General features: G+C 40.7%; 16 protein-coding genes and 1 long non-coding RNA gene across 45 annotated transcripts; 7 read left to right on the forward strand and 10 right to left on the reverse strand.

Annotated features, from left to right (window-relative positions):
- Nucleotides 1-19029: 19029 nt before the first annotated feature.
- hmm34174 (venom protein J) lies at nucleotides 19030-19708 on the reverse strand. Of its 2 annotated transcripts, XM_008219198.4 has the most exons (2): nucleotides 19562-19708; nucleotides 19030-19486 (listed from the first exon to the last, which is right to left on the reverse strand). In XM_008219198.4, exons 1-2 carry the CDS (start codon nucleotides 19635-19637, stop codon nucleotides 19080-19082), a joined length of 483 nt encoding a protein of 160 aa, XP_008217420.1. In that variant the 5' UTR covers nucleotides 19638-19708; the 3' UTR covers nucleotides 19030-19079. The 2 variants fall into 2 exon arrangements, with proteins under 2 accessions (XP_008217420.1, NP_001164347.1); NM_001170876.1 differs by having other exon boundaries at nucleotides 19080-19637.
- Nucleotides 19709-36464: 16756 nt separating this feature from the next.
- LOC100113833 (histone-lysine N-methyltransferase 2D) lies at nucleotides 36465-56867 on the forward strand. The gene is made up of 4 exons (XM_016986634.3): nucleotides 36465-37578; nucleotides 43011-43229; nucleotides 44102-44382; nucleotides 55505-56867. Exons 1-4 carry the CDS (start codon nucleotides 36762-36764, stop codon nucleotides 55745-55747), a joined length of 1560 nt encoding a protein of 519 aa, XP_016842123.1. The 5' UTR covers nucleotides 36465-36761; the 3' UTR covers nucleotides 55748-56867.
- Nucleotides 56868-57131: 264 nt separating this feature from the next.
- LOC100678045 lies at nucleotides 57132-58750 on the reverse strand. The gene is made up of 5 exons (XM_003425067.5): nucleotides 58197-58750; nucleotides 57995-58078; nucleotides 57764-57894; nucleotides 57552-57683; nucleotides 57132-57452 (listed from the first exon to the last, which is right to left on the reverse strand). The coding sequence occupies exons 1-5, from the start codon at nucleotides 58258-58260 to the stop codon at nucleotides 57342-57344; spliced, it is 522 nt and encodes a 173-aa protein (XP_003425115.1). The 5' UTR covers nucleotides 58261-58750; the 3' UTR covers nucleotides 57132-57341.
- Nucleotides 58751-65536: 6786 nt separating this feature from the next.
- LOC116417565 lies at nucleotides 65537-66764 on the reverse strand. Its single transcript, XM_031931087.1, has 3 exons — nucleotides 66245-66764; nucleotides 66004-66102; nucleotides 65537-65878 (listed from the first exon to the last, which is right to left on the reverse strand). The coding sequence occupies exons 1-3, from the start codon at nucleotides 66306-66308 to the stop codon at nucleotides 65607-65609; spliced, it is 435 nt and encodes a 144-aa protein (XP_031786947.1). The 5' UTR covers nucleotides 66309-66764; the 3' UTR covers nucleotides 65537-65606.
- A 2875-nt stretch (nucleotides 66765-69639) lies between these two features.
- On the reverse strand, nucleotides 69640-71230 carry LOC107981674. The gene is made up of 3 exons (XM_016987929.3): nucleotides 70352-71230; nucleotides 70111-70209; nucleotides 69640-69985 (listed from the first exon to the last, which is right to left on the reverse strand). Exons 1-3 carry the CDS (start codon nucleotides 70413-70415, stop codon nucleotides 69714-69716), a joined length of 435 nt encoding a protein of 144 aa, XP_016843418.1. The 5' UTR covers nucleotides 70416-71230; the 3' UTR covers nucleotides 69640-69713.
- Nucleotides 71231-71299: 69 nt separating this feature from the next.
- LOC100119704 (BMP-binding endothelial regulator protein-like) lies at nucleotides 71300-75450 on the reverse strand. 4 transcript variants are annotated; one of them, XM_008210115.3, is made up of 10 exons: nucleotides 75312-75450; nucleotides 74382-74480; nucleotides 74209-74297; nucleotides 74038-74134; nucleotides 73800-73976; nucleotides 73538-73720; nucleotides 73095-73456; nucleotides 72863-73019; nucleotides 72232-72802; nucleotides 71300-72145 (listed from the first exon to the last, which is right to left on the reverse strand). In XM_008210115.3, exons 2-10 carry the CDS (start codon nucleotides 74464-74466, stop codon nucleotides 71938-71940), a joined length of 1929 nt encoding a protein of 642 aa, XP_008208337.1. In that variant the 5' UTR covers nucleotides 74467-74480; nucleotides 75312-75450; the 3' UTR covers nucleotides 71300-71937. The 4 variants fall into 4 exon arrangements, with proteins under 4 accessions (XP_008208337.1, XP_001603432.2, XP_016843417.1 ...); XM_001603382.5 differs by having other exon boundaries at nucleotides 75301-75429; XM_016987928.3 differs by lacking the exon at nucleotides 75312-75450 and adding an exon at nucleotides 74573-75223.
- Nucleotides 75375-81277, reverse strand: LOC100119760 (activin receptor type-1). Of its 2 annotated transcripts, none has more exons than XM_031931073.2 (8): nucleotides 80784-81277; nucleotides 79932-80051; nucleotides 79604-79826; nucleotides 79243-79517; nucleotides 78787-79155; nucleotides 78427-78701; nucleotides 78114-78348; nucleotides 75375-78030 (listed from the first exon to the last, which is right to left on the reverse strand). In XM_031931073.2, the coding sequence occupies exons 2-8, from the start codon at nucleotides 80034-80036 to the stop codon at nucleotides 77893-77895; spliced, it is 1620 nt and encodes a 539-aa protein (XP_031786933.1). In that variant the 5' UTR covers nucleotides 80037-80051; nucleotides 80784-81277; the 3' UTR covers nucleotides 75375-77892. The 2 variants fall into 2 exon arrangements, with proteins under 2 accessions (XP_031786933.1, XP_003426889.1); XM_003426841.5 differs by having other exon boundaries at nucleotides 79932-80114; nucleotides 80784-81264.
- Nucleotides 81278-82507: 1230 nt separating this feature from the next.
- On the forward strand, nucleotides 82508-174730 carry LOC100119826 (WD repeat-containing protein 47). Of its 10 annotated transcripts, XM_031931037.2 has the most exons (15): nucleotides 93113-93245; nucleotides 93906-94426; nucleotides 112346-112624; nucleotides 112879-113299; nucleotides 113946-114415; nucleotides 114814-114956; nucleotides 115556-115952; nucleotides 127760-127867; nucleotides 127978-128053; nucleotides 162362-162558; nucleotides 169834-169854; nucleotides 169972-170141; nucleotides 170258-170565; nucleotides 170877-171099; nucleotides 171200-174730. In XM_031931037.2, exons 2-15 carry the CDS (start codon nucleotides 94329-94331, stop codon nucleotides 171343-171345), a joined length of 3057 nt encoding a protein of 1018 aa, XP_031786897.1. In that variant the 5' UTR covers nucleotides 93113-93245; nucleotides 93906-94328; the 3' UTR covers nucleotides 171346-174730. The 10 variants fall into 10 exon arrangements, with proteins under 10 accessions (XP_031786903.1, XP_032451655.1, XP_031786897.1 ...); XM_031931043.1 differs by lacking the exons at nucleotides 93113-93245; nucleotides 93906-94426 and adding an exon at nucleotides 82508-82651; XM_031931044.2 differs by lacking the exon at nucleotides 93906-94426 and having other exon boundaries at nucleotides 93115-93245.
- Nucleotides 104942-109634, reverse strand: LOC100680141. 3 transcript variants are annotated; one of them, XM_008210116.3, is made up of 10 exons: nucleotides 109497-109634; nucleotides 109208-109327; nucleotides 108780-109085; nucleotides 108405-108624; nucleotides 108049-108257; nucleotides 107871-107960; nucleotides 107685-107780; nucleotides 107413-107595; nucleotides 107142-107324; nucleotides 104942-107046 (listed from the first exon to the last, which is right to left on the reverse strand). In XM_008210116.3, the coding sequence occupies exons 1-10, from the start codon at nucleotides 109518-109520 to the stop codon at nucleotides 105355-105357; spliced, it is 3123 nt and encodes a 1040-aa protein (XP_008208338.1). In that variant the 5' UTR covers nucleotides 109521-109634; the 3' UTR covers nucleotides 104942-105354. The 3 variants fall into 3 exon arrangements, with proteins under 3 accessions (XP_008208338.1, XP_008208339.1, XP_032451654.1); XM_008210117.3 differs by lacking the exon at nucleotides 107685-107780; XM_032595763.1 differs by lacking the exons at nucleotides 107413-107595; nucleotides 107685-107780.
- A 4060-nt stretch (nucleotides 174731-178790) lies between the features above and the next one.
- Nucleotides 178791-182603, forward strand: LOC103317342. Its single transcript, XM_008214939.2, has one exon. It carries the CDS (start codon nucleotides 178791-178793, stop codon nucleotides 182601-182603), a length of 3813 nt encoding a protein of 1270 aa, XP_008213161.2.
- A 3512-nt stretch (nucleotides 182604-186115) lies between these two features.
- LOC116416948 lies at nucleotides 186116-189816 on the forward strand. 2 transcript variants are annotated; one of them, XM_031927611.1, is made up of 8 exons: nucleotides 186116-186731; nucleotides 186825-187969; nucleotides 188147-188216; nucleotides 188566-188784; nucleotides 188851-189045; nucleotides 189123-189385; nucleotides 189459-189570; nucleotides 189652-189816. In XM_031927611.1, the coding sequence occupies exons 2-6, from the start codon at nucleotides 187949-187951 to the stop codon at nucleotides 189197-189199; spliced, it is 582 nt and encodes a 193-aa protein (XP_031783471.1). In that variant the 5' UTR covers nucleotides 186116-186731; nucleotides 186825-187948; the 3' UTR covers nucleotides 189200-189385; nucleotides 189459-189570; nucleotides 189652-189816. The 2 variants fall into 2 exon arrangements, with proteins under 2 accessions (XP_031783471.1, XP_031783466.1); XM_031927606.2 differs by having other exon boundaries at nucleotides 186118-186731; nucleotides 188046-188216.
- A 722-nt stretch (nucleotides 189817-190538) lies between these two features.
- On the reverse strand, nucleotides 190539-191658 carry LOC116416367. The gene is made up of 2 exons (XR_004226813.1): nucleotides 191137-191658; nucleotides 190539-191044 (listed from the first exon to the last, which is right to left on the reverse strand). It is a non-coding gene; the product is annotated as an uncharacterized LOC116416367 (long non-coding RNA).
- Nucleotides 191659-204010: 12352 nt separating this feature from the next.
- LOC116415673 (probable cytochrome P450 6a14) lies at nucleotides 204011-210361 on the forward strand. 5 transcript variants are annotated; one of them, XM_032595774.1, is made up of 7 exons: nucleotides 206251-206500; nucleotides 206617-206651; nucleotides 207809-208090; nucleotides 208850-209211; nucleotides 209311-209532; nucleotides 209618-209869; nucleotides 209963-210361. In XM_032595774.1, exons 4-7 carry the CDS (start codon nucleotides 209172-209174, stop codon nucleotides 210124-210126), a joined length of 678 nt encoding a protein of 225 aa, XP_032451665.1. In that variant the 5' UTR covers nucleotides 206251-206500; nucleotides 206617-206651; nucleotides 207809-208090; nucleotides 208850-209171; the 3' UTR covers nucleotides 210127-210361. The 5 variants fall into 5 exon arrangements, with proteins under 5 accessions (XP_032451663.1, XP_032451664.1, XP_032451665.1 ...); XM_032595772.1 differs by lacking the exons at nucleotides 206251-206500; nucleotides 206617-206651 and adding an exon at nucleotides 204011-204456; XM_032595773.1 differs by lacking the exon at nucleotides 206617-206651 and having other exon boundaries at nucleotides 206139-206500.
- A 690-nt stretch (nucleotides 210362-211051) lies between these two features.
- Nucleotides 211052-216403, forward strand: LOC100120057 (cytochrome P450 6AS35). The gene is made up of 5 exons (XM_016987930.3): nucleotides 211052-211913; nucleotides 212615-212980; nucleotides 213228-213449; nucleotides 213542-213793; nucleotides 213864-216403. The coding sequence occupies exons 1-5, from the start codon at nucleotides 211412-211414 to the stop codon at nucleotides 214025-214027; spliced, it is 1506 nt and encodes a 501-aa protein (XP_016843419.1). The 5' UTR covers nucleotides 211052-211411; the 3' UTR covers nucleotides 214028-216403.
- LOC100120088 (cytochrome P450 6B1) lies at nucleotides 216323-219067 on the forward strand. Its single transcript, XM_032595769.1, has 4 exons — nucleotides 216323-217270; nucleotides 217396-217599; nucleotides 218562-218807; nucleotides 218876-219067. Exons 1-4 carry the CDS (start codon nucleotides 216343-216345, stop codon nucleotides 219037-219039), a joined length of 1542 nt encoding a protein of 513 aa, XP_032451660.1. The 5' UTR covers nucleotides 216323-216342; the 3' UTR covers nucleotides 219040-219067.
- Nucleotides 219068-219561: 494 nt separating this feature from the next.
- LOC116416333 lies at nucleotides 219562-221371 on the reverse strand. 2 transcript variants are annotated; one of them, XR_004344406.1, is made up of 3 exons: nucleotides 220379-221371; nucleotides 219958-220292; nucleotides 219562-219889 (listed from the first exon to the last, which is right to left on the reverse strand). XR_004344406.1 is itself a non-coding variant. In XM_031924252.2 (2 exons), exon 1 carries the CDS (start codon nucleotides 221071-221073, stop codon nucleotides 220690-220692), a length of 384 nt encoding a protein of 127 aa, XP_031780112.1. In that variant the 5' UTR covers nucleotides 221074-221170; the 3' UTR covers nucleotides 220088-220292; nucleotides 220379-220689. The 2 variants fall into 2 exon arrangements, 1 of the variants encoding a protein (XP_031780112.1); XM_031924252.2 differs by lacking the exon at nucleotides 219562-219889 and having other exon boundaries at nucleotides 220088-220292; nucleotides 220379-221170.
- A 342-nt stretch (nucleotides 221372-221713) lies between these two features.
- On the reverse strand, nucleotides 221714-226649 carry LOC103315426. 7 transcript variants are annotated; one of them, XM_031926924.1, is made up of 10 exons: nucleotides 224664-226649; nucleotides 224064-224584; nucleotides 223734-223993; nucleotides 223317-223581; nucleotides 222992-223242; nucleotides 222709-222915; nucleotides 222614-222646; nucleotides 222308-222540; nucleotides 222057-222231; nucleotides 221714-221967 (listed from the first exon to the last, which is right to left on the reverse strand). In XM_031926924.1, exons 5-10 carry the CDS (start codon nucleotides 223068-223070, stop codon nucleotides 221834-221836), a joined length of 861 nt encoding a protein of 286 aa, XP_031782784.1. In that variant the 5' UTR covers nucleotides 223071-223242; nucleotides 223317-223581; nucleotides 223734-223993; nucleotides 224064-224584; nucleotides 224664-226649; the 3' UTR covers nucleotides 221714-221833. The 7 variants fall into 7 exon arrangements, 3 of the variants coding, with proteins under 3 accessions (XP_031782784.1, XP_031782786.1, XP_031782788.1); XM_031926926.1 differs by lacking the exon at nucleotides 221714-221967 and having other exon boundaries at nucleotides 222063-222231; nucleotides 222321-222540; XM_031926928.2 differs by lacking the exon at nucleotides 221714-221967 and having other exon boundaries at nucleotides 222088-222231; nucleotides 222304-222540.
- Between the last annotated feature and the right edge of the window lie 6401 nt (nucleotides 226650-233050).

Genomic DNA, 233050 nt, shown 5'->3' on the forward strand with positions numbered 1-233050 from the left:
CGACTTTTATCGTATGATATACCGGGCCGGGCTACGAATAATCTCTCTGCCCTTTTCGCGTAATACAACGGCGCGAGAGCCCGGGACAAACGAGCTTGCAGAAGCTCTCTCTCTCTCTCTCTCTCTCTCTCTCTCGCTCTCTCTCAGGAAGCTAAAGTCGAGCCGTATAAAGGAAGAGAGAAGGAGATGACGCGTAATAATAAATTGTACCGTGTAGGTGATGCAGATTTTGATATTTACGTAATAATACCCGGTTCGCAGATTTTTCACTGTACAATTTTCTTTTCGACTACGAAATATGTTTACACAATGTGCGCATCGCAGCCTCCGTCGTTTTCATCCCAGGGCGAAAATTGTTAAATTCATAAAAATAAAAACAATAACAGAGCTAGCCTGGTAACGAAGAAAAAAAAAAAAAATATATATATATATATATATATATATATATATATAAAAACGGAGCTTTGCCGAAATGGGGAAAAAACAATCGCGGTGTAAAGGCCGCGTAGGAAAATAGAAAAACAACTACATATATAGGTAACCGTGTGCGCGGGGCTCAGTGGAAACGCGCGAAATTGCAACCGAAGCGCGGCGATAGACAGGTAAACGCGGGAGTAAAGCGAAAAAGGTGGTACAGCGCGCAGGTATCTATACGCGAATGGAGAGCGGCGGAGATGAAGCCGCGAGGGCGACAGTGGAATTGAAAAATACTGCCCGAGGCTCGCGCGTCGCTCACAGTGACGAGCTGCTAACAGCCAATGTAACGCATGAATTAACGAAATAATTGATTTCGTATAAACACACAGCTGTAAATGCTCAGGCCTATAAAGCGCGCGTGCATATTTTATACGTTTTTCTGCGCTTGTTAACAAACATAAAATACAACTTATTTCGAATCATTTTTTTCTCAAGTCTCAGAAACATCCTTTTAACGACGTTCGAATGCTCACCGCAACGCCCCTCGTCGACTCGCGCCCTATATATAATTCACATACATAGAAAAAAAAGTGGGAAGCACCTTTGCCTATGAGAAACATTCCGCGATCCCAGCTTTAAAATTAATATCTCTCATTTGTCCGCGCTTTATATGATGTTTTCAGTTATGCCTCAACGTACAGTGAACTCGGCGGGGAGGGAGGGATATATGCAGCCGCGCGTCGTTGAAAACGCCCCTCGAGCGCTGTCACAACATGCCTTTTCTGCGTCGGGCCGCGCTCGACAATGTATTGATAGATCCTCATAAATTAGAGACTCGCCGTGTGTATACGTATGGTACACACGGAGCACAGGTAGCTCGCGAACGATGCCATTACGAGTTTCATGTGGAGAGAGAGAGAGAGAGAGAGAGAGAGAGAGAGAGAGAGAGAGAGAGAGATGCGGTGATCGCAAAGTGGTCGTGTCGTTTCGAGCTCATTTGCATGGACTATATAGCTACATACCTGAAACGATAAGTTATTGGTTGCATTATGTGTCTTTTTATGCGAATAATCATGTACGCTGTTTTTTATTAACAAAATTATATTATATTCCCACAGATAATTCTTTTAAGATACAAGCTAGTAGCGGGATACAAAAGCAAAACTAATTTATTAACCGCAGAGCTGAGTCGTACATAAAAGCAAAACGCTTTGAAAGTTAATACGGCTCAAACGCCCAAAAGTATAGCGGAGATCATTATAAATATAAATACATAGAGAAAGAGGCGCACAAAGCCGCGCATAAGCTACTGAAAATCCGAAAAACATCGCAGCGTGAAATACCCCCTATAGCAACAATCCTAAATACATCTGCACCACGCGTATACGCGACGTAATCATGAAAAACTGCCCCCCATCGATCTCACACACACACACGACCCGGAGAGAGGAATGAGAGAGTAAAAGAAAAAACTGTTCCATCGCTGATAGTGATATTCCGCCCTCGAAACGGGTTAGGTTACCCTCACGGCTGTGCGATGTGTGATATATAATAGATAATAAGCTCAGCGCGGGCCAAAGACGAGCTCGCGTTATAATCGCATTCGAGACCGGAGCGCGACTGCGGACACCGTGGATAATCGCTGTGACCAAAAGCTATTTCGAGTGAGAGCAGCGAGTGAGCCCCCGCCGAGGAAATGCATTTAGGGCGCGCAAAAGGGCTGTGTTCATTGTTTGAAGCCGCGAGCGTGTCGCGCGCGCAATCCCCCTCGAGCCAGCTAGCGCCCAAATGAGGCTTGTCGAATCGGCAAGTATTTAGCGCTACTGTGCGATATGCGCGTGCGCCCTTTATGCAAAGCATATGCGCGGATGTGATTTAAGGCTGGAAATAAGGCAGCGCGACGGCTGCGGAGCGATCGATGTCTATTGACAAATTGACCTTCTCTCGGCGCTATACTCGGATGCTTTAACGAGCGTTGTATTGCGCTCTTGGCGAATTGGCAAGTGTTCTCGATATACTGACATTTTTCGACTTGATTTCCTAGTCGGTATATATAGACCTTCATTAGCTGTACTTTCGCCATGCGCTAGAATGAACCCCGCCCACGAGAGCTGCAATCAGAGCTCCATGTATATGCGTCGGAAAGCTTTGATTATTCGCGAATGCGCAAACAAAAAGGCAGTTTGGCACATCGATGAAAGCACGACATATCATTAGCCTTTATTATAGAGAAGGCTCGTTATACGTCAGTTACGGCTGCACTGGCGCTAGCATTATATGCCTTGCAATCAGGCGGTGATTCGTCAATTGTATGGCATTGCACCGCATGTTTGTTTAATGTTTAAGGAAAAACAGTCCCTATTTATAACATAAGGATGGGAGAAAGGAAGCGAACGAGCGATGTGGGGGTACGGGTGTACGTATATAGCCAAATGTTTGCTTTGCCTGCTCGAGCGAAAAGCCAATTCATGTACGCGATGCAAATTAAATGTACCGCGCGCTCGCTCGCAGTCGTTAGAAATTCTAGCATCCGTGCGCGGCCCGCCCGATCATCACGTATGGATCGAATGTGCGTGTGTAACGAGCGTAATTATTGAGATTCAAGGATAACAATCGGCTGATGATGAATGAATGCATGGAATGCCTCTATTCTGAATCATATCAATTAATTCATACCCGCGTGGAAAAATTTGCGTTCTCAAACTTACTTCGTTATAAACGGCGTATAAGGTAAGCATCGCACAACCAACGCGTCTAAAGCGGCAATCAAACGCTTCCTCATCCTTTGCCCGATGCCATCACAAACGGTATATAGAGGCTGCTCTGGTGTACTCTCGCGATCCAAATACACCAGCTCGCACGCGCGCGTTCAGTCGTCTCGCGAGATCCTCCCTCTCGTCGAGCTTTGCGATGTATAATGGCGAAGGATGTAATTAATCGCCCGTACGCGCTGCGGGGTTGGAGTGAGCGCGAGACTAATTAGCCTGGAGAACACGCGAGTTCACTGATAAGCGATATCGTTGTATAGAGGACTCGATGATCAAAGAGGGCTTTATATAACGCTGCAGCTGATGCTGGCTGGCGTCACTTCGCCGCGCGGCTCCCTGTCGAGCGAGACTATACGTACGTATAAAACTTGAGGTTATATTGTATAATAGCAACAATTTTATGTAGATGTTTCGGCCAATGCATCATCATCGATCGCTTCAAAATAGCCGTAAAATACTCGAACGAGCTGTTTAATGATCGATGATAGACCGCATAGCGAGGGGGGCTATAAAGTTGACGTAAATGGCAGTGCAAGTACAATGTCGAATTTACGATTTCAAATATCGATGCGGGCATTTTTATTATTTCCTGATGAATGAAAGCGCATGGTTTATGTCTGACGGATATGGGCTTTAGATTAGGTCAGGTATACGAATCCGGTCGTCGGAAAGGTATACCGCTTACATTCTATATATGTTCGTTCAAGTTCTGAAAACAAATGTACAGGTCGAGAAAAATTATCACAGGTGCAGCACTGATTAAACGAGCAATTTTCGAGCTGTCAATCCGGCCTTCGAATTTTTCGCTTAAAATTTCGCCGATATGTAAAGCGCGCGTCAGAGCGGACTGCGCTCGCGCCACAATCAAAGCCGTATTAATCGAAAAACGTGCGCGCAAGAGAGAGAGAGAGAGAGAGAGAGAGAGAGAGAGAGAGAGAGAGAGGGAAAGAGAGAATCGGCGCGTCCGTCAAAGAGTTTAACAGCTAAATAATGAGGCGTATTCGTTAATCGCGTGTCTAGTACACACACACACACCTCCGAAGCGAGGTGTCGCGTGAAAAATCGTCCGCTCGATAAAGCGTCGTGCCGCCGGCTGTGTGTGTGTGTATATATATATATATATATATATATATATATATATATATATATATACGGGAGAAAAAAGCGCGAGAGGGGGTGGCAAAACAACCCGGTAATTTGCACGTGTCGACGCTCTGTCCGGTGGCCGAGTCATTTGGTAGTTGTCAAAATATTGAAATGCTCTCGCAGCGCAGGAGGCGACTTTATGCGTTGCGAGTTGTGATCCGTGAGTCCGAGCGGAAAAGGCCGAGATGGGAGGGAAAATACGATGTGTGCGCTGTGCAAATGAGATGAACGTGTGACGAAAAATTCGTGCGAGGTTGTCATTTTCAGGGCTCTTGGAAAAATATAGTGTGTTCTAGTTGAAGGGCATTTAAAAAAATTGGTACATCTGGATGCGCACGTCGGCGATGGCGCACGAGAGCGTGCGGAATGTGTGAAAAAGGAAGAAGACAAAGGCAAATGGAGAGGCCCGCGGAGAAAGGACGATTCGTTCGAAGGGGCCGCCGCCGTGGCAAAGGGTTGAGAGGGAGAGAGAAATAAAATAAAATCAGAATAGTGTCACGCGCGCTTGCTTGCATGATAAATGTAGCGATTTAAAATCGAAATTTCTCTTTCGTGTGCATATATGCGCGCGAAAGAGAGCCCCGACGTGTTTGACTAATGGTTTCGCATTAACTGTATCTCGGGGCATTACGCGCGCGCGCAGCCTGAAAATTTGAAAAATACATTCGCCTCGACAAGAGATTAATAATATCTCGGTTATGGTTTTTCTTTTTCGAGCGGATATAAAGCGCTGGCTTTTCGGATATATTGTACTCAAGCGCGAGAGACACTATATTGGTGTCTGTTTCCTTCGAAAATCCTACTGCACAATGCGGACAAGCCGCTTTAAAACTGTACGCCAGGGAATAAAAGCGCGCTTACTCTCGCCGAAAACTGCCTCGGGACTTGGATCATAAGTATAATATAGCTCGGACCAGCCAGTAAAGCGCTTAGCTCAACCCTTGTACAATACGCATACGTACACGCACTCGAGGCTGCGAAAAGCGCATGTATATTGCACACACATACAAGAGACGCAAGTAGTCTAAGAGCGACGGATGCGCTAGACCAGCCGAACCAGACGAAACTGGTTGACACCTATACACAGGCGCTGGGATAATGCCACATTGTCGCATCATTCTCTCTCGGTGCTTTACCGAGCGTAAAATACCGGCCATAATGGGGCTGCTTCTCTCTCTCTCTCTCTCTCTCTCTCTCTCTCTCTCTCTCTCACTTCGCGTCACTCCTTTATACAATATATATATATATATATATATATATCATCCCCCGGAGAGTTGAAAAGTAGAGAAAAGGGCCCGCGGGGCCTGCGCCGCGCACAGATCTGTCATCATACAGTTTTCGGCGCCTGCGTGATTGATCGTGCGTGCTCGGCTTTTTTTCCAGCGCTCGCGCGGCGCATCGCTGTATACCGCGGATATTCTTGAGAAAAATGGCTCGGCGTTCGATGCATTTCGTGCTGGGGAGATGTTTTTTCGGTGGCGGTGAGCGCGATTATTAATGTCTTTCTTCGAGTGGCACTCGGGTAATTATGAGCTACTCTGATGCAGGGGTTTAGCGCCTTGGAGCGGATCTCGCGCGAGTGATTTATCACGGCGACGAGGCCCAAAAGGGTCGAGTGCAGGAGTATTAGTGATCAAATCGAGTTTGAAAAATTTGCAATCAGAGAATTAAATCGTCGATTGTCGAATTATCGTTCATACCCAGCTCTCATGTCGAAAAATAGCCAATAATAGCGTATTATTACACCATGCATGTTATACTCACGTGTTTGATGAATCAAAGTATTGCGAAAAATACGCATGATAACCGTTGATACCGCGCGCTATCTTTGTGCTTTCCTGCGATGGCGCCTTCAACTGCTTACTGTTTTACAAATTCGTAATAATTTGCAATAAAAAATTATCAAATATTTTGAATATTCGAAAAATGTCAATGATATCAACTGGAAATATTAAAAGGATATGATATATCAAAGCACTATTCGGGCGATTCGAAAATAAGCTTTAATTCAGCTGTGTATATTTTCGGCGAAAAGTCTCTTCCGAAGTCCGCGATTCCGTAAGAAGCATGTATCTTGTAGTACCTTAATTCGTTCGCTATTTTCCAATAATACGGAGGACTAGTATAGGTTCAGAAGGGTCAACTCTTTGCAGATAAAACTCCGTCGTAAATAAAACAACGTTCAGGGGGTCCCTCATGCGGCTCTGCTCGAGGCTGTGCTGGTAATGACCCGTAACGACTAGACCTCGTTGATCGGGCAAATTAATTGCTCGAGAACCCGGGAACCTGAAGGCGAATGAATGTAATTTTGGCAGCCCGACTGTAGCATTCACGCTAAGATCGGCGTTTAGAAACTTGCAGATTGTATTTCCTTCATTGAATCGGCACTAGTTGATGTGTCCCTGAGTCATGGACACATCGACGCTCGGTCCATCGACGCCCGGGAGACTGATCTCCCTCGCAGTCTTGAAACGTGAATTCAAACGTTGCAAAACGCGGAACTTAGCTCGAACTTTGTCGTCAAAGTAGCTGCTGTAATAGCCCTCGGAGGCGTCGAACGGTTTGATCCTGTCGATCGAATAGACATACTTCATCGAGAGTAATCCAATTCGATGTCCCTTGTCCTTGAAACGCTTGGGCTCCTGCTTATCTCGCCTACGTAGTTGTCGATGACGTTGTAACTGTCATGATGAGAGATAAGAGCAATCACAGCCAAGTATCGGCCACGGCACTTTCTCTATGTTCTGGCTCGAGCAGTCGAAAGGATCCATGATGACTTAAAAGAAGAGCAGTATAGTCATCAATTTACCCACCAATTTGCCCAGTTTCGCGACCTTATTGTGAATACTCTGAAACATGAATCGGGCGATAAAAGCTTGCATTTCAACTCTTCTTGCGGTTGACCGTCACTAGTGTCGGTAGACTTTATTCTGATAACCCGTTCGTGCTCGGAGCTCAGAGTAACGGTGTAAGTATACGGTTCTTCGGTGTGACGCAGACTTTTCAACACAGAATGAGATCACTTCTGAAGAGACGACGCTGTTATAATCTGTCTGCTGAGCGAGTACATAGTAACCTTTCGAATCTCTCTTTTCGTACTGGTATCAAGTAAACACGCGATAATTTGATTCAAAGGCGAAGCGCGTTGAGACGGAGTGTATACAATCGACTTTGACCCCTTATACTTTTTCGTATAAAAATAGCCCTTTTTCTGCAAAAGCCGGACGGGCATGCATCTATATAGCATCAGAGTATTACGAGTGATCAAATTGAGTTTGAAAAATTTGCAATCAGAGAAGTGCGCGCGCATCGGCATTGAATTGTCAGTGTCGTTGACTGACGCGAATGTCGAAATAGCTAATATAATAGCAATTTTCATTTCAGTCGCAGCCAACTCTACAGCTCTCTCTCTCTCTCTCTCTCTCTCTCTCTCTCTCTCTCGCGCGCGCGCGCTCGCGAGGGGCGTTGAGATATGCCGGAATATTAAATCCGCAGCGCCGACGCGAGAGTCGAAAAGTTTCGAGCGCTTGGGACATCCCTCGCCGACGAGATGAGAGAGTATTACAGCGGAGGAATAAGGACCGAATGATAATAATCTCCGGAGCGTTTTCTTTCATTTCGCTTTATTATCATATTATTAAAAAATCCGGCGCGAGAAGCGTTATTAAAGTCAGACGGCCGGTCGGTCGGTCGTATCCGCTGCTGGCGCGCGAGGCTCGATCTAATGATATTAAGCGCGAATAAACCCCGTCGGCGGTGGTGGTGGTGGTGGCGGTGCTAAGGGGCGGGACGTATAACTGTGTCCGCGCCTGCGCTCGGGACGCTATATATAAAGTGGATGATGAGAGAGGGCGCGTGCCGAACCCCCTCGATGCCGCGGAACAGTCGCAATCGTAATTCCGAGTTATTTGACGAATATATGCGTGACCCGGCAGTACACGTATGTTATATACGCTGGAGCGTTGGCGCTTTTTTTAAACGTTGGTTTCTACTTATTCCTTGATTTCGACCGGGACTGTCGTGTAGCGCGATGGACGTCAAGCAGGTCCAGTGTATAAAAGACGATTTTACTGTAAATCGATCGGCTGGCAAATTTTGATAGGGGTTGCGGAAAAATGCTTAATACAGGAGGGAAATCCTCGAGTGCTCAGCGCGCGCCTATGCCGATTTTTCTTCCCCGACGCAATAATCTACCAGGTGCGTTTGGCATTTAGCAGGGCTGCGAGTCGAGGCGTCGTTCTCTCCTCGATATATACAGCATCAGCGAGCATAACGAATCGGCATCGTTAGCCCCGTATATACGGCTATCACACTGTACCCTCGCGCCAATCGCTATAATTCGTATGCGCGCTCGGACGAGATCGGAAGCTGTTGCGAGCATCGGTCATTAAAAATCGTTTCCCTCCCAGAGACGTCTTACTCGCTTTTATTGTCGCTCTGCTATACCTCTCTCTCTCTCTCTCTCTCTCTCTCTCTCTCTCTATATATATATATATATATATATATATGTATATTGTGCGACGATGAGAGACGGATGTAGCACGTCCTTTTTCGGCACATCGGACGCTACAGCTAACGAGGAGTGTGAGTTGCAGTTGCGCGCGTGTGTTCCGACGCAACGAGACGAATAATGCCGTGTAACGCGTCGCAGTGACGGATCGATTTTTGCTTGAAAACTGGAACGAACGGCCGAGAGAAAGATGATGGATCGTTTGCGATGTATCTATTTGTGGATTTTCAACGATTCGCGATCGGGGAATATGAGGTTTCTCGTTGTTGCTATATGGGGGAGTGCGTATACTACTCCAAAAAGAATCTTTGATTCACTTCAAAACGCTGCGATTACTTCTCTATCCCAACGAGTCTACCATCAAACACTGCCGCGTTGGCAGCATGTGACAAATCATCAATCATATCATTCCGATCATACATAGACACGCGCGTTAAACTTCTGCCCCGAGAGCGCCGCGGATATAGACGACCGCACACCTATAGCCGGGAAAAAAAATTCTCTCCGCGTATTCCCCCATACTCTGCTATGTAGACGCGTTGCTGAGAGGCACGTGAAAATTCCCATGATTCGACGAGACGCAGCCTACAGCCTCACTTACTCTCTCTAGGGATGTTGGACGGGAGCGTGACTTTTATACTTGTCTCGGATGCTCGTCTTCCGAGCCTTTTGAGTATTCTCGCCTGGATAATTAGCGCATGGCGCTGAATTACTGTGTTGAGCTGTACCTTTTAGGGTGATTAATGACGGAAGTGCAGCTTTTGTTACGGGCGTGAATCCTGATGGATTGAGTGGGACAAATTTGATTCGTCGGAAAAGCTTTTTACTTTCGCTATTTCATAAAATGCGTCAGTATTTAATATAATCATCAACTCCTCGATATACATCTATCGAGTATGAACACGTGACAAAAACAGCCGGAAAATCGCCAAAAGTCGGCCGGGCAACAAGCGAGCGCAGGCTTGAAAAAAATCCTCAAACGCCACGAATTCTTCCTCCAAGCCTCTGAAAATTAAACCTCCCTCCCGAGCATTAGCGAGCGCGTTTACACACACAAAAGGATTCGAGGCTCGCGCTCGCAATTTCAGGCAGAATTCGCCGGCAAAGAGCCCGATGGGAGAGGGAGAAACCTGCAGATGTCAAGTGCGCGTTTTTCGCGCACAACGTATCGCTGCTGCAACGAGATAGAAAGAGAGACGAGAGCAACAAAAGCGCAGGCCCGTTTTTTTCCTTGACTGACGGGCAAACATATATTACATATGTTACATATATAGCTGAGGCGAGAGCGCGCGCATGCAAAGATAATATTGTGAGTGTGTAATGAATGCAGCGAGGGTCGGCCGGCGGGCGCGGGCAGAAAAGTCAAATACGGAGGCGTTTACATAGGGCGCGATACGCCGAATCCTTTCACGCAACGTCAAATTGAGCATCAACGCGCGGAAATTAAACACTGATTAATCGGAACGCGTAATATGCTAATGGGATTCGGCTGCCGCTTGCGCCTTTTTTTCTCCTCCTTCGCTGCTCTCTGCACCGCTGAATACAAACCGTCTACTGATGTGTGTATTGTACGCGGCGAGTCCATGCGGGGAGGCAGAGGTCAATGTTGTTTTATGGTGGCCATATGTATTGCGCCGGCGCCCTCGCGTGCGATACATAATGTAGTATGGTTAATTGATATGCTAACTGAGAGTCGCCGCGGGTATATTTTTGAAGCGCCGCGCGCGATTGGCTCGGCAAACAAATTACGCGGCGCATATCAGCGAAAGTCGCGCGACGCGAAAGGTAATAATTTTGCGCGCGCGCGCGCGCTCGGCAATGAGCGAAATTGCCGCTTCGGTAATATAATGCATCGTGAAATGAGAGAAAGCGTGCGTTGTTACTTGATTTACAATTCTGAATATTTTCCTTTCCGCGCTCGCTCGCGTTATATTTCTTTCGGTTATACACACGTACATGCGCTAATCGGCGTGTTTATTTTCACGAGTTATCTTATGAAAAAGGCGCGTAGTCTGACCTACATATTACTAAATTTCTCAGGGCGTTATAGACGCCCATTTTATACATGACATCTCAGCGTCAACGCCGCGCGGTCCTCCGAGATCCGACAACTTTATGACAGCTACTTTGCGGTTTCTCATGAGGCCTGCGCGGAGATACGCCACCGCAGATTCTCTCTCTCTCTCTCTCTCTCTCTCTCTCTCTCTCTCTCTATGCGTGTGTACGTGTTTACCCAGATTAACCCCGCTATAAGTGTTCTCTAATCCTGTTAAAATGTTTGCCCGGCGCACACAGTGGCTAGCCGCGTGGCTTTGTGTTTGCGCAGCCTGATCAAACATGGAAGCGCGCCGCGGGCCGAAAAAAGCGGAGAAAGGCCTCTGCAGTAGTGTTTCTCCCTCTCTCTCTCTCTCTCTCTCTCTCTCTCTCTCTCTGTCTCATATACTTAGGCAGCAGCTGAAGTGGCGCGCGCGGGCGCAAAAAGGTCGACGATCGTGAATTTGTGGAGATTTGTCTCTTTCCGGCCTGGGATTTCCCGGATTCGATCGAGGGCTTATATATATAAATTTACTAAGGGATGGGTAAACAAGCTGCGCGACGGGGCTTTGCTCCAGGCAGCTAAAAATGGCTTGTGTTTGTGATTTTATACGTGTTGACGCTATTAAGAGGAGGATTCCTTTAAAGGCTCCCGGCAGTAGCCGAATGAATGCGCGCGTCTTATGAAACTTTATCATAGGGGCTTTGTTTTCGTATACGTTTTTCTAGAATTTCACATCTCCGAAACGACGAACGTTTTTCAGACCTCATCGGAAGATTCCCAACGAGGCGCGAAATACACAGCGATCGCTTGCTACTACTGCGATTTTATCAATCACGCGAAACTCCGAGCAGCGCAGAGAGAAAATCTGAAAAGCATGATCGCGCAGCATCTGCGAGGACTGCAGGTAATGCGTCATAATAAAATTCTCCAACGGGGCGCAACTGTAATATGACCAGGCGAAAATGACTGATGACTCGCCACAATGCGCGCCGGTTTCGTTGAAAACTGCCGGCGAAAAAAGACTGCGCGACCAGTGGATCAGCACGTGGGGAGAGAGAGAGAGGCCAAACTGGGCGGACACCGACTTTTTCCGAAAATCCGGCGAAAAGGGGATGATGAGGGGCGGACGCTCTCTTTTGCCTTCTTTCCCCGCGTTTTTTTCTCATCTCGCCAGAGCGCGGTCGGCTGTTTTTTGTCGGTTGATCCGCGCCTTTTTTGTCCGTGGGCTCGAGCCGTCATTGTCGGAACGACGTGCGCGTGTTCATTATTAGCTGGCTAATGCGTGTATACACGCGCGATTTCGTTGGCTTTTACGTACCATACACACTGCAGTGTCTGTAGTTGGCGCTCACTACGTATACAATCTGTATTCGATTGGCTTCTTTATGCCGGTTATTGATTGCGCCTATACTGCGTGTATCGCATTGGATTTGAGTAGTTGAGCGATGCAATAAATTGCGTATGCGCTTTTTTATGGAGCGCGCGGGGATCTTTCTCTCTGTGCTGTTGCATTATTATGTGCTATTAAGAGCTGCTGCTGCTACTGCTGCTGCTGTGTTTCAGATTGCGAGAACAAGGGAATGGACTCGGAAAATTCATATGAGACCGGTAGCATGAGTTGTGCGCTGCACCAGATGGGTTCGTGTGTCGTCAAGGATAAATGGAAAAAGGGATTGTCAGGGTGCATAAAATAAAAAATATTTCATTTGCTCTACTGCGCTACTGGGCGGAGCGAGCGAACTCTATTGCTATGCACGGGAGGTATACCTATTTAAGATTCATATTCAATTCAAACTTGGTCATCGAACACTTTTTGAATATTTCAGATACTTTGCAATTTTGACGTATCTCTAATACAGTACAACTCGAAATTCAAATAGTCCCCTCGCTGTTATATTGCTCGCATCAAGCTATAAATTTAACCAAAGGTATTAACTCCCGCGCTTCTCGCCAACTTTCCTTACGCTCGCAACCGAGAGCAATTCTGCGCGAGCCGACATTCGAATTTCCAAGTAGCAGTTTCCGCTGCTCGCCGCCTTCCCATACCGTTCATTACGTTATTATATGTATATATATATATATCTCCAAGTGTTAAGCAACGCCATCAACCGGAAGCCGTCCTGTACAGCAAAGTCGACTTTCGAGAAGAACTGCTTTGTTGCGCTTTGTATACAGATGCGGTTGTATACGACGACGAGTATAATTCAAAGTTCTAGCTATATATAGCTATGCCATAAAACATAAAAAGATTATGGCGGGAAAAGTTAGCTTCGAGTTTCATCCTCAAGGATTTGCATTGTTAATTGATGGCCAAACAAATGGTAGATTAGGAAGAGTGCGCGACATAAGAAACAAGAGCATCAGCGCAGAAGCGACTTGGCCGTAGAACTGCGGGTAGGTTGGACAAAAGGGAGCGAAGCGCGCGCAGGGAGGTGTGTGTAGCGATGCCTGGACGCGACATTGTCAATTAGTCAGCCGGCGCTTAAAAACAGCGGGGGTCGTACAAGCCCGCCGGGACCTTTCGATCGCTCGCGGCCGACGAGCTTTTATATATACGTTTATGCGGGCGACACTCGGCGATTATAGCGACGAAAGGCGCCTCGTGGAATTATAAAGCTTAATTCGTGTAGCATTGTTCGCTACTCTTCGTCGCTGTCGAGAGAAGAGAGAAAAATCGATATGCCTCCCGTCGAAAGCGATAGCCATTAACGTCGCCTGCGCGTTTGCGACCTAATGCGATACTCCCGCACTCTTTTTCGTAAATACGCGCGCGATGCAAAAAAAAGTCAAGACCACGTAGATCCAGGCCGAAGAAGAGGCGGCAACGGCCCCGCTCGCTGCACAGCACATATAACGCTTGGAACGCGCGAGGGAGAGAACGCGAGCGACATGCGCCGGGCGCGCGTGTGCATGTGTACATACATATGTATACCTATATGTGTGTATCAAGCCGAGAACTGGTTGATTCCATTTGAGTCAGGATATCGAGGTGTCAATAGCAGCTGCCGCGCGCCCGCTTATACGATACATGCAGCAGCTAGCGCGAGACCCCAACTTCTCTCTCTCTCTCTCTCTCTCTCTCTCTCTCTCTGTTCCGCGCACTCCATCCCCTTGGCTCTGAATTCACTCTTCGCTTCTTCGACCCTTATCTGCCGTCGCTGTATGTGTGTGTGTGTGCGCGCGCGCGCGCGCGTATGGATGCGTGTGTACGTGCGAGGAGTAGGTGCTTCTCGCAGTATATAGCGTGTACGTAACTGTAATCTTTGCAGCCGCACGCGCCTATGTGGCGTCTCATCCGTTTCGCGATCGTCCTCCACGTGGGAGAGAGATTTCTTCTTATCAGCTTGACTTGAGAGTGTACGACGATGAATTCAGCTCTATATTTTCATGTCCGATTTCACGTTTGTCCGCAGCGAGCTCCAGCGATTCAGCGTCGTTCCGATAGCTGCCTTTTTTATACACGCACCGCGATTAATTACGCGGCGCGAAAAGTTTGCATATCGTATCCCATGTACAAGTACATCCATTGTGTCGTCGAAAGGCACAATTCATCCTCGGCTGTCCGCACGATTAAACAATTAGCTTCCGCGCGCGCAAGCACTCGCGCCTATAATGCAACAATAAGCATACGAAGGGCCGCCGACAATCGGCATAATTTCTTAATGAGCGGGTTTTAACGACGCATCGCGCATAAGACTGGGAGGAAGGTCGCTCGTAATTCAGCTCCGGAGAATTTGCATAACCTGATGCTACAAACACACACACACACACATATATATATATATATATATATATACATGTATATATATACACATGCCTTCCGAACGCTGAAACATCGCCGAGAGCAGGTATGTATTATAATACGGAGGTGCGAGTCTGGAGCACAAAGATCCGTCGCTCTAATGTCGCGGAAACTTTCAATTGCCCACTCGCGTGAGACGCGCGGCGCGGATATATAATATAACGAGCGCGAAAGGGAAGCGGCGGAAGAAACATCGATAACTTAAATTTGTATTTGCAGGGAAATCGGAGCCAAATAAACATCTTGCATACCGTAGAGCGTGGCAGAGATCGATAGAGCTACTCCGGCTTGCGAGGATCGATTGGGCGAACTTGGATGCGTGCGTCAGGTGGGAGTTCTAGATTTCCCGATTGTTCCCCGCCGCAACTCGGCGGTTTTGGAATTAAGCTTGCGACGCTCGATCTATCAAGGCGATTAACTTTCTACCCCTTCGTCCCAGCCCCTCTGGCCTCGCTTCGCGTTCCTCCTTATTGCTCGTGATTCTGTTACTACTGCTACACCCATAAAAAAGCTCAACGTCCTCCGATCTCACAGATCAGCCAAACGATTAAGCCACAGGGCCGATCTCACCGATGCACTCCCTTATACCTGCACACACACACACACATATATATATATATATATACACATGGCTCGAGCATATATCTGCCTTGGGCTCGCACACGTACATACGATTACAGACACGCGGGGCAATCAGAAACACTCGGGCGCACGCGTGGATATGTCACAGCCAGGCGCCAGACAGAGACACACTCGCCGCCGATACTGTCGCTCGTTCGCGGGGGTCGCGTGCCGGCAGCGGCGCTGCGCGACCATGGGAGAGAGTGGAACACGCGTTATTCTACCCATACAGGCTCATGCATCGAGCATGAGCCATTACACCGATCGGCCGATCGGCCGGACGCGAGCCGCCGGATTTCGCGGACAATTGCCGCTGTACAGCCTGAGATCGTCATTGCGGCGCGTCGAGAGGAGTCCCGTAGCCCGATCGTCGATGGGTCGACGAGAGGCGAGGATTCGGTTTTGATTTTTATAAAATGTGAATTAAATTAAAAATTGCTTTACGAAGAACGCAACTGGCAGCAATTATGCCAAACCCGGAATAACAATCGAGCATCCTTCACTCCGCGGCGCGTACGCATCATCTCTACTCTATACAGGAAAGCTGTCGATCCAGTAGGTAGTGTAAGAGAAGGCTTCGGTTGGAAAAAGCGCAGCGACCGTGTAACACTCGGCCGAGCCGAGCGGAATAAGTGAATCAGCGTATAGCACGAGGCCCGGGGCCAATTCAATTAGACTCGTCGGCTGAAAATTGCAACTATGCAGCAGCCCAAACGATTCCGAAGCGGCAACGCTCTATTTTTCAGCTGCTGCGGGCTGTAACGCGCTTGTCTTTTTGTTTCTATTTTAGACAACTGCGCGTATGCGCCGAGCGGTCGACCGCAATTAAGGGATATCGGAACTTGAAGGGATATTGAAGCTTTTGGCAGACGGATTAAACGCTGTGGAGGCTCGCGTGATTGGACGGTTTGCGCGCTCAGCTTTTCGCGGATTCGATGCGCCGGAAAAAACGTTGTTCGTTATACATCGCTTCTGACGTTTGGAAATTGCGAGGCTGCTGTGCACATGCGTTCTTGGAAAGAATTATTAATAAAAATGCATCCGCGTTTTTAATTTCAAAACTCGTTACGCACATATCCGCAGCTGCATATAGCGGAGAAAACGCGGAGCCGAGCGCCTTTGTCGTATCGATTCCGTTTACGTCTGATGCTGTCGAAATCGTCGGGTACACATCTCAATTGTACACAGGCAAAAGTCTGCGCTCTTTCGCGTTCGCGCTCCAAATAAGATCGGCTCGGGGTATTTCGTTATTATATGCCTAGACGTGCACAACAATAGCGTCGGTCCATAGGTCGGATATAAGCTCGGCAGGCGGCTCTTTCATCTTATCGCGATATCAACGTCAAATGCACCAGCCGCACCGGAGCCTCGCCTCCGCAGCTCACATCTTTCGCCTCTGTGTACCGTCTAGTGTATACTTTCGCCCTGTACTCCGTTTCTGTGTACGCACAGCGTATAAGCGCGCGCGCGCGCGCGCGCGTGTGTGTGTGTTTGGATTATACACATGCGCCTCGGCTATTTTCTCGGCGGCGGGGGCTTACGCGCGTTTGTAACTTTTTCCGCAATCGACGGACTTTCAGAACCCGTGCATTTGCTTCGAGCCGTTCACGAATGTCAACAGGAGGTTTTCGCGAAAGTTCCGCCTTGCCGTTCGGGCCTTCGGCTTGGTATTCTCGATGTTTTTACAGTTACGGCTTGCTGAAATGCTAGTCGGATTTATTTTACCCTGTATGCGCCTGTGTAAAAATCCGAGAGGAAGTCGTTTTGCCATAACAACGTCGTTTTTGTATATTTTATTTATATATGATATTGTTTTATTCCGGGAAGCGCAACGATCGAAAGAAATAACAACAATGTTTTTATACTCCCAGGGCGGGCAAGTATATTTTTTCGCAGCGGTAAACTCGTTTTTACGTTTCGAGTTTGCCGCTGGCGTCGTTGGAAAATTTTTCGCGGATGGAACTGAAAATTCATCAGAAATGCGATTATTTAGCAAAAAACATGTTTACTAGCGGAATTCCTTCCTCTCTTAAAAAAATGATGGCCTTTGTTGTGAAGCATTTAATACGTGATTCTGGTTGGTTGCTGGTTGTTTGCCTAGGCAACGAGATCAGACCGCGCTTTAAATTCATAACCCTCAAAACAGTCATAACTCATAACCCTGGTAGAAATGTTTAAGGTGTTTAAAATAAACTGTGGAAACCTTGATAACAGATAAAATATATGTAATATAACTAGCAAGAAATTTTAGTAAAAATTAATCATTACCAAGAGCGTGTAGTATTACAACATGTGTATTGAAAAGTGGCACCCTAACCCTATTTGAAGTAGTAATAAAGTGTGTGAATATTATTTAGTTTTTTTTTAAATCTCAGTGAGAAGTTCAATTCAAAGAATAAAGAGTTTGAAGATATACTGTGTCTCTGTGCCCAAAGTCGCCCTCGGTGAGGTTTGAGAGGTGAATTTAAAGAAAAGTTCACTATCCGAGTCAGTAAGTTTAAGTCTATCATTATACAATGCTCTTTGAATTGTAAAAAGGCTACTAGACATGTTACCTAGAAATATGTAACCTAGATGATTCTGATTTAACTGTTTTCGTTCATATTTTCACATCCAGGCTCATGCGAATTATTTAATTGAGCAGGTCAAATTTTACTTATAGCCAGTTACGCAGAAACTACTATCTCTAGCACATTGTGCTTCTGGTTTCTAGCATATTTTTACATGGAGAAAGTGATAAGTATTTTAGCTTTTTTGTCAAGGCATTAATTAGAATTTTGACTTTTAACAGTTGTGAGAGATTTTGAGACCGATATCTGTTTCTCCATTTTTGCATTTATTCTCATTAAAAAACTAACAGGTCTAGAGAGCTCATATTTTGCATATAGGTTTCTTTTGTGATTGTGAAAAGATATTTAAAGTTGAATTGACCTTAACTGAAAAACTTCTGATTTCGACTCCGACACTGATGCGAATGCAAACTCATGCTATACGACTAAATAATTATCATGGGTGTTGTAGTCGAACAAAAAAGTATTTCAGTTAACGTTGATTCAACTTTAAATATCTTTCCACAATCACAAAAGAAACTGTTAGTTTTTGAATGAGAAAAAATGCAAAAATGGAGAAACAGGTATCGGTCTCAAAATCTCTCACAACTGTTAAAAGTCAAAATTCTAATTAATGCCTTGACAAAAAAGCTAAAATACTTATCACTTTCTTCATGTAAAAATACACTGAAAACCAGAAATACAATGTGCTAGAGATGGTAGTTTCTGTGTAACTGTCTACAAGCAAAATTTGATACGCTAAATTAAAAATAATATGGACCTCGATGGGAAAATATGAATGAAAACAGTTAAATCATAATCATGTAGGTTACATGTTTTCTAGGTAGCATAGTAAGTATCTGTGTAAAATTTCAGTTGTATAGCTTTTTTATAATGCAAATAAATGGCATTTTAATGATAGACAAACCCACTGACTCTTATACTGAACTTTTCTTCAAATTCACTATTCAAACCAAATACCAATGATGACGACATTGAGCATTATTAATATATTTATTAAAAAATAGTTTTGAGGGATTTAGTAACATGTTACATGCTTGTAAAATATTAGCAGACGTTAGTGTGCCGCCCAACACTTATAGATTTTCTACGAGTGTTATTAGACAGAGATAGAATCAAGAGCGCGCGAAGCGCGCCTTCATTCCTAGTTACACATGTACGATATCTAACAGTGTTATTTATTCAAAATGTACACTCCTTCAAGCAGTTACTTCTTCCCAGTCTTGATCTGTTCTTGACTTGGAGGAACGACGTTGATCGCTTGACTCGCTTGTGCGGCTTTCGCAGTGGTAACAGTGGCTGCCGTCACGGGTTGAGCTTGTTGGGCAATTTTTACAGCAACGGTGGGCTGCGCTGCCGTTGGAATCACAGGTGCTTGTGGAACAACGGCACTTTTTTCCGCGGTAACGACCGCAGCCGGTGCTTCCGGTTGCGTTTTCACATTTTCAGCCTCGGGTGCAGTGGCTTGAGCCAAGACCTTCGCACGTTTCGCGGGTGACGCGGCGACTTGCTCACTGGATTTGGCTTCTTCGTTGCTGGGCTCGTTCGTGAGCTTCACCAAGAACTTCAACTTGTCGATGAAGTGACTCGCGATGTCGAGGCCTTTGTTGGCGACTGAAACAAGAAATGAGTTAGCTTTTTTCGGTATTTCAGGTACGAGGTACTTCGTATATCGAATGTTCGACGCACTATCGGCGAACGGTGCGTCGGCCGATACGACGGACAAGCTGGCTACTATCACGGATAGAAAGATCAACGATTTCATGTTGCACTCGACAGCGTTCTTCCAGTGGCTTCTTGGCTTGGAAATCGTCGCGGGAATGAATACGAGCGAAGGTAGGATGTATTAACGTGTGCCGAAGACGCGAATCACCAGTTTTACTTCTCTATCACGACAAACGTGACGTAAAAGTTGTAAACATTTCATAGCTTCCAGCGAGTTTCCTCGGCGGTAGAGGCGTCAGAAATCGAACACTTCCGTATATGGTAGAGCTCCGCTGCGTTACTTTTCTTGGAAGAAAACATTTCCACGCATCACTCAGGCAATAAAAAAGAAAGAAGGAGAAATCAGAACGATTCCTCCGAACAATCGTCAGCTTTCATTTCCAGCGTCAGCCGACTTAAAGCGGCCCGAACAATCGAAACAAATTAAATAGCCACTTGCTCGTAATACCGCTCATAATCCCTCCGCCCACAGTATAGCGCGCGCTCTCGGTGCCCCACAGCTAAATTCGCCGCGTATAATGGATCCAGCGCGAACTATAGGAGGGAAGGAGAGTAGAGCTATATGTATGCGGGGGAGAGATCAGAAGTAAAACAGCGGCTGTATAATACTGGGGACCAGGCCTATGCGTATATTCTGTATACGCCGCAGGCGTCGATTCGCCCTTGGGTTTTTAATTTGTTTGGCCTGGCTCCTCTCGAGAATTACGCGCTCCGACAGTTCGCTAATCTCTCTCTCTCTCTCTCTCTCTCTCTCTCTCTCTCTCTCTCTCTCTCTCTCTCTCTCTCTCTCTCTCTCTCTCTCTCTCTCTCTCTCGGCGCGTGTCGCTGCGAATCTGTTTCTGAAGCGTGATATCGGCCGATGTACCCTTTGGAGTCGCCCCCGATTTCTTGCCCCGTCATGCATATATAGAGCACACGCGCAGCACGTCCCCGTCTGTACACACTATTAAGTGCGTATATCGGAGAACGAGAGAATCTGGAGCGATATCTGCGACTAATACAATGCGCGCCGAGGGCATAATGTATAATATACGTGCAAGACGACGATTGATTATTGTATCCGATCTTTCAGGCTGGTTATGCATGGAGGAGATTAATTTTTTTCCCCGCACGGTCCTCGAGTTTTTTTTCTCCGAGCGCGTGTTATCCGCACTCGCTCGAGGACTTATTTGTCATGTCGGGGATCGAGGACAGTGATTTCGGCGGGCGATTTTTCAGAGGCGCCGATCGCCGCCGCTTGTCAGATGCATGTACTTGTGCGATCGGTGAAAAATGTATGCTTAGATGCGGGTCGAGGGCTTCTTGCGATGCTAATGGATCCTCTTTATTACATTTCAACCGATTTATGTAGCTTTATTGGCCGCATAAGCTCATCAAAGAAAACCTTAATCACCGGCGGTACAGCGGCACTTATTACGACTGACGCATTCGACAGATTTTTCTCCGGCTGCTAAATAATATAACGCAACATTAACACACAATTCTCTACTCTCTCATTACCGACACTCTGGCGAGAGCCTTATCTCCCCCGTTAATAAGCCGGCAGAGTCCGCTTTTTCCACTTTCGTTCCACGCCGCGTCCGGAAATCCCGGCTCTCTCTCTCTCTCTCTCTCTCTCTCTGGCGCACGCTCTGTGTAGTAGAGGAGCAGCCCCTCTATATATGGGCGCATCGGCTGCGCGCTTCTGTATATCTATATGTATAGAGCGAGACGTATTGGACTGAGATTTGGCGAACCCCCTAGACTCGACTTGCGATTATTCAATTCATCGGCCTGTCAAAAACACCAGTGCCGGCGCGCGCCCGCGCTCTGGCTTCCCCGACCGCCACCCACGCTCTCGCTTCGTTCTTTCCCTCCTACTCCTCACATCGACCGCTTTCTCTCTCTCTCTCTCTCTCTCTCTCTCTCTCTCTCTCTCTTCACTTTTTATCCGACCCTCTCCCGCTCTCTGCGCTTCGCTTTTGTGCGCGCGTATGTGTGTATATAGGTATATACGTTTACAGCCGCTCCTCTTGGAAGGATCTGCATCTGCCGTACAGTCAGAGTGGAAAAGTTGGCCCGAATAAATATCGCCGCCAACTGTGCATCCGACTACTGCACCCAGAGTTGCGCACTCTAATTTTCAGCTTTGGGATCGACGTATTCATATACAGTTGTTGCGAGGCTGAGAATCGAGAGCTTCGAGTTTACAAATCCGCGATCGCTTTCGAAACAGACTGTGGGAGCGATGCATGCTAAGCGCACCCCCTTGAAATTGCCGCCGCGCTGCCTTTTCCCGTCTTCCATCCATCTTTCCTCCTCTTTTTCTGATGCCGCTTTCGAGCCTCTGTCTCGCGCACTGCAACTTCTGCTAACTCCACCCCTGCAGTAGTACATATATCTCCCCCTTCTGTGCGAGCGCAGCGGAGTCGCGAGAAACGATTAGGAGCAATACGCCGCGATAACTGCCCCCTAATATCTCGGTCCTTTACGACACACAAATTGGATACGCTTTTTGTCGGCGAGTCGGACTGCTTTTCGGACTCTTTCCCGATGATTTTGTCCCTGTGATGTATAACTTGATTCGGTGAGATGCTTTATTGCCCGAGATTCGGCTTGGATGTATTGGATTTTTTTCAGCGAGGTGAACTTTTGTTACTTTCGTTCGTTGAGAGAAAAGAATCCTAGAAATTAGAATTAACCGCGAGACAGCGTCGGTAAGGAGTTATCGACAGAGCGGTGCTTAGCTCCGATGCAGTTATAGGTATACTCTGAGAGGTCTGATGCAGTGTAAACAAACAGAGCATTGCGTCTCTCGCAATCGAGTTTTTGTAAGAAAGTATACGCAAATGTTATACTTAGGCCTCGTGAAATTAGTGCCAACGACAAAAACAAAACAACGACAAACGCGTCGCAGAGGGTGACAGAAGAATCTTGCTTTTTCCCATCTATATCAACGATAAACATTGTACCAAATTGATGGGGCTTTCCAAACTCAGCAGAGAGGTTTTTAAAAGTAAGATTACTTGTTTACTTAAAATACTTTATCCTTTCGCTAAAGAAAAATTTCCCCCCGCTAAAAAGCGAGGTTAGGTTTACAGTTTACCGCTTATTGAGTGCTAACTTGTACTCATATTTGCACTGAGAATCTTTCATCTTCCCATCAGAGTAACTTCCCACATCCAATCAACAGAGAGCTCATAAACATAGAAGAAAAACGATTCCGTACACTCTAACACTCTCCTCCCATCACACTGCCGCCTCTAAAAGGTGCGCGCGCGGCAACATAATCGACTCGCCGAATGACATTTGCATTTGTTATTGGCACTCGCGTACGCGACCTCTAACAGCCCTCCGGCCTCCGGTGCGTGCAGGCAGCTTTCTCCGTTTAATCGCAAAACGAAATCGCATTTTTTCGCAATATAAATATACACAATACACATGTATAAGAGCTGGGGTGTGTAGAGTATAATAGCGGCGTCACTGCGCGCTCTGCCGTTGGCGCGAAACGCAATAAATGATCAAAGCGCGCGCGCGTGGCGTCAGCTTGACCACAACGAATCGCGCGTTAATGCGTTCAGTCGCATATTATCATATTATGGCTTTTCATCAATCGCCGGCCCCGCTATACTGTGTATTATTAAATACACGCGCTCAATTTTACGACGTACAATGTGCCCGAATTGTTTTGGAATATCGAGAACTACACTCGACCGGATCGATTCATTGGAGAACTGCCGAATTAAAAGCAGCCATCGAACTTTTTACATACTGCGTATAGCGCGTATAATTATACGTAATGTACGCGCGTATAATGTCTCGCGCGCGATATAAACTTTATTATATGCCGGAAGGATGTAGGCGCGCGCGTGTGCCTGACGGCAATTCAGCTATTTTAAAGTTTCAGGCGCGCGCATGCGCGCAATAACTTGTTTTTGCCGACATGAAGCGGAGAGAGAATATATCGTAAACTATTATTCCGTCGTAAAGCGATGATGTTGCGTAAACGCGTATAGGTATTATACGACGTTTATAAAGTCGAGCGCTCCGTCAAGTCTGAAACATACGGGCTGCGCTGCAGCGCGCGTAGGATACATCGTGTAAGCGATAAAGCTTTTTTACGTACTTATGGACAGGGGCCGTGCTATTCACTCTCTATCTCTGCCTCCAACGCTGAATGACTATTGCGAAAATATTACACGTCGATAACAAGCGTCGAATCGATATTTCGATGCTTTACAGCGCGCTGTATATTACTTTCCTGCCATCAGCTCGCGGATTTATCGCGTTGTTTCGAAGTTAGCCTGTACAAATGACGCTCTATAAGAATTAAACAGCTCGAAAATCCTACACCTTAAACGTGCGCTGCGGAGCCATTAGCGCGTGTGCGCGTAAGTACAAAGGGATATGGCAGAGGCGGCGGCGATGACGAAGTGTGTGCAGCAGCGCCTCTCTCTCTCTTTCTCTCTCTCTCTCTCTCTCTCTCTCTCTCTCTCTCTCTCTCGCGCGCGCGCGCGCGATGCGAGAAAGACGCGGAAGGCGGAGGACAGATTTAAGCCCGGGCGCGCGGCGTGACGTGATATTAATTAACGCGAACCCTTCGAGTATATAGCGCGCGGGCGCGCCTCGGGTGTCACATCCCCGAGAGAGAGAGAGAGAGAGAGAGAGAGAGAGAGAGAGAGAGAGAGAGAGAGAGAGAGAGAGAGAGGGTGCAGGCTCGGACTCCCCGCTGCGGAACCCGGAAAAGTCCGCGTATGCGCGTTATATGTATAGTCGAGAGAGGATGGCCACCCCCGCGGCATCCCCGTTTTTTTATGTTTCACGCGCTGACACTGGACTCGACGACACTTTGAATTCGCGCGCGCCCTGGGGCGACCGTTTTGAAGGTGCAATTTCTACACACCGCGCTCGCGTTGAGTCGCCGCATTTGATCTCTCGGCCGTTTAGTGGGTGCAAATTAAATTTCGCGATGGACTTTCTTGTAATCGATTATAGAATGTGCGCGATTGTCTACTGCATAAACAAACACGCGAACTATGGGCGTGTTGCGCACACGCAACTCTTTGCGTACTTCGATGATTGAACAAGAGGTCCAAAAACAAATAAGTTCGGCAAAAATACACACGCGTTTCGAGTGTACATGGATTACCTGCTCCCTTACGCTGCCAAATTCATGCGGCGCTATAGGGTTCCTAGTAATTTGGGATATTACGACCCGATAGGCCTGTCGCCGAGTCTTATTATGGTAATAAATGGCTTGCCGTCCACGCACACATGCGATAATAGCGGAGGGAAAAATCATACGTGCGATTAGGGTATACATTTGTTTCCGAAGTACAACGCGATATACGATTGCGAGCGCGGGTCTGTCCGTTGCAGGAACCGAGCGGCTCGAGTGGATAATATCGTATACGACGATGATGGTATAAAGAAACTATTATGCGGATTTATTATACTTAATGCACGAGTTTTTGACAATGGATTAATCCAGAGCTTTGAATATGGGCATCAAGGGCTTCACATGTACAAATTCAGAGGAGACGGTAAATTCCGAATCTAACAATAAGCTATACAGCTTAAACGTATTCCTCTTATACCACCGAGTGTTCCGTTATCATCATCCATTCGCGCGCGTTCGGATACAACTGCGCGCATTTGCGAGGGCTTTTTCTCGTTATGATACACGAGTGCAGTACCTATGCGCGCGCGTGTGTGTGTGCAAAAGAGGCATACATACACGTGCTGCGGCGGTGTACTCTTTTATCTCGACTTTTCCGAGCTGTACCGCCGGGCTCCTTCTTTTTCCTCTGTTTTTCTCTCCCCACACAGCAGCAGCCGCCGCGCCAGCGTTCTCTCGCTTTATCTGTATCGCGAGAGAGAGAGAGAGAGAGAGAGAGAGAGAGAGAGAGAGAGAGAGCGCCGTTCTTTATCCCAAACAAAGCAATCTCGCAGCGACAGGCCGTATGTGCTACTGCTAGGTGACAATTTATATACCCTCACACATTCGCCCGTGTAATAACTTACTCACTCGATACGTCTTTCCCTCGCGCAGCGCGACCCTGACTTTTTCTCTTTCTCTCGCTGGCTTACTCCTGTGTGTGTGTGAGTATGTGTCTGGACACGCGTTCTCGCCATACTCTTCGGGCGATGTAATATCGAAAGGCTGAAGCTCGCGAGCTTGCGCTTGCGGAGAAAGATCGGCTGCTACTCAGCTTGGACTGCGAGGAGGATTATACGATTAATTGATTAAAAAAAAAAAAAAAAAAAAGAAATCGAAGCCAAATCCTCCCGCACTTATGTACACATCGCGAGTATAGACATTGCCGCGCGCGAGAGTTCTCTGCAGAAATCCAATATCACATACAGCTATAATCGCGTACACACACACACACACACACATATAGGCGCACATAACGCGAATCTAGCCGGTTATGGGTTAAAAGGCAGGCGTCATGTGTTTATAACTACCTACTCCTCTCTCCCTCTCTCTCTCTCTCTCTCTCTCTTCCACTGCCCCTTTTCTCGTCCCCCGTATATATATCGGTATAATATTATTACCTCGCTCTCTTGCTTGGTCCCAACCCTCGCGTACGTCTTTCTCTCTCTCTCCGCGCTTTTTTCGCTCTTCGCATTTATTCGCCTCTCCCATCTCCCTTTCTTTCTCGTCTCCGCGCGCACAGCTCTGGTTCCTTTTATTTCAGTTTATTGGACTTTTAGCTGCGGAATTGTCGCGGCCGTCGAGTCTCTGCGAGCGAATGCTCATTAAAGCTGCATATACGCCCCGGCTTGCTGTGATTGCCCCTCATTACAGTCTCGTGATTGCGGCTCCTTATCGCAGCGCGCGCGAGAATAATGGCGTATGATCCGCGTATATAGCTCTCGCTGCGCTGCTGCACTTTCTCTGACACGACACGGCTCTCTCTCTCTCTCTCTCTCTCTCTCTCTCTCTCTCTCTCTTGCATGTGCATGCGCGACGAAATGCACTTTCTGATCTCGTTGTATATTTTTCTTTTAAATTAAATTTTTTCTTTAATTTTTAAGTTTTATTTTTTTAATTAAGCCATATTGTTTTTGCTTGTTGATGGAAAAATGGGTATTATTATTATTATTATTATTATTATTATTATTATTATTATTATTATTATTATTATGGTTGGGTGGACCATTAGGTCCTGATGCCTAGGCTCACGCCCTTTGCATCCCCGATAATTATCTAGTGGTTATACCAATCTAGCTTCGTCCCTTGAGGATCGGAGTATCAGGTGGTATGCACCATTCCTGTATCTCTTATCCCTCAGGGTGAAGGATGTCAGGTGGTATGCCCCATTCCTGCGTATCTTATCCCGTTAGTGACTTGTACAGGTACATCACCTTCCTAACGGTCAGTGATTGGATCGCTGTTGGTTCGCAAGTCATCATCCCCAGCGCCCTATGTCTCTTCTCGGCTAAGGCTAAGCAGTGGCATAATACATGTGCACTGCTTTCCTCGTTTTGGTTACACCTCCTGCACGTTAGTGAGTTCACTCGACTTATTATGTGCTGATGGTATCCCAGCGTCCCGTGTCCGGTAATTAGTTGAGTGAAGATCTTTGTCTCCACCCTGCTTAGATCCCGCATCTCCGTCGCCCAGTCCTCTTTGATGCATGATCCTATTAGTGCCTTGGCCTGTCTACACCCGGTGCTGTCGCACCATTCCTTTAGGTGTCGCTCTTTCAGCCAGCCGTGCACCGCCTCTCTGACGGTGCACGCCTGAATGCCAAGAGCAGGTTCCGGTCCGCTGTTATTCCGGCAAGTTCGTCCGCAATCTCGTTTCCTCTGATTTCGTGGTGTCCTGGAACCCAGTAGAGGAGGAGTTTGCGTACTTCTCCGCCGAGTCTGTTCAGGGCCGTTATGCAGTCCCATACCAGTCTGGAGGAAGTGCTGGAGCCGTCTAGCGCCACTAGGGCAGCTCTGGTGTCCGTACAGATGTTGATACAGTCCTGTCTTTTTTCTTCGAGCGCAAGTTGCGCGCAGAGCAGGATTGCTGTTATTTCCGCTTGGAAGACGGTGGCGTGCTCTCCAAGCGGTACTATAAGCCTCTTTCCGGGCCTTCTCCCGGATATTGTAAGTTGTACCTGCGTACTGTCTTATCAAGTCTCATTGACAATACAGCGTAGTATTTTCCTTTAATCTGCTCTTTTGTGTGTTCCCCTTTCTCTCTCCACAGTCCGTAATTTTTCAGGCGGTGTGCTGCTATAAAGGCTGCCGCCTGGATTGTTGTGTAGAAGGGCTCGACTTCAGTGATGGCTCCAAGGGCCGCTGTCGGGGTGGTTTTCATGGCCCCTGTGGCTGCATAGGTCAGTCTTGGTTTCAGGATGCAGTTGTATATCCATAGGACGGTCTTGTAGCTCAAGCCCCAACTCTGCCCAATGGCTCTTCTGCACATCCAGAAAGCTGATGCGAATTTCCTGCACTGCTGGTCTATTTGAGGCTTCCAGTACAGTTTCTTATCTAGGATTACACCTAGGTATTTATATTTTGCTTGTTCTTTAATTTGTATTTCCTGTCCTCGCATCGTTAGCGTTCGTAATGGTCCTATTTTGTACCTTCTGGTGAAGACAACAACCTCCGTTTTCCGGGGATTGACAGATAAGCCTTTTATCCTCGCACCATTTATTTAGGCGCCTCATTGTCGACTCGGTAATATCCAGTAGGGTGTTTAGATCTTTGCCGCTGGTGATCATAAGTATATCATCTGCGTAGCCGACCGCTGATACTCCCAGGTTGGCAACCTTAGTGCTCCATCTATCACCATACCCCATAAAGTTGGGGATAGTACCCCCCCTTGTGGGCATCCGTTGTTGACGGAGCCTTTGACGGTAGTATTTCCTCTTGTGACCGTCAGTTTTCTATTGCTTAGCATGTTCGTGATCCATTTAATTAACTGATCAGGTATACCTTTATCTTTAGCTGCTTTGCGGATACTATCCGTGGTAGTGTTGTTGAAAGCCCCTTCTGCGTCGAGAAAGGCTCCCACGGCGTATCCTCCATTTTCGATCTGTTCTTCGATGAGCGAGACAGCCACGTGGAGGGCTGATTCTTCCCTCCCTGTATGCATGTTGCTCATTACACAGTGGGTTGTCCTTCAGGATATAGTCTTTTATATACCTGTCCACCAGTCGCTCAAGAGTTTTGAGCACGAATGAGATCAGGCAGATAGGCCTGAAATCCTTAGCGGTGTTGTAGCTTCTTTTGCCCGTTTTCGGGATGAAAACAACCTTAGCTGTCCTTCAGCATTTCGGCGTGTATTCGGCTACAATGCTGGCCCTTGCAAGTCGTACCAAGGGTCCGATGATTGTGTCAACTCCTTCCTTGAGCAGGATCGGGAGGATCCCATCCTCTCCCGGCGATTTGTAGGAATCGAAGGAGCTGATGGCCCACCTCATTTTTGCCGGCGAGACAATGAGATTAGCGAGTTCTCTGCAGCCACTGATGTGGCTAGGTCCTCCGCCACCGGTTTCCACCTGGTCATCCGCCGTCTCGCATGTATCCCCTGCTATCGTAAAGCCGGGGAAGTTCGACTCCATGAGGTGCGCCAGCGTCTCCTCGTCCGATTCCGTATACTTGCCAGTGGGGAGCTTCGCCGCTCCTAAACAGGCTTCGGGATTGCGTGCTAGGATCTTGGTAAGCGTATTAGACGCCTCTTTGCCAGCTTCCACGCTACTGCAGTACTCCCTCCAGCTCTCGGTCTGGGCTTTCCTTACAGCATGGCGGTATTCCTTCTGTATACTTCTCCAGGCTATCCATTTCTGGTCATCGTTGCTCTTTACTGCTTTCCTGAGTAGAGCTTTGGTTGCTTTCTTTAGCTTTTCTAGCCGGTTATTCCACCAGGGTACCTCATATTTGCCTCTGCCCCTCACTGGTCTGCAGTTGGCCTCATATGCCTCGGTGATGGCCTTCTGCAGCAATTCTGCCGCAGTGTTTAGCTCTTCTATCGTGTGTATCTCCTTTGGAAACCCTGTTTTGAGTTTCTCCTCCAGGTTCTTCCTGTATTCCACCCAGTTCGTTCACCTGGGGTTTCTGATCCATGTTTCCTCTTGTCGCGATTCCCCTGTAATCATAAAACAAATTTGTGCATGGTCGGAGAGTGAGGGTTCGTCCGACACTCTCCAGTCCCTAATAAACCTTACTAGCTGCCTTGAGCAGAGTGTAATGTCAATTACCTCTCTCCTCCTTACATTCATGAAGGTTGAATCGTTACCTCTATTGATGATCTCGAGGTTCGTGGTGGTCAAGTACTCGAGTAGGGTCGTCCCCCGGTCGTTAGTGTTCGTGCTTCCCCACACCAGATGGTGTGCGTTGGCGTCACACCCGACGACCAAGGGGAGTCCCCTTTCCTCGCAGTATTCTACCAACCTGGATACCTCCTCTGTTGGTGCCTCCTTTTCGAATGGGAGATAGGCCGAGGCGATGATCACCCGCTGTCTGCCCTCCCCTCTTGTTACCTCCATGACTAGAACAGCAAGGTCAGCTGTGCATAGGTCCAGTAGTGGTGTTGTCTCTAGGCCCTTCGTCACGATGCACGCCCTTGCTCTCTCGCTGCTTGGGCCCCTGATGACCTTGCCTGCTTGTCCAAGCCCTCTGATCGTTCTTCTGTAACACCAAGACTCTTGTATTAGTGCTATGGCTGTGTGCACCGCTGCTAAACGCCTGGTTAAGACCGCCGAGGCGTCCTTGCTGCGGTGCAAGTTAATCTGCGTTACTGGAATGTCTGTCAAAGCAATGATTGACAGCAACAGCTCCCCTAACGCATAGTATTCGCTACTAAGATTCGGTCAGGGAGTATTTGAAGCTCACCTTCCCAATGTCGTAGTAGGCCTTATTGTTCATCGCCGAAAGGGTCCTTATTCCGCTTTCGGGGATGCCCAATACCAATAAGGTGCCTTCGGCTTCCTCACCGGATTTCTTCTCGGCGTTCAGGATTCTCCACGCCCCTTTTTTTAGGGTGGGGTTGTACCTCTGCAGCCTCGCCAGTATCGCTACTGCTTCCTCTGGTTTCCCAGGGATCCAGACTACGGTCCTGACTACCTTCTGCAGAAGTTCAACCCCTCCTACCTTGATTTCTGCTCCCTCCCAGACGTCCAGCTTAGGGATGCATGACGCTGCCCAGGTTCCGGCGTACTGGTTGGTCGTCACCATCACAATGCCCCCCCCCTTGCAGAAGGACTCCTCGAAGTGGGGCAGCGGCAGTTCAGAGGGAATTTTGTCCACCTCTTCCCTCATCGCGTTCCTAAAGCGCTTAAACCTTTCGAAGGTTATGAGCCTCAGGGTATCCCTCCTCGACGATGACCATCGTCAAGGGATTGGACCTCTGCGCTAGTGAGAGGGTCTGTACCACAGCTCCTCAATCTCCCTGAGGTTCACTGTTCCTGTGGAACGGTTCTACTCGGTTCGTCGTCCCCAGTCTGTGCCGGTGGGTGTTGGCGATCCTCCTTTCGTCATCTTTATTTTTGTTTTGTGTATCCATTTTGTTCCCACGAGTAGCTAGGGAAATAAAGGTCACCCACTGCAGAGCCCCGCTTGCAGTGGGAAGGCTTTTGCGCCTCGGGAGGGCGCCTGGTATCCCGAGATACGGGATACGCGCCCTCCCGTACGCGCCGTACGCGACCACTGGACCCCGTGGCCAACCAGTCCCCTATGCACGGTTTCTCACACAATGGGATGGGGGGTTGGTTGGAGTACCCATTACGCCTCCTTCCGAACGCAATGGAGAGTTGCCCTTAGCGTCTGGAAGGTCCGCCCGACCGTTCTCGAGAACCCCGAGGTACGGAACCGACCCGGGAAGAGCTCATTTTACCGAGACTCCACGCATCCTACTGATAGCCCGAAGAGGGCGCGTCCTACTGATAGCCCGAAGAGGCGGCGAGCCGACATCGCCGTATCAACCGACAACCCCCCCCCCCCCCCCCGCCTCCCCAACTGTCCACTTTCGGTGCACCATCACCTCCTGACCCGGCTACGGGACGGCCGCATAGACCCCCAGACGAGCCCCCACACCGGCTCCTTGCGGAGCACACGACAAGGTGACAACTCCTAGTGGGGGAATAAATGGGTATCTCGAATTAGATATGCAGCTCGAACTCCTTTACAAGCGTAATTCTGGTCTACAATTTTTACAAACGTAAGTTTCAACGATTATTAAGGCTAATGAAACGCCAGACGCGATAATTATATCGGCATGATTAATGTTAAACATTCTTACTCGGTATATTCTACATAATATATTATCGGCGTTACATCGGTGAATGAACCGAATACAATTTTTAACTTTATATATATTACACTCTTGTTTGTTCATTTTCCAGAAAGCTAATATGTGGAGTTAAAGCAAGTATAAAAGACGCCGGACAAACTCTACACAAAAATAACCCTACACCCTACACGAAATAATTCTACAGAGAATAACTGCACGGAAAATTTTTACACACATTTTCGGTAATTTTATTACACCGAAACACGCCATGGCGTTGAGTAAATAACTTATATTTTAAAAGTGTCCTATGTAGTTACAGCACGACAGGCTTAACAATTAAGGCGATTTCGGCATAGGTGACATATCGCTACATATATATAGATTTTGGGTGCAGAAGCAATGATTGAAATTAGAAAGCGTCGACGCGCCAGCTATCTTCGCTGGCTAGAGACATTAAGGGTTGAGCGGTGCGGGAAGGGTCAGTCCAAAACTGCTTTGATTTGAATAACATTTCAAAAAGCCTGGTTAAGCTATTTCTGGAAAACTAAGAATTGCAACTATTCATAAAACAGCCAATCAGAGAACGATTATATACCATTAAACGGAAAAACATTCGTCTTTCATTCCGTTAATCTCTCATCATCCGCGCACAATAATAAGCGATATACAGCGGTATAACACACGGCACATAAAAGAGAAATGAAAGAAATTCCTATCTTAGTCGTGCGCAGCAATGCTCGCTGCAGACCGAGCACTCGCCGGGCTCTCTTTCATTCCCTATCGAATAATCGGAGCGTCGGCGCCTTGGCTGAATTTCAGCTCAATTAAAAATATGAGAAAAGCCGTCGGGGCGCAGAAAGAGAGAAAGAGAGAGAGAGGGAGAGGACCCGATATCCTGATAGCGCACGCGCGCGCGCCCTCCGCGAGAATGAATAATTAACTCCTTCGATAAAATGAATCACTTTCGACGCCTTCCTGACTTTTTGCGCGCTTCGTTTTTGCTCTCTTCTTCTGCAGCAGCCGATTCGCGCGCATTAATTTGACGGAAATTGAAAAGAAGCTTTCTCCACTGATCTATACCTATACGTATTCTTATGATATCCGCGCGCGGGAGATAATGAAACCGATGAATTATTATATAAAACAGTTCTCCTTTTTCAAGGTGTACGCGTACTATTCAGAGGAAACTTTGAAATTCGAGATTTTATACGTGATATAATAATATTATAAAGCTATGTAATACGATTAAATGTAAAGCATTCCGGATGTGAAATACAATAGAAATTTTATTCCCTCCCATATTATACTCCGCGCGCGCGCGCGCAAACAACCGTACTTTTTCCCTGTATAATTACCCTCTCGGAGCGAGTCGGAGTGCGGTATTAAAGCGGCTCACTATTTTTCCCCAGCTTCCGCGTGCAGCTCTCTTTTTCTCCCTACTACTCTCTCCTTTCATCGCGCTTTTCCGCACCTCTTCCCTTTTTCGCCGCGCGGCGCACAGTCCTCGATTTGTATAAGCCAAGCCCAGCCGGGGCTGCTCTCTCCTCTCCCTTTCGCTCGTTCTCTCGCTCTTATAATAATTCCCGATTCCACGCCCGGAGAGCCGATGCTCATTTCATTATTTTTTCTTCTCTCTCTCCCTTCCTCTATTCCACCCTGCGCCACTCCGGCCTCCAATACTGCTCAATCGTTCTTTCTTGTTTTCTTTCGCACCCCCGCACTCCTCCTCCTATTAATTTCCCTTCGCCACCTTCTCGCCCGTCGCTTGTAACTATACAGCTTTCTATTCGAAAATCGTCGATGACAACAATTATTTCCAAAAAAAAATCTTAAACGAGCTCGAGTCATTTGCCATTTATCGCCGCCGCAGCAGCGCAGCGCAGCCTCCGTATCTACTGTCCCCGGCGATTGATCAATAAAGAAGAAAAGTACAACATCGTCCCGTAGCGCTGCTCATCCATTCTCCTCGAGCGCGAGTTTCGACTTACCTCCTCCCCGCCATTCGCTGGCTGATAAGTCGCGAGGTCCCTCTCTCTCTCTCTCTCTCTCTCTCTCTCTCTCTCTCTCTATTGCACGCGAGCGAGGCGCCGCGAGAGAAGGACGAGGGAGTGGGCGTGTCGGGCTGAGACTCCTCTCTCGGGGGGTAGGGGATTACCACTCGCTCCTGTTGGCTGGCCGGCGAATGCGCGACCCCCACACGTGCGCCCGTCTCTCCGTCTCACTTTCGCCCGCGCGCACAGAAGAAAAAGCGCCGAGCGAGCTTGCAAGCTCCGCGCGCCCGCGCGCTACGCGAAGCGAGGGGGAGGAAGGAGCGAGCGCTCGTGATATAGCGATGGCTTTATGAAAGTGCTCCGGCGGACTTTCGCGTGCGAGGTATATCAATTATGTGCGCATTACGGGTAATAACGGCGACATTGTGTGTTGTCGTCTCTCTCTCTCTCTCTCTCTCTCTCTCTATATATATATATATATATATATATATATATATATATATATATATATATATATATATAGAGAGAGAGAGTGTATAGTGGCTCGATGGGAGCAGAAGGACCGTCCGTTTATTCTCCGCTCTCTTTTCTATTATACAACAGCATCGCTCGGGCGCTATGGAGAGAGAGAGAGAGAGAGAGAGAGAGAGAGAGAGAGAGAGAGAGAGAGAGAGGGAGCTTTATGCTCTGTACATCGACTGTTGCGGAGATGCGCCGCCTCCGTTTCGCGGCCCCTTTTTCGTACAGACGTGAGCGCGAGCTTATTATTATTATTGTGAGCTAGATGATGCGATAACGAGCGGCGCGCAGTGCACTTTTCTGAGATCTTGCTTTGAATTACTCGGCCGTCGGCGTGGAAAATTGTCTCCTCATGGCCTGATATCTCTCTCCTGCTGCATAGCAGCTTTTTGTTTTATATATATATATTGTGCGCAAGCAGGGCGAATGCCTTTCAGGCTTTTTAATTGGATCCGACGACGCGGATGTATTTTTATTCATGATGTCGTTTTCTACCCCTTTTCTCGCTCGAGTCTTTACGAGCTTATCGTTATATTGTCCCGCCACTACCGCGCGGAAGCGGCGAGATCAGATAATTCTCGGCTTTTACGATTGTCGAGGGGAAGATTTTTTCTTTAAATGGATTTTAATTGAAATTATAGTTAGTGCTTGCGGGTTTGAAGCCACTGGTGTGAGACCAACGCATTAAATTAACGTTGAAGTTTATGTCTGACTGCACCTACTGCTCATCTACTTGTACTTTTCATCACTTACCACAGTTTCAAGATACGTCGATAATATAAAGATTTCTCTTCCTACGCCAATTTGTATGTGACACACATCGAGATTCTTACAACCAGAGAATAGCTCAGAGCTATCGGGACGAATCTTTCACATGCCAGAATCCGCATCGGTTAGCCTATAGATACGTGCCCGAAGCTTCCAAATCCCAGAATCAGCTCGAGTCGATCAAACTGCACATCAGCTCCGGATCGCCGCGATGCTCGTGAATCTCGCAGCCAGCCTCTACGCTCCCTCTTTTATTCACTCCCATAAGCGCACAGACACACGCACACATATATAGACCAGCAGCAGCAGCAGCAGCAGCAGAAGGCAGCCGCAGTAGATAGGCGGTAGGCGGTGGAGATAATAAAGTTGATAAGGGTGTAGCGGACCCCTTTTCTCTCGCTCTCTCTCTCTCTCTCTCTCCACCTCACCCACCCACCCTCTCTCTCTTAGCTCTCTTCGCGCACCCTTTCGCGTAGGTGTATATATATGTATATAGTCGAGCTCGCGTATATAAAGCCCCCACCAGAAGCGCGACTCAGGGCGGGGCCAGCACCATCCCCTGCTCGGCGAGGATTGGCCGGCTGCAGCAGCGCGCCGTCAAATAAAATCCAATCGCTCGGACCAAAGTACTGCCGGCGAGCTCTCCGCGCTCTCTTTCGCTTCTTTTTTTCGCGCGCTCGACTCCGCGATCCCCACCACTCACCTCGCCGAGAGGGACAGAGCTCGGGGCTTGCCCCTTAAGGGGCCGTGTGCAGCACCCTTTGATGGGAGTATGATTTTATTACAGCATTACCGGAGAAAGAGAGAGACCGAGGAGGGAGTACAGCGGGTTATAGCTTCGCGGACCCCGAATCGTTCGACTCGAGCTGCTGATTATCTCACCTACGTGTGTAAGGAGGACCTGCGGGTATTATAACGTATAGGTGCGCGATACGGGGTATGGGGGTATAATAATGGGTGATAAGTGCTTCATACCTACTACACACAGTCGATGTTTCTAATATTGTTTTACGGCTATCGCAATTTTTCAAATATCGAATAAAACCCCGCGCAATGCAAACAACGTCCGATCTCGGCGTCAAAACCCTCCACGGCAAGAGCCACATCACCGCGCTTATACATCAAACCGATATAAACATATCGTATTCAAATATATTTATAATGTTTGCAGCGCGCGCGCGCGCGCGCTTCCGCCGTGCATCCGAGCCTATTTGCACTAGCGCTAAAAAGAAGCCGCTCCGCCGGTGGAGAGAGGGTAGTTCTCGAGGGGTTGCTGCTGCTGAGAAGGGGTGGCTGCAGCGCCGAGGGGTGGGGGACGTCAGGGAAGGAAGGAAAACGGGGAGATCTCGCGTGTACAGGGCTCGGCAGGCCGAAGCAGATCATTCGAGGGCTGCAGTTGCCCGGCACACGCACGCAGCACGCTCCGCGTCACAGGCCGAGAGAGAACACGACACGCGTCGATCATGCTCCAGCATCGGTTTTCCCGGTAGACGCGGCGCATACAACAGTGACATTCCGAGACTCGTGTCGTGTAGAAGTGATAGTGCAGCGCGGTATAGGTAACACACGCACGATCCAACAGGTCATCGGCTATGAACAGTACTGGGCAGTAGAGGTTGCTATATACAGCATAGGAGTTCTCCAGAGAGCGGTGAAGTGCTTCGCGGAGTGTGATATGTTTCCCTCGTCGGCGGCTATGCTGAAGAATCTGCAGCAGAGCGCCATGGCCTCGCCGTCGTTCCTCATGGAGAACCTGCTCCAGAGTAAGTCGAGCAGCGGCGCCGCCGACCTCACCAGCCTGACCTTGAACTGGGCGGCCAGCCTGGTAGCGCGGCAGCGCGAGCGCGAGTCCGCCGTCGCGGAGAACCTCGCCCGCATCCAGCAGTCGAACCGGCTCTCCGAGCAGCAGCAGCAGCAGCAGCAGCAGCAGGGGAGATCGAGGCTGTCGGAGGACTGCGAGCGAATGCTGTACGGACAGGACAAGGACTCGGAGGCGGGTGACAGTAGGTACGCGAGTGACGGCGGCGCCTCGGCGATCGACAGACTCAGCGCGATGGAGAGGCTGTCCGAGCGGATAGAGACGAGGTCCGGCTCGGCCATGGACTCGAACAACTCGATGGACGAGGACCGGGGATCCGGGGCCGAGCTCGACGCCATGTCCGAGCGCGACGAGGAGCTCACCGCGAGACTGCCGCCGCATCAGCGCTTCGAGTTCGTCAGGAGTCAGCATCAGCAGCAGCAACAGCAGCAGCAGCAGCAGCAGATGTATTCCCAGCAGCAGCAGCAGCGGGAGGTGACTGCGAGGATGGACAGGGACTCGGTGGAGAGACTCGACGGGAACAGTCGGATCAACGAGGAGACCTGCAGCTGTGGCGACGAGCAGTGCAGCGGAGGCATGGCCTGCAGGAGGATCCAGGAGAAGGAGAAACCGCAGCTCAAGTTCAGCGTCAACGCGATCCTCGGCGGCAACCACGATCGACGGCCCAATCCTGGTAATTCGTTTGTCTCTAGCATCTCGTTTACCTTCGGCGGCGGGCTTTCTTCTATATTACCCGGCAAACACGTTCTGATATGCGATTGCAGTGGGCTCGAGGATTAATTTTCATATTGTTTGAGTGTCATTTCTTTTAGCATTTCTATTAGTGGCCAGATCAGTCAAGTTGAATTTTAGAATGTTATATAATATAAACAAACTAATCACTGAGAATCAGTGAAGTTGCGTTCTGAGAAAAATAAATTGGTACAGACATACATCGTGTTAGCTCAATCAATCTTGTGAAATTAATTAATTTGATTTTGATTGACATCTTCGCCGGTGGGCAGATCGATCGAAATACATCTCATTATGATACGTTAATTACCAGATACAATAATTCAGCAATATGCTACCAATTTAGTACTCTAAACACAAGGAATCTTTTGTCATATTCATCAGGAGCGTTATTCTTTTTCGTCGCTTTACGAAAATAACAATACGACAATTCAGTCGGAATTATTTTCAAGAGTATAATACGTCGAACACGTGGCATACGCTGTTCGACAAATGAATCAGCATTCATGACCTCAACTCATCCCCGCGACGAGCAATAACCACCAGTTCATTCCGTCCTAAACCATCGCCGACGATCATAATCGACTCGATTCAATGTCACACAATACAAGAACGTCGGCCCCTAAAAAGAGGCGAGCTAGTCCTCTCGCGCACTGGCTTTTGTGCAGCTCTCTCTCTCTCTCTCTCTCTCTCTCTCTCTCTCTCTCTCTCTCTCTCTCTCTCTCTCTCCCACAGAGCGCGATGCAGAGCGAAGAAGGTCCTCTCGGCAGGCCAAGCTCTCTCGGTTGAAACAAAGCTCGGCCACAAATCAGTGTCGACTGCAGACTTCTCGTCGCTCCCTAAATCTCGTCCGCACACCCTCAAGACACGAGGCCTTCGCGCGCTCGCGCGTGCGTGCGCCTGTGCGCGGGCTCGGGGGTGTGCTGCTGCCCGGCGTCAGCTGGTCCGCCACTTACCTTCACCCCAATATTAAGCCCTTATGATTGCTGCGCCTATAATATTAGACGCGAGCGAGAGAGAAAGCTCCGACTTACACTCTCCTGCACTCGGCGCGCGTCTATTTGAAATTGCTAATCGCGTCGCGCGGCTCTCGAGTGCGGATTGATTATCCCAAGCCCGAGATTCAAGGAGCTTGTTCTCTCGCATGGCATATAGTGTCGAGTGGACTACTCGAGCGGCGCGGGGGGATAAATTCTCGGATGTATCGTCGCGCTATATAATTCCGGTATGAAACGGCTCCGTCAGCGTTACATTACAGCGTAACGCGAATTTCAGTAGCGCACTGATTTAATTAAACCGACGACGCACACGCGCGCGCCTTAAAAACGTCAGCAGTAAAAGCCGCGGCATATCGGCGTATAATAATCCGTAAATATGCTACCGCGCCTCTGCGTACGCATTATTATGTGTAATGAACGCCGGAAAAGTACACAACGACATCCGTCTTTATTGTACGTGTCGTATAACACGCGCGCGATTCGTCAAAATTTTAATAAAGCAGAAACAAGTCCCTTTTTTTACTCGCCAATTAAAAAGTCGTAAAAGCAACAAGAGCAGAGCATATAGCGCGTGTGCTGGCGGCATTTTAATCAAACAATTTCAATGGCCATAAATACGCGCGCCGCGCGCTGCTACTGCAGTCGAGTAATTGACAAGCCTGGCGTTTGCACGTCGTATGCGTGTGTGCGTGCACGTACAGACACTGCGCATTCGAATTTTCGATTAAATCAACAGGAACAATCGGGCCGCGCGGTCCGCCCAATTTTTTCCAATCAATTCACGCGCCGGCCATCAACGAATAATATAACATTGATGAAAAGCGCCTGTGCAATGACTGTGCGCACGACCTCTTTCGTTGTAGATCGAGAGTGTGCAGGAATCGGCGATAAAATTGCCAGCGCAATCAATCTCGCCCGGATGTTATTGTTCTCGTGTTGTTGCTGTTCTCGGAAAATTGTAAATTGGAAAAGTCGCTGTTATACAATTTACAAGAGCGCAAGCACGGAAAGTTCGGCAGATCGTTTCGAGCGTGGTTTCATCACTATTCAGGATATACAATACACTTTTCAGCAAACACGTCAGTACAGCTCCGTCTCTCGCAACGGTCTGTACATACTCGCGTCTCCACTCTCTCTAGTATCGGCATATCAACGAGAGGAAACATTTCATACATCCCCATATCATCCGGCCGCCGCCTCCTCCGCTTTTTCCCCGATGATTGACACGACTCGATAAAGTTCCGCTTTGCATAGACGCGCGCGCGCGCATATATGCTTGTACACAAAACAGCCGCTGTTGCTGCTGCAATGGGTGCACGTGCGGACGCGAAATTCCCGAGTGCATATGCATACGCGCACACGCGGGGGTGGCTATAGTCGCGAGGGACTCGATGAAATCCTCCTGCCGCCGCGGAACGAGAGAAAACGAGAGACAACGAGAGAAAACGCGACGAGTTCGTATTTACGTGTGCTGCAGCCCCCGTCCGACAGCCGCATGTGTTACAACTCTGCCCTCCTCCTCCTCCGGCTCGGCCTCTGCAGCATGTCTCTCGTCGGGGGCTGTTTATACGTCATGTCGAAACGCGCGCTGAAATAATTGCGCGAAAAAGTGATTGGCAACGCGCGATTGTTTTGCTGTCTCTGCACAGCGTATAACTCTGACGACAGCCGCTCGCGCGGCCTAATGGTTTTCGGATAGCGCTTTCGCTGCCCCGTTGCTGTGGCGCGAATATTTCAGAGGCTGAATTTGTAGCGTATAATATACGCGCGCGCGGGTGGACTGTTTCCCCGCTCTGCTGTTATGATGATAATGAGGCCGGACGGATGGATTACAATGATCGGCGGATGTGGATTATATTACTATATGCGTTATATGCGCCGAGCGAGCGAGAGCTGCGGATATTGGAGAGAGCGTATACGCGTGGGTGAGGTATAGATTAACTTATTGCGAGAGGCCCGACAACAATATGCCGACGGGCTTTGTTAGAAATTAGTTGGACGCTAGCTATATGGTGTATCAGCCGTGTAATGCAACGAAATATTATTGTAAGCACACACACCCCGTTGCAGATGTTACTTCGTTAAAATATAGGTGACACTCTACCCACAGAATCTGTCCCGACCGAATCCCGACCGATTAATCATCCAAAACGATGATCCCTATATACGTTCCCACTATAGGCAACCACCTCATAATTCAAGCCTTATGCATATATCTCCTCGAAGCTGCCACACTGGACCGAAAAGAAAAAAAATTCTCCGATATCCCAGGAATGCCAAGAATCAAGGCTACACATATAAGCATCAGACGCAAAGGGGTTGGTCCGAGCTCGGCGTATACACACGCGCACACAGCCTCATTGTTTTCTCTCCTCTCCTTCAGCGTCGCAACCGCAGCGAGTCTAGAGCTAGTAGTCGCCGCCACGCCCCTCTCTCTCTGGCTCGCAAAAAAGGGACGAGTAGACGTGTTTGAAAATAATGAAATAATGGAGGCTTACTCTGGCCCGCGGTATGTACGCGCGCACAATGCCGCGGGAGAGAAGAGGCCCGAGGGAGAATAACGAGAAGAGCATCATTCGGCCATTGTATACGTGCGCGCGTGTGTGTGTAGGTAGACATACGAGGTCGGAGCTCTAGCTAACCCATAAAATACTCATCGGCTTTTATCGTTGTTTTCCTAGCCGACCAATGAGCAGCCGCGCGCGAGTTTTTTCGAGCTGCACCGATGCGCGGATCCAACGGAAACACTGAATGGGGAATCGGCTTTTTAAATCCGCCCTTATGTGTTCACGCGCGGATGCTGATGTTCTCGACGAGTGAGAGATACTTACGCGCCCTCGGCTGTGTTGTTACAGTTGCGGCCTCGTTTCTCTTCTGATCGTCTTCGTTTCTTTTTGTTCTCTCCGCGCTTCGATGCGTCGCATCGTGTGAGGGATTCGGCTGATGCTTCAAGTGAGCATCGCAACTATGTATAAAGTGGCTACTTGGTTGTACTCGAGCTGGTCGTACTCGATTGTTCGTATAGATATGTGAGTTTTGTGGCGTCCATGCGGTAAATATCGTCGCACGGAGCGATCGATCCTCTCATCGTCATTTTCTCAGCCTCCACTCCGGAGCGCTTGTATTCCTCGGAGTTATTCTTAAGGATTAGAGCCTCGCCCCTGGCTTATTATTCACCGAGGAGCATAGAAGCTCTAAACCTCGTCGATGGGAATCGTGTAAGTCGCGCTCTTCCACTTTTTCATTTCACAGCTTGTGCAGTGTATAGGTGCGCGCATAAGCGAGTCCCCAATTAACGCAACTATGTTATATATGAGGTTGTGCGGCTTGTACCCATACGCGTTTGCGCGATGTTTGCTTAGGATGCTTACTTTTGGTTTTAGCCGCTTCTTTGTCGGTTCGCAATACGCGGTTCTTTTTTCAGTCCGCAGTTCATTGTGCGCATGCGAGCATCGTTGATTACAAGGTACGTACGGATTGAGGGCCAGTCGAGGTTGATTGATGTTTTCTGATAAGGCTTATTTCGGGGGTCGAGTGCTTTGTCAATAAATTCGCTGAAATTGCGGATGCTGCTGTTGAGTACTCGAAGGCACTGCAGTTTCGCGAATAAATGCAGCCATCAAGAACAATACAAGTTATGTGGTGGTGAACTAGATAGCAAATAATTAATATTCTATGCTTTTATAATGCCAGATGAATCCGTATGTACTAGGGGTCTAAAGTGAAAATATGACGCAGCAATGACGAAACGGGCGATAAAGTTATCTTGTTGATGACAGGGCTCGTGGTTTATAGAGCTAACACGCACGTTTCGTTTTAATACAGCGTCTGAATTATACTGTTTTGACAATTTGATCCTTCGAAACGAATTTGTTTTTATTACGACACCCAAAATTACAGACTCGTCGCATGAGCCGGGAAATAATTGGACGTATAAACGTGGCGCCAAAAATTAATTGCCCGAAATTCTGGAAAACGATCTTCTCGCTTGCCGGCGTTATAGTCGTCGAAGGGCGTCGAGCCGTGTACAAGCTCTGAAGCAGCCGCCGAGAGAGCTCCTTTACGCGAAGGGACGCCGAGACGCGCGCGCGCGCGCGCTTCTGAATTACTCTCGCTCGGCCGCGGCCGTCAGGAAATTTAGATATTAAGCTCCGGGCGGGCGCAAATTATTTCGCTTTGTGCTCGGATTCACCTTCCGACGGCGGGGAAATTAAAAAATTATAATTTGCTCGTTTGATACACGCAGCTATTGTTCTATCAACTCTTTTTTAGAGAGAAAGAGAGCCCGTCTGCCTCGGAATAACACAGAAAGATAAAATAGAGGCCATATTAATTTCGGTGAAAATTCAATGAGGATTTTTGCTTTTGCTTGCAGAACACTTTCAAGGGATACCGCCGGGAGCGTTGCCGGCGTTCCTGCACAATTTACAAAATTCAACAGGTTACAACATAGCCAAGCCGATAGCGAGGCCGGCGGCGTATCATCCACACCATCCGCCTCATCCGGGTCATCATCCCCCTCAGCATCACTTGCCGCCCAACGCGCATCACACCTTGCATCAGCTCCTCGGCTGCAGGGCTCCTTACTTGACTGGTGGGTATCATCGCGCGCTGATTTTTTAGATAAATTTATAGAGTATGCGCATCCACGAGAGTGTATTCGAAAAAGCTCCCGCCGACCAAAAAAGCATCGCGTCCACGTGTGTAAAAACAGCATCGCGGAACTACGTTCTCTCTCTCTCTCTCTCTCTCTCTATCTCTCTCTCTCTCGTGTGCTAAAGTTCCAAAAGTCATGATAGATCGTAAACACTAGATTCGAGCGGCAATATCGGCGGCGTGTTACACCGCGGCTTCGGCGGGCCAACGATAAGCTCGACAATATTCGAAAATGGACGAACTTTGGCCCTGCGGGTCGCTTGCGCGCGTGCACTATATGCATACAACATACTCCGATGTGTACACATGCACAGGTCGCCGCGACGAGTTAAACAGGCCTGTAGCTACATGTGTGCCGCCGCTTGTAGGTACAATAGAGGAGGCGCGAGACCGGCACGGGACATGAAGTGCACATGAAGTGCAGAGGAGCTGCCGCAGCGGCGCGTTATATTGCCTACTGCATACGCGCCATACTGGGAAAATTTGGCTTTGCACGCAACGCGTCGCGCGTGTGTGTATACATAGAGTAGCTATATATACATACGGGATCGAGGGAGCAACAAGTGCGGAGCGAAATATCATCGCGCCGGAGCCGATGATATCGTCATGCTCAGCTTGGCAATATCGGCCGCGCGCCAGCGGATTCAATTGACCGTCTAGGAGCGAATAGACACGCGCTTCACCCCCCTGCACACTCCCACGCTCTCAGCTCAATTGATTTCGGTGCAGCCTGCGAACGAGCCGCCGCTGGGACTGCTTGTTTTTTCCGTATTACATAAAAATAAACTCAGCAACTCTGTTGATTCGCAGTCGCCAGTCCGGGCGGCAACAACCACCAGCTGGGCGGTCCAGGCGCCGGAGCAGGTTTCCCGAGCGCGATGCAGGCCGGTCTCGGCGAGCTTACGGGCATGAGTCTGGGCTTCCCCTGGGCCGGCAGCGCTCGGGGCAAGCCTCGCCGGGGCATGATGAGGCGGGCCGTCTTCTCGGACCTCCAGAGGCGCGGACTCGAGAAGAGGTTTCAGCTGCAGAAGTACATCAGCAAACCCGACCGCAAGAAGCTCGCCGAGAAGCTCGGCCTCAAGGACTCGCAGGTCAGTACGAGAATAATATTTTCTAGAATGTGTATTTGTGCGGAATCCATACAGGGAGAAAACATCCGAGGGGAAGGAAAGTAGAGGTCCATTGATTATTGAGTTTTAATTATCGCGGTGGGGAAAAGAGGGAGGAGCGCGAGCAGCTGAGAGTTTACGAGAAGTTTTCATCGTGAATTATAGCGTCGTCGCGGGGCGGGGGGGGGGGAGGGGGGATACAGGGGCGTTGGGTATGAGCTCGATATATACGCCGCTTAACGACCTTATTAGAGCCACTAATTGTCGAGCTAACGAAGTACGAAACCCCTGGGCGTTTAGCTCTGGCGCGCGCAGCTCGCGCCGACTCCATTCATCGAATTGATAGAGACTAATGCGCTGCTGCTGCTGCTGCTGCTGCTGCCTTCTCCAATCACAAACTTTCGCAAGTTTCCCCGCCAGCGAGAGAGATATATGTGTATATCGCGAGCTGCTTCAGAGGATTCCGAGCTTTCGGCTCTACTGAATTCTCGATCTCACGAGTCGACTGACTTCGCGTTGAATATTTGATGACTGCCAAGTTCCCTGGAGAGCACGACTCCTCGAGTATTCTCGAAGCTTATTATTCTCGGGCGATTTGAGTTTCGTTTTCGACTTTGAATGAAATTTAATTTTGCTTCCTTCTCGAGGAAGCTTTGTAATGGTGATTTTTAGAGTTTGTGTAAAAACATGTTGCAAGTCTGTTTTGAAGTATTTCAAGACGCCTGTATCTCAGCTTCTACTAAGTGAATTTTAAGCCACCAAGTCTCACTTATTTTGTTTTTACGCTAACATGGTGAGAAAAAGTCCGTTTTTTAACTTGTTTTTTGTTTTTTTTAAGCGAGTTCAGTTTTTTCCGATAAAGTTATCGAAAAAATTAATTAAATTGAAAAGAACAAAAACTGTATATCATTATGTATGGAGTAAATACAATTTCGATATTAAAGCAATATATAATGTTGAAGAAAGCTATACGTGTGGAAGAATTATGGCAGCGGTTTTTTTTATGGTGTGATTTTTGTATGTGCTTGTACGAAAGCTCAAACTAAACTTTATACGCATAAATAGTGAGGGACAGGTGCGTGTAATACACAGACGCGTACACTTCATAATATAGGCCCGTACGAGAGAGCGAGCTTGCAGCCGGCCAGGCTTAATCGGACGATATGCGTGCCACAGTTCATTAGTCGCAGACATCACTGCCACGCTACTGTGCGCCTGTGTTTATGAAACTACGGAGGCGGCAAATGGCGTTACACTATGTGCAGCGCATTTGCGCGTGGGGTCGTGGGTGGAGGCGAGACTCGAAATTCGGGCTATTGGTCGGGAATTTCGATTTGATTGCGTGTACACATATACTGCTGAACGCTGGTCTGAAAATGCGCTGTATATTCGTGAGATTATATTTTGATACGATCGATAATTATATATAGGTAGTCAGTATAATACGCAGAGTACAAAACGTGTAACTCGGCGAAAACGCGATGCTCGGAAAATTAATCGATGCTGCTATACTGCAGTGCGTCGAGTGTGCTGCATCGTATTATCGTATTCTCGACAGCGTCAGTTATAGCTTGAACGCATGACTTGTGTAACGATCGGCGATATTACCACGTAATTAGATTGTGAAATTATCCTGCGAAGACCCGCACCGATTCCAGTGCAGCAAACGCACATCACTCCCCGGCGGGCTAACGTATGCATCAAAGTCTCGCATAAATTTCGCGAAAATAAAACGACAACGGGGATAGTATGCATATAGCCTCTGTAGAACTAAAGCTACACGGTAGGCGAATATTAAAAACGATAACTCTCGGCCGCTCGCGATTTTTCGCAGAGCTATACGCGCCGGAGCAAAAGAAAGTACATAGGAGCTGGAGAGAAGAAAAACCTGCGCTGAAAAACTCTCGGAGAGAGTAGCGAGAACATACACACACATATATATATATATATATATATATATATGTAGATATAGGTGGTGCTCCTCTCGTGATTGATCCCCGGTTATATTTCCCTTTGAGGCTGCGCACCGGCTGCTGGGTGTATGATCAAGTGAATAAATTGCGCGCCAGAGCCGCTCGCGCACTGCTCATATATATATATATATATATATATATATATATATATCAGTGCGGATATAGGACGAGGGAAGGAAGGAGAGTGTCGAGGGCCTTTCCTCTCTCTCTCTCTCTCTCTCTCTCTCTCTCTCTTGGCGTCATATCCTCATGTATAATTCACACCTCGAGCGCCATGACTCGGCCGCCATTGGTCGAGCCGAGGCTCGACGAGCTTCTCGCGCGTCCTCTCGGGGCTTTTACGACGCGAGATCCGGTATATACTGGGTGTTCTCGACGGCTAAGCCCAAGTGTCGCGTGTGCGGTGAAGTTTTGCGTTGTTGCTGTTTCGAGGGTTTACTGCGCGGATCTGGCGACGTGTAGGAGCTTTTTCTTCGAAATTTAAAATTCGTTCGTTTATTACAGATGCTTCAACTGATAATTTATATTAATATTATACCGTATAGGGGCTTTTCTTCATCCTCTCGAAAATTCACGAATCAAAATTCTCGAGACCACCAGCGCGTTATCAGTCAGTCGGTTATTCTACCGGCGAAATCCCGCGGGCGGCTTCTTCCGCATACATACGACCTCCTTTTCCGTCACCCTCGCCGCAGTCTCTGTGTTTTATTCGCCGCTTATTCCATGCAGTATAGTCCTCCAAAAACTTGTGCTTCGCTGTTCTACACATTAACCGCAAATTCGATCACTGTACGCACCAATATCAGCGAAATATATTATAATAAGCGTTTACGCTGCACCTTAATAATATATCCATAAATCTTCGCTTTCTCTATAACACTATGGCCGTACTGTAATACGAATCCAGCATGTGACACATCCGAGTTCTGCGGAGTCGAGCTTCGCGCATGGCGAACGCGCGTCACGTATGTGAAACTTTTTAATAAAAGATTCCGCGCGCCCATCGGCAGTCATCCGAGGAAGCGGGCGCTGATGTATGTCTTATGGATTCGCGCTTGATCTATAACTCGAAATTGAAATATCAGTATTAGATATGTGCGAATGTTTTGTTTCTCGTGCATTTGCACACAAAATCGTCTTTATATTGTAGGATATAGAGCTCTACATTACGAAATACATGTAAGCGCTTCCATCTCTATATCGAGAGCATACGCGGCCGCACGAGAGTGTCGGAAGAGGAGAGAGGGCGAATCTCGGTATAAAGATTGCCGTCGGATGGGGGCAGCTAATATCGGGGCGGTTCGCCGGGCGAACAGCCATAAAAGCGATTATTGTCCGGCGATGGCTTTCTCGGACAGCGCAGCCAGCAGCCGGCGCCGGATGTCAAATCACGATTCTCGAGGCTTTCACCGCTGTCCTCTCGCTCTCTCTCACTCTCTCTCTCTCTCTCTCTCTCTCTCTATCAGCTTTTTTCTCCGCTGCCGCTTTCTTTCGCTACGAGATTGAATTTTTATCAAACGACCTCTCTCCCGTCGACACATTTCTCCTAGCTTTTTTCTTTGTTCCTTAAAACACGGATAACACACTCCGTGCACGATATTTACAACAGCAGCACACGTTCGCGCGTTTCATGAATCATTTCAGCACGCGCGGCAGGGCGAATTTAATTAAAGCTCGCGGGCAGTTTAGGGTCGCGCGGGGGCGATTGTTAACTGTCCCAAGTTCGCCGACTGCGCGGGGAGAGCACGTCTGCCGAGTTTATATCGTGACGAGAGGATGAGCGCTAGGCTAATTAACGTAATTAGTCCGACGTCGCTCGGGCTGACCCCCCGACCGCAGCGCGCGAGAGAGGCTCGTTAATGCGCGCCGCGCGCATCTATCGTTTCCGATTCGCGACTGCGCTTGATACCTCGACGACGTAACACTGCTCGCTTTCTTTTTCCTCTCTGAAAATTCAAACTCCGATGGGAAAACAAGTCAGCGCCGCGGCGATCAATCAGCCCGAGGCTCGCAGGCTTTTAAAAAAGTGTATGCAGGATACAACGCGCGCAAGTATATAATATATAATCCGCAAGCCGACGGCTCTCCCGCCGCGTCAGCTTGGTTATTCGGCCGCGTGGCAGGTTGTCAGGATCACGCGGCCCGTTCCTTCCGGCGGCGCTCTGCAGTGCGCGAGGAACTTTCTTGGGAGAGCAGCCCGCCACGTCTTTTATTTCCTCTCCCGCTCTCTCTCTCTCTCTCTCTCTCTCTCTCTCTCTCTCTCTCTCTCTCTCTGCGTACACAGCCTCGGGCGGATTAAATACCGGGAGCGGCTCTGTTCTTTAACGCGCGCGTGCGTCCGTCGACTGTACTCCTGCGCTCGAACTCCGGGGAATTTCCGCAACTTCCGAAAAAGAAGTGCCTGAATTCCAAGCGCGTTTCGGAGTCTCGATTACAAGGAAAACGTTTGCGCAGCCGGACGCTAGTAGAGTGCAATCGCGGTGGGGGCAGAAACAATACACAAGGCGGAATCTGTGTTGATCGTGGGTAAGGTAAGCCCGCGTGTACACACGCACACAGACACTCGGGCTAATGGCTACAAATTGATAGGAGACCGATGGAATCCAGGGAAACCTTATACCCGGACGCCTTAATGGCCGCGATCTATCTCCGGCCGTGTCAGAGTCAGACTCGGGACGAGGGGAGAGAGAGAGAGAGAGAGAGAGAGAGAGAGAGAGAGAGAGAGAGAGAGAGAGAGAGAGAGAGAGAGAGAGCTGAGCTGGCGACTCGGCAGTGCGATGATGCCCTGACCCTGGCATTGCGCGGCGATTGTCGGCAGCTCGTCGAGGGGTGACTCCGACGACGGCTGCCGCTCACTCTCTCTGCGCTATGTGTCGAATTGCCGGCCGAGGAAAGTCATTTCTCTTTTTTCGAGCGAGTTTTGATTTCACTCGGCCTAATTGACGCCGGCGAGCTTTGCGGTGGAGCCGCGTCAGCGTTAGCGCGTTTCGTGTACGCTGAATTTTCCGGGAGATTTAACGACGCGCGAATCGAGTCTATTTTCTTCGCAAGTTGATCGGTCTCTAATAGGTCCCTCTAGTCGAAAGATAAAAGAGCGACTCGCGCGCGGCGATCAACGTCCACTCCATCTCCATCTCTCCGCGTGCTCGTGTAATCAAAATCCGATCCGAGGGCGGGGCTTTATCAAATCTGCGAGTAATCCGGCTGATTCGTAAAAAATGGGCGTCTCTCTCTCTCTCTCTCTCTCTCTCTCTCGGCATAATCCGCCGGCTCTCCTCCCGCAGCGGACAGATATTAAAAACAAAGGCTGCTGCGGGGGCGCAGCATGAATACAACGGCTCGGCAATATGCCGCCGCGGCGGCTTAGACTATATATATACACACCTACGCGGGAGTCGAGCGGCGGACCTTCATGCATTATGGATTTTGTAGCTTCGAGAAGACGCCTACGAGAGAGAGAGAGAGAGAGAGAGAGAAAAGCTCTGTACAGGAGAAATTCCCTCGTCGAGAGAGCCGCGGCTGGAGCTAAGAAACCATGAATATACAATACTCGGGTATGCATATAGATTCCTTCTTTGTGGATCAACTTTAATCACTTGGCGAAAGCGCTTCCGCCGTCGACGGCTCTGCGCTTCTCCGAAATTTTAAGGCGAAACTTTCCGCGGATTCGAGCCGCGCTCAGTATAAGTTTAGTAGGAGCTGCGCGGGTATAATATTATTATCGGCCGCGGATGATTTGCACGCTCGACAAAAGGTTCAAGGGATAACTCCGCGGATGAGCTTCTCGATGAAATGCAGATGCGCTGCGAAGAGGGATTCATTGCGCGTCGAGGGAGCTCGAAGTTTGCCGACATTTCGATGCTTCTAATATATAGTGCTTTCACCGCGAGTTTATGTGGAAAGTCGTCTGTAATCGACGGCTGTATTTGTTTCGTATAAGAATCAGCGAATACTATAGGACGCTCCGCTCGATAAGCCGAAAGCTGCGGGTCGGCCATTCGCGTATCAACGGCCATAGCCCCGACAATTTCCTTCTATCTCTCTCGCCATACGTTCGGCGCGGGATGAAGCTGTCCCTTCGCGCGTCCGCGGCTTTTCTGCCAGTCCCTCCCTCCCGCCGGGGAGCTTCTGCGCACGTGTTCTCGCGCCGAGCTTTCGGACGACTCTTTCGCCGTCACTTGCTTCGAACAAAGCAAACACAGCAAGTAATGAAAAAAAAATCTACGTAAAATTACGATCATTGCACGAGACACTCGTTACGTAGGAATTTTTATACATAGGCACGCACACTCGCTTTATCGTCCCCGTTACCACGCGCGAGGGTCGCCTCTCTCTCTCCCTCTCTCTCTCTCTCTCTCCCTCTCTCTCTCTCTCTCTCTCTCTCTCTCTCTCTCTCTCTCTCTCTCCCTCGCTCTTTAGCGTCGAGAGGGGTAGTTCTGAGGCCGACGTCATAATCGATCGTCTTTTATTAAATTGCGCCAGATGGCGCGCGCCCGGAGCCAGAGAGTGAGAGCAGAAAGCCTGCGGAAGCATATATATATATATATATAATACACGCTGCGGAGTGCCGGCCGCGATTTTCGCGCGCGGCCCTCGTGAGCTTTTTACGCTTCAACGCGGGACCTCTGTTTCGAGTGGCTGCTGCGGGGAAGCCGATTTTTATAGGAGCACGGAAAATCGGGATTTTTATTGCCGAGCGAGAGCTCCGGGTAATGCGCTGACGATTTTATTCGCGAGAGTCCATTATACTCCGTTTTCTTTAAACGTAATCGACGTTTTTCCTTTCTACAGCTTGCAAAAAAGCAATAAGTGCGATTGTTATCCGTCTGGAAGCTTTCTCTCGTAAACACACCAATATAAGCGGTCTTCAATAATTCTCCTTATTCCTCCGTTAATTCTCGCGGTATTATACTCCCGAAAGGACCGTATAATAATATCGCCACCTCCGAATTCCCCTTGACTCTCCCACCCATCGGAGTATCTGCAGCAAATCGCTTAACGATTATCCGCTCTTCATAACGCGCATTTCCGCGGATCCGATCGTTGTATATATAGATATGCGGATACACGTCGGCGTGTATTTTCTCACCAAGCCGCACGCGAACAGTGTGCGCCGCTTTTTTGAGCCTTAAAAATCTCCGCAGCGAGGGGAGAAACGATTAGGAAGCTTTTGGAGAAGTTCGCTTATGAATTCGCGATCAAGCGCTCGCGGACAGAGCTTGAAAAGAATGGCCTTTAAATCCCACATCAAGTCTTTGAGATCTTTATACGCGTAAATGTTTCAGGAGGAGGGTATTGTAATCGATCATTCTTGGGCTTTAATTTTTATTGGACTTTCGGAGGGTGACGATTGTGCTTTATTTTATCGTGGGACCTTATGGTGCAGGATTATACCAGATGGAGGGAATGGGAACTTCAATGAGAATGCTTTATGCTTTTTATCGCAATCGAATTTCAATTCAAAATAAAATTCAAGATCTTAAAGCACCGCGATCATCAAGTCGTTCTCTATCACATCGTGTAGTACCGGCGCGCACGTGCCATCTTGCCGCCACAGCAACGACTTCAGCCCAAAGAGGACGACACTTGCCCCCACAGTATAGCCTCGCGCCGATATCGGATTATCGCGCATTATCGCTATGGTGTACGTATATACACACTCCGCAGGCAGTCGTCGCAGAGACGATGACGACGGCGCAGTCAAATGGCGGGCGACGCTTGCGCGCGCGCGCGCGAGAGAGAGAGAGAGAGAGAGAGAGAGAGAGAGAGTGAGAGAAGTAAAGATCCCTCTCGAGGGCGTCGCCGCGCGCGCCAAGTGGATAGCGCTTTCCGAAATTCAATTTTCGCTCGATGCTCGCTTCGATGTTGCTCGCTCTCGCTCGTATTGCCGAGGCTCATTTCGAGCTGTTTTCAATGCGGACTATACTCGCGCACTGAAGTTGACGGGATCGAGAGCGAGTCTTTCTATAGCACGCGCTGGTGCTGTATGCACAGACGCGCCGCGGTGAAGATTTGATTGAAAGATCGATTCGAGCGTCGTGGCATTTTTTCTTATCCTACCGCAAAATACAGTTTTAAAAAGCATACTCGTTTGTAAAAGCCCTTTGGGTCAACGCGAGAGCGCACAAAACGCAGAAGCCGGTTCAGCAAAGAAGTCCTGCAGCGCAAAGGCTGTACCTATACCACAGCAATTCAACTTGGCCGAAAAGGGCGGCGTTGTATATCGCGTATAGCCGCGCGCGCGCGACGCTTTGTTACTTTTGTTGGCTCTCGGTCTGCCGCTGACGGGACAATCAATCACCGGCCAGCGGAGAGAGAGAGAGAGAGAGAGAGAGAGAGAGAGAGAGAGAGAGAGAGAGAGAGAGAGAGAGAGCTTACGGCCGCGCGGATGCGTGAACTCCGCGCAGTCGAGCGCGAAACGTAAGAAAGGAGCCGGAAAACACGCCAAGCTTTGTCCCCGATCGCGAACGCGATAACCGATGCGCGGTTACTACTTCCAGCTATACGATGCGCCGCACTCGCGATTCAAATCCATGGAGAGAGAGAGAGAGAGAGAGAGAGAGAGAGAGAGAGAGAGAGAGAGAGAGAGAGAGAGAGATCTTTATTTTGCTCAAAGCAAAAAACAATACAATTCGTTGAGATCACATAAGACTGTGTCTCATACAAACTAACAACGTGAGAATATAAAAATATAATTACAGCATTTTAGAAGGTAAAATTGTTTGTCCTACACAGATTAAAATAATACTTTGGTAAAAATACCATCACAAAAGACGCTGTACACGTGAGGTTTGGTCATAGACCTATCTGTATTGCACCTTTAGTATCGGAGTACATAATACTGAAAAATTATTACGGCCTATAGGCCGAGTCAGACTAGATTAAAAACGCAGCGCCAGAGGGCTCAGAGTCATCACGATTCGATGGCGAGCAGATGTCGCCGCAGTGCCCCCTTGAAGGAGGCGAGGGATGGTAGGTTTCGCAGGGTAGAAGGGAGAGAGTTCCAGAAACGAGCACCCTGGACCTGGAAGGCTCTAGCCCCGGTCTCGGTATTCACAGTAGGCATGCTTAGTTCCGGAGGAACTCCTCTGCCGGAGGATCTCGGCTTGTATTTAACGAAAAATGAGGCCAAGTACCCAGGTTCACCGATTCGAATCACCTTGTATAATAAAATGGCCTCAAAGTAGAGCCTTCTGGAATCGGTGCGTAGCAATTCTAGACGCCTCCGGTAGGGACTAATATGTTCATCCCTTCTAACCCCGAAGATGAATCTCACACAATAATTGCTCAATCTCTGTAATCGTATTCGTTGTTCGTTAGACGCGTTCAGGATGGTCACAGTACAGTAGTCCAAGTGTGGTTGTATGTCTCGACTAGTCTTCTGCGGAGAGTCTCAGTGGTGCAGCCTCTGATAAACCGCAAGCTATACAGGGCTTTGTTGACTTTTTCGTAATGGTATCCACTTGCGGTTTCCAAGTAAGTTTACAGTCTAATACAACACCAAGACTCACGACATCTTCACTCAAAGGGACGATCACTCCGTCCGGCAACGGAACCCCAGGCAGTTTCCACGACTTAATATCATTAACATTTCTCGTGGAACCAAAAAAATACACTTAGTTTTGCCGGAGTTGAGTCGCAGGTCGGAGCTCCTCGCCCAGTCAGAAACCAGCCGCGCCGCTTCAGCCAATCGAGCCACGCCTTCCTGAAAATTATCTTGGCTGGTATGTAGATAAATCTGAAGGTCGTCCGCGTAAAAAAGATGTTTAATTGTACTAGAGAGAGAGGGAGAGAGAGAGAGAGAGAGAGAGAGAGAGAGAGAGATAGAGAGAGAGAAGGCCTCTGGGCTCCTCTCCGTCTCCGGAGGCGCGAGAAACGCTGAATATGGAGTGCGACAAGTTGCGCTCCCGCGGCTTTCGAGGGCGTCAGTGAGAATGAGAGAGAGAGAGAGAGAGAGGCTTTGCGCGTACAAGCGTCACAGGGGCGAGGGTGTCGGCGCCCGGCGTCGTATTAGCGCGAGCGCGCGGCGCCGCGTGTGCGTGTCAACTACACACCCTGCGCGCGCTAGCGCCCGAGTCGTCGGAATGAAAATTCGGAAAGCAGTTTAGGCAAATCAATTTTCTCGCGCGCCGCTTTGTCTCCCGCGCGTTATGCTCTCTCGCTTCGTTCGCCCGCGGCGAAAAGAGAGAGAGATTGAGAGAGAGAGAGAGAGAGAGAGCCGGGTCGTCGTTGCGTTTTATTTTCCCGGGGAGCTTTTTTCCTCGCCGACGACGGCTCTTTTGACGAGACATTCCCCCGCGGGCTCCGGGTCGGATTTAATTAGGCTGCGCTTTGTGAGGCTCGATAGGCTGTTAAGCGCTGATCCGCTGATGAAATTGCCGCGACGGCGCCGGCAGTTTTTAATTGACCGTGAGAGAGCCTTTGGGGGGAGTACATCAGAGCTTTCCGCGAAGAGAAACTGAATTTTAATTAAACGATATCGAGAGCTGTGTGTGAGAGAGAGAGAGAGAGAGAGAGAGAGAGAGAGAGAGAGAGAGAGAGAGAGACGACAAATCTCGGCACACGCGGCCCCGAAACAATGTTGCCCCCATTAGGATATCATCGACGGCTTTTATACGATCAATTCAGGGTGCGACGATGTGCAGACTCACGCGAGCATATGTTAGCAAGCAATTCGGATTCCCTCGATTCGGCGCCGGCGGGTCGTTTAGAGAGTCGGAAAGCGAGAGAGTATAAGCCAACGATCCCAGTGGGCCACGATCGCGCGATGGTAATTTCTCAGAGCGGCGCGCAGAACTGCTATCTCTCCGCCGAGTGCGGAACGAGGGGTTATAGGAGCCAATAAGCGGGAGACTTTCAGTTTATGCATACGGCTTTAACGCTCATATTGATTTCGGATACCGTTTCTATTATCCAGCGCCGGATTATGCCTTCCGTTATGTTTTCCGTATCATTTGCGCGATTCACCCTGTACCTGCGGTTTATGCTTCTTTCGATCGCTCGCTAAAGACTTTCCCGTTTGCACATACGGTATTATACACGTATTTATTTACAAATCTGATATTTTCACTGAAACTTGTATCAAAAGCATTGCATTATTCAAAACCATAACCTTCCGCACGATGTTTCAGGTGAAGATCTGGTTCCAAAATCGACGCATGAAGTGGCGCAACAGCAAGGAGCGTGAACTCCTGGCCTCGGGCGGATCTCGCGAGCAGACGCTGCCGAACAAGAACAACCCGAATCCGGACCTGAGTGACGCCGACGGCGACAGGCAACGGCTGGACCTGAGCGACGCGAGCCCCCTCACGAGTCCCCAGAGGCCGGAGGACCACAGCGACAACGACGACGACGAGGAGATCAACGTCACGTGATGAAATCGCTCTTCTAACCATTGGCTCGACGAGAGGCTGAATTTTCGCCTGCAACCGGATGACTGATTTTCGCGCGTTGCGTTACGTGATTCAATCCAGCGCTCGACGGAGTTTCTCGACCGATATGGCGGCTCGAAATTGACGGATGCCGCGTTCGTTAGTCCGGTGTAGAATCGATTGTTGTAACGAAATTTGCGTTAACAGCGCTAGTTCAAATGCACATGCCCTTTTTACGTTCCCGGCTTAGTTTCTATGCAGCGCCGTTATGAAGTATCAATCAATAGTATATTTTGTCGAAACTGCCTCCATGAATCCGGTACATTTTGATTCGTTTCAATTTTACGCAAAGCGCGTGTACATTGCACTTTGTACTGCGGTATATCACATACTCTTTCAATACTATTTAAGAAAAATTTATATCCATGCGTACATATAGAAACAATATTCTTGGATAGTATACGAAGTATCTGTGATATTTAAATAAAATATAGGGAATTGACTGTAGCGTCAATGGTTTGAATATTTTCTTTTTTAGCGACATCTCTATGTGAAATAAACAAAAATTATATGATGGTAATCGTGTATATTAGATATTTAAGGTGTTAATTTTTGTATATTTAATGTATCATAATACTTCGCTTGAACAATCGATTCTATGTTCTCATTTATGTTTTGCACACGAGACGTATCCGATGATTATTTGAAGATCGTTAAAACCAAATTATACAACAAATTTGTATCATATAGCGTTGACAAATTTAATTCACTTGTATATTGGAGTTTGCTTATATTTGATCTAAAAAGAAAAGGAATAATATTTAGGCCCTTCGAAATGTTTGAGATTGAATGACCTCAGTCGCATATTTCTCCAATTGAATTGGACGGAAACTAGTTAATGTGAGGAATAATATAACGAAGTGAATTTTTTAAATTGGAACCAAAGTACTTCTATGAATGCGGTTAATAAAATGTAATATATTGTAATTAGAAACTTGATGTATCGTCGAAAAATTCCATTTGAAAAGGAATTTTTCTGGTATTATTATTATTGTTAAGTCAGAAAACGTAAAAAATAAACTTAAGAATTATTGTATTGTATAATGAAAATGGCGGAATTTAAAGAATGTAATTATATATATATATATATATATATATATATATATATATATATACACACACAAACACACACACTTTAACGTGATATATAATAGTAAAATCCATGTAATATAATAATAAAATTATTCAAACTCCGAAGCTTGCGCAGTTTTCATTCACCAATGTTCTTGATGCCAGATAATGATACATTGTACACATAAAAAGTCCGGTGCAATTAGAGGAATGAAGATTGGAAAGTTGTATGATATAAACTATTAAAAATTAATAAAATAGTAGAATAGTAGTATATTTAATATTTATTTTTCTTATAAACTTAATAAAATGGTTACATTATTAATTATTAGGAGCATTGATCAAGTTTTTGATTAAAAAATCAAATTTTCTTCTTAAAAAATACAATTACTGTAAAGGAAAGTTCTTGAAAAGAATCTAAATGGATGTTATGTTTACCATTGCAATTGTTTGCACTTTCTACGATTTACATTTGATCCACATGTTGCAAGATTACATTTACTGGCGAAATTGCTTCTTCAGACCTCTTAGCTAATCCGTGCCGCCATCTCGAAAGCCATTCGCTAGCTAATGAATTCTGCAAACGAAAAAAGTGCGTTACGTCATCAAAATTTTTTCTTAATTTTTAATCGATTAAAAGCAATGATTTGCATCTAGTGCTCATATATACGTATACCTTTCCTTCAATTTTTTCATCTAAAGTTTGAGCATTTGGTTTATGCTCTGGCTGTTGAGAATCTACTTTTATTTTTATTTTTGTGCTATCTACTTTTATCTGAGATTTTGATTGACGCTGATTCATTTCAATCTAAAAGTAAATTCGATTTTTTATTAAAAATGTAAAGACTTTGATATATTAAAATTGTTCACATTTATTGATAAGCTTACAGTTCTTTTGCTTTTTATTTCTATATCATTTCCGATAGGATCCGTTCGCTTTTGAGGTCCCAATTCAAGCAGGATTTGAACATCAGCATGCTCGCCTAGTCTAAATCCAACGCCAAGTCTTGAATCAGTTCCTAACAAATCAGTATTTATATATGTACGAATGAAAGTAAACACTTGTCACACAGGGGTATGCGTATATTATCAAGGTATTATGTGAATAATCAAATTTACCTTTTCTAATGGGAGGAATTTTTCCATAAATCAGGTGAAGAAAGGAAGGAAATTCGTCTGGTATGATTAGAAAACTGGATACGCCTGGAATCGTATCGACTTCAATAAATATGGTATACGTAAGACAAAAGTTGCTAACTTTTATAAACAAAATAAAAAAAACTCAAAATGTCCGTAAAAATGTATTGTTCTAAAAACTCACATGATCCACAAAATAAGAACACAGCCAAACACAGGTGAGCAGTTCCGTGCACGCCCGACGTCATCTCACAACAAATGCCACACTTGCACTTCTTGCGCGACTAGCTTTTCACGTCGCCTGATGAAGCATAATTTCTATTCCATGCCTCGGTGCCTTTCATTGTTAACTCTTAAAAAATGAGAAGGACAGTTCCACTTTCACCAAGCGCGATAAGAACCAATGCGACATTCGTCGCCAAATCGTTAAACCGAATGCAACGACGAAAATGTATATCTTTTTTAACAATAGTTGCGGTGAGTGGCTCGAACACTGATGAATTATGTGCCGTTTGAAATGATACTGGCAAAGACAAGCAAAACGTCGCTGTGGGTTCTATGCAATTCGGAGCGCGTTGAAACGGAAGGCCGGAAAGCCATTTAGAAGTAAAGCGTGTCGATGCCTTCTCGTCTGCAAGTATCCGTAGGATCGAGGTCGGTGTCGAACCAAGTGCCGCTGCGGCGAGAGGCTATATGGAATACTCTCTCTGCCGGTACCTCTTTCACGGTCAAGTGCAAAATATTTACGGAGTTATGGCACTTTGTCTAAAGTAAGTATTTGATTCGTCTTGTAAATTTATATTTTAAAACTGTATTTGTTTTAGATGTAGTATAATAGCAAAAACTTATTTAATGGAAAAATTAATAAAAGAGTGCCAGTTGTTCCACGTATTATATTGTAATCAATTTATATAGAACATGTATTCGGTTTAAAAAAAGTTCATTTCAATTTTGTTACATAACCTTTTATTTAACTAATATATCAAAATCATCTATAGTAAAAGTACAATGTTAGGATTATCTATTAAATTATATTGTGACGAAGAAGATGGCTTTGATGAAAATTTGTCAAAGTTAAAATGGACAACTGAGAAATCCTGCAATTATTGGACTTTGTTTAAACATTGTAATAATCTTTTGATGCCAACAGCGTTACCGGTTGTAAGCTTATTAACAGATGATGTAAGTGTCACTATTCATAAAATTCATTTAACATTTTTTGTATACGACAATCTTAATAACATACTTTTATGCAGTCAAGATATAATTGGCAAATTTTTTTTGCCAAAAGAATATACAACAGATATTATAAAAAAGAACTCAATAATTCACTCAAGTTCACACTCACGAAGTAACTTCTTTACGTATAAAAATTTTTCTTTATTCATGCATGATTTTCGTTTCATTGTGTATAGGGTTTATCACGAAAAACAAGTATCTTTAACGCGTATCCTATTATCTGAACAACTAATACATTTGGAACAATTTGATGAACTAAGTAGACAAAGTTTCATTTAACTCATAGCAGATATTATCAGGTAATATACGTATTATTAAAAAATTTATTATAGAAATCAAGAAATTTAGCAAAAAACCCTAACAGTTTGTAATTCCTGGTTAAATTGGTTTTTTTTTTCAGGAAGCAGTCTAAACTAGAAATAGATTGCTTAGAAGGGTTAGGTCTAACCAAATTAGAAGCGTCAAAAGTATTGTCAGCACTGCCGGCATCAAAAAAGTCGATTAAATTTCTCTATCTTGACAAGCCTTTGAAAACAATAAATGCTCTGGAACAAAAGCATGTCATTGTATGGACTCGACATTTCATACAGTGTTGAAAATCTGACAGGTAAACAAAAATAAATAGAAGAAACAAATTTTAAAGCCAACCGTTTGCATGTTGTTGAATTTTGCTGAAAATATTATAAATTAGTGCGTACTGCGCTGTATTTAAAGTCGTGAAATTTCATGTCCATATACTTTGCTGTAGGTGTGGAGTATATACCAGGAATCGTCACAGGTGCTCAGACGAGTGTATAGATGAATAGAAAGTTTATATATGATTTGTGTGTATTTTGATTCAGGTATTGAACTATCTGCATGCAAAATCAGAGACGTAAAATTCCAAAATATTTGTAACTATTCCAAGTGCCTTTGTATTTCAAGATTTACGACATATGTCTAGACGACTGTAAAAGTACCGTTTCACTCAGTGCGCTTAGACAGGCTTTTACGATAACGGGAAAAACCCAAACTTTCGTCGCCTTTCAGATATAAGGCGCCAAAGGCTATAGCCGGGTTACTATGGTGAAATGGCCCCCTTGGAAAATGTATATATGTTATATACCATTCGATGGGGGATAAAAAAAAACTCCCATAGCCAAATTTTTAGCTCTCTGCCTAGTGCGCATGCGCAGTAACGTCGATAAACGTGTTTTTTTGATTTTATTTTTTTCTGAAGTCCCTATAGGATAAAATTTTTTTTAAAAATTCACATTGGTGTATTTTTATGTCATGAATAACTGCAATTTTTTTGGAATTACATAACCTCAAATATCGGATCTAAAAAAATTATTAAAGTTTTCAATCGATATTTTGACCCCCTTGTTTTTGAGGTGCAACTTTTTAAGTAGACTTTTTTTGTGTACTTTTTCCCGTTCTTTACGATGGCACTAACGTTTTTTCCTTAAAAATGGTGGCACAACTCGATTTGAGCCAAAAACTGATTTTTTTACCATTTTTTCACGTTTTTAGCTGGTTATGTTACAATTTAGTTACTAAAGTGACTCCTTTTGAGTAGTTTTGCATATCTTCCCATGAAAACATAATCAAATGAAATATTTTGTTCGCTCCAAGCCGTATTTTTTATATTATCTTACGTTTTCAATGATGGTCTTATCAGAATTTGAGGTAATAAAGGGTTTCTCTCTATATATAAAAAGAATATCGCCGCTGTCAGTGTCTGCTTTTCTCTTTAACCTAAAAATGCCCTCATTTGAGTGATTTAACGCCGAAAAAGGCCATTTTTGGTACCATGTAACCCAAAACTAACCTAAAAATGTCATAATGCAAGGGTTTTCACGCAAAAAAGCCTGTTTTTAGCTAAACATAGCCTTGAAATCGATCGTTTGAGGGTACTTTTGGCGTCTTGTGGTCTTAAAAAGGCCATATTTGGCTTATCTGCCTCTACTTAATTGATTATTCAAAATCTATTGACAGTAATAATTATCAGGTAAAAAGGAATTGAAGTTAAGTATGTTCAATTCGTACAAAGTATAATTTATTATCTTCATAGGCTATTTAAAATAAATTATGGAACGTATACAAGTAGCTTTTTAAAAATAACGAATGTTCACAATAGAAAAAATGATTCACTCATCATTGTCACTATCTTCATCAATACACACTTCAATTTGATCATTAAGAAACATTTTAGACAGAATTTCAGCTGGTCGTATGATTTTTGATAAATATCTTCCATGTGAAAGATAATAGATTATGGCAGCAATATGCGCACAACATCCTATAGTACGGTTACCGTTAGCACAATCACAACAGTGTCTTAAGATGCTAGAATAACCAATACCATTTGGTTTATACTCAACGAAACATTTGTATTGTTTTCTGTTAATATGCCTGGATTGAACTTCAAGTTTGAGAATATTGTTAGTCTCTTTTGAATATCGAATCTTCAAATTATTATCTGCGTCAAGCATTTCCGCTAAGTAAGATATTGTCTGTTTAAGCTGATATGTTCCTGTAAACAGAATTTTCAAATCTTTTATTGTTAATTCAGGAAAGTCTGGTAAATCATCCGAAGTTATTATTTTAAATGGTAGTTTCCGACGACTCCATCTTTTGTCTGCTACTAAAACTGCTAATGTATTTTCAACATTTTTTCTAGATTGCATAGCACTAAATATTTCATCTTGCATGTCTTCATCAGAATCTAGGCGTTTGCCAAACAAGTTATTTAAGTAGCAAGAAATTTTACAATAAGATCCAGTATTTTTCACCATTTTATTATCAAGTTTGTGATCTAATAACCTATATTTTTTCTTTTGAACTCCGTGCACTACTTCAACAACCCATCGCAGTTTTGTCGTGAATCTTGTTTCATTTGATTCTTGCGTAGAAAGTTGAGATTTTGAACCTTTGAGTGCAGGCATCAAAACAATATAACCCATATTTTCTAATTTTTGTTTAATGTCCCTGAAACCTCTATCCAGTATAAAAATGTCCCCTTGGCGAAGAAGTTTCTGTAAAATATTCTGCTTCTCTTCCAATATTTCAATCAGTATTGTAGCATCATTTTTATTTGCAAGATATGGACCTAACTGGTCAACAATATAACCATTAGTAGTACATATAGTAAATGGTTTAGTCAGAGGAACTTTTTTTTGGCCTGAATAAGATTTTCTTTGGTACTCGTTATTAGAGCTTTTTTCATGCCTTATATAAGTACCATCAGCAATCAAAATAAGTTGTTTACCAGGATGTAATTTCTTTGCCATATTAGAAGTTTGATTTTCAATCAATTCATTTCTGTCTACATTTTCTAATCCAAAGTGTTTTGGTAGTAAATCTTTTTCGAAAGATAATAATACTGATTGACAAAAACGAGATACTTGTTGTTCGCTTTCAATGTCAAATATTGTAGAGATGAGCGAGTTAGAATTCCCAGAGCGCATTTTGAATAAAAATACGACAATGGCTTGTGTCGCTGTCCTTACACAGGAATTCTTCAGAGAAGTGAGTTGATCTTTAAGATAATTAATATTTTCCCACGTTAATCCCGTAAAAACTTTCAATTTTTTTTCAGGCATGGAAAATTCAGCTACTGTATCTAATAAAGTTTCGTCTGCTTTCATTGATAATTGACTCAAAAATTGTAGTAATTCATCAATATATACCGTACTTGTAGTGGAAAAAATATTAATTTTATTTAGTTCATCTTCATAAAATCTTTTTTTAATTAAATGTGTGCAACAGCATCTATTGCCATGTGGAATAAAAACATTCATGTTACTATAAACTTGAATTCGGGCCTCTAAAGGAACTAATATATTATTAGTCTGTTTTTGGTACCCACAAACAAAGCAATATTTATGTGTCGCAATCGTCCTTTGAATAAGTAATTCCGTGGTTGCTCGTACTTTTTGTTCCTTTATTGTGTATACAGATGATTGTGTACTTTCCTGAGATGATGAAGTGACAGTTAGCTGAGAAAATGATTCAGAAACATTTGAATCTTGAGACGAAGCAGTTGCTGGAACATTAACCTTTTTAGGTTTAGAGCTTGATATGTATTTGGCTAATCGCTTTCTACATGAATCACAAATTACATCATGGATGTAAATATCTTTATTTGATAATTGTTTAGCATATTCGATTTCAACTTCAGATTCGATTTCCTTTTCTCGACCAATTAGTTTTGAAAAAAACAATGTTGGCCATTGGTTTGCGCATCGTTTAATTAATTAAGAAATCAAAATACTTTATTTGTTTATGCTCCTGATAATTCTTAATTTTATGATTGACCATTCACTACGCAGATCGTCTGCATTGCAGCCGCCGCGTCAACCGCGCGGCCAAGCATAAACTTTTATTATAAATAAAAATAAACAATAAACAAAAAAGTGCGACAGAGACAATACTTTCGACCAATCACAGAACGTTTAAAAAGAACATAACATTAGCCATCAGTTTTATAATAAGGTGATATCACAATTCTGATAAGACCATCATTGAAAACGTAAGATAATATAAAAAATACGGCTTGGAGCGAACAAAATATTTCATTTGATTATGTTTTCATGGGAAGATATGCAAAACTACTCAAAAGGAGTCACTTTAGTAACTAAATTGTAACATAACCAGCTAAAAACGTGAAAAAATGGTAAAAAAATCAGTTTTTGGCTCAAATCGAGTTGTGCCACCATTTTTAAGGAAAAAACGTTAGTGCCATCGTAAAGAACGGGAAAAAGTACACAAAAAAAGTCTACTTAAAAAGTTGCACCTCAAAAACAAGGGGGTCAAAATATCGATTGAAAACTTTAATAATTTTTTTAGATCCGATATTTGAGGTTATGTAATTCCAAAAAAATTGCAGTTATTCATGACATAAAAATACACCAATGTGAATTTTTAAAAAAATTTGTATCCTATAGGGACTTCAGAAAAAAATAAAATCAAAAAAACACGTTTATCGACGTTACTGCGCATGCGCACTAGGCAGAGAGCTAAAAATTTGGCTATGGGAGTTTTTTTTTATCCCCCATCGAATGGTATATAACATATATACATTTTCCAAGGGGGCCATTTCACCATAGTAACCCGGCTATAGCCTTTCAACTGCTACAGGATTGTCGCTGGCTACGTGCAATAAAAAGTTTGAAATTTTTCGACTCCATATCGCTAAATTACAATTTTATCGCTTCCGAAGATGGCGGCATACTTATAAATTTGTCTAGGTAAGAATTTAGAAAAAAGTAAATCATTATACCTAACCCTGGTAGAAAATCGCCCATTTAAGACGGCCGTAAAGGTAAAAACTGCCCATTAAGGGGCTGTCGGAGGAGCAGCCGAACGGTGCCGTCGCAACGTCCAAGTGGCTCTGCGTTCAGGTGGCAAGATTCCAATTAAACAAAAAATACAACAGAAGCGCGTAGTTAAGAAAAAAAATCGCTCTTTACCGCCCTTCCTTTTATCCTAAAGTAATAGTAACTCGTGCAAAACATGGTATTAAGAACATCTTTTTGATGGGGTTACGTTACGAATTACGTTACAGCAACAGAGTAGCCAAACAAGCAGTCATATCGGAATTCTAATACTCCATCAAAAAGATGTGCTGAATACCATGTTTTGCACGAGTTACTATTACTTTAAGATAAAAAGAAGGGCAGTAAAGAGCGATTTTTTTTCTTAAGGACGCGGTTCTGTTGAATTTGTTGTTTAATTGGGATCTTGCCACCTGAACGCAGTGCCACTTGGACGTTGCGGCAGAACCGTTCGGCTGCTTCTCCGACAGCCCCTTAAGTTGGAGAAAAAGTGTTACATTCTGCCTAATTAATGGCAAAGAAAACTGCCTAGTTCTTAGATTCCATTCCAAGCACTGGCCATTAAGTGGGTTACCGATTCTGCCAGGGAACGCTCGTCTTTCCAAACACACGCACGCACGCACACGGTAATAGTATATTGTGCAACTAGGGGGGAAAATTGGATTTTTCTAGCGAGGGTGATGTTTAGGGTACTCCCTTGGGTGGAAAAGACTTTTTCCTTCCAAGGGAGTAATTTTTTCCAGAAAAATTTACTTCCTTGGGAGGAAAAAGTTATTCTCTCCCAAGGGAGTAGTATTTTTCCGGCTGCTAAGGAAAACTCGATTTTCCATTAATTTTTCATGCATGGAAAGAGGTCTTTTTCGTGCACGTATGATGTAAATACATTTTTACATGCATAAGGCTGTTTTTTCTGAAAAGTTTCTAAATAATCTATTATAGCCAAATTATTTGTTGAAAAAGTTTTATTAAATAAGTTAAAAACGACATTTTTTAAAAACTAAATACTATTTTATTACTAATTTTTATTTTGATTTTTCTCAACTCTCATTACTGGTAAGCAAATCAGTATCCACTTCTAAAATTGGATAATTGCTAATGTTGGCCGCCGTCGTTACATCTTGTTCGGCATCGTTAATTTCAACGATGCAATCTACAAGTTCCACTTCAAAATGAGAGTCTTCCCTGCTATCAATTATGGCATTGCTTTCATCACTAGTAGCTTGTAAAATCATATTGATAGCTACAGCCGCAGCTGCATTACTGGCGGCTTCGGCATCAGCCTTTTCCTTTTTTTCATGTTTAATTATATCTGTAAAAAAATTATAAAGAAAATTCAATGTATGAATTTAATTTAAAACATAGTAGTAAGTTCATTCTTCGGATAATGATGTTTCTTCATTATTGAGTTTATGAATAAATTTATTGCATTCTTACCTCTGAGGAGGTACCTGCATGCAGGAAATGAAGCTCCTTTACGCATAAGTCGCCTAGTATGACTGTAACTGCATCTTAATGGGGTTTCATCAATTACTTCTGAAAACCAAAACCAAAACGGATTTTAATTAATTTTTATAGAACACAAATATAGTTTTCTTTTTTCACGAACCATTTTCTATTTTTGAAGTATGAAGCATCAATGCATTCATATTTATACAAAATATAATGTTGTACATACCTGATGATTTGTTTGAATCTTTCGACAAGGAGTTTGAGTCCTTTCCTTCACAGTTGAGTGCCATGTTCTCGAGTTGCTTTAACTACCTGTCTCTTCCACGACTCTGCGACTAATGTGCAACTTTGTTTCGGTTTGCACCGCTCAATTAAGCCGCTAGAGGTCGCACGTTAACCGAGAGACACCCTAGCCCCTCCTCCGTTGCTGCTATTGGGCGGTTATTTGCTGTGATTGCGTCGTTGGAGGGGAGGGCTGGCGCTGATGTCACTTTAGCGGCTGCTCGAACTATTTTTCGCCCATAAGATTTAACATAGGATTTACTGCCGTAATGAAGGCGCCACGGTATGTGCTTAAGATTGCCCCCTCCCCTCCCTTTCCTATCAGGCTAGTCACAAAGCTGGTCATCATATCAAAAAGCTATAAATAATGAAATAAGTAATTTGTTGATTTTAAGCGTTCTAGAAGTTATTTTGCCTAAACAATTATATTTTCACTTCAGACAGCTAGGACAAAATTGGAATTATCTGCAACTATTTTGTTTGGAAAAATATATCACAGAGGAAAATAATAAAACGGGCGAGCAAAAAAATGCGATCGGAATACCTGATTTGGCGTGGACTATAACACGAACATGGCGCATTTTTAATTAACTTATCCAAATGCTTACTAACACCAAACAAATTGAACTTTCAATTTTGGTGAATAAGTTAATTAAAAATGCGCCATACGTGCAATAATACGTATAATATTATCTTTCGTTAATAAAATCATAACCTTACAGTTGGAATGCCAGAATTTGATTTGCATAAAAAATTTTTTACGCAAAGCATGCCTTTACAAACTCTTCTTTTTTCAACGAATCAGAATATATTACGCAACAATCGTCCATCTATGCTGGACTGCACTTTTAAAACCATACTAAGTTTCTATTGCAAGGCATTAGGTAATTAAATTATTGAAAAGCAGAAGTCTTGGTGCCATATTCATATAATTTCAAACGATTAATGATTGCAGTACAACTGCATATTAATTGTTATAACCATCGTGAAATGCTTGACAATCAATTAACAAAAATATTGCTCTCATTACCAAATTTGAAATTATAAACAAATTTATCGTGCGATCTTTCAGTTTTGTAACGAATGTCGATGAAAATGTTGTATTACCAGAACACGTGGGACAGCATTTGCCAGGCGCAGGGGGTGATGGATTATCGCACGGAATATGACAGTAAATTCGTGACTCTGTGATAACTCCGGCGTTACACGTATATATTTTAGATGGATCTCTTGGCGTCGTCCACTCTAGCCCCGATTCAAAAAACACGTCGTTCATCATGCAAACTGCGAGTTATAATTTTGCTTAGCTAAACTGGTACTGGAAGAAATCCGTTGATCTTCATACCTTTGCATTGTGGACAGCAGTCCTTATCGTCTTCAATAACAGAGTGGCAGCCTTCTACGGTGGAGCAATTAATCTTGAAGCACTTGACTATTTTATCCTGAATGAACCAAATAATTGTATGATATTATTTAATAAATGATTATGTGCTCCGCCTCGCTCTGATTTATTTACGCTGCAAAACCACTCGTATGAACATCTCGGGACAGGAATATCGAGGATTGTTATGGGCTCTCCTTCGTTTTCACATGACATTTGCTCGACTACAACGTATTTAAGTTTTTAAAATGTATTACTGTTTGCATTTGTTTAATCTTTTTATGCAATAGCGTTGTTAATTTTTTTACCTGTTATATGTGCTACAGTTTTGCAAGTCTGACAGCTAAACAAAAATAAATAGAAGACACAAATTTTAAAGCCAACCGTTTGCATGTTGTTGGATTTTGCTGAAAATATCATAAATTAGTGCGTACTGCGCTGTATTTAAAGTCGTGAAATTTCATGCCCATAGACTTTGCTGTAGGTGTGGAGTATATACCAGGAATCGTCACAGGTTCTCAGACGAGTGTATAGATGAATAGAAAGTTTATATATGATTTGTGTGTATTTTGATTCAGGTATTGAACTATCTGCATGCAAAATCAGAGATGTAAGATTCCAAAATATTTGTAACTATTCCAAGTGCCTTTGTATTTCAAGATTTACGACATATGTCTAGACGACTGTAAAAGTACCGTTTCACTCAGTGCGCTTAGACAGGCTTTTACGATAACGGGAAAAACCCAAACTTTCGTTGCCTTTCAGATATAAGGCGCCAAATTTCAACTGCAACAGGATTGTCGCTGGCTACGTGCAATAAAAAGTTTGAAATTTTTCGACTCCATATCGCTAAATTACAATTTTATCGCTTCCGAAGATGGCGGCATACTTATAAATTTGTCTAGGTAAGAATTTAGAAAAAAGTAAATCATTATACCTAACCCTGGTAGAAAATCGCCCATTTAAGACGGTCGTAAAGGTAAAAACTGCCCATTAAGGGGCTGTCGGAGGAGCAGCCGAACGGTGCCGTCGCAACGTCCAAGTGGCTCTGCGTTCAGGTGGCAAGATTCCAATTAAACAAAAAATACAACAGAAGCGCGTAGTTAAGAAAAAAAATCGCTCTTTACCGCCCTTCCTTTTATCCTAAAGTAATAGTAACTCGTGCAAAACATGGTATTAAGAACATCTTTTTGATGGGGTTACGTTACGAATTACGTTACAGCAACAGAGTAGCCAAACAAGCAGTCATATCGGAATTCTAATACTCCATCAAAAAGATGTGCTGAATACCATGTTTTGCACGAGTTACTATTACTTTAAGATAAAAAGAAGGGCAGTAAAGAGCGATTTTTTTTCTTAAGGACGCGGTTCTGTTGAATTTGTTGTTTAATTGGGATCTTGCCACCTGAACGCAGTGCCACTTGGACGTTGCGGCAGAACCGTTCGGCTGCTTCTCCGACAGCCCCTTAAGTTGGAGAAAAAGTGTTACATTCTGCCTAATTAATGGCAAAGAAAACTGCCTAGTTCTTAGATTCCATTCCAAGCACTGGCCATTAAGTGGGTTACCGATTCTGCCAGGGAACGCTCGTCTTTCCAAACACACGCACGCACGCACACGGTAATAGTATATTGTGCAACTAGGGGGGAAAATTGGATTTTTCTAGCGAGGGTGATGTTTAGGGTACTACTCCCTTGGGTGGAAAAGACTTTTTCCTTCCAAGGGAGTAATTTTTTCCAGAAAAATTTACTTCCTTGGGAGGAAAAAGTTATTCTCTCCCAAGGGAGTAGTTTTTTTCCGGCTGCTAAGGAAAACTCGATTTTCCATTAATTTTTCATGCATGGAAAGAGGTCTTTTTCGTGCACGTATGATGTAAATACATTTTTACATGCATAAGGCTGTTTTTTCTGAAAAGTTTCTAAATAATCTATTATAGCCAAATTATTTGTTGAAAAAGTTTTATTAAATAAGTTAAAAACGACATTTTTTAAAAACTAAATACTATTTTATTACTAATTTTTATTTTGATTTTTCTCAACTCTCATTACTGGTAAGCAAATCAGTATCCACTTCTAAAATTGGATAATTGCTAATGTTGGCCGCCGTCGTTACATCTTGTTCGGCATCGTTAATTTCAACGATGCAATCTACAAGTTCCACTTCAAAATGAGAGTCTTCCCTGCTATCAATTATGGCATTGCTTTCATCACTAGTAGCTTGTAAAATCATATTGATAGCTACAGCCGCAGCTGCATTACTGGCGGCTTCGGCATCAGCCTTTTCCTTTTTTTCATGTTTAATTATATCTGTAAAAAAATTATAAAGAAAATTCAATGTATGAATTTAATTTAAAACATAGTAGTAAGTTCATTCTTCGGATAATGATGTTTCTTCATTATTGAGTTTATGAATAAATTTATTGCATTCTTACCTCTGAGGAGGTACCTGCATGCAGGAAATGAAGCTCCTTTACGCATAAGTCGCCTAGTATGACTGTAACTGCATCTTAATGGGGTTTCATCAATTACTTCTGAAAACCAAAACCAAAACGGATTTTAATTAATTTTTATAGAACACAAATATAGTTTTCTTTTTTCACGAACCATTTTCTATTTTTGAAGTATGAAGCATCAATGCATTCATATTTATACAAAATATAATGTTGTACATACCTGATGATTTGTTTGAATCTTTCGACAAGGAGTTTGAGTCCTTTCCTTCACAGTTGAGTGCCATGTTCTCGAGTTGCTTTAACTACCTGTCTCTTCCACGACTCTGCGACTAATGTGCAACTTTGTTTCGGTTTGCACCGCTCAATTAAGCCGCTAGAGGTCGCACGTTAACCGAGAGACACCCTAGCCCCTCCTCCGTTGCTGCTATTGGGCGGTTATTTGCTGTGATTGCGTCGTTGGAGGGGAGGGCTGGCGCTGATGTCACTTTAGCGGCTGCTCGAACTATTTTTCGCCCATAAGATTTAACATAGGATTTACTGCCGTAATGAAGGCGCCACGGTATGTGCTTAAGATTGCCCCCTCCCCTCCCTTTCCTATCAGGCTAGTCACAAAGCTGGTCATCATATCAAAAAGCTATAAATAATGAAATAAGTAATTTGTTGATTTTAAGCGTTCTAGAAGTTATTTTGCCTAAACAATTATATTTTCACTTCAGACAGCTAGGACAAAATTGGAATTATCTGCAACTATTTTGTTTGGAAAAATATATCACAGAGGAAAATAATAAAACGGGCGAGCAAAAAAATGCGATCGGAATACCTGATTTGGCGTGGACTATAACACGAACATATTCACCAAAATTGAAAGTTCAATTTGTTTGGTGTTAGTAAGCATTTGGATAAGTTAATTAAAAATGCGCCATACGTGCAATAATACGTATAATATTATCTTTCGTTAATAAAATCATAACCTTACAGTTGGAATGCCAGAATTTGATTTGCATAAAAAATTTTTTACGCAAAGCATGCCTTTACAAACTCTTCTTTTTTCAACGAATCAGAATATATTACGCAACAATCGCCCATCTATGCTGGACTGCACTTTTAAAACCATACTAAGTTTCTATTGCAAGACATTAGGTAATTAAATTATTGAAAAGCAGAAGTCTTGGTGCCATATTCATATAATTTCAAACGATTAATGATTGCAGTACAACTACATATTAATTGTTATAACCATCGTGAAATGCTTGACAATCATTTAACAAAAATATTGCTCTCATTACCAAATTTGAAAACTTTCAAATTCATCGGCAATGTTAAGGAATTAGTTACTATAATAACAATGTGCTGTCAAATTAAAAATCGCTGTAGTAGCGGTAAACAAAAGAATACTTATAAGTATTATACGTATTTATTTATCGATACAAATTCTGAAATTTTTCTTCAATATAAGTATGAAAGCAATAACTATGCAGCTCCAATCTATTATGGATAAACATGATTGGTTACAAAAAGTACCTAATCTTCTACGTTCTTTCAAGTGTGAATTTGTCGATCTCGGAGTTACGTTCGAAGTATGCCAATATCCATTTTAAGTTACTTATATTCATAGTATGCGATAAAAAAGTGAAAACCAAAATTAAGTTATGATTTTACATTTAATGATATGTTTTGGCTTGATACAGTTTTGCTTGTTAGTGTTGGTTAAAATTGTTGTAAACCCGTTTTTTTACTTAGATTTTCCTGGTTTCGAATAAAATATATACTTCAGCATATAGTCATTGCTTTGTCAGATTTTGCTGCTTAACAACCAACCGATTTTCGCCATCGAGGTAACAGAATGCCAAGTCTTCGGCAGTCGCGAACATACGTCGAAAAAGATTCACAATGACACTGTTTATCGCCTGGTGTACATTTGCACATATCGTTCAGGCACGTCTCATAATACGATGTCGGATTAATTTTCTTTAGGCATTTTTCGAATGCAGATCCTCTAATATAGTTGCACAGTCTTGAAAAACAAAACAGAATATAAATAACTGTACGTTTCTGACCAATTAAATTTCTGGTATAAATAATTCTGTAATATACGCTTACCTACGATGCTTAAGTGGATCACAGCCTCGTATTCCGTATTCTCTGGTTTCCAAACAAATTTCGTCCCCAGCGGTCCAAGATTGCGCAAAAATAGCAGGATTGTCGACTAATATTCCTTCTTGAGTTGTCAACTCATCGTCAATTATTGAATTAAAGTTGCCGCATAGACCGCACATTTTCTTTCGATAACTATTGGGAACAGTGACTTCGAGAAAGCCTAAATTATTCCAAACAATTTCTATACCGATTTTTGTAGTAAGAGTAATACTTTCACTAACATTGACGATTTCCAAATAATTTTTCAGTCGGTATGGCAAATCAACAATTTTGTTGTTAACTTTCGTACTTTTGTACTGATGAAAGTCGACTTTTATATTTTCCAAAGACAGACTTAGCGATACCTCTTTTATTATAGCAACGTTTTCGGCGGTAGTTGTTTGCATTGTCACATCGAATCTTTCACTATCGCAATCGCTAGCCAAGCGATATTTACATGAGCCGATAAAAGTGTACAATTTTCCGTCAAAGCTTCGAAAATACGATCCACCAAAAACTGTACAGACTCCGGTATCTGTAAAAAGTAAGCCATTTTTAATTATATATTTTTAGCAAATTATTCATTTATACGCACTTTCTATGCATACTGGACAACATTGACCGTCGGGTATTTTTAAAACTGAATTTGGAGAACAAGATTTTGAAAAGCTACACATCACAGGGTTACACTTTATTCTGCCTTGGTGGCATTGACAATTTGCGCATGTAGTCGTATTCCAAGTTTCTCCAGTCTATGAAAAAGTATAAAATAAACAATATAGCTTATTGATTTTAAGTTCATACATTATTTTATTATTATAACTAACATTATAATAAATATTGTCATAAAGACAACTGCTTGGCCGATCCATTTTATTTTTCTTCTCTTTATCATCATTGACTTGAGGCGAGACAATTTGTACATTGTTTTGTTTTATTGGCTCTGCGATGCTATCATTTGGAATGTCATTAGGATGAACTCTGCATTGAATGCAGCATTCACCTGGTAAAACTTCTCGATCCTCTCGTTTGCACCTCAAAACTGGACAATTTTCTCTTTTACACTGTATAATTGATTCGTTGCAAGAGCATTTTGTGCAAGCATCTACAACAAATTCCGTTCCATGTCTATACCTTTTTTCTCCAAACTGACATCCACCTTTCTTATCATCTATAAATTTCCCGATACCTGTACAGTGTATAAATGTAAAAGCCTATTAAAGTAAACGTTTTTTTTATTCAACAATTGTGAATTATGTATTTTAACAACCTTCGCAATGAGGACAACAGTTTCCAGGAGTATATTTGACTTTTGATTGAGGACAACTTAGTACGGGACATACTTTTTTCCTGCAAGTGAGCTTTTTCGTAGAGCAGCCGCAAGAAAGGCAAGGATCGCTAAATTTTAATCGTCTTTCTCCATAAAACATTTTGTTATCGTTCAGTCTGCAGCCTAAATCGATAAATTATAAACAAATTTATCGTGCGATCTTTCAGTTTTGTAACGAATGTCGATGAAAATTTTGTATTACCAGAACACGTGGGACAGCATTTGCCAGGCGCAGGGGGTGATGGATTATCGCACGGTATATGACAGTAAATTCGTGACTCTGTGATAACTCCGGCGTTACACGTATACTTTTTACATGGATCTCTTGGCGCCGTCCACTCTAGCCCCGATTCAAAAAACACGTCGTTCATCATGCAACCTGCGAGTTATAATTTTGCTTAGCTAAACTGGTACTGGAAGAAATTCGTTGATCTTCATACCTTTGCATTGGGGACAGCAGTCCTTATCGTCTTCAATAACAGAGTGGCAGCCTTCTACGGTGGAGCAATTAATCTTTAAGCACTTGACTATTTTATCCTGAATGAACCAAATAATTGTATGATATTATTTAATAAATGATTATGTGCTCCGCCTCGCTCTGATTTACTTACGCTGCAAAAGCACTCGTATGAACATCTCGGGACAGGAATATCGAGGATTGTTATGGGCTCTCCTTCGTTTTCACATGACATTTGCTCGCCTACAATGTATTTAAGTTTTTAAAATGTATTACTGTTTGCGTTTGTTTAATCATTTTATGCAATAGCGTTGTTAATTTTTGTACCTGTTATATGTGCTACAGTTTTGCAAGTCTGACAGGTAAACAAAAATAAATAGAAGAAGCAAATTTTAAAGCCAACCGTTTGCATGTTGTTGAATTTTGCTGAAAATATCATAAATTAGTGCGTACTGCGCTGTATTTAAAGTCGTGAAATTTCATGTCCATAGACTTTGCTGTAGGTGTGGAGTATATACCTGGAATCGTCACAGGTGCTCAGACGAGTGTATAGATGAATAGAAAGTTTATATATGATTTGTGTGTATTTTGATTCAGGTATTGAACTATATGCATGCAAAATCAGAGACGTAAAATCCCAAAATATTTGTAACTATTCCAAGTGCTTTTGTATTTCAAGATTTACGACCTATGTCTAGACGACTGTAAAAGTACCGTTTCACTCACTGTGCTTAGACAGGCTTTTACTATGACGGGAAAAACCCAAACTTTCGTACCCTTCCAGATATAAGGCGACAAATTTGCCGCGCCGTAACGAATATTAGCTCTTTACGGCTAATCAAATAAAAGTCCGGACTGCAAGAGCGTCTGCCACGATGGTGGGAGGTACTTCCAGGTATATTGGCAGGCAAGAAAGGACAAAGGAACTAGCAGGGGACAAGTATAGTGTCTGGCTCCAGTTCTTAATGACTTTATTGAATCAGGTCGTCTGGGGCGTGGCTTCGCATCATTAAAAGCATGCCGACTCTTTTAATCCCAAGACGTGTCTGTATGTGCACAGGTATGCGAATTGTAAAACTATTCCATGCTATAGACGGTTTATTGCAATTCCATGTATTCAGAGCAAATATTTAAAAAAATTATGTTATTCGTGCATGCATTGTACGATTGAAAGCGAAAGTAATAGGTGATGCGACATTACAATAAAAATTTAGATAGAGATGTTTTATAATTTGCAAAAGCATACTCATTTTCAACCTCACAGTGTTGCGGCTTAATATCTCCTCTCAAAATGAACAGCAAAATATAAACACTTCGTTCTGTTTAAGAATAAATTTATTCACAATCACGTTCACATACTTGCACTAACACTTTCTTAATCAACAAAAGAAATATCTATCGTTCGATATTGTAGATCGCTTATAAAATAAGTGAATCGCTAATAAGGCGCCGTAGTAAATTAAAGATGATTATTAAAAAAAAAAAACTTTTATGCGCGTACATTATGCATATAAAAGCGTATACGAAGTTTGTAGAGTAGCGAATTAAAAAAAAATAAATCGGCCTTCTGAAAATTAAAATCAAATGTCAGGAGCACGAGTGTTGTTGAGTTGATTTAGACGAGCTTCGCGGCTTTCGCAGTTCACAATAGTTGTGTTCGACGTTCTACATATTATATTGACACCGATAGATCACAGCTCGAAGTATATAAGTGTATAGGCACGACATAATCCTTAACACATCGAATAATTATCAAGCGAAGGCTCTCGATTTACGAGATCATTAGTAATCACGTTGATTGTCGAAACCTCTGGTTTGCTCATTTCTAGGGAAAAAATTAGCTTATACTATATTGAATTTGTGCGAATTAACAATTCATACATCTGTATATAAAATTTTACACAAAAAATATATTATAATTATACTTTCGAGTCAAACGTTGTCCAGTATTTTACTAATTACATGCCAGTTTCTGATCATGCGAAACAGGCAGAGGTTCAACGCGTACAATTATTTGTTTTATAAAATTCTGGAACTGCATTACATAGAGCGTAAATCATTTAGTATAGGCAATTTAATTACTTGCCAACAATAATCATCTCGTTTGTACCCTACGTGGATAATTATAAATGACGTTTATAAGTAAAACATGAAGGCGAAAACTTCATCTAGTATAATCAGATTTTGATTGTACCTTTCGTTTGTATACGAGTCAGTTGCTTATTTTAGAATGTAAAGTTATACTTAATTATTGAAAAATTAATTCTAAGGAATTTTTCTAAGCAGATTTTTTTCTTATAATTTATAATATTTTTATTCTTATAATTTATAATATCTCTAGTTTCGGACTTCAAATTCATTCGCTAAAGAATATCATTACACTATTAACAAATTTAACAATAACGTTTTTTAAAAAGCAGCAAATTAAGAATTTCTACATAATTATAAGTACTTTAATGAACTTATGATATATCAGTCTAATGATTAGAACTCTCATGCTAAGCTGCATAATAATATAATCTTTACCTTCATGAATCTATCAGTAATAGAGGTTGCTTTAAAGAGCTGTCGGAGGAGTAGCCGAACGGTATCACCGCAACGTCCAAGTGGCGCTGCGGTCAGGTTGCCAAATGTTGATTTAACAATAAATACAACAGAATTGCGTACTTTAGAAACAAAATCGCTCTTTACCGCCCTTCCTTTTATCCTAAAGTAATAGTAACTCGTGCAAAACATGGTATTAAGTGCATATTTTCGACGTAGTATTAGAATTACGATATGACCTACCAAGGCACGGTGATTGTATATAAATTCAATATGACCGATTGTTTGGCTGCTCAGTTGCTGTAACGTAATTCCAACACTGCGTCGAAAAGATGTACTTGTTACGATGTTTTGCACGAGTTACTATTACTTTAGGATAAAAGGAAGCGCGGTAAAGAGCGATATTTTTTCTTAAGTACGCGGTTCTTTTGTATTTGTTGTTTAATTGGGATTTGGCAACCTGACTGCAGCACCACTTGGACGTTGCGGCGACACTTTTTGACTGCTCCTCCGACAGCCTCTTAAGAAGCAGCATTACATAAACAAACACGCTTTACTAGAATACAATCATTTTTTGGATTAACACGAAAATAATAAATATTTCAGCAAATATGTTATTATTTTAATGTGAGATTTCCATGAAATAGTCTTTTATGGATGTACTGTTATTTAGTGATAAACTTAAAGTAAATCTGAGCTTGTGCATTCGTTTATGTTATGCGGTAAGAAATTATGATTATTCTTAAGCAATATTTTTTACGTTTTACTAATATTTCACGTTTATTATGCCTGACCAAAGCATCTTTTATTAACCATAATTTTTACTTTACGCTAATTCAATAAACGGTTCGTAAGGCTGCTAATTACTGTTTCAACATTATTTGTCACCAAAATTACAGTAATTAGGATTCAGTTAATATTTTTGCAATAGTATTTTCGCGAGCAAAACTGCAGGCACATCATATATTATCCAAGTATGTATATTCTTTAATCATGTATGATTGTAAATCGGTATAAAAAAGATTAGAAAACGTTACTAGATTTCTTTTGAACTACTCATAAAAATCAAACTTTCAAGTCTTAGTTGTACAATTTATCAATTGGACGTATTAATATTAATATTTATGGCTTATTTCAATTATTATCATTGTTTCTAAATGTAGAAACTATAGTCTGAATTTTTTGAACTTCATATTTTAAGTTTTATCGTCATTAAGGATAAAAAGTAATAAAAGCCACTTGTATACTTCCATCTAATAAGAGTCAATAAGCATTTTTCGCTCTTTGCGTATACCTAATCCAACGGCAGATCGACTTCAGGATTGTTAGATGCTAATTTAACAAGCGTTTTTTTAACGCGGAGAATAGGAAGTCGAGCTGCTGCTTTTGTGTGCCAACATTCCTTCATCATAGCTCCCATTCCAGCAAGTGTCTAAAAACAAAGAAATATTATATTCAATAAACATAGTTAAATCAAATATTAAAATTTAAGCAGAGTTTCAAATAACATCTTACCTGATCTGAGTGCCAACGGTTCGGAATCGGTGGTCGACGCTGATCAGCAACAACCAATTTTCTCATTTCTTCTAGAGTAGGTTCTTGATTGCCACTGACTAGCCACTCGGAATATGGAGCTGCGTATTCTAATCCAACACCGTTGCTTATACATCTGCGACAAACTTCCCAGAATACCAAACCCAAACTATAAATATCGGCACGACGAAAACCTTCTAGGCACATTGGATCAAATCTAAAGAAACACATAAAATTGCCAATTATTGAATCGATCTAAAATTGCTTGACAAGGTTAATGAAAAAATTGACTTACGTTTGTTCTAATAATTCGGGACTCATGTAGCGCTTTGAACCCTGTTTTATATCAATTTTATCAGCCCCGAGTCTGTCTTGCGTAACAGCGTGGGCCAAATCGGCAATGACACAAGCTCCATTACTCTTGACGAGTATATTCTTCGATTTTAAATTACGATGCGCCATGGCCGGTTTTCCCCGAGTACCGTGAATTTCCGTATGCAGATATAGCAATCCATTTGCGATACTTAGGCATATGTTAAACATCTGGTGGTGGTTCAGCGATGTGGGCAACTATGAATTTAAGATAATTAAAAATAAAAATTGAGTTAAGGATAATCGATGAAAGATAACATAATAATTTTGTATCGTAATTTACCTGAACGAGGTAGTTGTAAAGGGATCCAAGAGGATGATAATGCGTAACCAGCCATAATTGCGTGCAGCTGGCCCGACTGGTCATGTCGCTGCCGACGTAGCCAAGGATGTTGTCGTGTCTGGAGGGTAAGAGCTGCGAGTACACCTCAGTTTCGCGGGCCCACATGGCTTCGTCACGCGAAAAGTAAATTTTCACCGCGACGTTCTCGCCGTGCCAGATTCCGCGCCAAACTTCGCGGCCGAAGCTTCCGCCACCTCCACTGTTACTTAGACACTGGGCTAGGGCTACCTGTTTGGCTAGAGTTCGCTGCACGAGAAGCGGCAAACCCGAGCCGGAGCCGGACGTCAGACTCTGGCCCTCTAAGTACTCCTGTTGTGGGACAAAAATATTAATTATAACTTGCTGTTTGTGCTCGCAATGATATAATTATATTTTTGACAAAAAGTTCAAGCATACCTTCAGCGTGCTGTCTCCTGCAGCAGTGGCGCGAAGCTCGTGAGAGAAGCTAGTCGTACCGCCACCCGCGGTGGACGTCGCCGAGGCAAAAGCTAGCATCGATGAATCAGTTCCAGACTCTATGAGCCTTTTGCTGCGTTTCGGTGTTGTGGAGCGGCTTCGTCGTGACCTCCGGCTCCTATAGAATAGGAATATCCCGCAAACGACCAGAATCAGAACCAGAATCGGTAGCAGTACCGCCAGCGTGACCTTCAACGTGTTCATTTCACTCCCATCTGTAGCAAGCAATTGGATAATATTATTCAAGCATTCTAGTTTACGATATCTAGTTTTTCAAAGAAAAATTGGGCTTTTGCCATACCGGGTATAGGATCTTGCAGAACCGGGAAGGGGCCACCGTTGCACAATTCTTCCTGGCAGCATTCTGTGTGAAACTGTCCTCCACCGGCTCGGCTGTTGCTGCTCGACACATTGCCCGACTGCAGGTGCTTGTTGCAGATTAGCGGCACTTGGTTACGATCAACAATGCAGCCGCGTCGGCCGCGCTTATTCCCGTCGAATTCGCGGACCGCCGACTTCCAACACTGCGACAAAACAATAAAAAATATTTTTTTTAATCGTAGCTTTCAAAATTGGCATTGTTGGTTGATTACATTCAGTGAACTTTGTAATATTTGTTTAGAACTTACCCAAATCGCATCTTTGCAAATGATTGGAGGATCCTCTTGGGACGTTTCGCAGTCAACTCCGTCACACACATAGCACTTCAATTTGCGTTGCATCGCGAACTTCATCAGTACTATATCGATCTATGGAGTATGCAACAAAGCTACGTGAGCGATTCTTCTGTCGTCTCCTTGAATTTTGGTTTTCTGGCGTTGAGTGAGATTATATTATTATAGTTGACTGGTTTATAAAATCTATGACTTTTCGTCGCCGTGTAATTTCGTGTAAATTTATATACGCGTGCAAATGTGTTTAAGTTGAATTTATTTACTACAAAACTCGCGAGTAAAGATACTTTGAGAGAAAAAACAACGGAGTAAAGGACTTATAAGTAAGCTTTCATTGGGAGAAATTTGATCTAGGAAGTGCTGAAGTGTGGTGTAGGGAAAGCGTCTCTCTTGAGGGTGGAAGGTACTTTAAGGTATATTGCAAAAAGCTTGCAAAAAAAAAAATATATATCACTTTTACCCTTCATACAGGGACGAAAAGTTGCTTTTCGATCGAAATAAGCTGAGCCAATAAAGCTTGTGTTAATTAGTTCGATCAAACTTATTCGCTTCCAACACAATTTTTATAAAAGCTGTTATAATAAACAAATGCACGTTTCTGCTATCGACACAAGAGTCAAACGAAATCATCGTAATGTAATCTCTAACAATTACAGTACCGACGCACAGCAAAGCACCTCCGACTGCGTTAAATTCAAACAGACCGCGCGTGTGAACCGAACAAATCAATGGTGAGAAAAAAACGCAGAAAAAATGTGCGGCGCGCGACGCTCCGCATCGCTGCAGTGCAGTCGCTCGCTGAATTACCTCGATAAAGAAAACACTCCTCCTTTTCCACTGCGAGAATTCTAGAGCGCGCCCGTCGCATCAGTAGCCGCAATTCATCAACTTCGACACACCGACGATGAACAATTTGTCCATACAACAGGCACACGCAACATCTCTACGGCGTTATTGCACGGTAAACACCATTATGAATGATCGAACAACAGCAGCAATAGAATCTTCAGAGAGTCAAAGCAGTAGTTGCCAACGGTGCCACCGACAACAGCGAGTCTTCGTCTCCCTCGGCAGCATGTTTTCGCACTTGAGAAGTACACTAATTTTCAAACACGTCTCGGTCGTTATGTTGCTTGCTCATTTTCGCGTTTTTGACCAAGTGGAATCTCAGCGATAGCGTTATTTGCGCGATTTAATGCGAGGCGACGTTGCTCGCGTGACTTGACCGGTCGGCCATGTTTACAACAGCTGGGCGACCCACCGCCGTCTCGGCCGCCGCGGGCCGCGCCGCCAACGCGCCGCCGCCGAACCGACGCGTCTGCTTGTCGCGACGCTCGCCAGGGGCTACATAATCTATATATGTATATAGGTATACGTCGTATGGTGCTGCACTTTTATAGTGCGTCAGTACACACAAACTTGGGAGAGTTGTGGGGCAACTATGAGACGTCGATGCGCTCTTATTGTTTTATGCTTTGAGTGTATGGGTACAGTAGCCGCGATGAAAAATCATGATTTTTTATATCAAGTATTATTTGTTTTTAAAAGATTCAGATTGAAGCACATTGTTTGTACAGTCATTTTTAAAGAAACAAATAACTACCGATAACTATGAGTTTATGGTGCATGGATTATTATCTAATACCAAAAATAATGTCAGTTTGCTGAACTTGCTTTCGATGAATTTTAAAATTTCTCGCGTCTTTTTATCGTCCGGTTATTGGCTAAATTTCACATGACGACAACGCACTCTTCCGTGCACCTGCATTATCAGCAGCAGGTCTCGTCGAGCGCTCTCCTAGCTCGAGGCTCGAGGCCGGCTCGAGCAATGTCGCTGTGCACGCGTACAGCGCATGCGCTTGGCGGGAATTTCCAATTCCAGAATTCAAAGTTTCAATGTGTGTACACACGGTTTTAAAACAGTGAATAAGCAAAAGAAGAATCTCAGCATGGATAAATGGGGCAAATATTTGAAGCACTATGATCCGAAATGGGAAAAAGATCCAAAGTTGAAAAGTAAGTAAATGATTTATAATTTTCATATGGGTTCCAACAAAATGTGCATCTTGTTTAGGGGTTAGAGTGAGCTTGTTTAATATTCCAGATATTATTGTAATTCTAGCGAAGAAGATGTATTAAAGGGAAAGCAAGAGTCTTTCTGCAGATGTATTAATATTATTTAAATTTATAACGTATACCTTTAGAGTCTCGCTAGTCGAAGGAATGTCCATGAATTTTATGATAATAAAAGTGCATGTGTAAGTACATAATAAAAGTCTTCCTTCAATGCAAATACGGCCTGATCCTCCCGAAAAAGCTAACTTGCTGTGCCTGGGATATTGTGTTTTAAGCTGGGCATTTTTCTTTTAAATTGAGCATTTGGTTTTGAAGGTTGCGCACTTTAAAATTTGTTGATGCGCTACTTCGGGTTGTTGATTGACTTTTGAAACAGCGCGCGGTTTTTGGGCTACACGAGCATCACCTAGCGGCGGGTTGAGCTCGGTAGGTTCTGGCAACACTGTAAAACGGATCGTCTGGCAGATTGCTTCTCCGTGTCTTGCGCGACGCGAGTGATAAACCAGCGTGTGTGTGTGTGCGCCGTGCGCGGGTGTTCGTGGTGTGGTGTAGTGCGCTGGCTGCTCTCCGGACGACGACGTTCTTCGCCTCGTTCAGCGGTGAGTACACTAATGCACACCCACACAGACATTTGCGCAAAAGTCGCGCGGCCGATTGCATAATTATCGGGAGGCCGGTGCATGTGTGTCTGCCTATCTACCTGCCGCCGGCGCTTCCGAAGAAAAAGGAAGCAAATGGGAGGAGCACACATGCCAGCAGCGTATTTTCATTAGCTCAGTCTGGGCGCGTGTCGCGCGCTTTCTGTCTGCTGCTACTATACATACTACTGCTACCTACTGTCTCTCTATTCCCTTTAGGCCGATCGAATATGTACAAGTATCGTCCTTTGTCAAAGAGGCGTTCGATAATTGCGCCGCTTTTTCTCGCCTTCTTCGCTCGAATCCTTTGTTTGTTTATAAGTTTACGTCTGCTCGCCAGAGGATTATTGGAAACGACAGGGAGTGGAGGGTTGCTCCTGCGCAACTCGATTGTTTTGTTTTGATCGTCGTGCGGATATTTTCTATGACAGATATGTACTCCGGGAAGAATATGCCGACACGCCCGACTTTTCGTTGAAAACAATGCTCGATTAATGAGCTGCATGTATGCATGGTGAATCGCGAGCTCAACGTGACTCATCTTGCTCTATATAATACCCGTTGTCGGAGGCGAACCACCGAGCGAAAACTAACCTCAATTTTTTGTAGCCCTTTCGCGCGGAGAGGAAGTATAAACCTACGGCATCAGCTGCTGCTCTTGATTTTACGCTTTTTTTTGTTTACGTCCGAAGCAAATGGGCATCTCGATCTTTAAAACTCGAACGTTGAGGGCATTTGTTTACAAGTTGTCGGGTTCGGATGAGTCGCTTCCTTTTTTTCGTCGCTCTGCCCATTCTCGCGTGTGATTGAAATGTCGATATCATCCCCTGTCTTTCAAGGTTGTCACGGGGAGGTGCCATTCGATCTTATTTGCCTGGCGGCTCGTGCAAATTGGGAAATCGAGAAGGCGGGCGTGAGCCTTTTTTTGCTTGTCGCTAGTGCACGGACTCGGGGGAAACGAGTTTTATGCGATCATTTGATTTTGATACCGTATACGCGAGAAGCAATGTAGTCGAGGATACAGTTTAACCTTTCATTCGGCGAATCTTCAATTGCAATCAGTTTGTTTATAAATATAGAAAAAGTCATTATTCATCGCTGATACGTTCGTATTTCTTTCAACGCAAATACAATACCTACAAATTGCTTCACATCTAGCGTTATTATTATTTCTCATTCCAAAATATTGACATAGCAGTACAAGAGATGCATAAGTGATGCAACTGTGCGTGCATTTATTATCGTAATCGCCCATTAAGCTTTTCTTTGTGAATCACAGCAATTTGTGCGCATGCTTGTAGGTACGCATCTATTTTTTGTCTTGAAACGAAATTATTTAAATATTACTATAACGATCATTTTTTAGGAATGAATTATTATTGTTTGATTTGATTTACATGATTGTTCATTTTGAACAATTTTTAGTTTATTTTCAAATTTTTAAAATTTTATTTTCGAGCACTTGCGCTTAGTCTTTTCTTAAACTGTGACTACACAGTTGTGGCAATATTATAAATAGAACGAATTTGCTGACTAATTCGTTTCAAATCGCGTATGCGAATGAATATTTCATACATATTTTCATGCGATTCTATGTGAAGCTGAACTAATCTAAATTCAATATATATAGCTAATTTTACTCAGGGTCTTGTGCGTTTCGTGACGTGATTTGATATTACAGATAACATATTTTCTGATACTGCAGCACGGTCATGAATTATACTGATTGTCAATATTCATGCGTCATTTTCATTTGCAAATTGTGTTAGTGTTTCCCGTCAAAGGTGACTAATTATTGGCCGCATCCTCAAAGGTTAACCCAGTTAAATTAGAAAGTCATAACTTAATAGGTTGTCAACTTATTAATGCTATAGCGTACTCGAAAGTGTAACCTCTCCGGTGGAATAATAGAGTTGCATAATAAACCAAGCACGATCGACCGCTTAGCTAGACAATATCCGATTAACACGTTTCATCGCTACAATTCTGCGAAAGCTGTCGGAACTCGTACAAGCGAAACGCTAACGTAAAACTTAAATCACTTAAATTAATCGCGACACTGCTGGCGACACAAAAACAATAGAAGCGTGCAAAATGCTTATACGTATCGTAACTAGAACATGCATGAGACTTTTCAACGCGCGCTTATCGATTGATGTACTTATACACTTATAATCTTGTTAAACAGCTATCATAAAAATTGGTGCCTAAAGGTGATCATTAAAAATTAACGCTTTTAGACTCGATCGCCTGCTGGTAAATTTTAAGATTTTTTTACCTTATAATGGAATATTAATACAGCGTAAATATTTTAATTGTATTCTCTGTACAGAGTTTTACCAAGTTGGGCCGTTTAAGAAAGTATTACCAAACTTGACATTCCAATATCCGTTACGAAGTTTAACCTGTGATTATATGCACATTATCAAAAGATTATTCAAAGTGGAATATGTTCCCCTTTGAACCAATTCTTCATTAAGTGCACAATGCTATCTCGAATGAGGAACATTCTTCCTCCTAAAGTAGGTATTAAAATTTGAAAAGCACAATCGTGTGATTTTGCACGGCCATTACCTTGAAAATGTACCGACAGAGCCAATGTCTATAAGGCTGAGATCCAGTAAATATGCGTAAGCACACTATAGAACTATATAGAGCCTTCGGGTAAGTCTTTTGCAGTATTGGCACATCGGCTCATTTGTCGAGTCGAACGAGACGCGACGTTGCAAATCATTGGTATCAGCTGATCGTTTGCCGATCGAGTGGAGATGCACTCACGGCTCTTTAAAGTTTGCGTATGCGTGTATGGATATACGCATATAGCTCCTGGGCAGTCGATGACGCGTGAAAATTACGTCTTTCGGACAAAAGCTTCAAAGAATGATTTTGATATTATAAAATATGCTTCTGTTGATTCGTTCAATGTAAACAAATCCTATCCTCCTTTAAAAGTTCCTATAAGCCATGCTTTCAAATACTTTGTTATTAATATTTCACGAAATCTTATTATGAGTCAAATTATGGCTATACGCGAATAGGAAACTTTAAATAAATGCAATTATAGCTGCTATATGGAACCATAATTAATGCCACGATAAATTTGTTTAACTGAACTTTATGCCGCTATAAATTATCGAGGAAGCGTAATCACTTCTGAAATTGAATTCTTTCGTCCTTTCTGATGCAGACAAGTTATGTCTTTTCTCTTGAAATCATACGTTGACATAAATCAAGACCAAAACAAGTCGCGAAACTTTCCCAACAAACTGCAAAAACTCTCAAACGCGTTGCACCCGTCCCTGCCGACAAATCGACAAGACCGAAGTTTCTCCCCATTATTAATAATGCACACCCCGAAGCAAGTGAAAGCGATCGAACACGACCCACAGGCCTCATCCGCTTGTTTCCCGACGTCAACAAAAGTACAAAAATCCAAGGAATGCCCTGCACACATCGTCGTCGTCAAATCAGTCGATATTGAGAATAATTTAACGGGCGGTTCCGATAAACGAGTTTTCCTGGATACGAGCTGTACCGTTACGTATTATACACTCATACTGTATATATAGCGCTTCTGATATAAATATACGTGTGAGGATGTGGCGGAGTTCCTATATATATACGTTGATTCGGTGCGCGCGAGAGTAACAGGTTTCCCGCGCACGGGAATTCGTAAGAAGCGGTTGCGGCTTGTTTGTAGGTAATGCAGGTGCTTTATGGGTATTATGGCGAGTTTGTCACGCGCTGCAGGGGTTTTGAAGGATATGCAGGAGAGGGATTGCAGTTGGATGAGAAGATGGTCGTTTTGCGGTTGCCAAGTTTTATGGGAGGATCTGTACGCGCGCGCGGCGGAGGTGGTTTTAGCTCAATTGGATGGAGTTTCGGATGATGGAGTCTTGCGTTGTTTTACGGTGTTGCTGCCTTTTTGTTAATTAAACTATCGTTATTATTGTTTTTTTAGCCGAGAGCAGTATCTTTTTTGTGTAGAAAATTTCTGATTAAATACAACAAATTTTTTTCTTAATAGTCAAAGTCGAATTGTTGATGAATCAAAATATCATCTTGTAATAGAACAGCCTCTTATATCTAGAGATTAATACACTTTTCGCCTAAAAAATTAACAGTTCGGTGAAGCGTTTATTACGTATCGATAATATAAGTAGTGCCGACTATATATAATAGAAGACGTCACTCACAAATACATATATCAAACCTAATTAGGAGCGACTCGCGTGAATAAATATGACGCGCAGGCACATACCGCACAATATCACAATTCGATTTTTAAGTTCCTGGTTTAAAGTATACTTACTCGGCTTGAATCTCGCGATAAGTGCGTTGCTCTGGAAAAATATCCCGACTCTCGTGTATAGCGCACGCAGAGCCTCAACGGCCGTCGCTGAAGATTCCTCGAGATTTTTGCGCAATTACGCGAGTACCAGAAGCTGCGGCTGGTCTAGCGGTGTTCTTTTTCAACGAACGAGGTTTAAGAGCGATATAAAGCACGAGGGCTTTTGCTTATTTCAGTGGCGTAACGAAAGTGTTATTCTCGTTTTGTGGACGCGGTCTAATTGAAAGTGGTCGTGATTTACTGTGGGAAGCTGTTATAGCGACATTTTATGGTATCGTCATGATTTTACGGAGATGCATTTTTGCGATTATTCTGAAATAATAAATCACCCGTTTAATGATTTACTTACCGTGACACGTAGACAGCAGTTTTGCACACTACATCAGAAAATAATTCATGAGTACGCTATTTTTAAATTTTTAGAGAAAAATCAAAGGGATATCTTGTGTGAACAACGAACCTTGAAAAATTGCCCTTTCAGAAGTTTTATTAAAGCGATATTTTTCGAGAAACTAACCTGCTGAGATAAATGGATATTTGCGCAGCCTGATCAAACAAGAGGGGGCGACAAAGTACGTTTCGGAATACTTAAGGTGGCTTCGATATTGGTTCCTAGTAATTTCCTACTGTAAATATAACGATCTCCACGTATGCCATATTAATTTTTAAAGAGATTTTTTCGATTTGAAAAACATGAGAATTACAACTTATCTAAATTGCATATCCGCCACAAGTAATATAATACACCGAAGCATCGAGGGTTCTCATCGCCCATCACCCATTTTCACGCAGTAAACACTTCACCTAAACGCCGGCTCGCTAGTTTACTCTTGATACATCAAAGATAAGCGCCGAGGTCGCGCAAACTCACCCGCTGCGCGCTTCTAATACTACGTGCACCTCCGGCACACGCGCGTTTTAATTACGGGATCTTGTGTGTGATCGCGTCGCGCAAACTTGGCATCTGGCACACACGCCGGCGTTCGATCGGCACACATGTGCAAAGAGCCCCTGCACCGCGATTCACTCGGTCAGTGTGCAACGCGTTCAAAAAAGTCGAGCGTCGGCATAATGATAGTCGTAAGGTAACGTAATAACGTCGAACACCGCACCTCGGCTCGAAGTGTCGGATTTCCGCGAGGCGCGAGAGAGCGAAAATGAAAAAGATGACGGCGCGGATTGAGTGCGTATAGTGGAGGAATGCGGTGAGGCCGGATGCGCGTGCCGCGAATTATACGCGTGTATTGGAAAGCTCCTCGATTATTCCAGATTTGCTTTTCACTCGACGAGCAGCTGCCGCTTTTGCCTTGCCTTTGGGCATTTTTCTTCGGTTAAATGGTCGTTGGGAATTTGCGCGGTGAGTAATCGTATACGCAGTTTATTTCGAGAGATTCTCTTTCGCGGGAGACTGCGCGCGGATGATTGAAGATTCTTGGAGCTGTAATTTTCTGATCGTTGGGGTTATCTTCTATCTGCTCCTTTTTGGCGACTTGGTCTTATATTGTGGATTTTGAGTTATTGATTCGTTCAATGCAATGGCAATCGAGAAATTCTACAAATTATGGTAACCTCAAGTTTCAACATTTTCTTCAGTAATGTTAAAACCCTTGGGACATATCGCTCTATATTTGTTGTGTAGAAACGTATTGCAATTCATACAATAATTTATACGCTATAGTATATTAGAATCATACACGCGAGTAGTTGAACGTTTACAGGATACGTACAAATTATACGATTCGTATGTCATTTGATTATTTCTGGACGATTCAAAATTCGTTAATAACCATTATTCAATCCCGACCGTCGTTTCAGGATCAAAGATGACAGAAGCATTTGCCAAAATTGAAATCAGCATCAGTTTATTTCGCATTCACGATTCATCGTCAACCTCTTGATACTTTTCAATAATCCCCAGAGAGAATTACCAGTTTTATCGTCCAATAAATCTCGTTGAAACACTCAACGAACGCCGGTTGAATCTCGCCAATAAATACACTACAGAGCACATTCCCACCTGTGCAGTGAAAGGGAAGCACATCCGTCGCCGAACGCGGAACAAATTAATTGCCCGCTAATTTAACGATATCCAGGCACTAAGCAAAGAGCAGCAGTAGCGCTATCACGGTGGCGTGGCGTAATAGAAAAAATTACCGTTGAACGCCGAGGCGTTTAGGAGGCGAAATTTAAATATACAACGCGGTCTCATCGCATTTAGACTGTGACTGAAAGTATAATGCGATCGGGTGGGAGTAGTATGTTGCACGCGCCCGAGGCGTTATGAAGAGGCATGCAGCCTTTGGATTAACAGCCTTTTAATTAGTCGTTGGTTCTTACTCTGCAGACTAGATTGACTTGCAATTAGATGCCTTGCGTTCATTTCGCTTGTCGAGAATTTTTTTCTGTACTTGGTTTGAATTATAATTTTATATAGCGGGAGCCAACTGCGGAGTGATTTGGTCGAGCATTACGGCATAAATATAAAAATTCAGAGAAATTGCTGGACCTTTCGGTAGGGCGATGGTCTTTGCCAAAAAGTAATACAATGTCAAATATAAAAAGAATCAACATTTTCACTCTAGTCACGGAAGCCAGACGTGACAGCGCAACCGTCAGATAGTGACCGGTAATTACTCAGGGAAGTTTGTGGCTTTGTAGGTTATAGAAGAAAGAGTTTTTGATCATTTGCTGCACTGGTAACTTTACGCTGCCATTACGGCTGACTAGGTACTTATGCGATGGTCTTGTCAATCTGTAATTAGTGCCGTTTGAGGATGCAGTAGCAAATCTGCCCATAATTTTTTTGCAGTTCACTTGTGTTTTCATTTAAAATAACACCTCCACACAATAACAATTATATTTATTAAGTACTAGATTTTTAATTTCCCCGATTAAATAAATGCTCGATAAAGTAAGGTTTATGTAATCTCTGGCGTGAAGCCTATAAAATACATAATCAATAACATTACGTTCACGTAATTCTGCTTAATTAAAATAAAATAATATTACAGCGTGTACTACAGCAATCACGGGAAGTTTTTATTTTCAAGTGTAACATAGATTCATATATACCTCGATAATGAACAGAGTAATTTTTCTTTTTTAATTACCCACACCATAACGGTTATAACACTACAAATTTTCAACACAATAGATAAATCTTCTGAAGTCTCCTAAGTTGATCGAAAACATTGTAATTCCATTGGTTTTAAATCAAAGTACCTTGTGATAACATGTCCTTATACGCAAACACAAATCCCTACAAACGTACATCCGGAGGCGAAGGATGCCAGAGAGAAAATCACACAAGGACGCGATTCGACACACTTCCCACTCGATCGTCTTTCTAGGAATTGGCACCGCGATTAGGCATACGCGTCTTTTCTCTTCAATTATGGCAATGTCGTGGTGGCTGCTTGCCAGGCCTCGCTCTGTCAATCGATTATTCGCTCCTATACGTTCCGTCATCATTTCTCTCCTCGACGACTGCTACTGGCTGTTCTTCGTTCTTTCTCTCGTTTCTCAGTCGCCGTTTTTCAGTGCTATTTCGCGAAAAGGACGAATGTCGGCTCGTTTTCTCTGTAGCTGTCCTTCTCTTTCTCTGCGCCTGCAGAAGTCGTGGCGCATCGATTACACGAGTTGGCAATCTTGAATAAGATGCGTGCGCGAGATGTTTATGTTTTTGCGGTAAACGGGGATGCTGCGGAAAAACTCGTTGGGCAAGTTTTCGTCTGTGATGCGAGACCGCATCACTGAGAGAAGTACTTTAGCTGCTATCTATGATAAGCCTGGAATAATCGTTTGTAGGATAATTTCGGATTAAGAATTCTTTTTTTCAAGCTAGCATTTTGATAAATATATAGTTCGAGAATTAGCAGCAAATGTAAGGAAAACTTTCATTATCACCTTTTTAAGATTTTTTAGACGTATAAGCTAGTAGCTGTAGATAATTCTATTTGAAATTTGATACATTCAAGGAAGTGGTATTGTATAATATATTATACCGCAAAAATTTCGAGTCAAACAAAACAAATGAAGCATTTGGCAATCTTGAATAGCAAAATTATGATTAGTAGTTGAATAGTTGAATTTTTCCATGCTTGATTGTCTTCGTGTTACGTGTTTTTATATATTCATCATGCCTTCATAATTTTGCTGCAAATATAAGTGCTATCTCAAACTTTTTTAATTTAGAGTATAGCTTATTTCTTCCAAGGTCAGGAGTTTTCCCATTACTTTTGATTTTGCAAATTTTAATCTATATTTATATAGTGGAGAACCCTGGTAGAAAATCGACTCAATTTCTGGGCAGAATTTCTGGCCAACGCGTGTTAAAATGAGGTTTATCCAGAAATGGGGTTAATTTTCTACCAGGTAATATATGTAATGTTTTTATTTACGTTTTGCAAGTCAAATAAAACAACTTATGCGAGTAAAACGTAGGGCTAAAATGACTGAATGCACAGTCTGCTGTGGACGTAATCGTTGCTCTTTTTCTCTCTCTGGGAAATCGTATTAGGTGCATGGCACGATTACCAGACAAATTTACTCATTTTCTTGGCGAATCAGAAGAGAAGAGTCTGCTTGCGCATAGTCATTCCACTGCATTTTATGAATTTTAGAACACTGCATTTCAAAGGAAAACTTTTGATTAGGTCCTTAGCGTGTCAACAACACACGAATGACTCGTACGTTTATTTGCAAAGTAATTTTCCAAGACGCTATTTTGAACGTTGATAAGTTATTTACCGCAGTGTACATTTCCGGCGAAAAATCGTTAAAGTATTTTCGATCTTTTCCGAATGGCTTGATATTTTCTAAATCATGCATTCTATCAAATTATTTTTACGTTTGTACTTTTGTTCACAGCAATTAATTTTTTTTTTCATTACATCAAGACATCATTGTGAATTCTGAAAGTAAACTGTTATCGCATGTATAATTAGTAGCACTATCGATTGTGATAAAATTAACTCTTCCATTCAGCACTCTTGCTAGCTACTGTGTCAACGAGGCGCAGTTAAGTCGCAAGGTGTTCTAGTGATATCGAGCGCATCATTTATAAATTTAGAATGTTGTTTATAAAAGGTATAAATTTTATACCAGTATTATATTTCAAGTTATAAAAGCATAGTTTTGGAGTAAAATATAATTGAAAATAAACTTAATGATACTATTTGGTTTATAGATTTAAAATATACCTTAGGTTTGCAATATAACAACGCTACTTTTGTTAGAATAACTTTGAGAATACAGATATTTTTTTCGTTTCCCGAAAAGGACGTATGGAAGGATAGACTGGGTATACACGCATAACCTTTTGTCCTCGGCTCTTCCGACGATTTTTTCTTGCTTTCACAGAACAACTAAAATAGTTCAAGAGTAAAAACTCTCTCTTACTCTCATAAAAACTTGTTTCCTCTTATATTTAATATTTCACATGAATCTACTGAAATAAAATTGTATGAATTAATTGTTTACAAAGTATCTTGATTAATAACCTTAGCCTAATTAGAAAGCAATTCAATTCACAACAGTTCAATCTAAATGAAGACCCCATCAAAAAATGCTGCATTATTAATATTTCACTTTACGACACACCTCAAACAACAGCAGAGGCAGCAAAACAATGCCAAAGCTTTCAAAATATTCTCTCAGCAACAAACGCTCATCCAGGACAAAGACTCTGAGCGCGTTGCACGCGAATCCTAACCTTGAAAAAAATTCATACATGCACCCTTAGTTCTCTTATTCCAACCCTCTCTCTCCGGCACTCGGGTGTACAATCCAGGAAGCTTCGAGAGAGCGACGCAGCAAAAAGAAAGAACTGAAAGTCTCTCTCCCTTTGTCATCCGCCCACTGAATAGCAGCAGACTATATCTACAGACACGCCTGAGGGTGCAGGAGCCTCTCGTACGAGGATCTGTTCACGGGGTTGCGATATCGCGCCTACGTACCTATATACGCCTCTCGAGCGCAGCGGCACGTGCGCGCGAGAGGAAAGTCGGGAAAGAAAGAGACGGAGGAGGAAGGTGAACGCTCCGCGCACTGCTGCGGAGAGCAACCGCAGTCGCAGTCGCGTCGGCTTTGAGGAAACCCGCGTCTCGCCAGCTCTGATTTATAGTTTGCTGCATTGCATGGTGGATTTTGTCGATGAGTTTCTTAGTTTGTGCCATGTAGCAGAAGTCGTCGAAGTGCATTGAGGTGTTGTAGTCTTTTCTCTTTTGTTTGACGGGGGTTGGATCGGTCTGTGTTGAGTTTTTCATCAAGAGAGCCAGAGGGAAGAGATGTCAATAAAACTTATTTTTGGTGTGAGAAGGGAAGGATCCGATACACGGAAAAAGGCTTATTGACAACTTTTCTGTGACTGACGGGTTGTGTGAAAATTGGAAAATCGGGTAGTGCAGCTTTCTTTCTGTGGTCCTAGTAATAAGGAGTGATGTATTGACGTATAGCCTGATTGGTATAAAACGCAGTCCCTCTATTATTTCGACAGTCAAACGGCATTAAACTCTTGAATTGTAGGTCAATTTGAATAAGATTAACGAACGAAATGATATTCACTCTGCAGTTTCCCTGTTTTTAGAATCTAATCAATTGTATAATAGAAAACAATATTGGGTAATCTGCAATCTCAATTTCAAAACTTCATTGTGACGCAACGATCTAAAATGAATTCGTTTGTGCCATTAGTGAAGAAGAATGATGAAAATCCTTGAAATGAAAACTTTGACTTGTATTTTCAAATCATTAGATTTGCAATGTTCTTAAAATATAAAAACTCGTACTGCAGGCTAATCCAAAACTAGAACTCTCAAAAAGAAATCTCTATAGACTGATAAAGTCGTCTCGTACAACATTTAGGTAACGTCCTATTCGCAACTAAGACTTTGTTTATTCATCTGAAATCGGAAAATGCCGATCGAGTGTAAAAGCTCGATGTAAACGGAAGGTAAAAGTGTCACGTCCTTCTCATCATCGCTCGACAGTGCAAGTGCAGCGAAGTGGCTCGCCGCTCAGAACTAGTTCTCTCCATCATCGACTAACTTGTGCCAAAAGAACCGAGATAAAAGGAAAAAAAATCTGTGTACATTCTCTCGCCTGCAATACGTGCCTGACCTAGGATATAATATCTTGCGTCATCAAGGTCGTGGGTACACATCACGTGACTTGTGTGCGAATCAAGCAGTATTTTCCGACCGGAAATTCGAAGCGTTATTAACGCTGGATGGCGTCGATGAGGAAAATAGCTGCCGGTTGTTATAATGGAACAGGGTTTTAACGACGATGGTGGTCGTGACGTCAACGGTTGAGGCTCCCCCTGTCCCCATCAACAGTGCAGCCGCCGCTGCAGTCGAGGACTTCTCGAAAGATACTCTCGGAAGGTACGAAATTATAAAGAGTTCTGTTGGCCCATTCGCGGAGTCGTTAAATACGACTTTTACCGTCGCGCAGCGGTTTTGCGCTTGTTGTTTTTTTTAATGACACGAATCTAAAGGTGAAGTACGGTGAACCTGTCCCGTTTTTTGGGTTGAAAAGTGTGTGAACCACTTCCGAGAGAATGAAGGCGATCTCTTTTTATTTTGTTTTGCTTCTCATCAATGTTGATTCTTGAAAAACCGAAGGATTTTCGGACTCAGAGTTATGTTCTCCTTTCGATTTTCGAAGGATTTATCAAAATAAAAATGACTTTGATTGGTTTTGAAAGTTCTCTGAGAGATAATGATCTTCGTAACGTTTAATTCGGAAGAAAATAATTGTGCAAGATACTCTTTATTGAAAAGGTCCCTACTCATTTGTTTTTATTACTGAACTTAAGGTGTTTCTGAATCAATTATATGCGCCCCTTTCAAATTCTTTTTAATGAGTTTCAAAAATTACGCCATTCAGTCTCGCATCCAGGTTGCAATGAAATCTGTTGGATGATATTGATAGTAATAGAAGAAAGGAATAGAGACATTCTCACAATAAATATAGGAGAATGACATATTGTTATCAAATTAAAAAATTTAAACTACATATTTGCCATCACAACGTGCTTGTAATGTCTTATCAAAGAACTTCTGTCAAGCTCAGTTTCCTGTCATTCTCACTCTCGTAAAACCAGCTTCTGGATTCTTTAATATCCCCAGCCTCAGGTATACATGAATCAGTCAAACATACGCCTTGAAGCAAAACACGTGTACGCGCATATCTCTCACTCTCATTCCCTAACAGTCAACCTTTCAACACGGTGGCCTTTCAAACGTCGCTCTATTGAATCGTCCATCGTCGTGCGAAGAACTACTTGTCGTCCCCCGGTCATCTGGCATCGTTGCATCGATCGCATCGCACGGTTGCATTCAATTAAGTTATAAAGACAGACGAGGCGATGGTTCGCAAGTAAAAAAACTGAGCGAGGCACACACTTTTCAGGTCAGAGAAATCTTTCTCCCGTTTCTCCCGACGCGCGCGTGTGTGTGTGTGTGTGGGTAATGCGCGAGTGCTGTAAGAGTCGCCTCGTTACCTGCATCCGAACGAAAATATCCGGTTCGAATCATCGTCGTTTTGTGTGGATGTTAATGCCAGCATTATTACCAAATTGAGTAGGTTTTGGAGATAAAAAAAAGAGAGCTGTCCCAAGGAGAGTTGACTGGGGATAGGTTCTTTGATCGAGATCAGAAATTGAATGGAGTTATTAAGAGAATTATCATGACTGTTACTACGTTTTTTTATTAAACTTTGGTTCCGATTTTTTTTTCAGTTAATGATTCGTTTAATAAGCGTATCATTTCATTACATTAATTTGAAAGTAGGTGTATCTGGTTAAAAAGTTTTCCTCTTGAGACTTAAAGATTTAAATTTTATGAGGGCAATTTATGCAATCAACGCACTCGAGCAAACTTCATAATTAGGAACTGCAAGAAAAAAGAAAACTTCCTTCATACTACTCCTAATATTGTTTCGAGAACTAGAAGCCAAGTAATCTTGTTAAACTGCTCGACTTTTGAGAATGCTACGGCTGCTGCTCGGTACATTTTTCTTTGATATATATATATATATATATATATATATATATATATATATATATATATATATATATATATATATATATAAAATACTAATTAATTAGTTGCTTTAATGAAGTGAATAATTTGTGGAATTTACATTTCATCGCACATCTTATCCTTTTTTCTTACGTCAAATCATGAAAATGCAGAATTCCACTCGCATACAATTCGTAGTCAAAACAATTTGGCTCGAAAATTTCACAACCTATAACAGTTTTATCGCTATCCTCGAAATCCGCGCCAAATATATTCGTAAAACTGCACAAATCTTCAAAGAAAACTTTCTCATCGAGGCCAAAGCACTTTTCGACAGCACCACTCAGCTCGTAATGTCCAAAACTGCAATTTCCATCCATTAAAAATGGCGCAACTAGCATCCTACACAACGCACTTTTCTCATAAACTCTCGTATAACGTACACCAGCACACACTCGAAGATCAAAATTTTTCCTCGCCTGCGCTGTCACGCTCCGTGGCCTCAGTAGCGCATATTCCTCCGACGCGATTATGCGTTTCCTTGCTGTCTCTGTGTACACACACTCGCGAGCTCATAGCCATCTCTTCCGCAGGACTCGCTTGTGCAGATGGGCGCACGTACGCGCTCATATCGCGTTCAATTACAGCAGCGTCGGCACCGGCAGCCCAGAGTCTCGAGTGCCTCAGTCCGGAACGGACGTTGCTCTAGCGATGCTCGAGCAGTCGGATGTCTTGCGACCTGCTTCGCGTTATTCCCTTTTTCCCCTCTTTCTTTGGCTCGATCGACTGTTTTTAGACGATGTTACAGGCATCGGATTGCCATGGAGTGGGATTTTTCTGGATGTCGATGAAGTGTGACAATTATAGCGGTGCCTGTTGGATGAAGCTATAGCAAGTCAGCTGAGACCCGTGTTTTGGGATAGCAAAGAACCTTTGGAAATATGATCCTTGTTTCGTATTCTTTGTTCTGTTATAAAGTTGTTCAATGAATGATTTCTTTTTCTCGCATACTTTTAGTAATCTCATCATTTTTAATAATTAGTACAATCATCATTAGTTGTATAAACTCGAGAGCAGATTGCACAGTTCCATGCATTTATCGTTTGTAAAAGCTTCGTAATGGCAACAAGATTGTTATCTACGAATGATGATCTATTTCGATATAAAGCAACCTGCCTTTAACTCCTTCACATCACGTATAGAATGTAAAATACCGTTACCTGCGCACTTATACTCTCCTACAACCTAATCAAGCAAAAATCACTGCACTTATCTCCATAGTAGGTACACTTACAGCCCTAAGACACCTTGAAAATCTCAATTTATCCAGATTACGCGTACGAACACCACTCAATATACTTACTTTGCGCGCAGTCGCCGCGCTAACCATCAACAAAGTTACTTCTTCGAAATAAGAAGATCTGGACGTTCTAACGCGCCAACTAAACAGATTATCTCCGCCGGCCGTAAGCCGAAAGGGAAGAAGCATCTATACAGCGAAGGGTCGCCGCAAAGTGTGCGACCGGTTACATCAGCAGTTGCGATCTTCCAGTTTCCGCGAAAGCTGCTAGCCGTAAAAATCTAGCGGGAGAGACACGGGTCTTACGCCTTTCCACTCAGATGAAGGAGATGAATGCGTGCCGAGGGAGATAGATGTACGCGTTTTCGCGGGAAAAAAGCGAAGTCGCGAGTCGAACTTCCTATATGCGCTAGTGGGTTTGTGCACGTAGCTAACGGTGTAATACACGAAGCACGTGACTCTAGATGTGGTGATATTCAGTGGAATTTAAGTGTAGTAAACATTTTGTGAAGAGTTTTTGTGAAATTCAAGATATTCCAAATAGTTAGAAATCGTTTCTGCACGATAAAAGCAATCACATCGCAATCTGTAATGTAAACCCAAGTATCTAAATCTAACACATGAGGCACTTTCTAAAATGAGAAAATCACTTCACAAAATTCACTCTCTTCCGTGGAATCTTCTGGAGCCGAGGGGGAGGACTACCTGCTGCTTCGAGTGCGTGCAGACGCGCGAACGGGTCCTAAGGACTTCTGGCGTCGCGACGCCTGCGTAATTTATAGGAGATGACGCGCGCCTACACTGATACCCCTCGGCATTATAAATATTTAACGCGGGATCGTCATTGAATTATTGCGGGGTTGTGCATTAATGTACAAATTGTTAACGCGATAGGGCCTTTTGGGAATTTTAAATTGGGAAAGTAATTCGATTTTTTCCGTAGCATACGTGAGGCTTGAGATTATGCTTTGCTTCTTTGGGTTGGTAATATATTGTTTGGTAAACCGCCATACTGGAAGTTGATAACAGAATTTACGAATGAATTTACTTTTTAAAGCCACTTTCAGTTCATAAAGCACAACCTCGAACAATATATCCCAGCATCGAAAACTGCCAAGCTCCGTTAGCAGCAGCTATGTAAGCCCGCACCTGAGCGTAAACTACCAGTCGAGCAATTGTTATCCCTTGGCCTATCCCTTCGATAATTAGCGGCGGTGCAACGGCGCTCTGCACGCGCGCACCACTTCCGGCTCTCCCGCGCGTGTCTCCTTTTCTCATTGTGCTGCGGAGCCGCGCTCGTGGCCGGTGTAATCTGTCGGCGTTGTTCATTGCGATGCCTCGCGGCTTTTCCTAATTGCGCTGCTCTCTGCGGCTCTCGCAACTCAAGTGTCCAGCGTTTGATGTAACAGTGTACGGAGGAAAGCGAAAGGCATTCCAGGGCTTTTAAACGCTTTTTTTGGGATCGACGGTTTTTGTTTTTGAGAATTTTAATCAGGATTTGTGCGTGTTTTGCGGTTGGCTTGCGTTATGTTTTTGCCTGCTTTGAGAAGTCCTGACTTTTTTGGATGAAGTTTAGCAATTTTCTCGAGGGCCTTGTTCGAGCGATAATTATCCCAATATACAGCTCCGAGTCAGACAAAATCGTTAAAACGAACAATCGATCAGCGTCGGTATAATAAGCTTCGTAAAGAACTAGGCTCGCGAATGGCTCCACCGTTGTGTCCTGTTCGTGCTTAATCCGACTTTAATCAAGCTCTCCTCTTCCTCCGCTCCGCATAAAACGAGAGAGTCTGCTGCAGCAGCAGCAGCAGACGAATAATAACGTCGCCGCTCGGGATGAATGGCACTATTCACAATGCGGTGCAGCGGACTCTCTCGCACACAGTAGCTAGTACTACTGCAAATTGCACGCTATCCAGCTCCTCTTCGATGATACATTCTGCTCTCGGTCATGCGGCTGCTGCTGCTTCAGATTTATATACCTGCGTTCCGATTGTTCCTGCGGTTATTGTTGATATCCGAAGTACAGTGCAAACTGCGAGAAGAGAACGCTGAGTTTTTGTTCCTTAGCTAAAGCTTCTTGTGGTTTTGCGGGGAGATGGATATTGGATTTTTCTACAGCGGAATGTCTGAAGGGTCATGAACTATGTTTATAGGAAATTGGTTTATTGATTTTATCTTGCAATAATAGAATTAAATAAAGTGGAAGTTTTACAAGATAAATATTCTTTTATTCAGAGTTGCTGGCAATACGTTCATATAAAAATATCGTTATTTGATAAACTATTATTATTAAAAAAAAAATTATACAGTCAGTATGTGCAGATAAGATGTTTGTAGAGAATCGCTTCATCATCATCCTTACTAAGACATTTAGAGTTCATTTGATCGAAAAATAAATAAAAGAAGATCGTTCTAAAATGATCATACAAGAGCTTTATATTGCGTAGTACTTTGGAATGAAGTTTGCCAACTCATTTCACAAATCTTTCTCGATATAACCTACAACTATTGACTCGGTTATTATTGTCAAGAAATCAATCACATCCCAAATGTATATAAGTGTGTAATTTTGAATAGCCTCAGGGACGGCAGACCCCTACATCTGGATACGATATCTAACATTTTGCTTTGGGGGGAAAAGGAAAACCCTTCACAATTTATTTTCGTTATCCCCGACTTGCCTCCTAATGTTCCTTACGGAGGATACTTCACGGGATTGCTTAGATGCTATCCAAGAGCACGAACCCTCGTCTTTTCCTTTCTTCTGAAAACACAATAGATTACAATTACATGCAAGTTTCCCTGGTAGAAATGTTAACAGTTAATAAGCTAAGTTTTAAGACACTTAGCTAAGTTGTGGTTAACGATTTAACTAAATAAGCGTTTAACCGTTATAAATGCATAAATATGACGCATTAACTCATGATAAAACGAAACATTTGCTTGAAATTTGTCAAATGACTGTTACAATCCAAAAATTGTAGAAAAATACGTTACAATCGTAAAAAATCCAAATATTTGTAATAAGACATATATACGTTTTAATGCCAAAAAAGGGAAAAACAATCTTTAACTTAATAATAATACTGATGTGGTATTATAGATACGCATCAATAAAATATTAGCAATATTTTAATTTATTTTTTTACATTAAAATTTGATAAAACTGTCCAATTAAACTTAACTTTTTAATGAATTTCAACCGTGAATTTTCTACCAGGGTTGTTTAGATATCATTTGATTTAAGTTGCACACACCCTGGTAGAAAATTAACGGTTCGAATTTGCTAAGACCTTTAGACTTAGCTAACTGATTTAACGGTTGCTAAGCTAAAATTTAACAAAAAATGTGGCTTAGGAACCGCTAAGTTTTCAAGATGTCTGCCGGAGGTTAATTTGAGGTTAGGATACTCAACAGCTAAATTAATCAGTTACATTTTATTAATATTCCAATTGTTTATATTTGATACAGTCCTACTCCACTATCTGAACAAGATTTGTATGATACGCATGCACTGCACTTCATTTCACTTGGCCGTACCAAGTCATCAACTGTTATTTCATAATGTCATGCTGTCTGATTAAATAAAATAAATAGAAATTGTTTGTATTAGCATGATAAAAGTGAAAAATGCCCTGTTCAACAAAACTAAACTAAAAATGAACCCATTTAAACACTCATTGTGGCTACGAGTACATTAGATAAGAATTTCACATTTTTCTTGTCATCTGTGATTTTAGACCAAAATCTCATATCAATCAATTAAAGTGATAACACAATAAAGATTATTTAAACTTATTTATCGAGCTCTTGGCATTTCCAAAAAGAATACATATCAATACCTTTCCATTTGCAGTTCAAAAGTTATTGGAAAATTCTTCTCATCCAAAATTGAAAACCACGTCCCAAAGCTTAAAATACTTTTGAATCTTCTGAATAGCTTCTAAACTGCAAATTGAAAGGTATTGATATGTATTCTTTTTGGAAATGCCAAGAGCTCGATAAATAAGTTTAAATAATCTTTATTGTGTTATCACTTTAATTGATTGATTTGAGATTTTGGTCCAAAATCACAGATGACAAGAAAAATGTGAAATTCTTATCTAATGACTGTATTAAATGTAAAAAATTGGAATATTAATAAAATCAAACTTATTCATTAAGCTGGTAATTATCCTAACCTCTTAACCTATCTAAATATAACTTGAATATATTTTCTACAAATTGTTACATGTCCTTTGCATTTCCTAACCTTTTTTCAATTTTAATCAATTATATAGGTAAATTTATATTTATTAATAAAAGTTCTAACCTCACAATTGTATACACATGACTAGTAAACAGAATTTAAGCAAATGAACTGTAAGAAGTTGCGTATAAGCTTCTATTACAGTAAGCGGTTATTTAGCGGTTTTCTAAGCGGTTCATTAGCTTTATTGGTTAAATAAGCCATTGCTAAGCTATTGAACTGTTGACATTTCTACCAGGGCAGTATCACTATATATAACAGAATAGTAATGCTTGGGATTCTTATCGAGGTAAATTTTATTGATGCTTTAAGCAAATTGTTTTTGATGAGAAATGATTAATAGTATAATGGCGCATCTTCGTGTAAATGTTAAATTCTTACTTGATTTATTCAAAGCCTTTATATTAAATATTGCCTGATTGCAATCAATCAGCATGCTATTATAATAGCTTTTATAAGATACACACATGAAATACGTAATAAATTACGTTTAATATATGTATATTTGAAAAGTCATCAACTGTACTGAATGTAAAAGCACTTAAAATCCAAAGGAAAAACCGACAAGCAGCTACCCCATCACATCATCCCGCAAAAACTACTTCCACGGAAGATCGTAATCTTCACCTCCGCTCTCGTCTACGCTCGGCTTCCTACCTCTCAAACTTACCTTTAACGCGTACAACTCTTGGTCATCTGACGCGCGTGAAATATGTGTCGCGACGCAAGAGTCTATAGCAGTACCCGGAAGAAAGAAACCGTCTAAGGCGGCGCAGAAGCGCGGGTGTGGTTCAGTGAAGTCACTTTTCGTCAAGCGACTCAACTACAAAGTTGCTCCATGGGGTCAAAGGTGCGCGGTTTGAAAGCTCAGCCATTAACACGGATAATGAGCCTCTTTGCAGCGGCTGATGCTGAGAATACCGGTGCAACGACTTAGTGGCTGTTGACGCAGAACGTATTGTTTTTCTTTGACGGGTTTGCTCAGGGTACAGTTTGCTCGTTTTTTCTTTCAGTATACTGTTCCTCGTTTGTTAGTCTTCGAGAATTAGATTTCTTTTTTTAGAAAAGGACTTCAACAGCTGCGAAAGAGGATTAGTGAATCGTTTGAAACGTTGAAATTTGAATATTTCATTACTGCTCTATTTATTCATCTTACAATACACTGTAATACCGTAATTCTCTATAAGATGATTGTTATATTGAACTATTGTAACTCATCAAGTTTTATTTATCGATACATTTTACGACAATACCGTTCGTCGCACTCAAATCCACGTAAGTACTAAACTTATTTAATAAAAAATAAATAAAAATAATAAGTAAAATCTCGTAAAACCTGTAGTGCAATCGCATAAAGTTCATTCATGACGATTCCTTTGCATTTGCGGGTTCGCGCGGTAAATAAATATATGCGTTATAGCAACGTGTCAATGCGACAGACAGCAACACGCATATGCACAGTCCAGGAAATCGTTAATAAGCCGCGTGCGTCTCTCTCGACAATCGCGGGTTGCGCTAGACAAACGCACAGTCCGTAAAACACCGCGAGTCTAGAGCTGCGCGTTAGAGGATAGCAGGAAAAGAAATAAAACGCGCGTCGGCGGCCCACTCGCGTCTAGTTTGCATGCGCGCAACGCAACTTTTACTCGCGCGACCCACGCACCTCTTCGCGCAATCGATGCTCGCTTTAGGAGGTACCTATTTCTGCATCAGATTCGTTGGGAGTTACTGTGTGGCTCTTGTGGGAAAGAGAGGGAACGAATTAATGCGGACGATCGATTGAGATCTGGATGTTGATGTTTCGAAGATTGGACGATTTTGATTGATTGATGTTGGCACGGTTTAGATGGTATTTGATGCACTGAATTTTATAAAAATGTATGTTCTTGGCATAATATACTTATGAGTCGCGCGTTTTGCAAATGAAAAAATTCTTTCTACAAATGTATTACACCGCGTACTGAATACAAGAATACAAATTCTTTGATTACAGAAATCTGAAATTTAGACATATATGTATAAATGTGCATTTTAGTTCAAATTTTTGCCCATTTCGTAAGTAGGAAACAATTAAGAGAATACAAGACTGTCTTTTCTCGTCTCATGTCAAAGCAAGCATAAAACGTGGTGAACAACTCACTAAGCCACGTAAATATTCACGTTTCAATAGCATTTTACATTTCCTCTGTGCGTAAAATACGAAGTACTAAGTAAAAAGATGACGCATAGTATGAGGGTTAAAAAACTGGTAACAGATTTCGCCTCGCTCTTTCACTAGGCACAGACGAAGTCGATAAGACAGTCGGTTAGAGCGTGAGCTAGGCGTCGGTTATATGCCTGTGCGATATTGCATGAGTCGGGAGGGCTTCTCCTGCTGGTCTGCTGCTGCATAATTTTTTGAAAGGCGCGTTGCTCTTCAATTCTCCTTTTTTTATTAACTTCACGTTCAGTACCAGAGGCACAAGTCTACCACAGTATGCGTTATGAAGAGAGCACAAAAAAGCTTGGATGTTATTGGTTTGTCCAGAATCGATAAGCTTCTAGTGTGTTTGCTCGCGCGGTTTTAGTGATTCAATGGAGAAAATGTTACACCGACTAGTTTTTGGACTCGTATGTTTTTCCAATAAGTGACGAGCATATTAGAATAAGTCTAAGACTTGTGTAGTCATGGTCAAAATTTCCATAAATTTGTACTCATTATATTTTAGACCTTCTGAATTTTAGAATTACGTTCCAGATATGCAAGACGTTTGAGCGTACGAAAATCCATTTAGAGGTTACTATAGGAGAAATTCGAATAGATTGTCTCGTTTTATTGTCTTCTGCCAATGAAGCATGACGATGAATAAACTATCATGATAGTTTCGTAACTTCCAGTGTATTGTAGTTTATTACTGCTTTGTAATTATGTAAATTGTCAATCGATTATTTTTATTAATAGTTTTGCAAATATCGGTATAATACTTTTTAATGATAATTTCCGATAAAACGGAAATTAAAAAATTAACAAAAATATTGCAAACAAGTTTCTAAGTGCAAGTCTATAGTAAATGTATTTCAAGATTTTACTATTTCGTAATAGTAATCGTTCTATCTAAGCATAGATATGAATGATGCTAGAATCCGCAACTTTATTGTGCGTTACGCGTATAACACAGATATTTACGGTCTGGTGAACCTTATTCTTAGGCCATTACTCGTCCAATTGTACACAGCATGGTAATTTATTTAAATCTAAAGGGAAGAGCTGCAAATATTGATTTTTGAACTTAATTCGAGGGTTTTCCAATGTTGCTATGGTACGAAATAAAAATATCAGTGATTAAAATATGCATACTTTTTATTCGATCATAACAATTATTTGTTGTAAGCTCTAATTGTTAAAAATACATTTAATACATATAATTATTGAAATAAAAATAATTATGTGTAAATGTACATTGGACGGTAGTCGATAAGGGACAATATCTATATTATTATGAATATATTAACTAATAACTGATTTATTACAATAACATAGTTGACGACATAAATAATACACTATGAGAATGAAATCGCAATGCAATAAATAAAATATATATATTATATAAATTTAGACTTTAAAATGATCGTTAGAACCAACGACTCGCGAAATTAATCTAAAGAATTTGTTTAAGTATCATATTTACAAATACTGACCAGCCTTAAGAAAATCTTACTACACTTCTTTATATATTAATAGCACCTAAATTATTTTTATCGAACCAATAACTTTCCAGGAGCAGTAGCAACATTAGTTATATCACCAGCTAATTTAGTGGCAGAGTTAAATATTGAACCTAAAGGAAGAGCACCTGCGTAGTTTCCGATTCCTGGAGTTGCCTTAAGCAACGGTATTTTTCCAATATTGCCAGGATTTGTAGCCGCAGTATTCAAAATTTGACTAGCTAATTGAGTTGCTGAATTCACTATCGATCCAGACGGGTTGTTTCTTGGGAAGAATCCGCCAGCGTATGTTGGGCCTAAAGATTGTAGTAACTGTCCTTTTCCATTCATTTCAGGATTCAAAGCTGTATTAACGATTTGCCCAGCCATACCAACAGCTTGATTTGCTAAACTCAAAGGTTCAGCTGATTTAACTGATTCACTATTTACAACGTTTGCAGGATTTAATGCTATATTCGTAATTTGACTTCCCAAACTAGATGCTGAATTCACGATCTTACCAATAGGATTAATAGGATTTAATAGTGAATCACTTAGTTTGGATGAGCCAAGTAATTTATCACTATCGATATCACCCGGTAAATCTTTAGCTGCGTTAAAAATTGTACCAGTTGATCCTAGGATTTGGCCTGCATTTGTTTTTCCAGGATTTGTTGCTATATTTCTAATACTATCTGCTAAGCCAGTTGCCGAATCCCAGATATTTGCAGGTGATCCACTTCTTTTAATTAGAGGTCCTCCCTGTGGAAGAACGTGCCTACTTCCAAATGATCTAGGCCCGTCCACCCTAACAGGCTCAAAATTTGGAGGTGGAGGTATTCCGAATGGTGGTGATGGAGGTCTTTCAAATGGTAGAGGCGAAGGTGGTGGTGGTAAAGGTTTTCTGCCACTAAGGGCTGTACGGACTGTATCGACTGTTGCATGTGCTAATCCGCCAATTGGATTTGGTCGTCCATATGGTGGTAGCGGTGGTGGAGGCATCTGCCTGTATGTTCTGGATAATACAGGAAACATTGCAGTATATTGCGTCATTGGATTGGATAATATTTCAGATGGATTTTTGCTCTTGTAAAATCCTCCAGCGTTGTTGAATCTACTTATACCATGTGCTGAGCTAGCTGCTGGATCAAATATTGGGCTAATGTAGCCTGGTTGATTCCACTGATTGTAAGTACCTCCAAAAGCCGCAGAATACGGATAGGGCATTGGTTGATTACTATAAAAATATCCATTTGGATGTGTTCCAAACTGTGCATCTTTTTGGTCCATCGCTATCGTGCCATGCATAAATGGAAAGTTTCTCTGATTTGATGAAAATTCTTTATCTTTGCTAGAATCTGTCATTTGATTAGCTAAATCTATGACCTTCTGCCAATCATTACTATCATTCAGTTGGCCAGCTTCGCCGCGCACAGCTCCTGGATACTTAGAATTGGCCATTTGACCAGCCAAATCGGAAGCTTTTTTCCAATATGTATTTATCGGATTATTTGTCTGGCCCGATTCAGACATCTCATTCCTATTTTTACCCGATCGTGACATTGCATCAATAAAGCTGTCAGCTAATTTAGCTGCCGACTCAAACAATTTATTCATCGGGTTAATTTCTGGTTCAGCATTATTTGCTTTCATGTCCATTACTGACGGTTGTGGATATCCTTGTCTTACGGACTCAGTCAATTCATCGATATATTTTGATACTTTTTGTTCATGAGTCAGGTGCTGTATAAATAATAATTATTTGTTGAAATTTAAAAAAAAATGTATAAAATAACAATATTTTATATTTATTAAACGTATGTATAATGTTCGTTTACCCTGTTTTCTGGACGTCTTGCCCACACAACGAATGGTGTAGAAAGAAATCCCGCTTCCTTCATTTGTAATAAAGGATTACTACTTCCAAGTTCGCCCAATTCGCTCGGCAGTCGATACGCAGGATCTCTACTTGCATTTAACCGATCCAACCATTCTGCCGATAGTTCTAAGTAAGTCTTGTTCTGCATGGAAAGAAATTTTTATTAACTAACGAAAGAATTTATAAAATTACAAATTATTATATGCATGGACAATAGTTGTGGTGTTTACCTTGTTTTCTGGAAGTTTTAACCACTCATCGAATGGTATATTAAATCGATCAGCTACCCTTATTTGTGATATAGGATTACTACTTCCAAGTTTGCCCAATTCGCTCGGCAGTCGATACGCAGGATCTCTACTTGCATTTAACCGATCCAACCATTCTGCCGATAGTTCTAAGTAAGTCTTGTTCTGTATGAAAACAATTTTTGAATTATTAAAGATTGTAATTTGTAAAATTACAATCTTTTACGTTCAATGATAATATTTATTGTGTTTACCTTGTTTTCTGGAAGTTTTAACCACTTATCAAATGGTATAGTTAATTGATCTGCTTGTTTCATTATCATTCCTTCTGGCAGTCGAAACGGAGTATTCTGTATAAAATATACATTTCCTTTATCGTTTGAATGTATTTATAAAATTACAATCTTTTTATATGCATGGACAATATTTATATTGCTTACCTTGTTTTCTGGAAGTTTATACCACTCACTGATCGGCATTTTTAATCGTTTCGCTCCCCATTCTGCCGATAGTTCTTCGTAGGTCTTGTTCTGTATCAAATATAATTTTATTTAAAGTTGATAAAAATTTGTAAAATTACAATCTTTTATTTTTAGTGGCGATAATTATATTGTTTACCCTGTTTTCTGGAAGGTTGGCCCACTCATTGAATGGCGTAGTATATAGATCTACCTTCATTTCTGGTTTAGCGTGACTAGGCCAAAGTGTAGTGTCTATTTTTTCCATAGTATGTTTTAGTCCATGGCTGACTTTTTTAATCAAACTTCCAATATCATCGATAGGATTTGCCGCTTTTGATAGATAATCAAGTTCGTCACCTTTATTATCTAGAAACAGACAATACACAATTAAAAATGAAATATTGGAAATATAATTTTTAAATTAATGATATATTCTTCTATGTATATAATAGCCGTATAGATTTACAGTAGTATTGTATTAGTTTTAGCATAAATTTAATTGTTTTTAATTACCTGGGGATCGAGTTTTTGTTTGGTGTACCTCGTCTGTGGTATCATTATTAAACGAACCTGATGAACCAATAACTTCTTTAAATTCATCATCAGAAGCTTCATTAATTGGATTTATCGCAGCGTTTGCTTGTTCTTCAAATTTTTCTTCTTCAGCTGTGTTCGCCTGATCTTTTTCAGTGTTTGTTTTGTTATCAGTTGATCTTATTTGCAATGGACTTATCTAAAAGTTATGTATCAATTTCATCATATTGCGTATTATAGATAAAAATATGAGGTATTTACTAAAAGTCAACTAATCATAGATTCGTTTGAATTCAATGCTATATATATATATATATATATATATATATATATATATATATATATATAACTTACTCGTGGTATTGATGGATTTGTATTTAACAAAAGCGTTGATGCTGAAAGTGGTCTTAGTTTCGTGCCTACTGCAAAGGTCGGGGGTATTTGAGGTAATACTGGGAGTCCACTTGGGAATATTTTTGGTAATAGTGGCAGACCAACGTTGGTTCCAAGTCTTTGAGTTGCTGGTAATAACGACAAACCGACATTCGTTGCGAGTTTCTGAGCTGGTGGTATAAGTGGAAGAGCAACATTAGCTACGATTTTTTGAGTCTGAGGTACAGGTAAACCAAGGCCACTAGCAGCTTTAGCAATTTGCTGTGTCTGCAAAAAAAACAGCTATGGTTATTCTTTTTAAAAGTCGCAATTTTAAAACATTTATCTTGCAGTATAAAGAACGTTTGTTCTTGAATGATAAGTAGCCAATAAATTTAAGACAATATTACCTGACGATATGCATTCAGACCTTGATTTACATATTTTGGAACATTGTATAGTGGTGGAACATATCCAGGTATTCCTTGGGCCTTGGTTGTGTGTATCAGTAAAAAAGCTGCTGTGAAACACTGAAATCCATATACATGATTTGTTAATAAGATCTATAAGATTTAACAATTTAGAATTTATAACTATAATAATTTATCTCTTATTAAAAAATTATATTAAAAAATTGTTTTTTTTTTAAACTAAAGTTATAATAGTGTATACTGCTAAAATTTATATGCACCAACTCACCAGCAGGCACATCTGAACAGTCATTTTTAACGTTCCACTTGTTCACCGTACACTTGCGAATCACAGACTGACCAAAAATGATCTCAGTGCCTCATATCACATTCGGAGCGAATCTGCTAACGTCGAACTTTTAAACAGTGTTACACACTAACACTTTCACACTGGCGCATGCATTCAAAGAAATTTAGCAAGAATAATGTCGCATTACGAAAACTCGAAAAGTAGTTTATCGGCAGTTCCAAATTTTTATGCAGAATTGACTGGTGTCCCCGAATAAAATATATGTTGAGTTTATCGAAGTAAAGATCAATAACATTTTTATTGGTAGAAAAATAATGAAACCTAGTGACAATGTACAACGAACGGATATCATACTTAAGTGAGAGACTTTTAAGATTCCAGAATTATCATCCCATCTTGTCTTGAAGTTATGAAGTTTTTTTAACGGAAGATTCAAGTTTTTTCTACATTATGCTAATATATTACGACTACTTATAAATAAATTATCGTCATAACGTAAGTAATAAAATAAAACTAAAATAAATGAACGTCATATATATTTTTCGCTGACGATTTGTTAATTCTGATTATTAAATGTAAATATGTTTGTTTGGTTATAATCGACGAAGTTTTTAAAATTATATTATCCACTAATACGTACATTTCATCTACTAAATGATTGAAATTTAAACAAACAGAATGTTTCTTACATCTGTTTGCTTGTATAGACATTTGTTTCTTGAAAGAGTTGTGACGGTATGTTAAAAATACGAAGTATAAGTACACATACGTATGCATTTGTTAAGGTTAAGTGTTAAAAACTTCCCGACTGATGTGTTTTTTCTTATTAGTTTTTTAAAACTTTTTTATATATGTTGACTATTTACTGTCCTATACATAGATTATTAAAAAAAATAATAAGATTACGAAGATACTTTAAATTTTGTTTAAAAATATAGCGTTTTAAAAATAAAATTTGTAAAACGTTATTGATTATGCGATGAGTATGTATAATTGCCAATGTGGCAAGAATGTCCTACTTTATTTAGACTACTCAGCGGTAGCTGCGGTTTCGTTAACAGCCCAATTTTAGTTTCTCAACTACAGTAAATTATGAATCCAGTACTTTAACTGTTCATTATACCGCAAAATCATACTATTTTCTTTATAATGACTAATTATGAATTTTTATTTCTAGTACATTTTTCCTTTCAATTTTATTATTTTTTCATCGATCTAATTAAACTATGTACATAATTTGCGTAATGCAATAAAGCCATGCCTCTTGAACTATTGCCAAATCTTTTCGCATTTAAACTATAATATTCAATCCGATTTTGAATTGCACCTTGTCGCAAGCATTTTTTAATTGATAACGTTGAGATACTGCGCTACCAAGACTCTGTAGAACTCTATGATGAAATATTGTGGATGTAAAACTTGCGCAGTCCTCGAAAGTTGAACGGTCTCATTACTCTCGCCTCATAGAAATGTCCCTCATACAAGCCAAAGCTGCTCCGGCTTCTATTTTCACCATTTCCAAAAACGAGAATCAACCCCACCACCCAAGATGCTCTCCCTTCTTAAAGGGACTACTTCGCATGCGGTCGTCAAACCCTCTTGCAAGCTCAGTGCAGCTTGCGAAACGCCGTTGCGTTTATACGATCGAGCCGCAGAGCAAGAAGAATGTTTCCTCGCGCGCGAGTTCGTTGCACTTGCCCCTGCGGCGGCCTGCTGACGTGACGTGCCCTGATTGTCACGCGAGCACATGCGGCTGTTTAGCGAATCCGCTGTTGCTGCAGGCCTCGTCTTCTTGCGCCGAATATCGAATGCAGGATGTGGACGTGTACATGCAGCAGGAGAACTATGGCGGCCGGGTATAGAGGTTCGCGTGCGATTCTGCATAAGCCCGGCTGTGAATGTCGGCTATTGAATTGCTTTGCGCTGGTGTGGTTTATATGCCAGGAGATGCGTGATGTATATAGGCGTCTCGAATTGTTCGACAGCTTTGTTCGTAATAAAGGATTAAATTTGGGCGAAAAATAAGGATTGTGACCTGGGATATTGGATGTTTATACTACTTTTTGTAAGAACCTCAATAATTTACTTTGCATATATACATACTGCTTGCGTATACGGCGTATGGCAAATGTTACTGTCTTATTTTAAGACAGCCGCATACTTCAATTAGACACCGTAGCTGATAGTAGCCGTGTAAAACGGCAATTCACTTGCAATGGGAAAATATTACTGACTTTTAGTGTTACTTGTTTTTACTGATATGCTAATTTAAACTAGTTTATAACGCGCTTTTCGTGTGAGAATTCATATTGCTGTGTAGTGCGAGAAATAAATAATTATGCAATTGTCCATTATGTAAATTAATCTGAGAGTGAATTTCATTGCCATAACAAAGAATAAACTGAACTTATTAAGACGTTGCTTATTTAATTTGACATAGCGTTATACAAATGTATTTACATTATTACTTTTGAATATCATCATTAAAAAAAACTCCAGAAAAGTTTCATTTCAAAGGAAAAAGTTTCGTGACGACAGCTTTCTCATTAAGCTTCTGCATATAATGAGTTGTCAAATCCAGAAACTGCGTTATGGCGTTCATAGTTCTTCTGAAGGCCGCGTCCCAATTACCCAGAAATAAATAATAATCGCTTTCTTCCAATGGACATTTTAGAAAGCATGCATATGTCATTTTAAAATCCTCTAAACAAACGTGTCCCTCCGCAATCTGCGCCTCGTTAGTCTGGCAAAAATGAATTACAACGAGAAACTGCAAATACCGATGAAAAGTGAATTCCGCAACATAACTTCTTATCGATTGATTGCAGGTTGCGTATTCGGTACGTGATGCCGGCAGCGCATCTGACGCTGCGCGAGGAGGACGTGGTCCGGCTGACCCTCGAGTTCCTGCACAGCCGCGACCTCCACATCTCGCAGCTGTCCCTCGAGCGAGAGACCGGCGTCATCAATGGCCAGTACAGCGACGACGTTCTCTTTCTGCGCCAGCTCATCCTCGACGGCCAATGGGATGACGTGCTCGAGTTTATACAGCCTCTCGAGACCCTGCCCGACTTCGATATGCGTAGATTCACCTACTCTATACTCAGGTGGGTTGTAAAGAGAATAGTACGGTAGTCTGTGGTTTTTCCAAGAAGATAGCGCGCTGGTACATGGGGTTGATGCGTGTAATTCCATTGTTGTGTTATGTAAATAAGTAGGTTGTATGGGCCGCTCTAACCACATAACATCTGCAAATTACAGCAGTTTTTTTAATTTTATTTCGTATCGATTCGGATTCAGTGAACATTAATTTTTTTCGTAGCTTTTTCATCATTTGTTCTAACATTACCAATTTCTCCAGGCACAAATACGTAGAGCTGCTGTGCATAAAGTCCGAAGCGAACATCATCGGCACGGGGACCAACGGCAGCGTCGACAATGCCGTCGAGGAGGTGGTAAAAGTTCTGAGTGATCTCGAGAAGTTTGCCCCAACGAAGGACGAGTACAGTAGTTTGTGCCTCCTACTCACTCTGCCGAGGCTCACCGATCACCTGCAGTACAAGGAATGGAACCCCAGTAATGCCCGAGTGCAGTGCTTCCGCGAAGTCTATCCTCTGGTGGAGAAGTTTCTGCCCGGGGACAGGAAAAGCAGCGATCCAAATCACCCGTTTACTGTGGCGAAGAATGACCGACTGATACAGCTCATTATCAAGGGAATATTGTATGAATCGTGCGTGAATTACTGTCAGGCCAAAGCTACGGGCTCTAAGGAGAGCGAACAGGTGATTACTTACTATGTATTATATAATATGTAATTTATAAATCGGTATAGAATATGCGAGAATAACAGAATAGTAAACTAGATAAATAGTTGAAAGATTGTGATCTTGATATAAGTAACAGAAAAAGATGTGAAACTGGATTGTAAGTTTTCGCTTTTATGATGAAGATGTAGCAAATACTGCGATAAATATGTAAAGACTCTTTGACCTAGCTCTTCAGTTTAATTCCCTATTGAGCTTTTATGAAAGGAGGTTAAGTTTCGGCTTACTGTCAGATTACAGCTTTTGCGCAGCTTTAAAATCGTACTTTACCGGTGAAACGTTGAAGGGGATATTTTACTTTTCAAAAGAATCAATACAATGTTTTTGTGGATTTATTACGATAATACTAAAAGTCCGATATGATCAAAACTCTTGCAATACTTATCATAAATTCTAATAAGGCAATACCAGCGAAATAAATTGTTATTTATTTTTTCTTTTGCAATGAAAATGTTAAAAAGTTAGAGAAAAATTTGAATACCAACGATTTCGTTAACGATTTCACTTTCATCAGTGATATTAACATTTTTGAAAGCAAAAGAACAATAAATCTCGCTCATTGAATACTTCAGTACGAACCGCTTAAAAGTCTCTGAAATTCCAGGTGGAGATGAGCTTTTCAAGACTGCTAGACGGCTCGGTGGGTTTCAGCGATTCGGATCTCAGCCTACTCTCCTGGCTGCAGTCCATCCCACCGGAAACTTTCGCCGTACCGTTCGCCCAGCGTACTCTCAACGTAGACGTGGAGAGACTGGAGAGGCCATCGCTCGAGACCTCCTGGACCGAGCACATGCTCATCACACCTATCAAGCCAAAGACCTTCCCACACAGCGCGATGCCTTTCACGAGACCCAGATCCGCCGCCGACATGATGTCCAGAAGTCTGGTGCCAGCTCTTGAAGCTGGCTTCGGACCCAGGAGTCCTGGACCCAGACACATGAATATACCGTCGGCTGCGCTGATGGCACTGTCAACAGGGGATATCAACAACCCTATGATGTCTAGGAGCTCTTTTGCCAGCTTCCATTTGACCGGGTTCAAGAATAATAAGCTGATGAATACGAGTGTCGATAGGTAGGAGTACTGTGCGATGTAACGATTCATTTATTATTGATACGCAAAATATAATTAGTAGAAAGCAAATTAATTTCTAAAGAGATTTTGAATTGATATACAAAAAGATTGTCTGAAAAGATATTTCTTTTGAAGATTTAAATCATCGCTGTAATGATTACATAAGTCCAATATGAATGAGACAATTGGCTTAGATACTGAGTGCTGCTGTACATTTCAACGCAACACCTGTTATGTAACATCAAGCCCTTTTAAATGTTTAACAGTTTATTTCCTCTTTCTCATGATATTTCGTTTATTAATACGATCGTTTCATAACATTTAGGGCGTCAGAAGGTATATTGCGAGTAGGAAAGAATATCGCGTACATTAGCTAACGGATTTTATTGTGTTGATAGGTTGTTCGAGAACGAGGGCGATGTGTTTCTGAGCTCGAGTTACGCGGAGTTCCAGCAGCTGCCCTCGATACAAGAGACTATCAATTCAACGGCTCAACCTAAGGCGCCGCCGAGGATAAGGGGACACTCCAAGAGCCCGGAAGGTGGGCTTGGTTTCCTTTTTTTGTTCGCGTGGGAGAGCGAGAAAGAGAGGCTTATTATTCTGATGACGAGTTAATAATGGGACTTGGCAAATACGTCAGTTTCAAATAGAATGAGACTTAATGTGTAATGGGAAAGCTTTCGCTGATTATACGTAATTATTGTAATTGCTAGGATTTTCGTACACGAATAATTATATATGTTTCAGAACATATAATTATATATGTTTAAGGATTAAATAGAAGATTTTGCTATTTAAATTTAACCCAAACAAGTTGATGATAGTATGTAGTTAGTCATGATCAAAATTTGAGAGCAAGGAGTGCAGTATGTGAATTTTAATTGTTTCTATCATATGTATTATATTATATCGATAAAAGTTGTAACATATTGAGTAAACAACAAGTACGGGAAATTTATTATAACAGAAACGATTGCGTCGGTGAGGTAGAAACCTAGGATAGATGCTTTTTGCAATGTACGTAAACGAAATTGTTTGATAGTAGCCTATTATGTACTTAAAATTGAATTTTTTTTTCAAATTCAGTTAGAGGACTATGGAAAAATAATGTTTCCAAAAATTTTAAATGATTTTTTTTAGGTGTCAAAGCAGACCCATCGGCAGCCTCGACTCCAGAGCGTCGTCTTCCAGGGCGAGAGTCACCTGCGCCTTCTACGGCACGAAGTTCTCGGCGCGATTCTTTGGCGGATAAACCAACGGGTGTCGTACAGGGGAAAATCGCTGAGCCCACTCCCGCTAGACCTATCGTCCCTGGAGCTGGTGACCAGACACCACAGTCGCCACAGCCACAGCCACAGCAACAGCAAAACCTGGAACAAAGCTACAATGGTGATCTATTTAAAGAATACCAGAAACAGAAGCAGCGTTTGCAGGAGACGATACAACAAAAGGAAAAGGAAAGAGACGAGCTGGTGAGGCAGCTGTCAGCTGCGCCGCTGTCCTCGCAGGCGATCAACAATCGATTGCAGAGTGAAAGGTAAGAGGATCACCATTAATTCCTAAAGATATTGCTAGTTGAAAATTGACATTATTCATCTTTTCAATGAAAAGTTAAAAGCATCAAAGTGTTCCCTGCTTTATCATCGGTTAGTCAATGCAGGGTATAGACTATCCTCACTACTACAGTTTGAAGTGGTTGCGTGACTTAAACAGCAGATGGGGCGTAGATTCGTGCCGCTAATTTTCAATCGCGAATTAAAATTTATAGAACATAAACCCATTCAAGTATTGTTTATGCATTTTTTTTAATTTCAAAATGCATTTCAACAGTCTTTCTTATTAAAAATACTTTCATCGTTACTGCTTGTCTTGATTGAAAATTCCTTGTTTGTAGTCATCTTTTCTCATTATGAGATATCGTCGAAAATAGCGGCTGTATGCGGTCTAGACATTCAACGCGGCGTCGATGAAAATAGCAAGGTTTTCAGCTGGGAATGTCGCTAGGAAGAATGAAAGAAAGGGAGAGGGAGAGAAATTATTTCCACTGGCGAACGTTCACCCCTACCGCCTAGAATGCGATCCATACATTCCAGAAATTTTTCTAAAATGAAACGCGCTGTTTGTCAATTAATCAGATTATTGATAAATACATAATCAATATGTTATCTTTATAACAGTTTTGCCGTAAAACGATTTCCATACAAATACAAATCGTCACTTCACAAGGTGCCCTCACAAAAAGATAAATCCACAATAATTGCTCACGTGATAACTCAATCTCGCAATTAATCTCATTAAACCTAAAACGTTTAACGACATTAATGCACCTGTTTACCAGTAAATCCGAGCAACCGAGTCTCTTATCTCTTTCAGCGCTCGTGTTCGGAACAAATCGCGGCATATAGGGGCGAGCCGTCAACGTCCCCGTGAATGGGCTAAAATTATCGCGACGCGAAATGTCAAGTGCGCGACTCATTCTCGTACGATATGAATGCGCGCGACGCGGTGCTTTCGTTCGTTCGCTTTTTTTGCATGAGTCAGGCGTAATTTTTGGCCGTAAATTATCAGGACGTTTATTCCGGGAAACGCCGTAAAATTATATTGTACATATTTAGAAGGAAAACAGGATACCGGTTAAATATTTTACATCGGGATTGCTATATTGCTTTTATCTTTCAATTTCTATTTTGATTTCGAGATTGTTAGAATTTGTCACATTTATGAACTTGTTGTTGACTTCTTTTAATAACTCTGTAAATATAATAATCGAATTTCAAGAAAAATGACAGACAATAATACAGCGGTAACATTCCAATGTTTTATTTTCACTTGTAAGATTCGTGAAAAAAAAAATACATCGTAACTTTGCGTCTCATTTTCATTCGCCTACAAAGTATCTTATTGTGTCTAAAAATTTAGACACAGGATTTTCGGTTCGTTGACATCGATCGATGACATTGTCTGGACACTAGTCAGGAACCGTAGCCGGAAGCCGTGGACCGGAAGCACGTAGGTATTACAACACGCTGTGCAAAAAAATTCATTGTTTGTCTCCCCGGACATAGACGACAATAATTAGCTGTACCTTTCGACAGCTGTGAAAAATCTATTACAAATACTCAATTGAAAATAATTCCTGTTGCACATTTTTAATATCAGAGCTACAGGGTTTGAGTTTATTATCAAATTCACCAGAAATAAAAAATAGTGCTAGATGAAAACTAATTAAATGTAAACGATCTCACAATTTGAATTTTAAATCAGTAAGTATACAATTTCGTGCCGACATAGTTTATAAATTAAGTAATTATGATTTGCTTATAAATAATGCTATGGAACTTCTTTATTATGAAATAAACTGATAAGTTCGCTATGAAAACAATTTTATGACAATAATTTCATTCAGCTTGTACTACTTTCGATTTCTCTACGGGTAATGTTAAAAAGCATTAATTAATTCATTAACTAAAATATACTTTTATTCGGGGTTCTTCATAATAAAATTAATAATCATTATCTGTTTGAATATACGTATGCTGATTATTATTGTCATTGTAAATGTGTAATAAGTACTGCTAATTGAATTTTCGTAAAACGTTACAGCAATATGAACTCACTGGATTCGCAAAGTTGCAAGCTGTAAAATAGAGTCAGTTACTTTAGCCGTGTATGTACACTTTACTCCCAAGGCGCAACGAGGTTAAATTCGTTCTATAAGCGGATTCTTCATCAGCGTCTCGCTGCTAATGCAGACTCATGCCAGTCCTCGGCAAACCTAATTCGTAATTTATAACGTTCATTAAGCGACGAGTGCCGAGACGCGGTCGATGATCTCGATCGACCGTCGTTGCGTGCTTTTTTCGCCGAGTATACGTTACAAGGGAACAACAAAGCGGTGATGCGGGTTTTATTGGAAAAAGGACGGGTTTAAATGGGAAAAAATTTCAAGTTACGTTATGATGAGGAATTACCGTACGCTGGGACTTATTTACGCCTGTAGTTTCGGGAAAACGGTTTCGTGAACGAGCTGTTCTCGGCGACGATCGTTAGAAATTCAGTTCGATGATCTATGAGGTGATAAAAATGCTTGATTATTTAGCTTGCTTCTAGGGGTTTGTACGGGATTAGTTTGACCTGTGAACTTGAATGATGTGAATATGAGCTTGACCTGAAAATCGGTTTCAACAATGTCGATGCGGAAAAGTTTTTTAAATATGAATTTATGTCAAATTCTTTTTTGAAATTCATTATAATAGAGCTATCAATCGCGTTTAAGAAACTTTAGTTCTAAAAAATATCTGAAGGCTGGATTCCAATATAAAAAATTAAACAACTATGGTTCTAAAATTTTTTGGTAAAATTTGACTGTAGGTGAACCTTTGTTGTTTCACATTGCAGACAGTCTTTTGTCTTATACGAGAGGCTACTGACACCAAGTCGTGAAAGCTCTTGTGTGTACAATATAAAACTCGCGCTATGCACCCCGTGTGGTGCCTGGTGCATGGTGTGTTGGCTGTTTGCCCGTTCGTTTTTCTCGATCGAACTATCTCTTCCTGATGCCGCAGTTCGCGCGTGCTCCAGCCACTCGATCTTCGTGCTAATTGTATGCACTTGCCAATTTTCGACTCTGTTGATGCTTCATTTATAGCCTCAAAGAAATGTTTTTTTTATTGATTTAGTAATACACTTTCGTCGCTAACGATGCTTATAAAGGCAAGACTGTATAAAGCATATTTTGACCTTCTATGAACTAAAGTATCAAACTCACGCGATCGGCTCACCATCATAAACATCAATACTCGGTACAACCACGACTTCTACGCACCAGTAAAGAGGCCCCAGTTCTTCGTTTCGAGTTTGTTGGTCACGCGGCAAAGGGACAGAGGCTCATTTGTTGTCAGACGCGTATTGCGCTAATTGCATACCGCGGGAGAGACACTCAATAAGTGGTCGGATTTCCTGCCGGGACGTTAATGAGGGGTCACGGACGAGGAGACGCGAAATTTCCCGCGACTAAATGTCTTCCATCGTAAGATTTTTGGAAAGGATTGCATGAGCATGGTATGGATAGCTTTAATGAATAAGTATATTTGCCGTACGAAAAAGTATTCTAGAAATATAAAACGTGAGCTGGAATCGACATCTTAATTTCAGATCACAAGTAAAATACTACTCAGCAAATTGCAGCATTCAGCAAATAATTAAAACGTCAGATTTTTCCTTTTGTACTCCACGTTGCTGTCGACGCTTCGCGTTCCTCTAACCGTTTGTTGATCGTAATTCAAATCAACGATCACACACCCGAGATAAGTACAGGCGCAGATGTTGGTAATTACGCGCGTCTCGTCGTCTTTTATAGGTTGACTTTGGAGTTTCTTATTTCAAATAATGAATATAAATTCTGAAAAATTACCTCTCCGAGTCCTTATGATCAATAACGCAACTGTATAGAATGCGCAGTTGTGGCCCGGCTTGGGCTTCGACTTAACGCATAGTCTATCGTGATTCATAAGTCATCATTCATAATCTTATCTTTTTTGCAAAGCTGTAAGTATACACTTGATATTTATAGAAATATTCTTTGTTGTAATACTGTCTGAAAAACAAAATAAAACACGTTCCGTTACACGGTTATACAAAAACACCTTTGGAAAAATTCACCATTATAATTTTTCCTAACAGCTGGCATTTCATTATCAAACTTTATGCCCTGTACAACTCTCCCTCAGCAGAAAGTTACGATTACCATAACCTTCGTGCCTGAAATAAATCTTCCAACCTTGACCACCGCAAACGCACTATACACGTCCTCCTTACTCGTGTCGATACGACAATCGCCTCGTCAATAATTTCCATACACAGCTGACGCCGTAAACTCGCTAACACGCTATCATTCAGCAAGCGACTCGCTTCCAATCACTCTGCCCAGTTTTTCCGATAACGATCGACTGTAGGAGGAAAGAAAAGTCGAGCGAGAAATATTGGAAAGGGGGAAGATCGTTTCGCGTTCACTCGTTGGCTTATCAGATATGCTGGTTTTGAAGGATGTGCAAAAACGGGTTGCTGATTCTCACTTTTATTAGTATTCTGTGCTCACAGCAAGTTGCCTTTTTCGATAGAAAGTGATAGTTTTATTGAGACGGATGTAAATTCAATTTTTTTTTACATCGCAAGATCCTTATACTGCGTGCAACATGCTTTTTCGAACACGTTTTTGCATGAGCCTAATTACTTCAACACGTGTTATACCACTACGCTTACAATATACATAAACGTGAGAGTTATTAATTACAACGGGGTATAATTACAATATCTGGAAATCAAAGAAATTTTCCGCGTTATCTCCATAAACGCTTTGCATACTCGTATATTCATGCAAACTTTCGATGCTCTCCAAATCCTGTAACATTTGCGCTAAACGAAGTTCATTGACTCGCTCGATAGGAATAATATGCAGAGTTTGCTCGCGAGGCTAGTATAACCACGATTATCAGATCGTTTGCAAGGCAAAACACGGACTTGCTCAGCATTTCTCTCATTACCGCGTAAGGATGAGCTTCTTTTTATGCTCTCTTCGCGTTCATTGACTGAAGCATCGCGATTTTTTGTTCCGACTATAGTTTTTTCGTTTTTCTCTCGGAGAGCAGCTTTCTATGCTCGTTTTGTGCTGTTCACGCGTCAATCCTTAGCTTGTTACGATGTGTTTAATTCAACGAATTAATTGGCGAATTCGTTTTTGTCTATAATGCACGAGTATATATGTGCAAAAAGGCGCTGCAATTTTACGCTACGTTAGTTAGCAAGCAAAGTCAATGTTTTCACGTGTTTAATCGAGATTTCAGCGTGTCATAAAAACTATACAACAACAATGTTTATAATTTATTAGCAAAATTTCATCCGTTGCAGAGAAATTTCTTATCTATCTGTTATATCTGCTTCATTGTGAAACTGGTTTTCTATTTTGAAATCTTTACACAGTATAGTATCACATTCATAAAGATATTCCGTTGAATCATTCGCACTTGTTGCACTTACACGAATAACCTCGACGAGTGTCAGAACATAAAAGAAACACTTCCTCAAAAATAACTAAAAATAAATCCCCTTCTGGAACAATTCGTGAATTGGACGCAAGTGGCTCTTCAATTAACATTTCTTTCGCCTCGCATACATCTCTCCCCTCGTTTCTTCTCTCTGTCTCTCCTCATTCCATACGCTCCATTCGTTTCTTCTTCCGTGGCTCGCGGGTAAACTCGTTAGCCTGAGATCCGTAAAAAGACTCGCTAGCTCGCATTATAGTCGGCTCTCTGTGCGGCCCTTTAAACGCGCGCGTACTTTGACGAGGCCGACGTTTAGACTCGCTCAGGCTGTTCGCTCCACGCGCGCGCATAATCGAAAATAACTCTCCTGTGGACCGAGAGCGACTTCCGCCGCCGAGTCTTTTTCCCGTCGGCTACGTGGAATACCGAATAAAGACTCGAGACGAGAATCTTCACACTTCTCGAGAGGCGAGAGAGGCTTTTCTCGTGCTTTCTTCTGACGGTCTAGCAGAAAGAGAGAAAGAGAATGTGATGGGTTTGGCTCGAGGGGATGGATGCTGCGTTTCCTATGGTGTTGTGTTCTTTCGACAGCCGCAATTGTTTTGGATTTCTATAGAATTGAATGTAATTGGCGATCAGCTGTCCGGAGTGACAGAGTACAGTGATTGTTATGGTGATTCGTTCGAATGAGAAATGCTGTTAAGTAGATGATGCCCAACTTCGGTACTGCCACATAATGAAGTGTACGGGTACACAATATACGGCGTCAAATCGATTTATTCACGATGAACCGTGACTCCGGGAGAGGGAAGGCAAATCAATTCCTGTGCGAACAAAGCAACCGAAACCGGAAGAGAGTAAAAGGCACCACACTTACACACATTTGAAGACGGAAGAGAGCAAGAAGGGCGAATGAATTATAAAGTTTCCACTCGCCGAGGAAAATTATTATAAGCGTAGAGGCAGACACACACACACACAAAAGCAGGCGCCGTCGCGTTCGTTTGAACTGCGCGCGCGTTTGCTTGCGAGCATAACGGACTGCTATGCAGCGCGCGACAGCTGCTAGACGGTCACGTGGATGGGCGCGTATTTTTTTCTTATCTCTCTTCCCTCTGCGGAGCCTTATTGTTATTTATACTCGACGCCGGAGAAGAGCAGTGCGCACTCGAGCATTTTTGCAATACCTTATTTACGCTGTGATTTACATGAACTTATGGTGTCTTGATTTTTTACGATTGGCGTAGGTACTTTTTTATTATCAAGAGGAAAGTTGGATTTTTTAAAATGCTTTCGAATGAGATTTTAATGAACAGGTTGAAGTTTGGCGAACTTTGAGCTCGAGTAGTCGTTAGGCTAGTTGTACAATAGGATACTAGATAGCGGGAAATGGGAACAGGATTTGATAGGAGTCGAGCTTAATTCACAGATTGAGCGATATTGTGGCGAGAATTTGATACCCTGGATCCTGTTTCTATGTATGTTATTTGCTTTTAGCGCGTATTGCTTTGCTTTTTTGTTGCAACTATCACACGAGAACTTTGAGTTTCAGTAGATCGATGTGAGAAAATCGGCCGTATTGATTTGGAAACCTACCGTCGATACTCTCACCAAGGGAACGCGTTCCAATTACTAATAACTTTTATAGATACAATAAACCCTTACCCGCACGCCTTTTACTTTATTTAACCGATTCCTGCGTTTCATAACTTTCACGTCATACAGATAAAGCATTGTTTACATACGTGATAAAAATCCTGCAAAACAGCGTGTACCAAACATTGCCTGTCATAACAAATAAATTGCACCTTCATACTATTGTGTAACCTTTCCATTCCCCTCGAACCCATACGCACACTATCGAACGTAAATCAAAAAATCACGAGCGCACATCCCAGCAGCAGCTCCCAAACATTTGCCGGCTGAATTTTGCATCGAACGCTCCATACAAGAACAATCTCTCATTATATCGAGCGATCATTTCGCACGAACGTTTACATCGGTTCTTTATAAGCTCTCGTGTGCATGTGAGAGCTAGACCTTCGGATAGGTATATACGATCCCGAAGCGTCACGCGCGCGCGCCTGCCGCGCCTCGATGAATTTCGAGCTCGCTCGCGTGGTACGCCTATATGTGGCTTACATATCTGTATATACAGTCCGGACAACTCGTGGGGTATAGTTTAGAGAAGTTGGGAGCGCTGGAAACTTCGTCGGCGTGCGGTGATTTCGAGTGGATGTGTCTTGATTTGATTTAGATGTACATGAATGAAATAACAATGGCTATCGATTGGCGCGGTATAGGTGTGCTGAAAAATGCAGTGATTCATTGCTTCAGAAGTATAACTTTTGCTTCATAGTTTTAGGGATAGGTTATAATCGCGCTAGAAGGCGAAATTACTTTTAGTGGCTATTTAATTATACTAAAATTTATCAAGCTGTGATTTTATCACTCGTCCGATTGTAGTTGCCGTGGTTGCAAAGTGTGATCCGAAAGTTTAAACAATCGTTTCGAGATTAGAAAGGGGAACCACAATCGCAGTAGTTACAGGACGTGCTATGATCAGACGCGTGCTCTATGCATTGATTTATGTCTCATTACAATGTGTTTAACGAACGGAATTTCGTTCTACTAAAACTGTGAAATTTTCTTTTCCGACGCTTTTTAATTCACACTTTACTGACCTCGATGTCGGTGCTGTACAATATAAGTCGTTAAATCTAATGTAGCTCCACGCACGAGATAAAAGTGTAAAAGCGATCAAATCGAATTTCACATCGTTTCACTATTTCTGCGTAAAAACCCGCCTCTATGAGCTCTACCAATCAATCTTCCGTCGCGAAACTACGCACAATTCCAGAAGAAACGTTCATAAATACCCACGATAACGACGTCGATCCACCACCGAAAAACTCGTGCCCGGCCGGGGTGAAAAAAGGAAACAACTTTGATAATCACCTCTCATCACGCGAATGTCGACGTACCCACCCCAACACAACAAAGGCCGCGGCAAAACCTCGTCACACTAGGCACAGCTCGCGGTCGCTTAGCTGCGCCGCGGCGGCGCGTATATAGCTCACTATACGGAGCCGAGATAGCGAGACGCTCCGCGAGCGGCAGCGCAGCAGTACACTCGACGTCCGCCTTCGTACGCGGTAGCATCGCGTGCACATGCAGCCTCTGCAGTAGTGCGACTCGTGCATTTCTCCTCGTCGACTGGTGTTAATTTGCCTGCTTCTTTTTCTCTCGAGAATCTTGTCGCGTACGGTACGGTTAATTGCGGCTAGGCGTTTTTGTTTCTTCATTGAAAATTGTCGGCATGGCTTGAAACGCGACGCGCGCGTGGACGCTGGAAATTGGTGCTCGGTATAGTGGCGGTGAGATATGTAAATGGCTTTTTTACGTAGGCGTGAGACGATAAAACGCGCAGCAATCGATGCAGAAGATTTAAAGTGACGTTGTGGCTGTATGGCGATTGCAGAAAGTGATGTTTTGCATTGACACAGTTGTTCTCTCACAGTTTTCCGACTCCGAACGATCAACGTGCGGTGGTTTAGTTCATCGATGTCGACTGAGTCTTCGAAGTTTTACTCGGGCTCTCGTTCTCAGTGTGTGAACAAAATTCATCTTGCTAATACTTTCTGCCAAACTGAAAACGGAGACAATAGATACTGTGTGTCAGGGAAATTGTAATTCGTAAATTAACTTTACGATACACGCGAATGAAAGAAGCTTCATGACTTCTATCAAGGGCCTGACTTAACCGCGCCGCATCAGTGTCAAAGCAAACATAAACGAAAAGAGAGACGAGAAAAGTGCGTCAAAATGATGTACCACAAACCAACTGTGCCGCGCTTCCGAATCGCAGAACGGGTCAGCGTGTCCGTAAACAATCGACCGGTATACAGCAAACAGCCGAACGGTCACAGCAGCACCTGCAGTCTCAGGAGCGCGGGGAGCACGCCGCCTTGCGTTAGCCGGTAAATAACGAACGTATCAACTGTATTTTTAAAGCTACGTTGCGGGAAATTTTATGGTTGTCGATTACGGTTTTACAGGCTATTTTATTTTAATTTTAGTTGGTTCAACGTCGTTAACTTCAGATCGAAATTTAAATTATAAATAACAAGAATAATATGGTTTTCTTTTATTGCGATATGTTGGCTCGTTGAAGAATGTTTGAACATGCTGGGCTACGTGTAGCAACAATATTTTTATTTCACCGTTATGAAAAACCGTTTTTTCGTGAGTGAAAAAACCGTTGGTCATCAAGCATCGTCGAGTGCATTTTCTTGAGGCTAGAACATGTAATCCTGATCATGTAAACGCATACGTTGTGTGACGCTGCGTATTTTTTAACGCGAGAGTATCCACTTTAAATTTCATTTTTATATTTTATTATAGTGATTAAAGGGAATCGCGAGAATTATTAAAAGTGGAATAATCAACGCTGCTATTAAAAAGAAAAGTACTGGATATTTTATGATGGATAATTTTAGATGCACCCTACCCTACGAGAATTTTCAATAATAATCGCATGACTATAATTCCAATTCTCATATGCGAGTGTATGTACTGAATCGTGCAGTTTTTATTAAAATTCAGCCTGTTTTTAATAAATGTAAACTGTATAGAGAAATGCAGAAAATATTTTTCCCAATTCGGTATATCATTTTTCTATTTACGTAGCATCGCCAAGCTATACATGGTACACATGCCATATACTATTAGACCACAATATACTATAGTAGGCATAGAAAAATTGTTTTGCACTGGCCTTTGAAGTTCTTTAGTTTGTGGTTAGCAAAGATAGGTGGCGCATACAAAATTTTCTATTCCCATCAGCAAAATCAGCGCTCCAAGTGTATAGATATACCATCAGGGTGCCACCTATGCCAAAACTGACTTGTTGCTTGAACCGCTTATGCTATAACTGCAACCAAGTTTACATTGTTAATTTAGTTCTGAGACCTAATGACAGCTTCAGGTTACTATGCAATCATCTATTTCAACTGAAAAAGTATGCGTATTTTTAAAATAAACATATACATGTTTATATAATGAAACTGAAGAATAATCTCGCAAATCAACCATTAACTTTTACTAACGGTAAAATTTTCAGAAATTAAAAATTCATCAATCACACAATAATCTCATTTTCCTCATAAATCTTACAACACTCATTAATTTATCAATCCGATTCGATTCAAAATTCTTACGTTTCCATCTCTGACTGACAAAAATCTGGTATACGCGTGTCAACAACATGGGAAGCCGCTCAAAGTACAAATCTTAATCATCGTCGTCTCCTGTGTCTAACTGTACCTGCGAATCCACAAGCTGAGCTATCGAATTGATTAAATTGACAATGACCGCTGGCGTCTGGGTCATTATGTGACGCGGATCTATTATACGCGCTGGTTTCATAAATCACACAGTGTATACGCGCAATGAAATCATCGCAGCTTTCTCGAGATGATCGGTGCGATGCATCGCGGAAATTACTACTATGTGCCGAGCATGAATTAATTTGTCGACTTTTTTTGATTCTTCGAAAGGGATTTATGACTTGGTATTCACAAGGAAAGAATAGGGAGGGTTTTTCTTTCTCAGCCATTAGCTATTGACATCAATGTAGAGGGTTGAATAAGAAAGATCAAGTAGCATCTGTTGAAATATTGATGAGGAATCGATGACTAGATGATTTATCGAGTAATCTGAGCGTACCATTTTCTCCGACGTTTGCGCGTGCTTCGGAATTTCTCGCGTGCTACGTAACTATATTTAGGCAAATCCAAAACAATTTAAAAAGTTTGATTGGTTGCATCGTTTGTAACAAACTACGCCAGCAAATGCCAACGTAATAATTATGTAAATAAACGCAATCCATATCTAAGAAGATTACATGTTTCTAGAATTCGTGGGATTTTCGAAAAGGAAAATAAAATATGGGAGCTTATATCATTTAACCAGCAGCTGTTCAATGCTGGTTGAAGCTCTAATTAAGATTGTGTAATATCGAGGAAATATCGATTCATAATTGTTACGCTTACGAGTACCCCAAAATTAAGATCGATTCAGAAATCAAGCGAAAAATCCTAAAATTATACGATGCATAATTCTCAAAATCAATCAGATTTTGTACCACCGCTAGGCTATTTTAAATTAAAAATCGTCTTGATCGGACAATCACCATATATAAATAACTCGAGTTCTGAAACAATCCACACCCCATAATCACAAAAAAGCCTGCTCTCGATTACGCAAAGTTAATCTCCCTAACAAACGTTTCACTCTATTTCAGTATAAAGCAGCCATTAAGCAAAGGACAATCACCGGTGCACTCGATCACACCCGCGAGGTCCGGCATGCAGTCACCGAAACCAACGACCAACGGCTCCGATAAGCTAACGTGAGTTACGCAACTATGTGCACTAGCCCCTTTTGTATGGCAATTGAATTGCGCGTTGTCGCGTTGGTGAAAAAAAGTTACCGAGTAAGGCGTTTTCCTTTTTTTCGCAGGAGGCAAAACTCAACGTCGTCGAATTTCGACGCGAGAATACACGAAGGGCATTACGACATCGTTAAACCATTTAAGGTGAGTGTTTATATGTTTTCATTTTATTTTGTTTCGTGATTTATAATATTATTGTCTCTACAAGTAAGTGTAGCAAGATCGAATGGTTTGCTTTTATACTTAGTAAATAAATTTTCATTTCTGTGAGACTGAATTTAATAGACTTACTATGGTATATATTTTTGACGTACTGAAACGTACCTATACTTGATAAATCATGGCAGTTCTCAACGAAAATTCGCATTCCCCCATCAAATAACTTTGAAATTGAAAATCAAACCCGATTTTATGGCGCTCCGTCATTTGCATATGGCAATAAAGAGCGAAATCTCGCTCTCAGTCGGTCTTTGAGTGTGCGAAACGTTCAGTTTTGCGGTAACTTAGCCGAATAAGTAATCGCAGATGTATACGCAAATCGCTGCTGAGTTCACTTTCGTGCTGTGCCGAGTCAGCCGTAAAATCCGAATTGCGTAATTTCTACTTGTCGATGATTCAATTCCAATTTATTGTCAAAGTATTTTTAGAACAGCGTTTCTTGCACTTTATTAGAAATAGCGGGATAAATTATGATGTAACAAAGCTTTTCTCGATTGGATTGAACGCAATATTCTTTAGTTAATTTTGTTTATCGAGCTGGAAATTTTTTTATCTTCAAATTCTAACACTTATTCTTTTCTATTCTGCGATAAGTCTGACCTGGAAATTGAGATTTACCAGCTGAATTGGATCAATTGCAGTAATTGGTCTCGGTTAATCATTAATGACGATCTGTTGCAATTAAAATTTCGATGGGAAAACTCTAGCGTGTTACAAACTATACACCGAAGTCGCATTGTATTCCCGTGAGTAGGACAAGCGCAAATAAAAATAGTTGAAAAACTGCAATTCGCATTGTCAGCCCGCAATTAACAGTCAATCTAGCAGGGTAATCACGATCCAAGCGATAAAAGCAGAAACGAAGAAACTCAATCAAAGCGAGTTAATTTTAGCTTTACATACGCTGTACACGCTCGTTGATGCTCTTTTCACTCGCTCGAAGATATAAGCCAAGATATTTTGACAATTGCTAGTGCCGTCATCGGCTCTCCATTTACATTTCAAAGGCCTTTGTGTGTATTGCTCGCCGCGCTGGTAGCATCGGCGGAAGCGTCGGTGTGTCCCACTGACAAAGGGAAAAAACGCGGGAGGCGCAAAAAAGGAAAAAGAAAAAAAAACACCAGAGCGAGGCGCGTCGCTCGAAAGACAATCGCGTTTATTTTCATGCGTTCGTTCATGTGTCGTGACAGCTGGAACGAATTTGGATTCACGGAATGTTCTCGCGGGTTTGATTTCTTATAAGGGAATTTTCATTGATTTATCGGTCTGTCCTCTCCTTGATGTCGACTTCGCATGAGAACGTACGTGAGGATTTCCCGTTTTGGCTTTTCGGCTTGCGGTTTGAGGTATAGTCGGAAACGATTTTTGAATCGATCCTTTGTCTTCATGCATTGTCGTTTTATGATTTATGATGAAAGCAAAAAAAAAAATGTCATTACGATTTGGCAAGAATAGTCAGCATTTCTTGGGCATAAAATTGTCTAAACAAAGATAAACAAAAGACTTTCGTACACAGAACATGTGTTTTCCCTGTAGAAAGCACTCTCGAGACGATCGCGCACATACACATTCATGAGAAATGCATCACGATGGCTTAATTTACAACCAGGCTAAGGACAAGACGAAGAGAGAGAGAGAGAGAGAGAGAGAGAGAGAGAGAGAGAGAGAGAGAGAGAGAGAGAGAGAGAGAAAAGGAATCAAGGTTCCGACAACGATGAGTGTATTACTCTCGTTTTCCAGTTCGTTCACCAAAAACCCTAGTTTTGCGGCGCACTTACCGATCTCTCTTAACAGTAACTCTACTATCTCAACGCACAATCGACATCATTGAATGTCTCTGGAGCATCTCGAGTTTTGTGAGGTCATGGATAATGTGTGCTTGGTTAACAACAGTACGATTAACGTTGATTCATCGCTAAATTGTATTCGTAGAAAACTATTTTCGATTAATCCACACTAATTTATTTGCATAATGCAAATCGTGCGCTTAGCATAAATGATTGGAACTATTCATCTTCTTCTATGAATTATAATATAATAGAATTCAGAGCAATATTTAATTATATTGTTGGTATTAAAATCCTATCACGAATTTAAAATCGCAGAAGGAAGTCAAAGACGACACTGCAGTCGTGTGTAAATTTGTATGACTTCAGTGGCATGTAAATTTTGTATAGCTTCAGTGTTGTACAACTAAGTGCTGCGTTTGATGATTGCGCTAATCAAACAGTACACGCAAAGAGCAAAGATCCACGCTAAACAACAGGTGGTACTAAAACGATTTTTTTCTCACAATACAAGATTCCTAAATAAACACGATTTTCAAGCCTCGCTGACGCAACAGCTCAATAGAATCCGTAATTTATACAAGCAAAGTGCAAAAAAAGTCAACTCAAACCATCGAGAAAAAAAACAAAGTAAAAACAGCAGACAATCCAGAGAATTGATTTTCCGTGTACGACAGGCACACGACACTAATCTGCAGAGTTTCCACTATAGGTCTCACTATACGATCATTGAAAAATTAACGACGGCTATTTAGCTGATGCGATTATTTATCGCCGAACGAGACTCCGAACGAGGATATTCTTGCGCAAGGACTCGCCCACTCGTTATACTCGCGATTCCACGGACACCGCATTTTTCGAACACGTATAGCAAGCGTTAGTTGCATAATCAAGGCGCGAATTCGCCCATTATGTCCAACATACGCCGGTAGACAATGGAGGTGGGCGATGGAATTTTCACTTCCTCGTAGCATTTGCGGCGTGTTTAATGACGGATTCGGAGGATCGTTGTCTGGATATGCTCGGTGAGATGGATAGGATTTATGGCCGAGCCTTGGGTCATTAGATCGAGATGATAAAATGCAAATTTTGGTGACTTGTGAAAAAATTATTAACGAGTAACGTTAGAAATATTAAAAGACTTTGTTAATTTGGTGAGTTATATCGAACTTAACTTAACTTACGTAATTGATTATGAGGTTTATAAGAACGAATGAAAAATGTTCATCACTCAGCTTTCAAACAGTAAATAGCTACAATACCACATAATCCCATTTTTATTTTCATGTGATACGAAATTTGATGCACATCGCGATATGATTCCATAGCTCCCTTGCAAGCAGTCAACCGTCAACTAAAGCTCGCTCGAATAATCCTCCGCACGAGATCACTGCTGGGACCTCACCTCATCCAACGTCCGTTTTATTATTATACCTACAGCCATACGAGAGTGAGAGACACCGATTGCCCGTCAAAAAGGCGCCGGCCGGCGCAAGATACTCAGCTGGCCGCTCCAAGGTGAACTGGAATCGCGAGTTTGTGTGGGCGTCGTCGCCGGGTAATCCGATATCCGCGACACCCATGTGCACACATTTTGCAAGCGTAGCTCGTTGTTACCGGAGAGTAACAGCTGGGATTTCTCGAGGTACAAGCGCGCGCTTTAACGACGTCACTATATTGATCTGCGTAATCCAATTTCTGTGATTTGTTTTGTTTTGAGTAAGTTCATTGCATTGTATACTGTTGAATTTTCTGATAGGGCAGTAAGTTTGTTTTTGTTGAAATATAATCGGATACTTTTGAATAAAATGACCAAGTTTGTTAAAGTGGCGTTTCATAAGCAAACAGTAGTTTGTAAAAATAGAAGGTAGCGAATGAAGTCATTCAATTCAATTTTTTTGTTTGAATTAAAGACGCCTATTGTGTCAGTGTGGCTAAAAGAAGGTTTGAAAAAAATGGTAAATGCTGTTAGGTAAGAGATTCTAACGATTTGTTTTGACGCGCAAGGCGATGTTGTAATGTAATGTCACCCATACAAATTCGTCTGGAGTTAATCGCAATCTGAGTAGGTACGCGTAACAATTGGCTGCTAAACGCCGAATAATTAGTTTTTCAAGGTCGTTTGTGCATTTCAATGCGCGCTCAAATTAGTCAGTTCGTCAATCGATTTTTAAATAAGTGCTTGTAGCCTTTGCAAAACTGTTTGCAATGTTTCTTTTAATTACTGTTTCGGTCAAACATTAACAAAAAAAAGTTTTAATTTTAAAATCACGGTATTATATTTGAATAACGACAATAATAATGTTTTTTTTTTTGACAGTGTAAAAACTAACGAATCTAGTTAGACCATCTATTTATCTTTTTGAAGTACTCTCTTATTGGTATTGAGCGTCAAGATTAAAGAAAAAATATTTAGAAATAATTTTACAGTAACTAAGTGATCTATTTAAAATAACTACAAAATTTGCTTTTCGATGTATCTGTCGCTCTACCGCGCATCAGTCAATCATCGAAGTTCGCTCGCGTTCGGTATCGGTCATGAACTCGAAGATACTTACGGCTCTTCAACTAAGCACACGATGTAATAATAGCCCGTAAAATAAAACACATGCCTTATTTCTGAGAGTCCACGAGGTTACATCAGTTTCGTGTTTAACTGATAAATTAGCGAGTGTTGAAAAAAGGAAAAAAAAGATTAGGAAAACAGTCCTTAAATAGAAGTAAAATGTGTACTTTTTATATTTATAATATAGATGATAAAATAGTTAATCAAAATAAACGAAATAAATAACTCAATTCAACTGAAACGAGATCTAGTCTAGTTGAATAAAAATGCAGGATGCGTGGCTCCATCTCGATACAAACTTGGAAGCTTGTTTATGACTAGTGCAATTATTATTCCGAGGCGGCTGAGTTACGTACGTGCAAATTCGATCGCATCTACAAAACAAGATAGCGTTCAATTAGCAGAGTCGGTAAAACAGTAAAAGATCAAAGATACGACTGGAACGCCTTTTTCTCTGCGTACGGAAACTTGATCTTACGTCACTTTCGATTCCCTGGCATTGGCCGCGTAATACTTGTGTTTTTTCTTACAAAACGGTTACAATGAAAAGCAACCGTTTGTAACGCTCTTGAGCGAGGTTTTAAAAGTGTTTTGAAATGTATCTTGTATTTGAAATTACACTTCTGTTTGGAAAGTTACTGAGAACGATTACACTATTTATCATTGATGATTTGAGAAAATAATATAGTCTTTTGTTAATCAAATAATTTTTGAAACTTTGTTGTGCGAAAAAATGTATCCTTTCGGAAAGTTATTGCAAATGTTCCAAGCAGTGACCAGTAAACTTCTGCGAAACAATTGATCGATCTCCGACTCAGGAATCCGGTCTAGATCATCGATATCCGCTGCGTTACGGTACCCCTTTTATCGCTCGATCGTGTTTTATTATCGTGCAACAAAAACATTCCTCTCGTTTGCGAATCCAGAGGTATTTTTGTTCAAATTCAGTACCAATCCCGCACACTATTCATTTCCATATAGAAGCACTGCACGAGAGAACACAATGCTGTACGCACGTGTGCATCATTTTTCGCGAGCAACACGTGCACGCAGTGCTCTAACATTGCTGCACATTGCGCGGCGTCGCTTCATCGGCGACAGTTACAGTACACACAACGTCTGCTCTTCCTCCATATCTCCGGAGGAGCAAACCGCTAAAGTATCCAAAATGTACATTCGTCATCGTCGTGGGACGTCTCACTGGGAGTATAATAGATTTCCTGTGTGATTTCTGCTGGATGTTTCAGTTTTATTGTTATTCTAGAGATCGCTTGCTTCGACTTTTTATGATCGAGTAGTTATTGTTTCGAGCAGGTTCTAGCGCGAACGATATTCCGCGTTTGCTGATTCACGAGTAGGTGAAAACTTTTTGCTACAACAGAGGCGTTCAAATATTTGAAGAGACGTTGGTTTCGATTACTTTGGCTTTTGTATACTGCTTTTTCAATCTCTTGACACATTTTCAATGGGTTGAATGATTATTGAAACTCCGAACTGTTAATGTTAATCGAATACACGCAATTCATATTATACAATAGCATACAAACGGTCCACAAATGGTCGTGATATCGATCGATTGAGCCATAAAGATCTTAAAATCCATGTCAAAGTATACGAACAACTCATTCTCGCATTTTCCCAAGTTTATTTTTACATTTTCGTCGACATCAGCTCTTCGAACGATCATAATAAATCCACGACAAAAAGGTGATCTCTCTGAACTTGACATCTTTATGCTTCTAATCCCGACAAACGCGTAGCGTTCTCGATTATATAGAAGAAAAAAAAGCGCACGCGACATCCTTCGGCACAATCGCGCATAAATCAGCTGCTCGATTCACGCACTGTAAAAAGCTGCGTGTCACGCGCGTACTCCCGTCTTTGTGTTTATACTTTCCAGGTGTCTGCTAGCGCGCATTCGACCCCATAAACTTCACCTTTCGCTTTTTTTTGACTCGTTTCATTCCGTATACGAAGGAACGGATGATATATTTCTTTTTGTTGATTCTCGAGGTAGATGTTGTATGGCTATCTGACGAGTCACATTGTATAATTGTCATTGAATTGGTGCAGACGTCGATCACTCGAGGAATGTGCAATAATGTTTGAGACGAATGGAAGGCGAAAAGTGGTTGCAAACTTTTGTCACCTACTTTTTATTGTGCAGCTGAATCGCGTTAACAGCGAATGGTATACAAGAATTTGCGGAGTGTTGAAAATAACTGCGCATAAATTTGTGTTAACATTTTAACTGCGCGATCCTTTTAAGAAACTCATAGTATCCAACAATTACATTTTCTATAAGATAACGATTAGTATACTACTATTAGTGCACTAATTCAGATTTTTACGTTAGAATATTATTTTACCATGAATGGATTGTTTTGTAAATAAGCGCAGAACATGTTTACTTGCACGAGTCGCACGACGGTATTATAAACAACGGATCTAGTAAGCCGATAAGGATAAAGCGTCTAAAAATAACGGACGATCGATTCTTAAAATACTATCTTGTTATTTCGATGACGAAAGTAATCTCCTCTCTACAAACCGTTCCATTATAGCTTCACTCAAAAAACGAAACACCTCAAGCACAAGAGATAAAAATTTACTCAATTTTCGCGATTGCTTAATCTTCATATAATATCCAAATCTCGTAACACCGCAGTTATATCCAATTCGAATAATTGACAAATAACTTCGCTTGTTAACACGATCGATTCAAAATACGAATTAACACGCACCGCGTGCAAGCGTCAAAAAAACATTCAATCAATTCGAAAAAAATCTTCACCTCCCACCACACGTTCCCTTTCCCACCTGGACGACAGTAAAGCGCGCTATCAGGGTCGCTCCAGCTTCTCTCTCTCTCTCTCTCTCTCTCTCTCTCTCTCTCTCTCTCTCTCTCTCTCTCTCTCTCTCTCTCTCTCTCTCTCTCTCTCTCTAACGCTCCCACCAGAGCCTACCTCAACCGCAATGCGCCTATATACCACACATCTCTCGCGTGCATAATGTGCACACGAGTTTCTCGCGCGGTCGCGACAAACCCATAAGTTTGACCTAATATGGCGGGCCTCTCGGCGAACTTCTCCTTCGCGTATACGTGTGTATGTGCCGTGCGAGCGCGCGAGCCGAAGCGAGGAATCGACTACTCTGTGCCGTATATATAGCGGTGGTGGGGATCGGCATGAGCGACTCTCTGTCGTGGTCGTCGTCGTCACCGTTGATCGTGTGTAAAAGTATACGAGAGCAAGAACGCTAACGCGGGGGTCTCTCTCCTTTGACGGCCAGCCGTGGGACTTCGCTTCGGAGCGCAGTACCTCCGTGGACGTGTCTTAAGTAAGCTGCTCCGGCTCGCGTTACGCGAACCTATTGCACGCGGCGTTGTTGCGCGGATGAGTGTGTATGTATGTATGCATATATGACTCGCTTTATTGTCGCACCGGCTGAACGTTGCCAAGCTGTTTGAAAGTGCGCGCGTGCTTTTGCGAAGGTATGTGGGGATCATTCGGGTTGATGTCGTGTTTGCATTGTTGATGCTTTCGGAGATATTTTTTATGCGCCAATATTTGATTTTTTCTGATAGGGGGTCTTTATAAAAAAAGAATATGGAACGAGATCATTTTTTACTTGCAGCAGTAAACAAGTGATTGTACGTAGAGTCCGTAAGCTCGAATAATTACAGTTTACGGACAACTTGCACAAGTTTGTCTTGTCGTTCGCGATTTATTCTATGTAATTAACTTCTAATGCATCAGTAGCTTGTTCCAATTCTTTTATGACAGGGGATTTAAACGCGTTTTAATTACCCTCGAAAGCATCAAAATCAGCTCTGCATGCGACCCCGGCACGTACTCGAAGTAACCGTCCAACATTCCAGAATAGGTAGTGACCACTTCAATGTAACGCTCTGATTAGTGCAGCCACCGCAAAAAGTCGTACTCCGCGCATAAACCAAGTGAACGCAATCTACTCGGCTCATCGTAAAACAAGAGCAGCCAAAACATGACACCCGGTCATCACCAGCAAGCCGCCATAAAGCGGCTCGAGGCCCTGTTCAAGGACGTGAATCTGGACCAGCACAAACCTCGCTCCGTCCGACTCGAAACTAAAGTAGACCGCTGCTGCGAGATCCACGGCAATCGATACAAGGAAAACTGTGCTTTTCGTAAAAACGCTCCGACGACCGTCATCACCACGACTATAACGCCGACTGGTCGCCGATCATCCCTACACATGCCAATGTCGGTGCCTCAGCGAGATGCTCACCCTTCGAGCTTTCCCAGCAGTCTGAGAAAGGATCCTCTGGGCTCGTCGATGAGCTCGATTCACAAGCACGATGCGTATCACCGCCCTATCGGTACCTCCTCGCCCAACATCCGGCGTGACAGCTTGGGCAGATCCATGAGTTCCCTGAAGAAGGATACGTCCAGTACCTACAATGCTCCGTTGAGACGCGACTATGTGGCCAAGTCGATGTCCAATCTGCAGAAGCCTTCGCTGGCCAGAAAGGACTCGGATGGTAGTCTGTCGCCGATGCTCTCCAGCACAGCCAAGATCAGGGAGAAGCTCTCATCCTCCGGTGACTTGCACAGCACTCTCTCGAGAGGCTACAGCAGCGTGACACCCAAGGGAGTAGGTTTCAAGGACGATCTCAGGGCTGGTTCACTGAGTAGTCTGGGCTCGCACACGAGGATGTCGCCGTCGTATGACAGCAGGAAGTTCTCGGCAGATTCCCTGGAGAACCTGCACAAGAGACATTCCTGGGACCCGACCAGAAGAGGATCATCGGGATCGTCCGGCGGATGGGACGATCCCATCTGGGAGGAGAACGATCACGAGACCAGCGTTGACGAGGTGACTTGAGATTCTTTGATATGTTTTATGAGCGGGTGTGAGGAGTACGCATTGGCTTGTTAATTTTGACGGCAGAAACGGTTCTAGGAAAAATTAGCCTGGATACGTAACATGAGTACGTAAAGTCGAGGTACTACTAGGATCATTAAGAGCCTACCATTTCGGTACGATGATGTCTAAATACGGAGAGTTGATGACTTGCGTTTGTAGTGTAAGATGTTTAGTGCGGCTAATCTGCAGAAAAAATCCTTTAATCACATAGGATCGTGTAAAATTGATGGCGACTTTCGGCGTGGAAAATGTTGCGATCTCTTTTTACCTAAAAAGTTCAGATGCAAAGAAAAAGCTCACTGCACTGAAAAAAAAAACACAGTCGTTTCTGCTGTAAAGTCCGGTAGTTTTAACCGTTCTGCCACCGTAACGACTGTTCAGTAAGAACAACGGTGTGCCACTGGTAGTTTTGGCGAGTCGCGACTCGTAAAATTGGTCGCTTACGCGGGACACCAGCAAAAACGACCGGACTGATTCTTTAAAACTGCTGAACTCTACGGTAATCTTGGCGAGTCTTCGTACAATGACGGATTACTGGTGCGAGTTCAGTTAAAATGTCTGTGTTTTTTTTCAGTATGGTTATTTTCATAATGTTTACGTTATCCTTCGTGTTCCAAAACAGATTGTTAACTCAATTCAAAATCTTTTGTCTCGCATCGATTCGCAGCCGTCATCAATCCATAAATAATTTAGCTCGCGTCACTCGAACTTTCTCAAAACCCAAAGCTTTTTACATTCAAAATTGCTCTTCAGCGAAGCTTTCAAATACTTCCACTCGGCCATTTAAACTATAATAATATACAGAAGAACGCCCGCTAAAAACTTTCAAGCCTCTCGGACGGCGCGCACGTGCACGCGTATAGACCACGATTTCGATCCGGTGACTCACGCTGCCGATCTCTCAAGTGATCGGCATAAACTATACGATTCTCTCTCTCTCTCTCTCATCCTCTCTTGCGCTAAAAAAAGGTACGTGCGCATTCCTTCTCCGATCTTCCAGTCCAAACGTAAGTATGCTAATGGCCCGTAGGACCAAAAGTATATCCTCGTCTTCTCGAAAGTCCGACGCTGGAGAACAATAAAATAAGCCATTTTTTTCAAACGCTCGGCTTAGAGACACTGTTTGCAGAACGGTGTGTTGGAAATTTCATGGGTGCGCGCATGGTCAGGGCCGCGAACAGCTTTTCCCGAAGGTGTGTGCGTGAACACGCTTGCATATAACTCGCGTGATATGTGTATCTGACGTAGTTATATCTGCCGGTATACGGACTCGCGTCATCGGTATGCCGTGCATGGCGAGAGGCCGCGGCACTTAGTCACTTCTCTCTCCTGTCTGTTTGTTGTGCGCGCGAGAGGCTCTTTCTCTTTCTTGCAGTCGCGTTTTTCGCGCGCCTCGATTATGGATGACGAGGAGACTCTTCCTCCGAACGCTTGTGACTTTTCAGGGTTGCTGCTGGGTGATCGGAAAAAATGGAGTTTTTACGTTACTCTTTTTTAAATTACTAAGAATATGGTATACTGATGTGCACTGGTGTAAAAGTATCGAGGTTTGACGATAAAGACCTTTACTTAGTTCTTGTGATGGTAATAAAGCTTCCGTGCGTCAATCCGATACGTTATGATTCGTTTAATTAAACAAGTTTTTTATAACAAGCACTTATGAAACCGGGTGTGGGAGAATATTTATGGTCATTGATAAGTGTATTTTTTCGACTACTTTTAGAGAAGATCTAAAAGTAGTCGAAAAAATACACTTACCAATGACCAGACATCCCGTCGTTCGCTCAATTTGTCATTCCCAATAATAAGCTCCAGCGAAAAAATTCGATAGAGTTCAACAGCTCATTGATCAATAGCTCTGTGGGGGGGGGGGGGGGTCGAGTATCGGGACAGTTAGAAGCTATAAATGTTGAGACAAGTATCTGGTATGGAATTCCAGCGCAGTAGCACTAGCGCACGCGATCCTTCTTACCATCTTTTTCTGTCTCGTTTGGCTCAATTACGAAAGCCATTCCAATGCCAGACGCAGAAGTGAGTGTTTTTCCCTCACTCTCTCCGACTATCCCTCGTTTCACTCCTTACATCGACGAATCAGCCAGTCGTCGATGCAATCGAACGTAATAAGGACGAGCCGATAGCGGCGCGAGACCTCTTTGAGAAAAGCCGTGTTGTACATCGCGGGAACCGGTTTTAGGTCGGCGGGATAAGGTGATTTTGTTTTGACGGCTGCCAATTGCAGCTGAAGTGCAAAGTATAAGAGTTTGCATTAGGTATTTAGATTTTTCAGATCGTCTGCGCAACAGCGACGAAGCAAATTGAAATGCAGGACAATTAAAGTATGTACTGTTTTGTAAGTTGTATCAATCGAATCTAATTGCAATAGACTTGGACTGTCGTCATTGTAAAAAATCATAAGCACACATCGTCGTAGTTCCGAGGACACAAGAAAATAATTCACGAATCTCCGCGTAAACAACTGCCATAAACGCGATTTTCGATAGAATCATAATAATATGCGACACACGCGGGCATGACAATCGAGAAACTCCCTCGGCATTGTAAACAAATGAAACTCAAACAGCTTCTGTCATCCGAGACATCTCAGCTCGTCCTCGGCGTTATTTCCTGAAATAAGCGATTAAGGCGACACCAGCACTCTCACCCACGCGTTGACGAAACAATCGCGGCCCTGACGACGACTGCCCTATGCGGCGTCGCGGTTTTTCCCAGATTCGTGCGTCTTCCGTTATTAATTTTTTTTCTCTTCGTCTCTTTTATTGCGATTTTGCGCAGCTCGCTCGACACCTCGGGAATATTAGCGTGTGGTCCCACGCAGCTCGCTAGATATGGCGATTCCAGGCGCAGCTGTGCGGGTATCGCGGATGTGTGGAGCAAAAAAAATGAGAAAAATATGCGCGAATCGTTGCGTCATGATAAATAAACGTCGCGTGCGCGTGATTTTAAGGACAGATTGCCTCGGATAGACTCTTACTTATTGAGTGTAATACTTCTCACCAATCCCCTTTTACTGCGATTGATGCGGACATCCGTGATTAGTGGAAGAGGCGTTGCTTATTGTTCTTGGGAACTGCTAACGTGTTTGTGCGTAGGACTTTCGAGCATATGTATAGCAAGCGAATGAACTTACGCAGAAACGTTTCCTACACTGGCTCGTCAGCCTTTTTTATATTCGCCACGCGTGTCTCAAATTCATCGAGATCTTTCTTTCATTACAATATTTATTGACGCAGTGTTAAAGCACAATCAAAATTCAAAAGCATGAGGCAAATCAATAATGTACTGTGATTTTCCAACTTTTATACAATAACGTGATGCTATAAATCGATAACACTTAATTTTTTTTTGATTTATTGAATATTGTCGATTGATCATTTAGAAGGTAGATTATTAATCGCTTTTATCAAAATAGATTTTCGAAACTCAAAGATATAGGCGTGAAATATGCATTATTTTATTAGAACTGGTGTAAAAATCAACAAAATTTATGATACCTGTCAGATACTGAATTAAGTCATATTCCATACGCCTAACGCTAAAACTTAGGCGTAGAATTAAATTACTCGTAAATTAACATAAACACGCTACGTTTGTGAAACTATGATTTGTTCGTCAATCTAGAAACTTCCATTAAACATTTTTTATGAGAAGAAAGCTCTGTGTTTGATTTAAATGTTTGTTAATTTTGAAAATATTACTTTAGTTACTCATTTTTTTTTCATTTAGTTAAAGAGTCGGTATGAATTAATCCTTATGTAAATACTGTACTAATGTATGGCAGGCGTAGATAACTACTTTCAACAAACGCGTGTCTGAACAGACTCACAATCGATCTACTTAAATTGCTTTCAAGCCTAACATTAATTAACACAATTATTTCCATATTATACGATAAATTCTGGTTTTTATTTATCATCACCATTGAAAAACAACAAAATCCAATACCTCAGGTGTATCACGCGAGCAAAAAAATGATCAATAAAAAAAATCATTAATCTCTGAGCGCGCAATAAAATCCTAAACCGAAGCGGAAGAAACTTAAAGGTGCAGGACGACACGCCATGATTTACTCACGGAAACATCATAAAAGCATCGCTCTATACCGTTGCTTTGCACGCAAGGCTGTCCCCGCTGATTGACCGATCGACGCCGCGCCGCGTCCCGTTAACTAAAATTGGCGGTTATTGGCGTCTTCTCTGTATACCGAACATAGTCTGCTCTGCGCATATAATACACATGCGTCGAGACCCTGGTTCTGCGTCGTTGAGCCGCGGCGTGCCTCGTAAGATCGGGAAGCAGGAAGGACTCGAGTCTATAAGGCTTGTGCTTCGTTCCTCTTCTTCTTCTTCTTCTCGCTTTTTTTCTTAGCTCCGTATAGAATGAAGTTGTTACGTGAGATACTTTCCGCGATATCCAGACTGTGAAATGCGATGCTTGGGGTGATGGATATGTATATTATCAAAATAATTTGTCGTGTAAGCCTTGTCTGGACAATCCTTCTTTGTATCTGGGATGAACTAACTTCTGCTGCTTAATATGGGCATTATTGTACAGAAATAGAGTAATAATACGTGGACTGAAATAGCTATATCAATTTATTTTTATGACCCTTTAGCTCGATCGACTACAATTTAGAAATGTATAGGAACCTGCAAAGTTGTGTTTGTTTTCTTTGGGGTTTATATAACAGAAAATTTAAATTTTAACGAAAAGACGATGAATCATTTTTTTGAAGTTGCGCTAAATCATTTTTCCGGCAATATATGCATAAATTATTGAAATATATAAGTGCTAGTGTCAAGGAAAACGAATAAATTATTGATTTATGAATATTCCGGAGGCTTTGTTATACAATCCAATGTAAATCTCAATAAACTATTATGGAGTGGATACGTTTGGAATAGGTGGAAAAAAATAGTCACTGACGCAATTCGGATTTCAAAGAACAACATTAAACACTTTGTATCTCAGCTTTCGATTATACCGATAATTATGATGTAAACAGTTTAACGAATAATACATACGGTTCGCGACTTATTTTTAAAGTTTAGAGCTTGTAATTATAGCTAAATTTTCAAATTTCACTTTCATTAACTGTTTCTCAGTACGCGGAAAGAAAGTTTATCATGGTGACTAAAAATAAGTAATTTCAATATAATGAACCGCAGTCGAGTAGCATGAACTATCTAATAACAGTGGAAGTAACAACTTTTTGCTACGGCACTATTAGTCTTTGGAAATTACGACTTTATAGCGATTTTACTTACTTTTCATCTCATTGCACCAAAATTTATGACAATTTATTTATTTTTAATGAAAAAAATCATAGACTTATAGTTTGGATGAAAGTTACACTTATAGTAAATGTACGCAGGATGCCCCATTGTTACTCAATCAAATCAAACTATACACCTATTCACACCAAGCCCGTACTCTTTCCCGTTTCTCGCTAGAAAAAAAGTCATCGCTATACGCCTTCAATTAGTACTTCAATGAAAAACATAACGCGCCAACAAATCAGTAGCTAACTCGATTATGAATATTCATCGCTCTCATGAATATTCATTCTCGCCGCGATTCAACAAGCCAAACAATCCTCGCTACACTTTCCATTCCCGCGCGCAGCTCGGGTTTTTGCGCGAAAGAGGCGGAAATCTTTTCACCGGGACAATTTTTTTTTTCGCTCGGAAACTTGCGCCCCACGCAGGAGCGCGCGCGCGCATTCGCGTCCTGGAGCTGCCTAATCTCAATTGCACCATTGTTGTATTATGGTTTCGCGGCAAGCCGCGGGACGACGTCGGCACTTTTTCTCATCCGCGCGCTCTGTTACACAAGCGCATTTTCTCCGCGGCCGACGTTACTTATCGCGCCTCATGCCTAATTTCAAAGTATAATTAAAAGAGGCATTTTATATAAGGCGCTGATAAAGAGATTGAATTTGTGTAACGTAACTGGACGATTGTGAAATGACTTCTTTATTTGCTCAGGCTACTGCAGAGAAAAGGAGCGTGAAAATCGAAGAGAGCCGCAGTTTTCATTTCCCTCGGAAGAGTAATAAAACATGCAATCTTTGCTGATTTTGACGTGTCACTCGAAATCATGTTTTATTTCACCTACTAGACTTGGCGCAGTGCGCTGCGCGCACTGTAGTAGACTATAATTTCATTAACTTATTAAATGGAATATAAATACTTGATTGATATTTTTAATATTTGTTTTCTATCACGGAAATATATCAAACTTTACAATATATGATAAATTTCAAAATTGCCGCGGTTTCGTCGCCAACTTCCTTTTAAAATTTTAAGGTTATGTCTCGAGAATAGAATAGTCTCCAGAGTAGAATGTCTCTAGAATATTATAATACACATTATAATTTGATATGTATTATAGTATTATATTACATTTTTAATATTAGAATCAATTTTAGAAATCAAAAACAAATAAAAAAATTCTAACGATACTTTTGATGCATGCGCACTACATGAGCCAATCATATTGACGCATTCTTGGCTTCACTTCATCCGGTCATGACTTTTTTATATAGGGAAATACTTATTTAGTGGGCGACTGATCCTGAAATTATTACTTTTACATAAAAATGTTGTTACCAAATCATGTCCACGAATAAAACTATAGAGAAGCTTATAAGTACTGGCATAGTAAGCACGAAGTTTTATTTCTCAATCAAACGCTAACGCAGCATGACTAAGCATTGATAATTGCATAATTCAACATAAAATCATACACAAAGTGTTATCATTATCAAAATACATTTCGCTAAACCGATCGACTCACGTGATCCGACTGCGCCGCGAACTTACATAACGCCCCCGTACACGAAAAATCGCGCGCGCACTTCCTCGATGCCATTAATTATAATCCCCTGACCCGTGAGCAAACATTAAACTCTCTAAATCACCAAATAAATCACGGAAAAGCTGATAAAAATGAGCAGCAACGACGAAGTTAACTCCCAACGGCGCGTTACAAATCGGTAGCGCGCGCATAAGAAAGGTCGGCTGTGTAGCGTAATATCCCCCGCCGCCACACGGCGCCGAATCGCGTGTGCGCCCGTAGAAATGGAAAGTTGTCTTCTTACGCTTTGACGCATACCTACCTGGCTGCCGCCGGTACAGGAGTAGCGACAGCCACGAGAGCTTCGCCGTCAGAGTAAGTGCAGAGCCTCTCCGATTGTGCACGCGCCGAGAGCTTCCGAGGGCTTCTTCAGTTTACTGTGTATATACCGTCGCGAGCTCTGAGTAGTTTGCAGCGTCTAATTGTGTTGGCTTTTTGAATTTCGCGCGTTTTACTTTATTCGAGACATATCTTGTGCGTGGAGAGGTTTTTAAACTGCGCGCGTTGATACAGTGTGGTGAAAACGGATTAGTTGGTGGTGCTGCAGTGTTGTTGGTTCGAGATCGTGGGAGTTCATTGGCACGTGCGAGGTTATCGGCGACATGCGCGATTTACCGTATTTCAGCAAGAGCGCGCTAACGGGATTGGCACCGAGGAGCCTGATGCGGAGCCAGACCAATTTCAGAGCTGATCAGATGGATTCTCTCGACTATGCGGTAATTATCAGTGATCACGATGAATATAACGAATGGCTCTTTCGTGGCTTGGTGTCAATTATGAACATGCGATATTATAAACAAAAGTATCAGTGCTTCTGTGTTCTATCCCATTCGAATAAATAGCAGATGTCGATTACTTAGGGATAGTTTAACTCTTGTCCCGCAGCTGTATCGAATTTAAAAGGAATGTTCATATATCTCAGCGATCATTACGAAATTCCAAATTACACAAAAAGTAATAGCCGACATTCAATGCTGAGTTAGAACAATCAGCGAGCTTTCGAAACGCAGAATTTACCGTTCACCGTCAATCGCAACTCTGAAACCTGCAGTCAAACAATCGTACCCGTATAGTATCGGATTTCACTATGCGACGCGACATAAAAATAAATCACGGAAAATCCTCGTCGAGCTGGCATCGCGCAATCTTCGTGCACAGGCTAATTTTTCCATTACCGGTCGCGCGCAAATTATACATGCGCGCACACTACCTGTCCCGCGAACAGAGCAGCTCGCGAAGATAAAAATTAAAATCTGCGGTGAAATGACTTCCACCACGCGCGCGATAATCGTGATTCGGTGAAAGCTGGCCTCGGATGCAACAGCGATTTCTTGTGTGCCGCAGTAGCTCGGTGAAACCAAATGCCGACGTAGTTCCTCTTTTTTCCTCCGCTGTCCTCTCTCGCGCACATCTTTTCCTTACTTAACCTCTCGCCTATGGCGCGCCTATTTTGCCTCGTGAGTCAAGCTTCGTCACGACTTTTACTGTCGCTGCTCGCTGCATTTTTTTTCTCGAAGCGTATCAGGGCTGGGAAAATCCGCGGGCGGCGAAGGTGAAGTTCGCCTATCGATTGGATGGTCGTTGTGGCTTGTGGCTTGGATGCTGAAAGAGAAAAAGGAGAAATTGCTGGCTAATGGGGAATAAATGGCCGGTTTGACAGGTTTTTCATGCCCTGATACTGAGTTAACGATAAGAAAGTCTTGGTAATGACAAATGTCGTATATTTATACCAAGCATTCCTTGATTCTGTAAGAACAAATTGTGATTGATATAATGCATCGTTTATTGGAATTGACGTTATCATGAAATTATGCAGCAGTACAAAATTTAATTTTATCATCAATATAATATGAACGATTATCTGCTTTATAATAATTTTACTGTTTTGATTGTTTCAGGTGAGTCCCGGTACTTCAGTAACCGAATATTGTTTTATTAGCTAACGTGAGTATTAAAAAAATCAATATATATTTTCATTAGATAAAAGACTTTGGTTATAATTCCTTGAGAAAATTCGAAACAATCTAGTTTATCAACATAAACTGAAGATGTTTCTTTACGTAACGTTCTTTCCACTCATAAAATTGAAAGTTCTTGTTAAATGCATCTTAAGTGAATGCGTGAAAAACTTTCGACCCATAAAAACTCTCTGTAGAAAAGATAGTATTTTTATTATTATTCTTTGTGAATATGCATGGCCTGCCTTTGTTAAAAGCAAGACACATCATAGAGATGAATATCATGTGTATGAATAATGATTTTTTTCTGTAACTATATCCACAGGGTTATTTGAAAGGACAACTTTTATATACAGTAAAGTCACTGATATAATTGATGAGAGTGTATCATGAGAGTGTATTGCTTTAAGTATGTGGATAACGACTTTAAAGAAAGTTGATATTATAAAGCTTCCAATAAACGTGAAAGCAACGCGAATTTAACTTGAAACTCAATTGTTATAATTAACACGTCACTCATTATATGTCAAAATGTAGAGTTTCTAATTATTTTTAGAAAATAGTATTTTCGTACGTTATAATTTAAAAAAAAATATTAAAATTAAAACTCAGTTTCTTCGAATAACTATATTCAAACATTTCATTGTAATATCAGATCATTTAAATCGCACAGCAATTCTATATTTTTTGAAAATGATATCTTCTTGGAAACTTTATTCTGATTGAGCAACGCTAGAGAATTCGTCGTTTATTTCACACTTTCAAAATAAAACTTGTCTCCAAAAAGACATTAAAACTGACGTAACGATTTCTAACAGGACCTATAAAAACAGTATTATCATGCTAATGTTCATATCAAGGTGAAAAAATTGAAATCGAGTCGCGGTTACCATTAATTATTTCAAATATTTCGAAAATCTGAATTGCTAAATACTAGCGGATTAGTCGTTATATTCAAATATATACGGAAGCGTCAATAGAAGTCAATGCGTGGGCGTCTTAATGAAAACATCGAGCAATCGAAATCGATATACCTATAGGTAACCTATAATCATGACTGTCAATTATGAACCAGAGAAGATAAATATTTAGAAACGCGATGTTTTTTTCGCGCTTCCTCGCAATTTCGTATTCAAATTTTCTCGCGAAATCATTCAAATCATCGAGATACATTCAAATCATGGAGAAAAAGATATCGGAGCGCCGCGGTACGACTACTTTAAAAAACTGGAGAGTAGAGATCGGTAGTGCAGAAAACCGGTAATCGAGAAAGCAGAGTCTAGCTTGATCGGTAGTAGGAATCTACTACCGTTCTCGGCTAGCCAAGCAGAAATCGTTTTTATCAGTAGTTAGGGTCTAAAGACTAGGTTCGTTCACAATCATAAATTAGATAAAATTTGTTCGAAGGTTTCTTATAAAAATCATATTTTATAAGTCTTTTATATAGAGGTACAAGTTTTTAAATATCAGTAAGCATATTTTTATGAATTGAAACATTTTAAAATTTTACAAAAAATCAATGTCTCATTTTCTACTATAAAATTTCATCAACTACTGATCACCTTTCGCCAAGAGTGTATTTGTTGATTAGGTGACTGAGTTACACTTCATTATTTTAATAGTTTGGTAATGTTTGATTTTAGTACACTTATAGCTTATTTTAAAAGTTTTTAAGATTTTTTGGTTTGTTTAGGTAATTATCTGAATAAAAAATTGGATTTTGTTTCGTTTTCAATGAATGAGAAGGTAAAGCGCGATAAATAAAATGCACCTAAAGGTGATTTTATAAAAATAGTATTTATTTATTCTTAAAATCATTTGAACAGTTTTACGTTTATTTTATAATAGTCGTTTAAATGAAACATTAAACCTAATATTAGTAGCTAGAAAAGACAAATAAACACAATCATGAGTAACAATTTTTACAACAACAGTATGAAAGGGCTGGAAAGGTGGGGAGCACAACGAGTATGCAAAGTTCATACTTGTTTTGTTTTTCTACTTTTCTTTCTTGTTTAGTTTTAGGTTAGTTTTTAAGGTTTTCTTTATACCATTTCCTATGTACAGGTAATTTTATTTACCTCTATAGGTTGCCTTCTAAAGGCATTGTAAGTGGTTTGATAAATAAATAAATAAATAAATAAATAAGCCGTATAGAACAAAACTGTAATACCTATTCACGAAGCAGAACTGCCACATAATAACGTTACGAAATTGCAATCTTATAGTCACGTCATCTGTGATTTATTGCAATCATCTTGAATCGACATACCCACAAACGACTCTAGTTGTCGAATATAAGACTCACGACCTGTGACCGAACTGTTATCTCGAATTGCTCCTGATGCGCAACATCCCACGTCTTCCACAAAGTCTCGGCGTTAAATTAGCCGTGCTATTTTTTCAAAATACGCACTTTTTGGACTCGCTAGAGCCTTAAAACAGGGTAATAATCCTCGTCATCCCCTCCCCTCTCGGAAAATCACAGTCAAGCGCGTCGGTTCGTAGCGTGCGCGCATCCTTCGTTGTTTTTCTTCTAGCCTTTTCCTTCCTCGCCATAACTCGCCATATTTCTTCACCGACATCAGCGTCGGCGGCTTTTGTTACGGCCGGCAGGAGAATAAGTTTACAGTTAATTGAATCGCGATGCAGCCTCTTTATTCCTCGCATCCAACGCGCGTTTCGCTTCGCGGATCTATTATATTTTATACGCGCCTGTATCGCGGTTCTCGTGAAATTTGGACTCGCACGAGGCTGCTTTCTTATTTTTGTTTCTTTTTTGCACCGTTAGGACACTAGCGAGTTGTCGGTGTAACACTTATTTCAGCGGTATCTACTTTCCATTTTACTTATACGGTGCAGTAATAATTTTGTGAGACATTAAGCATTAATTATTTAAAAAAATTCTCGATACGCTTTTTTGGATAGCGAAACGCGTTTGAAAGTTGTTAGTCAAAATCAATTTTGTTTTTATTGCGGTTATTTATTACATCCTTAAATCGAGAGTGTTAAACTTGGAGTAGATTATTATCTGTATCGAGCTGTTTCGGTAATTTTTAATTAGATTATATTTGAAATAAAGCACGCATATTGTTGCACTTTAAATTGGAGACAACTATAATGACGTGCTTATTTCTGAAAACAACTTTTGACGCGGCGATGTCCCTCGTCATTATCTATCTTTTCGTCGGCGCGATTAATCATCCCTGTTCACATGTGGTACCACAGGCCGTAATTCAGCAGTCATTAAGAGAACTGGTCACGCAGAGAAAGAGTCTAGTCTAGCTTATACAAAGTGAGATCTGCAAATGAATTTCTAGTCCCTTGGCTCCCGTGAGAATGATTGATTATACGGCGCTTCAAGACGTTATGAACACTCTCGCTTTTAACTGCACCTTTGCTCGAGTTTCACTCATTTTTTTTCGAGATTTGTTTATTTCAACCACCGGTGAACTTGTTATATGATATTTGCGGTGAAATTTAACGCGAGACAGTGAACGATCGTATAGGAACAATATTTACATAAGATGTAAATTACTCGTGATATTGACAATAAATTTATATAGATAGTAAGATCGTATGGCTTATTTCATGCATGGAAGCACGAGCTTTTGATTAATTCTACATGAAATGCAATGATAGTGTAGGAATTTTAGTCTACATTCACGGTAATCGCATTCTCGAAACACTACACGTTGTTGCAAATCAAATCGCCTAAAACGAGAAACGTCATTTTTCACTCCAGAGATATAACCCTCGAAATACTTCGTCACACTTCGCAAGGTGCTTTTAGGCCAGTGTCTCGCCGTCTCTCTGCTAGTCGAAATTGGCCAGGTCAGAAAAAAGGATCTTATCAGATACTATTTGCAGTGCAGGTTTTACCGGAACTCTCGAGACCGCTAACTGTGCTTTTATTTTTTTCGTTCATCGCAGCATTAACCTAAAAGACAAAATTATGCGCAAAGGATATATATCTCTCGCATAAAAAAACCCAGACGCACGAATATAATTCAAAGTCGCTCGAACATACCCCCTACAATCGCCATAGTTCTGAACCGTTCGATGCGTCCGAGCAACGACGAAAATCCACTGGTTCAATAACTTTCAATTTATGTAATTCATCTAAACTTTAGCAAATCACAAGTGAAAGTGCGAGAGGTAAACATCCACGACGCTCTCCTTATCGGACACCTATAATATAGAAAGGTGGTGCTCTCTCTTCCAAAAAGAACGGAAAATCCGCGCTCAACCGCTTATTATTTAACTTGAGCGGCGGCGGCGGCGGCGCCAGCAAAGAGAGCAAACAAACAAAATCCGGCGTCATCAGCGAATTTCTTGTAGATAAGCTCATCGATCGGAAATTCGCTTTCCATTTTGCGCGCGTGAGCGAAGAGAAAACTCGGATGTTCGGCTATATTGGAATAAGGGGGTGCGCGAGGCGGTTATAATCTCTGTGATGACGGCGGGGAGAGGCGGACGATGGCAATTTGCCTTTTCGTGTCGCCTACTGCAGTGGTATACTTTCTCCGCTTTAGCGCTTGATTTCGTCGCTCGATCTTCGCGCTCTGGGAGATGTGTTTATTGGGTGTGTATAATGTATTAGGTGCAGTGCGACATGAGAAAAGTTGAGGCGATGACTTTGATACTGACGAAAACGGTTGGTGAAATTTCTAAAACAAAGACGTAAAGCAAAACCCTATCAGAATAAATCAAAGGAATTAGAATTAAAGGCTAAATCATTGCGATTTCGAGTTTAGCGTTAAATGAAATTTTTCTACGCCCATTTTCACTCATCGCGAGCACGCGCAAGATGGATTTTCAAATCGTTTTTCAAATCCAATCTCACATCCTGCGCGAGCCGTAATGTATCACGCGCACGCATCCTCCCGCGGCAAGAATGTCCGAGCACGCCTGTCTCGACCCATATATTCCGCTCTTGCGTATACACATCCGAAGCACTAACTATTGTACAAACGCTTCTCTATAGTACAGTCCCCCGACTATTATCGCGGCTGCGGATTGATCGGGAGCGTGCGGTGATTTGATTACCGATCGATGCAGATGCGATTGATTCCAAGGAATTCCGTAATGATACGGTTGCGGGATCGTTGAACGGATAGATTACAGGGTTTCGCGGATGCATGGGAACCCGGAAGTGAAATAACTCGTGTTTTCTGTTGTGCGATTTCGACATCCAGTCGATTTCAGGAAGGTTCGACTTGTATTGGCTTTGTGTAGTTGCGTTGTTACTGTCGTCGTTTTCGGATGGAGATTGGGCAACGATTTGCATCTAACATATGGAATGCGAATTGTTCGGCCGAGGTTATACGACTATTTTATTCCGTTTCCTGCTAATTATTATGCATTGTGTACAGTTTCTCGCTGGTTATATACATGCACAATTTCATCAATTAAAATTTGTCAATGTAATTTTCAAGAAATGTATATGCGTACACAAATTTTAAATAAATAATTTTGCTGCATGACTCAATTCCGTGTGTGCTTATGCAGGTGAAAGGCGCAAAATCGTTTAAATTACGACGACACTGTGCACACGTATATAAACCCAGAAAAAAATCCACACCGCGAGGATGTTCTCGAAGTGTCCATCAATCCCGACGAAAGTCTACTCGTACATCAGGTCGTCGCGTTAGAAATCGATAATTTGCACATTGTTTATGTATACGTATACGCGCATCCCGCGTTTCTTCTTACGTCCTGGCGGCGAAAGCCCGCAGTAGTCAAGAGCGAAAAAATAAGGAATGGACCCGTGGAACACAAGAAACGCCGGATTATTAACGGAGCGTGGCGCGTAGCGGAGAGAAAGCTAGGCTGGAAAACGAACGAGTGGCTGCCGTCTCTCTGTACACGCACTTTTGTCCTTCGAAAAGTGCGCTGCGAGAAGAGGAAAAAAGGCCAGAGAGAGAATAGGATGTCGTTGCGGCTCGAGATGGAGAAAGGGAATTGATGGATTTGACGGCTGCTTAGGTGACCGGTGCACCTTAAGATTCGAGAGATTATCGTTTCTCTTTTCGAGGGATTGACTTTGAGGTTCGACACTACTGCGTACTTTTTTGCATTGTCCATCGTGGCTTCGAATCTTTTGTTTACAATGCGGAATTTTTCCATCGACCCAAAGCTGTTGCCAAGCATCAAGAGTGAAAATTCACTTAAAATAGATCGGCACTTTTTATTCGCAAATCGAGTGAAATTTCGCCGCTAAAATATGTATAGAGAGCGCGGCAACATTTACGCAAGCACCAGGCCTGTGTGTAGAAAAATGAAAGTATACACGCCACGAGAGAATTTTGAACCCGGTTGCTCTCGTTATGCACACAAAAATATGTAACAATAATGGGGAGCCGCCTTATATTCACCGCCACAGTGTAAGACAACGCTCGGAAGAAATTCCAGAAGCTCAAGCTGGCTCGCGCTTTCAAATTCTGCTCCAGGCGTATCCTCTCGCGCGAGAGGTTTTTGCGCCATGTCGCATAGTATCGTATATTATATTATTAAAAGCGGCATTAATTCGCGATAGCTCGGTGTAACGAGGGCCGTTGAAAAAGCCGGCTTATAACGCGTTTACGGGCTCAAATTGAGCGAAATTGCGCGCACACTACAGCGCGTGTATAGTGCATTAAAATATAACTATCACGGCTCTTAACAATTTATGTATCGCGCTTTCGATTACGAGTTGGAATTATAATCGCGCTATATTATCAGAAGAAAGAGAAGGCATCGGAGTGTACTGTAAATAATTATGCTAATCTCGCTTGTGTATATGAAGGCTACTTTTCAAGAAGCAAGTAGCTTATTGTTTTCGCGCGTTGACTGCGCACGCTTAGATGGAAGTTTTAAATTGGATCCTAATAAAAAGATCGAAAGTTAGCTTACTTTTACTGATAAAAGCCTGTAATTGGGGAAAAACGTAGCGTTTTATTTTCCATATATATTTGCAGTATAAGTTTCTAATTAGCGCGTTATTTTCAAACTGTTATCCAACCTACTTATACTCGATGTTTGTTTATCTCGAAACGGCTCGGCAAGATTTTCGTCAACCAGATATAAACAACGTCTTATCAACGATATGCATGTATAAGCGTCAAATGTGACCCAAAACTACAGCACTACAGCAACCGAAAAAATGAACCTCGCAAGTTTCACCCGAGCCCCGAAAAACACAATGCAGCTCGGGATCCTCCCACGCACAGCGAAGCGCGCGTAGGAATCTCCGAACGCGGAGTAAGAGTTACGCGGCGCGAGAAAGTGTCTAACACCGTGAGTGTGTGCCCGGGCCCAAGAAAATCGAGATCCTTCCCAGCTGCAGCGACGCCCACGTTTCCCAAGGTGGGGAAACTCTCGACGTTTCGTCGAGCAAGTAAGAGAGAGAGAGAGAGAGAGAGAGAGAGAGAGAGAGAGAGAGAGAGAGAGAGAGAGAGAGAGAGAGAGAGAGAGAGAGAGAGAGAGAGAGAGAGAGAGAGAGAGAGAGAGAGAGAGAGAGAGAGAGAGAGAGAGAGAGAGAGAGAGAGAGAGAGAGAGAGAGAGAGAGAGAGAGAGAGAGAGAGAGAGAGAGAGAGAGAGAGAGAGAGAGAGAGAGAGAGAGAGAGAGAGAGAGAGAGAGAGAGAGAGAGAGAGAGAGAGAGAGAGAAGTGGGTCGTCTCCGCGGCTCGCTTCGCTCGGCAGCAGCAGCAACCGTGTGCTCGAGCGCGCGCGCATTCAGTCTACTCGCGGCGCTTGCACGCAACTCTCAGAATTCGTGGATCGCTCTCTTCACGAGCGATGTTCTTCGCGGTGTTTGAACAGTGAGTTTCGATTAGGAACTGTGACAGTTTTTATCGGACCAGAGGATTCATGGGGATCGAGAGTGAACTGTGAAGATGGCACAGCTTCGACCGTAAAGATCGGTGTCTAGTCTTCATAGGATATCGGACATCGTTCCGCCATCGTCGTTGGAAAGCGGCGAAATTCGCGAGCGCGTGCTCTGCACCGGCGATTCGTCCCGCCACGGTCGAGTGGCTTCTTCTCTTGAGATAATATTTTCTTTTCAAGATACATATTCTTTGCGTGTGAAGCTCATCGCGGCACAATTAACCTTCTTAATTTCCTACAAAAATTGCTATTATCGACTGCTGTTCTTCGATGGATAGCTCGAGAGACCATTGCGGGTAGATGATTTTACACCGAGAAAATCGAAGCAGTGAAACTTGAGGCTTGCTTTTTAACGCATCGTCGAAAATGTATTGGAAATCCAACGATTTTTATTGATCGTGACTGGGTTAATTAATCGGATTCGAGAATAGCTTGCGTGAGCTTCGTTATCTCCCGCACGATTTTCTAGTGCTCGAACTGGAGCCGAGTAATGCCCCTGCATGTGTCGATCACGAAAACCTACAAGACTAAAGCGCCACTTTACTAGGATCGAACGACTCGGAAATGGGGGACATCAGGATACTGGATCCGCGCTTTGGCGCGGACATGAAGCACCACAGACCATGGTCCTCGGTCTACCGAAACTCTCACTCGTCCTCCCGAGGTCCATCATTCTGCTACAGGCCGATGCCTATGGATACCCTCACCCAATGGATGAGTCCAGTCCCAAGCCACGACTACAACTACGTACCCGCTCGGGTACCAGGATCCGGTTCCAACAAGGGCGGAGATTACTACTACCTCACTCCTCTCTACCGAAACGCCATCGCGCCACCGCCGGCTCAAGCTCTGCCCGGTTTTCAAGTTCCGGCACCAGTAGCCGTGTCTCCCAGGATGATGATGCTGGAGCAGGGAGGAGGACAGCAGCCGCATAACCACAGGCCCTCGCGAAACCGAAGTACCAAGAGCTCGGGGTCGGCGGGGATGGGTGGAGGAAGACACAGCGTACCGCCGTGCACCTGTGCCGTGGGTCGCACTAGGTCGTTGGAGGACGTCAGAAGTGAAGTCAGCGAGTGGGAGGAGTACAAGGACATGAACGGGAACAGGGTGAGGACTAGTCCAAAGAGCAATGGGATGAGCAAGGGACATCACGGGAGGAGGTCAATGGAGAATTTGTTGGAAGTCGACGTCGAGGAAAATGGACGAGGTTTCGATAATAATATGAAGCCACCCAGGGGGCACAGGGTGAACGAGAAGCCTGGAAAACGAAGGGGGAGCTATATGGTTCGTGAAATTTTTTCAAATGAGAAATTTGCACAGTCATTAAAACTATTTCGGTACACTTTATATCTATCGATACCAACTGCAAGTGGCGATTATGCACGCGATCGATTGGAAATTTCTAGTTCTCAGTACTCCGAGTGTATAAAGCGTATATTTAAATCAGATATAGCTGTCGAGGCATAACACTAAAAACGTGTAAGCAAAACTAATATATATCGGTGAATGTACACTTACACAGCAATAACGATTGGCTAATATCGGTTATGGGCGCATTTCTAATTTTTACAATTCGCGTCAAGTATTTGGGCGAGATAAGCGCGGGTGCGGTTGCAAAGATTCGCGAAAAGAAGAGAAAACAAGAGGGCGGGGAACTAGCATTGGGCAATTTTAGATTTCCAAATAAGACACTGCGCGGTGTTACAGCTAATTAAACCGAACTTCTCAGCTGCGCACAATTTTTTTTTATTATTCTTTGTCTGTCAGTAGTGTTTGACGTTTTTTTCAGAGTTTGCAAAATAAATCATAGCCGAGATTTTATCCTCTAATACTCCTTGATCCATCGATTATAGGCGCTGTTTGAAATAAGAATAACTCACGTCGACCGGTTTGTATAGACAGATCGCTCGGATAAGAATTTTTAATATTGAATCAATTTCGTTACTCATGATTACAGAGAAAGTTCAAATTGCCGATATTTCAATACCAAAACTGAAGAAAGTGACTGCTTTTATTACCTCGATTTACGGTGCGCAAGATAAGTGCATTTCTTATTTTGAAAAGTCGCATTAGTTCAGCTAGACGTCAACACAGATCCAGATTTTGATTCTCTTATACGTAGATAAGAAACTATTTGACAGACACGACATTGAGGTATGAAATTCGCGCGAGAGAGGAGAAAAAATACGACGGTTTCATCAGCGGAAACTTCTCTTTTGACCGGAGACGAAAAAAGTATGCCATAACCTGAAAGAATGTCAACCGGTTCTTCCGGTCACTGGTCTTCTAATATGCATTTGTCATACATCATTTTTTCGCGTGTACAATTCCATTAGCATTTGAAAAGTTCCGCACCAAAATCAGATCTTTTTTGTTTTTTGAAATCGAGATATATTTACATCACACGTGTGCATGATTTTTACTTACTGTTATCACAACTTTTCATTTATATTTCAATTATTCATTTTGTATTTATACAAATAACAATCTCGACGCAAACTTTCTAATTTTGTCAAAACATCGGTCATCCACATTGTCAAAACATCTCGCGCACTACTTATATCAACCTGCACGTCATGTACAACTTTGTGTATCTGCAGTATTGATCAATCCATATACTGTACAATGAAAAGTGAAAACTCGCCTGCGTAAAAAGTAGCCACATCCTTCTCTCACCGAAAAATCATCGGCAAACACTGTGACGGTGTGTGTTACGAGATCCGCACGGAATCGCTCGGCTAGCTTTGAGGAATTGTATTGTGCCCCGTCAAAGTGGGAATTACCGATTTAGAAAGGCGCGACGCGTAATGACAGGGGGGAATTCGATTCGATTTTTCTGCGTCGCCCTCTCGTTTCTTTCTTGCTTTCTGGAAAAGAGCGCGAAATTACGATGCTCGAGCGACTTTTATCTTGGCCTCTCGCACGCGCGCGCGCTTTGGATTTTTTACTTTCTCCGAATCGCGCGCGGTAGCTCGAGTGCGCATTTAAAAGTTATCGCGGCTTTAATTTACGCGCTAACATTTTTTCGCTCATAATTGGCCGCAGGAGGAAGAATTATAATTTAATAATTTACCAATACACAAATGGGCGGAGCAGGATCTGTCTACCCGAACAGATATTTATTAATATTTCGTTTATGAATACACGTTCGCTCTTGTGAAAACAGACTGAAACTACTTGTTCGGCTATTGAAATTTTTCTGTTTCCAAGAAATGAAGGCATCGTCAGAGAAACTATAGCAGATGTCTCCTCAGAACGACGAACGCGAGCACTTTCGTAAGAGTCTAAATCAAAGCGACGCGTCGCGTCACGGGTCATCATCCGATTTCGCGAAAATGCAGTAAACCGCGTCGACGACCCGATTGCGTTGTGCGGAGAAAAAGTAGCATCGGTAATTATTATGTTCATTCACGGTGATGTGGCATCTCTCCACTGGCACACTCGCGGCCCGCGTTCCACATACTTGCTGCACACAGTGAGCCTATATCGGGGCGCCTGCTGACGGTCCGAGTTACTATATGCTATTCGCGATATATCATGCGTGAAATCGCGCTTCGACGTTGAGTAAGACGTTCCTTTCGACGGGGCTCTCCGACTCTCAGGGCGACTTGTGTATACGCTCTTTTCATTCCATCGCGCGTTTCCTGGTGGCTCATTAGCGATTTGTCGTACAGCAAGTTTGCGCAATGCGGCAGGTTACATTGTCGCGAGAGTTTTATTGTAAGGTGGTGGGAGATTGGATTTAATCGTTGTGTATAGGAAGAGCTTTTGTGAGAAAGAGTGGGATTCGATTCGTTACTAGGAAGTGCACTTTTTCGCGGAGAGCAGTAAATGAGCGCTTCGCTTCAAACGATTCGTTCCGATAATTTTAATGCCGTCGGTTAGTCGCGAACTAGAATGCATTTCCTATATTGTTTTCGAAGGTGTAATAAAAACGTTCGTGTTACCGGGATGTACATCGAATAAACAATAGTCAGCAAACCTCCGCAAATTTAAACAGTTGCTTGATTCTTGTCGTTTATACATGCTTATTTTGATACCCAAAAATACGATAAGAAAAGTGTCTAAATAATGGGTACACGTTGAGCCTCATGTTCACATAAGTCATTAAACGCTTTTAAATCAATCTGTAACAGCAAAACATCAAGTCGCAATTCACTCCGCTATAATTCAGCTTTTCACGATCTGACGAATAGGTGCCAATTTTTACAGTATAGCACCGATACCAGACTCTGAAGCAATAAGTTTTCGATAATGATCAATAAGTGACTCGCCAGTATGCTGTCGCGAAAATGCGTCAGAAATCTCGCAGAAGAAAATATACGTGCGCGGCAGCGATCTTTCTCTCCGCGAGATCTTCATTGGATGATCCTGCGCGGGCCTCCGACCTCGTTCCCACTCATAAACGCAGCCGCGTTTGTACAACAGCTTCCTCGTAAAACTATCGTTTCCAATTTCCTTTCTCAGCCGCATCGTTATTCGTTCTTTTGCGTTTCCTTGCGATTGAGGAAAGTGTATAACCTTTCGGTATTTATCGCGGGGCATTCAATATTTCAGATGCTTGCTTCTACTTTTGCTGCCAATCAATTAAGGATTTTGCGGTGGATATACGAATGCGCTACGAAATTGCAGGTTGTTTAAACGGGTGCATGTGTAATTTGACTATTAAGTTGATTTGATTGTGCCCCGTGTTTTAGTTGAATTGAAAGATAAATTGAAAAAGGAAAAGTTCGACAGCGAACCAAATTATAGATTTATAGATAATTTCCGAACTAGTGATACGGTACTCGTTTGAGCAGTTATTGTTATTTTTGACAGTGGAACCAGAGGTCATTCGACTTTTACTGTTTTTCTGGGATAATAACTTGTTTCTTTTGTTATGTAAACAACTGCCTAGAATGCAACAAAACAAAATTATAATACCATAAAATTACACTTTATAATAGAGTTTATCCTTTAGTTTACGTCTTCTTATTCATAGACCCTATGGTCTTTTACGACGTTACCCACATAAAATTGATTGATCGTTGGGTCATCGGAAACATGAAACTGCCGATCGAAATTGCGCTAAACCGTCATTAGATTACATGTGCGCTTGCGAAAAGTCGCAATTCTGGGTCTTTTTTAAAATTACGGTAGATAATTCGTAACGCGTGCGCGGAAGGAAAGGAAGAAAATTGTGCGTTACTAGGTTCTGCTTATTGCATCTGAATATGTCTTGCAATTATCGTCTTTTTACCATTATTTATTCGTTGCATCGTATTATGAATGTAAAATTAGGCAATTTCATAAGCTGTTTATGACGTAATTTATACATTTCTTAGATATTTCTAATATACATATTATGTTCTTTGTATTAGCCAACGCAAGAGATCCTTATTGATCGAACCAAAAACATTGCATAAACTATTAATCAAAGAAACGTTGAGTTTCTAATAATTGGCTATTAACTTTTTTTTTATTTCCTTCCTCGTTTTCTGCGTGCAAAGACACGATTATTGCCATTTTTCATGACGAAGCAAGACGAGCGCACACGATTTCTTCTTACTCCCCGCTGCGTTCTTTTGTCAATCACTAAACGCCGGACGCTAACATCTGCTTCAATAGTTGGTCTACATTCCTAACCTGTATTTGACCATAACTATAGGAATAAGAGTTTTATCGATAAAATCGAATACAGCGCCTGAAATTCCAAAAATTTAACTTTAACATAATCCATAAAAGCTAATTTTTTATGCACAACGAATATTAGATAGTATTATATTGTTTGATTCACAGATCAATTTTCATTTCATTACCACTTTATTTTAAAATCTCATCTTTAGCAATAATAGTGTTTTCATTAAAATGAAGTGCACGGTTATTGAACTACATTTTAATAGAAAAAGTCATTCCTCCGGGTGAAAGTGCAATAATTAAAACTGCGACAAGGACGAAGTTGTATGTCTCCAGGTTACCTGATCGGATTAAGATGCGTATACTTTCCAGTATCCTAAAACAATCTTGAATAATTAAAATTTCAAATTTCTTAAACACGACTCTTCCAAAATTCTCGGTTATCCCGCTGTTACAAAAACCTATTCTTTGAGCTTTAAATAATGCAGATTATAAAGAGACTCGTACATACATCAGACCTTTTTTTTTTAATACATCGTAATTTTCAATTGATAAACCAAATCCATCACTATGATCAGTCAGGCCACAATAAGCCCACTGTTTTTGCTTCGCAATCAACTTATCTACAGTTAAATCTTGTTAACAGCCAATAAATATAAATCCACGCAAGCACATTCTCATCAGCCGCTAACAAAAAAGAAAAACACACTCTACTCTCATCGCAAACGACTACCTTTCAGAGTGCAGCCGGAAACTCCTCCGCGCTAAGACCTCCATCAGCAAAAAACAACGTCTTTCTAAGACTCCTTGCGCCATATCTCGGAAACAGCATCGGTCTGCATTTTTACCGTTAAGGCAGTGCGCACATACACACGCAGAACCTACTCATATATGCATTATAAACGCGAGCACAGCGATGCGTTATTAACCGCTCATGTTCGTCATTATGCGCGTCTCGCACGGGCTGCGCAGATAACGAGGGCCAAATCTCATTTGGCTTGCTGATGAGCTGAGATGATCGGCATTGATAGTGTATACAGATATAGAGCTACTGCATGCGAAGTCGAGAAAAGGCGAAGGGCGCGGGAAGTTCGAAAGTAAAAGCGTGCCGGAGTGCCGTTGTTGTGTTATGATGGCTGCCAAGGCGCAGGAGATAATCGAGTCTTGAGCGAAGTGTATTGGGCAATTTTGATGATACTTTGTTTGCTTGGGATTTTTTTTCGATTATTTGAAAATTTTAAGCCAAAAGATGATTCATATTTTTATTTATTTTAATCATGTGTTTATACAATCAGATTGATATTATGGAAATAAGAAATTTATTTACTTGTCTCAAGTTACGTGGTAATTGTCTGTTCTAATTGTGAAACTACGAATCCCAGATTATGAGATATCATTGTTTTAACATGTTTTGATGATTGACATTTCTGGCATTATTGAGAGTTTCAATGATCAATCTACCTGAGAGTCATGCATGACGTCATGCAAGATAGTCGCGCAACTGTCTAATCATATCTCGGTGTGCATTATAAATAATAGACGGATACACTTTATTATTTTTATCTGGGGCTCTTATATATCTGATACTCATCGGCCTTCGCATGATTTTATCTTTTTCTGAACATTTCTCCAATGCATGTAAAAAGATGTTAATCATCAATAATATAGCATACCACGAATCACGATGCTCTCTGTCATGAACCATGCTTACTAGAATCCGCTCAAAAGAGTTTGAGCTGCCACCAGCCAGATCAGGAGCAAGCATAATAACGAATATTTCGCATTCGTTTTTATTGTGTTTATTCATCATTTTTCATGGCATCTTGATAGTAATTATATCTTCTGAAAAAAGTTATTTTGTTATTTATTGCGCTATATTTGACTCCTTATCTTTCAGGTTATTTTTTCAATTGGATATGATTGATACAATTATTTTGATTTTTGCAAATATTGGAAATGATTGGTTTAAAATATTTTATAATAAAATTTGATGTCTCTGATCTCATATAATACCTTAAGTATGAGCTAGTAGTATGAAGAGTAAGAAACACGCAAACGTCGTTCTTCTCTGATATCTCAGTAGCTATCGACGTTATAACAGTTGTATGCTCGCACATTTTGTGCTCATCCGCTAGGATGTCCAACTTTCTAGTTCTATTCACGGTTTCATCATTCTTTACGTTAGCTATCATATCCTCCGGAAGAAGTTATTTTCGAATAGTTTAGGGATTCAAGGATTTACTTATCTCTTATGTTTTAATGTTTTATATAGCATGTTTTTAAAACCAATCAACAATACATAGTATATGCCTTGGATTACCGCAGTATTGTAAATTGTGCCATCCTCGTACAAATCTAATCATGATGAATGTTAAATCAACCTTCATGTACCTATACTAACACTTTTCAAATTCCATATCAAATTTTAACAAGGTTCTTGTTAATTAACATATGCATCAAAATAATGATTTACTTATATAAATAAGTTTCATATTTTAAATGTTTCTATCATTTGCACAATATTATACGATTTTTTTGCGACAACTATTATATTTTAAATAAACCTCTTTCCAAATACACATACAATTAAATCATCCAATTCTTAACTCAATCCAAATCACAACAATAATTATTTGTAATATTTGTATTACAGCAAGAGCCAAGGCCTGACCTAGACACCAGCAACGGCAGCAGTGGTTCTGGTCGTCCGAAATTTGTAGCTGTCACGGCCCTCGAAGATGTGCAGGCAGTGCGTTGCGCAGAATTCCATCCGCACGGCAAGCTCTATGCTGTCGGCTCAAATTCCAAGACGCTGCGGATATGCGCGTATCCCAAACTCCATGACGTTCGGTTAGTTTGCTTTTATTTATTATCGCGTGTATTAGTTGGTTGCTTAATTTTTTTTATCGATGATAAAGAAGTTTTGTCTTGAATCTACTTTCAAATTTAAAGTTAAAAATAATTGTTTTACATAAACAATATGTGATATCCATAAACGTTTTGTAGATTCATATGTTTACAGTTGGAAAATATTTTGATGGTCATAAAGTTTAATGTTGGCTTTGTATTTAGCAGACAAAACTTCGCCATGACCTATAAAATAGTCGATTGTGCAGCTTTCTTCCAATGGATATAAGAAAAGTATATATTATGATGTTCTGAATCACGAAGAGAAAGCTACGCAAAGTATCCAACTTTTGTTTTACTTCACGGAATGCATGAGATTTTGTACTTTTTGCGGCTGACAATATTTACACTATAACATCAATACTGCTAAGCCTACACGCATCATACACAAAATGACTAATTTTTGCACATATTCACTTTTGCAACAAAGTACAGATTATGCTGGATTAGGGTTCAAGCGCACGTATGCAGTAGATCATTGATAATATCAAGTATAATTATATTTGAATTTTCAAACTGCGAAAGTACATGCCAAAGTGAAAGTCAAGTTGAGATTTTTCTATATTCCACACTGATAATTATCTAGATACTTCAAAGCTTTTCTCATTGTCCATATACACAGTTCCTTCTTGTCTGTAATTACACATCGAACGGTACTGTGTAAAATTGGTATGTGCGAATTTAAAAGAATTTTCACAAGACCAAACATTGAAGCTGAATTCTCCAAAGCCTACTGATTAGAGCATCTCTAGATATTACTGACTTAGAGAAGAGTAGAGCAATGTCCTCTGTTAAAACGAGAAATCGCGAGGCGGAAGATTGGCACCTGTCGCCCGGGTGAAAATTCACGCGCCGCGGCGGTAGCAACTCTTATTTCCTTGAGTGTTACTGCCGGTATAACGTCGTTGACGGGCACCTTGGCATGTGAAGGCTGCGGCGGATGTTTGCTAATCTATTCTTCATAAATTACTCGTAAATTTAGGAAGATTAATTTTTACAATTTGGTCGTATAGCGATGGTCATTAGCTGTTGCATTATCAGCTGATTGCTGGCTATGCGGGACAATTTATATTGAAATTTTAATCCCATCGAAATGGTTTTCAATTTTAACCATTGATCGTGTTCATGGAGGAAAGCGATGTTTAATATAAGCAACCGTTAAGAGAGATAAAAAACGGTATACGCACTTCGCCGATACGGTTCAAGAACTTGCCATAAAAAGTGTTTCTTGCTATATAATCGACCAACGACTACTTTGTCAATTATTTTCCAGTCGCACATACAGTAGAGCATAAACGAATTAACCTACTCCAGAGCAATGACCGTGTGCCTTACCCTATTATTGGAGTTACTGTTACAGCTTAAAAGTGCACTGTTGAGATAATAGATCGAAAAGTTGCGTATTACCGGAAAATATTTCCCCAAACTTTAACGAATTCGTACTGTTTTAAAAATAAAACCAGTCGTTATTCCAATGTACTTTTAAAAGGAAAGCTTAAAAATGGATTGCCTCGAGTACCTGCGCGTAAATACAGACATTCTTCAAAAAGTCAAAATAACCCTATCACATACAAGTGTGTGAAACTCACGGCTACTCAAAATAATGACTTACTTACGCTTTCACAAGCCACTTAAAAATTCATAACCGCGCGCCCACTGGCTAATTCCCTAAATCTAAAAAAAATTCCCCACATCCTGCCTCATCCATTAACATAAGGCCGTGTGTGTTATAAAAGAAAAGGTGCCTACGTACAGATAACGCCAGCGTGTACTGCGGTCAGAGCATGAGTCCCTCATAGCAAACGGAGCGCGCAAGGCGAACAATGCGACCGAACGGGAGCGACATGAAAACGAACATAGCGACGCCGCCGCGCTTCTTCCTCTGGCGTCTCGTCGGGTGTATCCTTTCCTTTTTTCGAGTGCGAGCGAACGCGAGCAGTGAGAAGCGCGAGGAATAATAAAATAATAAACCAGCGTGGATTTGAGTTGTCGAGTGCACTGGAGGAATGACGGCTTCAAGCTTTGAGAAAGTTTCGGTGAAAAGATAAACCCTGCGATGCTCCTTGCTTTCTTCGATAGACGACGTCATATTTTTTCTCCTGTCGTGGAATGTATAATTTCATTGTCAGATCTTTTAGCTATAACAGATTTCTTATGGATTGGATAGTGAGCATAAAGTAAATACTATAATATGCAGTGCGTATAAGTATTCTGTATCAATGGGTGATTAGAAAGGTATAGCTCGCTAAATTCACTACTGCATTTTAATGTATCATAGGTCGAACAAGTTTTAAGGACAGGATTTTGTAACTTATACTGTTCGAATAAATAAATCAAATGCTGATTCAATACTGGAAGGAAGTTAAATAAGCGCGATGTTTTCTCACTACCTTTCGTTAAAGTAGAAAATCAACGAATCAAGATAATTTATATAGTAGAGACTATTATGTTTCACAAGTAATTTAATCTAAGATAAAGTATACAAATACTACTTTCCGTAAAAAATGAATCAAGTAGTTTGTTTGTTGCGCAAAAAAATAGAAAGCGCCTTTTTGGCAATTGTAAATCAAGAGATAATTATTAATCACACTAACTCATGTAAGTAATTTAATAAGAGAAACGCCTGCATTTAGGTGTATTAAATCTCGATAAAACTAGTTTTGATTCGAAGAAAAATTAGCGCAGAAAGAAGGAATTTTAACGATCTTCTATGCTTGCTGCTGGGCTTTTAAATTTCTTCTCTCGTATTAAGAATCGTGGAGAAAAATGAAAACCATTTCCTGATCACCGGACTCATACTCGCCTTACTATACCACAATAAATTTTCGAGATAGAGAAATGCTCGCGGATGTGTTTGTTGAAGCGAACGTTAATTTACAAGCGGAAGCTCGAGATTTCTTACCAACTTGCATATTAAGCACTAGAGTAATGGGTAATCAGCATAAATTATTACTCTGTTGACATCTCAGCACTTTTCCATAATTACCTATACCGAGTATAAGACATTTTAAATTTCAAATTGTTGTGCGGCGTTCAAGAATAAAAAAAAACAACAACAGCGAACTTTCGTCTTACGTAGAACGGAAACGTTATTAATAATCGCCGATACAACTTTCCGTCTAATGGCAGCTCTTATTTGGCATTCCGAAAATGAAAGTATTTTTTTTTCAGACAATAAATGCAACTAAGTTGTGTAAATGAAGTAATGAAACTCCCAGATCGTTAGGGAAAAAACAGTGTGGAGATGTCAGCGCGGCTGCTCTGGCGGTAGTGAGAAAACACAACGGTTAATTAAGATCGGTGCAAGTCTCTTCTCTTCTCGCGCGATGAGAGAAAGTTTCGCGATCTCTGTTCCCCTCGCGCCTGTGTTTCCTTCTTGCACGTGTTGCCGTCGCTGCAGCTATAATACCGAGCGCGATCGTCTTTTCCATTTCTTCGTGTTCGTCTTTGTTCATTTTCACATGGTTTATGGCGGAGAATGATTAATCAATTAAGAATGAAAGTTTTATATATATATATATATATATATATATATATATATATATATATATATATATATATATATATATATATATATATATATATATATATATATATATATATATATATATATATATATATATATATATATCAGCTGGGAAGCTGCTTATTTCTAGCTGTAGTTTTTGAATAATCGATTCTTATTACGAAAAATTTCACTGCAAAATAAATTTTTTTTCTTATAAAATGACTTACTATCTGGAATTCTGAGTACTTGTATATAATATCAATATTTTAGATATTCACCCTAGAAAGGCTCTGGGAACTGGGTAAAGTGCGTGTACTCGAGCAGAGCATCAACGCGGCTCTCTCTTTTTTTTTTACATGGCATTTGGAACTCGAAAGTTCATCGCCTCATCTACGCAAGCCTTCCACGCTGCCCTATCTTGTGTCAACCCCACCCAAGATGCACCTCTCCGATCGACACCCACCCGTCCTATTTCTACTAGATCCGCTTTTACGTTGTCCTCCCATCTACGTCTAGGTCTACCTAGAGGTCGCGTTACCATCGGCCTGCCCTTCATGACACGCGCTGCCGTACGGTCGTCTCCCATTCTCGCTACGTGCCCTGCCCATCTCAATCTGCGCGATTTTATTATTCTGTTAATATTTGGTGACGCGTACAGATTGTGTAACTCATCATTGTGTAGTTTCCTCCATTCCCCGGTTTCCTCATCTTTCTTCGGCCCGTATATTTTTCGCAAGACTTTATTTTCAAATACCCTAAAACGGTTGTCCGCCTGCTTAGTGAGAGCCCACGTTTCGCACCCGTACAGAACCACCGGCAGTATTATTGTCCTGTATATTCTTATTTTAACGTTTTTAGACAACAGCCTCGACTTAAGTAAATTACTCACGGCGTAGAAGCAAGCATTACCCGAATGGAGTCTCTTATTTATTTCGACATTAATCTCGTCATCGTCGTATCATTTATGGTCGTACCCAGATACCTGAATTCGCTAACCTTTTCCAAAGTAAAATTCCCGACTCTGAGATCTTCCTCCCCTCTGCAGATGCCTAGCTTATCCACAATCATGTACTTTGTTTTTGATTCACTTACTTCTAACCCTGTATACTCCACCGCTTTTATGAGGATTTCCGCGTTTCTTGTTGTATCTGCGTTGTTCCATTAAGCGTTGCGCCCAGCTGGCTAACCTGCATTTTTCTAACGGCATACTCTAACGTTAAGTTGAACAGCACCGTAGAGAGCCCATCCCCTTGTTTTAAACCATCGCGTATCAGGAAGGGTTCTGATACATTACCGCCTACTCGGACCTTTCCCGTGCTTCCGTTCAGACATATTTGAATTAATCTCACGAGTTTTTTCGGTACACCGAGAAGTACTAGAATTTGATACATTTTGCTTCGCTTAATAGAGTCGTACGCTTTTTTAAAATCTATAAATAGTTGGTGTATGGTTTCGCAAAATTCCCACTTTTTCTCTAACAACTGTCTTATGGTAAACATTTGATCGCTCGTCGATCTGTTGCGCCGAAATCCGCACTGATAATCTCCTACTATATCTTCCGCGAATGGAGTGAGTCTAGCTTGTATTACGTTTGACAGAACTTTGTAGCACGTTGCTAAAAGTGAAATACCCCTATAGTTATTGCAATCTGTCTTATCCCCCTTTTTAAAAATCGGTATAATGATAGATTCCTTCCAATTTTCGGGTATTGTTTCATTTTTCCAGATGGCACATACTAGTTTATAGATTTTGAAAGTGAGCTCGACGCCCCCATATTTGAGTAACTCAGCTGGTATAGAGTCATTTCCCACGGCTTTGTTGTTTTTTAGTTTTTTAATCGCGGCCTCTACTTCTTGGTAGCTCGGTTCCTCCACGTGGGGTTCAGCAGTGTGAATTTCGTCCCCTAATTCTTCGCTATTTTCGTGCACGTTTAATAATTTATCGAAATAATTTTTCCACAGCGACAGTAATTCGTTGTCATTTGTTACGAGGTCCCCGTTTTCGTCCTTCATCAATTGCGCTCTACTCCTAAAACCCTTTCTGATGGCGTTAATCCCTCTGTACATTTCGCGGGGGTTATTTTCCTTACTGTTAGTTTCTATTCTCCTAATAAGATTCTTTTGATACTCCCGCTTCTTATTTCTGTAGATCGCGCTCGTCTGTTTCCTTACGTTAGAATACTCTTCTACGGTCCTATCGCTTCTATTTTGTAAGCTATATAATTTAGCCTTTTTGCGCCTTTCAAACCAGAGTTCGCACTCTTCGTCAAACCATGGTTTGCTCTTTGGCTTTTTCTTTTTACCCAGTACTTTGTTCGCGGCCTCTTTTACCGTTTTTTCGATGTCCCCCATAAGCTATTCGGTTCGTCATTCCCCTCCGGCGATGTGTTTGCTTCTTCAAGTGCCTGAAACCTGTTATTAATTTCTATCTGGTACCTAATTCGCTCTGTTCTATCTCGTAGTTTCTCAATATCGAAGCTTTCTACCTTGTTTGCTCGCTTACTATTTTGATTCGCTACTAGTCTAGCTCTTAATTTGGCTACTACTAGGAAGTGGTCCGAGTCGCTATCTGCCCCTCTGTAAGCCCTTACGTCAAGAACATTAGTATGACGTTTTTTTTCAATGAGGAAATGATCAATTTGGTTCTATGTGGCCCCGTCCGGCGATGTCCACGTTGCCTTGTGTATGTTCTTGTGCTTAAAACACGTAGTTTTGATTATAAGATCTTTTGCCGCCGCGAAATTTATGACCCTAATACCGTTATCATTGCTGGCTTCGGGCAGGCTTTCCTTACCTATAGTAGGCCTAAACATTTCCTCCCTACCTATTTTAGCATTGAAATCGCCTAATACTATTCTTGTGTCGTAAGACGCGAACTGGTCGATTACCTGCTCTAAAGTTTCGTAATAGAGATCCTTAGCTTCTTCTTCTTTGTCCTCCGCAGGACAGTGTACATTAACAACGCGGCTCTCTAGGCAAGAAAAACAGTTTGAAGAATCGGCCGTATTACAAACGCGAGCGAAATGTAGAGGCGCAGAACCGCTCGAGAGAAAACGAAACTTATTAGTATATATAGCGCATTGGGCGCGCCGCATGCGCCATCATATTTCATTTTTACCGTGTGTTTGAAATTGCGCTGGCTCTCTATCAAGTATCTGTTAGTGTTGATCCGCAGAGATTTTGCGATCAGTCGATTTCAATCGCTTTGTAAAAGATTGAGCACTTGCCAGTTTCTATTTCTTCTAGTTGGGAAATTGATTTGACGCAATAGCCGAGTGTGAGCGTATATCTTTGCAGATATTTGTAGCAATATTAGGAAAAGCGAAAGCTGAATTTATATTTATAATTTCTAGTGTAAATTCTAAACAGCTCTTATACTTTCGATGCCGAAGCTTTCTATGAGAATATGCTCGCTAATATTGATGCATTGAAAAATTTCAATTTCGACTATGTATTGAGTTTTAGGCTAATCGTAAACTTTTTGACTTTGTCTGACAAACTACTTATATTATACGTACGTACATACTTGCAAAACAAAATTACTCAAACTATCGATCAACAAAAACAATTTACAATAATAATTCGTTGATCTTATCGTGAAGTAAATTAAAAATGTTTATACTGACTTTAAACTCTTATTTTTGTAATTAATTTTACTTATATTTTGCACACAATACATTAAACCCATACTTTTTTTATTTCAAATGCAAGCTTCAAGGCTTTCACTGCAAGGTGAAAAAAAATTTGTTATTTTTACAGTAGATGACTTTTTTGATTATAGTTTTTTTTACTCACCAATTAAAAGCCTTTTGAGCAGCTAATCAATTAATCTTTTAATCGTGATTATAGGGAAGACCATCAGACATATCAGCCGACGGTTCTCTTCAAGAGAACGAAACATCACAAGGGTTCGATATACTGTCTGGCCTGGACGCCGGACGGTCAGCTTATGGCTACCGGAAGCAACGACAAAACTGTGAAGCTCATGCGATTCAACGCTGACAATTCTAATCTTGAAGGTACAATAAGATGTTTTCATTTTAATATTTCTCAGAGTTAATTTTTCAAAAAAAAAAAATAATAATAAATGAACATATAAATCGTAGCCTCTAAATTTTCATTTTCGGTATTGCAGGCCAAGAAGTCGAGCTTACGATGCACGATGGCACAGTGCGCGATCTTTGCTTCCTCGAAGACACATCGAACAAATCCAGTCTTTTGATTAGTGGTGGCGCAGGCGACTGCAAAATCTACGTTACCGACTGCGCCACAGGCACTCCCTTCCAGGCTCTAAGTGGTCACAGTGGACATGTGCTGACCCTTTACAATTGGGGCGGCGCTATGTTTGTCAGCGGTTCTCAGGACAAGACAGTGCGATTCTGGGATTTAAGGACACGTGGCTGTGTTAACATGCACACACCAGCCACCGTCCCTGGTAGTAGGGTAAGTTTATCTTTTAGTTCATTTCTTAATTTGCACCTATTAGGCGAGTTTGATACATAATCATTGGCTCCGTCGGTAAAACAGAATGCAATGCTTATTACTGACATTTTTATTTTTTCTCGAATCAGTCTATTTTTATATCATCATCCTAAGATGTTTTTGCCATTTTTTTTGGTTCAAGGTATGCTTGCTAATTTAAACTTTGCGTAGTGGAATAAGTTATAAATGAAACCTCTTGGGATGATTTGTATTCCACTCATTGGTAGGTCTCAGTTTATTACTCGTTTAATCAAAATTTGATTCCGTTAAAGGTTGGTAGTCCAGTGGCTGCACTCTGCGTTGATCCATCAGGTCGACTGCTTGTTTCTGGTCACGAGGACAGCAGCTGCGTCCTTTACGACATTCGTGGCGGCAGGACGGTGCAGTGTTTTAAACCTCATGCTGCCGATATAAGAAGTATCCGATTCTCGCCGTCAGCTTACTATCTTCTCACTGGAGGTTATGACAACAAACTCGTACTCACAGATCTGCAGGGTTGGTATATTTTTCAAAATTCATGCATAAGTTCGTCCAAGATTTTAGACTTAAATATGAAAAAAATATAAAATTTAAATTAATAACACATTTGTTTTAGGTGACTTAACGATGCCTCTACCGAGTGTCGTCGTTGCTCAGCATCAGGACAAGGTCATATCAGGTCGCTGGCACCCGACAGAGTTCTCGTTTCTTAGTACCTCCGCCGACAAGACAGCGACGCTTTGGGCATTGCCGCCGGTCTAATTCACTAGCACTCATCGTTTTGTTTGTAAATTTAACGATTATTTGTTAAGAACTTCTGTTTTTTCTTTCGTCGCGAATTCATGATTAACTCAAATTTATAAATATTGTAATTCATGAGAGATGAAAAAATGAGCGAACGAAAAAAAGTTATAACGTGTGATACTCCTGGAAGAAATGAACAATGCTGGCGCTCGCAAAGCAGCGCTCTATTGTAATCTGATGTTTTGTAAAGAAATTCGTTTCTGCTTTTGTTACGAATGATGAATATTTCTACGCAATTTTCTAACAGGAATTTTTCAAAATTTTTAATAAATTTTGAAGAATTTAATATCTTTGATGATATTATTTTTTACGAATGCTATTAAATTTGTTAAGTCAAGTTTAGATTATATAATAAATCCGTTATGGTATGTTTAAAAACAATGATAAAGCTTATTTTCAAAAATTTCATTAAATATTTATATTTCTTTAGATAAGATGTTCATAATGCGTTAATAATTTGCATACAGGGTAAGAAGTAAAATACGCGATTTTTACTTCAAACGAGTTATTATCATCCCTGATTTATTCTAATTTATTATAACATACATTTTAGCTACAAATTATTCAACTCTTTTTCTTCAATCGTTGACTCTTATGGCTTTAAATACAAGAAGGGATAAATTATAAAAGTTTTTTAAACTTCGTTTTATCTAAAAAATTAAAATGAACACTATTTATATATTACTTTCAATTAAATTAAATCTGTTGGAGGTCGAAAAATTAATGTTAATAAAATAAAAAAAGTATTAAGAAAAGTAGGCATCATCGAATCGATTACCATGTTTATATACAGCAACATTTCAAAATAAAATATTTTATGTTTTCGCTCGCTAATTAACCATGACCAATTTAAACAAAGAAAAAAGTAGGTACTAGCGATTTGAAGAGGTTTTAAATAAATGCGCGATGGAAGAGATTAAAAACAGACACAAAAGGGTATTGTGCGACTGGTAAATTTATATTACTGCAACCACGCCGATTTGTTTTAATATTTAATTTAACGAACGTTAAAAGAAAAACTACCGAACGTACATCGTAAAATCCAAAAATTGGTTTTTGACTGTTAATTTTAGATAGTTACTTTAGTTTGCTATTGATAAATTTAAAACAAACAATTAGCTTTATATTAAACTATCTAAAATTGACAATCTGAGAACAATTTAGCCTTGTACTTGTATTTTTTAAGCATTGAATATTGCTACAAGAGATATTTATAAAATGTAGTGTTTGAACAAACAAGAAACCGTTATTTCGAAGTAATACAATCGAGCGTCAAAAAGACGAGAATCATAAGACTGGTTGGTCATCATCTTTGATCGAGACAGGACAATGTTGAAATTTTTGATGGAACGGTTAAACACTCTTGTTTTAGAGAGCTTGTCCCGGTTATTGATAATTTATAAAAAAAATCCCTTTGTGTCTTACACATGCTATGTTATTTTTAATCGTCATTAATTATTAAATAGTTAATCGATCAGTTTATTTCGCATGTAAATATGTTAGTGCTTAGGCTTAAGAAACGTTTCATTAAAGCGACAGTTAGAAAATACGTACTTGTGTACAGTATAGGTGTATCGTTTTCTGTAAAGGAAGAAAGCCTATTACGAGGAGTATATCAACTACTCATTTGTCTACCTAAGTCAAGTCAAACTTTATTTTTCGTTTTCGATTTTTTGTAGCGTCAAGTAAACTTTTTGTAGCTTGTTGGTACGCAATTGAAATAAAACGAGATTTTTAGCGCTTTAATGTGGTTAACGCATAATCTTCTAATTTAGCCAAATGCATGGAATAAACCCACTAGTAGAGTAACAGGCAAATTTAATTCATATTCGTATAAGACCAACGTTTTTATTTGAAATACCAATAGAAGAAGACAAACCATAATTTTTGTTTTCTAGAAAGTGTCGGTTTTAATTAACATTTATAGAAATGCATTAAAAAATGTTGTTCAATAATTAATATACAGTGTATACAATTAAATTGAAATTCGTTTGTCGAGGTGACTGAATGCTTTACTGTTACGCGTACCTTATTGAAATACGATTTCATAGTTACTGCAGATTCATTGAGTTAAGTAGATCATAGATCGAATGATGAATTTGTTTGACTTCCAAATAGGATATTTACGCCAAATTATTTATACAGGTAGAAAATATTGTACACGTAGGTAAATATCAGTATAAAAATATAAACGTTTGTGCCCACTTATATGTAAGCGTATAGAAGAACCGATGAACAAACAATTAAAAAAATGCAAAAAATAAAAAAAAAACGTATAAACTAATATACTTACCAATTTCTCGCATAGAAAGTCTGTAGCGACTTTGATACAGTGTGGTTAGCAAGCATTGTGAAAGGTACTGGAGAAAAGAGTACAAAGCCGCAAAGAAAAAATAAATGCGAGATCATACGTAACTTTTAAAGCGAATAAAAACATTATATATAATCCGTTATACCTTGAGAAAGATCCTTATCAGCATAATACGTAAAACTTTTGACAAATCGATCGGATACTTATTGTTTTATATTTCTAAAGTCTATACATTTTTATTTCTTTGAAATATAATTTTTCATGTCTAATAAAGTTTTATTTAAATATTTACTTGATTATTCTCAATTGGATAGATTTATAAAACGAAATCTATATACCTTTATCAGTATCTGAAAACATCATATAAAATACAAACGAATCTAAATATCTCATAAATGAGAGAGCGAGAATCAATGTACGGTGTACCAAGGAACTGTTAATTTACCTCCGACAGTGTGAAGTCGCACCTGGCGCCTAGAGCGCTGATTTAATTTTTTTACGAGTGTGTGATGAAAAGTTATTGAAATCTTTCGTCCCATCGAGGGACAGAGATACGAGTAGTGAAAAGGAAGGAGCATCCGCTTTTTGCGTAGCAATTTGTCGTGCCTTCTGTCGTGGCTGCTTTCGGCGATTTGCGATTTATTTTTGTATCTCAATCTTTTAGTCCCTCTTTCAAATTTTACACACGAATGGACTTATACATATAAATACATATATCCACATCGCCAAAAATCTATTCAGCCCCTATCTCACCTTCCTTTCCCGACAATTCCTTCCTCTCCGTGAACACTCCAAGTAAGGTAGACGAAAAAATCGTGCATGCATATCAGCATGATATTCAAATTTTGCAAACATGAATATACTGATACGTGAAACGTTGGAGAGGAGATTTATAAACACAGACGAGTCATTTATTGCAAGATTGCGCTGACAACGTATGACTTACAACTTTGTACTTTTTCTGTAGATATGACATGATATGTAACATTGTCACATTTAATTTAAACAATAAACCTTGCATTATTTAAAATATTTACTGTTTTGATGTTTTACATTTATATATATATATATATATATATATATATATATATATATATATATATATATATATATATATATATATATATATATGTATCCACTGACTTTAAAATTATGATCGAGTGTATGATTTATGTTCGAATTTTTCGCAAGAGATATATATTTACGATTCCTCGACTTCGGTAGGTATATTTGTAATAATAAAATGAAGTCCTATGATTTTTTTGACAATGATCCGAGTGAAGCAATTTATTTCTATATGCAAACATGTATTTAAATAATTTATTACTTAGGCTTGAATTTTTAGTCAATGATGGACATTGAATACCAATTTTCTTCTCAGGTGACTTTCTTTATGATTAAAATTCACATTCAAAGCCTTATAAATTGCTTGGATCATTCCTAAAAAATCATAGATATTTTTAAAATCCCTGGTAGCAGCGTTCCTGAGAAAGTATCTGGAAACTACCGAGATTTTTCAAATCTAGCAGGTTTCCAAAGTAGAATCTAGATGAAAACCCCGATAAATCAGACATGATTTCTGGAAGAAATCTCGGTAGAATTTTTTCTCCACTGTGATTTGTTCATATAACCTTACTTTTCACACCAATGATCCTGCTCTTCATTGACATTGTTTGAAAATATTCATAAATTGATGAATATATATACCCTATAAATTCATCTACAATGTCTTTTAAAGGGGAAACATGATTTTTAAGGTGCACATTAATAGTGAAACCTAACCCTACACATGCATGCTCTCATACATGACAGTATGTACAGCATTGTGTACTAACTGACTTTGTATCCCTGTTAAAAATAAATACATATTTTTTGTACGTATCTTTAGTACGTACTATAAACATGTAATTTGCCTGGTAATACGTATTAAAAATATGTACTGATTTGGGACTGACTATTTTAAATATATTAAATATAAATATAAGTATTTGATGTGGCTATAAATGAAAGTACCATATAAGGATAATAACACCATTTATTTATTTTTAACAGGGATTATTCAAGTGCAATTACTGTGTCAAAAGTGTCATCGATGCACTCAAAGTCACCACTGATGAGGTTTGCACAAGACTTGTTCAATTATTTAGAAATAGACTGCCATATCAGTTTTTACTTGACAGTCTTGGTTCAGCTTTGAACCCTATGGCTTTGGCGGCAAAAATACAGGTGGGTCTATACATGAAAGTTGAATTCATATCAGCTAGAATGAATTCAACTTAATATACTGTTTCAACATGCTAATACAAATTAAGTTGCTAAAGCTGATATGAATTCAACTTTCATGTATAGACCCACCTGTATTTTTGCCGCCAAAGCCATAGAGTTCAGGGTGCAAAGCTGAACCAAGACTGTCAAGTAAAAACTGATATGGCAGTCTGTTTCTAAATAATTGAACAAGGCTTAATGCAAAAGAACAGACATCAAACTTCAATATCATGGATTTAGCATGATTATGAGAGATTTGGTGGTTGACAGTGACTGCGCTCGCATACTGATGAGATTTGAAATACCTGTACAAACCTCATCATTGGTGACTTTGAACATCGATGACACTTTTCACACAGTAATTGCACTTAAACAACACAAAGTCAGTCAGTGTTCCGTCGAGACCCGAGGTGTAAGTTCCGCCGTGAAAACGGTGTCGAGCGAACTCAGCGAGGTCGACGTAGAGCATGTGGCTCCATCTCCCGTGCTCGAGTTGAACAAGCGGAGTCGCGACTTGCCGCGCTCGCCGGCAGCGCCGCCGGCCTCGTGTCGCGCGCGGCCGGACGAGCGCCGAGTCAGTTGACGATAAGACGCCAAGCTTGACAGCTCGTGCAGTCAAACTAGCGAACGATCGAACGACACTTTGGCTCTTGCGAATTCGTCCGTACGTCCATCGAGTGTTTCTGGTGCTGGTGCTTGTGCTACTCTCTATCTCTCTCTCTATCTCTCTCTCTCTTTCTCTCTAAATCTCTCTCCTTCGTCTCTTTCGCTGCCTGCTACTCGCGTTCGGCTCGCGCCCGGTTCCGCGAATCGTATCTCGCGCGCGTCGAAACGTGCAAGTCGGTAGAACTGCGCTACCGACTTGAGTCTGTGGAACTGCGCCACTGACACGAAGCGAAGATTCTCTCTGAGAATCGCACGAACACGACACACACACGAACACGACACACATTCTTCTTTTTATTCGCAGCTTGTAAAATATTCGAGAGGGGTTTTATGCCTCACGGCTTTCCCCTCTCAATTTGAGCGCGATTAAATACTCTCGATTTTCGCTCAATCGACTTCTTTATTTCTCCCACACCTCACTCCTTGCGAACTCGAACACACACAAAAAAAGCGGGAATATTCGCCTCAGAATATTTCGCGCGCGACAATTCATGGTGCCTCCTGTGAGGTGTGGATCGACAGTTCGGCCAGTCAGCTAAGGACAAAGGGTTCATCAAGGTTCCCCAGGTCATCGCATAGACGTCTTCCCCTGGGGTCACCTCTCCAGCTGCCGCTTCAAGGTCAACGCATTGTCAACGCAACAGAAAAGATAAGTAGCGTTTATCTTTTTCAAAGTGACTCTACGCGTGTGTGAATTTCGAACACAGCGCGGCGTTTGTTTGACTTCGCGCGTAAACACGAGGTCGCGCGTTGCGGCGAGCGGCAAACCGTTGTTGTGCCGGACGAGCGAATTCCGAGAATCTGAGCGCGTCGAGACACGTGCTCGCGCTTCAGTCCGTATAAGGGATTTCGGTATTTATTATTTAGCGTGCGTATTCACTGACTACTAGGCAACATGGACGCTTTAGTGGTACAGTGGAACAACCAGACCGAGCAACTTAGGGATTTATTGACAGACCTGTCGATAGTTATTAAGTCGAAATCTGCTGTTCTTCACGAGTGTAAAGCGCGCATGGAGGAAATCGTCATGCACTACAAGACTCTCGGTAACTTATTCTATAAATTAGATGCAGTCCACAAGGAAGCCGAGAGGGAGAAGTTCAATGACTTGAAGAATTTCTACTTCAAGGTAACCGCGTACATCCGATCCGCCGAGGATAAGCAGAGCAAGACTCTCGGTAGCGATACTACCGTTCCGTTAGGGCATTCGACTCTTCTAGACATCTCTCGATTTTCTGGGTTGCCGACTATTGACTTGCCGAAGTTTGATGGTCGTCTAGAAAAATGGAACGCGTTCAAAACGACTTTCAGGAACGAGATGGTGCGATTGAATATCGACAACATCACAGCGTTCCACTATCTAAAAAAGTCGTTAGTCGGAGCAGCCGCTAATTCGCTCCACATCTTGGATCCAAGCGATGGCAGCTACGATGAAGCCTGGCGACTTTTGGGCACGCAGTACGAGCACGTTCGGCTCATTGCTGCTTCTCACATTGACGCAATTTTATATTATCCTGTCATCACGGAGGTCTCCCATCGATCGCTAAAGGACATGGAAACTTCGGTCCGGCAGCATCTGGCAGACTTAAAATCTCTCAAGGTCGTTCCTTCCGATTACTTCGTGATCCGCACTCTCGAACGAGCATTGCCCACTAACATCAAGGACAAATGGATCAAAAGGATGTCCATCGATGCAATTCCCGATCTCGAGTCGTTTTTCAGATTTTTGCAGGAAACTAGCAATTATCTATATGCCCAGGAAGGGGAATCCAAGGACGCCAAGGCTTCAGCCAAGCGGACGGTGGCGCAGAGCGAGAAAGGGACCAAGTTCCGGCGAGGTAACGGGCAAGCTCGAGCGCTTGTAACGAGCTCGTCCATTTCCTGCTACTATTGTAGCGGCAAGCATACGATCTATCGGTGTTCGTCGTTTGCTGCGTTGTCCGTCCAGCAACGATGGGATGCTGTGAGGACGAAAAAACTATGTAGGAAGTGCTTGCGAACGCACGAAGGCAAATGCGAATCCCGCAATTGCAAAAAATGCGACAAGGATCACAATACGCTCTTGCACGAGGAACGAAAGACAGATTCCTCAGGCAAGAAGCCGTGACTAGGCGTAGGAGTCCTTAGCACCGTGTCCAGGGCTCTCCAGTCTCAGCTCATGATGAGTGCTGTTGTTTTGATTAGAGATGCCGATGGGGCGTACATAGAGGCTCGCGCGCTCCTGGACACGTGTGCAAATGCGAACTTTATGACCGCGGATTTAGCTAAACGATTGCGTCTCCCTACTAGGCCTTGCTCGATTCCGATCGGAGCAATTAACGACTTGCGAACTACCACGAAACATTGCGTCGATGCCCAATTTAAAGCGTTGCATTCGGACTTTAATAAGCGTTTAACTTTCCTCACCGTTCCCAACATAACTAGCGTCACTCCGGAGGAACCGTTTCCTCGCGATTCGATCAGGCTACCCAAGAACATCAGGTTAGCGGACTCTCAATTCCATCTCCCTCGACAAGTCGACATTTTAATTGGTTCTGGAGCAACGTTGTCCATGCTTTCTATAGGTCAAGTCAACTTGTCTAGGGAAGGAAGCGAGTTATATCTTCAGAAGACTCAGCTAGGATGGGTGATCGTTGGTGGTATTGACACCGACAAGATTTCAACGGTGTCGTGTCATCTTTCTCAGTTAGAAAAGCAGCTGGTTCAATTTTGGTCTCTGGAAAAATGCTCCAGTCCGGTTGAGCAGGCTGACGACAGGTTAGAATGCGAGAAATGGTATGTCGACACTACGGTTCGACTGTCTGACGGACGGTACATGGTGAGATTGCCGTTTCGGAAAAAGGACCCGGTACTAGGGGACTCGAGGGCGCAAGCTCTCAAGCGGTTCCGGGGATTGGAACGGCGATGCAGCCGTTCGTCCGGCATGATGGAAGAATTCAGTCGTGTCTTTCAGGAATATCTCGATTTGGGTCATATGTCTTTGGTGGTCGACGAGAATGACTCGGAATATTATCTTCCATTCTTGATTGTCGTTAAGAATTTGAGCCTTACTACCAAGTTTCGAGTCGTTTTCGACGCATCCGCTAAGTCGTCGTTAGGTGTGTCTTTAAACGATCTGTTGCACGTTGGACCTACGATTCAGGACAAACTTTACGTTCATCTAGTAAGGTTTCGATCGCATAGGTACGTTCTCACTGCTGACATTGAAAAGATGTATCGGCAGATACTTATCCATCCCGAGGATCGCCGATACCAACGCATTTTCTGGTATCGCGACGGGAAACTACAGGTGTACGAGTTGAACACAGTTACGTTTGGCGTATCTTCTGCTCCATATTTAGCGATTCGAACTATTCATAGGCTCGCGGACGACGAAAGCGCGCAATACCCCCGAGCGGCCGAGATTCTCAAGAGGGATATGTATGTAGATGATCTGCTGACAGGCTCAGATTCTTTAGATGAGATTATGAAGGCGCGTGATGAGATAATCACCGTCTTAAAGCATGGTGGATTTAACATCCGGCAATGGGCCTCTAACCATAACCATGCATTAGATAATTTAGATGAGAAGGTTCTGAGCTTGGCACCAGATGGCGAGGACGCGGTTTTAAAAACATTAGGCGTTTCCTGGGCCTCTAAACGCGACGAATTGGCTATCGTAGTCAAGCCCGTAGAAATCCCGCCTAACGTAACTAAACGCGTAATCTTGTCGGAGATTGCGAAGATTTTCGACCCAGTAGGTTTAGTAGGACCGGTAGGTTTGCACGCGAAGTGGATCATGCAGGAGTGTTGGAAGGAGAAAGTTTCTTGGGACGAATCAGTTCCACAGAGTTTGTTTACGCTTTGGATGGACTTCGCGAGTCAGTTGTCGTCTCTCTCCAGCGTTTCTGCACCACGCCATGTAGTTTGCGTTAATCCCTCGCGCATAGAAATTCACGGTTTCAGCGATGCGAGCAAAAAGGGCTACGGCGCTTGCCTGTACGCTAGGTCCACCGATAAAGACGAAAAGATCACTGTACGATTGATCTGCTCCAAATCTAGAGTCGCCCCTTTGAAAGAGCAGACTATTCCCCGTTTAGAATTATGCGGAGCCGTGATCCTTGTAAGACTTCTTTTAGAAACTCTTCCAGCTTTAGAATTTTCCATTGACCGGATCGTTTTATGGTCCGATTCCACTATAGTCTTACATTGGTTACGGAAATCCCCGCAAGATTTGAAGCTATTCGAAGCTAACAGAGTACGCGAAATTCAAGAATTAGGAGAGCGCGCCAGTTGGCGATACGTCCCTACCCAACACAACCCAGCTGACGCTTTATCCCGCGGGCAACTCCCGAAAGAATTCCTGCGAAACGAAACGTGGTTTACCGGGCCTACCTGGCTACGGCAAACGGAGGCTTCATGGCCCGCGAACATCGTCGAATCGTCTCCGGATATACCCGGATTGAAAAAAGGAGTCTGTCTCTTCGTCGACAGTGCTAAGGATCGCATGTTCCTATCGCGTTTTTCTAAGCACCGCATGATGCTTAATGTCGTTGCAATATGCTTACGATGGCTTCCTTCGGGCCGACAGTACCGAGGAGAACCCATCACGGTCGCGGAGAAACGCGATGCTGAAACCCGCGTGTTTCGAAGCATTCAGCAGGACGCGTTTTCCGATTCAATTGCATGCTTGACGAAGGGTATTCAGGTGAAGGGGTCGCATATTGCGGCACTTAACCCGTGTTTGGACGCGAATGGAGTTGTACGTGTGGGAGGACGTCTGAAGAATGCAGATATCCCTATAGCTAGTAAGCACCCCATACTATTGCCTTCAAGGAATCATGTCACGGACTTGATCATCCGTGAAGCTCACGAGTCGAACTACCACTCCGGTGTTCAAAGCACTCTTTTCTATTTGCGACAACGTTTTTGGTTGATTGACGCAAAAAATCAGGTTCGTCATGTCATCCGCGAGTGTGTCACGTGTATTAGGCACAAGCCCCCTCCAATTCACTGCAAGATGGCAGATCTCCCGACCGCTAGGGTCACCGAATCTCACGTTTTTTCTCACGTAGGCGTAGATTTCTTTGGTCCCCTTTCCATTAAAGAGAAAAAGCGATATAATCGTACAGCCCTCAAGGCGTATGGGTGCGTTTTCGTATGCATGGCCACAAAAGCGGTGACCATAGAGATAACCAGCGATTTGACCACCGAAGGTTTCCTAGGCGCGTTCGCTAGATTCGTAGGACGTAGAGGTATTCCCCAGCATGTATACTCCGACAACGGGACCAATTTCGTTGGGGCCAACAACCAGCTTAGAGAACTTTTCGCACTCCTCAATTCAGAAGAGTTCAAATCTAAGGTGAATGCCAAAGCTCTTTCGTTAGATATTCAATGGCATTTTAACCCGCCCTTATCTCCGCATTTTGGTGGTCTATGGGAGGCCGCGGTAAAATCATTTAAGCATCATCTCAAACGCGTAGTGGGTGGGCAACTTCTCACATTCGAAGAGCTCTATACTCTCGTGATAGAGATAGAAGCAATTTTAAATTCTCGACCCCTCTGGTCAATCTCTGCCGACCCCAATGACCCAATAGCGTTAACCCCAGCTCATATTCTGATAGGTAGGCCTATTACAGTTCTGCCAAGCGCTGATTTAACATCTATTCCAGATAATCGACTGTCCATTTGGAAGTTCATCACCAAAGCCCGACAGGACTTCTGGAAGCGGTGGCATTTGGAATATCTCCACGAGCTCCAGCAGCGTCAAAAATGGCATGACTCTACTGGAGAACTACGGAAAGGAATGGTCGTCATCCTCATCGATAAAAATCAGCCTTGTACGCAGTGGCAGCTGGCAGTCGTTCAAGAGGTGCACCCGGGAACCGACGGACTCGCTCGAGTCGCCACCGTTCGAGCTTCACGAGGGACTCTGAAGCGGAACATCACTCAGCTGTGCCCTCTTCCCACGTCTTCAACGGAAGAAGCTGAATGAATTATATATATTTATACTCACATACATACACACTCAATCACATGTACAACCGTCGAATGTACACCCTCTCGAACGATGATTTCGTTTGCTCGTGTTACTCGCAACGGGGGGAGAATGTTCCGTCGAGACCCGAGGTGTAAGTTCCGCCGTGAAAACGGTGTCGAGCGAACTCAGCGAGGTCGACGTAGAGCATGTGGCTCCATCTCCCGTGCTCGAGTTGAACAAGCGGAGTCGCGACTTGCCGCGCTCGCCGGCAGCGCCGCCGGCCTCGTGTCGCGCGCGGCCGGACGAGCGCCGAGTCAGTTGACGATAAGACGCCAAGCTTGACAGCTCGTGCAGTCAAACTAGCGAACGATCGAACGACACTTTGGCTCTTGCGAATTCGTCCGTACGTCCATCGAGTGTTTCTGGTGCTGGTGCTTGTGCTACTCTCTATCTCTCTCTCTATCTCTCTCTCTCTTTCTCTCTAAATCTCTCTCCTTCGTCTCTTTCGCTGCCTGCTACTCGCGTTCGGCTCGCGCCCGGTTCCGCGAATCGTATCTCGCGCGCGTCGAAACGTGCAAGTCGGTAGAACTGCGCTACCGACTTGAGTCTGTGGAACTGCGCCACTGACACGAAGCGAAGATTCTCTCTGAGAATCGCACGAACACGACACACACACGAACACGACACACATTCTTCTTTTTATTCGCAGCTTGTAAAATATTCGAGAGGGGTTTTATGCCTCACGGCTTTCCCCTCTCAATTTGAGCGCGATTAAATACTCTCGATTTTCGCTCAATCGACTTCTTTATTTCTCCCACACCTCACTCCTTGCGAACTCGAACACACACAAAAAAAGCGGGAATATTCGCCTCAGAATATTTCGCGCGCGACAATTCAGTCAGTACAGCATGCTTGTACAGGAAAGTATCCACCGGTATTAACGCTTTTTAGAAAATCAATGAATGATCATACCTTTTCCGGTACTAGAATCTCCACCCCAAAGGAAACTACTGTGATGATACCAATTTACGCAATACACCATGATCCGATGTATTACCCTGAGCCTGAAAAATTTGACCTTGAACGATTTGACAATGAGATCGCGAATAGCAGAAACCATATGACTTTTTTGCCTTTTGGAGATGGACCACGTAATTGTATTATTATTATTATTATTATTACTATGAAGGGGGGACCACCAAGATCCCTGGCACTTAGGCTGTAAACCCATTGTACCACCCTTTGTCATGGCATCCCCTACGCAGGTAAGCCTGCCCTTCTCCAGAAGGTCAATATGGCTCCCGCGTCGAGTGCCCTAATCTCTTCATTCGTGGTGAAAGCTCCCCCAAGCACTGATGTCTGTGCTGCGCAAATTTTGGGCAAACAGTCAGTACATGGATAGACGTTTCTTCCGCCCCCTCGCACCACCTGCATATACCCGTAGCCTTCTTCCCCATCTTCAGACCGTGGTACCTTAAACGGATGTGCCCGGTCACTATCTGTGTCAGGAGTCGGGAGTTATTTCTGCTGCCTCCTGCGATGCACTTGGTCCAGCCGACATTGGTGTCCTGGCTTGTCTGCATCCTTGAGTTCCTTGCCATTCCTTAGTATGCTCCCTCTCAACCCAGCCCCGGATTTCGCCCGTGAGCAGGCACCTTGCGGCACCTGTGTAGGGCTCCGGCCCGATTGGAGGGTGTTTAGCTCCCAAAGCTGCAAGTCTATCTGCTATTTCGTTACCCCTGATCCCGGTGTACCCTGAGACCCAGAGCAGAAGTAGTTTTAAACACTCCTCTTCCGAGGTTGTGTATTCTCCTGTAGGCAGTCTGATTGCTTCAAGCCATACCTCATGATTTTTCGCGAGTATCCGGAGGAGTCTGGCCGCGTCAGGATATCTCTCGATATCCTCGCAGTAGTCCCTCCATCCCTTGATTCTCACCGCGTTGATGCGGTTTTTATATAGCCTCTGGGCTTCTCTGTGAATCCGCCAATCGACACTATTGCGAGTATTCTTGGCCCTGTTAAAGGTCCTCCCCGTTTCACGTCGCAGATCCCCAGAGCTTCCACCCGCTACGACCTCTGTTGGGTTCTGCGAAGAGTCCCCAGGAGTTGAGGCCCCAGCGGGGTCACTATTCAGGTTTTTACTGGTGCTAGCTGCCCAGTAATCCATCGGGTCAGAGTATTATAGGCAGTGTTGCCCTTGACACTCTTCCCCTCCGGTTTCGCGGTGGAGCGCTCCACCTCCAGCTGACTAGGCGGTGCCGTCCTGTAGCCTTCAGCTTCACTCCCTCTTCGTCCCTCATCTAAATTTTTTGTGTAAGGTTCCATAAAAAGCCCCACGAGTAGATAGGGAAGTAAAGGTCCGCCACCACAGAGCCCCGCATGTGGCAGTAAGGCTAGATACTCGGAGATTTCGCCAGGTTTCCCCGAGGCATCGATTGCGACCGACTAGTACCCCAGAGGCCAACTAGTCCCCTCAGCACGATGGCTCACACCTTGGGATTAGGGGTTGGATGAAATACCCATTGCGCCTCCTCCCGAACGCAATGGGGGGCTGCACTTAGCCTCCGGCCAGTCCATAGGTCACCCCGAGGCCCGACCTCGGACAGGGGAGAGGCCTGACAGCAGTGCCCGTTTTACGGGGATCCTGCCAGGGAGGCTACTCTTGAGCCCGAGAGGCGGTATCCCGCATCAGCCCAATTTCGCCGCCACGCCAGGACGACCCGAGTTCAGGACGTCACGCTCCCGTCACCGGAGCCGAAGCGATCACGAAGACTCGCAGGACGAGCCCCCACAGTAGGCCCTAAAAAGCGGGCACTCGACAAGGTGGCAACCCCCGGTGGAGGACGTAATTGTATTGGTGAGTGGAGATATTTGTCATTGAATCCAAAATTATTTAAAACATAGGAGATTTATAGATTTTTGTCTTCTTGAATAACAAATTGATTAAATCTTATAGGAGCTCGTTTTGCACAAAATCAGTCTAAAGTAGGACTTGCCGTGATTATTCGAAACTTTAAATTAGAGGTTTGCGAAAGAACGTGCAAAACTTATAGGAAGCAACCGGGATCGCCGCTCCTATCACCTATAGATGGATTGTATGTAAAACTTCAAAAGATTTTATTCTTTTAAAGCCGAGTATAAAATAAACTATGATATGAATTGCATTAAAAAATATAAACTTTATGCTTAAGAGAATGTCGGAGCCAGCATGACGATATATGTGACCCTACCTCGAGCCGTATCATTGTTTGCCTACGATATACTTCACATATCATCAAAAACCAAATCGATAATTGTTCGATTTTGTATTGGTTACCGCGGTACACAAAATTTTTGGTTGATTTTATAACTACAAAATTTTATTTGATCAAATATTGTATACGAAAGTATGTGATCATCTTACTGATTCTCAGTTTCAATTTTCGCCATTAGCTCGCGCATGGTTTACATTGTTTGCGTAATTATGAAGATATATTGATATAAATTATTATAATGGCAATCTCGGAACACTGCATTTTGATGTTATAAGCAGTTATATTTATTTATTATTGTGACGAGACACGAGTCTCGCACATGTAAGGCGACCGCAATAAACACGGCATGCGCAGCGAGCGCGCGCGCGCAACGAAAGGCGAGGCCGCACTAGCGCGGAGGCAGTGGCCACATAAGGGCGTATGCGTGCGTATGCATGCGTACGCGTGCGGTGAAGTTACTAGAAACATATAGTGACTTTTCATAAAGCCAACTGTCGAAATTGATTTCCGGAATTGACTAAAACTAGTTATAGAAAACGAATGCACTACAACAATCATATAACCTCAACCTTCCAACGTGTTTGTCTCACTGATGGTCTCCAACAGATACTCTGTTTTAACAGCGATTATCTCCGAAAAGAAAATGTGATAATGAAAATGTGAAAATAGCGAAATCGAAATCTAATAAAATATTAAGTAATTATATGTCTAAAACATTTACAGTACTCTACAATCATGAATTCCATGGAAAAAACCATCATTCGATTTTATGCTGCAAATACTTTTATGTTCGACCATCAAGATGAAAAACATTATTCAAATACAGAAAAAAATAATGTTTTATTAAACATACAAAAAGCTCTTTCGGAGGATGGTATTAATATGTCTAGTACGTAATTCATTTATATATTATAAATATAAATATTATGAAATATGAAATTAAAAATAAATCAATAAAAGAATATTATTACTTTTGTTACAGCAAAGCAAATTAAGGAGAAATATAAATATCTTAGAGATATTTTTGTAAAGACCGATAAACTAATTGAAGCGAAACAGAATCTTACATATCTACAAAAGTGCATATATCAGAGGATGTACTTTATAAAACCATTTTTGGTTTCAAGTTCGAAACCTCGATCCACGTACGAAGTGAAGAGAGATATAAAAGTTCAAGAGACTGCTTCAAAAGCCAGCCTTACGCCGACATCTCACGACTCGCTTTATCTCGATGCGCACACCGGATAAAGGGAGGAACGAGACGAGCGACGAAGATTTATGAAGCCGTGCGCACACGACTCCACAAATCCGAGGGTTAACCTCAAAACCCCGTTGCACTATCCCGGCCGTTACTGTGCGCACACAGAGCGGTCGAGATCGTTGTTGCGCGACACATTCGGATCGGTGTAGCAGTGCGCACACGACTCCACCGTACCGAATGAATTCCTAACCACAAAATCCGCCACCGATCCGTCATACCGCCACCGTACCGAAACACCGTAGCCGCAAACACCGAATCATTCTTGTAACAAAATCGCGTAGATATTCTTATAAATTGTCAACCGCGTTAGTTTAAACCATTCTATTTGTAAAGGCGAAATATTTTTAACAAGACGCATAATTGATTTCTGTTTCAGCCGGGATTTAACAACTGATTCCAAATTGCGATTCTTTACTTAAGATTTTTGTTATAATTATATATTTGTTATAATTAAAAATATAAAAACAGACTCTTTTCTTGCCCCTTTCCCCTATCCAGATCCTGGAACCAACTGACTATCCAGTCTCCTCGGAAAAGTTGAACCGATACATTATTTATAATCTAAAAAATGTTTGAGGTTATATAAGCTAGACCTTGATGTCTCACAACGGTCAGATACGGTTTCTGACTACTGGAGCTGTGTTCCGCATCCCAAAACACAGGGATTCCGCGAATCACAAACAATGAAATGACCGCAAGCTCAGTTTTTCGTTGTTGAGTTTTGTTCACTCGTATAAAGTTTTGTGAATATAGTTCAATAATAATGGATTAAGTAAATAAACCACAAATAACTTTAGTTGATCCCAAAACTAAGGAAACCTTCAAGGTCCTTGTAAACGCTGAAGATGTTGAAAAAATCGAGAATGGTAAATACATAACCTCACGATTTGTACCTAACAACTTATTGTGCTTTCTTTCAATATTGTATAATTATAATTTCAGATCCAATTTATCAACATAAAATGTTGAAAGACATAAAGAAGGTCAGAGATGAAACAAATTGCTTAAAGCTAGGCCAAGCAAATAATTTAGTTGAACTGCAGGTAATGGATACATCTGATAAAATTCATTCCTTGATGGTTCCTGTTGCTAAACGTGATCGAGCTTTAAAAGGTAAAATATTAGAAAATATATATATTTTTGAATGTACATACACTGAGAAAAGAGTTTACGTAAAAAGCCTCAAACTAACCCTAGATAGGAATACTATACGTACAGTACATGTATATTTACAATATTTAAAGTGAAATTTGTCGTTACTAATATTAAATATTACTTTATGTATTATAATTTTTTCAACAAATATAGTAATTTTTCTCATTGTGTCAGTCTGTGGCTGTACTACTTGTCAGTATAATAATTTTTACTGAAAATATTATAATTTGATGAAAACCCTAGTCTCAGTGTAATGTTGGTAACAAAAAAAGTACTTAAATTAGTATACTGCTACTCTTTATCGCAGATGTAGCATATGCCAGTGAATTATTACATGAACACTTATCGGCTTTGCCTAGTTCATCTAATGCTAGACAGACAAACAATACGGAGACTGATGCCATGAAAGATGGAGTATTGAACGCTGAAAAGGATCCAGTATTTGAGTTAACATTGATAGAACCTTCAACAATGGAGAAATTCATGCTTTTCGTTGACCAGGAAACTTTTAACCGAGCACAGAACGGTTGGTTTTTAAAATTTTGAATAAATAAGCTATGGACATGAATTAAATAAGATAATTTTCTTACAGATATCTCGTTTGCGATACAGTTATTAGAGAATCATATGGCAGCTTTAGATGAACAAAAATCAAATTCTGTATCGACATTCCTGGAGGCAAACAATACTAGTAATGAAGAACTGCAAAATGACACTGATGAATTGAAAAATCTCATTAGAATGTATAAGAACGATGACATTAATGATGATGAATCCAGTAGTAAACGTAAGATATAAATAATTGATATACCATTATTTGTAATGTAATTTATATCTAATAACATAAAAATTTATATTTTTAAGAGACTGGTCGTTATGTTTGGAGTGACGCAGAGACACTTCTTTTAATTACATTATATAAAGACAATGATGCTGCTTAGAATGAAGGCAAGATGACGTACAAAACTTTTTGGAAAAGAATTACAGATGGCATGGTGTCTAAAGGATATAACGTAACTAACAGTCGATGTACTTAAAAAATGGACTCCCTCAAAAGAATGTACAAAAACGTAAAAGATCATAACGCTCAAAGCGGAAATGATAAAAAAACATGTAACTTTTATGAAGTAATTTCAGCATTTATTTTATCTAAAATATGTATATTTTATGACATTATTATAAAAATTTGTTTCAATGTAGGAGCTGGATGAACTGTTCAATAAAAAACCATGGATAAAACCACTGTCCGTGGCTGGATCAAATTTGCCTTTAGACAATGTGGATATTAACAAAACACCAAGTACCTCACGAAGTAAGAATATATTCGAAACTAAGTAATAATTGATTAAACAATTTCATATGTAGGCGTCTAAATTATTTTTTATTTTTATAGAGCGTTCAAAATCAGTACTAGAAGACCTAAAAGCATCATATTTAGAGCAGTCGTTAGAAATAAAACGCTTGCAAAGGGAAGATACAGAAAATTACAGGAAGGAAAAATTATCTGTTATGAAAGATTTCTTCCAATTTCTTAGAAAATAAGAAGTAGTAGGTGCAATTACTGCGAGATTTTTTTAGTTAAAAAGTTACTATTTTTTATTTGTTTGTAATTGAAGCGATAATTTCTTTAATAATATGCTTAAGGCGACAGATACACTTTAAATTATAAAAAAAAATCGTACCTTATATTTGCTATGCTTAAAAATTATTTTTTTATCTTTACACTTTATATGAGTATTATTGTTCATTATATTCTGTCATATCATTTGCTAAACGTGAATAAACTATCACATTTAATTTTTTTTATAATATAAAGTGTATCTGTCCCCTCAAATACATTTGGTTCTTAGTTACATGTAAAAACATTGTAAAATTCAATTTACGATACGTGATAATATGATATTAGTCACTAAATTATTAATTATAAGCGAAGTTCAAAGTTAAGTTTTAATTATTTATTTAAAAACAAATAAGCTGAGATTAGGGCAATATACGTCGATAAAACTGTATGTAAATTCGGGACCGGAATATTTAAAGTTTTTTTGTCCCCCGAGTGTACAAGTTTACTTAGTCGTGTTAAACATGCCAAAATATAATTTAATTTATAATTTAATTGTTTATACAATTAAGCTTTAATACTGTTTAATACAGTAATGTATTATTACTTATACCATAAAGTGTTTATATTGCACGTTGTCATTATATTTTTTCTTTTATACATAAATACATTTTTATGAATTCAAATCAATATAATAAATGAAATAAACAACAAATAAATTATCGATTTCTTAGACATTTATTATTTACCTTGAAATAAATATTTACATAATGTTTCTGTTTACATAATGACAAATAGCATTCCTTTTAATAGCACCTTCTTGTTGTAAGACGGCATCTACAAGTAATGGAGTAGGATTCATCTCAATAGTGTCCGGAATGACAACAGGATACTCAAAAGTATCTTCTCGCTTTAAACATATATTGTGGAGTATACAACAACACAATACATAATAAGGAATTAAGTCCGTCCTTCTCATAGGCATCTTTTCAATTAAGTACCGCCACCGACATTTTAAAAGTCCAATAGATCTTTCTACCATCATTCTCCAGACAACAAGCTTCTGGAGACTGTAAGCTGAATCACCTAATAAATGACTATTTTCCGGAAAAAATTCTGCATTACATTTTTGTTGCACACCAGAGTATCTAAAAACTCTCATGTCATGCACTGATCCTGGAAGTCCAACGTAACAGTGAATGAACTCCAGTCTATCGTTGCAAATGACCTAAAAACATATGTTAAAATGAATAATAATCGAAATTTTACTGAGAGCAACTGTTTTTCTCTTCATAAATAATATAATATATATCAACTAACTTGTAACTGGATCGGGTGCACACAAGAGTGTGGTTGATCTTACGGTTGATATAACTTTGAGCATCTCTTCTTGGAGCAGGAATTTGGATGTGTGTACCATCTACAGCTCCTATTACTTTAGGAAATCCATGCCTTGCTTCAATTCTGTTAAATGTAGCAATTGCCTCATTTTGTGAAGGTGTTAGAATAATCCTAGTTGGATGGTTGGTGAGGAGAACTCGTAATTAAACTAGGCTCTAATATTCTGTTATAACTCTCTTTATTTTCTTCTTATATATAACTCGGGCGACGGAGCTGTTGCTTCGAGAGCGGTCGGCAGGAGAGAGAGAGAGAGTACTTTGCAGAGCACGCGTGAATACCTAGCGCTGCCCGCATGGTGGCGCTAGATTAGCCCTGTAGTCTACTATAGACGGCAAGCGGCGCGAAGACTCGCTAACACTCCCTCCCTTCGGGGCGCTTGTCCTCCTGTACGTCTGCGTTTTTTATTCTCTGAACTTTACTCTGAATTAGTTTCTGCTTGGTTTCCTGTATCTGAAATATGTACAAAAATTCTTATTCGTCTGATATATATATATATATATATATATATATATATATATAAAAATAAAACTCTGAAAATTATAATTAAGTGTGAATTTCTATGTTCAATATTTTATCTCTGAGGTATTTATGAGTATCATTAGGCAGAGGTTTAGTCATAATGTCTGCCACATTGTCGGTAGTAGATATCCATTTAACTCTGATTTGTCCCTTTAGGACACACTGTTTTATGTAGTCTCCGTGTGTTTCTGCCATGTGACTTCTACTCCCTGTCTTTTCTCTGATTTGTAGTTTTCTCTGAATTGTTTCCAGATCATCATCAAAGTTTTTCAACTTGTGATTTCCTTCCATCTGAGTGCAGTCCCCTGCAGATTTGTTATCGCACCACAGGGTAACAGGATACATAGTTTTCCCTGTTATATCTCTGATAGCTTTATCCAACGATACAATTTCTTGGCAAGCATTGCTCATTGCCAAGTACTCAGCTTGGCAGGTAGAGAGTGATACGTAAACTTGTTTATAGCTTCTCCACATAATTGAGTCGCCATACAATTTTATTACATATCCTCCAGTTGAAGATGAATCTTCACAATCTCTAAAGCTAGCGTCTGTCATTGCTTCCATATACTCATTTTCTGCTCTGAAAATCAAACCTATTTCTGAGGTTCCTCTGAGGTATCTGAAAATCCTTTTTACTTCCTTCCAGTCACTTTCAGTGGGTGACAGCTGTTTTCTTGATAGAAAGTTTACTGCAAATGCAATATCAGGTCTGGTGGCACCTGCCAGATATAGTAAGCTTCCTATAGCTTCCCTATACGGTGCATGAGTTGCTATCTGAGCTTCTTCTGAATTTATGAGTTCTCTTTTTCGAACCTGTCTTGTAACCATAGGTGTTTTCTGTGTCTTACTATCTTTCATATTGAAACGTTCAAGACATTTCTCTATGTACTCTGATTGTGACAGTTTTAATATTTTCTGATCTCTGTCTCTGGTTATTTTCATGCCTAAAAATAATTTAGGTTCTCTTAAGTCTTTCATCTGAAAGGTAGAACATAATTTTTCTTTTATCTGTTTTAGTTTCGTCTGATTGTTGCCTGCTAGAATGATGTCGTCTACATATAGCAGTAATACTACCATCTGATTTTGTAATCTCCACGTGAACAGACATGGTTCATTTATGTCCTTTTCTAGTCCAAGTTCCAAAGCAACTTCTGAGAAGCGTTTGTTCCATCGCTTGGGACTTATTCTGAGGCCATACAAGGATTTTTGGAGTTTACATACTTTATTTTTCTTAATGGATGGGTCTATTTTTATACCATCTGGTATTTCCATGAATATGTCATCTTCAAGCGTTCCATTCAGAAATGCTGTCTTGACGTCCATCTGATAAGCAGTTAAATTTAACTTATTAATGATTGCAAAAGTCGCTCTAACGATTGGCAATCTTGAGACTGGTGCGTAAGTTTCTCTGAGTTCATATTCTTTTCTATCCTTGAATCCTCTGATAACTAATCTTCCTTTGTAAGTCGTCTGACCGTCTTCTGAGATTTTCCTTTTGAATACCCATTTGGAATCAATGATGTGTGCTTTTTTGCCATCTTTGTCTAGAGAGGGTCTGTCTACTATTGTCCACACATTGTTGTCTTCCATAGACTTTAACTCTTGTTTTATTGCTTTTGACCATTTATGTTTGTCGTCTGATTCAATAGCTTCTTTATAACTGACAGGATCTCTGTTCGTTCGTGCTATAAAAATATGTCCAAGTTCATCTTCTTCTGAGTGTGTATCTATGGTTTCTCCAGTTGGAGTAGATACTTGTGGCAGATCGTGATTGGTATTTTCTACTTCGACTACTGCTTCTCTGAGATGTGTCCAAGTTCGTCTGTTTGTTTTGGCTTTTCTTTCTAGACAAGGTCGCTTTTCTGGTTCAGGTTTCTTAGCCTTTGAATCTTCTGAATTTTTGTCATCTGCTTTTCTCTTCTGATTTTTCTCTTTCTCTGATTTTGAATCTTTTGGTATATCTGGTTGTGTTTTGACAACATCTGTTGATATTTCTAGTGTCTCTGATTTTTCTCCTAGGTCAGTTTTATACACATCCCTATACACCAGTTTTTCATTAAATCTCACGTGTCTGGATGTAATGAATCTCTGAGATTCAGAGTGCCACAAAACATAACCAGTTTGAGAATATCCAACCATGATTGTACGGATTGCTCTGTCTGAAAACTTGTTCGTCGCATTCGGTATTTTGGCATAGGCCAAACATCCGAAACGTCTGATTTTGTCTAGATGCATGTTTCCATTTGGAACCATTTTCTTGATTGGTATCTCTGAATCGATTCCTTTGTGTGGAGTTCTATTATAGATATGGACCGCCACTTCCAAAGCTAGTATCCACATGCTCTTGGGTAGACCAGAGTCTATCATGAGCGCTCTGATTTTCCACTGTATGGTTTTGTTAAACCTTTCAGCGGTTCCATTATGTTGTGGAGTGTAAGGAGGTGCGAACTCTCCTTCAATTTTCTCCTTTTCCATAACTTCTGAAAATTTACCTCCAGTAAATTCAGTGCCATTGTCCGTTCGGATGAAACACACTTTTTCTTCTTTGCCCAGTGAATTTCTTGTAGTTACCAAGAATTTTTCTAAGCAATCTCCAGCTTCACTTTTGTGTTTAGTAGAGTATGCTTTGGCAAATCTGGTGTAATCATCTATAAATCCTATTATGAATTTATTTTCCCCAGGATACGAGACTGGTTTAATTGGTCCCATTGTGTCTGTGTGTATCCTTTCTAATGGCCTTGTTGCTCTGACTCTGACTTCTGAGAACGACAGGTTTTCCATTTTTGCTAGGACGCAAACTTCGCAGTCTGTAATGGACTTGTCGAATTTTACCTTTCTGAGTTTATCTTCTGACTTTTGTAGCAATAGTAAATATTGCAGAGAAGCGTGACCTAATTTGATATGCCAGAGCATTCCTTCGTTCAGCTTCTTTTCTTGTCTATCTGATTTGTTGTCCACATTGTTTTGTAGATATTTCAGCATTTCTTCTGACGAGTCGTCTATGTTTAGGATTTTCCTGTTCAGAATTTGTTCATCTAAGTTTGTATCACAAACTTCTCTCTGACTAGATGAATTTGATTCTTGTACAGTTTGTTCTTGCTGCTTCTCCCTCCCAATCTCAGTCGGATTCATCTGAGTTCCCTCTGATGCGTTAGTTTCATCTGATTCGTTTTGATCCTCAAGATCCTTGATATCTGACTGAGATTGCTGCAAGAACTCGTCTACCGAGACTATGTTAGCCGTGCATGAATACTTATCGTAGACTTCTTGTTGCTCATCTGATTGTTCATGTTTTGCTACGTTTAAAGAAATTATCCAGTTTGGCTTTTCATACGTCCCAGCTAAATACTCTTCGTCTGAATTTTTATCGTAGATTTTAAGTATTTTATTATCCAAATAAATACTCAAACCTACGTCTGCAAAACGTCTGAGAGAGATCAGATTGTCTGAAATATTTTTGGCAGAAATTACATTTGTCAAAATTATTTTGTTATTCTCATTTGATTCTGATTTTAAAATTAAATCTCCTTTGCCGTCTATAGAGATGTTTGCAGATTTATTTTTATTTGCACTTCTGATATATTCGCCTGAACTTTTTCTGAAGTTACTTAAAATTATGCTCTTATTTACTATATGCTCTGTTGCGCCAGAGTCCGCAATAAGTACTAGTTTTGTAGGTGTTTTATTAATTATATGTGTGTTGTTACCTGTTAGCATCGCTTTGACCTTGTATCCCTTCTTCTGATTTCGGCCTGGTGTTTGTATATCGACCTTGCGTTTGAAAGATCCCCTTCTTACATTATTTCCTCTACCTCTGACATTATTATAACCACCCCTTCCTCTGTTACCTCTACCTCTGAAGTTATTACTGTTGTGTTTGTGTTGTGTGTTTGTGTTGTTATATGTATAAGATTTTACATACCCATCTTTGGGATTGTCCTTATTTGGACAATCATCCCCTTTGTGTGGAGCTACAGCCTGGCAATAAAAGCAGTACCATAGATTGTACTCTTTAAGAGGACAAAAGGCTGCTCTGTGTCCCACCTTATTGCAGCGATAACACTTGTCTGTGATTATCGCCTGTTTAGCTGCAATTTATGCCTGTCATCTGAAGGCTGACCGTCTGATTTGCGTCTGTCTGATTCCAGCTGTAGTATCAAAGTTTTTATGTCATCAAGGCTCATCTCTGATTTGGTTGCTTGAAGTCTGATAATATTGGCCGATCTGATTTCTTTAAATTTTATACTAACAGCTTGAAAAAAGGCCGATCTTATCTCTTCCTCCGTCAGAGGTGTTTTGGTAATACAATTTTCAAAATCTCTGATAATAGAGTCAAAACGATCGCAAAATTCGTTTACTGATTCTCTATTGTTCATTTTGAGACTATATAATTTTTCTCTGACTGAAGAATCGGTAACATTGGCCTCTGCTCGTCTGAACTCTTTGATTTTAATGACTATTTCTAATGGGTCTTTTATTTGTAAAATCTTATTATGGTAATAATCATCTACGCGACTTATTAGAATGTCTCTGACTTAGTCTTTTCTGTTTTGTCTTTCTATTACTGTCTCTGAAACGTCTGATTGTTGAGAATCGTCAAGTATGTCTGCAAGATTATTAGCTTTTAATTCAGCATTTATATTGTCTAACCAAATGTTAAGTGGTACTTTTTTTGTTAATTTATAATTTCTCTTTATGTTTATTTTTGAATTAGTTGCGTTTAGGGCAATAGATCGTCTGAGTTCATTACAAGCTCTGCTGAGGTCGCCTAATGCGCTTGTTCCGTCTGATAAGTTTGTTGAATTGATATTGTTACTAAACTCTGTCTCACTTATGTCTCTGAGTGTGGAACTGGCAGGGTGGATAATTACCTCTGAAGTTAATTTTCCTATTTGTTCTGTGAGTTTCTGTATGACAGTGTTTAGGTTGTCAATATTTTCCTTCATATCGAGTATGGCTACTGTTTGATCTCTGATTATTTCAGCATGATTGTCGAGTATATCGGAGTGTCTCTCGAGAGCATTCTCCAGATTATCCATTCTCCACTCTATTTGTGAGTCAGTAGGTTGAGACTTTCCCTCCATATCTCTTTTTGGGGGTGTACCCGGGGGTGTATACCCTTCTATATCTGAACCTGTATTATAAACAATTTCTCTGATTAGCATTCAATTTTTATTTATTATTTGAACTCTGAATTTTAGGCCTAACTTCTGATTCTGAATTAATTGTTTATATTCTGATTTAAAAACACTTTGTATCTTGGTGGATATTCAAATGATCGTCCACTTGATTTTCGTTGCTTTCGTTGGCCGCCTCTTTCTCATTTGATGGTAATGGGTCTGAAAGACATAACGCTTCTGATGTTCTTTTCCTCTGAAATAAAGTTAGAATGCTTACTCTGACAGTTTTCTTTGATTTCTGCCAAGTTAGACCGCACTGCAAGTCAAACCAAGCTTGAAAATCAAGCACTAGCACCGTGCCTCCCGGACGCCACACACGTGCTCCCTCCCAGTCTAAGTAAACGAACGCAATTCACTTAATAATTTGCGAGGGGGCGATCGCACACGCGTATGTCGTCCAAGAAATCACGAATGAAAGTGTAATTATCTTTTGATAATTTTAAATTTTATAGAAATTCAAATTCACTGCACCGCCGTTTCATTGAAATTTCTATCAAGGCTTGTTTTTAAAATTTATTCAAGTGCATCTGAACACTAAAAAGCCAACAAAAAATTGAAGTTTTTTGATTTACTCGAATAACTCTGACATTCTGAATAGGAGTGAGAACGATATAACTGGAATTATTTTTCTCTGATTTTATTAATTACATATATACACCGATAGCCAATCTAATCCGTTACGTCTGATTCTGATTAGACCATATATTTTGAAACTCAAAAAGGAGAAAAAAAATTTACGAGAAAAATCCGTGCGTGTAAAATTTGTTTTGATTCCGAGAGAGAGAGAGAGAGAGAGAGAGAGAGAGAGAGAGAGAGAGATTAGATTAGATTAATTGCTCTTTATTTTTGTACATTTTGTTGTACATATAACAAATATAGTGTATTATGATAAAGGAATAAATAAAATTTGTGTAAGGGTATATAGTATAAGGTGTGTGTGATGTTGAGAGATGACATGAGATGAAAGAGAATGTATGTATGTTTGTGCGATGTTTATGTGTTTTCCAAATTAAAGAAATAATTTTTGGCTGCTTGTTTGAAGTGTGATATGGATAGTGTGTCGCGAAGTTGAGATGGAAGGCTGTTCCAGAGGTAGGAGGCGCTGATGAAAAATGAATTCCTCAGCGTCTCCGTCTTGAAGGACGGGATGTCCAGTGGAGTCACCTCGCCCCTGACAGGCCTGAGTGCGACGTGGAAGTCAAAATAGGCTAGTAGATAAGCTGGTATTGAGGTGTTGAACATTTTTCTAAGAAAACAGGCCATGAAGTACTTCCTACGTCCGGCGGTGGTGAGCCATTGCAACTCACGCCTGTAAGGGGAGATGTGCTCGTCCCTCTTTACACCATAGATGTATCGGATTCCCGTATTGACAAGCCTCTGCAGTTTTAAGTCAAGCTCTTGAGTCAGGTCGCAGTAAACAAGTGAGCAGTAGTCGATGAGGGGAAATAGGAGTGCTTGCACCAAATGTTGGCGCAACCTGAGGCTAGTGCTCTTCCGAAAGAAATATAGCCGATACATTAAAGAGTGAGCACGTTTACAAGTTTGTGTAACGTGCTCTTTCCACGTAAGTTTTGAGTCAAGCACCAGCCCCAGGTTGCGCACAGATGATTCAAAGTTGACCTGGGCCCCCCCCTATATTTATATAGGTGTTAGCAGTAGAAGGTAGAGCATTGATATAGTAGGGTGAGCCCAGGACGATCGCCTTAGTCTTACTAACATTCAGCTTAAGTCTGTTTAGTGCTGCCCAGCCCATTATCCTCTCGGCGTTAGCACTCATCTTGTCAGAACAGGAATCGAGCTCCTCAAGGGGGCATTGACAGTAGATTTGCAGATCATCCGCGTAGACTAGATGGGATACATCTGAGTCAAGGCAGAGGCCAATGTCATTGATGTATAACGCGAACAATAAGGGGCCCAAGACTGACCCCTGTGGGACACCGGTGTTTAGTGGTAGGAATGTAGAGAGTTCGTTGTTGTCACCAATGACGGCCTGTTCTCTACCAGAAAGGTAAGATGCAAGCCAGCGGATAACCTGCTTGGAGAAGCCGAAGGAGGGTAGCTTTCTGAGTAGCCTGACGTGACACACTGTATCAAACGCCTTGCTAAAATCAAAAAGAAGCAGAAGGGTGACCTTCTTCCTGTCCATTCCAAGCCTGACATCACCAGTCAGCTTAATCAAGCCGGACTGCGTGCTGTGGCCAGTGCGAAAACCAGTTTGGAAACTATCAAGATAGAGTCTAGTTTCAAGGTATTCAGAGATTTGATTGTGCACCAGCCACTCCAGCGCCTTGGATAGAAAGCAAAGTAGGGAAATCGGTCGGTAGTCAGTTACAGCTGTAGGAGAGTTGATCTTGTTTAATGCTCTTACGAGCGATGATTTCCAGGCAGAGGGAAAGCATGCCTCACTCAAAGACAGGTTGAAAATTTGACAGATTAAAGGAGTGAGTATTGGTAGTGCTTTAGAGATTACAACCTGTGGGATGCCATCGCTTCCCCTGGCCTGGGTATTGAAATGTGAAACTGCAGCTAACACGTCCGATTCTGTGATGGCCCTGAAGATAAAGTGTTCAGGGAGGTCTAGACTCTCGAGGGTCCGCAGATACTCCTCGACAGATGGAGCTTGAGGGTCATTTGAGATGGAACTGAAGTGTTCGTTGAGAGCATCTGGAGAGAACCGAGCAGGTGGAGAAGATTTAGAGGTGGTAATGCCAAGATTTTCAAGTTCTCTCCATATCTCTGCAACGTCGGTTAGAGTAGACAAGCGTGAATAATAGTAATTCAGCCTGGCTTCCTCGACCCGTTGATGAGCGGCATCCCTTGCGATTCTATAAAAGTATAGATCCCAAGGTAGACGACTTCTGCGAAAACGCCTGTAGAGCCTATTCCTTTCAGTTAAAAGGTCACGAAGAGCCGCGGTGAACCACGGGTGACGTTTACGTCGAGGTGTCACAGTCTTTAATGGGGCGAGATGATTTATGGCTTTTGTGATGTTTTCGTTGAGGATGGTGATGCATTCGTCAAGTGATGGTGTGGTGAAGGATGACCAGTCGCATGCGCTAAGGAAGTCCCTTAGCTTCTCAGCACAGATTCCTTTGTAGTTTCTGTAAGTGTAGGTATTAGGTACGTAGCGTGGAATCTGTACGTCGAGTGTGGCTGTAATAAGGTCATGTCCATTAATGAAAGGTGTGTCAGTCTTCCAGTATGAGAGCAGGCGATCCTGCTCATCGATTAAGCAAAGGTCAAGCCAGGTGTCAGAGTCTTGTCTATGATGAGTTGCACCATATGGCACAGAAATAAGGGAGTTCTCGTCGATGAAAGCTTTGATGAAATTGGCGTCTTCAGACGAGGAAAGTTGGTCAGCATTGAAATCACCCATGATGACCTTCGTGGAGTAGTTGTGCATGTGTGTTGTTAGTTGCTCAATAAAGTTAGATCCCTGGATAAAGGGAGAATGAGGAGGGCGATACACAACCCCCACGAAGATGGGCGATATTCCCTTAGCTGTGATTTCACAGAAAAGATACTCCGGCTTACCTGGTTTGCCCGACCATTCACCATCAGATGACGAGATGATACAAGCTGTCAGTGAGTGATGGATGTAGAGAGCCACACCTCCACCGTTCCTGTTTCTGTCCCGTCTGTAAAGAGTGTAATCGTCCAGTGAAGGGATGGACGATATCTTGTCGCTTAGCCAGGTCTCGGTCACAGCCACTACGTGGAAGGGGGAACGAGTGGACAAGAAGAACCTGATCATCTCAATGTGACCCGTAAGGGAGTTCGCATTGAGATGACAGACCCTGAGACCCCCAGACAGAGACGCTTTAGATGTAGATGTGGATGTGTTTGATGTTTTAGACGGTGGTTTTGGTGGAATGATGTGTAAGTGTTTTAATGTGTGGTGTCCGTGTTGGCTATTGGCGGTGTTCGGGCTAAAAAATCTTCCAGATCAGCCTCTGTAGTGATGATGGTGGCCCGTTCATTGTCTTCGCCAGAACGGATGAGGATCCTACCATCCCTCACAAAAGAGCGGCATCCTTTCCTCCTCTTTGCCTCCAGCCTTGCCCTGATTCGCAGCTTGTGAATATCTGGAGGAAGCAGCTTATTTATATTGATGAGTCCCTGATGGTCTGGACAGAGAGCTCTCGCTTCCTCCAGTAGCGCAGCATCCAGTTCACTAGTGTGAAGTTTGCGCTTCCTGGCTTTGGCCACTATGATGGAGCGGGCCAGTGCACTGGAAGAGAGGGTGACAGCAAGTGGTGGAAGTCTGCTGTCACCCGGCGCACTGATGTTCGTTGCGTCCAGTCTCCCCATGATCCTGACGGACGCCACATCCCACTTCAGGACCGTGGGATCCAGTGCAGCCAGGACCGAGTAGGGCAGGAGCTGCAGTGATGTCTCCTGGGTATAGCCCAGGCCGGTGATCACCACCACGTTGTTGGAAGTACGCTCCTGCTTCCTCTTTAAATCGGCCAGCTCGCTGCGGATGGTATTGAGCTCCTCCGAGGCCGGCGCAATGCTGTTGTTCTGCTGCTCTACAGGGCTCCTTAACGACAGCTGTTGAATTTGTGCCTGCAGCTCAGAGATGGAGGACTCGGCTTTACTTAGCCGAGTGTTGAGCGCAGGCAAGTCGTCAAGGGCTTTGAGGCGTTTCTCAAGCGGGCCAAGTCGCTTCTCGATTTTTGAGACCCGTTCAGACACGGTGTTTTGCGCCTGAAGGGCCTCATTTTGGACCCGCTTGATATCATCCAGTGCCGCAATGATGTCCTTGAGGGACGCCTCGATTGACGCCGGTGTCCTCGCCGGCGACTGCGCTCTGGAGCCGGCAAGAGATGGAGGCGCAGACCTATTCTTCTTGGGCACACCTGTTAAAGGAGTGCCCTTGGTGGATGTGCTTGCCGTTGCCGCTGTCGCTGCCGCTGCCCTTGCCCTCGTCTGCGTGGTCTTGGGCGTGCCGACGTCTGTATATTCTGCTGCACAGGCAGCACAGACGAGTGTGGCATCATTCCCCACCATTATGGACCGAAATGAGACACATATGGTGTGGAAATGGTCATTGCACAACTCGCATGTCTTCATTCTTCCCCTGGCTGCTTTGTTGCATTGAGCACACATAACAGGTGTTTCGGCACTTTTTCCACCAATTCCGCTCATTCTGGACGAGGTTATGTCACTGTCGATAACATACTGACAGTCGATAAAGTAGAGTATGTTGGAGGATAATAGCTGGTGGTAAGTTATCGACTGTTTTTGATGGTAGCGACGCTGACGGAGGAAAGAGAGACGCCGTGCAGCGAGGAGAAAAGCCGTGTGTGTTTGCAGGTTATGTTTCAGCGACAGATGTTGTAGCAGGAAAAAATGCAGAGTAGTAGATTGCAGCCTCCAGTGAATAATATGTCACAATGAAGGTTGCAGAATAGCGCATGCAACAGACTACAAAAGAATAGGCCCGAAGGCAACGTGCGGCAGTAAGAGTGCAGAGAAAAATGAGTAAAGCAAAGCAGGACTATATGTACTCACGTGAAGTTGGCAGAGCAGAGAGAGAGAGAGAGAGAGAGAGAGAGAGAGAGAGAGAGAGAGAGAGAGAGAGAGAGAGAGAGAGAGAGAGCGAGAGAGAGAGAGAGAGAGAGAGAGAGACAACAAACCGCGAGAGAGAGAGAGAGAGAGAGAGAGAGAGAGAGACAACAAACCGCGAGAGAGAGAGAGAGAGAGAGAGAGACAACAAACCGCGCGCTCGACTCTGACAGCGTCGCTAGTCGTGGCTCACCTCCCCCCGATTCCCGGAATCGGCTCGTGCAGGCTTTTGCCGGCGAGCTCTCGTGCGTTTCGTTGTCGCGCGCTTTTGTCTCGTGTTAAGACTTTTGATTTTCTATAACCTTCTGATCTATTCTGTAATTATTAAGACACCGCACTGTATTTTCCTACTATTCTTTACGCAACTCTCATTTTTCTTGTCGATGCGGTAACACAACACACTCCCGAAACCGATTAAAAATTAAACTTTCTTTTGCTATATCTGATTACTACTCTGACTACACCTTACAAAAGCTTGTACTTACGTTTTCTTCTGAAATTTGTCCTCTAGACCTCTGATACGTCTGATTTATTTTCCTCTGAACAAAGATAAAAATAAAAACTTCTGAGTCGTCTTCTTCTCGGTTCTTCCTCTATTCCAGCGAGCTGGCCCACAACCTGTTAGAATAATCCTAGTTGGATGATTGGTGAGGAGAACTCGTAATTAAACTAGGCTCTAATATTCTGTTATAACTCTCTTTATTTTCTTCTTATATATAACTCGGGCGACGGAGCTGTTGCTTCGAGAGCGGTCGGCAGGAGAGAGAGTACTTTGCAGAGCACGCGTGAATACCTAGCGCTGCCCGCATGGTGGCGCTAGATTAGCCCTGTAGTCTACTATAGACGGCAAGCGGCGCGAAGACTCGACAACAGAAGGCCATTGAATAAAATAATTTCTGTATTCACAGATAGCTGTCACAACACGATGCACTGCACGCCAAGCTGTAGCTTTCCCCACATCAAACTTTGCAGTTACTGATCTATACAAAACATTAAGAATGTCGAAACCCATATTTGAATAATATAAAAATGTATATAATGCAAGAATACCTGTAAGAATCCGGAGTTCCAAGCACGTATAGTGCAATAAATAATTGATTTTCAGGAGGAATTGGCAGCTTTCCGAATCCAATCGCTTCACCCCGTATATGTGGTCTTATCAGATGTAATAAATAGTAAAATGTTGTGTGCCTCAGTCTAAAATAATTATCAAATTATTAACAATTATTGCGTATATTGAATAAGGTTACATTGATTATTTCATTATTAAATACAAGCAAAACACATTATATTACTCAGTAAATGGTTGTTTACCTATAATTTTCTTGAAACTCTGCTTCATTCTATCTATAAATTACACTTTCAATAAATAAATGTACACGAGGTCTTCTGTTTTCATTTTGATTCCCACGCTCATAATCATTTAGTACCAAATCAAATTCATCGACCACATCATCATCACTAGAACTACTTGAAGAGTCAAACATGATAGCTTGTATTCCTACAGCTTCCTCCAAATTCATTTTTTTTATAATTTATATCGTGATCAACCGCCAATTTTACGATCCGCGAATCAGCTGATTTTTGTTTTGGGATGCGGAACGTAGCTCCAGTAGTCAGAAACCGTATCTGACCGTTGTGAGACAGCAAGATAAAATTCTGACATTGCACTGTTGCCAAATGAGTTTACTGGCGATTTACTGCTCCCGTATCGGAACATACCCTGAGTCTAGCACGGTGGCAGCACCGCGCGTTGCTGACTCCGCCATTTTGAGCGGGATGCTCCTGTTTCTTTCGCGCGGTTCGTCCGTCAGTCACCGACTATCCTTCTAAGCGTGCGGAGCTCCCTCGCGACTCTGTCTCCTAGAGACTGCCGAGCAACCTTGCTTACATCAAATCGTTTCGTCTCCTAGAGACTGCCAGGCATCCTTGCCTACATCAAATTGCTTTTACTTCGCATCGAAATTGTGTATGTGTGCTTCGCATTATAATTTCTGTGTATCTAATCGTCGAGCCACGTGTTTGTCGTGTGCGATGTGCCATTGTTCTTCGCGACGTCACGCCGTGCTTTTGTTCACGTATTGCGTGTTAAGAATTAATTCGTTCTTGTTCATCTTAATTTAAGTGCACTAGGAATGAAGGCGCGCTTCGCGCGCTCTTGATTTTATCTCTGTCTAATAACACTGGTAGAAAATCTATTATAAGTGTTGGGCGGCACACTAACGTCTGCTAATATTTTATAAGCATGTAACATGTTACTAAATCCCTCAAAACTATTTTTTAATAAATATATTAATAATGCTCAATGTCGTCATCATTGGTTTGAATAGTGAATTTGAAGAAAAGTTCAGTATAAGAGTCAGTCTATCATTACAATGCCTTTTATTTACATTATAAAAAAGCTATACAACTGAAATTTTACACAGATACTTACTATGCTACCTAGAAAACATGTAACCTACACGATTATGATTTAACTGTTTTCATTCATATTTTCACATCGAGGTCCATATGAATTTTTTAATTTAGCTTATGAAATTTTGCTTGTAGACAGTACACAGAAACTACCATCTCTAGCCATTGTATTTCTGGTTTCCAGTGTATTTTTAAACGAAGAAAGTGATAAGTATTTTAGCTTTTTTGTCAAGGCATTAATTAGAATTTTGACTTTTAATAGTTGTGAGAGATTTTGAGACCGATACCTGTTTCTCCATTTTTGCATTTTTTCTCATTCGAAAACTAACAGGTCTAGAGAGCTCATATTTTGCATACAGATTTCTTTTGTGATTGTGGAACGATATTTAAAGTTGAATCAACGTTAACTAAAATACTTTTGTGTTCGACTACAACACCCATGATAATTATTTAGTCGTATAGCATGAGTTTGCATTCACATCAGTGTCGGAGTCGAAATCAGAAGTATTTCAGTTAACGTTGATTCAACTTTAAATATCGTTCCACAATCACAAAAGAAATCTGTATGCAAAATATGAGCTCTCTAGACCTGTTAGTTTTTGAATGAGAATAAATGCAAAAATGGAGAAACAGGTATCGGTCTCAAAATCTCTCACAACTATTAAAAGTAAAAATTCTAATTACCTAAAACTTTGACAAAAAAGCCAAAACATTTATCACTTTCTCCATGTAAAAATATGCTAGAAACCAGAAACACAATGTGCTAGAGATAGTAGTTTCTGCGTAACTGGCTATAATTAAAATTTGACCTGCTCAATTAAAAAATTCGCATGAGCCTGGATGTGAAAATATGAACGAAAACAGTTAAATCAGAATCATCTAGGTAACATGTCTAGTAGTCTTTTTACAATTCAAAGAGCATTGTATAATGATAGACTTAAACTTACTGACTCGGATACTGAACTTTTCTTTAAATTCACCTCTCAAACCTCACCGAGAGCGACTTTGGGCACAGAGACACAGTATATCTTCAAACTCTTTATTCTTTGAATTGAACTTCTCACTGACATTTAAAAAAAAAACTAAATAATATTCACACACTTTATTACTACTTCAAATAGGGTTAGGGTGCCACTTTTCAATACACATGTTGTAATAATACACACTGTTGGTAATGATTAATTTTTACTAAAATTTCTTGCTAGTTATATTACATATATTTTATCTGTTATCAAGGTTTCCACGGTTCATTTTAAACACCTTAAACATTTCTACCAGGGTTATGAGATATGACTGTATTGAGGGTTATGAATTTAAAGCGCGGTTATTATCTCGTTGCCTAGGCAACCAACCAGCAACCAATCAGAATCACGTATTAAATGCTCCACAACAAAGGCCATCATTTTTTAAAGAGAGGATTCAGTGTAGTTTAATTGCAAAATAAAAGGGTTTTTATGCCGAAAGGCTTTTCCCTATAGTTTCGTGTATTTCAATCAATCGAACCGTTAATTCCTTTCTACAAAGAAATCCTCAAAAAGTCAATTTATTCCAACTAGGCTTTTATGTACCGCCCACAAAAAAGCCAAGATTAAACAAAGGTGAATTATAGAAAACAAATATGTATCTTTGAAATCATACATTTTTACTTACATCATGATGATAGAATAATTTGGAATCACAATAATCAAGTTAAGCGCGTGTTTTCATAATTTAGCGACGGCATTAATTTGTATTCGGATAACAAGTAACGTAAGTATACTATATTGTACACGATTGATTGTACATAAGATAGCTTGTGCAAAACAAGCAAAAAATAGCGTATTCCAGGAAATAAGATAAACGTTTGATTCTCGTCGTAGTTAATTTGAAGAATCTGAAGATATATATTTTTATATTACATGAAAATGCAAAATTTTACTACAGACAATAATTTAATTGTGTACTCACTTGGTATTATCGGTAGACTTTAATAACATTTGCCTTTTTTAAATAAAAGTTCTTTTGTTTACTTCTAGACAATAAAAAATACTAATTCCTGCATTTATGTTATATTTGCACGTGTTTAAAGCAGATCTATAAATATCAATATAAGTGATTGTCAATATCAAAAACCATTACGGTAGCTGAAAAATGAAAATTATAAAATTTGGCCCTCGCAGATATGTTGCATGTTCCTGCTATATTTCATTGTATAAAAATTAAATTCATGTTTTTTACTATCTATCTTGAGTATATTTTATAGTCGAATACTTTGATAAAACAATTTAAAAACAGCGATAAAATCCAAATTTTCATTTTTGACAATTTCACAATTTCAGGTCCACGAGTATACTGTCAAAAAATAAAAATTTTTGAATACGTTTCTTTTATTTTGTACTTGTTAATCTCGATAGAGCGAGCTATACTTCTATCATATATATGCACATGGCAGATGTAGGAATGTATACTTGAAAATATTTGTAGGATTATGAACCGAGATAAAATGATTCAGGTATGCTTTATTTTGACAGAGCACACTCGGATGGGTTTTGTAATGGTTGGTACCTACGTTGCGCAGCGCCATATAAAAGAAAGCGTTCAATGTGAAGCGGTTCAGTGCATCGTTAGCCACGGGCCAAACATATTCTCGTTGGAAAAATTAGGTCGTTACTGATTATTTTAATAAGTACCCTACATTAGATCTAAAATAATGGCTTTTACATTAGTAAATATCCTCCTAGGAGTAGGGTCTATTTTGGTTTTATTGTACTACTATGTAATAAGTGGTTTCGACTTTTGGAAAAAACGTCACATCCCTGGCCCCAAGCCCTCGCTATTATTCGGAAATTTTAAGGATGTGATTCTCGCGAAAGTTCACCAAGCAAACTATCTTAAACATATTTATAAGAGTTATTCCAATGAACCAGTGGTCGGAGTTTTTATATGGAGTATGCCGGTGCTAGTGGTGAAAGACTTAGACCTCATCAAGGATATTTTAATCAAGAGCTTTGATAATTTTGCGGATAGAGGAATACAAATCCATGAAGACATAGACCCACTGTCTATGAATCTTGTATTTTTGGAGCCTAAGAAATGGAGGCCACTAAGACAAATGCTCACGCCAGCATTTACTTCGAAGAAGTTGAAAGTAATGTTTTATTTAATTAACGACTGTGCGGATCACTTCAAGTAATATATGCAGACACCTGGTGAGTTGTTTGATATTAAAGTTAAAAGTTCATATAGCAAATACATTTTTGATTTTCGAACACAGGTTGTCAAATACTTCGACATATTGAAGTACAGGACAACTTCTCGCATAACTTGAAATAAAACAATTTGTTTAATTAAATTGAAAATTCAGTGAGAATTTTATAAAACATAGACTATAAACATAATATTATGCACATTAAAATGCATACTTACTATAAGTATACTACTAGTTTGCCATCATACTAAACATTGTTTACTATATTTACATTTGAGAATAGTAAATAATTTAACGCGCGATGCTGAAAAATGTTTATAGCACAATGTGGTTAAAATCCGCATTTAAGTGAAGCCTATCTGTGACTACAGTAGTCCTTTTTTGCATCGTGTTTATCACACTCGCTACGCTCGTGCGCTCACGATGCGAATTAGGATTACTTTATTCCAGAATGGGCGCGACTTGCGGATTTGAGCAGTCTGTGCTATAAAATTTTATAACATGCTTGGGACTAAAATGGTTCAGTTTTACACGGCGCTTAATGCCCTCGCTGCGCTCTGATGCTAACTACGCGCCGTGTAAGAAAGAACCATTTAAGTCACACGTATCGTAATGTACTATAAATTTACTTGAAAACTTAGACATTTAATTACTTATGCGATTCACAATTCTAAACGTAAATTAAATAAGCTAACGAAAAAATAAAAATATTAACAAGAAAATGGTGTTAATTACTTTTGTTTTCAAATTTTAACTCCAGTGGACTTAGACGAGCCTGTTGAGTGCCGTGAGTTAACGGCCAAGTTTACGACCGATGTTATCGGAGTCTGTGCATTTGGATTGAATATTAACGCTCTTTCGAACGAGGAAAGTGAATTTCGAAGGATGGGTCGGAAAATGTTCGATGTTACGTGGCACAATAGACTGCGACACGCTTTGAGGTTGCTACCACATTGGCTGGCACGTTTCTTGAAGCCGATAGCTCGAGATGATAAGATTATCGATTTTTTCGTCACGACCTTTATGGAGACCATGGCAGGAAGAAGAATAATATCCGAAAAAATGATTTTGTTGATCTTTTAATGAACGTTAAAGACAGTCTGAAGCAAATCGATGATGAAGGTATGCGAACCTCACCAGTTCTACTAGATTGTTTTTTTTCTAAATATAGTTTTTGTTTTGGATTGACTAAATGCTCATACTGTAACGTTTTTCCAACAGAGATGACCGATTTGTTTCTGACGGCTCAAGCTTTCGTATTCTTTGCTGCTGGATTTGAAACGTCATCCACTACGATGAGTCATGCCATGTACGAGCTAGCCTTGAATCAGGACATTCAAGATAAACTTCGCGAAGAAGTAAATGCGACTTTTGCCGAAAATGATGCAAAACTGTCTTATGATAGCGTGCGAAGTATGATCTATTTGGATAAAGTGTTCAAGGGTAAGTTTTGCATTGACGGGTATTCAAAACATTTACAAATATTTGGCCTAATGAAAATGAATTAAAATGCAAAGGTTCATTTCAGAATCATTAAGAAAGTATCCGGCGGCGTTAACGCTTTTTAGAAAATCAATGAACGATCACTCTTTTCCTGGCACTGATATATCTATTCCAAGAGGCACTTGTATGCTGATACCGACTTATGTGATCCATCATGACCCCACGTATTATCCTGATCCAGATAAATTCGATCCCGAACGATTCGACAAGGAAACTGCGAACGGTAGATCCCGCATGACTTTTTTGCCTTTTGGAGATGGACCACGTAATTGCATTGGTAGGTGAAAAATCATTATTTTTGTATTCGAAATTTATAAAAAGATAACAGATTTGTTTTTTTCGTTCGTAACGAATCGATTTTATTTTGTAGGAGAACGTTTCGCACAAAATCAATCTAAAGTGGGACTCGCCATGATTATTCGTAACTTTAAATTGGAAGTCTGCGAAAGGACTTGCAAAACGTATATAAAGCACGAAGGATCACCGCTACTGGCACCTTTAGATGGACTGTATCTGAAACTTAGAAATATTTGATTCGTTCAAATCTAAGTATTATAAATTATGCTTCGATGAGTATTATTTACGAGATATGTTTATTGTTAAACTTTGTGTACATTGTACAGGTATTCACTTTTATGTCGATTGCTTTTACTATACTTACTAGTTTAACTAACCTTTTTCATCTACCTCTTACTATTATGTTACAATGCGATGTTATGATTAATTTAGTTGTTGTAAATTATAAACATATAAGTAAAGATTTTATACGTATAAATTGACAGCCAAAATTTTTTTCCAAGTATAGTTACCTCCCTAATTGTCACAGAAGAAAATAATCAATTTTGGCATAAGATTACGCACCGAAGTATAGTAAAGCTAGCTGTGTGTGCCTGCGTGTTTTGCTGGGAAGGCAACTTGCAGATTGTGTTTACTTCTCGTACTCGGTGCATATAATCCGTTACTTCAAAATTCCGACCAACAAATTTCACAATAATCATCTCGAGGCGCGAAAAAGAAATCAAACATTCGAACTAAGTTGAGATACGATAGCCCATACAATAACCATGACAGAGTGAAAAATGCTGCAGGGGAAATATATTTATTTCATACTTATAATAATCTGTAACAGACATAGATCATTAGCTTATTCTGTATAAAACCGTGCAGCATAGAGTATTTTTCAGTTTTATATCGACCGACAGTGAAGTGCGTTGGAAGGAATTCGCTTCGTGTACATTAAAAACGCCCGATCTTATTTGACTATATTGTAATTGTAGTTACTTTTAGTCCTGCTCTTGAGCTCTGCTGCAGTTTAATTCCGCGACAGTCGTGTGCAAGTCGATTGAATAAATGGAACTCTTGGATATTATACTTTCGATTTATTCAAATCGTATTCGGGTGTATTCATTAACTCTGACAATCTAGTTATAAACGCCCAGCATTGTAACGCTTACATCGCAAACAGTATCCTGACGCTGAGTGCATTGGTACGCATAAAAGGTCGGCGTGGCCGAACGCAGGTACGAACGTTCCACGTGTGTCCACTCATCGCAAAAAGTTGTATAATGAAAATCTCAGGGCTGAGTATACGGAGGTCTAAATAAGGTTATTTTACCAGTTTAACCGGTTTTCGATAGATAACAATCGAATTGACTTATTATGCCACTTACTGCAATTACCGCTACGGAATATAAGACGTCAAGTCTCGGTACTCGGAGGTGCACTGTGCTATTAGCTAAACGGCTAGACGGATCTGTGAAAACAAGGAATCCGATTCTCAGTACTACATTTAAATAAGCAAATTGTAAAAATTAAAATAATGGCTGTTGGGATAGTAGAGGTCCTATTAGGGATGGGAACTATTTTACTTTTACTCTACTACTTTATGATTATGGGCTTCGACTTTTGGGAAAAGCGCGGCATTCCCGGTCCAAGGCCCATACCATTGTTCGGAAACTTTAAGGATGTGATCCTCGCGAAAATGCACCAAGCAGACTATCTGAAAAGTATTTACGAAAACTACCCCAAAGAACCGGCGGTCGGAGTTTTTATGTGGAATAGGCCAGTGTTAGTAGTGAAAGATTTGGACATGATTAAAGATGTGTTAATCAAGAGCTTTTCCGACTTTTCGGATAGAGGAATTTTCGTAATTCACGAGGACATAGACCCGTTGTCTAAGCACCTAGTATTTTTGGAACCGAAGAGATGGAAGCCACTGAGAAAAAAGCTCACACCAGCTTTCAGTTCAGGGAAGTTAAGGGAAATGTTTTATTTGATCAACGAATGTGCTACTCATTATGATCAATACATGCAGACCATAGGTAAGTTTTTTGATGTTGGAACATTATTTTCGCGTAATAACAAAACACTGCGAATTCTTTCTAATTAATTAGTCCAGTATATTCGGTATATCGTCGCTCCGTATGAAGAGTAGCATTGTTCAAATTTTCCAGCGAAAAGTAACACAATTCAGATTTGTCGCGAAGACTAACACAATTCAGATTCCTTTTATAAGAAAAGATTCGTTATCTTTTAAATAAAAAAAATATTATTAAGGCAAGACTAAGAAAATGGCAAGATTAATTAAATTGCCGAAAATATTTTTTTAATTTTAACATTTTAAAGATTTTTATAGTAAGTTTAAATTAATTAAAAAATTGTATTTCCTATAAAAATGTTTAAAGTGTTCGGTAATTTAATTAATCTTGCCATTTTATTAGTTTTTATTTAAAAGATAACGAATCTTTTCTTATAAAAAGAATCTGAATTGTATTAGTCTTCGCAGCAAATCTGAATTGTGCTATTTTTGGCTGGAAAATTTGAACAGTGCTACTCTTCGTAGGGAGCGACGATATAATCTTCAATTACACCAGTATTGTCATTCAATTTTTGATCTAGAAAGTTACAAAATTTGATATGATTAATACAGTTTAAATTTTCTTTTGATGCAAGACACTCTAGTACTAGACCTTTTCAGTATTTTGTACACAAATATTATTGATTGAAAATTTTTGTTTACTAGTGGATAAGAAAGAACCAGTAGACTGCCGAGATTTGGCAGCCAAATTTACGACTGATGTGATCGGAGTTTGTGCATTTGGATTAAACATGAACGCTCTTTTAAATGAGGAAAGTGAGTTCCGAAAGATGGGCCGACTAATTTTTGCTGACTCTTGGCACAATAGAGCGCGTCGACTTACTAGGCTGCTACCCCATTGGTCGGCGCGTTTCTTAAAACCTATAGCTCGAGATGAGAAAATCATCGATTTCTTTGTTACGACGCTCAGGGAGACCATGGAGTACAGAAAGAAAAATAATGTACGGAAGCATGATATTGTAGACGTTTTAATGGATATAAAGGAGAATCCGGAACAGTTTAACGACGAAGGTAAGCAAAATTTATTATTTCTTGGCAAATTATTTTTTTTGCATCTTACTTTTTGCATATTACCGCTACAAAATTCACAAATCATGTTATTCAACCAACTTTCTAATCTGCTCTACATGTAAAAAATCAGGCGATAATTATCATCTAACTGCGTGGTTATTTTTGACAGGCTTACTATAATTTTTCAAAGTAGGCTATACAGTACTTTAATTTTGTTACGAACTGACGAACTTAATTTTTTTTTCAGAAATCACAGAATTGTTTTTAACCGCTCAAGCTTTTGTATTTTTCATTGCTGGATTCGATACAACATCTAATGCAATGAGCCATGCCATGTACGAGCTAGCCTTGAATCCGGACATTCAAGAGAAACTTCGTCAAGAAGTAAACGCAACTTATTCCGAAAATAATGGAAAATTTTCTTACGATAGCGTACGAAATATGAAGTACTTGGATAAAGTGTTCAAGGGTAAGTTTTAAATCAACAATGCAAGAAAATATCCGAAAAAATGTACGGATTATGCATGATAAAAATTCATTACACCACTAATATTTTTCCAGAAACATTAAGAAAGTATCCGCCGGCATTTACTCTTTCTAGAAAATCAATGAATAATCATTCTTTTTCTGGTACTAAAATCACCATTCCAAAAGGAACTAGTCTAATGATTCCGACTTACGCCATACATCATGATCCTTCTTATTACCCGGATCCTGATAAATTTGACCCTGAACGATTTGACGAAGGAAATGCGAACAATAGGATCCACATGACTTTTCTGCCTTTTGGAGATGGACCACGAAATTGCATTGGTGAGGAAATAAACGTTTATTTATCTAGTCAAAATTTGAAAATACAATATGCATTGATTAAATTTTGTAGGAGAACGTTTTGCAAACAACCAATTTAAAGTGGGAATCGCCATGACTGTTCGAAAATTTAAACTCGCAGTTTGTGAAAGGACTTGTAAAAATTATGTAAAGCACGCGAGATTATCAACACTTTCACCCACGGATGGACTGTACTTGAAATTTAAAAGCATTTGATTTGCTAGAATGTGTGTGCTATAAGAATGTTAGATTATTTTTAACAGCGTCGAATCCTATGTTTAATATTATCATAGCAGGAGCTCAGATATATTTAAGTACGCATCATGCTTTGCATATACATTAGGCCTAATATAATTAATCTATATACGTAAAAAAACTAACTTTTGTACATTGCATTTATCTTTTTTAAATCGTTATGGTAACGAAAAGTTTGTGATTTTTATCAAATTTAATAACTTTGGGACTGCATAAAACTTTGTCCGTAAAAGTTAAATCTGATGCATAAGAGCAGATTCCACAGATAATGGTATTTTGTAGCGGAAGCATGAGCGTCTTTCCGTCATATATGATTGACAGTATATGGATACAATTGAGAAAGTTAAATGCCTTTTATCTAGTTTCTTATCAGATAAAGATGATATATAGAAAAATATAAGTGGGTACACGTTTTTATCAAGATTTTCACCATCACTTTTCCTGAATAATAGATTTAACTTTATCTCAGCTTCATGATTTGTCTAGAAAAGTAAAAGTTCTTTTTGAGTATGTTTTCCGAGAAACATATTCCATCAATGTGCATACAAACCGTGAATTTCTTATAATATTATAATGTTCATGGCAGTGTATAATATATACTTTAGATAAGTATACTATATTTCTAAATGAAATACTCATAAGTATAGGGTCCTGCCATGCGAATCTATTCTATTACATTTGACACTCGCTCCGTATCCAATTTTAATAAAAAATTATAGGATTGCAATTTAAATGACAAAGAAATAGCAACTACTTATACAACAAACTTCTATTGAAGATCGTAGCTATAAATAATTACCCATGTATTTTGCTATTTCTACTAAAAAATCTATGTTTGGCGACATGTATGACAAACGTGAGTGTGGTTTGGTGCATTTTATAATAAAATTCAAGATTTCTAAAAAGGGATCTTAGACAAGAAAAGTCTAGAACTCATAACTATATTTTTCAGTCAAATTGTTCACAGCAATTTTACCTATATTCAAACGATCTCGTAAAATTAATTATTTTTATTTCAGCTGTATAAGTCTCTTAAATCATCAATTCAATCTCAAATAAGAGAGGTAGCGATCAGTATCGAATTGAAGCTATAGGGTCGATTCAGATTGTTATTAAAAAAAATTCATTGATGGGTACATTCGACACGCAAAATCTGATTCGAACTATTTGAATTTTGCATCGTGTAATATGGACTTTGCCAAAATCAAAGTTGTGATTTCGAGTGTTTAGAGGTTAAATCGAGCTCATTTTTTTAAATGTCCATATTACACGATGCAAAATTCAAATAGTTCGAATCAGATATTTTACGTGTCGAGTGTACAGTTGAAAAAGGGTTCTATAACCTTAGAGTTTGATAACGATTGCGCGCAAAGGGCAATTTCTGTTATCTATTCGAGGTGTTACGCGATGAGTGACGCCAAATACGTGTAAAATTAAATGGGTTGGTCAGTATCAGAACTAAAATAAGTATCATTTAACATGGAGCGTATATGGCTCGCGTAACACCTCGAATAAATCATAACAAATTATTGCTGTGCCGTAACTGTATTTTTCGATTTTCACAAACGCATGCAGTCGACTTGAACAGTTTGAATGCAGCTCTTTTACCGGAGAGATGTTTCGAGATGGAAAATATAAACAAAAAAAAAAAAAAAATAAAAATCAAAAAAACATGAATATCGCCCTTGAACATAACCAGCGCAAGTGCAAAATATAGTAGTGAGTGAACTAATTAGTTTGAAATGCGGGTTTCGTATTTTTTGAATCTTGAAGATTTTTGCGTGATTAAGGTTTATTTATAATCTCTGTTTCTTCGATAAGTCAATCAAATAGGATAGTCAACTTAATCCTCATATTAAAAAACGCATAAAACGCTGTGAATAGTTTTCCTAGAAAATAAGGTTAGAAAAAATGCAATCTTTGCATCGCAACCGTTATCTATACTTTTATTGATTAACTATTCTAATAAATAAAAGAACGTATTTATATACTATTGAAAATTAGAAATACCAATTTAAAGGTTAGTGCGCATAAAACTACAAACATAAACTATTGCACGTTATTATTATACATATAATATATATTTATGTGCAGTAATACGTACGGCCGATATAATGATCGCGTAAAAAGGGGAACCACTGTATGAGCAAGTAACTGAACTTATAAAAGCTGCAAGACTTCTGACTATCGTTCACTGTAGGTACACTTCTACTTCAGCGTAAGATACACTGAGTTTCAACTTTGTATAGAGGTTAATATATACTTTGCATAAATTTATGCTCGAACAAAGTCTTAGCACATTCTGTATAGAAGAAAATATAGTGGTTATACTCAAGATGATAATTGAAAGTTTTTTCTGTGTTGTTTGTATACTAACAATAAGTCTCGCAATAAGTTTTTACTACTTCCTGACGTGGAACTTCGACTTCTGGAAGAAGCGCAACGTTAAAGGTCCCGAGCCTGTGCCGTTTTTCGGTAACTACAAGGACAACATCTTTGGTAAAATTCATTCAACGGAGCTTACGAAAAGGTTTTACGACGAGTTCGCTAACGAGAAAATGGTCGGGATCTACGTTTACGGTTCACCGGTCCTCATACTGCGTGACCTCGACTTGATCCGTGACGTCCTTATCAAGGATTTCGCGGCCTTCTCAGATCGGGGTATTCGCGTCCACGATCGAGTAGAGCCGCTATCGCAGCATTTCTTCAACTTACCAGTGTCCACCTGGAGACCGCTTCGCAAAAGCCTCACGCCTGCATTTAGTTGCACCAGAATGAAGGGCATGTTCGAACTAATGGCGCAAGTCGCCGAACTCTTTGTCTCTTTTCTTGAGCAGAATACCGAGCGCGAAGAATCTCTTGAATGTTGTGCACTCGTAGCTAAATTTGCGACCGAAGTCATTGGGGAGTGTGGTTTCGGATCAAAAATGGGCGAGTTTGAAGATAAAGTTAGCGAATTTCGAGAAGTTAGCAAGACAAGGATAAAGTCGAATTTGTGGAATTTTGTTAGGAGAAATTTGAGGCAGTTCTGGCCGAGTATTTACAAGTACTGTAGTATGTTTTGCAATAAAAAACTGTTGCGCTATTACGTCAACATGATTAATTCAGTCAATTTGACCAGGAGTAAAGAGGGAATAAAGAGAAAAGATTACGTAGAAATTTTATTGCACCTTAAGAATAATCCGGAACAAATTCAAAACTTGGGTAAGACGAATTTCTATACGGTATATATGCCTAAATACGTAGCAGATATGCATTCATCATGAAAGTATAAGAGATATAAAATTTAATGTATGTAATAATCATTGCGATCACACATTTTATTACAGAATTGAGCGATAGTATTTTAGCAGCACAGTCGTATGTATTTTTTACTGCTGGATCCGATACCACTGCACTGATTATAAGTAATCTGTTTTACGAACTTGCTGTGAATGAATCTATTCAGGATAGATTGAGAGAGGAAATCCAAGATCAAAAATTGTCTTATCATGGCTTGAAAAGCATGGAGTATCTCGATAAAGTATGGAAAGGTAAGTCGTCATGCAAAGATATGTATACATGTTTTATATAACAGTTTTCTTTAACAAAATATTCACAAATCCACTTTGAAATAGTACAACATAAAAATAATTTGAAATCATATCTATAATATTTTGGATAATAGATCAAGTTTTATTATTTCATCTTGACAACGTAGTTCGAAAATCTCTTTAAGAAATATTGCTTGAATGACTCATATTTTTACGTTGTGAGTTAAAGCTAGTTAAGATATGCAATATATAATACAATACAAAATAGCAAAGTATCATTTTGCATCAATCCCACTTTTTTAACTTTGTTTTTCTAGAAAAAAAAAACATACTATGAAAACAAAGTTTATAGAAAATTATGGCATTTGTATGCGCTGATATGCTTATCCGTGCCATAACTAGTTCAGTATTGCACCGTGCACGAATCGGCCATGTTTGTATGATCGGGTACTAGTTACACAATGCAAAGTAATGAACTGCTTCCCTGGTAGAATCAGTAACCCACTTAATGGCCAGTTCTTGGAATGGAATCTAAGAACTAGGCAGTTTTCTTTGCCATTTCTTAAGCAGAATGTAACGCTTTTCTCCAACTTAATATGGGCAGTTCTTGGATTCAATCTGCGTACCTTGTTCTTAATTACAACTCCTCATTATATTAGGCCGAGTAACACAGCTGGGTAACACGTATTTATCACAGTTTGAGGTTACAATTGGAAAATGGTATCTAGCAGGCTTGGATACGAGTTTTTAGTTTAAACGAAAGTATAGAAATATGTAGAAATTCAATGTGTATGTATATGATCAATAGAGACAAATAATCATATAAGCACCTCAACACAATTGCTAATCTATTTTGCATAACAAAATTTCATCAAATATATTATGTTTTAGAGAATTTTTAAAATATTTCTATAATATTAATGTGATTTCAATTCTAATAATACGATTTTCTCCTTTTACAGAAACGCTTAGAAAATATCCTCTAAGAAACATTCAGAGAGCTTCTAATCAGATTTATACGTTTTCTAAGACAAACGTAACGATTCCTGCAAATACTCAAATTATAATTCCTAATTACGCTATACATTACGATAGTCAGTACTATCACGAACCTGAAGTTTTTAATCCTGAAAGATTTGATGGACGTGGTAATTTTAGTCATCCAATGATTTACTTACCATTTGGAAAAGGCCCACGTGATTGTATAGGTAAACTTAATTTTTACTCTTATTATTGATTCAGATTGGAAATAAAATTTCAAAATTATTATGTTTAGGTTCCCAGTTTGCCGTCCATATTTCAAAAATTCTAATTGTTAAGGTATTAGAAAATTTCAAAGTGGAAATATCAAGTGAGTCACTCACTCGAGAAGAAAATGACCCTAGACAAGTTTTACTTTCGCCTAAGGGCGGAATACGTTTAAAATTCAAAAGATTGTAACTTATTTTGGTGATATGGTATAGTGTGTGTATTAAGTATTAAGCACTGATTTCATTCATTTTTAATAAGGTCTAAAGTTTGATTTAAAAAATTTTGATTCCATCTATTTATATTATATTATAATTACAACAAAATCTACGTAAAAAGTTGACTAATCTATGAAAAAGGAAATAAATGGGTAGAAATTGTATAGAGTAGATTTTGTATACAGTAAGAAATCATATCCGTGATATTTTTGTAGTCACTGTTTTTTAAAAGTTTGATAACGACACTCCTACTTTCATTAATTTGAATGTTTAATCTTAGTTTAATTGCGTTATTATCTTTGAAAAATGTAAAACGATTTTATGAAAATATTTGAACCTATTAAGTAAGACATGCGTAGGTGTTTTATCACTATATTGTGACATTTATTCTAACTATATAAGAACTTATAGGATTTATATAATTTATTAGATGAATAGTTATTCAATTTTTAAATTATTTCACAATTCAAGTATAAGTTTATCGAATCAAGCTATATTAGTGCGAACTAAAATGTTTATTTAAAAATATGGATACAACTATAATATACAAGAATACGAACATTAAAAAATAAGTCAATTGCAAACCAAACTAAAGCCATTTTTATATTTTCCAAAAATAAAGCTCCGCAAACTCAAAAAGTTTTGTTTTAATTAATTCCCTTGTATCGAGTTTTTCCACTTATAATAAATCGACAACTTTTTTGAATTCCGTAAATTTTTACCTTCCTGAAGTTATCATTATCAGAAATGTCTTTAGAATTCAGATGCATATATATTTGGACGATTTCAGCTAAACGTTTAAGGGGACACAACACCTTTAAACGCTGAAAAAAATTTATAAATTTTAAGTAAATCATTTAAAATTTTTTATAGATATATTTAGCATAAATACCTTTGATTTTATCATGCTAAAACCTTCATTATTCCTGCTGGCCCATTGTGGCACTCGGTGCAAGAATTTGTGAACTTTTTCACTGTCCGTAGGATTCCAAGTGAACCAATGGTTCTTTTGGGCTCAAACTCAAGGAGTTTTTGAAATCAGTAAAAACAACATTTAGAGAAAATCAGCTTTAAAATTTATGAAAATTGTTGAAAGTGTAACTTAAATTAGTGCTTACCAAATCATTTGGGACCAAGTTTTCTATGTTCTACACACATAGACCTTGACTCTCAGCAATTATGAGGTATATTCACTTATACCTCTGGGTTCTGTACGGCTTTTCTTACCTGCAACCAAAACAGGCATTTTATGAATTTTTATAAAAATGTGATAAAAAGGTTGTTTTATCCTTGATAATAATAACACTTTATACTTATGTTTTATTTTGGTCACTGTGTAGAATCAAGTTAAAACTGCAGAAAATCACCAGTCTAACCTCCAAATGTTTGATCCGGGTGCTCCAGTCTATGTAGCGGTTTTTACTTCTATCACTGCAGTCTTCATAGAGTCCTTGGCAACTTTCTCACGTACTTTACTAAATTATTCGTTGATTGTATCATATGCAGACTGAGCCATGGGTTTCAAGCAGTCCATCAACCCACAAAATATTGATAGACCAGCGTGTCTAAGTCCAAGAGTACGAAAAGTAACCACTGCTCTTCTGTTGTTCTCCAAAGCATGGTTCTAGACGCCAACTTTTCTGCGTGACTTGATAGCTGCCAGCTGGCCACACTCAATGCACACTACTTCAATCTTGAATCTTAATCCTTGAGCTTCAGATTCGCCAAGTTTAACTTGACCATGGCATTGTTTGCAAATCAAAAGTTCCTCGAGAGCAGGAAATAGAATGTTGATATCAATCAATCTATTCCTGACCACAGAGGTTCCTTCCGCTGCTGGAGTTTGTATCTTTCTTGCTGAACTTGAAGGTCTTGTCCTGTTGGCAGGTTCATCCTCGCATGTTGCTCCTAGAAATTTTCTTGGCCTCTTCTTGCCTCTTCCTCGAGAGTACTTCTTGTCAGGATGGGTACTCGCAAACCTTCCCTTGGCATCTCGATTATCACACATATTTTTGAAATCACTACACTTCACACTTTTTTAAATAACTTCACTGCTCTGCTTTTATACTAACACTTCACTTTTTTTTTCTTTTTAGGGTTATAAGCTATAAGCTATAACTCCAAAAACACTACAAACACTACTCAGATTAATTTAAAAACACTTTTAAGAAATATCAGCTTTTTTAATGTATTAAGACATCAGCTGTGTTTAGTCAGTGTAAAACACATCCCAGGACTATATCAGCTGTGTTTTGAAATATTTGCTGTCTGCTAGCAGAAGAGCAGAACGGTCGCTCCCCGAGTAGAAATTCATTCACGTGTAAATTCAGGACCGGATAAGGTGCCTGAAGACATAAGAAAGGTCCGTATCCGGCACCGGTTCCGGCCCGTAATCAAGCATAAGACCCCGTGGCGATAAGGGCCTGATTTTATTTCAGGCTTATACCAGGCAATGATCCGTCATGCCTGATGAACAATATTTTTTACTTCGCCATTTAAAATCAGGATTATGTCAGGTTCTTATCCGGGCATTTTCAGTAGTCTTAAAATCAGAGCCAGATCAGGACCTGATCGGGACCTGAATGCTTGCAGTAATAATGAAAAACCTTATTCATAGGATGTTTTAACAAATAAGTAAAACAGGGATGTTGCATTAAACATTTTATTTATTTATTTTTCTTATATTATGTAAAATACAAATTTTCGATTGAAATAAGGACAACTTATACAAAACTTTGTTACAGAAATACAAAACTTTTTAAAAAAACTTAATTGTTTAGTCTTTGCCTTTTATGCCTATGACCTTCCCAATCGTAGGCATTATTAATGATAGCCCCAATTATTTTACATAACACCTCATCTTCTATAACTTTTTTTCCCGAATACACATGCATAAGTGAATCTAAAACAAATCATACACTTATCAATCAAAGTTTGACGAAAAGAAAAGATAAAGATAAAATATTTCGTAATTTAAAGTAACAATTTTACCTTTCAAACATATATAAAAATTAGTTGACTTAAAAATAGGTTTCTTTGTACTACTTAATCTTTGTGCTGTGTGAGACGTAAGTATTTCCCTGGACAAAAGTTTTTTCAATAATTTTGTTAATTCATCCAGAAATTCCTTATTATCTGCATTAACAGTGCATATAAGTTGAGCTTTCTGTAAAAAATTATAAATATGTAGTTAAATATAATAACAGTTTAGTTGAAATGAGTTAAATTATAATTTCACTTATTAAATCTTTGTACAACTCGCTTTCAAGAGTAAGTTTGAGATTAAACTCATCAAAATCTTGCAGCACTTTCAAGGGCAGATTCAATTTATGCTTTTCAGCTAGGGTTGCTAATGGCATTATGCTATCATCAGCAGCGAAGGGTCTGTTATTGACAGTCCATGTCTTCAGTTCATCGATGTCTTTTTGCATATTGATTAATTTCACATCGATTCCTTTCAATTTAGTGTCTAAAGCTGCATGAGAAAAATGTTTAATGTAAATTAGGTTTTATTCGAATAGTCAAAGAGTAAAAACCCACAAATTTACCTTCAAATTTCTGCTTAAAAACTTCCAATAATTCTGTAAAAATTATAAAAATGTTAATATAGTGCAATGAGAAAAAAATTTTGAAGAGTACGTACTTGAATTTTGCTTATCAAAATGATCAATGATAGACTGTAAAAGGTTCTGAATATCTTCTTTAGTAGTGAACATTGATAGCACTTCTGTAGCTGGATTGTCTACTAATACTTCTTCCGCTGCAGGTGCTATCTCCAAAACCCCTTTTTCTGCGATCAAACTTGCAGTTTCATTTTCAGCAGCAATATTATTATTGTGATTGTCGAAAACTAGAAATAAACTCATATTATCATTAGATAAGTAAAACATTGTAATTTTTAAGAATCTTACTGAGGAGTATCTTACCCGGAGATGAAATTGATTCTGGATTTAGTTTTAAGGGTGGTACTTGATCAAGAATTTGATCTATGTCGTAATTTGCCATTGGCTTGTCTGCTTGTTTACTTATCCCCCCCCCCCCATGCTTGCATTGTCACTTGCCACATTCTCAATCGCATTTTCCTTGGTTGTGTTGTCCACTTTTTTGTTAGGTTTGAGTATTGTCTTCTGCAATAATGGCTTAGTCTTTAAGAAATCCAATGCTGCTTTGTGCGAATCTGGATATATAAACAGTAAAACATTATCGAGCAATATGATTAAGTACAGATGATAAGGCAATAGTTAAACTTACCAAACGTATTGATTATTTTGCATTGAAAGAATGGCCAGCTTTCAGGGGGATCAACATGAAGTTGTTTTAGAAAATCACCTAATAAGCATCTATCCTCTTTTGATAATGGTTGATCCATGAATTTAACAAACAAATTATTACCATTCTCTTCTTTGTGCACGTATCTCCAAGGAACTGCTACTCTTGTATTATGCGTGAAACCATTCCCTCTGAAAATGTCCACTACTGCATACAGAGGTTCAGGATTATGCACTTCTTCAGCCATCTGCCGTAAATTTATACAATATTATTACATTATGGTAGTCAGTGCAATCTTAAGAAAAATTTGTTGGTTATAATTATAGTTATTAATTACTAATGCGTCAGCTTGAAAGAATTTGATTCTTTAGATTTAACTATTATAAAAGAACAACTCACAAGTATGTACAAATCCTGAGACCGAGTGATGTGTGTCGTAATCTAATAAAATTTCCGAAACGTTGTAATTGCGTCCAAGAAATGATCGACAGTTAATGCAAAGATGCATTCGGTAATAGAAAATCGAGTTTGCCGTAGCGTCTCCTTTTCGAACATACCGCTGAATGTTGTACGTGAGTTGTAGGAGTCTAAAGCCGCGCGCGCATACAGAGCCCGGTCCGGAATTACGGCAGGAATTGGATACGGTCCTGATTGACTGCCTGAACATATTGATTTTTTGATAGGTTAGGTACACTTACATCAAATTTTCAAATAATTCTGTATATTTACCTTGTATGAATAAATAATTACACTTTTTCCCCACACACTGAATTCTTATGAATATATTAATTCATATGCAAAATTGGTATTGTGTATAATTCCCCTATTTCTTCAGCTAATTCAAAAATTTTAAGCAGAATCATTTTGCATTTAATATTACTAACTTTATCTTCGACTGTGACTGCACTTTTCTTCATGACTACTTTATATATATTCAAAATAGTTGAATTTGAGGGATATTCTAATCCTGGGCCGATAACTGTCAGCTTTTTTCCTTTCAAAGTAAGATTGTTAACAGCGTCAGACATATCACTGCAAGTGATACTAGAAATAAGTACTATATTATTATTATTCAATAACACTGCGTTGTTTGGCGATTTTGTAGTTATTATAAATTAGAAAATTCAATTTTTTTAATGTGCACAGACTTGTCGTCATCATCCTTTTTGACAATTTTTTTTGATGTTGTGATATTGAATTTAGTAAGACCACTTGGTTGTTTTTCTTGAAATTTGTAATCCTCTTCCAATCTAAACAGCATGAAAGACAAGATTTTAATACTTTCAATAAATTAATATTAGAAATGAATAAATAAATATGAATACGAACCTGCGACATAATTGAGATAAAGGTCTATTACCAGATTTCAAATACTTCTTCATTTTTCCTAATGAATTCTCAAAAGAAAAAGCTGAAACATCTGTTAGGGGACAGTCGAAATGTCTAACATCATCAGCTAAATGTGTTAAACAGTGCATGTTCAGGACTAAAGCATCTGTTCCATACAGTTGAGAAGTTCTTGCTAACGTGGTGAATTTCTTGAAATAAATATCTGCATTATCCAAATGTTCTTTGTATAAATTCTTGCAGCTAAGTATTCGACATGCTATACTCAGCAATAAAAAATGTTTATAATATGTACTGGGAAGCACATCCTTTAAAACAAACATACCACAATATAACAAAAAAAGACGATATTTTGTTGCTTTCCACTTTCCAAGTTCCCCTAAGGACCTTGTAGTTCGCTGAAATTCGACTGGAATTTGGCTCGACAAATTCATCATTCGCTGTGAAATTCTGAGTACCTGCTCTCTATTTAGGATTTTGGTTGATAACTTCGTCCAATATTCTGTTAGTAATCTTTTCATGACACCTAAGCAACCAAGGTGCATGAAATCTAACGTAAAACTATTTATCATATCAATTGCAGGTTCAATCTCTGTTAATGGTGACACTTCATGATGATGATCCCTGTTTTTTTGGTCTCGAAATGACTGGTTTGTTCTTAATTTACAACATTAATCTACTGGAAAAACTATTTTATTGTTTTCTCTACATCCAGAAACGGTACAACGCTCACAAGCATAATAGCCTGTATGGCCTTTTATACGCTTAACAAATGCTCGAGCAGGTCTGTCACATATGAAGCACATAACTTCAATATCAAAATTTCGTTCAAGAATTTTAATTCTATCCTTCAGAAGATCATTCAATTCAGTGATAAAATCTTGCAGGAACAGGTCTGCAGAACTTGGTTTGCCTATACCACAGTGTACTGCAATTTCAAAAGGTTGATACAAATTTTTTTCTTCGTAAACTTTTCCCAAAATTGGCCAAAATTCTTTTGAGCTGGAATTGAAAAGTGGCAAACCATCCACATGAAATTGGAGCTTTAAAATATTGTCTTTGTGTAATTCAGGATTCACAATACGCTGTAACTGATGACCAATTCCAAAATAGACGTACTCAGATTTATTAGTACTGCTATTGGGATCAAACTTACGAATTTTATAAGTTTGATGAGAAATCGTATTAAACAATGTTTTGGAGCAGAGTGGCAGCTCCGGATGATATGGATTTAGTATTTTCAAAAGTTTATCTAAATGATTATAAGGAAGCAGAATCTCTTTAGACCATATGATTAAATCCTCTTTCAGAGTTGTTGACTTTATTACACCGCCATGAATAATTTTACTGGAGCACTCACTAACACTGTTTAAGTCATATTCACTGCAATTAGAATCTGAATCTGAATCATCATCAGAGGAAAGTTCATCAAACTTTTTTTCTGAGTTACATTCAAGCGAGTACTGATTCATTGCTGTAATATCTGTTACAGCATCATGATGTAATTCTTTATTTTCCAGCAACTCCGCACTTACTTGCGTTTGAACAGAGAACATTTCTTCTTCACATTCAGTTTGTAAACGCATCATTTTCCGATCGTCATTCGGCTTTTCATCGACTTTTCTTTTTGTATGATAGTTACGATTTCTTAGTTTCCTGCTCTGTGCAACTCTATACATAATGAATGTCCGTATTTCCTCTATTATCAAATATACTTTTAATATTAACAATATTTATTTAGCTGATGCACTTACTCACAGTACTATGCTATGTTACACAGGTTATGTTGCATTTTTTAAGGACATGCTCCGGCAATGATATGGCACTAATACGTGGTACAGAAAACTTTCAGCATTAAGGGAGTGTTCCGGCAACTGTACGGTGCTGATTAGAAAAGAATGTTTTAACAGAAAATCCGGAGCAGGACCGGATCTTGGCGAGGTCTTATGCCTGATGTAGCGCCTGAAGTTTTATACAGGCGAGCCTGATCAGGGCCTAATTAAAACTAAGGTTATCCGGATTGGCTTTCTACTCGGGTCTGTCCTTCTCAGGCACATTGATTCTAACCTGCCCACATGTGGCGCGCGGGCGCGCGATATTTGAATTCAAATAAATGTCCCTACGTATCCATCGGAGCCTTATATAATAAGCGAAACTAGAAATTTATCTCGAAAATAACGCAAAAAAATCTTATCAATACGCACTAATTTATTTACTAAAATATGTATGCGGAGCATAATATACGTATATACTACGGTAAAAAATAGTATTTTCAACATTTACAATAAAAATTTGATTCAGATTGAATTTATAAAAATTAAAATTATTAGTCGAATGAGACAAAAAATGAAAAATACGCAATTTTACGAAAAAACGATAAAAATTTTGTTTTAGTATTTTGCTTGTAACTTTGCGGGAAATTTTTTTTTTTTTTGATAAACGGGTTTTAGGAGCGTGTTCTACGGAACATATCCTGTCAAAATAAGCAATAAAAAATCGATTTTTTCGAAGTTTAAAGGTGTTGTGTCCCCTTAAAAACGGTGTGATAGAAATTGCTAACTTCAAAAGAACACTTTGTTGTGGGTGGAATTTGCCCAATTTTACTGACAATTTTATCCATAAATAAATAAATAAATATAAATTATGTATACATTTTTATGAAGAGGGTCAAATGCTTGTCAAACATTAATTTATATTATTTGAAGAATAAGAAATAACTCAGGCTTAGATGAATATCCTTTAGATAAAGCTACAAATAGAATTATCAATTCTCTAGGTTTACTGTTAGCCATGATTTTATAATATATGCCAGAAAATGTGATTGGAGATACGTGTACATCGTAGAATATTCGATAGCAGTGCCTGCCTTAAATCCGTCAAGACATACTTATTCGTGGTGTTAGCAAATATTTCTGGGACCGTGAGGTTAGAACCCGAGCACAGAGAGGATGATAAGCAAGTTGCCAAAACGGACTATTCTTACGTCACGGATTGTTAGGGACAAGACGAAGATAGGATTCAACAATAATCATTGAAAACTATTAATGTTCTAAACCATACTTTATTAATAAGACTAATCAGAAAAGGTCGACGCTTGACCTCCTTCTCTCGCGAGTCGCCGCCGGTCACTGTCGCTACGCGTATTAATCGCCGCTGAAAACGTCATCGATGACGGCCGAGGAAGGGCGAAGAACGCCGAGCGCATTGCTTATATTACATCATTCCTTTCATCTCGCTCTCTTCGCGATCGACTCGGTAAAACAGGCAACTTTTATACATTTATAAGATCCTATCCGTAACACGGATAAGCACGTCTTAAACGTGAACTTAAGCCACGCCGTGATATAAAAGCAACTTTTTAATGATCAAAAATCATTAAAAACCAAAACAACTTGTTGAGTCCAAGCAGCACCGCAGCAGAAAGCAAAATACTCAACACTTTGTGCAAGTAAACGGTCCAAGTGCATATTTATCCTGGATTTACAATTATAAGAAAGCGAAGCAAACTTTGGAGATTCTATTTGTAGCATAGTAAATATTCCGAAATGATCCACTGAAGATATTTATGGGGTATACTTCAAAAACACATTTACGACGTAGATTATACCTATACTTTATATAGGTATTATACTATCACGGGGCAGATAGAAAAGAACTTCAATAATAACACATGATATTACAACCTCTTTCGCAATAACCTCTCTTCAACTACTGACTGCATAGTGGAAAAAAGTAAACAAGGTCTGAAATCTGAAAAAAGAAAATCAGCAGGCGAAAATTTAAGAAACGATGGAAAATCAATTTTGGATCATAACTTTGCTAAAAGAAAAATTTTCGAAGCAAAATATTATGATCATTAGAAAGACCTTATTAAAATCTTTGAAACCTTTGAAATCGGATACTCATACATGAGCGTTAACAACGGATCGAATACATTATAGACAGATTCTTAAAACGCATACATAGGTTAAAAAGCGAATTTAAAATTTAATTTTTTGATCCTATGTGTAGAAAGATGTTCAAGGTAAGAGATAGAACCAATCCGGGCCTTAAAGAAAATATTGATAGATAACGAAATCAAAGGAGTAAGTTGATGATCGTACTCGATGCAGATACATTACCTGTAATGCGCACAAGAAAAAGCAATGCCACTTTTTTATGTAATTAAATGAATTTTATTGATATAAGGATGACACGTCTAGCCTCTCTCGTAGTCGAGAAAAAAGTGCTAAGTTTTCCGAGCTCTCTCCTGTTTTTGCCAAAACATCTCCATGGAAACTCAATGTTCTCATTTCGATTATGTTTTTTACTCCATTTCCTTTCTTGTTTTCGAACACTTCTATGGCACACCGTCCGTAAGAGGACAATTTCCTCTTACCCCGTAGCTATCACCATTATTTGATTATCAGAACCATAGTGGTGAGAGAATAGTGGCCCCGGACAAACCACATCGAATGCCGTGCACACAAGCTTACACAACAGAATCAATTTTATCTGCTGTGTCGAAGCTCTCTCAAATTCTTAGAATCTTATTTGCTAAACAGGAGAGAACTTTAAAATTTCAGCGAAATAAAAAACACTTCATTTCTGCTTAAATTTATTATTCATTCTGTTACATTACCTATATACTTTTAAAAATTTAAGTCAACTATTTTTTGCAAACACCAGTGACAGCGTTCCGAGGCACGACGATATTGAAACATATGAAACATGAAAATATTGCGAGGTTGTTGGATCACCTCCCACACTGAGAGAAATGTAGAGTTAGAATAGCCGTACATTTATCTGTGGTATTAGCCTTTGACACCGGAGGTTGCAGTAGTCCAAGCTTGATCCTCCCCGCGCTATATCAGCCGCGCCGAACACGTGAGGTTTTACTTATATGTTTATGTTTTTTAGCATATCATATCACAATGAGTGACAAATTCATAAGGGACCTATTGGTTTCGTGGAATTTGTAAAAGTTTTGCGAAAGATTTGAGAATAAGTATTGCAATATGTACAACCTAACCTCTTAACCTTAAAATTTGTATACTTATGCTGAAGCACAAAATTTAAATAATTATAAATGAATGCATTGTTCAGCCATAAATATTGGTTTACAAGCCCTCAGAGTACAATGTGACATACCTGTAAAGTCTCTTGGCTTATCTGAAAGCCATAGACCTGAATTGCCCTTAAAACCCGATGTTGCCGTAAGCTCGTCAGAGATAAGCAAACCTTCTGCTTTGGGATCATGAAAATTTACAAATACGATAAACTGTACTCTGAGGACTTGTAAAGCAATTTTCATGCCAAAACAATGAATCACTTATTAAATATTCAATTTTTATACTTATGCTTACTGCCAGGTAAAAACAGCGGTAGTGCTAAGGCAGATTCAACCTTAACCATTTGCTTTAGCGCTCCGGTAAAAACTGCCGGAGTTTTCGGTTAATCCAACTCTACATTTCTCTCAGTGCATGTCCGGCAATAACACCAAAGGCAATTAACCGTGCTTTCACTTCGCGTTGGAGTTCGCGAGCATGATTTGACTGGCTTGCTGGGCGCAAAGCATGTCCGATTTCAAGTTGGAGAAATAGAAAAAGTGTTCTACCAACTGCTTCATGGCTTATACTATCTTTATGTTAAAAAGGTACGCCAGTTTTTTCAAAATATAGATATAAAATTATATGCACTTTATTATAGAATAGTAATGAATAGGAGCTAAAATTTAATGTACTTAATTTTCACAGCTTTTACATAGGAACCTAAAACCGGCGAATGTACTTATTAATAAAAAAGGCGTTTTGATGATCACAGATTTCGGTGTAGCCCGGCCTTATAGGGTAAAAAGTAACGGTGAGCCAAATGCCTGCAATAATCGAGTGGTGACACTCTAGTATCGGTTACCGGATCTTTTACTCGGTAAAAAGAACTACGGATCAGCGATCGACAAGTGGAGTGTTGGTTGCTTACTGGCACAAATGTGTAAGAGGCAAGCTCAATTTCGCAGAAAATCGTTTCTACAGAAAGACTTAGAACAGGCGCAATGAACCACATTTCACACCTCTGCGGATCAATCAGTCCTGTAGTGCATCTATGGTAACCAAGCTCTGGATCACGACTTCGTCTGGAAAAATGAAGAACAATGCGATCTCAAGTCAATGATGTCTAAGCTAAATCAAAGCTAATTTTATTGACACCACTGCAGTGCCGTGACATACTACAAAAGGCGCAGTAGACTTCAACGCCTGAAAAGAATTGCTACAAAGAAAGGCTATTTTAGCAATGTGGCTTGTCTATAGTATGGGACGAAAGAAAAGTTATGATCACTAGAGAGAACCTCAGCTAGACCATGTACGAGTGGTTTTGCTACGCGCCAGTTTGCTCATCTTGTACTTGTGGCAGCCTATTTCTCATGTACTGTATGTAATACTAATTTATTATGTTCTAATCTTTATGCGTCGGTAATATATCGACATATTTTCTGCACTTTAACGTGAGAAAGTGTATGCTGTCTCACGTTCAATAATGTACAAGTTATCATTATATGAAAAATTAGCAATCATAAAACACATGATCACACAATTATTCACAAGCGTATTGTTTCAGATTATTACTGTTTACTTTATTTGGTAGTCGTAATATACATTTAGCTAAATATCGCATTTTAATCTTCATGCATAACAAATTTGCATAAAAACAAAAAGATGATTTCAGCGTCAATAATGTTGATCTTTAACCATTATAATGCCAAAAGATTCAATGAATCATAGTGCTACAATAACAATTGATTCAGCAATATGCAATTTACATTAGCTTTAAATGATGATTTCAAAAAGAGGCCATCATAATGAAGTCAATATGTGATGCTTATTACGACTTACAATAGAAGTTAAAAATAATTTACTTTTCTTATAACATTAAATTTTATTTTCATAATTTTATGTATATCATTTTATAGTACAATCATATTTTGAAATAGTATTGTGTACGTGTATCGAACTATATTTTTTAACACGACGTGTACGAAAAACGAGGTTTTTTTACCGGGCTCGTTTTTCGTGTAGCGTGTGCGAAACACCGTTTGCAAAGCAACTGTATATTTTGCGACATATTATATGCTTCGCGTACTGTCAACAAATCTAGTGTTTCGCTCACGAAAAACGAGCCTGAGAAACCGCGTTTCGAGCACGGAGTGTTGAAAAGATTTTTTTGAAAATGAAAAAAATTCATATCAAAATATAAATTCGATACAGGCTTGCGTGAAAAGCAACACTGATCATCTGATTTAGTCCCTCAATTATGAGTGCAAAGCGTGTATTTAAGTCTTATATAGGATAGCTGTGTTAAGTTTAATTAGTTTAACTCGTCGAGTACAAGATTAGAAATCCAAATACTGTTCACATGTATAATGAATATTTACTATACTACTTTGTGATACCTTTTTATTTTTTGTCTTTTAGTATAATATAAACTAACCTTGAATTATAATTGATCGATAAATTGCTATCAGAAATAGTTGTTTGGAAGGAATAAACAGGTCTTTCTTCTGTGTTTCTTTGTAAGATTTTATTTACGTTATAATGCCGTAATATTTACGACACCGTTTTTTTTCAGGAATTAAAATAACTTTTGCACTGACTTACTTGAAATCGTTGCAAATTTCTATGGCGAAATTCCTGACATTTTCTATTTTAAGACCATGCTTCTCGCTCTGGGCGAAATTATCTCCATTCATCGCGTGGCATTCTTTTAAAATTTAGTTTAAAAATCATTCAATGTATATGTATACATGAATGTATTGGCTTATGGTGCCTGTCATTTTTCTCGCTTTTAGCAAAATTTCATGTAAAGGAAGACTTAAGTCGAATATTTTTAGTGAACTTTTCAATAGTTTGTTCCCTGAGCAAGCTCTTGCACAACTGAAAGCGCGTCAAGGGCTCCGTTTTTCACGTCCCGAAAAACAAAGAAAATGCTGTTTCTTCATGGCAACACATTTCCCTCTCCGGTAGCCCATGCGTCAAAACATCAGCACAGATCACGAATCAAAGATTCTTTGGAATCAGTATCAAAGTTGTTCTTCGTGCTTGAGACGACCGACCACGAAATAACCCGTTTATTCCGCGCCGGGGCACAGAGGCCCAACAGGAGGTTATCCCTAAACCCTAAACCTAACAGAGCTTGGTTCTATTTTTATTGTCGCGACAATTCTCGAGCCATTCCACCAAAGTGAGCACATTGACAAGAATCCTGTATTCCTTCGATCTTATATCGGCCCCACAGAAACTATTTCTCTCTGTGCACGAGGCGAGTGGCCACGAAAAAGTCAACATCATTCTTTCTTGCCTGGGCATCGTGAATTGTCGCACAAAATTAATATTAAA

The sequence above is a fragment of the Nasonia vitripennis genome, chromosome 1 (assembly GCF_009193385.2).
Source record: "Nasonia vitripennis strain AsymCx chromosome 1, Nvit_psr_1.1, whole genome shotgun sequence".
NCBI classification, from domain to species: Eukaryota; Metazoa; Arthropoda; class Insecta; order Hymenoptera; family Pteromalidae; genus Nasonia; species Nasonia vitripennis.

Excerpts from the sequence above, each read along its gene's own strand:
- hmm34174 (NM_001170876.1), bottom strand. The coding sequence starts at position 19,637 with ATGAAATCGTTGATCTTTCTATCCGTGATAGTAGCCAGCTTGTCCGTC.
- LOC100113833 (XM_016986634.3), top strand. The coding sequence starts at position 36,762 with ATGTTTCCCTCGTCGGCGGCTATGCTGAAGAATCTGCAGCAGAGCGCC. Across the intron at positions 37,579-43,010 it reads CGATCGACGGCCCAATCCTG|AACACTTTCAAGGGATACCG; the intron begins GTAATTCGTTTG and ends TTTTGCTTGCAG. Across the intron at positions 43,230-44,101 it reads CAGGGCTCCTTACTTGACTG|TCGCCAGTCCGGGCGGCAAC; the intron begins GTGGGTATCATC and ends GTTGATTCGCAG.
- LOC100678045 (XM_003425067.5), bottom strand. The coding sequence starts at position 58,260 with ATGACGTCGGGCGTGCACGGAACTGCTCACCTGTGTTTGGCTGTGTTC. Across the intron at positions 58,079-58,196 it reads GTTCTTATTTTGTGGATCAT|GCGTATCCAGTTTTCTAATC; the intron begins GTGAGTTTTTAG and ends ATACGATTCCAG. Across the intron at positions 57,684-57,763 it reads AAATAAAAAGCAAAAGAACT|ATTGAAATGAATCAGCGTCA; the intron begins GTAAGCTTATCA and ends ATTTACTTTTAG.
- LOC116417565 (XM_031931087.1), bottom strand. The coding sequence starts at position 66,308 with ATGGCACTCAACTGTGAAGGAAAGGACTCAAACTCCTTGTCGAAAGAT. Across the intron at positions 66,103-66,244 it reads AGATTCAAACAAATCATCAG|AAGTAATTGATGAAACCCCA; the intron begins GTATGTACAACA and ends TTTGGTTTTCAG. Across the intron at positions 65,879-66,003 it reads ATGCAGGTACCTCCTCAGAG|ATATAATTAAACATGAAAAA; the intron begins GTAAGAATGCAA and ends ATTTTTTTACAG.
- LOC107981674 (XM_016987929.3), bottom strand. The coding sequence starts at position 70,415 with ATGGCACTCAACTGTGAAGGAAAGGACTCAAACTCCTTGTCGAAAGAT. Across the intron at positions 70,210-70,351 it reads AGATTCAAACAAATCATCAG|AAGTAATTGATGAAACCCCA; the intron begins GTATGTACAACA and ends TTTGGTTTTCAG. Across the intron at positions 69,986-70,110 it reads ATGCAGGTACCTCCTCAGAG|ATATAATTAAACATGAAAAA; the intron begins GTAAGAATGCAA and ends ATTTTTTTACAG.
- LOC100119704 (XM_031931061.1), bottom strand. The coding sequence starts at position 74,493 with ATGATATTTTCAGCAAAATTCAACAACATGCAAACGGTTGGCTTTAAA. Across the intron at positions 74,298-74,381 it reads AACTGTAGCACATATAACAG|GCGAGCAAATGTCATGTGAA; the intron begins GTACAAAAATTA and ends AATACATTGTAG. Across the intron at positions 73,977-74,037 it reads CTGCTGTCCCCAATGCAAAG|GTTGCATGATGAACGACGTG; the intron begins GTATGAAGATCA and ends TATAACTCGCAG.
- LOC100119760 (XM_031931073.2), bottom strand. The coding sequence starts at position 80,036 with ATGAAGTTCGCGATGCAACGCAAATTGAAGTGCTATGTGTGTGACGGA. Across the intron at positions 79,827-79,931 it reads TTTGCAAAGATGCGATTTGG|TGTTGGAAGTCGGCGGTCCG; the intron begins GTAAGTTCTAAA and ends GTTTTGTCGCAG. Across the intron at positions 78,702-78,786 it reads TTTACAACTACCTCGTTCAG|TTGCCCACATCGCTGAACCA; the intron begins GTAAATTACGAT and ends TTAAATTCATAG.
- LOC100119826 (XM_031931037.2), top strand. The coding sequence starts at position 94,329 with ATGGTGGTCGTGACGTCAACGGTTGAGGCTCCCCCTGTCCCCATCAAC. Across the intron at positions 113,300-113,945 it reads GCTCTAAGGAGAGCGAACAG|GTGGAGATGAGCTTTTCAAG; the intron begins GTGATTACTTAC and ends CTGAAATTCCAG. Across the intron at positions 115,953-127,759 it reads AATCGATTGCAGAGTGAAAG|TATAAAGCAGCCATTAAGCA; the intron begins GTAAGAGGATCA and ends ACTCTATTTCAG.
- LOC100680141 (XM_008210116.3), bottom strand. The coding sequence starts at position 109,520 with ATGACTGTTCAGATGTGCCTGCTG. Across the intron at positions 107,781-107,870 it reads ATAAACTTCCAGAAAACAAG|AATACTCCGTTTCGACTGCC; the intron begins GTAAGCAATATA and ends TATTTTATACAG. Across the intron at positions 107,596-107,684 it reads TAAAACTTCCAGAAAACAAG|AACAAGACTTACTTAGAACT; the intron begins GTAAACACAATA and ends GTTTTCATACAG.
- LOC103317342 (XM_008214939.2), top strand. The coding sequence starts at position 178,791 with ATGAGTGCTGTTGTTTTGATTAGAGATGCCGATGGGGCGTACATAGAG.
- LOC116416948 (XM_031927606.2), top strand. The coding sequence starts at position 188,066 with ATGTTGAAAGACATAAAGAAGGTCAGAGATGAAACAAATTGCTTAAAG. Across the intron at positions 188,217-188,565 it reads ACGTGATCGAGCTTTAAAAG|ATGTAGCATATGCCAGTGAA; the intron begins GTAAAATATTAG and ends TCTTTATCGCAG. Across the intron at positions 188,785-188,850 it reads TTTTAACCGAGCACAGAACG|ATATCTCGTTTGCGATACAG; the intron begins GTTGGTTTTTAA and ends ATTTTCTTACAG.
- LOC116415673 (XM_032595772.1), top strand. The coding sequence starts at position 209,172 with ATGAACGTTAAAGACAGTCTGAAGCAAATCGATGATGAAG. Across the intron at positions 209,212-209,310 it reads GAAGCAAATCGATGATGAAG|AGATGACCGATTTGTTTCTG; the intron begins GTATGCGAACCT and ends TTTTTCCAACAG. Across the intron at positions 209,870-209,962 it reads TGGACCACGTAATTGCATTG|GAGAACGTTTCGCACAAAAT; the intron begins GTAGGTGAAAAA and ends TTTATTTTGTAG.
- LOC100120057 (XM_016987930.3), top strand. The coding sequence starts at position 211,412 with ATGGCTGTTGGGATAGTAGAGGTCCTATTAGGGATGGGAACTATTTTA. Across the intron at positions 212,981-213,227 it reads GGAACAGTTTAACGACGAAG|AAATCACAGAATTGTTTTTA; the intron begins GTAAGCAAAATT and ends TTTTTTTTTCAG. Across the intron at positions 213,450-213,541 it reads CTTGGATAAAGTGTTCAAGG|AAACATTAAGAAAGTATCCG; the intron begins GTAAGTTTTAAA and ends ATATTTTTCCAG.
- LOC100120088 (XM_032595769.1), top strand. The coding sequence starts at position 216,343 with ATGCTCGAACAAAGTCTTAGCACATTCTGTATAGAAGAAAATATAGTG. Across the intron at positions 217,271-217,395 it reads GGAACAAATTCAAAACTTGG|AATTGAGCGATAGTATTTTA; the intron begins GTAAGACGAATT and ends ATTTTATTACAG. Across the intron at positions 217,600-218,561 it reads TCTCGATAAAGTATGGAAAG|AAACGCTTAGAAAATATCCT; the intron begins GTAAGTCGTCAT and ends CTCCTTTTACAG.
- LOC116416333 (XM_031924252.2), bottom strand. The coding sequence starts at position 221,073 with ATGTGTGATAATCGAGATGCCAAGGGAAGGTTTGCGAGTACCCATCCT.
- LOC103315426 (XM_031926924.1), bottom strand. The coding sequence starts at position 223,070 with ATGGCAAATTACGACATAGATCAAATTCTTGATCAAGTACCACCCTTA. Across the intron at positions 222,647-222,708 it reads TTTTGATAAGCAAAATTCAA|AATTATTGGAAGTTTTTAAG; the intron begins GTACGTACTCTT and ends TAATTTTTACAG. Across the intron at positions 222,541-222,613 it reads TTTTAAGCAGAAATTTGAAG|CTTTAGACACTAAATTGAAA; the intron begins GTAAATTTGTGG and ends TTTCTCATGCAG.